This window comes from Eleutherodactylus coqui, chromosome 2, assembly GCF_035609145.1.
Source record: "Eleutherodactylus coqui strain aEleCoq1 chromosome 2, aEleCoq1.hap1, whole genome shotgun sequence".
Lineage (NCBI taxonomy): Eukaryota > Metazoa > Chordata > Amphibia > Anura > Eleutherodactylidae > Eleutherodactylus > Eleutherodactylus coqui.
Window position 1 is genome coordinate 212,298,961 of NC_089838.1, and position 288,358 is coordinate 212,587,318.

Below are 288,358 nucleotides of genomic sequence, written 5' to 3' on the forward strand. Positions count from 1 at the left end.
GTGGAGTTTTCAGCATTATTTTTGGACTTAGTTTAGCATGCAGAATGTGATTAGGTTCTGTGTCTGTATGATTCTAGCTGCACTGAGTTTATAGTTTGTTTTTCTAGTTTGTATATGAACACTACAAAAAAAATATTAAAAAACTTGTGTCATTGCATTCCAAGAGTCAGGTTTTGTTTTACCATCAGAATTGCTTGTTTGTCATCCTTAGTCCCATTTCTGGGAACATAACTTATTGCATTTTCTCCAAGAGGCAAGATTACCAAAATACTCAATCCTGGCAGTGTTTATGACATTCACTAGGTTGTATAAATTGGTTTAAGGCTGCCTGCACACGAACGGGTTGGATTCTGCATGCAGGAGCCAGCAGCAGAATCCGGCCCTGACTGCAGCCGGCGTACCTCTTGTCCATCTGTACTGTGGATGGCTGCAATGTGCGCAGTACAGATTCAGGCTGGATGAGACCTGCAGCATTTTACCAATATGGCCATGGACATGAGACTGGGCTCAGTGACTTCAGCCACATATGGTGGTGAAGTTGTACTAGGCATGACAGCATATCATACAGTACACCTGGTTTTGTTTATATTTCCTGTGGCATATATGCACACTCGGATATTTATATGTGGCAAAGTAGAACATACTGTTTTCTTGCACTTATGCATTATGCAAGGTTGTGCTGCGATTGGAACTGTAAGGCAATGTAATTGATTGCCTGCGAGTTATGCCTCATGCACACAGGGATATTTGCATTGTGAAATCCAGAGTAGGATTTGCTGCAAATACAATCCATAGCATGCTATGAGAAAATGTGATTTCCTGCTCACGAGCAGAAATAGATTGCCATTTTCCACTCGCAGGGGAGAAATTGCAGCATGATGCGATTTTGTGTGGGCTATGCACAACCAGCTTCCATTGAAGTCAACGGAAGCCAGCTGTGGCCATTCAGCAATTATCGCAGAATAATCGCAGGAGCCGCATAATCGCCATAGTGACGGCAAGGCATCCTCAGCTGTGTATGTCCCGGCCAGCCCAATCGCAGCAGAGGAAAAGACTGGCAGAGCGGTAAGCTGGGGTCACCGGCTGGGCACCAGGTCAAACTCAGCTACAGGAATTCCGCATGTGGGATCCGACCCACCCGTGAGCAGGCGGCTTTACGGTGAATCACTATGGTGTAAAGAGCCCACATAATACATGTGAAACATATGCCTGTGTGAACCTGGCCTGACCATGTGGGTTAACCCTTTCCAATCCACCGTTTGACATCTAAAGACATTCTGATTGAAGGCTGTACAGCTCTGATGTTGGAAGACATCCAGCAGGGTATTCTTACTGTATATTACTGGCCGCTCTGTTGGGGGCCTCTCCAGCATGTTCCATACCACAGTACTGGCTCTAGCCAGCAAATGGTGCTATTGTATAATGGCAGAAAGAAAAACCCCTAGGAATCCCTGAATCCAATATTGGATTGCAGAGTGTTAAATATGCAAATTTTTGGGGCCATTACAAACATGGCAATGCCAAGTTAGATACTTTTAAATAGTAAGGGGGAAAAGGTGGTGATTTTAAATTTGTTTTTACACACTTGTCCCAATAGACGACTTGCAGTATATTGTTGGAACAATTGTTCCTGATGAAATTGCAACATTTCAAGTGACCCTCCAGTTCATGATATGCAGTGTTGGCTGCACCTCTGACTGCCTGCTACATACTGTACATTTGTACGCATCATTAGTCTAAGGGCCCTTTACATGGGATGATTGTCAGGAGCTTCAATACTGGACAGGCATGCCAGCGATAAATTACTCCTGTGCTTTCACACAGGAGCAAGGATTGCTCAATGAACAGAGCTGCAGCCACCCCAATTCATAGATGCCCTGCCCGTTTACACAGGTTAGTATTTAGATTTTTATGACTGCAGAAAGTTAACAAATTGATAATCATTTGTCATTCAGTTGCTGTCAACATCTAAACTTAACGATCATTCATATTCCTGCAATCTAGAGCAGCACTGTCGAGAAAAAAAAAAAAGGGACTTTGTTGCCTATAGTAACAGATCACAGAACAGCTTTCACATTCTGCTCTTGAAAATTAGAAAATGTGCTGTGATTGGCTGCCATGGATAATAGAAATGCAAATCATACCCATGAGTGGGCCAGAATCCACTGTAGATGGCTGACCCAAAAGCCATCGTTAAGCTCTCAGGTGGTATTGTGAGCCATTGGCACCCCACAATCACATTGGAGTTTTTATGTAGGGTCGCCAACCATAATCAAACAAGGTGGAGATAGACAGACATACATGTCACCTACCCCGTTTCCCTGAAAATAAGACATTGCATGATTTTCCAGAATTTGAGCATGCAAAGTGATTTTTCAGGCTTTGAGGATGCTTGAAATATAAGCCCTACTCCAAAATTAAGCCCTAACAGTTAATTAAAAAAGTCAATTTAAATAGTGTCCAGGCAGCTATAAATGTAAAAAAGTTAAACCTTTTTGAACAAAAATTAATATACCGTATATACCGGCGTATAAGGCGACCCCCCCAACTTTCACCTTATACGCCGGGTATATAGCGGAGCAAAAAAAAAAATCATTACTCACCTCCCCCGGCGTTCTGCGGTGCTGCTGCAGGATGTCGCTCCCTCCTGGTCCCCGGCAGAGCATTGCTTTCTGGACCCAGGGCTTGAAATCCCCGCCTCCAGAAAACACACATGCCTTCAGCCAATCATAGCCATTCAATGAGGTCATTGAATGGCTGTGATTAGCTAACACACGCCGTCAGCCAATCACAGTATTAGCTTTCTGGAGGCGGGGATTTCAAGCCCTGCATCCAGAAAGCAATGCTCTGCCGGGGACCAGGAGGGAGCGACAGCCTGCAGCAGCGCCGCAGAACGCCGGGGGAGGTGAGTACTGATTTTTTTTTTTTGACTCTCTTTGTATTACTGGCGTATAAGACAACCTGACTTCAGAGCAGATTTTTCGGGGTTCAAAAGTAGTCTTATACGCCAGTATATATGGTAAGACTCTTATTTTCAGGGAAACACAGTAGTAACTTAAATGCATGTCCCTTTGTGATAGGGTTGACCGCTGTCCTGAAGTTCTTGGACCGTCAGAAAAATAGGAAACTTTCCTGGTGTCTAAAACTTAGAAGCAGCTGACAATTTCCAGGCAGGCTGTATTTGAGCAGACTATTGCCAAGTTATTTTACAGCTCATAGTAAATGCTGGTAACCAGTTCATACCTCTGACCGCTCTTTCAGTGTTTCCTTTGCTGGTTCTATCTCTGCTCCACTTCCTCTCGCTGTCGGGGTACCCCAGGGCTCGGTCCTTGGTCCCCTTCTTTTCTCTATCTATACTGCCCCAATTGGACAAACAATCCACAGATTCGGCCTCCAATACCATCTCTATGCTGACGACACCCAACTATACACCTCCTCTCGTGAGATCTCTGGACCATTCCTCCAAAATATCACCGACTGTCTGTCCGCTGTCTCTAACACTATGTCCTCCCTTTTTCTCAAACTAAACCTCTCTAAAACTGACCTCCTTGTCTTTCCATCTTCTAACCGACCTCCCCTCAACATCTCCATTCCAGTGTCTGGCACCATCATAACCCCCCGACGGCATGCCCGATGCCTTGGGGTCACACTGGACTCTGACCTCTCCTTTACCCCCCATATCCAATCTCTGGCCCAAACATGCCACATGCACCTCAGAAATATTGCTAAAATACGTCCGTTCCTAACCACGGACACGCTAAAGACGCTCGTGGTTGCGCTCATCCATTCCCGGCTTGACTACTGCAACTCGCTACTCATTGGCCTCCCCCGCACTAGACTTGCTCCGCTCCAATCCATACTAAATGCAGCAGCTAGACTCATTTTTCTATCCAGTCGTTATTCAGACGCCTCTGCATTATGCCAGTCGCTGCATTGGCTGCCCATCCACTGCAGAACTAAATTTAAACTCCTCTGCCTCACTCACAAAGCTCTGCATGGCGCTGCGCCACCATACATCGCCTCCCTACTGTCAGTGCACCACCCAGCCCGCTCACTCCGATCGGCTAACACCCTCAGACTAAACACCCCTGTAATACGAACCTCTCATGCTCACCTACAGGACTTCACTAGAGCAGCACCCATCCTCTGGAACGCTCTACCCCAAGGCATCCGGACAATTCCCGATGCACAAAATTTCAGACGTGCCTTAAAAACGCACCTCTTCAGGGAAGCATACCAAATCTCCTGACCTAGTCCCTCGCCCCTCCCTATGGTGCTCCACCCTGTTTGCCTTCTGATAAATGATCTGTACATAAAATTTCCTATTGCCTATGTTCCCCAACCCCTGCACCTCCTGTACCACCCTCAACCCATTTGTGTCTAACCCAATGTACCTTATATTGTAATTGTTGTATTGTTTTGCATTTATCCATGCCTGAAAGCGCTGCGGAATAAGTTGGCGCTATACAAATAAAGATTATTATTATTATTATTATATCTGACCTAAAGATAATACATGGCTATATTTAGATCTTTATAGACCCTGGGAAAACCAATGTTAACCCTCCACAATATTTGGATAAGTTGTTCAGAAAAGTGAAAAATTCAGGTTAACAACTGGTCTGATGGGTGGACTAGCCTTACATGGTGCCTGAAGTCTGTTGCCTATACTAGGTTTCAAGAGGTTTTTTAGTTTGGGTTTTTACTAAGAAAGTTGGCAACACTGTCGCATAGAACCCACGCAGGGGGATGTAGTCAGTCACCTATACTTTAATGCATGGAAATGCTCTGGCTTCAGTCTGTTACACCTTCCCTATGGTACTGCAGCACAGGAATTGATTAGCTGTATTCATGGCTATGCTCAAAGCAAGTAATCAATTGCAATTCAAGCAACATGATCTGCTTATGTAGTCTGCTTATTTTGAGGACTCGTCTAAGGTAGATTTAGTCGGGACAAGGCAAACGATAACAGATACTTGTCCCCACATAGTTGCTCCTGTGCTGCTGCACTCAGAGCAGCAAGCAGGGGGGCAGGGAGGCTGTAGGAGACTTCACTCCTCGCTTCTGCCCCCTCCCCCCCCCCCCCCCCACATTAACTTAACATAGCAGTTCAATACTGAACGGCTGCCATTTAAACTGAATGATCATTGTTCAGCGTAAATAGCATCTGTTTGGTATTGAACAGCCGCTCTGTTAAATCAATGGGGAGAGGCAGGGCAGCATAAGGAGAAAAGTCTCCTCCGGCCACCCCGCTGTGAGCCAGTGATACTAGCTCTGGTGCTTCATCGGAGCTAGTATGTGCGGGGACGAGTGTCAGGCATAATTTGCCCAACATTAGTCCTGTCTAAATGGGACTTCACACATAAAAGAGGCTGTCCTACATAAGTCATAAATGCACAAGAGGACGGGCATCTCAGTCAGGGGTCTGACTGCTGGAACATCCAATCTCCGAGGCAACAGTGATCATTCTATTAAATTATCACTAGATATGAGCACGCATGCTCGTCCGAGCATTAGCATACTTGAGGTACTTGTTACTCAAGCCAAGCACCACGCGGTGGTGCTTGAGAAAATTGTCCCTCTTCCCCACCCGTTTTCAATGGAGCCGCAGCTGCTGCTGGTGGCTCCATTGTAAACTGGTCTGCCGCCACCCTTAATTGTTTTTCATGGAAGGGCTTTACATATAAGCCCTTCCCTGAAAAAATAATTTTAGTGTAAAAAAGTTTAAAAAACCCTCTGCTGCTGTTGTCCCCTGTGGGGATGAACACATCTGCTGCATGCAGCAGATGTTTTATCCCCACTAGTAAAAAGAATTCCCTGCTACTACATCTGACAGATGCAGCAGAGGAATTCTTCCATTGAAAACAATGCAGAGCATTGGGCACCTTGAAAAATGCTTGAGTCTCCCATTTACTTCAATGGGGTAAGTTACTTGAAACAAGCTCAAGCATTAAAAAAAAAAAAACTTGGCTTGAGTAACGAGCACCTGAGCATTTTGGTGCTCGCTCATCTCTAATTATCACCCATCCTGTAGATATGCAGTAATGTCTTTTCATAAAACCTGGTTGTGGTGCATCTTGTCTCCACCTGAAGGGGAGGAGACATGGGTTGACTGGGATGACTTATAGGGGAGGGTCACATGACACCAACAGCAGTAGATTGGATGCTGGTCTGGCATCTCTGCTGTTCGCGCCTCACTGTTCCCATGGTAGTCTTCACTCAGTGATTCTGGCCCCAATGTCAGTCTCCCTGTGGTGGCAATGTACATTACCGAGATTGCTGTCATTTTCCCCTCCCATATGCACTTGTGAATCTGCTGGCACTTTTCCACTGGCGGGCTGCAAGGTCCACTTCTGACCCTGCTGTCACTTTCCACAACGATCTTCCATCATCTCCCCTCTCAGGTCCCGTCACACTGCTCCCAGTGTACTTGGATCATTTCCTCTCCTGTCACTCACCCCGCCGCTCACCTGTCTTCCCTCCTGGCTCCTGCGCTGTCAGTGTCCCTGCTGCAATCTGTGTTCCAGTCCTACTCTGCAGAAGCCAGCCCTGCTCTTACCATGACGGCAGTGCCACTGTAACTGCAGGAACCTACGGGCAGCCGCTGTCACTCTCAGCCCCAGCCTGCGTTCTCCGCTGGAACTGTCCAACGCAGTCTTCTTCCACCATGGAGGTAGCCAGTCAGCTGTGGGCGTTCCTTATAACTCTACCTGCACATACCCATGTCTCCACTCATAGTTCTGGTGGAGACAAGATGCACCAATACCAGACAACCCATTCTAAGCAACTCTATACATTTGATGAAATACCCTGTCACAGTACGACACAATGAATGTTGCAGTTCCAATGCATTTGTACTCATTAGAACTCAGTGCAATTTTACAAACAAGTCAAGCTACAGGAAAACTTCAAACAGTGGGCAGATGTCGCACAATTTGCAAACATCACAACCATAAATTACAAGCCAAGCTTTAGACCGTTTGACTGAGGATCCTTCAAGAGTTGCAGATTGTTCATTGCTGTGAACATGCTGCACTCTTCCTGATGACACCCTGGAGAAACCTGGTAAATCACCATTATAAGCCAATGGGAAAGGGCGGGGGGGGGAGGTGATCTGTTGGTTACCACTGTTGTGATGTCTGCTTGTGACAGAAGTGTTAAAGCTTACTGCAATTGATCTATATATGATAGATAAAAAAATGATTACATGGGGCTGACAATACTATAGATGTTTATCAGTAGAAAGGCACAAATAGCTTCCATAGACCTCAGTAAAAAGCAATCCAGAAGTTAGCCATCAGCAGCAGACTGGTAATTTTACTTCTGGAATTGTGTCCCAGCTTTAGTATATGCTACAGCAGAAGGCAATATATGAAAGTGTGCATTAGATACAGCTAGAACATGATTAAGTTTAACAAATAACAAGTCATGGCTCCAGTTTTCAGAGTGAAACAAGTCTGACAATTAGATGACAGCCATCTGCAACATTAAGCAATGCCATGACGCAGCACACCCAGTAAATATGCAGACAATATAAATGTACGACAGCTTCACTGCAGATTAACAGTACCTCACTGAAAGCCATTACAAGCCAGCATCAGCCCTTCATTTCAGATATTGTTCAAACTAGACTGTCGTTTTACTAGCATAAAATCCCTGCGAGCATCAGCACAGCAATACTGCTGCAAGGCAGACAACCATCCACATTGTAAATCACACTTACCTCTAGTCTTACTGAGTCACTATCGCTGCTGCAGATTAATCCAATGCCAGCATGAGGAGCAACTAGTGGCATCAATGCCTGCACAAAGCACCTCCCTCAATGAGAGAAGCCTCATGCTTCATCTCCATGACTGGGCAGGGTCTGCATGCACTTGAACCTCCAATACAAATTCTCACAGGCATGCAGACAGTTTATACCATGGCAGTTTTTAGAGAAGCATCAAGACATTACTTGTGTGTAACCTACTAAGACATAAATGCAAAAGATCTTGGGAGAAAATAAAGAAAAAAATCTTAATGCTGCTAGGTTGCCTTGACATGCAACAATTGTGTTCCAGAGGAATAAGCCATCAAATAACTGCATCAGTTGCACCTAGGAGTACATCAGAAAGTTCCTGTACAAAGCAAGTTTTAATATTAAACAGAATTTTGTATACCACCATTTAAAAAAGGTCTTGTACTTTTCACTCTGGCTACTGAACCTTACACCTCATGGCCATGGCCTGGTCAGATTCCAACTGAAATACCGTGGCAGAATCAGACTTGCCCCCCTCCGCCTCCCCCCAAAGACCCTATACTCACCTGTCCAGATCCACTGCGAATGTCTCGGTCGGTGCGCATGCGCAGTGCAGCACATGATGCGCTGTGACGCGGATTCCCACGATACTGCAGTGCTCACTGGTACATTAGGTAGGTATTATATCTTGACGCCACCAGGAAGTCCCCCAACTCTGGATTGGCTGCTGGAGACACTGGGTATTCTTGTACCTTGATGCCACTGGAACTGGTGGGTGTGGCCAAGGCTAAGGCTGTTTGACAGCCAGCTGACGCCCCTTAGATGCGATAGGCTGCAGCTGTGCCACTACTTGCTCAGGCCCACAGGTCCTGCCAGTCAGCACACTTATCACAGTCCCCGCTGGACCCCAGTACTCAGTGAACGTCCTGGAGACGCCCACCAGGGAAAATTGAGGACAGAGTGTCTTCTCACTGCCAGGACCTGTGCACAGGGAGAGCACCCAATGACAAACAGGAAGCGTCACCTGGCTGTCAAACAGCCTTACCCTTGGCCACACCCACCAGTTCCAGTGGCATCAGGGTACAATACCCTGTCTCCACCAGCCAATCCAGAGATGGGGTATTCCCTCTAGCTTCTGCAGCACAGCCCACATCTCCACCCATAACTGTGGTGGAGATAAGATACAATACTGCCACTACTGGCCTGTTGAACCCCAGTGGTGCACCCATAGGACAAGTTTTCATGCCGATTGTCAGAGGCAAACCAGACTGCAGCACAAGGAGCTCCACAAGCCAGTGGCTCTTCCCGCAGCAAAATACCTGAGAAGTGCCATCTGTACCTATATGCCATTGGAAGAAACAATGGATAAATAAAGTCAGTAAGGAGAGGGTCAGGCTTTGTAAAATTCAGAACTACACATGCTGCCATGGACTAAAGGGGGGGGGGGGGGGGGAATGCCTTCACTTCAGAATTGTCACTCAAGAGTCTAATAGCTTTTCAACAAGCAGTCTAGGTAAAGAATATCAACCATATTGGTGGTCTTAGGACCCCCTGTCCACGGGTATTGCGGGAGCTGCCGCATAGGAGCAGGAGCTGCAGACTGTTCTCTGCAGGTCAGCCTAATCTGACAGATACGCTGACCGTGGAGAATTGGGGCAATTCGCAGCATGCTGCGAATTGCCGGCCACGAGCAGAGAATCACAGTTATTCTCCGCTCGTGGACAGGGGGCCAGCCCTTTCCATAGCAATGCTATGGAAAGCTTCAGACAGCATGATTTGCCGATGGTAAACCACCAGCAAAATCATGTCCGTGGACAGGGAGCCTTAGTTTTTCTTTAGAACATAGCTCAGCTAGCGCTCCAGCAGTTAATTTTAAGTACAGAAGGTTTACATCTTTTAGGGTGCGTTCACATGTTGCTGATGAGTCAAGTTTTGGCACAGATCTGCAGCAGATTTCACCCTTTCAACTGAAGTCAAAATTAAAGAGGCAAGATCTGTATCAAGTTACATGTAACCCCAGCAAGCACCTTAGGGTGCATTTACTACAGCCTAGCCCCTTACAGCTGGGTTCACACAGGGTGGAAGTCTCATGGAACGTTCACTGCAGAACCACACAGAAATTCGTGAGGTTTCCACCGTTGAAGTCCTAACATTTGGCGCAGGTTCTGAAAGCAGCTTATTCCGCTGCGGCTCTACCTCCCCATAGAGGAGAGCCTGCAACGGAAACGGCGATACAATTGACATGCCGCAGCTTTGAATTTTGCTTGGCATGTCAGTTTCAGCACCGCCTGGCCGCAGCGTGTCAAAAAGATTTTTGCAAGTCTCCTCCACTTTGCTGCTTAGTCTCAGGCCTAAGATTACAGGTGGAAATTCTACCCCATGTGAACCCAGCCTAAATGTCATCTTAGGCCGGGTTTACACAGGGCGGATTTGCTACGGAATTTCACTGCAGCAAAACTGCCTGCGGCAGCTAATCCCATAATTAGCCAGCCATGTGGACGTTCTTTGTAAAAAATCATGTCAACACAGGGCGGACACTCCGTCGCGGCAAAGCCGGCATTGCAGCACAAGTTTCCAGGACGCATGTCAGGTTTTTTTTCTGTTGCAGTCTCGGTCCTCTCCATGGGAGAACAGGAAACAACGCAAAAGCATGTAGTGAAACCGTTCCAAATCCTGCAGGTAAGTGCCGCAGGTTTTTTTGCTGCAGCAAAACAGCAAGATTTCCACTGGGAAAGTGTCCCATGGGAACCCAGCATTAATCACAGGCAGATTTCGTAACCAAGGCCCAGCCTAGTGAGCAAGGACAGCTGTCCTGCAGTCCCCTGCACATAGTCGTCATTGACACTGAGCCCATTACCCCCCCCCCCCCCCCCCCCCCGCAGTGATACATTGTAACTAAACAAACAGGCCAAGGCTGCCTGCCACGGTGTAGCTACCCACGTGCTGTAGTAAGCGCTCTGCACAGCCGCCCCCTCAGCACAGCTTATGCACTTAACCCACTGATTACAAGACAGTCTATGGGAGCATCTACTATGCGTGTAGCCCTCGGTACAACACAGCAGTACTGAGCCCACTGTATACAAGGGCTGCCGGGACAGAAGCTGCACAGCGCGACGAGTACTTCCCGCCAGCATCGGCCGTGGGCGTGGCCTGTAGAACCCGGGACCCGCGGATCCGGCGCGCCTTGCACCACCAGTTATGGACTGCAGGCCCAGTACAGCAGTGCCAGCCAAGCGCCGAGTGCAACTAGAACACGGGTCACACATGCACTCAGCCGCTGCTCCAAACGCAGCAGATTACATCGTACTAAAGCGTGCAAATAACCTACACGGTGTCCGGTACCGCAGCTGAGCCGCCGGGCTGCAGAGTATAGAGGGGCGAGCAACTACAAGAATTAGACTAGTGCAATAAAACCTGCAGGACACTAAGGCATATGCACGGCCCAAACCGAGGAGAGACGCCCGCACTTAGCCCCTTACCAGTGAAAAAGCCATTGCACAGCTCTAGGCTCCCCGAGGGCGGAGAGGACAGCTCTGACAATACTTCTGTCTGTGCTCTACAAGCTGGGGCTCCTACAGCACGCTAAGAAGGATCCGTTTAGCACTAAGTTGCCCTCAGTAGCAGGCGCTTCTTATTATACCGGCGCTAATGCCGACTCATTGCCTGCAGCTGCACCGTCCCACGCCGTACGCTGCAGCATCACTCAGTGTGGGCGGGGCCGAGGAGGAAGGCGCCAAGCTCAAGGCTGTGAGGGCGGGGCTGCGGCTCGGCAGGTAGCTGTGAGAAAGTCGGGACGGAGCGGTGGGCTCTTAGTCATGAGGTGAGGGGGGCATAGAAGAAATTAGTCACTGATAGGATACAGCATCCGTCACTCGCTAAGGGAAAAGCTGGCACTGTTACCTATAGCAACCTGTCAGTATCCATAACTTACCCATAGCAACCTGTCAGTATCCATAACTTACCCATAGCAACCTGTCAGAATCCATCACTTACCCATAGCCGCCTGTCAGAATCCATCACTTACCCATAGCAACCTGTGAGAATCCATCACTTACCCATAGCAGCCTGTCAGAATCCATCACTTACCCATAGCAACCTGTCAAAATCCATCACTTCCCCATAGTGACCTGTCAGAATCCATCACTTACCCTAAGTGACCTGTCAGAATCCATCACTTACCCATAGTGACATGTCAGAAGCCGTCACTTACCCATAGTTACCTATCAGAATCCATCACTTACCCATAGTTACCTATCAGAATCCATCACTTACCCATAGTTACCTATCAGAATCCATCACTTACCCATAGTAACCTGTCAGAATCCATCACTTACCCATAGTGACCTGTCAGAATCCATCACTTACCCATAGCAACCTGTCAGAATCCATCACTTCCCCATAGTAACCTGTCAGAATCCATCACTTCCCCATAGCAGCCTGTCAGAATCCATCACTTACCCATAGTAACCTGTCAGAATCCATCACTTACTCATAGTAACCTGTCAGAATCCATCACTTCCCCATAGTAACCTGTCAGAATCCATCACTTCCCCATAGCAACCTGTCAGAATCCATCACTTCCCCATAGTAACCTGTCAGAATCCATCACTTACCCATAGCAACCTGTCAGAATCCATAACTTCCCCATAGCGGCCTGTCAGAATCCATAACTTCCCCATAGCGGCCTGTCAGAATCCATAACTTCCCCATAGCGGCCTGTCAGAATCCATAACTTCCCCATAGCAACCTGTCAGAATCCATCACTTACCCATAGCAACCTGTCAGTATCCATCACTTACCCATAGCAGCCTGTCAGAATCCATCACTCACCCATAGCAACCTGTCAGAACCCATCACTTACCCATAGCGACCTGTCAGAACCCATCACTTACCCATAGTGACCTGTCAGAACCCATCACTTACCCATAGTGACCTGTCAGAAACCATCACTTCCCCATAGCGGCCTGTCAGAATCCATAACTTCCCCATAGCGGCCTGTCAGAATCCATAACTTCCCCATAGCGGCCTGTCAGAATCCATAACTTCCCCATAGCGGCCTGTCAGAATCCATAACTTCCCCATAGCGGCCTGTCAGAATCCATAACTTCCCCATAGCGGCCTGTCAGAATCCATAACTTCCCCATAGCGGCCTGTCAGAATCCATAACTTCCCCATAGCGGCCTGTCAGAATCCATAACTTCCCCATAGCGGCCTGTCAGAATCCATAACTTCCCCATAGCGGCCTGTCAGAATCCATAACTTCCCCATAGCGGCCTGTCAGAATCCATAACTTCCCCATAGCGGCCTGTCAGAATCCATAACTTCCCCATAGCAGCCTGTCAGAATCCATAACTTCCCCATAGCAGCCTGTCAGAATCCATCACTTCCTCATAACAACCTGTCAGAATCCATCACCCATAGCAACCTGTCAGAATAAATAACAGGAACCTAGCATAATCCATCACCCATAGCAACCTGTCAGAATCCATCACTCATAGCAACTTGTCAGAATCCATCACCAAATAGAGAAAAAGAAAGCTGACCTCTGGTTAGTTGTTATAGGCAACAAAGGTGAATTTAGAAAGGCTGTGCCATAGTCTTCTGTCGTCAAAAAGTCTCACATTTATGCACAAAAATGGTTTGATTAAAAAAAATTTGATAAAAGTCCAAAAATTTGCTGCAATCTCACTCCAATGCCTGGGTGGCGTAAAAAGCGACTCCACTTTTCTAGACATGTCACTTTTTGATATAGAAATGCAATTTTCTATACCAAAATTCCACACGTGAATGACGGGGCAAATTCTGCATGGGGTCCACACCAAAAATGCTGCAAAAAGCCACGGATTTAGATGCATTTTTTAGGGTGGTGTTTGCCCTGGAAAACTCTGCGCTGATTGAGCAGACCCTCCGGCTAACTTCACACGGGCTAGTGCGATATTCCCACAGATGACAGGCATTTTTATATCAAAACCACCCTGCAGCACTTCGGGGAAGTAGCGATCCTTCCAAGTGTGTCTTAAGCCGGAATCATATGTATTACTTTACAAGGCCCAGATGGGGTATTTGAGAATGCATTTCTAAATCAAATTAATAACTTCTTACTTGTAATTATCTTCAAAAAATTGTTTATATTCCACTTGGGGGTTTCTTCACATCTATATCGGGGGCTTGTCAGGAGCCTCGTCATACATTCCATCATTGATGCCAATAGCGCAGCGTGTAGTGCCATTTTTTTGTCATAATGGGTTCTGTCAGGATTCAAATCTAAAGTCAATGTAAGTCTGTTTAAGGGGGGTGAGCGGTGCCTTACAACCCCCCTTACTGCTCATAGCGGTCAGGCCACTCTGACAGCGGCCCGAGAGCTGCGTCATTAAGCCCCATCCCCTCCGACTTGTGTAGAGGGACGGTGAGTAGAGCCAGGCACTTCTCAGCGCCAGAAGGTAGGTGCCATTAGAAGGCCCCGCTCCCCTGCAGAGGGCATCAGCAGGGAGTGTGAGAGTATAGGCGCTATGTTGGAAGCGTTGGTGAGCACTGCAGCGAACTGTACCACCACTTGTATGATGCGGACGGTGACGTGGCTAGTACTTCACACACTAATAGGGGAATGTAGAAGGCTTGAACACTGCCTGCTAATGACACAGCCGGTGGCCATATTGGCTGCATATAAAGGAAATAAAGCTGCATCACAGATTCAGTGACGCAGCAGAGAGTGTGAGCGGCAGCAGACATTTTTTTATGAAGGGGAGACCAGGGGGCTAATGACTTGACAGCGGCTGCTGAATAACAAGAGTGGCATGAGCAGCACTGTTCTCAGGCTGGGGAGCAGTGCAGGAGGAGGCTTCGAAAGACCCCGATGACCGGGGGGCAAACGGAAACGCCAAAGTGCCCTGATGACTCGGGAGCCAAGTAATTCCGATGCAATTCACGTGAAAGAAGAGGGAAGCTCCCTTCCTGCAAGGGACTCTGTCCCGGAAGAGGACGATAACAACGCCATAGATGCAGGACAAGCACAGAGCAAGATAGCCGGGCACATAACGAGATGTAAGTGTGCGCGCACTAGAGACTACGGACTGGGGAAACACCTCCCTTTTGGGGGGCTGTAGTTAATCGGGAAGTCTGATATTGATTGTCAGTAAGTAATGTGTAAAACAATGTGACAGGGACAAAGTGTGGTGGATAGCTGCGTTATGCGCAGATACAAAAGCATGTGACAGAAGTGTACTAGAGATGATGTTTTGCACCTACGGTACATTGAGTCTGACACCTACTGTACATGAGGCCACAATGTTGTCATGCCACGGACCTCCATGAATATAGTATGGAGCACGAGGATAAGTATGGAGTACTACAAGGACAGTGGTTAGTCATAAGAGAAATTCAAAGTGCCTTGTCTCAGATGTACCCCTGGCGTGGGCTGGAAATATAGATGTATGTTTAAGTGTCAATTCCAGTTAAAAATATGCAACGTTCAAATACAGTGCTCTCCTATAGAGCGAAATAGTGTTTGTAAGATTGTTGTTCAGTAAAGCATAGTTTTGTAAGAATTGTTGCCTCCACCTCCTCCCGTCCCCGCCACGCTGTAACACACTATCCACCTGATTCATCTGTGGTGACCTAGCATTGTAATCTACAGTTTTGTGCTCCTCGGAACAGAAAAATTGATATAACAGATGTGAACTTGGCTTAACAAAACCACTTGTGCAATCTAATAAACGTGCTTGCTGTAATATCCAGCTGTTAGTGCCTTGCTGCATGGTAACACTGTTACTGGTAGTATTGGCTTATGCTGTGTATTTCCTCATGGCCATGACACGGGCAGCCCATTTACATAGAAAATGGGTTGTGTTACTACAAAAAATGTTTCTAACACCTCGGACTGTTATAAAATAAAAAAGAGTATATCTCAGTACACCTCTCGTCAGCCCCATGGGGCACAGCTGAGCAGCTCCCGCAGCCCAGGCTCCTGGGGTGTATGTCCGGCGGAGGTCAGGTGACCGCTGCAGTCGGTGAGAGTCTGCAATGTCACTGTCTGAACTCCTAGCATCATGGGAGTTGTACAACCCCTTAAAATCTCTGATAGACTGAAATAATAGTAATCTTTATTTGTATAGCGCCAACATATTCCGCAGCGCTTAGGTTTTCCTCAAGAATTGCCCTGCATTTACAATCCATCTTTCTGTCAAATCCTGACCAGTTTTTCAGTCCCCACAAATCAAAAGTATCCCCACAGAATGATGCGGCCACCACCGTGAATTCATGCGGTGTTCTTTGGGTGACGGGAAGTGTTGTGTCTGTGCCACACACCTCCCATGATGGCCAAAAAGTTCAGTTTTAGTTTAACTTGACCGGGGAACCTTCTTTCTTGTGATTGGAGTCTGCCATACATGTTTTTTTTATATTTTTCTTTGCTCAATGGCTTTTCTCTGGCCACTCTTCCATAAACGCCACTCTTTGGGGTGTATAGTGGGCCTATTGATAGATACTTCCATCTCTACTGTGGCTCTTTGGAGCTTCTTCAGATTTATCATTGGTGTCTTTGTTGAGTCTCTGATTAAAGCCCTCCTTCCCTAGTTGGAGTTTTGGTAAGCGGCCTTCCCTTGTCATTTTTGTACCATATTCTTTTATCATTTTGCATAAACTACTAAGTAGCTACTCAGCTACTTAGTACCTTATTAGCATGCAAATGAAGCCTTTCACTGAATGCAGATAACAGCTGGAGGTTTGTTATCTGCATTCAGCTCCATTGTTCTCCAGTGGGATTTCTGCTGAAAGAATACTATCAGCGCGACCCGTGGAGAACTCAGCGTGCGGTCCTGATAAACAGGAACAACGGTTTTCAAGCTGGCTTGAAGTCAGCGATGAACGAATAGTGCACAATGGGTGCGTGTTTAGATGCAGCGATTATTGCTCAGAAGATGGCTTTAGAGCGATAATCGTTGCGTCTAAATGAGCCTTAAGTTGTCTGGTCCTTATCAAGTAAAGCATCCAAAATGTATACAAACTCCTAAAAATCCTTCGTAGGGTGCATTCACACGAACGTATATCGGCTCGGTTTTCACGCCGAGCCGATTTACGTTGTCCTCGTGTGCAGGGGGTGGAGGATGGAAGAGCCAGGAGCAGGAACTGAGCTCCCGCCCCCTCTCTGTCTCCTCTCCGCCCCTCTGCACTATTTGCAATGGGGAGAGGCGGGATGGGGCGGGGCTAATTCTTGCCCCGCCCCTGTCCCGCCTCCTCTCATTGCAAATAGTGCAGTGGGGCGGAGAGGAGGCAGAGAGGGGGCGGGAGCTCAGTTCCTGCTTCTGGCTCTTCCATCCTCCCCCTCCTGCAGAGAGAGACAACGTATATCGGCTCGGCGTGAAAACAGCCGATATGCGTTCGTGTGAATGCACCCTTAGACTGTTTATGATTTGTGCAGATGTTGAAGTGCACAGATCTGTGCTAAATAAAGCAGAGAAGTGTATTCTGCACTATAATGTTCTTATATGTTTAAGTTGGGAAACATAGTGTCCCTATAATATACCTTTTACTGGTTTCCGTCTAGATAACATTTTGTTTTTTTAATGCTACTGTTACACTATTTGGCATTACAAATAGATAAGTCTGTTGGGAGACAAATCCAAACAAATGGGAAATGTTTGCACGTTATACATTTGGATGCAGATGAAAAACAAAACAAATAGAAAGCATTAAGTCCCTTTTAAAGAAAACAAAAATGACCAAGTAAGCAACAACAAATATTTACTAGACATACTTTTATTGATGGAACCTTTCAAAATATTTGGGTGCGTTCGCACGAGCGCAGCGTATAATCGCCGGAAAGAACGTTTTTCGCCGATCACGACCAGAGCTAGAAAGCGTATTTTCATTTGTTCCTACTTTTCAAACGGTCTTTTCGGCCATCGAATATTCGCTGGCACGTATTTCGGTCGCGTATGTCCGTTTTTACGCGCCGTAAAATCGCCCATGTGAACGAATACATTCGAAACCATTGCCTCAGATGGTCACGTATATACGTTTGGTCGCAAAAACGCGCCGTTTATGCACTCGTGTGAATGCACCCTCAAACATGTGCCTATGCTTTATTTATCTAAGGGTGCCTTTCCACTAGCCTTTTTTTATTGCTGTGTTTTTTTATTTTCACGCGATTGTCAATGGGACTTTCTAATGTTAAAAACGCAACGCAGCACAACTTGCATTTTTGGTGCACTGTGTTGCGTTGCGTTTTTAACATTAGAAAGTCCCATTGACAATCGCGTGAAAAAAAAAAACAGCAATAAATAAAGGCTAGTGGAAAGGCACCCTAAGTAGGGCAACGGCTCCACTGAATGACCAGTTTATTTTTGTTAAGGAATAATAAGCTATTCTTAAGCAATCCATCGAAAATACTGATGGTGTTAAATGTAGGACATGCACCTAGTGTTAAGTCCTGTGATTGGTTGATTTTGTCACATGCCAACAAATGGAAAAGTGGGGGCCACAACAGCACATGCTGCAATAGGCTCATTTCCAAAAGAAAATAAAAATGTGTTCGTGCGTATGCCACAAAAAGTCATATACCGGGTTCATACGCGTCATGGAAAACCTGGAATTAGATGAAAGTCATGGAATACCTGGAAATGTCATGGAATTTTCTGATTTGTGATGGATTTTTGTTTTTTGTCATAGATTTTTTTCTGAGTACTAATAATTTCTGAGATTCTTGTGTGTTTTACTTCTGTTTGTCCCAAACCATTTCTTTATTCCATTACGATCCAGTATTGTGTTTAACACTAGAGGCCAAAGGAATAAAGAAATAGTTTTGGATAAACAGAACTAAAAACACACAAGAACCTCAATACTCAGTCTTAAAAATACAAAAATATTTCAGATTTTAAAGTGCATTGAAGTTTTGCTCTCAGCCGGCCTCTCGTGGTTGGGGATTTATAAAAAGAAAAAAAAATATTTAACTGGAAATAGCTCGACTTCGCAGGGTGTGTCTAATTATTTTATATATAAAACAATAAAAATAACAATGAGAACGCCTTCACACTGGTGATAAAATCGCACGAGTTTCGTGGAATGAGAGAGTGAAAGCGCAGAATTATGAAACCAATGATTTTCAATGGTTTCCTTCACATTTGCGATGTTTTCACTCACGCGACGTTGCGAGAGAAAAAACCTTGGCGTGTCCTATTTTTCTGTGTTTTGCGTTTTTCATCTCCCATATTTCCCTATGGAGCTTCCTTTTTATCGCATCGCAAAGCAGGAACTTGTGATTTTTGTGTGAAGCGTTTTTAACATTAGAAATTCCTATTGATTTTAGCACAAAAAAATTGCAGCAAAATCACGTGAGAAAATCGCAAGTGGCAGCGATGTTTTTTGTGAGAAAAGGCAGCTGTGATGCTCAAAAAGCACGTGGAAAAAAGTCATGATTTTGCTGCGATGATATCGCGATCGCCAGTGCGAAGGAGCCCTAAACCTTTGATTCCATGTATTTAAAGTTCCGCGAGTGTCATTTAAAATCAAGATTTTGTCATGGAAAAGTCATGGAAATTTTTTTAAATACCTGTATGAACCCTGATATATTATGTACAGCTCCAATGTTGGAAGACGGCCGTCAGGGTTCTCTTACTGTATATTGCCAGCCTTTCTGCTGTTGGAGCTTATGCAACGTGTCACCTCATGCAGTACAGGCTTTAGCCAGCAGATAGCGCCGTTGTATTACGGCAAAAAAGAGTAAGCCCCCTAGGAAAACCAGGATACAAATTGGATTGGAAAGGGTTAGCTATTATGTTAATCAATCGCCATTAGCGTTGCATCCCTGCGGCTGTTAGGACCCTTATAACATACAAATTGACAGAAGATTGTGATGCCATTGTCAGAAACCTTTCTTGGGGTGGTCAAACACTGGTACATGGTAATAGTAAAACTCCAGTGAATGGCCAATTATACTCCAAGCCTAAAGCCACCTGCTGCAGCATCGGTTGTGCCGTAATCTCTGGATTCATATTGCACCTATTGGCACGTATATGTTTCACTCTGCCCGGGCAGGTAAGGGTTAGGCACCCTTTTTGCTGTTTAGCTGCTAGGCTGGCTGAGATGATTGATGGCTCAGCCAGCAAGTCAGTTTCTTTATTAGTGTGATTTTGCTATTGGACTGCCTGGGATGATTGATAGCTCAGATAGCCAATTAGTTTCTTCCTAGGGCTACTTAGTCCAGCTAGCAGGGACACTCCCTGCTGGTTATACTGTTTGTGTACTGGCCATATGCTATACCAGTGAAACCTGTGTTGTAGTACTCTGTATTAGAAGTGTTGTTTTAGGTTGCTTTATTTGGATATTCAGACCCAGGGGTTTAGTATTAGCTTGAGCGATCATGTGGTTGGGCCTCGGTCACTGCTCCAAGCTCTTGGCTACCTTTAGTAACCAGGACCAAAGAGCTTTGGGGAAAGCTGAGAAAAGGTCTGCGGACAAGGATCCCATTGGGAGACATTGCCAGAGGCCTTAGGAAAGTATTTTCACCTCCCCTCACGAATCAGATCCGTGGCGGGAGGTGAAACTTTAACTTTTTTTTAACTTTTACATCATCGCCGGTATCCACTGGCAATCATGTGACCGCGACAGGCGTGTGTGCAGAAGCTGAGGTAAGGTCTGCGGATAAATCCGGGGGCCTTAGGCACATAATTTCACCTTCTCTCACGAATATGATCCTTAAACTTGAACTTGATGAAACAAACTTTTTAAAATTTTTTTTACATTTTTTTACTTTACATGATTGTTGTTATCCCTTGAATAATGGTAATCATGTGATCGGGATCACAATCTTCGGTCCCCAGTGACCTCTCACTGCTCTTGGCTACTCATGCTAGCCGGGAGCAAGGAGATGTAAAATCTCCCAGGTTCCCTGGCCTTTTGCGAATGCGCCCAACAGTTTACGTTTGGCGCGCATGCTCAGAAGACGGCGTTCGTTCCTTGAAGGACCATAGCTCCGCAGGACATCGCGGAGGACCGAGGTGGTTAGTTTCAGCTCCCTTCATGGATCCAATCCGTGAGGGGAGCTGAAACTTTAACCTTATTTTACTTTCTGTTTACTTTCATGCGACCGCTGTTATGCCCCTGCAGCTTTAACCCTTTCCAATCCACTGTCTGACCTCTGAAGACCTTATGAATTAGGGCTGTACAGCTCCGATGTTGGAAGACGTCCGTCGGGCTTCTCTTACTGTATATTGCCAGCCTTTCTGCTGTTTGAGCCTATCCAACGTGTCACCTCATGCAGTACTGGCTTTAGCCAGCATATAGCGCCGTTGTATAACAGCAGAAAAAGAGTTAGCCCCCTAGGAAAACCAGGATACAAATTGGATTGGAAAGTGTTAATCCCCAGGGCGAGCGTGTTTTTATTGCCCTGGGGATTAAAGCTCACAAGGCTAGGACGTAAAGAGACTATGAGCCGGTCACTAAGGGGTTAAACAAGATTACTGTGAAAAATCTTTATCCGTTTCTACTCATCCCTGATCTGTTTTATCAATTGGTAGGGGGCGCAATGGTTTTTCATTTGCTTTAAGAAGAGCATACCACCTTATCCATATAAAGGAAGGGGATGAGTGAAAGACAGCATTTAATACCCCTGAAGGGCATTATAAAAACGTGGTCATGCCGTTTGGGATAACTAATGTTCCTGCGGTTTTTCAAGCATTTATTAACGATTCCATCAGGGAACGTGTTGATCATTTTGTTGTAGTTTATTTGCACAATATCTTAACCCCTTAGTGACCAAGCCTGTTTGCGCCTTAATGACCAGGCCAAATTTTGCAAATCTGACATGTCACTTTAACATGGAAAAACACCAGAAAGGTTTTGCATATCCAAGCGATTCTGACATTGTTTTCATTTAGGCGGAAAAAAAAGACCGATAGAATGTGTTTATTTATTAAAAGCGCCAAAATTCAGAAAATTTAGAAAAAATCTTCATTTTTTTTCACATTTCCAACTGCAATATCTCAAATATGTGCAAACATAATATAGAAATTTTTGCTAAGATAAAAATTTCCATCCGTTTACTTTATTTTGGGCGCACATTGGAAAAACTTTGGTTTTTTTTTTTAACCATTTAGGAGATGTACAAATTTAACATTACTTTTCAGCATTTTGAGGAACACTTTGTTTTCCTACATCAAGCCAAGATTCCAAAGGCTCATAGGAGTCAAAATGATACCCCCACAAGTGACCCCATTTTAAAAACTACACCCTTTAACGTATTCACTGAGGGGTGTCATGAGTATTTTGACCTCACAGTTTTTTTTCAGGAGTCAATGCAATTTAGAAGAGAAAAACTAAAATTTCATATTTTTGCAAATATGTCATTTTAAAGACAGGACTTTTTTCTATAGTGCACATGAAAATGAGAATTTGCACCCCAGAATGGATACCCCTGTTTGGCCCGTGCTCAGAAACATACCCATTGTGGTCCTAGTATTAAGTCTGTATGCACAATGGGGCCCAAAATGAAAGGAGCAACCGGTGACTTTCGGAACAGAAATTTGCTTGAAGGAGATTTAGGCCCCATTGCCAACTTGTAGAGCCCTTGAGTGACCAAAACGATGGAGAACCCCCACAAGTGACCTCATTTTGAAAAGTAGACCCCTTAACGAATTTATCTAGGGGTACGATGACTTTTTTGACTTCACAGTTTTTGAATGAATCTAAGCCAAACAAAAGGAAAAAATTACAATTTTCATTTTTTTGGCAATTGTGTCAATTTAAAAACAGTTTTTTTTGTACAGTGTACATAGGAATGAAGACGTTCACCCCAAAATGGGTACCCCTGTTTGTCCCGTGTTCAGAAATATACCCATTGTGGCCCTAATCTACTTAAAGGAAACATGGCTAGGCCTATAATGGAAGGAGCACCCGTTGGATTTCAGGGTACAACTGAATAAATTCCAGGCCCCCTTGTCCACTTGTAGAGACATTGAGCGGCCAAAACGAAAAAGAACCCCCTCAAATGACCCTATTTTGAAAACTAGACCCCTTAACAAATTCATCTAGGGGTGTACTGCGTATTTTGACTCCACAGTATTTGACTGAATCTAAGCAAAGCAGAAGGAAAAAATTACGATTTTCATTTTTTTGGCAATTTTGTCAATTTAAAAATAGTTTTTTTTTACAGCGTACATTGGAATGAAGACGTTCACCCTAAAATGGATACCCCCGTTTGTCCCGTGTTCAGAAACATACCCATTGTGGCCCTAAACTACTTACAGGACACATGGCAAGGCCTATAATGGAGGGAATGCCCGCTGGATTTCAGGGTACAACTGAATAAATTCAAGGCCCTATTGCCCACTTATACGGAAAAAATATTGACTTCTTAAAAATACCCCCCCCCCCCCCCCGCCATCCCCATTTTTTGGCATTCCCTAAATATTAGATAAAAGTAATAATATAAACCGCGTTTTATGTCCGAAGACAGGGGTAATTACAGAGGCTGGTTGGGTTGGGCACATGGGGCAAGAAAACCGGGTATCCCCCCTCCTCTCTCGCTTGGGGGTGTTTCATGACTTCAGCGGCGGGGATGGGGTGTAAAAAGTGGCCCTCTGTGAGGCTTTGTAATCTTGCTGCAGTGCGGCGGTCTCACACAGAAGGCGCTCAACAAGCTGCTCCTGGAACTGCATGAAGGCGAACGTTCCCGGGGCTTCTTGTAAATTACGTATTACAGGTAGCGGTCTGAATAACGTCGGGCTCACGCAGCCGTAGGTGGAATCCGCTTGCGGAGGCCTGCAGCGGATCCCATGTGTGAGCCCAGCTGTGACCCTGCGTACAGCCGCGTAATGTACTGCGCATAACTGCCTACTCAGGCGGTCATGCGCAGTACACCTTTTTTTTGTTTGTATTTCCCGCACCGTTGCTTAGCGATGACACGGGTACCCGCAGCCCGTACACAATGTAGTTGCGTATGGGCTGCGGGTACATCCGCGACCATGGAGCACAATGGGCTCTATGTTGCGGATATCCGCAGTAAAATAGAACCTGCTGCGGTCTCTTTTCTGCGAGTGGATTACGAAATTCCAACCCACTAATGTGAGCGGAATTGTGTAATCCAATGCGATTGATCTGCGTATTACCGCGGATCAGATGCATGCGGAATCCGTAATTCATATCCGGTCATGTGAGACCGACCAAAGGTAGATCTCTACATTTTTATCACGTGACCTGGGACCGCTCAACGAGGCCACCCGTCACTGCTCCAGGCTCTCGGCGACCGTTGGTCACCGAGAGCAAGGAGATTTTAATTTTCCTGGGCTCCCCGACTCCTGTGCATGTGTCCGGTGTTTTGACGGCGGTCGCTTGTGCAGAATCCGGGAAAGTTCACGGAGGAAGATCACGCCGGGGTGCAAATACGGAGGCCTCGCATCGGTGAGGGGAGATGAAACTAACTTTTTTTTTTTAAATTTTACGTGATCGCCATTATCCATTGGATGACGGCGAACACGTGATCAGGAACCGCTCACCGCGGCCCCCCCCCCCCCCCCCCGTGAAATCTCCAGGCTCTCGGCTAAGTTTTGTAGCCAAGAGCAGGGAGATTTTAAGTTATCCTGGCAATCCACGGCTTTTGCGCATGCGCCTGCCATTGTGGCGACGGGCGCGTGCGCGGAAGCTGGGGTACGGTCTGCGGATAAATCCGGGGGTTTTAGGTACGTAATTTCATCCTCCCTCACGGATATGATCCGTGAGGGGAGATGAAATGTAAGCGGTTGGAAGTTGTTTTTTTTTGCACTTTTTTACACTTTTTTAAATTACTTATTTACACTTTTTTTTACTTTAAATGATCACTGCTATCCATTGGATAACAGTGATCATCTGTGCAGGGACATCCCTCTGCTCCTGGCTACACATGGCAGCCAGGAGCAGAGGGATTTTAAATTTATCGGGGCCTGAGCCCCTCTGTGCACGCGCCCCATGTCAATCATCAGGCGCGCATGCGCAGAAGGGGACTCAGGTCCCGGAAGACCGGGATGCCGCTGAGGACCGGGGGTGAGTATTTTCACCTCCTCTCATGGATCCGATCCATGAGGGGAGGTGAAATTAAGCTGATTTTTACTTTTTTAAAAACTTTTTCGCGATCGCCGCTATCCAGTGGATAGCGACGATCACGGGCCTGGGGACTGCTCGCCACGGTCCCCGGGGACATCTCCTGGTTCCCGGCTACCTTCAGGAGCCGGGAACCAGGAGATTTTAAACTCCCCGGGGTTCCCATTCTTCTGCGCATGCGCGTGACGTCATTCGTCTGGCGCGCATGTGCAGAAGAGCCGCGCGGGTCCCGGAGTACCCTTTCTCCGCGGAAGACATCGGGGAACCTGGGTGAGTATTTTCAGCTGCCCTGATGGATCCGATCCATCAGGGCAACTGAATCTTTAACTTTTTAAACTTTTTTTTACACTTTATTGCGATCGGCGCTATCCATTGGATAGCGCCGATCGCAATGCCGGGGGGACAGCCCACAGCCCAGGATGACAGCTCCATGCTGTCGGCTACCTGCGGGCACCGACAGCATGGAGCTGTCACGTCCAGAGCCCACGGGGCTTTATTCTCTGCAGGACGCGTGTTTTTATGTCCTCAGAGAATAAAGCCCACTTGGGCAGGACGTAAAAACACTATGGGCTGGTCGTTAAGGGGTTAATTTATTATTCTCACTATTTGGATTCTCACTAGAATCATTTAAAACTTGTTTTACAGGTCTTGAGAGATAACTTTTTATGTGCCAATAGGGAAAAATAGCTTTTTTTCATTACAAGAGATTTCTTTCTTGGGGTACCTTATTTCTCTGCAAAGATTTAAAATGGATCCAGTAAAAGTGAAAGCAACTTCTGCAAAGTTTTCTCAGATTCACGAATTTAATGAATGTCTGTGATTGGTGCATCGAGCGCTGGCGCTGATTGGCCGAGCCAGCGCTCAAGAACCAATCTGAGCAATCACTGACTAGAGGCAGGGTTTTCAATCCCCGTTACCAGCAAAAGATGCTCTGTCGCCGCTGACAACCGCACGGAAGCGCGCAAGAACACCAGAGAGCCATGGGAGGGATCCACATGCGCCTGCTAGGTGAGTATTGCAGTTGAAAACGCAGCCAAACCACTGTCAAAATGCATGCCGATGCTGCTGAAAACGCAGTAAACGCAGCGTTGAAAAATACAGCATTTTTGAAAATACCTGTTTGAGGAGGCCTTACTACAGAAAATTTATTTGCGGATTCTCTGAAATAGTGAAGCCTCTAACGGACCTGACTAAGAAGAGAACTGATCTCTCTAATTGGTCTCCTGCTGCAAGGAAAGAATTTGATTTACTAAAAAAAAACTTTTGTGTCTGTGCTCGTTTTTAGTTCAACTGGATGTATCTAAGCCATTCATAGTTGAGATAGCTGCATCTGAGATGGGGACTGGGCCGGTGCTCTCTCAGAGGACTAGTAACCTTACTAATTTACGATCTTGTGCATTGTTTTCTAGAAACTTTTTGGCTACTGAGTAAAATTATGATGTAGGGTACTGTGAATTGTTGGCAATTAAATGGGCATTTGAAGAATAGAGATATTTCCTGGAGGGGATTTAACATAAAGTTACTGTCATTACAGATCACAAAAAATGTAGCATATTTGGAGTCAGCTAAGAATGCTAGGCCGGCCCAGTGGTCCTTTTTTTTCCCTCTAATGATTTTGTGGTTACCTGTCGTCCGGGTAATAAAAGCATTATGACGGATTCTTCATTCAGAAGCTTTGTCGCTCAGGCATCTGAGGAACCTCTGGCTCCAATTTTGGTTGAGAATGTGTTGATTTCAGCTCTCTGACTAAATTTAGAGGAACTCGTAAAGAAGGCTTAAGATCTCGCTCCTCATAATCTTCTAAAAAACAAATTGCGCCCATCCATTAATGCCTTCAGTTAATCAGTGAGATGCATTATTCTGTGTTGGCCGGACATAATAATACTCACAAGTTAACTTCAAGAGAGTTTTGGTGCCTATTTGACGTAACCTGGAGAGTTATGTTTTAAAAAAGGCATGCACAAACTGGATCAGTTCAGAGAAGAGTTACCAAGATGGTGAGCGGTCTTCAAATCATGTTCTATGATGAACAGTTAAAGGATCTGGGAATGTTTAACTTGTAAAAAAGAAGGCTGAGAGGAGACTTAATGGCTGTCTACAAATATCTGAAGGACTGTCACAGTGCAGAGGGATCAGCCCTATTCTCATTTGTACAAGGAAAGACTTGAAGCAATGGGATGATAGGGAGGAGACACAGATTAGATATTAGAAAAAGTTTCTGACAGTGAGGATGATCAATGAGTGGAACAGGTTACCACGGGAGGTGGTGAGTTCTTTTTCAATGGAAGTGTTCAAACAGAGCCTGGACAAGTATCGGTCTGGGATGATTTAGTGAATCCTGAACTGAGCAGGGGGTTGGACCCGATGACCCTGGAGGTCCCTTCCCTATGTTGAGGCGGATGAGATTTGTGCTTGACCAAAATTTCCCAGATATCCTCCAGCTGGACTTACTACCATTGCCGGTTCCAGAAAAACCATGGTCTTATCTCTAAATGGACTTTATTACACTTACCAAGTTCCAAGGGAAATACTGCTATTTTGGTAGTTGTTGACAGGTTAATAAGATATGTCACTTTGTGGTGTTACACAGATTGCTAAATGCTAAGACCTTAGCCAAGCTGTTCATTGACAACATTGTCAAATTGCACTCGTTGCAAATTAATATATTCTCTAATCAAGGGGTGCAATTTGTGTCTACTGGACCATTTATACAGGACAATGCTCTCTCGAAATTCGTTTTAAATGAAGGATAATCGTCCTGTGTAAATGCAAAAACCTTGTTCACTATTCGTTAGCTCCAACTTTCAGTCAGCATGAAAACCATTGCTGGATCTCTGGCTTGTCATTCAGTGTAAATGCTTCGCGCTTCACTTAGGCTGCCTGTCCATGGTTGAGATGTCATAGCAAGATCCACGGCGATAAATCACCCGCGAAACTCGCATTACACGCTTTCCATAGGAGAACTATGTCCACGAGCAGGCCGATCTCCACGAGCGGAGAATCATAGCGATTCTCTGCTCGCGTAATTAAAATTGTGGCATGCCACAATTTCCCGCGGTGAGCCTATTAATTAGATAGGCTCATCGCGGAGACCTTACAGTGCTCCCCCATCCACACCCCGTGTCGGAATAGCGATGTTCCTTCGCGGCGTGGACAGGCGGCCTTAGAAGATGAAGCACTGAGTGAGAAGCCCAGTCTGGCGGTGTAAACACTGTGAACGAGCTCTACTGACCTCAGCAGTTATGTCAGCACTCGTACAGTCAGTTAGGCAACTGTCATCCTGTGCAAAAAGGGACAGAAGTTCTGGTGTGTACTTAGTAAACATCTCAAAATTAAATTGTCCTTTTCCTCTGCCTATCATCCAGAAACAAATAGGCAGATGGTGATCTGGATTATGATTTCTCCAGCAGGCTTTGGGGTATTTTGCCGCTTCTGAATTATATCATGTGCACACATCGTCGACCAGAATCAGACACAAATGCTGGTCTAAACCCGGGAGAGTCTCTACAATGTGTAGAGGCTCAAGCCTTTTATTATAACACGACAACCGCCCTTCAATGGGCGTGCAACAGATTACATCAGTAACATATAAGATTCTCATTTGTCGGATCATATAGAATCCCCCACCTCTCTGCCCACCCCCTTCCAAGTGCTGAGGTAGTATGGACTTTTCTCCTAGCTGAAGTCAGCTCCGTGTAGTGATGAATCATTGTTTAACTAGCTTGTGTGAAGGAGTGGAAGGGGGCTAGGTAAACACTCAGTGTTGGACACAAATATACACATAACACTATGGCCCTTTAACTCTTAGAAGCTGGTTGTGCAACTCCTATGTACTTCCTATGTATTTAGCTAACATTAGATCAGACATCCATTGTCTAGCAAATACCATGATTAGATTGTGTGTGTGTCCTTTAAACTCCTGAGCTAAAAGTCATTACAACAGCAAAATACATTTGGGTTATATTAATCGATAGACATTTTATACCAAAATAATCATCATGTCTATCACAATGGAAAGAATGAACCATAGTCTGGAAGAGTACCTACATTTTGGATAGACATGAAGACTGGGGTTCTTCACTGTCTCTGGCAGCATTCACTTTAAATAAATTGGAGTTTCGAATCTATTGACACTTCGTCGTTCTAGTGTAATTAGGTTTGTCACCCTTGCTTTGGTCTTTTTCTCAACTTTTTCCTGAACTCCCAGAGAAAAACGATTTCTCATCTCATTAATCGCAGTGTGGAAAGAGCTTCAGACAAACGCTGGGTTTTTGGGTGTAAGAAAGCAGCAGACAGAAAAAGGTAGTTAGTCCTAGTTTTTCTTAAGGGGAGAAAGTTTGGCTCCCTACGAGAAACATGAAATTAGAAAGTCCTTCTTTCAAATTTGGACCTACGGTAGGTTCGTTGGAGTATAAGATTGTGGAAATTAGAAATCCTTCATCTTTCCAGCTGAATATCTTTCAGGCTTTTAAAATCTTCAACGTTTTCACAAATCTCTATTCAAGAATTTCAAGTTTAGCTCGCCTAAAAACCAAACGACTGTTGGCCAGTGTAAACAGTTGTCACTCCTCTTTCAATGACTGCCTGTTTGCAGTGAATGGAGGTGGGCAGCCAGAAGAGAAATTCGCCCTGTTCTGCCTCCGTTTTCTGAACAGCTTTCGCTGCCACGTGAAAGCACAGAAGCGGTAGTCTGTGGGACACTTGTTGGGCACTTCTGCGCCAGTCGTTCCATGTAAAGGTACCTTAAATGTATTTTCTGGTAGCATGCCATTCCTAGGCTTGTTCACATGAATGTGTTGGTTTCTGTATGTGGATATCCACAGCAGAAGACCTGCGATCCATTGCAGAAAATAATTGTATGTTCGTGGATGTGTGCGGTTTTTCACGCAGATGTACGCATATGCACAGTGTTCGTTCATGTAGAAGAAAACTCACAAGCGGGGAATGGCATTAGAACATCACACAGACAACCGCCCAGGTGAAAATTCGTTTGATCATGAAAGCCGGGGCCACGGGAGAGGTGATTGCCCGCGCTGCTCTCTGCAGACGCTCGGGCACTCACATCTCCCACGGCCCCTGGATCCGACCTGGCCGTCTGTAGTCTCTCTCTCTCTCTCTCTGTGTCTCTCTCTCTCTGTGTCTCTCTCTCTCTCTGTGTCTCTCTCTCTGTGTGTCTCTCTCTCTGTGTGTCTCTCTCTCTGTGTGTCTCTCTCTCTGTGTGTCTCTCTCTCTGTGTGTCTCTCTCTCTGTGTGTGTCTCTCTCTCTGTCTCTCTCTGTGTGTCTCTCTCTGTGTCTCTCTCTCTCTCTGTGTCTCTCTCTCTGTGTGTCTCTCTCTCTGTGTGTCTCTCTCTCTGTGTGTCTCTCTCTCTGTGTGTCTCTCTCTCTCTGTGTCTCTCTCTCTCTGTGTCTCTCTCTCTCTGTGTCTCTCTCTCTGTGTGTCTCTCTCTCTGTGTCTCTCTCTCTCTATGTCTCTCTCTATGTCCCTCTCTCTGTCTCTCTCTCTCTCTCTCTGTGTGTGTGTCTCTCTCTCTCTCTCTCTGTGTCTCTCTCTCTGTGTGTCTCTCTCTCTCTCTCTGTCTCTCTCTCTGTGTGTCTCTGTGTGTGTGTCTCTCTGTGTGTGTCTCTCTTTCTGTGTGTCTCTCTTTCTGTGTGTGTCTCTTTCTGTGTGTGTCTCTTTCTGTGTGTGTCTCTCTCTGTGTGTGTGTGTCCCTCTCTCTGTGTGTGTGTGTGTCCCTCTCTCTGTGTGTGTGTGTGTCCCTCTCTCTGTGTGTGTGTGTCCCTCTCTCTGTGTGTGTGTGTGTGTCTCTCTCTCTGTGTGCGTCTCTCTCTGTGTGCGTCTCTCTCTCTCTGTGTGCGTCTCTCTCTCTCTGTGTGCGTCTCTCTCTCTCTGTGTGCGTCTCTCTCTCTCTGTGTGCGTCTCTCTCTCTCTGTGTGCGTCTCTCTCTCTCTCTCTGTGTGCGTCTCTCTCTCTCTCTCTGTGTGCGTCTCTCTCTCTCTCTCTGTGTGCGTCTCTCTCTCTCTGTGTGCGTCTCTCTCTCTCTGTGTGCGTCTCTCTCTCTCTCTCTCTGTGTGCGTCTCTCTCTCTCTCTCTGTGTGTGTCTCTCTCTCTGTGTGTGTGTGTCTCTCTCTCTGTGTGTGTCTCTCTCTCTCTCTCTGTGTCTCTCTCTCTCTCTCTCTCTCTGTGTCTCTCTCTCTCTCTGTGTGTCTCTCTCTCTCTGTCTGTCTGTGTCTCTCTCTATCTCTCTCTCTCTCTCTCTCTCTTTCCAATGCCCTCGTTTTACCGTGGATCCTCCACACAGACGGTGATCGCGCAATCCGAAATTCAAGTCCGGTCCTGTGAGACTAGCCTTATGCATGCATTTATTTACGGTTTGCATGCTGTAGCTTTTCTACATGTATTGTTTGCATGCAGTATTTGTTAATGACTGCATTTTATACCTCTACCCCCACTAGATGCCATTAATTTAATTTAACCCCTTGATGACCACCTCTTTATCTTGATTTTAGATTTTTTTTTACTCCACTTTCAAAAAAATCCTAGCTTTTTGACCATCGATGTACCTGGCAAAAGGCTTGTTTTTTTGTAATAATAATCTTTATTTGAATAGCGCTGACTTATTCCGCAGCGCTTTTGAGGTACATGGGGAACACAAACAATGTTACAAGTTGTAGTTTTCAATGCTATTTAAAGTACCATATTATGTACTTAAACTGGCAATCCCCTGAACAGGGGATTAAAAGGGTTAACAGCCACGATGATGTTGACTAGAAGGAGCTAGCGTATTTCAATATGGATAAAAGAAAATGTGAAGTATGAACACTGAATACATACATGTATTATCTGCATTTGCCTTTCTATTACACCAGGCCCACACGGCCATAAGTCTAAAACGCTGTGGGTGTCCCGGAGCGTTTTAAAGCTGTGGAGACAGCCGTGACCCTGCATACTGCCACCTGTGGCGGCGAAATTGTACTGCGCATGCCCGCATACGCACACACGCTGTCATACACAGTGCATCTGTGTTTTTTTTGTTTATTTATATTTCCTGCGGTGCCGCATATACCTTCTGCCCATAAGCCATGTAGTTGCGTGTGGGCGCGTGTATATCTGCGCACAGAGAACAATGGTCTTTATCTCGCTTATATACGCAGCAAAATAAAGCAAGCTGCGTTCTTTTTTGTGCTCACATATTACACAATTCTGACATGCTACTGTGAGCGGAACAGGATAAGGCAATGTAATTGCCTGCGAGTTACCGCGTATCACACGGGCGTACAGAGCCCCGTGTAATATGCAGTAAGCATAACAGTTGTGTGAATTAGCCCTAAAGTCCATTAGGCTATTTAAGGCCTCATGTCCACGGGGAAAATCAGGCCCACTACGGATTCTCCATGGAGAATCCGTAGCGGGTCCCTCCTGCCCCGCGGACATGAGCGCTGAAAAGAAGAATAAATAAGAATAAACTTACCCGCAGCGGACCGGGCAGGTCTTCTCCTTCACAGATCTTCTTTCTTCGGCCGGCGGATGTACTCGGCACGCCGTCAGCGTGCCGCGCGCCCGAGCCGGGCACATCCGCTGGGCCGAAGAGAGAAGATCCGACCGTGAAGAAGAGAAGACCTGCCCGGTCCGCTGCGGGTAAGTTATTATTTTAGGTCTCCCGTGGATGCGGATGGCTTCCATAGGCTTCAATAGAAGCCTGCGGGAGCCGTCCCCGCGGGAGACCCGCACAAAAATGGAGCATGTCACGTTTTTTTAATGCGCCATTTTTTTTAAATTCACTTTTCTTGACCATCCGCAGGTATTTATCTACCCGCGGGTGGTCAATGCATCCCTATGGGATGCGGATCCGCATGCGGGTGATCCGCTGCGGATTTAAAATCATATTTTGCCCGTGGACATGAGCCCTAAGAGCAGTGACCCAGCCTGGAGTTCTAAGTCAGCATTCACTGAGGCCGGCTGCACACTAAGGTGTCAGACTCTGCATATGGAAGCTCACAGCGGAATCTGTCCCTGACTGCAGCCAGCGTCCGCTCGTACCACTCTCTTTTTCCTGTTTATCTGTACTGCGGATGGCTGTTAACTCAGAATACTCCTAACTTTGTATTGTAATACCTCTTTCTATGGCTCAGCGCTCTATTTTGCCCATACTAAGCTTTAAATCTTCCCTCACAAAGCTATATCATAAAATTACAAACCTGTTGTCCGGCAGTCGCTGGCTGCTTGGCCTACATTTACTATGACGCAGGTTTTACAACAAAGACAGGGTTATGTAAATGTAAGTTGTTTATTACATGTAGCATATGTAAAATGTATTCAAAAGCATAAGGCTCCAGTCACACTATATAATGTTCCCAAAATTCACATTGGATTCTGTGTCCCATTATCTTCATTGTGAATCCTTTGAAACTGCATTTGTTCCTCGCATTGGAGTGGTTTAATAGGTTGTACCTTCATACTCCTAAAGTAACAGCATAATCCTAGTGATAATAACAGCACACAACCAGGAAATCAGGAGGACCAACTGAATCAACAACGCAGAACAGTAGGCCGGCTGCACACGACCGGGTCGGATTCTGCATGTGGGAGCCCGCAGCGGAATCCAGCTCTGACCCTGGCCGGCAACCCTGCGTACATTTCTCCTGTATTGCGGATGCTAACATTCGGTCATGCGCAGTATAGGTTGTTTTTTTCAGAATTTTAAAAATGTCAATTGTGAATGGGTCGTGGTTCGGATGGCGTCCGTTGACTTCAATGGAAGCCATCTGTGCGGATCCTGCTGAAAAATTGAACATGCTGCGATTTTGAATCCACATGCAGAAATCGCAATTGCTGTCCGCTCATGTGAGCGGACATGCAAATCTTCTATTCTTTCAATGAGTGTGGAATACCGCTGGTCGTCCATGCGTGTAATGATCACAGATTCAGCAATTCAAATCTAGTTGTGTGCAGCCGGCCTAAGGCCTACTGCATACAGGCGGATTTGCATTGCGAAATACGGAGCAGGATTCCAGCCCATAGCATTCAATGAAAAAACGCGATTTTGTTTGTGATTTTGTGTGGGCTACGTTTGGGTGGCTTCCATTGAAGTCAATGGAAGCCATCTGTCTAGCTGCCATTCTGAAATCATAATTGCAGAATGGCATATACACCGCAGAGGAGAACACCAGCGGAGCAGTAAGCTGGGGTCACTGCACTGCAGGAATCATGCAATTGGGGACCGCCCGCCCTTGTTCAGGCAGCCTAAGTGCTTATGTAAAATCTATCGGAAACTGACAGCATACTTTAGCATAACAAATACTCTGAAGAAAAAAGGCGCAGCGCACTTATGTTTCTTCATGTTCAACTTTATTGACAGACTCAACAGATGTTAATAAATAAAATGATATTCTTATACTGAAAACAGTAGAGACAGCTAGGAGACAATAAGAAGCCGCAGGAGCCACCACAGGGATACACAGTGTAGTTCTTGTCATATCCCTTAGGTGGGTATGAGGCAAGGGATCATACTTCGTTGCTAATAATGTAGGTGTCTACTGTATGGGAAGCACAGCTCAGAAACACTAGTAGATCTCTCTAATGGAATCTTCATGTACTAATAAATTAGAATCCACACACAGTTTAGTTGTGCTAAAAGGTAACGTCCCTAGTGACTTTACAGAACACAACTCCACACCAATATCTTCTCAAGACATATTGTTTTAGGTTACCTCTGCTTGTGGATATACTAAAGCATTGCAAACAAAATATTAATAAGTGGCTTTTCCATCCTATCAGTTCTTAAACTATAAATAATACAAAAACAAATGCAGACCTGTAATTTTAAGTGGTTTTCCGGGTTCTGCCATCTCAGTACAACCCCTTTCCCATTGAGTAGCATAACAAATAAGCATACACCCACCTCTCCCTGTGTCCTGTGACGTAGCTCGTTCCCCCTGCTCCGGTCTCTGCTTTATGGGACAACACAGGGACTGCTGCCAATAACAGAGCTCAGCGACTGATCAGCACAGTGGGAGCGGGGAGAGGTAAGTATATTTGTTATACTAGTGAATAGGGAAGGGGTTGTCTCGAGATCTTACAACTCGGGACAACCCCGTTAGCCATATATCACAATGCTACATAAGGTTCTGCATTCACTCTTCTACCCTTTGTTATTAATGACATTTCTGATGCAAAGTAATGATACAAGGCCATGCGAGTGTCTTCATCTCTTTCAGTATACATTTTTACGTCTTCCTATTTAGGGATATGAATGATGAAGATTTCCATTTTCCCATGATGTAGAAATACTAACCTACAAATTAACTGAGTGTTCAGCAATGTAAGATGTCCCACAGGTCACACAGCATCTGTTCTTCAGAATTGTTTCAGTGCAAGTATTACACCCATACCACAAGCACACTCTGTTACTAGATCAAGTAGTAACGAATCACTGTCTCAAGGCCTGGACAATGTCCTTTGCTAACATGGTTGCAATCACCATTTTTTCACTATTGATAGTCAGCAGTGCAGAAGTAGCATCCTTCAGAGTCAGGGTCACCAGGACGAGGGTTCCACTGGACACCGTTTTAGCTGCAAATCTGTTAAGGCATTACAAATATTATATTATTAAAACACCGCTTATTTTTTCAAATTGAGCACAGTACTTTATTGTAAGATAGGGTTTTGTGGAAAGCAAGAGACAAACTCCAGCAGTAGGGTGTGAAGGGACATGTAGTCTGAGAAAGTCATCAGTCAACAAATGTGTGCTTGCATTTGTAAAAGAAAGTAGCAAGGACATGAGGGTAAACTGCACACCAAAACACAATGTTTTTCCTAAACTTGTGTATGAAACCACCCTTTCAATAGTAAATCAATGTATGATCAGTGGGGGTCAAACCACAGCCCCTAAAAGGGACATTTCATCAAAAACACATTTTTACATCCCTGCCCCCTCCCCTGATTATCTGGCACACTCTAGACATCTCCTATATATATTTCAGTCACTTCCATGCAGGTCAGCCTAATGTATATCAGGCAGATCTTGACTCCAGAGATTCACCTCTGCTCACTTTTTATATGCTCTGTTAACACTCCCATGATGTATCAAGACAGCATGACATGACCAGCTAGAGCCAGTACCATCTCTGCCTGCTTGAAGAACACTGCCATTACCTTCTGTATTCCATATTCATCTAATAAAACTACAGACCATTCATATTCAGTCAGGGAGGCCGTACTATCATCTCCTTCGTTATAACTGTGTGGCAAGAGTCTCTAATCATCAGCAGTAACTGTGATAGAAGTGTCTGTGTCCCCCTTTTGTGCGGAGACTGACTAACTGAAAAAATGACTAATTTGAAAAAACAAAATAAATTTCAGGTAGTTTCACATAGAAAGGAATAACTAAATAACATAATACTAGCCGATGTGTGTATATATATATTTTCACTGGGGTGGCCCTTTAATTGTTTATACATGCACAGCTCTGTATGTACATCTGTGTTTGTGCCTGGTATTGCAGTGGTACACAGCATTTCTGCTACCTGAGGTGAACATTGTAATGGCACACCCAACAGCACGAGACATAGCCATACCCCTATGCACAGCGCTGTGCCAGCCATGGCTCTTGATTTTGCTATTCATAGGATCCTTAAGGCCCATTTAGACACAACGATTTTGAGCGATAATTGTTCTGTGTAGATGTGCGTCCATCAAGCACTTTTCGTGTACTATGTGTTCATCCCTGACTTTAAGCAAGCTTAAAGTCAGCGATGAGCCTTATCGGCGCCGCACGCTGAGTTCTCAGCGGGATACCGCTGATAGTATTCTTTCAGCTGGTATCCCGCTCTGAGTTCTCAGTGGGATACCGATGACAGTCCAGAGAACAAAGCAGCTGTTTGCAGATAACAGCCCTCCTGCTATCATCTGCATACAGCAGGAGCCTTCATTTACACGTTAATAAACTCTTAAGTAGCTAATTAGCTACTTAAGAGTTTATGCAAAGTGATCTCTCAAAACTGTCACTCAAACTGCCTTTTGAGCGATCATTTTTCAGTGTAAATGGGCCTTCAGGTATAGGTCATAATTTCGGAGTAACAGGCTACCCTATTTCATTTTTTTTTAAAAACCTTTGTGATTACTATCTACTAGCAACTTCCAAAAACCCATTTAATGCTAGGTTACTCTAATTAACATTTTTGTGTGCTTTTCCTGTCGTTACTCATGTAAAACACCAGCAACACTTGGACACTTTTTTCTCCAAGTTTTCATTTTGCATAATTTAGTGAATTTAAGTCGACTGTTTCCTTGCTTAGTTTCATATTTAAAACATTCACTTTACTAAGTGGAAAAAAGCTTACATTTAATCATTAACAGTAAAGCTCTGATCAGACGAACATCAAGGATTCAGTTTCTAATGCGGGTTAATTCAATCAGGGTTCATTGAGCCTTAGGGCTCTTTCACGCGGCCATAGGCATTTTTAAGTGTGCCTGCCGGCGCCGTAAAAATGTGTGAACGGGCGCACAAATCTAGTGTTTGTGCACCCGTTCAGATATCACAGCTCTGGCACATATATGCCGAGGCCGCAATGCTGTTGGGTGTGGGAAGACAGCTTAGCTGTCTCACCTCCTCTCTCTTCCCCTCGGGCTGTTTGCAATGGGAGGAGGGAGGGGTGGAGCTAAGCTCCCACCCCTTGTCCACAGCCAGCAATGGGATGGGGCGGACCTTAGCTCTACCCAGCCATCTTCCATTGCAAACAGCCAGAGGGGAGGAGAAAAGGGGGAGGCAGTTTAGCAGTCACGCTGCTAAACTCCCTCCCACCTCCCTTTTTTAGCCACTGTCATCAGCTTCCATAGGAGCCCATGCAGCGGCGGACGTATTCCGGCCAGAAAGATAGTTCTAGGACAATCTCTCCAGCCCTGCGTAAAAGAGCACGGTGCTATATTGGCCGGGCGCTTTTACGCCACGGGAATACGGCTATGTGATCTGATGCATTGGAATCCAATGCATCAGATCGTAGTGTATATCGGCCGGCCATGAAAACAGTGGCCGATATACGATCGTGTGAAAGAGCCCTCGATCAGAGGTTCCCCAGAAAACATCCACAAAACCTATCCCTTTTATAATAAAGAAGGTAAACTCATTTCAGCTTGCAGGAATAGAAACACTTTTCAGGGGTTCCTCTGAGGTAGCATGCTTGGCAATCACTGTTCTGATGGATTAAAATGGAAAGTATAAGGGTGCTTTCAGACGGATGGAATTGGCCCATAGGACGTACCACAAGCTGAGGTAAATTCCATACGGATTTTGATGCGCAATTAAAAATAGTTTAATTCTGCCAGCAATTCCACATCAAAATCTGCAATGAGGTTTTGGTGCGAAACTCAGTGGCGGAATAATCTAAAAAAAAAAAAAAAACCTATATAAATTTGGTATCACTGTAATCGTACTGAGACATAGAATATGATTTGCAATATGAAGTTTTTTTAAATGGCAGAGTCCCGGGTGTTTTGTACACTTTAGTAAGCAAAACGCACAATAAAAAAGGTTAAAAAGTCATCTGTAACCCAAAATGGTACAAATGAAAGTGAAAGCTGACCGGCAAAAAGCAAGCCCTCAAATAGCTCAGTAGACAGAATAGTAAAGTTGTTGCTCCCAGAATATGGTGACACAAAACATAGGAAAAAATACTTTTTTTTGTGCAAAGATAGTTCATATATAATACATGCAAAAACTATATAAATTAGGTATAACCATAATTGTATCAAATTACAGAAGAAAATTTAGTATTTTCCCTATTAACTTCAATGGGTTTTGGGGGGGAAAAAATTGAATGCTTTCAGCTTGCTTCAGCTCCTTTTTTTATAAATTGGAACAAAAAATGCAGCTAAGGCCGAGTTCACACTTTTTTGACTGTTTCAGTTTTATTTAAAATGGAAGCAAAAAAAATTCTGTAAGCTTTCCACTTACATTAGTTATTCAGCAATAACCCCTTCCGTGGCACGCCTGGAAATTTTGCGGGATGAGCTCTACTGCCCATAGTGATATAGCCCGGAAGATTTTCGGGCTATATTTCACTATGGGACCTGCAGAGCACAATGCCATAGCAGTGCAGGACTTTGAAAAAAGAAGCAGGAAGATAGAACCAGTCTGCCGGCAACTTCCTGCTTTTTTTAAACTCCTGCAGTGCTTTGTTTACAGGTTGCCATGGAAACCATTGGCTTGTTAGAAGCCGCCAAATCACCACCTTTCTCCCTTTACTTTGTAAACAAATAAAAACAAAGTTACACATGTGGTATTCCTGCATTCATAATGACCCAGAGAAGGAAGTTAGTACATTATTTAACCCCTTAATGATGCCCCCCCCCCCCCACACCCCTTTTAAAAAATCATAACTCCTTTATCCATCGACGTAGCTGTATGAGGGCTTGTTTTTTGCGGGACGAGTTGAATTTTTTAATGGTGCTATTTAATGTACCATATAATGTACTAAAAAACTTTTACAAAATTCTAAGTGGAGTAAAATGGAAAAAAACAAAACGGCATTCCACTATCTTTCAGTGCATTTCGTTTCTACGGCGCACAAACTGCAACAAAAATGACACGATAACTTTATTCTATGGGTCAGTACGACTGCTACGATACCAAACTTGTATAGTTTTTTTTTTTTTTTTTGCTGTAGTACTTGTATTTTTTTTTCAAAGACATTTAATTTTCTAAAAGTATTTTCTGCTGCATCTTCTGTGTGCAATAACTTCTTTTATTTTTCCATCGACGTAGTAGTGCGAAGGCTCATTTTTTGCGGGATGTCCTGTAGTTAACGTTAGTATTCACTTCGAATACATACGACTTTTTGATCATTTTTTATTGCATTTTTTCTGGGAGACAGGGTGACTGAAAAAGTGCAATTCTGGCGTTCTTTATTTTTTTTTCGGACTAGATTCACCGTGTGGGGTCGATATGGCGCTACTTTGATAGATCGGACTTTTACAGACGCGGCGATACCAAATATGTATTTTTCTTTTATGATTTAGATTTGTTTATTATAGATATGGCAAAAGGGGGGTGATTTAAACTTTTAATACTTTTTTTTTTAACAATTAATAAAACTTTATTGATCTTAGTTTTCATCTTTTTTTAAGCCTCCCTGGGGGACCAAAACTAGCGATGCTTTGATCGCTCCTGCAGTATGACATAATGCTGTATGATTGCAATTATTGCCTGCCGGTATCAGCTGTAAAAAACAGCTGACGCCCACGCTGTATGGAGAGGTTGCGCCGCGATCTTTCTTCATACATACCCCGACGCTGCAGGACGTAAATATACATCCTGGAACGGCAAGAGGTTAGTCTGCAGGATGCACAGCGTGAAGAGAAAAAACATTTTAAACTTGGCAAAAATAGCTAATGTAGCCTATCTCACCATACAAAAAACTGAATAGAAAGTGAGCAAAATTCTGCACAGATCAATAAATGGTGCTAATAAAAAGTACAACTCAAAGTACCCGCAAAGTAAAACCCTTACACAAATCCGTTGATAAAGAATTTAAATGCTAGGGGTCTTTGAATGCAGCGATAAAAAAAAATAATCATTTAATTTTCTTAGAAAAAAAACATTACAATTTGGTATTCGTATAATCGTACCGGCCTGTAGAATTACTTTAATATATTATTTATACTGCTCAGAGAATGCAGTGAAAAATAAAAAACATGCCAGAATTACAGATTTTGTTAATTTTGAAAAAATGGAATAAAAAGCGATCAAAATTTTACATGTTCCAAAAAATTATATAAATGAAGACTAGAGTACATCCCGCAAGGCCTTCTAGAGCTCTGGCAAAGGAAAAATAAAATTAATACGACTCTTGGAATGTGGCGACACAAAAGCAAACCGTTAAGGAAAAAAAAAATGTGTTAAATGTACAAAAATAGCAAAACATAAAAACCTGTATAAACTTGGTATCAGTGGAATCGTGCTGACCCAGAGAAGAATGTTATCACACTATTTATACCACACGCTGAACGCCATAAAAATGAAATCCAAAAAACAAATAGCAGAATGTTTTTTCCCCCAATCTCCTTACAATTTTTTTTACAAAAGTTATGCAATACATTATATATACCCAAAAATGATGCCTTCAAAAAGTACAACTTGTCCCGCAAAAAACAAGCCCTCATATGGCCATGTCAATGGAAAACATGAAAAAGTTATGGCTCCTGGTACGCGACTGGAAAATTAGTTGAAATTAAATGATTGGCCCATTCAAAAAACCTGCCCTGGTGGCTACGACAGGGTGGTAAGAAACCCGCCACTCAAGGGGTTAAAAGGTGGTGGTGCTTTTCATGAATGTGGTTCAGTGGTTAGCACTGTTCCCCTGCAATGCTGGGGTCCTAGGTTCAAATCCCATCAAGGGTAACATCAATTTTGAAAAACTCCATACAGCCATCACCTTTGATCAGATTTGAACCTACAACTCCAGCACTGCAAGGCAGCAGGGAACTATGGGGGTCTGCACTTGAATTTTTGACTTGTGGATTTGTTTTCTGGATTCCGCATGCGGAAAACAAATCACAGCCTCTATTTTAGTGTGGTTCCCGCACGGACAGCTTCCATTGAAGTCAATTGAAGCTGTCCAATCCGCGGCCCATCCTCAGGAATTGAAAAAAAAAAAAGTACGGTGCATGTGTGCTGGCCGGCGCTTCTACACACATCCACTGTACAGACCCAGACAGTTACACAGGGTGGCCGGCTATGGGCAGGGTCGGATTATGCTGTGAGCTCCCGCATACAAATTCCGACCCACCCGTGGACATGAGCCCTTATGTTCTCTTTGTGTTTATCCTTGTTGCTCCTCTATTTCTCTGGCATTAAGAGAAGAGGCGCGGTGGCTCAGTCATGGTTTGACGAAATCATCAGTGGTTAAAAGAGGAAGTCAAAGCGCCAGCTTCACTCCCATTGAAATCAGTTTCTATTACACTTTCTGCTCCTCATGAAGGTCAGGATTGGCCATCCTGCATTCCAAAGTTATTACTAGATAACCTATCATATGTCAGATTTGAAAAATTGTACTTGGTCGGGAAGGCCAAAATTGGCTGCTGCAGGAAGGGGTTAAATGTTTCAAAATATGGAGTGGCAGCTGCCTGTTATTTTTTCTTTAGTGGGTAGAACAGACTAGCAGATTACACAATTATGCTCATCGGGAAAAAAAAATCGTGAACGCGGCCAAAACATAAATCTGAGTATTACTTTATGTAACACGTAATAGATCACAGATTTTAATCATCTTACACAGTGGAATTTTGCAGTGGAATCCACATTGATTCTGCATCAAATCCCCGTCATATTACTTTTAATGGAAATCCGTGCGGTAGACATGTCACTTATTGATGTGGATTCCACATTAGAAATTCCGCTCACGGATTTGCCCATGAAAAGGGCTAAATCCACGTGTGGATCTGTGCCATACACTTGTATAGTTGAGGCAGAAATACACATCTCCACTGTGGATCTCTGCTGTGATTTTTTTAAAACGTGTTTTATTGAAGAATAGCATGTTCCACTAATACAAACAATGCAGTTACATTCTTGTAAAATTTCCAATGAGTATAATCAGTTTGACTGTAACAAAATTCTGAATTACAATATCCCAGATATTGTATACCTTAGGCCCTTTCACATAGCCATATACAGAATCCGCTTGAGGAGGCCTGCAGTGGATTCCAGCTGTGAGCCCGGCTGCGACCCTCCGTATAGCCACATAATGTACTGTGTGAGACCGCATACTCACTCTGGCGGTCATGTGCAGTGCACTTTTTTTGTTTGTTTTTTTCTATTTCCCACGCCGTCGCTTATTGGTGACGCGGATACCTGCAGCCCATACGCAATAGCACCTGCCGTTATATGTGCGGCTGTAGAGAACATGCGTTCTAATTTTCACGAGCGAATTACACAATTCCTACGCACTAATGTGAGCGGAATTGTGTAATACAATGCATTTGTTGCTCCATGTATTACCGTCGATCGAACGCTCACGGAATCTGCAATTCCTATCCAGTCGTATGAGACCAGCCTTAAGGCCTCATGTCCACGGGCAAAAGAAGAATTAAAATCCGCAGCGGATTTTAACTCTTCTCCCGCACGCGGATCCGCACCCCATAGGGATGCATTGACCACCCGCGGGTAGATAAATACCCGCGGATGGTCAATAAAAGTGATTTTAAAAAAATGGAGCATGAAAAAATCTGGACCATGCTCCATTTTCGTGCGGGTCTCCCACGGGGATGGCTCCCGCAGGCTTCTATGGAAGCCGTCCAGATCCGTGGGAGACCTAAAATAGGAATTTAAAAGAATTAACTCACCCGCAGCAGACCGGGAAGGTCTTCTCTTCCTCTTGCTTCGGCTCGGCGGATGTGCCCGGCGCATGCACGCGGCACGCCGGCTTGACGAGTTCATCCGCCGGCCGAAAAAAAAGATCCGGCCATGAGGAAGAGAAGACCTTCCCGGTCCGCTGCGGGTGAGTTAATTCTTTTAAATTCCTATTTTCAGCGCTCATGTCCGCGGGGCAGGAGGGACCCCCTACGGATTCTACATGGAGAATCCGTAGCGGGCCTGATTTTTCCCCGTGGACATGAGGCCTAATGCCGTTCTCACACAAGTACTTTTTACTGTGATTAACGCAGACTTTTGAACACCGCGGTAACCGCATTATAATGCCCCCATTGATCACAATAATGGGGTGCACTAAAACATGCTGTCGGCCACAGGGAGCTGCGACTGAAAATGAAGGTACAATTGCAGCGCTTTGCCGCACCCATGTGTGAGAGTGGCTTAAATGTAGACAATTTTGGTTTAATTATCAATATGTTCTAAGCAGGAGCGTACCTAAAGCCTACGGGACCCGGGTGCAAAAGTTCAGCTGGGCCCCCCTCCATCTGTACCCGTACCTATACCTAAACCGTGCTAATTTACAAACATGATGCAGCCCCTTGGTGTAAGCCTTCTCATTATGACTCCTTTCCCTGACTACAAAAAACCTGTTGGTAATGTCTTAGGCTGCTTTCACACGGCCGCACAAATTGCGTGAGATTTGTGCGTTGCAAGATGTACAAATCGCACATGAATATGAACCCCATTGTTTTGAATACGATCATACACAGGAGCAATGTTTTGTTTTTTCTCTGCCTCACACGAGAATATGATGATGTGATGTGAGCTGGTTATAACACAAAAACCCCTCACATCCGCGGGGATGGCACACGTTGGTGAGTGTGATAGGGGGCATAGTATCACGGCCCAATATCAGACTCACTCATGTGAAATTAGCCTAAGGCCGGCTGCACACGGCTGGATTTGCATTGCGGAATATGGAGCTGGCGTACTGCCCACAGCATGTTATGGAAAAGCCTTTTTTTCTCTACACGAGCGGAAAGCAATTGCGGTTTTCCACTCATGGAAGAAAAAGCATGGCGTGCTGTATTTTAATGCATGTATATACCCAGGTTATACCAGCTATAAATATATAATTATATACAGGAGAGGTATAACCTATACCAGCTGTACATATATAATTATATACAGTATATACCCAGGTTATACCAGCTATACATATATAATTATATACAGGAGAGGTATAACCTATACCAGCCGTACATATATTTATATACAGGAGAGGTATAACCTATACCAGCTGCACATATATAATTATATACAGGAGATACACAGGTTACACCAGCATGGTACATATAGCTATATACAGGATGTGTATCCCCCTGTATATAGTGGTATGTCCCATGCTGGTGTAACCTGTGTATCTCCTGTATATATATATATATATATATATATATACAGGAGAGGTATATGTTATAGCAGCTGCACATATATAATTATATACAGTAGATACACAGGTTACACCAGCATGGTCCATATCCCTATATACAGGATGTGTATCCCCCTGTATATAGTGGCATGTCCCATGCTGGTGTAACCTGTGTATCTCCTGTATATAATTATATATATATATATATATATATATATATATACAGGAGAGGTATATGTTATAGCAGCTGCACATATATAATTATATACAGTAGATACACAGGTTACACCAGCATGGTCCATATCACTATATACAGGATGTGTATCCCCCTGTATATAGTGGCATGTCCCATGCTGGTGTAACCTGTGTATTCCCTGTATATAATTACATATATACAGCTGGTATAACTTATACCAGCTATACATATATAATTATAATTCCTTCTCTACTCACCTCTGCAGCAGTCTCTGGGCAGCCTGTAATGGAAAGTCCCCCGTCTTTTAATCACATGACCAGAGCCTGGTCATGTGATCTGCAGCCACAGGTCTTCTCCCAGGTCCTGTGCATACAGCGCTCCGGAGGTGAGTAGAGCCGCAGTAGCCCCTCCCCCTGGTAATCGCTGGCCGGCAGAGACTGATAGACTGCAGCTGTGACCACTCACAGCTGCAGTCTATCATTTGGAGGGCCGCGCCGTGGGAGTCTGCAGCCTGTAATTAGCTGCCGGCTCCACGTGTAACAGCCCTCCCCTCTGCTCTTGCCGACCTGCGGCGCTGCCTCCCGTCTCTCTTCTCTCTCCTCAGCCATCATGCGGCCGACAGCGCCGATCCCCCGGGCCCCCTCAGCTCAAGGGCCGGGTATATGCACTGAATGTGCATGTGGGTATGGCGGAGGGCGGCCACGGGGCCCCCTGAGCGCAGGGGCCGGGTCGTCATGGCGACCCCAGCACCCCCTGACGCTACGCCTATGGTTCTAAGAGAGGTTGCAGCGCCCCGTCCCTAGCATCATGGCGCTCAGGATGTGAGTGCCGAAGCCAGGAGAACGAGCAGTAACATTGCAGTCTCTCATTGGCTGCAGCGGTCACCTGATTTCCTGTGATATTTGTCACAGCAATCACCGGGGCTACAGAGTTGGATCCTGGTGGCCGCAGAGGGGTAAGTATAATTCAAATTATTATTTTTGCGGGGTTGTCCAGTAACTGGAGAACACCTTTAATTATAATCTCTTCAGGACATCACTGGCGAGACATCACATTTCTGCACATAACAACCCGGCCATTTGTCTTTACTCACCATGAACAGCCTGTACTTTATTATGTTGGCTTCATGTCAGTAGCAAACAAAATGTTTAGCCACACACACAAACCGTTGCACAAAATACACCGCTGCCAAGCGGGGCAATTCTGCTAATTCTTATATATTTAGGCCTCCTGCAGAATTTTCACCTGTGCCCGCTGCCATAGAATGGCATTAGATAATGTAATCCTATGCAGACAGCCGCGATTTGACCGTGTAAAAACTCGCGCGGTAAACAGATTGCGGCATATCCTATTTCTGTGCGAACCTCGCAGAGGCACATACAGAAATGGCACCGCAGATGTGCCGGCTCAGGCATGTGCCGGCTCAGGCATGTGCCGGCTGGCCGGCAGCTGGCACATAGCAGAGCGGGAAGGCGTCAGGAGCAGGTGAGGCGCAGTGGTCACTGCAGGGGCACGGCCCTTCTCGTAGCTGGATGCTACCCGGCCGTCTGCAGGAGGCCTTATGTGAACGGCAGAATAATTTTACCCTATTCTAATCCTAATTCCTAAATAAGAAACACTTGATTATTTGACTTAAAATATTGAAGGAGGAATAAATCTTCTAAAGACTGGATATTCTACTTCATAACACACCATGCAGGCACTACCTTGTAGATGTGGGGTCTGTCTCTGGAATATCTGTGTCACTGTATTAGGAAAAAACTGATTAACACAGACCGAAGTATAAAAAACAATTTGCATATGGAGATCAGGAAAAACATCATATGTAATTGGTGCAAATAAATTGTTAAAGAAGCACTCTTGCAATTTTTTAGCTATACAGAACAGGAGAAGCTACTATCAAAGAATAATACAGAGGTTCTTGCCTTGTATTATACCTTCTTGGCTCCTTCTTCGTCTCTGATAGAGTTCCATTAATTCCGTCTCATGTAGAGCCCTGCAGCCTACATTACCCATTATGCCTCTGGCTTGCCAGAGACAGAGGGGGCAGAATTTCATTACACTGCACTTGCTTTGCTGTGAGCCCTATCAAAGGGCAGCAAGTAACAAAGGTTAGTAACACAGAAACGCTATCATTTAGCTACAAAACTCACACTACAGAATTCCCAGTGTATTCTATGAGATGCAGCTTCACACTGCACTCTTGACATCACCAGGGGGCTAGGGGTTTGACAGGACGTGGATGCAGGAACGTCCCTGTCACACCCCTAGCTCCCGATTGGCTGACTTGGCAAAGGTCCTAGCAGCACAGTGTGTATTGATTGTTGGCTGCAGTGGACGGTTAGGGATGATTTTCCTTTTAGCCTTACATTTATTAGTTGTAAATACTTCCATGTTACACCTGTAACATGGAAGCATTTACAGTTAATAATATAAGGCAAACCGGAAAATCATCCCTAACCGTCCACGGCAGCCAACAATTAATACACATAAAGCAGCAATACATGTTGCACTGCCGTGGATCTCCTGCCGCCGACGCACAGGAGAGAACGGAGAGGCTCAGCGGGAATCTGAAGCAGCAGTGGCGAAAGACCGCCAAATAAACAGCAGCAGCGCCAAGCAGACGTAAAGGCTGGGGAACCGCAGAGGGGAGCCGGAACGGGAGATGTTGCATGGGCTGTCAGCGGACATCAGGAGCAGCAGCAGTGCCGAACGGCCGGTGAGCTAAACAGACGGGCACTAAAGAGCAGCAGCGGGGAACACAGCGCTGGGGACGAGGAGTGGGGATTAGAGGGCTGGAGACCAAAGTGCAGGTGCAGGCAGCAGTATTAACAGCCGAGGAGTCACAACGGGAGACCAGGAGCTGGGATTACAGGGCCAGGGATGAAAATGCAGGAGCCGAAAGCACTATTAACAGGGGACGAGATCATTATAGTGACCTGCCAGGACCTGCAGCCAAGCCTTCACTCCAGCCAATCAGCTTCAGGGGGCGTCACCAGGCAGTCAGTCTTGTCTCCACCAGTATTTCCTGGTGGCATCAAGATACAATAATCCCTTGGTCTTCTGTTTGTGAGAGCTGGCAGGCAGAGGTGGGATCTGGCTATGGGTTAATTCTCTCCTGTTCTCCTAAAATTGCTTGTTAAAATAGTAGCTGGTTTGCAGAACTGGTGAGAAGAGGGATCCTAACCCATTCTTCCTGGCATCAAATCCATCAATGTCCTTAGGAAGCTGATACACTTGGAGGCTGATGGATGCAACAGAACCCACCTCAGCTCCCTGCCCCACCATTCAACTATTCTTCTGGGATGCGGGATGTATGATTGCGTCTTTGCGCCACCTGCGACATCCTGCTGTGGCCAAGCCTGGCTAGAAAAAACTAGACCTCCATAGCTAGGTAACAGCATAGAAACTGAGACAGGTGAGTACTGTCAGGGTGCAGAGTGTCCGTAATTACCTATTTTAGGGGACACAGTGACCATGATTAATTAAAGGCTTTTTTTTTCTAAAAGGTAGGAAAATTGATAAAATAAAAAATATGCTTTACTCACTGGTTCGATCCCCTGCCGCTCCAGGATAACTGCTTCAGTCCTCTTTGCCAGATTTTGCTTACATGACCGAGCAGTGACATGCTCATCTACAACACGCACATGACAGCTGTGGCAATCACTGGCCTGAGTGATATATGGCAATTAATTTATTTGATTATTAGAGTATGAATAATTTTCTGTGAGGAGAACCTTTTGTCAAAAATTTTAATCCCACACCTGCTGACGGACAGATCTATCAAGGATGCCTTCTGCGTGTGATTGATAGATTTCTCCCTATGAGCTCTTACAAGCAGGAGGCAAGGAACAGCAGTGTGAAGCTGCATCTCATAGGATACACAGCAGATTCCTCATACAGATGATATAAAAGGTTAGTGTGAGTCAGGGGTGGTTTATACCCAAACATTGTATTGTCTCACCTATTATATCGTTCTCTCCTGGTCCTTTTGTAAGGGGGTGTACCCATGATGTTATCTGTTATTTCACTTCATTATGTGACAGTTGGTTAATTGTGCCTTTAATATAGATCATAGAGCTTGGGGGACTAAAGCATATAGCAGGGGTCTCTGGATGTGTCTACTCTTCCTCTAATCTCCTGTAATCTCTGTTTGGTTTCTGAACAGACAGCAGATTGAGCGGGCTTCAGTGAGAGAAGGAAGCAAATGCAGCAGATCACAGCCTGCCGCTAACGGGTGACCAGCAGCAAACCATTCTATTGGCATAGAAGAAGAGGCAACCTCCCAAGTGCATTTTCTCTTGGAATGGTTGCACCCAAGCTGGATATCAGCTTGTGGCGGCCAGTACCGAGCTTGAATCAGTTGCTAACACTCCCACCACAGTTTTTGCCATAAGCTGAAACCCACTGTTGGATCCCCTTAAAAAGTAAATTTTATTGATATGTGATAAAATATATTAGAGTAGCAATGAATTAAAAAAGGTCAGAATCTCAATTCCGTGTGAGTGAATGTAATACAATAGACAAAACCGGTCTAAGAGAAACAATATCCTGACTCGCTGATTATGCACAAATATGAGGGTCACGACTAACACTTGCTGGAACTATAGCTCCTATACCCCTGATGACTCCAGCAACATTTAAACCAGGGGTGTCCAACTTTCTGGGCCAAACTGGAAGAAGAGGAGTTGTCTTGGGCCACAAATTAAATACATAAACACTAACGAAATGCATCTACGTGCCGCATGTGGATTTTGCCAAGTGACAGTGCTAAATCCATGTGTGGATCCAGGGCAGAAAGCTGTAGTTTTTAAAGGTGGAATTTGCACATGTGAAAATTCTGCAGTGTGAACGTACCCCTAGGTTTCAAATCAATTAATACCCACCTGAGACACAGAGGCAGGCAGCACTGAACTGATGAGTACATTTATGCAGCTGGGGTGGCTAATCTGGCTAGTCTAACTACTGGCTGCACTAGGCTGTCTGTTCATTAACTCACACAGACTCAGAATACTGCGGACGGACACTGGGTGCTGGCCTAACTGCAGCCTGAGAGAGAATTAGAGAGAAGGCAGAAAGAGGCGGAGCCACTGAGTACGTCCCAATGCTTCCACCTGGCAGCATGTCATGTGATCAGCACAGCCTGAAGTTGGGACTACTAAGCACTGGACCAATGAGGAGGCTCGCAGGCTTAGATTTTGGCCAGCACATTTCCTTATTGGCTCTCCTCTCAACAGTGACTCTCCTACAACTTGGAACAGCAATAGCAGAGGCTGAACTATAAGTGCCCACCCTGGGCTCCTCCCCCTTGCATGCCAGTATCTCTATACTGCTCTATAAAATAAAAAATGTGACAAAGACTCTGAGCAGCTGTTAGCATTTTGCTCCACCTACATGGTAGTGAGAAAGACGGATTCTCCCTGTCTGGGTGGAAGTTTTGCACAAACATCCACTTATACAATGAGTTGGTTAAATCTGGAAAGCATTACATTCGTAACATTTGCTAGCCATAGAGCTCATTCAAATTGCAGTTTTTGGTATATTTGCAGTATTTTTGAATTCGTATTTAAAAACCAAAACCAGAACAGATGCAAGTCTTTCCATTATAGTTTTCTCTGTATGTTCTACTCCTGGTTTTGGCTTCCAAATACTGTTGCAAAAATACTGCTGTCTGGATGGAGCCTAAGGCTGTGCTCACACGTTGTGGCAAAATATACTGCAGTTCTGCTGAAATCATGGCAGCTTTTGAGCAGTTATGCTAAAATAATTGTGAACACAGACAAAATCTTACCAGGAAAGTAGAAGAAACGCTGTGTCTTTAAATAAAAATGAGCCATTAAAGTAGCACATTCATCAATTAGGGCTCCTTCACTCAAGCGTATGCGCAATTTTATTTAAAAAGTTTCTAAAGTGCTAGGGTGAACAAACATTGATGGAATATTGTGAATGGCTACATGAAACATGGGGTATCCAGACATTTCACTAATTGTCACAATAAAGAAGCCTCGTTAATGAAAATAACCCCCATAGAACAAATACTGGAAGGTCAGTTTAATACTCTAAAAAAGAAAGACAAGTATTAGATCTTCCTATCGAATACACTACAGCCAAATGGCTTAAACGAACTTTTAGAAACATTTTTAATTAAACATGTATATATATTTCACTTCCTAATGAAATTTTTTCTTTTTGAATAGATTATACTTTTATTTGGCTATTTATTAATGAATTTTAGATCTATTGATAAATTATTTTATAAATCTAATACATAATATTTTAATATATTACGTATACTTATAGAGAGCAGATTTTTACATGAATATCTGGGATTACATTTACAGTTATCACAAAATGGAACCAAAAATCCATAGAGTTCCTATAATGGCAGATATGTTGGGGTATGGGTCTATTCTAAAATACCAATAATAGATACCTCTGTTTACATATTGGAATTTTAGTCAACATTTTTTAAATATCAAGTATTACATGACAAGTCTTTTTAATTTAATAATTTTTAAATTTTCCAATCTTGTGATGTATTGTGTTTATATATACATGCATAAGTGAATATCCACTCATTTGTTTATTCTTCATAACATAGACCAGACATATAACTTTATCTATATAAGTTATAAAGAGAGAGAGAATTTAATATTTCTCCAATCTGTCATAAATTCACATATTTACTATATCAGATAATATGCCTGCTCTGAAATACATGTAGAACGTCAGCACGTGACGTGTCATATGCCCGAAGTAGTAGGAATGCACAGTGGAACGCATATCCGTCCCGCTGTGGATGATGCCCAAGGATAGCGGTGACTGACATAATTTGGAAACACTGTGGCCCCATTTGTGAATACTGCTATAGGATAATATATAAGTGAGTATGTTTATGTATTACATTTAGGCTTGAAAAAGGGGTATGTGGACCCCGAAACGCGTTGTCCTATATACCTATTATTTTTACTGAACCGGCTGTGATTTGAATAAAGGAGTGAAGAAAGAATAAAATTGATACTTCTATCTTTTAAGGTTGAGCTGGAATGGGGCAAAATGGTTGCATCCAGATTCCCCCCAGTGACGTAAGTAACTTCACTTTGGCTTGAATGTACATCCCCTACCTATAGGTGTATAGTAGAGCAAGGGAGCTGAACTTTTCTCTATATCACAGTATTTTACACATAGTAATTTATTTTCTTTCTGTCCCCAGGACTATTCATGGCAGCAGCCTCCTACCCTCTACTAGGATCAACATACCTACTACTACTATATTGCTTTGCCTTCTTAAATGTTTGTTCTTATGGTATACAAATTAATAAGCATTTCTTCAGGAATGTTCCCATTTTCCCTTATTTTTACCTGTATTCTTTATCTGCACCACAAGGAACGCGGTTCATGTTAGCAGCAGATGTGACCCGCTGTACAAGTAAATGGTCACTTTGATACTTCTCAGACACTGACAATCGTTCTGTGATCTCATTCATACCAGTAAGTTTACCTGCATTACAGAAAAACATAGTAATATATTTGCTTTAGAATATTTAAGTAAGGCAGAGGATAGTACCAATTTGCATATAAGCATTTGCTAAATATACTATTTTACTTTTTCACAGCCTGTGCATACAGTTTATGTAGCTTGACTAACTATAGAAAGTATACTCTCACCTGGCAAGAAATGACCATCTTGGAAAAGCAGAAAAAAAATGTAGACATTAGATTCTGCTAATACTTGGCTTTTTCTCAGTTTGGCAAATACATCAGGAAATAATCTAGTTGTATGCGCCAAACATATATAGCCCTTAACCCAAAACTGTATGCTTTGTTTCAGGATCCCCTTTTATTGACAAGTGTTAGACAACTTTCCAATAATTTATAAAATAAAGGTACAATGACATATACTGCACAAACATATCACAAAAGGACATTCTTTCGGCCTACTTTGGGGTTGCATTCTTATAGGACATATTTCCCTATTGGTTGGGAGCATTTCCTGCCATATATCCTGAACGCAGGGTGAAGGTAACTGTAAACATAGCCTAACCAAGCAATAATGTAAACCTACTTATTTCTCACTTACATGATAGTTCTTTTATTCCCTTTTAGGTCCCCTGTCCACGGCCGTTGCGGAATATAGCCAGCAATATTCTGCCACGGGGGAAGAGGGGTGCTGCTGTCAGTTCTCTGTGGTGAGCCTATCTTACAGATAGGCTCAACGTGGGTAGAATTGTGGCATGCCGCAATTTAGATCCTGCGATCCAAGAATCGCTATGATTCTCCGCTCGTGGCCGCCACGGCTGCGCCTTCCATAGCAATGCTATGGAAAGCGTTTATTGCGTTACCCGCAGCCGGATTATGGCCGCAGGTAACGCAATGAACAATCGCCCGTGGACAGGCAGCCTTAGAGTACAAACAGTAATTTAAGGAAAACTAGACCTACTAGAAAATAAGGTTGGTCAATATGTAATCTCTCCACACCTTTCTTTACTTACCCTGTTCTTTCTTGAACTCATTTTCGCTCATGAACACAGGAAGCATGAGCTCTCCCACTGGAGGCTGGATGGACACGTAAAACTGGCGGGTGTGTGTGCTGCAAAATGAAAATGTACCGTTAGGCTATATTTCTTTCCATTGTTACTCACACAGAATTTCCAAAAATAAATATTTTTAGAAATATAATATATGCTCTCACCACAGTTGGAAGTTGGCAGCTTGCGTAGAGTCACAGAAATCAATGCCCATCATCACAGTGGCACTTTCACCTGGTGGCAGTGATTCTGTGAAATAACATGGTGCCAGATTACATATCAGAGAACATATTTACATTAATTTATTAAAGGGGTTGTCTATGTACAAACGGCTCCTTTTCTAGAATACTTGAGGTGTCCTAGTACTACATAGACAACCATTCATCTGAATAGCTGCCATGTAACACTACGTATCCCCATTAGTAGTCCATGCAGAAATCTCTGCCAGCTTACAATTCATGTAAATGAGGTTTGCAGAAATCCATGCGCCTAGTATAGAAACAACCCAAGAGATTTCTGTAACAAAATGTCCATTCTTCTCTATATCCACCTTGTTCATTATAACTGTCATGGTGCATCCAGGTGGTTCCATGGCATCTAAGTGGTTAGACAGAAAGCACCTCTGTCACCCCACTGCCCCCGAACGCAACGTGTTAAAAGTAGAGGCAGCGCTATGTTGACAGGCACAACACATTACAGTACAGAGGTATACCAAGCAATAAAACAGCGGCTTGATAAAGTCCACTAGTGGGACTAAAAACAAGTTTATTAACATTTTCCAACACGTAAAAAAATATTAAAAGCTCCCATTCCCATGTATTTGTAAAAAGTATAAACAATAAAAACCGTAATTGGTGATGCCGCATGAGTAAAAATTCTGAACTATCGAAATATCAAACGGTTTATCCCATATGGTGAACATGGATAAAAATATGAGAAGTATCATAGATGGCCTTCTTTCCCTTTGTGTATTTCTCCTCTCGTTTCTTTCTAATCTTTTATTTCTTGCTTTTGGTCCTTTGTTGTTATCGCTGTTTTTTTAGGGGAAGTGTTACTGAAGAAGGGAACTTGAACCTATGCTTCAAAACCGGTTATATAACTTTTTTTAAAGGAGGTAAGAATTCTACGCTCCACATCAGGCAGAGATGTTTTTGGGCGAATTAAGCTTCATTAATATCATTTTAACTCTTTCTTTTCCTGAGTGCACAGCTTAGTAGAAACACTGAAGGGAATTCAAGGCGATAGTTGATTCATAAATAAAGCAATTGAAATTTAGTGCGATGTTTCTGTCCACAAGTAACGGACCCTTGTCACACACAGATTGCCAATAAAAAAGGAGATTGCAGGCACTGCAGGCTGTGTGACCTCAGTCACTGTAATCATAAAACATATGATTATAAGTAGACCATACCAATAGTGATTGGAACAGCGGGATAATGTAGAAAGTTGATCACTGTAAGTAGATGTCTGCTTATTATGCAGCGATATAGCATGTGTGGGACAACCCGGGATCATTGTAATACATAGGGACAGTTTACTGAGAAGCTCTTTTTTGAGTTATTTATATCTTTATTAGACTTTTAAAAATATATTCCATCTGCCCTATGCTAAAGATATGGCAATAAAAGGTGCATCCATTATAAATACTAGGAGAAGATGCTTTGTTGAGAGGAAAATTCTATGCTGCTGAGGAGAGCAGGCGATGTCCATGTAAATATGACTAATCTTATTTAACAAAAAAAAAAAATTTACCTATTTCCTGGAACTCCTGCATCCTCATGCCACACAGTAGCTTCGGCTCATTTGTACGGATATTTCGCACTTCGCTATCAGTGTTGTTGGAGATCTTTATTTGAACAGACACCATGCGATTATCGGATGTAAAGGGCTGTCGGCTGAATATATATTCTACAGAGAGACCCTCTCCTGTCATCCGATGTAATAGCTCAAATGCGCGGCCAGAAGAGAATATAGGACTGATTGCCTGAGGTGGAAAATTGACAGAAATAGAAGAGCCCTTGTTGAAATGTAAAACAGAATAAACTAAGCATTATAAGTTAATGATACTTCCCCCCCCCCCTTTTCCAATCCAGCGTCAGACCTCGTCCGACACGGAGATTTACCTGTACATCTTCCATGTCAAGTGAGGTCCGACATATGTTTCTAACACTATGCAGAAGAGAGCTCCAACTTCTGAGTTCTCTTCTGCATATGTATATTACAGTTTGCAGAAGAGAGCTCCAACGGCAGAGCTCTGCTCTTCATAATGTGATATACATATGTAGAAGAGAGCTCCGACGTCTGAGCTCTCTTCTGCATAGTGTTAGAAACATATGCTATACACATAGTATGCAATTTAAAGGGGTTGTCCCGAGGCAGCAAGTGGGTCTATACACTTCTGCATGGCCATAATAATGCACTTTGTAATGTACATTGTGCATTAATTATGAGCCATACAGAAGTTATAAAAAGTTTTATACTTACCTGCTCCGTTGCTGGCGTCCTCGTCTCCATGGTGCCGACTAATTTTCGCCCTCCGATGGCCAAATTAGCCGCGCTTGCGCAGTCCGGGTCTTCTCCTCTTCTCTATGGGGCTCCATGTAGCTCCGTGTAGCTCCGCCCCGTCACGTGCCGATTCCAGCCAATCAGGAGGCTGGAATCGGCAATGGACCGCACAGAAGCCCTGCGGTCCATGAAGACAGAGGATCCCGGCGGCCATCTTCAGCAGGTGAGTATGAAGACGCCGGACCGCCGGGATTCAGGTAAGCGCTGTGCGGGTGGTTTTTTTAACCCCTGCATCGGGGTTGTCTCGCGCCGAACGGGGGGGGGGGGGTTAAAAAAAAAAAAACCCGTTTCGGCGCGGGACATCTCCTTTAATGATGCCTCTGTATCACACTGAGATAGATAGATAGATGGATAGATAGACGAGTCTTATTATATAAATGTATGTAATATCAATATACATATATTTACCGAATTATTGCAAATGAACTTCCCGATGTGAAACATATAACTCACGTTTAATTTTCAAAAAAATTGCTAATAAAATCATCATGACGGGTCATTTTTATGTGTTTTTGTTGAGTGATTGCATGGAATCTACAATGCGCTTTCCCACCCAAAAATAAATAAGAGCTAGGGAGTGTGCGGGGGCAGGGAAATTGGATTGCAAAGGGTTAATAGAGTTGCTAAAAATCAGGCATGTTACTCACTGTGGGGCTTAGAGAAGTGTCTGTTAATGATAATCCTTCAAGATCAGTCACAAGGCTGGATGAGACAATGCTTCCTGAAGTTGTAGGAGGAGCAGAGGACACCGAGACTAGGAAACAAAAAAACATTTTATTTATTTTCTAATAGGAATCGGCTTATATTTCTTGAAAGAAATATGGTATCTGTGTTTGACTGCTGGTTGAGCCATTTGTAAACCTTTCTTGCTTATTTACTATAATGTATGGAATTTTGTCTGACTAAAGTGATATATCTCATGCAATGAAGAATCTGACTAGAGGGCTACGCCGGCATTACTTTGTTTTCACAGATAATACAGATCAACATTTAATCTTCAATCTTAGAATTTCTGTTTTATCATTAAGTAAAGATGGAAGGATGTTTTCAGAGGTTATTTACAAAATAGTTTTTCTGCAAGTTAGATGTTAAGCTTCCATAAAATATTATGGTGTCTGTAGAAATTCTTTTAAAGCAGTATATGTTCTACTTGCAAAAAAAATGTATTTCGTAAAAAAAAACTGAACTGCCAAACTGAGATGTGTAACAAATGTATTTTATGTTAGACAAACACGAGTGACACAAACCAATCACAAGTCAACATATCACTTACAGTCATCTAGATCCAGTAAAGACATCTCCTTGGGCTCCTTGGACTGCTTCATGGCTGGTTTGGTAACCGTAGACTAAGTAGGGAAAGAAATGGATATCACTCATACATACGAGGAGCGTTTTTCTAAAATAAGTCAAGTCACAAGGAATTGTTTTAGAGAAAATCTAAAAAAAAATCAATCAAAATATTGTAAAAAAGTTTTAAAAATATATTAAAGGGTCACTCCTGTGATTTTTCTAATTCATGTATTATGTAGCTATCCCCCAGTATATATATATAAGTGAGCTAGTGTCACCTTACTTAGTCCTTTCTTTCTGTCTGAATCTCCCAGGCTCCTTTTCCTCAGATGGTCATGTGATCTCGGTTCTGACCAGGTCAGATCTTTTTGGTGTTATGGATTAATTTTGTAGTCAGTTTCTCAGTTTGTATGATGCTGTTGCATGAATCTACCACAGAAACTGTGTTGAGGGGCAATTGTATTAATGTAGGATTACTGGCCCAATCTCCTTGTTCTTGCAGTCTTCTCCAGTCCCAGGTACTGCCATAGATGACAACCCTATTCTCTGGTGTTAGGACATTGTCTGAGGTGTGCCTAGAAGTGAAGAGGACTCCAAGCTACAGGAATGAGGAGAGAAGCTTGTTTTGGGGTTTGTAGGGTGACCAGTCTGGTGTCTGTATTTGCTTTAGAAAATGAGATTGCAACTTACAGGCTTCTTTCTTTTAGGCTCAGGCTGTGGCTGCTCTTTCTCTTCTTCTGCCTCATCATCCTCTTCTGAAGAAGATTCACTCTCAGATTCGCTCTCTGAGCTGCTTTCTTCTGAGGCCGATTTCTTTGATGCTTTTACAGGGGTTTTCTTCCCTTTTGCTACAGCTTTTCGTTCCTGATCACTTTCGTCACTGTTCATTAATCAAGAATGTCTGTATTAACGTTAACCTTTAAAGATCAACTTTTTTTTATTTATCCCTACCCTTCAAAAGTCATAACCTTTTATCTTTCTGTTGACATAGCTGTATGAGGGCTTGTATTTAGCAAGACAACTTTTTTTTTTTAATGGTACCACGTAATGTACTGAAAAAATTTACAAAAATGTTACATGGGGTGGGATGAAAACAAACTACAATTGCACAATTTTTTTTTGGGGGGGGGGTTTCGTTTTTGCAGTGTTCACAATGTGCAAAAAGATTAAATATTCTTTTTATTCTGTGGGTAGTTACAATTTTATTAAATTTATATAGGTTTGTTTGTTTTACTGTTTAAAACATAGTTTTTTCATTTTACCACTGATGAGGCTGTGTCAGGCCTGATTTTTTGCAAAGCAACCTATAGCTTGTGTTGGTACCATTTTGGGATGCATACGACGTTTTGATCACTTTATCTTCAATTTTTTGGAGGGGTGACGGGTTGACCAAAAGAATTAAATTCTGGCATTGAGTAATGTTTTTTGTATGACGTTCAAGATGTGGCATGAATACTGTAATATTTAAACAGTCTGGACTTTTTCAGAAGTGGCGATACCATTTTATGTTTCTGTGTAGATTTTTTATATGAAAAATCAGAAAATAGTTTTTAACTATAAAATATATTATTTTAAATTTTAATAAGCTTATTCTTAAGTTTTCTTCTTATTGTAACTGGAGGACTTGAACATACAATTGTTTATGTGCTCACATATTACTTTGCAAAACTTCTGTTAATATTTGCCTTATAGTCACTGGCAGGGCTTAATACATGGCAGAACAAGGGGGTAGTGGATGGAGTCCCCCTCACGCCCCCGATCCATGCCATTATACACTCGTCATTAAACCGCCAGCTTTTTACCAATACATAAGAACAAAACTCTCTCTTGTTTCTAATGAGACAAGACTCTAGAAAAGTGTGTTATGTGACCAAGGGTTTACAGATTGGATGGCCATATGCATCAAACAATTATTGCCCTGATGAGCACATCTGGGCCATTGTTGTATTTCTCACAACTCTCCGTACCTCCCCTCACTCTGTGGTTCATCCTTCTTTTCCTTTTTCTTCTCCTCTTTTTCAGATTCTTCTTCATCTTCACTCTCTCCCTCCTCTTCTTCACTTTCAGTACCTGAACCACTACCACTGCTACTTCCAGCACTTTCTGACTCGCTCACGGATTCTGGTTCTATAAGAAAAATATTGTAAGGTATTTGCCAACATATATGAATTTAAAAATGAAATACACTTGTGTCTAATATGGCAAAATAATAAGCGGTAATCCTCCACAATACACATAGTAGAATACAGTGCGAAAACTGATGCAAAGGAAAGTAGGCATTAGTAGTCATTTTCATATTCAGGTTCTTATCTTTCTTTTACAATAGTTTCATAAATCTGTAATTCAAATCAGCACTAAAAGTGTTGACTTTTAACCAGTCTCTCACCGCTGTCTGCAGACTCAGTCGGTCCTGATTCACCATCTGAATCAGAATAGAATGGTTTCTCTTCCCTCTCTTTCCTCTTCTCCCTGCTTGGGCACTTAGTCCATTCAGGCACCTGGAAGGGTCAACTGAATTACTATACACAGGAAAGGTAAAGTAGAAATTACATGCCAAAGCTGACAAAAATCAATTAAAGTAGGATTCATGTCTCAGGCCAAATGTAGCAAAAAGGACAAAATCTCAACAAAAAATGAAAAAAAGGGAAATAAAAAAATACAACTAAGTCTTGCGCCTGTCATATTTAGGGAAAATAAACTGGTTAAAAGATGTGTGTGTTTAATCTGCAAACATCTTTTTCCAATCACATAACCAGTGGATTGAATCTAATTGTCAAGCTCCAAAACTCGAATTAATATTCATGCTCACATTATTTCAGTGGCGCAGGGGGGCATTACTGCCTGCCAGGCACCTCTGGCACTGCCTATCTGAGATAAACAAATCAAAGGTTTGACAAATCCATCCTATCTAAATCTTGTTTTCTTTGTTTGCCACTCTTTATTACCAGAGGATCCTTTCAAGATCTAACTTTTATGGTTATCTTTGAACTGCCTATAATAGTAGGCGACCATATCGTTCCTGTATCAATCAGCCACATCTTGTAACTTTCTGTCTCAATGCAGGGTTGCCAACAGCCTGTAAATTAAGTCCATAAAAATAAGGGACCTTTTTCTAGTATTCATGAGAAATAAATGATGTGTCTGTGACTATTTTTTGAAGCTGAGTGAGTTTGTACAGGTTAGGTAATTCTAATTATTATTTTACACATCACAGTAAGGCAGGGCTAAACAGTGATTCTAATGTAACAGTGTGCGCGACCAAAGATCGCTGTGTAGCACTGCAACATCACACTGCCAGTGGGATCAATAGAGTCACAATGTGAGTCTCAGGTGGCCATGACATCATTGTCATTAAATATCTAACCTTGTTGGATTTTTTGAGATCACGACGTTGCTGTTATGACAACCTATGGCACAGTGACTCGCAATGTGAATCCACTGAGTTCAGTGGCAGTGCGATGTCACAGTGCTACACAGCGATCTTTGGTCATATGACCCCCAGTGTATCTGAAGCCCCTGTGTAGTCCTAGCCTAAATGCTTCTAATGTGTTCATACCAGTATTCTGAGCAATAGGCTTGTATTCTTTATCATTTTCTATGGTTTTTCAATATGTCCGTAAAAAATGTTTGCTGTTTTTTTTTTTTTTTTAGATCTGTCCGAGGAAAATTAGGTTGACAACTCTACTTTTCTGCCAATATTAGTGGTGATGGTACTGGTGTAATATGTCTCCACTGGAAGTGTGGGTGGAGACATGGGATAGCCAGGCTGAGTTACAGTGGATGGGCAGGTCACTCCGACAGCTGCGGACTGACTGATGCTTTGCACACAGCTCCCCAGAGACACATATCGGCTCTCCCCACTGACAGCTCACACATCTCCTCGCCCTCCTACTCCTGGTCCTACTACTGCCATCTCCGCTCCTGGCCCCGCTGTCACTCTCCCTGCTGAGCTCCCTGCCCCGACTGTCACTTTCTCTGCTTGGCTCCCATCTCGCCTCCTGGCGCCGCCGTACTGACCCCGCTCCCCCCACCAGTCTCCCATGTCCGCTCCCGACCCCGCTCTCACTCTCCCCGGTGCCACGGGCAGGTGATTTCTAATTTTGTTTCCCTTCTAGGTGAGTATCGAGCTACGGTATTAGTGTTACAATGATAAGTATTGCTGCTCAGTTATACGTAGCAGGATCGTCATATCTGCCATCTTTCTGCTATAGCACCAGTTCACATATAAAAGATTTTGATATAGGAAGTGGGGAAGTGCTCTTTGGCTAACATGTAGGTAATACAGAAGGAAATATATTGTAGATATGTTAATGCTCAATATTGCTATGGGGTAGATCAGGTCGCAGAAAAATCTATTCATTATAAAAACGGGAAAGAATGGTATTGGATTCCAAATGAAATGAAACAAGAGTACATTATATAGGAAGCTTTAGAAAACAATAGTTACAATCTGTGATACAAAGTAAGCTGCAAAGAAGCTATAAAAATAGATAGCTACATTGTAAGGGAGGTTTACAAAATAAAGATTAAAATCAGCAATAAGGCCACGCAGCATATAACAGCAAACGTAAATCCATGCATCCTGGGTCTCAGTTAACATAGGATGGATCCAAAAGGTAAAATCACTGGCAGAATCAGATTTTTCAGTTGTAGTTCAATTGTCTGTTTATATGATTCTCTTTTGAACTAAATTGAGGACAATTGTGTTTATCACGCTTGTGATGTCACCTTTAGAAAGTGAGGTGGAGATGTAGTGCAGGTAGAAAGAGCAGACTAGCTGGCATAAAGTGCACACTCAATAACACACAGTGACACCTCTTTCAACTCCCCCAGCAGGCTGATGTAACACTCTGTGGGCTCGGAATCTTCCTCTTCCTGAATACAAGGGAAGATAGTTGATTCATAATATATTTCATTATCCAATATAAAACACTGTATACTGCAGATAGCATTGCTGGATGAAACCCTCATTATCTGATTAATAGATTGGACACAGTGCGGATGGAAAAAGAATCTTTAACGGCAGAAGCACAAGCCTGAAACTATAGCCCAAAACAATACATAGAGCAAGCGCTAAGAAGGGGGGAGGTTTTTATGCAGGATAAAAAGCAGCATTGCACTGCAGTGAGGACAGCGTTCGGCATTGCCCACATCCCTATATACTCAGGTTATCACGCACAGCTTCCTTCACCTCCACGTTTCGCACAGATGGATCAGGAGCATCCTCTGGCCAGTCTGGTAGCTCCTGATATCCAACAGCTTTGGCATTCAGCAGGTGAGAAAGTGAGCCCAACTGAAAGTGATCCCGATCTGTGTGAATGAGAAAAAAATATTTTTTTTAAAGCACTAGTCCGCTCTGAAGTCCTCTTACATAGTCAGAATCCTTATCACAATCTCTTGTTACATTATTTATAAAAATCACATTCAGAAGGCAGCAACTCTTCCGGTTGGTGGCCTCAGAATGAAGAATACAGATGCCGGCGAGTGAGGTCGTCACCAGCTGTGCGTACCCAGTCACATAAACTGTACTGACGTCTATTGCAAGCGTATGCGCAGTCTTGGCCTACTGCTTCCTCCCCCATATTGCTACGTAGTTGAAGCAGTAATGATGAGACTCAAATTTGAAGATACAATATATTTAAAATACAAAAAACAAAGCAATACCAATGCAATACCCTTTCTAAAGCTGCAAAGTATAAGCAAAATGCTATATATACACGCAGACATTTTGCAGGAGTAGCCATGCATAGACTAAATTTCAGTCAAGCATATGATAACAGGCATTTCCCGATATATATCTCACTGACTGTTACCATCTTAAGAATGTCTGCTATGTGGGCAAGAGGCATATTTTGTGTATTTAAAGCAACCCTCTGGTTTCGGGACAAAATGTTGTCCTGAGACTGGACGGGGAACGGGTTTTTTTTGTCTGCATTGTGTAGATAGAAACTTACTGCAGTCATCTAGGATGCCAAAATCAGCGCATGAAACAGCCAGATTGCAGGGGCGGCAGAGAAGAATAGTAAAGATATATCATAGGCGTACCGTTAGGGGTCGCTCAGAGGCTGCCCTCCGCCATATACAGTTACACATTAAGGTTGTAGCTGACAGCATGAGCCGATGACAAGGAGGAGGAAGGACTCGGAGGGAGGAGACAGACGCAAGGCATGGAGTGGAGCAGGGATGATGCTGTCATCTCCCTGCTGCTCCCCTCCTGCTGACACTGTGTACAGCTGCTCTCCTCACACAGAGAAGTGGTCCGGGCCCCAAGGTAAGTATCTATCTGTCTGTATATCTATCTATCTCATATCTATCTGACTGCCTATCTCTCTCATATCTAACTGTCTCTCAGGCTGGGTTTACATGGGGCGGAACTGTTGTGGAATTTTCGTGCGGAATGTTCGCACGGCAATTCTGCCCGCGGCTCCAAATCCCGTGATTAGCCAGCAAAGTGGACAAGATTTTGCAAAAATCTAGTCCACACGCTGCAGCCAAGCTGTGCAGAAACGGACATGCAGCGCAGAAAACGAAGACGCAGCATGTCAATTCTTTTTGCAATTCTGCAGCGGACTCTCTCCACCCTATGGGGAGAGAAAGCCACAGTGGAATGCCGACGGCGAAACCGCTTCAAAACCCACGGGTTATGAAGCTGCGCTTTTCCAGCGGAATTCTCACGGTTTTTCGGAGGAGGGGGGGGGGGCAATGTCGCGAGAATTCCATCTCGCTCTTATCTATTTCTCATATCTATATCATACCTATTTCTCTCTTTCATATCTATCTTTCTCTCATATATCTATCGCTCATATAACTCTCCTATATTTATCTCTCTTTCTCATATCTATCTACGGCTGGTATAAGTTAGACATCTCCCTGTATATACAGTATATAATTGCACACTTTACACACAATTAAAAAACGCATCAAAAACGTGGTTTTTAATAGTGTATGCAGTTTCCAAAAAACATTTGTAGTCTTTGAATACCGCATGCAGTTTTTTAAATGTGTTTTTCTTTATTGTGGTTCAAATGTACAACAAAAAACAGGAATACACCCTTTGGCCACTCACACATGCGTTCACAAAACCAGCTTGAAATCGTGGCATTTTTACAGCAATTTCGATCGGCGTTTTTGAATGCATGGTACAGCATTTGACAGCGCTTTTTAATGCACCCTATCATTGTGATGCGTGAGGAGGTGCGTTAGAAACCGTGAAAACACAAAAATAGAGCAGACAGCTCTCAAAGATTGCGCCGTTAGAAACACCGCGTTCAAGCTCAGGTCTGAGTAACCCCATTAAAATCAATGGGAGCATTGTACCGCTGTTAGCACAGCCCTCAGGATGCCTTGCTAATAATGGTAAAAAGTGGAGTGTGTGTGAGAGTGGCCTGAGGGGCTGCAAACTAATTTCCATGTAGTGCAGAAAAGATTACACCAAGAGGCTAGATCATGTATGGAAATTCGTTTTGCAGCTGTATGAACCATTTAGGTATGGGTACATGGGTAAGCCCGAGCTGAACTTTTGCACCCGGGTCCCTGAGTATTTAGGTACGCCCCTGTTAACGGTAGTAATATACCCCCTGCCCCAGGACATATTTCTGTTCTCAAACTGTATGGTAACTTTAATTTTAGTTTAATTAATTTAATTTTAATTTAAGGAGAAAAATCTTACTGTGTTTGCTGTTTTTATTTTACATATTGTAGTTATTCTTTTTAAACTTTGTTATGGGCGGTCATACGGGAGACACACACTTTCCTTCCCATATTGTCTGCACTGACAGAGTATTAGGGTGTGTGCAATATGCTGTTATGGAAGCTAAACTGAATGGGAGTTAATTGACAGAGAAATGTCATAGAGAACAGGGAATGGCAGGCAATATGCATGCATAGGTTTATCTGTATGTATAGTGTGACTATCCTGATTTATATAGGCCCCTAGCAGTACAAGAGAGCTGTCATTAACTCATCCAGCCTCTAATGATAGCGAGATAACTGCTCATTCTGTTACAGCCTATATGATAAAGCAGACAAGCTAGCTGCAGAAAACAGGTAGTGTCAGCCTACTCTAAGTGGGAAAACTGGAATATTTTAAAGATAAGTGCAATGTAAAAAAAAAACAATGTTTAGAAGAAAAACCTAATTTAAATGTCATTTTTTGGATGATACATTCCCTGTCAGACTGGGGTATCTTGGGATCCCAGAAGAAATTATTCTGAATCCCATCATTAAACTATACAAAAGACAAGAATGTTGATTTTTAACTGCATCCTAAACAGCTTATACAGGGTGTTCTGTTCAAACCTGCCACATTTTAATCAATCAATATTGTAACACGTCTTCTCTTAGGTGTATTAATTAATACACTCCAAGCCAGAGTAACCTATGACAACAAAGAGTGAATTGTGTGACCTGTTGGAGTGCAGACTGCTCATGCTCCAACAGATGAAATGATGAACAGCTTGAGCAGCAGCCAGATGACACATCATGTGGTCAGAAGTTGTAAAGAAAATGCATCCTAAGCAAAAAGCACTTATTGCAACCATTTTATCCAGGATAATGAGTAGTGCGGATAGTGAAGATGGGTATTAATGTGTCTTGACGCCACCGTAAGCTAGGGGTTTGACAGAAGGAACACCCCTCTCACAACCCCAGCTTCCGATAGGCGCAAGGCAGCAGTGATCTCTGTCCCATGCCTGTTCACTTTGTCCACGGCGCGCAGCATTTCTTCTGTCATGGGGGGTGGGTGTTCGGCCTTCCCCGCTACTGCCGGGTAAGTCTGTTGCTCTGGGGGGTTTGTGCCTGCAAATGCCTGTCCTACCAATGAGGTAGAGGGGGCATCACCCCCCTGTCAATGTTGGTTCCACCAGGAATACCTGGTGGTGTCAAGTAACACTAATACCGTGATGATGATGATGTGTTTGGAAATAAATTACTACTGAACAAAAAATAGCGTTAAAGAAAATAGGTGTTTGGTATCGCTGCATCCATTATGACCCATACAAAGAATTGAACATACTTTTTATCTTGCAAGGCAAACACTGTGAAAAATAATGCAAAAAAATCAGTTTTTTTCATTTCATATCCTAAAAGAAAATAATGTAAAGGTGATAAAAAGTCTTATGTGCTCCAAAATGTACCAATAAAAATGAAAAGGTCCTCATATGGCAAGTTAAAACAAAAATAAAATAGTTATGGTTTTTGAGCAATGAAAATTCAAAAACATCATCATGTCATTAAGGGGTTAACTTATACATACTTCTAAATAATCATCACACTGGGAACTGGCTTTATAATAACTGGTACATCTTTGCAGTTTCTGCATCCATTTCTATGCTGCACAACTGTTCGTCCAAGATAAATTGGATAAGAGCTTTTGTACTGGAAGCTGCCATCTGATACTCTGCTTTTAACCTTGCTTTTGGATGAAGCATAGCCAGCATACTCTGAGTATGCTAGATTGGAGTGTCCTCCAGTACTGATGAACAGCCAGAACATGTGCTCCAGAAATGCTCCTGGCAATGATGAACAGCCAGAGCATATGTTATGCACTCTGAGCATGCTCAGATGGCAATGATTAATATGCCTCTTATACTGCTCTGGTAAAATGAAAGCTGGGCTGTGATTGGTTGCTAAGGGTCAACAAAGACAATTTTACTATTAGACAGGCTTGATAAATGAAGCCACAAATTATTTGAGATTTTCTCTTCTTTATTTACAATCCATCATCTGCCATAATTTTATCATATTGATTGATTGATATGTGGTAGGTTTGAACAGAACACACTGTATGATTCATTAATTATGACTCTGGTTATTTGTGAATTCTGTAAAAAGTGTTCCTAACAGCAAGTAATAAGCTCCAAGTGATCATTAAATAGCATTGTCTACTGCAGGAACCCATTATGGTACTCTAGTGGGACAGTCCGCCTTCAGACCAATTAATCATTATTCTTAGAGGATACTCCCATATGACAGTTGTAGAAGATGAATAATACCTTTAAATGGAGACTCCAGAATAGGTGCAGGTTTTTGAGCCAGAAAGAGCTTCTTGGCATGCTTGCTAAGTGCTCCACTTTTTTCCGTGGGTACAAGCAACTGGCGGATGAATCTTGTTCTGTCTCTGATGTCATAATTTTGGTCATACTTGGCCAAATTCAGAACATACTGAGTGAGAAGCTTTGTCTAAGAACACATAAGACAGGGGTAATACTTTATTCAGGACAAATATACAAACATATATAGTAGCAATACCAACATGATAATAGGCAGCTAGTTCAAGCAACACATAGATTGAAAATTGGAAACTGTCAAGGAGAATAAGTCTGTATGCAGTGAAATGTAAAAGTGTTTTTTGGGATGAGATCTCAGACTCGTGTAATGATGAATATGCTACAGTACTCCAGTTTTACTGGAGGAGGATCTTTTATCTTTACTTGAATTACATGGACCTAATTCTCAGCCCCATGCAATGAGTGTAAATTGACACACATGTTAATTAGCCCTCATTTAATTGTTTTTACATGAGCCAAGAATCTGTTTATGGGGACCAACAATTGCGAATGCAATAGTTTGTCCCCATAGGCCAGCTGTACATCTCCTAAACACTGCAGAAAAAAAAGACCCCTTCCCTAATAAATATACCTTACTTAAATATATATGAAAACACCCGACAAATACATAGATATTCCATAACGAAGAAAGGTAACCTGATACTAAGGATGTGAGAGGGTAGCCCCCTAGGGGGTCTTACTCATGGTTCATGGGGTTTCACAGGATGTGATAACTCCAATAATACTTAGCTAACGAAAGGTGCAGCAGCCATAAACATAAGGAATGGCAAGATGGCACAAGATATGCCTACGATACCCCTGACTCTGCACCTACCTAACTGCGGGGCACTCACCCTGATAAGGGCACCTCCAGTCACACAGTGGTTGTCCACTAACAACCCTTATCACACCCTAGGTGCCAAACCTTAGAAGCATCTCAAAGTATTTTGCATTCACAAGAGGGTTCATCAGGGATATCAAACACAAAGGAAAATGAGGTAGCAATAAATATAAATTGCAGCTCTCCCTAATAAGTGACATCCGGACTTTAGACGCTGCTTAAGTATTATGGAATCATATGTGGACTTCGCTTACTGTTAATCTATACAAATCTGCATATGTGTTTTATTGTAGATTAGGTTTCCCATTCCCAAAACACGTTGAACAATTAATAAAACACTGTTGGATCACTTACTGGGCTATTGTTTATTTGGAGAGCCTTCCAGGCATACAGGGGTTGAGCAGCACTTTGATGTCTCCTACCCCACCTCAACTTTAATTACACCCGTATAAACCTAAGTCATCATCTGTTTTTGAGCTCCCCTTATTTATTTTTATTTTCAATTGATACTCTGTGGATGGTCGTTTCAGTCCATAAGGATGTGGCTATCGAATAACGTGTGTAAGAGAAGACCTTCCTGTTGTGACTATGTGCTTTTGGTTCTTATAGGATTGTAAGTATGGTACTACCAAGTGCCACACACACATCCAGTGGGTAATTACGTTATCCTTAATATATACAGCCATTTGCGCTGATAGAATATTAATTGTTTCATGATCTGAGGCAGAAGATCACTAAAATATAAATTAAGAAGCACCATGGTTCAATAAAGGGGTAATGCAAGGGATTGCAGTGTCCCAAGGTATCAGTATAAGGCTTTACTCCCACAAGCGTATATCAGCCTGCCGATATACGCTGTGATCTGATACATTGGATTCCAATGCATCAGATCACATGGCTGTATTCCTCAGACATAAAAGCGCCCAAGGGGTAGATTTGTGCGCCCGTTCACGAGCTTCTATGTCCCAGATGGTAGCGTATATCGGCTGGCCATGAAAACATCGGCCGATATACGCTCGTGGGAAAGAAACCTAAGGGTGGACCATCTCACGTCAAAGAAGGGGACACATAGACATTAAGAATTACTTGAACTTGATTCTATGATTCTAACTTGAATATGTACTTCAGCGATACTTTTAACAAGTATTCCTCAGTGAGGTTTGTAGCTGTATAGGATATCTGAGCTAAAGTAGTTTGTGAACCATTGTTCTGAAACAAGATATGTATGCAAATGGAAGATGTGTTACAATTAGAGATAAGCGAGCACGCTCGGATAAAGCAGTTACTCGAGCGATCATCGCTCTTCTCGAATAACTGCTTACTAGTCCGAGCAGGCTCGGGGGGGGGGGGGGGGGGTGAGCGGGGCGTAAGGGGGGGTGGGGAGAGAGATCTCTCTCACTCTACCCCCTGCCATTCCCCGCTCACCCCCGCCGCCCCCCCAAGCCTGCTCGGACCAGTAAGGAGTTACTCGAGAACAGCGATGCTCGCTCGAGTAACTGCTTTATCCGAGCGTGCTTGCTCATCTCTAGTTACAATGCCTTGGCAGCACCATTTATTAGGAGGTAGCTATCCTACAAGTCAATGTTCAACCTTTTTAACAGGCCTAGTAGTGGCTTGCTGGAAGCAGCTGAGGATCATAAAATGCCATCTGAAAGTCCCCAACCTTAATATTAAGAAAGGATAGAGTAACGGTTATATGTAGATACTCATATCTTATGGGACATAAATCTTTAGTCATGTGTTTTACCCACTTTGGAAAAATATAATAGCCACATACCTGCTTTGAATTAGTCAGATACAACTTTGCTGCAAGGTTTATGGTCTGCAGTTTAACAATGTCTTCTTCATTAGTGAATGACTTGGCCATCTTCCTCAATACATCAGGAGCTATTTTAGGCACATGTTCACAGTACTCACCAATTAGCCACAAGATGCTAGCTCGAGCCATAGGCACCTGAAACAATATAGTAGTAATGAGGTCCTGCTTGCTAATCAAGTGGGTTTTACACAGAAAAGAATTAAGATTGTAATAGATGGGCTATTATCTGCAGTCTATCAGTCTCAAGATATAAGGTCCATTTACACACAAAGATGATCGCTCAAAATTCGTCAGAAACTGACAATTTTTAGCAAGCATTTTGCATTAGCTACTAATGGGCTAATCAGAAGATTAGTAGCTAACTAGCTTCATTTCTATGTATTTAGAGAACAGCGGGTGGTCTGTGCTGTAAATACATCACTTTTGTTCTGCTGTGGGCAGCAGGCTGCATACAATGCTATCAGCGCTGTCTGTGGAGAACACAGCATGCCATCCCTCTTATCAGGAATGGCGGCTATTATGTTGAGCTGAACTCAGCGATGAACGAAGAGTGCACGATGGGCACACATTTACACGCAATGGCTATCGTTCAAAAGCCATCGTTTGGACAAATTTTGAGTGATAATCATTGAGTGTAAATCAGCCTTTACATAATTTAACTGAGAAGACGGACTAATGTCTCATTTAGACGGGACGACAGTCATCTAAACGACTGCACAAGTGCTAATGACACAGCTAAGGCTGTTTGTGGTCATGCAGAGCATTTAGACAGGCAGAGATCACCGCTAAATCGCAGGCTTCTCGCTGAGCGCTTCACTTTCTGTGTGAAGCGCTGAGCTGAGAGCATTCACACACGGCGAGAATCCAGCAACCCAGCGATGATTTTTATGCTGACTGAAAGTCAACAATAACAAAAAGTGAATGAATAGAAAACGATTTTTTGCATTTACATGGGACGATTATATCGCTTATTTTTGTTAATTTGAACAAATTTTGAGTGATAATTGTCCCATGTAAATGGCCCTTAAGGTTATAGTTAGAAATGAGTGAGCGTACTCGGTAAGGACAGATACTTGAGCAAGTATCGTCCTTACCGAGTACCTGTCTGCTCGCCTGCAAATATTTGGGTGCCGGCGGGGGTGACCGCTGTGTTGCGGGAGTGAGCAGGAGGGAGCAGGGGGGAGAGAGAGAGATCCCCCCCCCCTGCCCGTTCCACTCCGCTCCCCGCCGCCACCCGAATCTTTGCGGGTGAGCAGGCAGGTACTCGGTAAGGACGATACTCGCTCGCGTATCTGTCCTTACCGAGTACACTCGATCATCTCTAGTTATAGTACCACACAAAGCCAACGTAGATAACAAGAAAATTGTATTCTTGCATTTTATGATTACAGATATCATCCCTGTGAGAATTGAATACCTGGATATTGTCAGTTAACTTGGCCATGTGTTTTATTATTTCACTGTGCTGTGCTGGCTGCATTTGGAGTAATTTCTTGATAACCACCACTGATTCTGCAACAACCAGCTCTGTAAGAAATGCAAACAAATGTAATCATATTGTAAAAAAAAAAAAAAAAAAAACTAATCAAAAGAAGTAGAAGACAGCTTCCAGAGTGCGTTGCCAAAAAGGGATCTTTTTATGCCATAAAAATAGGTATGAAGTTTCGGCTGAGCAAAGGACCAAGATGTTTCAATTCAAAAGGATCAGACACTTGTTAGGGATATTACCCATGTGGTGGTTTTACTGCCCTATTCTTTTCTTCTTCAGCTACCAAAATCATTTTTGCAGCAGTTTTTTTTCTGTGACACATAAGTCTATTCTTTTATATATTTACATTTTCACAGAATTTTTTTTACCGTTTTTAGTTTTATTGTGGGCAAAAAGCTAAAAAACTTTTTTTTATTTATAGTTGTTCATATATATATATTATATATATATATATATATATATTTCTGTGATTTTTAAACTTTTTTTTGTAGCTATTTGTTTTACATCTATGTCCACCATGACGTCATATAAGACTTCTGGGGGATGCTCACATTGTTATATTTTTTTTCTACACTTTTCCACTTTAGCTGGGGCATCCAAAGGGGCCCTAGTTACAGGAAAAAACATCCCCCTGTAGTGACAGTAGTCATTAACATGGCTGATCTCTGTCTGCTAAGACCCTGCAGCTCAGCTGTGGCAGGGGGCACCTAGCAGTCACGTGATCACTGGGTCAAATAGTGGAACTGACACTTCCACTTTCTCTAATCTCTACATAGGGCTCATTGAGTGCTATTTATTCTGCAAGAGAGAAGGCAGAAGTGGTTAAAAACAGTTTCTGCCTTATCCTACAGGTCCTCGGCTGTGACTAGCAGCCAAGGACCAGGCCTGGTCATGCTACATTACACGAGGAGGAGCTTTAATCCCGTGCCGTACTTTTACTATCGGACAGGATTAAAGCCCAGTTCTAAGCACTGTAAAATGCATGGTGCTTTCTCCTTAATAGATTTAACTATAGCACCAGAAAAGATTTAAAACTTCACAGTTCTAATCCTCATTTAGAGTTCAGGTAGTTGTGCTGCAGACCTCTTCTTCTCCCTAATTCTGTAACAGAAATCATTGTCTGCCATGTTGAATATACACTAGAGATGCAGCCACATCATGTTCACTGGATCTAAAATCCTTCAAACTTATATTACACTTAAGGCCCATTTAGACACAACAATTGTCGCTCCAAATTCGCTCATCTTCCATCTTTTGAGCGATAATTGTTGTGTGCATCTACACGGCAAGATGATCACTCAAAATTCGCTCAAACGGTAGTTTGAGTGACAGTTTTGAGCATTCACTTCACATAAACTGTTAAGTAGCTAGCTAGTCAGCTACTTAACAGCTTATTAGTATGTAAATGTAGCTCACGCTGTGTACAGAAGACAAGTGGGACCGCTATCTTCTGTATACAGCTGTTCTCTTCTCAGAGTGCTCAGCTGTAGTGCTCAGCTGTTATACAGCTGAACGCTCCAGTGTGGTATACAGAAGAAAAATGGGACCGCTTGTCTTATGTATACAGCTGCTTTCTTCTCAGAGTGCACAGCTGGTATACAGCTGAGCGCTCCGAGCTGCGGGGTATGCAGAAGACAAGCGGGGGCCGCTTGTCTTCTGTATACAGCTGTTTTCTTCTAAGAGCGCGCAGTTGGTAGACAGCTGAGCATTCCGAGCTGCTGGGTATGCAGGAGATAAGTGGGGCCGCTTGTCTTCTGTATACAGCTGTTTTCTTCTCAGAGCGCACAGCTGGTATACAGCTGAGCGCTCCGAGCTGCGGGGTATGCAGAAGAGCAGCTGGACTGCTCGTCTTCTGCATACTTGTGATTTGTTCTCCGAGCGGGATACCAGCTGAAACAATAGTATCCCGCTGAGAACTCGGCGCGCGGCCCTGATAAGGCTGGTCGCTGACTTTTAGAAAGCAAGCTAAAAGTCAGCGAAAAGTGCATGAGTTTAGACACAACGATTATCACTCAAAAGATGGAAGATGAACGAATTGTGAGTGATAATCGTTGTGTATATGGGCCTTTAGGGTCCCCAAACACATTGGACTTTAGTTGACTGAACCTGTCGATGACGACAGGTCAAGATGGCTGTCTTATACGTATAGAAGCGGTTTAACTCCTCCAGCAAATGATGTGGAAGGAAATTAGGACCAGAGATGTTGAATTTAATTGCTTGATCCTTTTATTCACCAGGAGATAAGCTGGCAACAGGGCTGTCTAGCTGCAGCTTACCTCCCTAAACACATGACTATTTGGCCAAATCAAATGTTCATGTGCATGGGGCAGCCTCTTTGATGGAATCAGTGTCAAGGCGGCTGTAATCACAGGACCTTATTAATTAGTAAATACCCTCTACAGACACACAAACACTGGTGATTTCCTATTTCAGTAGGAAATGGTCTGCAGTCTTCATTAACACCTTTTGTCTTACCATCTCGGTTTGACAGCAGCTGGACGAGTCCATTAAGACAGGTATCACGGACTTTGCCTATGTTGGTAGCACATCGGCCAATAGCCTGTATTGAAGCAGCGACAAAATCTTTATCCATACTGCGAATGTAAGTCTGAAAGAATTAACATAAATATATTGTATTAATGTGTTTAGTTATTAATATAGGGCTCTGAATGTATTACGGTAACTAACATGAAGATTATTAAATTGCTTACAAATATAGTGTTTTTTTTCATGTATATAAATTAACATAATAGCCACCAGTTCTGGTTTTGAAGAACAATTATAATGTTTTGAAGACAGAACTATTATGCCGTTAAAGTATAAAAAGGAGTATGGGTTTATAGGAGGTTTGTGTAGCATAACCAAATCAGAGCACAATTTGGTGAAATTAGTAAATTACTTCATAATTGTAAAGAAGTTATCATATAGCATTTCCATCTCTTTTATGAGGCCATACAACTTTAGGTAGATAGGGGGTTTTAAGTAATAAATGAAAGACTTGCACTACATATCATTTTGATACCCTAGATCAGTGGTGGCGAAACTATGGCACGTGTGCCAGAGGCGGCACGCAGAGCTCTCCACGGGGCTCTCACTGTGATGTCAGTGTGCACCCGGGATCCTCCTCCCCTGACGTCTCCTCCTTGGTTTAGCGAGAGCAGAGGAGAGGAGGCGTCCGGATGCACATGCATGACCGAGCAGAGGAGCAGCGGTGCTTCAAGGAGGAGACGGTAAGTATATGGGTCTGCTATATCAGCCCCCAGTAGAAATAGCATTACTACTGGAGCTGTGGGGGGCACTATTACTGCTGGGGCTACTGTGGGGGACACTTACTACCGGGACTACTGTGGCGGACACTATTACTACCGGGGCTACTGTGGGGGTCACTATTACTGCTGGGGCTACTGTAGGTATCACTATTACTAATGGGGCCACTGTAAGGGGTTAATATAACTGCTGGGGCTGCTGTGGGGGGTCACTATTATTGCTGAGACCGCTGTGTGAGTCACTATTACTACTGGGGCTACTATGGGGGGCACTATTACTGCTCAGACCACTGTGGGGGGGGGGGTCACTATTACTACTGAGACCACTGTGGGGAACACTAATACTACTCAAACTACTGTGTGTGTGTGGGGGGGTCATTATTACTGCTGAGGGGGTCACTATAACTACTGGGGCAACTGTGGGGGGTCACTATTACTACTAGGGCTGCTGTGAGGGTCACCATTACTACTGAGACCACTGGGGGGTCACTATTACTAGTGGGGCTACTGTGGGTGTCACTATTACTATTGAGACTACTGTGGGGGTCACTATTACTACAGAGACCAGTGAGGGGAACACTATTACTACTGGGGCTACTGGGCTACTGTGGGGGGATCACTACTACTGCTGAGGCTGCTGTGGGAGTCACTATAACTACTGGGGAAACTGTGGGGGTATACTATTACTACTGGGGCCACTGTGGGGGACACTATTATTACTGAAACCACTCTGCTAGTCACTATTACTACTGGGACTACTATGGAGGTCACTGTTACTACTGAGGGGGTCATTATTCCTGCTGAGGCCACTGTCGGGGTCACTATTACTACTGAGGTGACTTTGGGGGACACTTACTACTGAAGCTACTGTGGGGGGTAACTATTACTACTGGGGTATGTTTACTTGTGGCGGAAATGCTGCAGAAAGTCCTCAGCGGAAATCTCCGTTGGCAAATTCCGCAGCATTTCTGCATCCAAAAAGCAGTCAAAATCTCCACCCTGTCTTTAAAACAGCCCTGTCCTTTTCATAACGACGGAGTAAAATCATACGTTGTGATAAGCCCCGCCCCCTGACATGTTGGCACTTTGCGATAAATAAGTGGGTTTTGGGTTGCAGTTTAGGTACTCCGTCTCTAAAAGGTTCGCCATCACTGCCCTAGATGCTCCACTTGTTTTCATGAACCAATTCCTAGCATAGAAATAGAAACGAAACCCTGGCACTCTGTGGTTTCCAGCATAAAAACAGCATTTTATTTACATTTTGTGGATAAAAACATCTTCCAAAATTGTTCTTACATGTTTCGAACAGAGGTGTTATTCAGATGTAGCAGAATGATTGTGATTATGTTATTGGCTGTGACCTTTGTTCCTTCATTGGTTCTTTTTTGTATTTAAAGAATAGTCATTCTGCAGAAGAATATGCTATGAATAAGTTTGAAACGTCTAAGTGATATTTTGGGAGATGTTTTTATCTATAATATTCAAATAAAATGCTGATTTTATGCTGGAATCCACAGAGTGCCAGAGCTTTGTTTCTAGTGCTGTTCACCTGTCCATGCACCCAGTGTATCTATACGGTGAGCTGGCGTTTGGAGTTCTAATTTCTATCATGCTATATAGTTAGTGAACTCATATTCTGCCACACACTTACTTGGAATTCTCGTAGAATTATAGAAATGTTGGTCTCATTAGCCAGGTTTGTCAGTACTTCCAGCTGCAAAGGATAAAAAAAAATGATTTATTCTATCCATTATGTATTGTTGCACTATAGGTTTTGTTTAAAAATTGCCATTTGACCATATTTTTAAAACCATTTACTCATAGATTTTCCCTGACAGCTGTTTGGTGAATAAAACCCCACAAAGAAGGATTCTACATTGCTAGCTTTCATAGTATATATGACCAGTCGTGTGATCATTTCTACCTTTAGGTAGAAGATGCTGCAATCAAAGCTAAAAATGGGTGCACACAAGGATGTGACAATGGGAGTAATGTATACGTGAGTGCCAGGTATTTGGAGAACAGAGAGGAGGAAAGTATCTGAATGCTTCTAGAGTTTCTGTTAGAGTGACTGTCAAAAGACAGAAAAGTCCTGTATAGCCTAGGTCCTCAACCATTAGTACATGCACCCTAGGGAGTACACACTATGTCTCTATGGGGTAATCACAATATCGTCATTCTGTGCTTTAACAAGTGCAGCATACCGTATGGTCGTACTTTTGGGGTACCTCAATGTCATTTACAAATGTGTGCTTCTGTAACTTTTTGCCTGTTTCAAGATAATATGAAAGAAACACCACTAAATGATCAGCTTTAAAAAAATATGCATTACTCACAACAAAGTAAAGACCCATTTAGACGGGACGAATGTCAGGGAAATGATGCACATACTTGCTATTTCACTCCTCGCTCTTCCCCGCCCCTCTCCATTGACTTAACATAGTGTCCGTTCAATACTGAACAGCTGCTATATACACTGAGCGATCATCGTTCAGCTCATCGTCCATTGTTTGTGCAGCATAAACGATGAGCTGATCGCTCATCGTTCAGTGTATATAGCAGCTGTTCAGTACTCAATAGAGAGGGGAAGGGGAGCATGAGGAGAAAAATCTCCTCCAGACACCCGTTGTGAACCAGCAATACTAGCTCCCGTGCAGCAGTACGAGAGCGAGTATGTGTGGGGACAAGCGTCGGGCATCGTTTGCCCGACACTCCTCCCGTCTAAATGGTCCTTAACATAACTCATTTTTTTATTTTTAAAGCTGGTTATCTTGTACCATTTAGCTTGCGATATCTTAAAACAGGTGCAAAGACAAGCAGGCAGACATCTGCCTGTATATTTTAATAGTGATAACTTGCTTAGGAGAAACTCTTCCAAATTGTTGTCTGTTTCTGTAATTTCCTGTCCCCGGGTACAGAAGGAAAAGCAGGTCTGTTGTACAAATAGACCCCTTCACAAATACAATACTGTACTGTGCAGACTAACAGTAAATGTTAGATTTTTTATGAATCCATTTTTTCGCAGCTGAATATATAAAGCTGCATAAATCCCCCTCCCCCACTGATGTATTTGCGCCATAGGCAGTTTGTGTTAATTTACAAAGGGCACATAGCCCCATTACAGCCTATGAGGCTATACACATTGCCATTTTTCATGCAGACTAATGGTCTGCATGAAAAACTCCTTGAATGTTCTATTTCCATCCGTATCACGGCCAAGAAACAGGACATGCAAAATGCGTGTGATTGTCATGCTGTCCTATGCCAGTTGCACCCGAGCGCCTCAAGCACAACTCATGTTCATGGCTAGTATGTACCTAGCCTTATATGTAAAGAAAAATAATACACAATTAGAAATTGAAGATGGTAAATCTCAGATCAATTTTATTTACTAATGACAGCAAATACATGAGTTACTTATTTTGCCATCTATTAGCAAAGAGTAACTCCAAAGTGAAGCTACACTTTATACCAAATGGGTTTGTATCAAACACAATACTAATGCAAATTGATATGTTACCTTCAAAATCTTAATCTGGGTTGGGTCAGTAGATCGAATATAGAAACTTTTTAGGTACGGCTCAAACATTCCCTAAAAAATAAAATTAATGATTACAAAAGCAACAGATTAACGTACTAATTTAAATCTGGTACATTGTTAATAATAACAGTAATAAAATAAACACAGAACTAGGAGGCATTTTAAGCCTCATGCCCACTGCTGGGTCAGATTCCGCCTGTGAAATCTTCCAGCGGAATCAGACCTGGAGCCCCCATACTCACCTCTCCGGATCCGCGGTGAGAGTCTCTGCCATCGAGCATGCGCACTGCAGCGCATGACTCGCCAGCGCTGGGCGGTGATGCGATTTCCCACGATACTTCAGCTGTGCTCACAGTGCGGAGTATTGCAAGACGAACGGCTTCCACTGACTGCAATGGAAGCCATCCGCGCAATTTTCCGCGACGAATAGGACATGCTGTGATTCTTCCCAGCGAGTGGAAAATCGCAGTTAATTTCTGCTTGTGGGCAGGGAATCTGTTAACATAGCATGTCTATGGACGGCTATTGCTGCAGGATTTGCAGCAGGTGTCTGACCGTGAATCACGCAGCGATTATCTGTCTGTGGGCATTCGGCCTAAGGCCTATCTGGTGTTTAAGATAGGAAATTCCCATGAAGATCTTGAAATGGACTTATCATTCAAATTAATTTGAATCTATAACCAAAACTGGCCAACAATAGAACATTAAAGAGACACTCCTGCAAAAAAAGTCATTCATTAGGTAGCTAGCCGCCCAGTGTATGTAACTCAGCTAGTATTACCTTGTTAAGTTTCCCTTTCCATCTGAAAAATTCCCGTAATTGGGTTATATGATCTTATGGTGAACCCCTGGAAATTACTTGCCTGTCTGTTATCTCAAAGGGTCACCACAACTTCCTGTGTGATTAAATTACATGGACTTTACCATGCTTGCTGTTCTCAGGGGGCACAATAACTCCTGTTACATTACTGTTGATGATTAGAGGCTCCTGTCACACAATTATAATGAAGAAAATGATAGTTCATCCTCTATCACTGTATGGGTATTTAGGTAAATGTAGAGATTAATGATATGTACACTGTTCTCCCAGCAAAGCAGAGATAGTACAGTCTCTGTCTGCTCATGTAAGGCCTCATTTAGACGAAAGTAGTTGTCGCTTTGCTAGCAGCGCAAAAAAAAAAGATTGCGGCTATGGGAGCTGTAAAGATGGCGTGAACGGGCTGCTTCCAGCTACTTGAAGTAGTTTGTTGACACAATCCTATGTGCATGCTGCGTGCTTGCGAACACCTCGGAGCCGAAATGCGAGTTTGCACTCACATGTCCTATCTTTGTTAGGTGTGCGCAGTTTCGCGTGCCTAATAATCATCCATGTGAACGCTTCTATAGGAACCTATTGGTTCCTTATAGAATCGCGTTCTGTGTGCTGCTAGTAGCGCGAAAACTCAGTTCGTCTGAACGTGCCCTAATACTGTGCTGATGAAAGAGAAACTAAGATCAAGCTGGGGCCTGATAAACTTCAGAAAGGAGGCTGCACTCCATAGAAGAGAGTGCAATATACATAGGAGATATCCAGAGTGTGATAGGCAATCAGATGAGGGATGCAGGGATCGAAAAATGTATTTTCAGGGGAGTGTTTCTTTAAAGGGGTTTTCTGAGTTGTAGCTTTTCTGTAAAACCAGTTCCCCATGCACTAACATAACAGTTATTTACCGACCTCTCCACTGTGTCTTGCACAGCTGCTCCAAGTCTCCCCTGTGACATCATCTTTACAGGTTGCACCAGCCCGTTTACGGGCCATCACAGGTGCTGCAGCCAATGACAGCGCTTGATTACTGAGTGCTGTCATTCCCTGCAGCACCTGTGACGTCCTATAAATCGGGTGGGACTTCAATTTATGCACAAACACTAGAGCGGAGGATCGAGCAGTGCCGTGGGACACTGTGGGGAGAGGTGAGTATATGCCTATTTGTTATATTAGTGCGTGGGACTCTGGTTTTACAGATAAACTACATCTTGGAAAACCCCTTTAACCAAGTAGAATAAATGTTTACATGTTTAAATATACAGTTCTGTCATATACAATAACAGTAAAGTAAAGCTCCACTTTAATAGATAAAGAAACACACAAAAAAACTATATTGAAAATAGCTCTCATTCTGCTTATTTCAGCTAGAAGAGCACTTGGAACCACTTGAAGTGTAAGCCAGGGTTGTTGGTATTTTACTGTAAGCATGCGATTAAAAGTCAATTAAACCTTATTATTTCTTATGCAAGCAATACAATTTAAGTGATCCAAAGAAACCAGAAAGCATTGTATTGTTTACTTACCCTTCTCTTGATGGACATAGTGGCCACGTTCTGTAATACAACAAACTGCACCTCACTGGAAAGAAAGAGAGTAATTATTAAAAGAGCAGAAAGCAACAATAAGCAAATCATATACTACAAACAAGAAAAATGAGAACTGTATAATAAAACATTGAGCAACTTCGTACAACTGAGACTTAGCGGATAATGTGTAATACGTAAAAGTGGGACTTGTTACATACGGAACAGGAGAGAGAAAAGATTACAAGTTTCATTTGCCTACAATGTCATCTCCAAGCAGAATGAGAAAAAGTTTACGCGGGGGAATACAAATCAGATTATGCCATGTGGATTCCGCCTCTAAAGCCACGGAAGACATCAGCGGCTAAGCTGCGTATTTCTACCCCGTATTTTACCACAGATTCCATGTGGATCCGTGTTAACCACTTAATGACCTCCCCATAGTGTTTTTACATCCTGCCTAAGTGGGCTTTAATCCCCGAGGATGTAAAAACATGCATTCTCTGGGGATTAGCCGACAACCTGAAGCTGTCATGAGGGGCCGCAGGAAGCCCTAAAGTCAATGCAAAGTTAAAAAAAGGTTAGTTTCAGCTCCCCTTACCTGTGACTGCGTAACAAGCGAACCAAGGCCTTTGCTATGACACCAACTTCTGCTTTTGGTGCTAGATGAAAGTATAGCTGTGCTACTGCCATAACCACCTGTAGAAAGAAGTGCATAAAAACTCTAAATAAGTACTGTACATAAATAGTACTTCCTTCTTGCATTTGTATGATTATTGTAATATACTGTAGTTGGGCTTTTCTGTGTAATATTACTTGTTAAGCCAATTTTTCTTTAATGGTAGATATAATTATATGATATTTTGGCATTTAGCAACAAGGAGAAATAAATCCTCTTTATATACTAAAATACTGGACTTGAATTATTATACCATATTGGATATAATTCTATTTAATGTGTATAGCTTCGTGATTAGAGATGAGCGAACGTACTCGGTAAGGGCGATTTCGCAATCGAGCACCGCGATTTTCGAGTACTTCACTACTCGGGTGAAAAGTACTCGGGTGCGCTGTGGGCCGGGGGGTTGCAGAGGGGAGTGGGGGGTAGCAGCGGGGAACAGGGGGGAGCCCTCTCTCTCTCCCTTTCCCCCCCACTCCCCGCTGCAACCCCCCGCTCACCCACAGCGCACCCGAGTACTTTTCACCCGAGTAGTGAAGTACTCGAAAATCGCGGTGCTCGATTGCAAAATCGCCCTTACCGAGTACGTTCGCTCATCTCTATTCGTAATCTATTAATGAATATATATTAAAAGCTGCATGACATGGCAAGATGCAAAATGGCAAATGGCCACTAGTTATGTTCATGCACGTCTATTTCGATATTAAACTCCTGGGTATTATATTCACAGTATTGTATATTTAAAGGAAATGGCATTATTTTACAGCAGCATTGCGACTCTGCAAGAGGGGCTTGGTGTTGCGAAGAAGAAGTCGGTGATCTGGGTCCATAATATATGGCTTGCGTTTCACAATAGCTGATGGTTCTGCTTTTTCTTCTTTGCTTCCTTCGTCCTCATCTGAGCCATAGAATGCTTTCTCTGGATTTTCTTCCAGAAGAGACTCCTGCCAACAAAAAGCACAGTAAAGTAAAAACATAAGACTTAAATATTTTGACAACTGTATATTGGTCTAACTAATAAAACAAGAGATAGAGAATAGAAAGCAATATGACTAAGGCATATATTACACATGCAACACATCAAGCGAGAACATACAGAAAACACATGGTGAAGCATATTAGAGGGAAATAAACACTCACAGAAAGAGTAGTAAGCTGTAGAACTTACATTTTGATTAGGATTTAGAAATTGGGTCCTTGCATAACGTGTCAGCATGTTGATAATGACTACCTGCCCCCATTCCTCCACATCAATCAGCAGGTTACACAACTTGCGATAATTCTTATGTATCAGGTCAATGCGTTCAGGACACACTTCTTCAAAAGCCATAACTACACTTCCTGCAACCAGCTGTGGAAAAACAGTGAGACAGTTTAACATAATGCTCATTCTAGCATATCCTGCTAGACTTGAATCTCAACGCTAGAAGAAAATATACAGTAGTAAAAAGAACTTTGTCCTCAGCCAGTTGATTCCCATTCACATGGGACAAATGTCGGGCAAACAATGCCAGACACTCATCCCCGCATGTACTCGCTCCCATGCTGCTGCACAGGAGCAAGTATCATTGGGTCACAGCGGGGCGGCTGAAGGAGATTTCACTCCTCGCACTCCCCCGCCACTCTCCATTCACTTAACATAGCGGCCGGCCGTTCAGTACTGAACGGCTGCTGTTTACACTGAACGATCATCGTTCACGATTTTATGCAACTTAAACGATGAGCAATGATCCTGAACGCTGATCGTTCAGTGTAAACAGCAGCTGTTCAGTACTGAAAGGCTGCTGTGTTAAGTGAATGGAGAGGGGCGGGGGGAGAGCGAGGAGTGAAATCTCCAGCCACCCCGCCCACCTGCTGGCTGCTCTGTCAGAGAGCCATTGAGATACTCGCTCCTGTGTGACAGCACGGGAGCAAGTACATGCAGGGACGAGTGTCAGGTATCGTTTGCCCGACAGTCGTCCCATGTAAATGGGGCTTAAGACAAGTTGCTAATCCTGGTAGCCTTCTTATTTAATGTAATGTGGTTACAGCATAAATATTTTACAATATTGTATGCCAGTTATGTGTAATATCAGCTGAACCTGGTGTTTTAGTAGCAAGTACTGCTCCTTTCTTTCCAGTTACATCAAGCAAAAGTATACTTCCTGCAATGCATTGGCTGTTTCACTAGTGGTGACAAGGTTCACAGAGGAAAGCCCATAATGTATATATCAAGATTTTTACCCAACTACAAATAGTACAACTAATATTCAGGTGGGCTTCACACTGGTGATAAAATTGCCGATGCGAGAGCGAACGAAAACGCAGAATTATGAAACCCATGCTTTTTAATGGCTTAATTCACACTTGCGATTTTTTTCACTCATGCAATGTTGCGAGACTTTAAAATCGCAGCATGTCCTATTTTTCTTTGCTTTGCTTCTTTTTATCGCTCATGTTTCCCTAGGGAGACTCCATTTTATCGCATTGCAACGCATAAACTTGCGATTTTCGTGCGATGTGTTTTTAACGATAAAATAACGCAAAATAGTCTTTTGCGCGATAAAATTACGCAAGAAAATTGCTGGCAGCAGTGATGCGCAATTTTTCTCAGGAAAAAGCATCGCCGATGCTCCAAAATCACCTGAACACAATTGCCATTTTGCTGCGATTTTCTCGCAGTGATATCGCGTTTGCCAGTGTGAAGGAGTCCTTAGGCAAATCTGAGTCAATAGAGAAGAATCCACTGTTAGGGATCCTCATCTTTTGACCAGCCAAAGAACATCTCCCATATTGGATGACCTGTGCAGCCCTGGATCACACAGACAACCCATGGATATGAACTGGTTATGTGTAACACCTCATTTCCCCTGTGGTGGAAGTGCAAGGAAATTGAACACTGAGGTTTTCCACATATATTTGGGAGTTTCAGCAATGGTAATGGGAGATCTGCCTATTGTCAAGGGACTCTTCTAACAGGTAGGGATTATCCAGAATGGAGGACCCCTTTCATTACATTAAACATTGAAAAGCATGAAACTCACCGTGGTTTTGTCAGATAATAGTTTCTCAATCACTTCAATCAGCTGATCTTTCTGGTCTGAATCCAAGCTGGAAATAAATGATATTGTAAGAAATTAAAAGGACAATAAAGGGTCTTCTGGAGGCATAATGTAGTGACAGAAATGTCTATGTGTTTAAGCCGTATGACGGTTACAGTACTCAACTGCTAGAATATAGAATGGTAAGTTCAGACCCCGAGGAAATCTCTACCATAGAATCTGCCCCAAATTCATGGGTAAATCTGCATACGATGCAGCGGATTGGTCCACAGATTTCATTCTTTGCAAACTTGAACGGAGTAAAAATCTGCCCTAAATCACAACCTAGTAAGAATGCTGTGAATTTGAATATTGACAGCATGCCTATAAATCCGCAGCTGAACAATCCACTATATTGGTGAATCATTCTAGTTTACTCTTAATGTTCTGTTACGGAAGAGTGAACCGTGAGCAAGGCGTTATGGCCAACACGTTCCCCAGATGGTCCACAGGCGATTTTAATCTGTGGGGAAATATAAAGCAAAAAGTGTACAATAATCTGCAAACCCTGGATGCGCTGCAGGAAGTGAAGGGGCACCACTTTAGCATCTGTTGTATTATGTGGGTTAATCAATAAAGCTTTGGAAAAAACAATCTCTTAGCTCATTCTTGCTGTTGCAGTATTGTCTAAGTAAGCTATTTTTTTATGGCCCACTATATATATATATATATATATATATATAATTATGTTGTTTAAAAAAATAAGACAAAACACATACACAAATGAAATAATTTAGCAAATAGATAATTGAGCCTTGATTTCCTTAAATGTTTCTGTAATTGATGTATCCACCCTTGCCATGATCACAGTATCATCATAATTGAATTAGCCCACAGACAAAAGTTACGTCAGTTTTACAACACCCAAGACTGCCATTAAAACTGAACCCAAAGGACAATGGAGCAATTGCACTTTTTCCATTTCCCCGTGCTTAAAATCCTTCAAAAATGTTTCAGTATATTACAAGGTCTATTAAATAGCACCATAATAAAATACAACTTGTCCTGCAAAACACAAGCCCTTATATGGCTATGTTGACAGAAAAATGAAAAAAGTTGTAACTCTTGGAAGGTGGGGACAATAAAATGAAAGATTACTTGGCAGTAAAAGGGTTATCAGATTCTTTAACTTCTGCATCTTGTCTTGCAGTTTTGATTTTCAGTAATGTCAGGGCTATGCTCTGTACAACTTCAGGGGTGTGCAGAGCTGTGAGACAGCACCCACAGACTTGTATGGGCTTATCTGTACCTCCATCTTTATGTGGAAGCAGAGAGAGCTATTCTGTAATATACTGCCATATGAAGAGACATTTGATGACACACAAAGTGCCTGCAGCTCTGTAGGACAGGGATACAGGAACTCTCTGTGCCTTCTTAAATCCTGGCTGCACACAGCTCTGTATATGAAGCTTTTCAGTTTTCTTTGTGCCCAGCACAGATATTTTGTATGAAGTATAATGCTGTTTTGTTGTTACCTATACAGTTTTGGTATAGCATGTGCCGCTGTCTTTCGTACATAAGGAGACATGTCTGAAGCTGCTTCTTTTATTGCAAGCATCATAATTGGCACAATGATTGGCACACGAATACTGGAGAGAACACGCAAAGCACTGGCACGGATCAGCTGATTGGGATCCTGCGAGAGAAAGCACAGTTAATGTTAATATGCATTGCTATGATATTTTATAGCACCAATGGATCTTTCACAGTTAAATTTAAGATTCTGGCTGTAGATTTTTTTAACTCCGCTGTCTGTACATGACTGCAGTGATGCCCATTGTGCCCGAGCTGCTGTTCTGCTCTGTTAACATCAATTCAGCTTCACAGAAACTTGAACCATTGTGTTTGGAAGCGAGTCATTGAGTTCTATTGGAGACTGTTGTGAGCATGCTCTAAGGGGCCCTCACATTGGCAAAAAAATCGGGTGATTTTCTTGTGATGCGAGATGAGTGAAAACGCATGATTATGAAACCAATGGTTTTCAATGTTTTGCAGTATCGCCCATTATTTCCAATGGGTCCAGCAGACGTAGCGCCAGCCCCATTGAAAGCAATGGGAGAACATCACGATCCCCTGCCGCGGCTGTCACAGCCATGGGGGATGAAGGGAACCCCCACAGCGATGCACGGCTGTTTTCAAATCAAAACACCTTGCATCCAGGGTGAAAACATGTTACTACATGTTTTCAATGGGAGAAGACGGTGATCTCCTGCTGCAGCTGTGACAGCCGTAGCGGAGATAAAGGGGACCCCCGCAGTCATACAAGGCGGTTTCCTATTTTTATAACATCTATGTGCCCCATGACATCATATAAGACCTCTGAGGATCATTTACATTTTATTTCATACTTTTTCACTGTAGCTGGGGCATCTATAGGAACCCTAGTTACAGGGGAAATCATTCCCCTGTAATGACAATAGTCACTAACAGCTGATCTGGGTCTGCTGTGGCAGGGGGAACTTGATGGTCACGTGCCCGCAGGGTTGAATAGCGGAAGAAACACTTCTGCATTCTCCCCTCACTACATAGTGCTCATTGAGCGCTATGTAGCCTGCAAGAGAGAAGGCATAAGCAGTTAAAGACTGCTTCTGCCTTCTCTTTAGGCTGCTCAGCCAATCAATGCAGTGCTCGATGAACCAATCCCAGCCATCGCATTGGTTCATCAAGTGCTGCATTGATTAGCTGAGCAGCACTCGAGAACCAATCAGAGCCATTGCTTTCTGGAGGCGGGATTTATGAATCCCGCAACCAGGAAGTGATCTTCTGTGGGTGAACAAGGTCTGCAGGATGCCCGGTGGAGCTCTGGAGAGCGGTGGGAGAACCCGGACCGAGTCTTTTAGATAAGTTTTGTTGGTTTTTTTGGAATGCAGCTAGCGCATAAAGTTTTGGTGTAGCGCTTTTTTTCTAATGATAATGTCGAATCGCACAAAATCCACGATTTCGTGCGTTACGATGCGACAAAAACGAAGGCTCCATAGAGAAATATGGGCTAAAAAAAAACATAAAACGCGGCAATATTGAGCATGCTATCTCCTCACAGGATAGCTTAAGAGTAAACAGCGCAATTGTGAAGGAACGCCTTGGAAAGCATGGGCTTCACATATATGCGTTTTCTCATGCTATCGCATCGCGGCAAAATCGCACAATTTTGACACCCCTGTGAAAGCAGCCTAAAGTCCAGGACCAAGCGGCAAAAATTACTGTGCTTGGTCCGTAAAGGGTTAAGTCATTTTCTGACAATACATTGCCGTAAATAAAAACACCACGTACAACAAACAGCAGTACAGTAAATACCATTGTCATTACTCAACCAACCTTTAACCCTCTCTGAAAGGTAGAAATGGAGAGAAGTGCCAGATCCTGTTGTTCCTCGGCATATCGAACCAAATAAACATAAACCAATTTCTTCACCTAAAAAGATAAACATGTTTTTTTATTAAGGCGCTTTTTAGAAGGCAACATTATAGAGGGTTACAGGGGGATTCACATCTCCATTTTTATGACTTATCCACAGAACATGCCATAAGAGTCTGAAAGGTGCAGGTGTCACTTCTGGAACCCGCATCTATCTACAGTTGTAGCCCTATCTGCTCCTGCCCAGCTGTATATGGTGGTCAGGAAATACAAAAGCACCTCAGCATGCTGTTTCCAGTTATGCGGTTTCCAAAACTCTCATAGAAGTGAATGGGAGTTACGGAAACAGAGTAACACAGCAAGCTACACTGTTTCTGTAGCGCCTATTCACTTCTATGAGAGTTATGGAACAGCTTAACCCACACGCTCTCAGCTGTTTCCAGCTACCCGGCCACTGCAGTGTTCCCATTGTAAGTATAAGAGTGGGGTCACACAGGTCGCATTCTCAGCGGAAATCTCGCGGTTTTGACGCAGCGAAAAACCACAAGATTTCCGCCAGGAAAGCGCACCTTAAAACAAGCGGCATTTAGCCAGAGGTTTTGGAGCGGCTTTACCGCATGCTTTTCTGTTGTGGCCGGCTCTCCCATAGAGAGGAGCGAGGCCTCAGCAGGAGAAAAAAAAAAAAGAATGGACATGCCACATCCCAGGAATCCGCGCCGACTTCTGCCGGCTTTGCCGCGACGGATTCGCTGCCTAGTGTGGACCAGATTTTTGACAAATCTCGTTCACATGGCTGGCTAACCCAGGGATTAGCGGCCGCAGGCGTATTTGCTGCAGCGAACCTCCGCACGGAAATTCCGTGGCAAATTCGCCCTGTGTGAACCCAGCCTAAGAAGTCATTTTTCAATCACACAGTCAATATATAAAGTCGATTGCCTGAGTCTTGAATGCCACCGCATTATGAGCTCTTTTTACAGTGCTGCTTTAAGTGTTTTTTGACTGGGGTATTTTTAGTCCTAATGACCATACATGGATGATGGGTGTTCAGTAGGCATCGCTTAATATATTCCGACATTTTTTTTTATTTTGGCAATAACTAGAGATGAGCGAACCTACTCGGCCACGCCCCTTTTTCACCCGAGCGCCGCGATTTTTGAGTACTTCCGTACTCGGGCGAAAAGATTCGGGGGGCGCTGTGGGTGAGTGGGAGGTTGCAGCGGGGAGTGGGGGGGAGAGGGAGAGAGAGAGGGCTCTCCCCTGTTCCCCACTGCTACCCCCCGCTCCGCCACACCTCCCCCCACCCCCCGAATCTTTTCATCCGAGTACGGAAGTACTCGAAAATCGCGGTGCTCGATCAAGTAATTACTCGAAACGAGTATATTCGCTCATCTCTAGCAATAACACTATCAAATTGACTCGTGTCTTTTTTGCTTTACTTTTGTAATATAGGTCAGAAACGCTATCTTTTCTCCGTAGGGAGAGCACCTAGACGGTGAGTGAGGAGACTCAAAAGGCCATTCATGCTCCTCTGGGTAATATGCAAATAAGGGAGATGGAATAATACCTCCACAGTGCTACCTAGTGGAAAGCAGCATTCCTTCAAGCCAAAGTCAGACTCTTTATACAAGCCTGGTAACAATGACTGGAAATTAAAAGCAAAGCCAGACTCCATGCAGACAGCTGTTGTGGGGTATTTGCCCTTCATCAGTGTAGAGTAGGAGTCTGGCTTTGCTATATATTTACAAACTAGCTCTTTCTTCTTTAGTTATTCGGGCTGAAAGTTAATACTTTTTCACATATCTTTGGTGAACTAAAGAAAAAACTGATGACCTAAAGCACATTTTTGGTATGCTCAATCAATAACAAAGTGAATTTCACCATCAGGGTTGATTCACACAAGCAAGAATCTCACACAAAACTCGAACGGGTATGAGCTGCATTCTTTTGAATCGCGGTGCTGCGAGGATTAAAATCACAGCTTGTTCTCTCTTTTGACATTCCCTTGGAACGTCTAGCATATTGTTCTCAATGGCACCTTAAAAGACATTGCATGGCATTTGCACACCGTGCGATGTGAGGTTTCCCATTGAAATGAATGGGAAACACTTCGATCTTCTGACGCGCATGAAACACGCTCATAAGGACGCGATGCGAGTCGTTTTTGAATGAACAAAGCCTTGCCTTCATGTGAAAAGCATACGTTGGCAAGCACCGAGTTTCTCGGCCCAATATTGCACTTGCCAGTGTGAATGTAACCTCAGACCATGAGAAGGTTATTTAAAAGTGACAACTACTATGGGTGCATTTCCTACTGTGAATCTAAAAAAGCCAGCACAAATAAACATAATAACTCCAGTAATAGAAACATAATAGCCAAGCCTCGGCTACTGTTCTGTCTTTTGATTTACCAAAATATGACTAAGTTTTCCGTCTTTAATTCCTATTTACTGTTATTGGTGCATGAGAGTAGCCATTTTGGGCTGAAAAGAATAATAAATCAGTAATAATAAATCAGATTAACGACAGCAAGTAAAGATAAAGTCATCTCTGTGAGGCAGGTGATGTCTGTGTATATTTCACTTGCCGATAACGTCCCTGTTATGGGACTGCTAATGTAGCGGCATGACTTTAAAGTGTGAATAATAAAAAGGTTTCTATAGATAATAGGCTGTGCAGAACTTTCCTTTATTCAGCTACCATAATCATATCCCCGTGTTCATGATAACAAAAAATTCCTATAAGCTTCATTCCTATTAGCTGCCGACTTTCCTCTTAGTTCTATTTAGGCAACCAGCATGTGTACCTTTGTCACCTCACCTCTATGTTTTTGCAGGCCACATTTTTCACGACAGCTGGAAATAGGTCTGATGTATTCTTTCCTCGAGCTATCATCTGAAAAAGAGAGATATCATACATACGTGTGTATATGTGTGTGAAGACATTAAAAAAAACAAGTACAACACTTACGGCTACTATCCTCTTCATAGCTTCCAACTTCAGAGAGTCCTTGTTACTGTCCAACATTTCCTTCAAGTCATCATGTCTGAATTAAAACATGGAGAGAGAGAGAAACATAAGTGACACATGAAGCCTATATTCATATGGAAGGACCAATTTCTTGCAAACGTGCGCTTAATTGATAAATGGTTGAGTTACAGTTGGTACAAAATATTTCAGTGGTAAATGTTCATGCATGTATTTATACAGATTATGCAACGCGGTTTTTGGCTATACACTTCATAAAAGCGAAGCACATGCATACTGCCGACCCGTCTGCGTACACCACACAATATTTTGGTCGAGTATTTGTAAGCTAAACCCAGGAGTGAAACATATACAGGGAACAGTATAATGCAAAGATTTGCATCTCTTTTGTATTTTGGACCCTCTCCTGGTTTTGAATCAAAATACTGTTATGTGACAGTAGCCTTAAGTTTCTGGGAAAATTGTCCCTAGCGATATCCTAAATAATAGTATTAACGTTTATGGAGATCGAATATGTACTTCGGTGTCACTATCATGTGCCTTATAGAATATGGGACAGATTGTCAATATCTGATTGGTGGATCAACTGATTGAAATGGCTGTGGCTCTTGAATGAGCGCCACAACCTCTTCAAATTTTACATCTGACTATAAACCTATACTGAGAACACTGTATTATTTATTCACCTCAATAGCACAAGCTTGTAGCACTCAGAATGGCCGCTATAATACAGCATTCTCAGTATGAACAGGTACGTACTCAGATGTAACCATTGAAGAGGCTGTGGTGCTCACCCAAACTCCGTAGCTTCTTTAAGGAGCTGATTGGCTGTCCTCTTAACAGTCAGGTATTGATCACCTATCCTGAAGATAGACCATCAATTTTAAAAGGTTGTGCTTAAAAGGTTGATCGACAGAGGTCCACTGCTCAGAATCCCTGACGATCAGCTGATCTTCTGGTCGTGGTCCAGACGCCAAAACAGTGGTCAGGGCTGGAAGTGTAATAGACAGCTTCACTACCATTGAAATCAATGGGACAGAAATCTTTCATTACACTTCCAGCTCCTCACTGTGGTCAGAGCCAGAAGTGTAATAGGAGAAATGGCTCCCGTTAATATCAATGAGTGAAGCCATCTACTACACTTTTGGCCATGAGCACCGATGTGGATGTTTGGCCATACTACACTAAAAGCGGCTGGGGGATCAACTGATCGTGGAGATCCCAAGCGGAGAACCCCCGCCAATCAACTATTGATGACCTATCCTGAGGATAGATCATCAATATTAAAAGTCCCAAGATACACGTTTAAATTCCTCTGTTGTGTTCATATTCTTCTATTCATTTGTCTCACTTAGGGTGGCTTCACACGAGCGTGTTTTTGTGCGTGCATACGCGCACACAAAACACGCTTCTATTAGAACCAATGCATTCCCTATGGTGTGTTCCCATGTCCGTGTTTTACAGGTGCGTGCCTGTAAAGACAGGACATGCGTGCACCATAGGGAATGCACGCATTGTCTTCAATGGAGCCGCAGCTGCTGTCAGCAGCTCCATTGAAGACAATGGTCTGCCGCCACCCCGTAATTGTTTTTCAGGAAAGAGCTTTACATATGAGCTCTTCCCTGATAAACAAGAATTTTGGTGTAAAAAAAAACAAAACTAACCTGTCCGCCGCTGCCATGTCCCCACAGGGATGAAGAACAGATCTGTCGCATGCGGCAGATGTTTCTCTCATCCCCGCGAAGAAAAAGAATTCCCTGCTGCACCTGCCACATCCGTGACAGATGTAGCAAAGGAAATCTTCATCCCTGCAGGGAATAAAGAATTCCCTACCACAGCTGTCACAGATGACAGCTGCGGTAGGGAATCCAGCTGCCGGCATCCTGTAATTGTTTTTCAGGGAGGGGCTTTAAATATAAGCCCTTCCATGAAAAACAAGAAAAAATAGTGATAAAAATAATTTTAAAAAAAACCTCACCTTTCTTCAGCTGCCGGGGCTCAGCTGCGTCCAGCCGCCTCTTCTCCTGCACTGCTCTGAGGAGTATTCAGCAGGCGGGGATTTAAAGTCCCCGCCTGCTGAATGGGCTGCCTCTGATTGGCTGAGCACTGTTACCAATCAGAAGCAGTTCTCAGCTATAGAATGACAGCTGAGCGCTGCCTCTGATTGGTCCCTGCACTCAGCCAATCGGAGGCAGCACTCATCACCTATTCATGAATTCATGAATGGGTGAGTGCTGCCTCTGATTGGCTGAGCACAGGGACCAATCAGAGGCAGCTCTCATTTAATAGCGGAGAGTTGCCTCTGATTACTGGGTGCCGGCAGCAGGATCCTCTACCGCAGCTGTCATCTGTGACAGCTGTGGTAGGGAATTCTTTATTCCCCGCAGGGATGAAGAATTCCTTTGCTGCATCTGCCACAGATGTGGCAGGTTCAGCAGGGAATTATTTTCCCTCGCGGGGATGAAGGATACATCTGCCGAATGTGGCAGATGTGTTCTTCATCCCCGCGGGGACACGGCAGCGGTGAACAGGCATGTTTTTTTTTTAAATTTATTTATTGTTTTACACTAAAATTCTTGTTTTTCAGGCAAGAGCTTATATTTAAAGCTCTTCCCTGAAAAACAGATCAGGGGTGCTGGCAGACCATTGCCTTCAATGGAGCCGCCGGCAGCAGCCACGGCTCCATTGAAGGCAATGCACGGACCTGCATACACGCGTGCTTTTGCGCGTACATAGGTGCGCACCTATATACGAACAAAAACACGCTCGTGTGAAGCCACCCTTACCTGTGTCTATATCTAGCAAAAGTGCATTATTGCAGCCACCATAAGTTCTCATGTACCTGGCGCATATAGCCTGTACTAGGAAGATGTAGGCATTTTGTGTACTGCTATATGGTGCCTCTGTGTGCTGGAGTGACTCTAGAGAATATCTCCGTAATAGACTTCTATGGGTCATGTTTTACATCTCCATATAACACACAGAGCTGTAACAAGGCTGTGTGCATGAAGACTGAGGATTTTATTTCACAGATATCTAAATGACCAAATATGCGTAGTTATCTCAACATTTATGCCTGCTTGTTTTATCCCCAGGGTCTACATAGCTGGCCATTTTTCAGTATGGCACTTTATTACATACATTTTAAGAGAATATTTAGTTTTATGAAGCAGCTCATAACTTTGTGAACATGACTTTTCACATTATCGTTTGCCTTATAATTAATGTGTTAAAAGGAAAGCAAAGTGTTAAGTATCCGGAGTCTGTTGCTACCATATAACTTGACAGTAGGCTTTGAAATATTCATTAGTAGTGTCTTATTACACCAGGATGAAAGGGGAAGCCAGACTACAGACGCATCCACAGCAACCTTGGTTCTAAGATTCCGTTAACTGACACTATGTACATAGCTGGGCCTATAGTTAGTGATGATTAAAAAGTCTGACATAAGGATGTACCTGAAAAAGGTAGGAGTGTATGGTAATCTCTGCTTAAAATGAACTAAGACAAAATACAATAGATAATTATAATATCAATTTGGAAAAGGTTAAAAAAGATCCTAAAATGTGATGATTCATATCGATGGTATAAAAGGAAGCAACCCTAGGGTATATCTGGCTACATAAGCATGATTTCCCAAAAATTGCTACAGTCATAAAATAGCCTGACGGTTATACCCTCCCAAAAGGGAATGATATAAATATATACTTTATTGACATATATGTGCTCAAAACAGACAAAGACACGTTAAAATTGAGGAATAGGTGGCTGAACTAAATCCTTACTGAGTCCATAAATGAACTAAATATATATTGCTAGGCAGGCTGTAAGGGCAATTGTCTTTAGCTACTAATATATTCATACAGCATGCAGTGTTTGGGGAAATGACATAGCTGTTGGCAACCGATAATGGGATGCATAGAGTGTCAGTTAATAGAGGTGCTTTATAAGCAGCCGTATTATAATCTCCTAGTAAACTGCTACTGTGTTTCCCAGAAAATAAGACACTGTCTTATATTATTTTTTGCCCCAAAGGGGGTACAGTGTCTTCTTTTCATGGGGGACGTTATACTCACCTTGTCCGCGGCGTCCCGATGCCTCCCGATGGTGTCCGGCGGCGGCGTGTCGTCCTCCTCGTCGCACAGCTGCCTTCTGCTGGTGACAGGGGTTTGAATATCCTGCCTCCAGCAAAGCGAGCGCTGTGATTGGCTAATCGAGCGCTGGCAGCCAATCACAGCCAGCGCTCAATGAGCCAATCACAGCCATTCAGTAATGTCATGGGGGGGGGGGGGTATCTGAGATAGGTCCTATTTTCAGGGGAGGCCTTATATTTCAAGCCTCACCCAAAAACCCGATAGGTCTTACTATAGGGGTAGGACCTTTTTTCGGGAAACACGGTATGCTGATTATGCATCAATCACAGTTGTGACACAGGCTAGAGATGTGAGAAGTCTCTGTCTGACCACAAAGGACTGCCTTAAAGTCCAGCTACCTATAATATTTATTTGCATAGTTGAGCCATCCCTAAAAACATGTAACACGTGCCCTCCCAACATGTTTTGCCATACAGGCTTTATCAAGGGAGCTCAGGTAGGCTATAGGGGCTATGTGCATCCCATTTTGGTTGCCAACAGCTATGTCATTTCCCCAAACACTGCATGCTATGTTAACATATTAGTAGTTAAAGACAATTGCCCTTACAGCCTGCCCAGCAATATATATTTAGTTCATTTATGGATTCAGTAAGCATTTAGTTCAGCCACCTATTCCTCAGTTTTAAAGTGTCTTGGACTCTTTGTCTGTTTTGAGTGCATATATGTCAATAAAGTATATACTTCTATATCATTCTCTTTTGGGAGCGTATAACTATTTGTCTATGTTTTGGACTTACGACGGTTATGGTTAGGTGGACTGTTTTAATTATTGTCTACTAAGACAAGTTCAGGGTATGAATGGGCATAATTTGGTACTAAATTTGCCTTCAGATTCCTGGTCACAACCTAAGGCCTCATTCACACAGGTGTCTTTTTCGCACAGCATAGGCACATGAAAAAAAACATGTTTAATAGAACCAACGGTTACCTATAAAAATGTACAGATGGAGGAATTTTAGACGTGCTAAAAACTCGCACCTTAAAAAGATAGGACATGCGTGGCTACAATGCTCGCATCTAAGGTCCGTGCTGCGTGAAAAGATAGGACCTGAGTCACCAGACCTATCTTTGGTGTGTGATGCGCAGGAGTTTTCATAGACTCCTATGGGAGCAGGGGTTTAGCTGTGTCTGACGCTTGGAAAAGAAGATTAGAGGTCATTAGGTTTTTTCCAAACAGCAACAGTGCCGCTTCACGCAGAAGTACATTTTAAATATCCCGCTGTAAACTCCTGTTAGTCCCTGCGTGGATGAGGCGATACCCCGATGGTTCTGTTCATCTCCCCGGGGTTCCCTTAATCCCTGCGGGGACTAACAGGAGTTTACAGCGGGACATTTAAAATGTGCTTCTGGGCAGCAAGTTTTAAATGTGCTGCTGTAAGCAGCAGGGAATTCCTCCAACCCAGCTGCTGGGCAATTCTCCAGCAGCACGGGGGAAAGGGGACTCACTCCACATCTCTCCCCAAGGGATTTCCCCATAGCGGGGAGAGAGAGGGGGGCAGGGTTAGAGGGTTTACCGGGAGGGGGGGGGGAGTGTGCTAGAGGGATCCACCCTCTAACTCACCCCCTTGCAACTTGCTATGGAGGAATCCCTGGGAGAAGCCCTCTAGCCCTCTCTCTCTATCCCCACCCTCTCTCTGCACTATGGGGATATCCCATGGGGATCCCCATAGCAGGGAGAGAAAGAGCAGAGCTTTGGGTTAATCCCCCATAGCCCCGCTCTCTCTCCCTGCTATGGGTAAATCCCAAAGCCTTGTGCGGCTTCATCTCTTTTTCCTTCTGCGCTTTTGTGAAAAATTGCCCGTTCATGTGATTTTTAGTGCAGTACAGCCGCTAAAACCACGCCCGTGTGAAAGAGCCCTAATAGAGCTGTTATTTATGAGGTAGCAATAAGGTTTCAGATTGTAGAAGAAAAAAGGAAATATATGAAAAGAAAATAAATAGTAATGAATGAAACTACCCTGAAATTACGTATGTTGCACCACCTACACAGAATTTCTGACTAATTAGTAGTAGGGCAATGCAATTGTGTTGCATTTCGGCGAGTCTGCTGCTTCCATTGTGGAATAGACATTGCTGTGTGAGACGTCTTACCCCTGAGCTACTTTACTACTGAGCAATTTAGAATGCCCTCCACAACCTGTACCATCCTGCCTTTCTTTACCTCAGGAAATAAACACTATTTGGGAAGGCAATTTCTATGCATCCACAATTTACTGTATATAATGTATTGGCTTCATAACTTCTCTGATAATATCTTGCAACGTCTGTGTAGACTTTTTAGACTTAATGCATATAAACTACTCTAACTTGTAATAGTTGCAGGTGAAGTTTTTGATCTCTGTAGCATTGCCATAATTATCATGAAACTAGTCACCAGTGAGCTAACTGATCACTACCCACATACCTTCATGATCATCATATCAATAGTTCCTAGGACTGAGTATTAAACTTTGAAGAGTTTGCTCTTGTTTAGAAGCAGTGCCTTCTTTCTGCCTGATTCTGCCAATCTGGGGGGATTTACTTTTTATCCCTTCTCCTTACTTTCCAGCCCTGACGCCCCCATGAAGGACACAACCTGTTCATTGCTGTTCACTGCAACCTTCCTTCACCTACAGTAGCGATGTCATCTTCTAAATACTAAGACATGCTCAACAGTTATGTCCGCATTACATTACTGGAGGTAAAAATGGCAGACTGGGTAATGGGGTATAAAGGAACAGGCAGGAAAGAGCAGATATACTAAGAATAAAACACAAGATCCGATACACGATACAGGTACTGTGGACAATAAAATGTTCCATAAGGCAATATTGTCATCCAGATCACTGGGTATGTCCATGTAGGGCTATCCATAGATGTGAATTCTCATCACTTACCATCTTTAGCACGGCATACTTATAAAGATAAGTTATATTTATATCCTACTTTACCCTAACTGCATTAAGGCTTCCTTCACAAACTTTTTGTGCTTGTAAAAAGTCATGATTTTCATACATTTTTTATTCACACTTTTCTGACATGCGTTTTTTTAAATTTCCTATAGAGAAGACTATAATAAAACACCTGATAAAACATCATAACTACGGCATGCTGCATTTTGAAAAAAAAACAAAACATGAAATGAACCAAAAAGTGAAGAAAAACACCACTATTTACACACTACTTTTAGTGCATTTCGTATTTGTTGCATAAAATGCAGGAGGAAACACCAGGAAAAATGTAGCTATTTTTCAAAATGCACTATGTATGAAACCACCATAAGCACTAATGCGCCAAAGCAAATTGATCTCTTAAAATGGTTATGTATGCCGTCTCAAACTTTACAAGTACTTGAGAGTCTCCATACCGCACTGGCTGACTTTGGGAACTTGATCCACCGTTTTCTGTGCTGGTTTGTATTTCTGGAGATTTGAGCAGTTTCAGCTCATCCGCTTGTAGCGCGTTGTAAAAGGTTTGCACTCCTCCATCTGGTGTCAGAACCGGACTTTTGGCCTCTTCTGATCGGTGATTCTTTACTAGATTCACAGCTGTCACTGGCAATTGTAAGATCTTCTGCATGGGCTTCATATCTGCTTGGTGGATACTGGAGGCTCTTTCCAGTCAGAACCAAAAATGGTAATGTATTGGATGAATCAAGGCAACATTTAGTCTCAGGTCTCCGGAAGTTTGCTACTGTATAGAAACTTTGTACAGCTGTGTGATAACATGCATCTCATGCGACAATGCAAGTCTAATGTCTGGTGGGCTCATTCACTTTAGCTCTTCTTTTGATATCCTTTCTTTGCAATGGAAAATGCTGTTCGCATCCTTCATTAATATCCAGTATAATCCACAGACGATCTTGTAGGATTGTTTACAGAGAACTCAGCATTCTTTTCTATCCAGCTTAGGCTTGTGAAATGCATCAGAGAGTACTTTTTGCTGTCCTCTTCTGTATGTGGTGTGAGATACACGTTATCTACCACACAAGTTCCAGATGTCTTTATACTCAGGATCAGATTACAGATCCCCCGCCTGTATTGTTTCGCCAACCTCCGCTCCACTCCTTACCTATCTCCTTTCATCTGTCAGTAGCCTTCAGCCTTGTCACTTCACTCCTTCCTTTCTACTTTGCCTCCGATCTTCTCCCAACACTCCTAATTCTCCTTACTGCCTATTCTTCAGCCTTCGCACTACTTCCTTGCATTCCCTTTCTCTACAGATGTATCTGACCTGCTTGCCTTGTTGTTCGCTCTGTCATTTAGTTTCAGCTTTTGCCATATTGTATCCTACAAATATGTTCCGTTCTTTTCTCCTGTTTCACCAGCTGATCCAGTTTCAGTCATTTTGCAGCCACGTTTGCAGGTCATTCTCCTCCTCCGGCTCCTCGCACCCCTCCCACATACACATCTCTGGGAACATGACTCAGCCTGGATGATGTGCGGCACACACTGCTTCCTCCCACTCCTGCCTACCGTCCACCACCAGTAGTCTCTCTACCCTCACATCTACTGTAGGGCGGACTCACATCAGCGCAATTGCGCATAATACGCGGTGAAAGGAGTCAATGAAAGTACATTGATTTTAATTGATCCATTCACGCTTGCGTATATTCATTGCGTGTAATACGCGCGTGAAAAAGAATGCAGCATGTTCTATTTTACTGCGTATTACACGGGATAGAGCCCTATTGTTCTCTATGGATGATTAATGAGCACAGTACATACGCAATTACATTGGGCATGTGCGGCGTTTATACGCAACATCACTGAGCGACAGAGCGGGAAATTGGAAAAAAAAATGAAACAAGTCAGACTGCGCCTGACAGCGTGCGTGGGATATGCTGTCACATGCAGTGAAACATTGCTGCCATAGGTTGCAATACACTGGCTCACACAGTGGTAAAGCGCTGGGTTATACACGCAGCATTTTACCGCACACTCGTGTAAGCCCGGCCTTACGGGTCATTTACACGGGACAAATTCGCTCACAATTAGTTTGCATTCACTCTTCATTATCTCTGGCTTTTAGGCCGGTCTTACACGACCAGATTTGAATTGCGGAATCCACAATTGTCACCAGAGCGGACAATCCGCGATATTCCGCATCCATTACAAGAATAGAACATTCGCATGTCCGCTCGCATGACTGTGTCTGCCTTCACATTTGTGTTGCAACCTCTAGTCGGACATTCCGTCGCAGATCTGGCACAAAATACCGGAAGAAATAGAGTTGCATGCAGCGCTTTTTCCTCCAGTAAAATGCCAGACAGCTGAGCAGAAACCGTACGGACCCCGGTATAGTCCATGGGGGCCGTCCGGCACTGTTTTGTCATAAGTCAGACCTGTTCAGCCAGGGAATTCTCCTTTCCTGCTCCCTGCACAATCCCCGCTGCAGATGTGAAGGCAGCTTTTCTCACACACATACGCCCACATATACACAGACGCATACAGCTGCTCGCACCCCCATCAGCATCACATACCAATCCCTTTCTACTCCGCATAATCAAGGTTAGTACTTAATCATCTGTCGCAGTTGAGGTGATGCCCCTGGACTTGCCCTAATCCTGGGTGCTTGCTGTCCCTGACCGCTGCCGTAGCTAACCTGTATTCTGCATATATATTGTATTCTGCGTTACATTACCCCACACACATACGGCGCTGAATCATCACACTATTCGTGAGCTCAACTACACACGAGAATTTAGATACTGCAGCATAAACCGCGCCCGCTGTTGTCCAACAGGTCATAGTTAAAGCACATAACACAGGATAATTCACATTTCGGGATAGTTGAAGTGTTTCCCAAATGTATGCCAGGCCTGAAAACCACCACCGGGGAAGTCCTCCGACTGCTCCCTGACATTACGCAATACAACCAAATCTGACTAAGCAATAAAACAATGGTTTCCTGCAAATAGAGATAAAGCACACATAAGTAGCAACATAGTACTTCACATACTTGGTATCAGCTTATATTATGTTCACATCTGCGTTAGGAAGCTCCGCTCGGAGGTCCTGTCACAGATCCAGCACAAAATGTTGGAAGAAAAAGTCCTACATCAAGGACCTTTTCATTCGGTGAAATGCCAGTCGGCTAAATGGAGACCAAACAAACACCATTACAGTCAATGAGGTCCATTTGGCGCCTTTGGTTCTGCCATAAGACGAATCCATTTGGCCAGGAGATTCCCCTTTCCTTCTTCTATAACGGAGCACAATAATGGTAGACCTGAACGGAGATGTGAACATAGCCTCTAACTACTCTCCTGCCACCCTACAAACTCATATACGTGTTAAGGAAGTTACATAGTTCAGAAAGCCCATTTTCATATAATCTAATCGGTAATCTGAATTAAGAAGAAAGATCCCCATTTTAGCAGCTTCATCTCTGGTCACTACAAAGCACATCTCTTGCTCTGAAGTTATTTGATAGTAATAGTAAAGGTAAAGTCCCCTGGTGCAAGCACCGAGTCATGACTGACTCCTAGGGTGACGTCACATCATGACGTTTTCTTGGCAGACTGTTTTTGCGGAGTGGTTTGCCATTGCCTTCCCCAGTCATCTTTTACCCCCCCAGCAAGCTGGGTACTCATTTTACCTACCTCAGAAGGATGAAAGGCTGAGTCAACCTTGAGTCGGCTACCTGAACCAGATGAAAACTGTGTAATGCTTAAAGGAGTATTCCAGCATCTTTTTGTTTCTGCTACAACAACAGGTCATCAATAAATGATTGCCGGAGACCCGCCACTTGGATCTCCACCGATCAGCTGATTCCTGGGGCTGCTGTCAAGGGGGCCCACACGCAGCCAGTAAGTACGCAATGCCATACGTATTTATCTCTCTGCCTGCACACTGTGAGATATGGTCGTGTGAACCTGGCCTAGTATGTGAAATAATTGTCTGTCATTTCCACAGCCCTCCATAAAGAGTTCATAAACGTTAATCAATAGATTATATGTAAATCAAAATGGTGCCACTAAAAAAAATACCAAAAATCGCTTATGTCATGAAAAAAAATCATCAACCTCCTAAAAGGGGTTTTGCAACAAAAGTAATAATGGTAGAAGTGAGCGGTAATCATATAATATATAAAGAAAACTTTTGCCCCTTTTACATGGGATCAGAATCTCAGAATTCTCGTTTGCCCGAGTGAACAAGCTGGTGACGTCATCACTACCTCGTTCACTGATTGTTCAGTGTTGTACACTCCTGTGGAGAACGCCGAAAGATCTGTGTATAAGCTGCACGACACGCGAACGAGACAGCGCAGATTTTTTATGTCGGCTGAATCTGAACGGCGAATGAGAAGCGCACGATTCTCATCTGTCATTCAGTCGTTGGCTGTGTTTAAACTGAATGCTTACTGTTCATATTTGCTTTTTTGAACGCAGTTTTACCTCGGCACGAACGTGCTGCTCCTCCGCTGCAGCTCCCATCTGCCCAGCCTGCCTCTGTGTTCATATGCGGTAGTGATCATGTGGCTGCTTGTCCATGTAGCAGTGACAGCGTCAAACAAGACGCCATCGGTGATGTTCCTTAAACAGTCCTGGGCCGCTACATTACACCTGTTTACGGAATGTTATCAGGGCCAGAAGACCTGTTCATATCGGAGGGTCATGTGATGCAGTGTCAAAGCAGCCCTCTGGCGTCACAATAAATCATTAGCTGGAACAGGGGTAGGGATTAAATTTTTAAAAACGGAAAAAGCCTTAAAAGCCTAAATAGATTGCATTCTTAAGGGGTTAAGTAAAAATAACTAAAATATTGCAATTTTATCAGTAAAATATGCTTTATTATAGGCAAACAAGTAAATTCACCTATACATATTTACTGTCATATGTCCCTAATAACCCGTGATATAAAATGAATGCCTTATTTATCCAACATAGTTAATTCTGCAAAAACAAAAATAAGACCATACCAGGATTGCTATTTATGTCCATCCCGCCTCCCAAAAATTCATCGGCTGGGTTCACACGGGGCAGAATTGCTGCAGAATTTCCGTGCAGAAAGCCCACACGGCAATTCCGCCCGCAGCTCCTGATTCCGGGATTAGCCAGCAAAGTGGACGAGATTTTGCAGCCAAGCCGCATGAAAACTGACATGTGGCGCGGAATTCAATTCCTCAGCATGTCAATTCTTTTCTCATTTCCGCAGCGGCCCCTCTCCTCTCTATGGGGAGAGAAAGCCGCATCGGAATGCCGACGGCAAAGCCGCTCCAAAACCCGTGGCCTTTGAAGCTGTGCTCATCCCGCGGAAATCTCGCGGTTTTTCAGTGCAAACATTCCGCGAGAATTCTGCTGGAATTCTGTCCCGTGTGACCCCAGCCATATAGTATATACCCCAAAACTGTAGCAATAAAAACTACAGGTGGCTCCACACATCTCCATTAACGAAAACATAACGCTATGACTGCAGGAGTCATACACTACTACTACAGGTATATGAAAAGAGTTAGATTTCCTTGCGGCACGCAATCTTTGGTGGGTGACAGCGCGGGAACCAGGGAGCAGGTGACTATAAAAATACCTTACCTGGCTCTGTCACCTCCTGAGCAGCACCACAACTTAGTTTATGGTGACCTATAGAGGTGACGGGTTCCTGTTAAATGATAAAGTGCCATAGAGATTGTATTAAGAAACTGCATAAACAAGGTTAGGTTCACACAGGGCGGATTTGCCGCGGTTCTGCAAAACCGCCCGCGGCCGCTAATCTCGGGATTAGCCAGCCATGTGGACGAGGTTTCTCAGAAACCTCGTCCACACGGGACGGCTAATCCGCTGCAGTAAATCCGGTTGAAACCGTGGCTGCAGCCGCGGTTTCAAAAGAAGCAGCATGTCTGTTTACTTTAGTTTTTTTGTTTATGTCACGGCCGCGCTCTCCTCTATGGGAGAGCCGGCTGCAACGGAAAAGCAAGCGGCAGGGCCGCTTCAAGTCCACCGTGGCGGTTCTCCCAGCGGAAATCTCGCGTTTTTGCTGCGACCAAACCGCGAGATTTCCGACGGGAATACGCCAAGTGTGAACCCAGCCTTATAATATTTAATATATAAAGATAAGATAGTCTGCGCCAACCTCTGGGGCCCTTTTTCTAGAGGCCCTGGTTCCTGTCTGAGGGGGTCGTCCAAAAATATAAAATAATAATAAGTAATTAATAACTAATAGGCCGATCTTCTATTGCAGTGGATTATAATTACGTTTCGCCATAAACCAATGTGCCATGCACTCACCATGTTATTCTGTCAGGAAGGAACAGCGACCCGCTCAAGCGGAGACTTTAGTGATCCCATCAGACTAATGGAAGCCTGTGGTTCTGCCCAGGGTTCCTTCTCAGTCCTGTTTTCAGGGATTCAGCCAGAACCCCAGGGTGTAGAATACAACGCAGCCCGAGCCGGCCTTAGTAGCCATATTATGTAGTACTGTAAACTGTGAGGAAACTCACTAGTACACCGCAAGGCGGAAGACTTAGTATGTGTTTAAAGCACCATCTTGTGGACTGCTTGTACTTATGCAGCAATGTTCACCAGTAGATGGTCAACTATAGCAGCCAGAAACACTGGAGGTTTGGGTTTTTTAAATCTTTTATATTTAACAGGAAGAATGAAAAGGTCTAATTAGTAGCGATGGAGATCAAGGGAATGTAAATACTATATGATCTGCATATGTCATCAGCAGAATATAGGGTACAGCATCCCTCGGTGGGTCAGTGTACAGCTGAAGGGGACATTCTTACTGCGCATTACAACAGCAGATGCGGAAAACTGAATTCCCTGTATATAGTGATATGGAGCATGCTGGTATAACCTGGGAGTTTCCTGTATATAAATATATATGTACAGCTGGAATTAGTTGCACATCCTGTATATAGTGATATGGACTATGCTGGTATAACCTGGGTATCTCCGGTATATGATTGCACACTTTACACACAATTAAAAAAAAACGCATCAAAAACCTCCATGCGATTTAATTTAAAAAAAAGGTATATGTATTGTTTAAATCCACGTGCGGTTTTGTAATAGTGAATGCATTTTTTCAATGTTTTTTTAACTGTGGTTTAAAAATACAACAAAAAACATGAACACAGCCTAAAGGGTGGCTTCACACGAGTGTGATTTTATGCATGCATATGCGCGCACAAAAACACGCGTCTACTACAAGCAATACATTCCCTATGGTGTGTTCACATGTCCGTGCTTTACAGGTGCGTGCCTGCAAAGATAGGACATGCGTGCACAATAGGGAATGCACACATTGTCTTCAATGGAGCCGCAACTGCTGCCGGCGGCTCCATTGAAAACAATGGTCTGCCGGCACCCCGTAATTGTTTTTTAGGGAAGAGTTTTAAATATAAGCCCTTCCCTGAAAAACAAAAATTTTAGTGTAAAAAAAAATATATATACTTGCGTGTCTACCACTGCCATGTCCCAGTGGGGATGAGAAACACATCTGCCGCATGCGGCAGATGTTTTCTTTATCCCCACAGGTTAAAAGAATTCCCTGCTGCACCTGCCACATCTGTGACAGATGCGGCAAAGCAATTCTTCATCCTTGCGGGGAATAAAGAATTCCCTTTCACAGATGACAGCTGCGGTAGCGGATCCAGCTACCGACACCCCTTAATTGTTTTTCAGGGAAGGGCTTTAAATATAAACCCTTCCCTGAAAAACAAGGCAAAGTAGTGTTAAAAAAAACTCACCTTTCTTTAGCTGCCAGGGCTCAGCCACGTCTTTTCTGCGCTGTCCCCAGTTCTTCAAAGCAGTTCTTTTAGCAAGCGGGGATTTAAAATCCACGCCTGCTGAAAGAGCTGCTTTTGATTGGCTGAGGTACTCAGCTAATCACAGGCAGCTCTCGCCTGTCAGCCATTTAGCAGCCGCGGAGAGGTAAGTATGTTTTTTTTTTTCTTCATTTTTTCCTACAACTAGGATTGATTTTCAGGCAAGGGATTATATTTAAAGCCCTTCCCCGAAAATCACTGCGGGGGTGCCGGCATCCCATTGAAATCAATTTGAGAGCTGTTTGTATGCCTTTAAAACACGGACATGTGAACACACCATAGGGAACCAATGGTTCTAATAGACGTGTGATTATGTGCACTCGTATGTACAAACATAAACACGCTCGTCTGAATGCACCCTAATACAGCAAAAACAAGAGCTGCTTATCACTAGCACACATGCGTTGAGAAATACCATTAACCCTACAAAAGCAGCCACCAGCGTTAGCACATTGATCATGACTGCTGTGCATGTCTAGAGCATTGCATGAGCTTGGAGATTCCACTGGACCATAAATACAAAGCTGCATATGTATATAAATCAAATCAATGGAAACAATGCAGCTAATACAAGAGTATAGGGCTCACACTGCATACTTACCCTGAGATATAGATCATGTCGCGATTTATTTCTCTACAGATACACAGTCTCCACATGCTGGTGTGCATGAGTCAATGAAAATCCATTGACTTTCATTGCCTCCATTCCCCATGTATCCTGCGTCTGTGCGATACCAAATGTTTTATTACTTTTTATTTTTTCTTTGGGGGGTAAAAGAGAGGTCAAAGTCCAATGTGACCCCAAGGCACACATACTGGATGGAGATGTTGGGGGAAGGTCAGCTGGTTGAGGGCAGAAAGACGAGGTCAGTTTTTGAGAGGTTAGGGGTGCCCACCCACTAGTGATATTTTTTCCTGCCATGCGAGAGCGATGATTATGAAACCAATGATTTTCAATCTGCGATATCACTCAGTACTTTCAACGGAGCCGGCGGCAGCAGCGCTAGCCCCATTAAAAATATAGGGAGTACATCACGGACTTCTGACAGACTTCCAGGATGCTATCCCATTGCTTTCAATGGGGTCGGCGCTGCTGTGGCCCCATTGAAAGCAGTGGGTTGCAGGCAACCCCCACGGCAATGAGTTTCGGGGAAGGGCTTGAAATATAAGCCCTTCCCTGAAAATCATCAAGGGCTGTGCTGATTGGCTGAGTGCTCAGTCAATCACAGGCAGCGCACAGCCATTCATTGATTAGGGGGCCGAGGACCGAACCCTGTGGGACCCCAACAGTGAGGGGAAGCGAAGAGGAGATGCAGCCAGCGAAGGAGACGCTGAATGAACGGTCAGAGAGGTAAGAGGCCCCTTTAGAAGGCCCCTGGCTGCCATGGCAACCGCATGGCAAGCCGCGATCTTATCACGAGGGGTAGGGCGGGACCTCCGAATATCGGTTGACATTTTTAAATGACGGTGACATTTAAAGGTTTAACAGCTCCGATGAGCGGTGCGGCTTATTGTAGCTGTTGCGGGCAGGTGTCAGCTGTAAGAAACAGCCGACACCAGCATTGCATGAAGCAGGATAAACCCACGATCCCCCTCAATACAGATCCTGATCCTGCAGGACGCAACTGTACGTCCTCTATCATTAAAGGGATACTAAACATAAAGTGTATCTAATCTACTTAAGCATCATATACTAACTTATGTGGCTGTTAGGGCAGGTGAGAGGGAGCTGGGTGCTGTGTCTTTCATACTCACCTGCTTCCTGGTTCCCGTGGTGCCCGCCAGTAAAGTCCGTTCATACTCTTCTATATAAGCCTATAGGAGAGCTTGTGCTCGAGACTCTGAAAAGAGTCCGATTTTTTAGACAGTGCGCAGACTTTACAGGCAGTCACCACAGCAAGCAGCTCCCTGTCACCTGCCCTAACAGCACCATTAATTAGTTTATGAAGCTTAAAGGGGTTGTCCCGCGAAAACAAGGGGGGTTAAGCACTTCTGTATGGCCATATTAATGCACTTTGTAATATACATCGTGCATTAAATATTGGCCATACAAAAGTTATACACTTACCCCCTCTGGTGTTGGCGTCCCCGTCTCCATGGCGCCGACCGAAGCCGCCTTCTCCCTGGATTAGACGCGCTTGCGCAGTCTGCCCTCTTCTGTCCGACGTGCTCGCGCCGCAGAGGTCTTCTGCGCATGCGCAGAAGACCTCTGCGGCGCAAGCACGCCGGAGAGGCCTCTTCAGCCGAACAGTAGAAGCAGACTGCGCAAGCGCGTCTAATCCAGGCAGAAGAAGGCTTCGGTTGGCGCCAACACCGGAGGGGTAAGTGTATAACTTCTGTATGGCCAATATTTAATGCAAGATGTATATTACAAAGTGCATTAATATGGCCATACAGAAGTGCTTAACCCCACTTGCTTTCGCGGGACAACCCCTTTAAGGCCCAATGTTCACGGGCAGATTTGATTTGCAGAAGATCCACAATTCAAGCCCATAGGGAGACATGGGTGTCCACAGTTGAATTAAAGCATGCAGACTTGTTTTGCGGTACTTTTGGTGCAGAAAACAAATTGCAGCATGCTCCATTTTGCTGTGGTTCTGCTTGGACAGCTTCCATTGAGGTCAATGGAAGCCGTCCAATCCGTGGTCCGTTTGCAATTGACATTGCGTGCGGCCCACGGATTCTGTGGGAAAGCAGGAGTTTGAAAAAAAACAAAAACCTTCTTGCGCATGTGTGCCGGACGGCGCTTCCGCACACATTCGTATTACAGAAAAAAGAAGACCCGGACAAGTAAGCTGGCTGCAGGCTCCCGCATACAGAGTCTGACCCGCCCGTGGACATGAGGCCTTAGGCAGGTGACAGGTTGTCTTTATGTTAGAGTGGGACCCCATTCCAAGTGTTGAGGCCCCATGGTCTTCTGTTCAAGCAGAGAGTGAGTTCAGGGTAAGACAAATACATGTTCCTTAACTCCTTTTGTTTGGTTTCCCAGTGATTCGCCTTGACATTTCTACGGTCCTATTTTATCCTCCCACTTCTTTATCCAGTAATCCCCTCTAATGGATGTACGTCGCCTTGGCAGCTCATATGTCTCCAGTTTTAGGAACACTCCAGGACTATCATAAGGTACATTTAGATGTAACGATTCATTCAAAAAATCGTTCAAGGGAGCGAAAGTGAATGATTGGGTCTAAACGAGAGCCAATGACTGAATAACGAACAAGAATCGTTCACTTTTTGTTCATCGATTGTTTTTATGCAGGTATAAGAAGTCATCGTTGGCTTGTTTGCTTATTGTTCAGGTTACGCAGCATGGTCAGTCCCACTCCGTCACTCTCATATACAGTCCCACTCCTTTGAAGGGGACAACGGTGCCTTTACCTGTGAGTGCGAACGAGTTGGGGTGATTTAACATCTGCGTTGGGGATTCCTCCTTCGTGCTCCGTTCAGGGAGTAAAAAAGCAGAACCTCTGTGGCCGAACGGTTCCGTCCAGAGGCAGCGCTGGGCGCACGCCATTTACTATAGTGAGGTCTGCCCACTTTCCACCCAGCTGTCCAACTTTTGGAAGCCCCTTTTTCTTCAGGTATTTTCAGGCGGTACTTCCTACTGGAGGTTTCGATGTGACACCACCATTAGCGGTGACGTCACTTGCTCATTCACTTCTTCAATTGACAATTGGCTCGTCTAAAAAGCCCCTTACATGGGGTGCAGTGAGTAAATAATAGCATTGTCTCCGTGTTTCGATAAGGTGGGGTTCACACCAGCACTGTTACTTTCTGTTGTTTGGCTCCATCCTCAGAAGTGAAGAACCAAAAAAACAGACCTGCTGGATGTGGCAGATTGTGGGCACGAGTACCACTTGACAGATACCATTGACTATTGCGGAATCCGGAGCGGGCGTCCGCGTCTGGATTCCATAGCAAATACTGCCTATAGCATGCTATGCAAAAGTGATTCTTCATGAGCGGAAACCAATTGTGGTTTCTGCTTGTGGATGAAAAATCGCAGCATGCTCCATTTTTGCACGGATTAAAGCCAATGGAAGCCGTCCTATCTGCGGCTATTCCGCAATTGACATTGCGGAAAGGGTCGCACATTCTGCGTCATCGCTAGGCAATGATGTGCGAAAAGCAAGAGTTAAAAAAAAATCTGTACTGCGCCTGTCCAACAGCTTTCCGGGCGGACTGTCTGCAGTACAGAAAAAGCAAAGAAGCTACAAGTACGTACGGACACGGCGACTGCCAGGGCTGGATACCGCATACGGAATACAGCTCTGCCATGTGCATGCGGCTTTAATGTGTTACTCTGTAATATCTGATCTCTCTGCTTATGTACCGCCTGGAATATAAAGCGCTGTGCAGAATGTTGGTGCTATACAAGTATAGATTATTGTCCTCTTCAGGCTTATTGCTGATGCAACACTAAACGGGTTCCGTGTTTGCAGACATAAAAATGTGTTATTTTTCATTTGCACCATTGTCATACTGATAGGTCTCGGCGGGGGTCGGCATCAGCGAGCGGATGTGGAGGAGGTGGGACGCCACATGCAGCGGTGAAGAAACTGATGGTCTTCAGGGACCTAACGATCATTGGTTTCGGCAGCACTGTAGCATGTTGTGGAGCCTCCGCTGAGAGCTGCGGGGCCGCAGTGTAGTAACGTGTATGCTCTTAGTGTCGCTGCTGTTACACGGAACCATTATCTTCCAAACAAATTGCTGGATTGTTAGAATCTGAACAATAATTGCTCAGTGTAAACACGGCCAATGATGGAACGCAATCGGTTCACAAAGGCCACTTTCACACAGCATCGGTAAAAGCAGCGATTTTGATCGCACCATATTACCGTGCCTTTTATTGGTGTTTCGAACGTTGTTTCCTGCATTCGACAGCGGTTTTTAATGCACCCCACTATTCTAATGGGTAATGAGGTGCACTAAAAAGAAATCACTAAAACTAAACAGCACTCAAAAATCGCAGCGTTAGAAAACACCACATTTGAGCGCAAGTCTGCGAGGCCCTATCGAAATCAATGGGAGCGTTGTACCGCAATTAGCTAGGTGTTCAAAACGCCACGGTAATCATGGTAGAAAGTGCATGTGTGAGAACGGCCTGGGTGACAGCGCTGCTGACAATGGGTTCGCCCGCTGCTGCTTGGTCCTGTCCAGAGAGTAGACCGTTCACCTGTAAGGATTCCCCTTTCCTGTTCCCTGAAAAGGAGATCCCCAACGCACCCCTGGGCCAGTCTCACACAGGAGTTGCTTACCATGATTAGGGCCTCATTCCGATGATTAATCCCACAGCGGAATCCGCCCCCGCCGGCAGCCGAGGACCCTGCTTACCCGTCCGGGTCTTCTGTTTTCTGTACTGCGGAGGTGTGTGGAAGCGCCGGCTGGCGTACATGCGCAGTAGAGGTTTTCTTTTTAAACTCCTGCTTTCCCACAGAATCCAAGGCCCATCTGCAATGTTAATCGCGGACAGGTCGCGGATGGGACGGCTTCCATTGTCCTTAATGGAATCCGTCTGTGCGGGAACCGCAGCAAAATGGAGCATGTTGCAATTTTTTGAAATCTGCGAGCGGAAACCGCAATTGGTTTCCACTCATGGACATGAAGGACTGTTTTAGCGCAGCATGCTATGGAGGGTTATTGCTGCGGAATCTGGATCTCATGGGTATTGGGCCTAACGCAGCGTTTTGAACGCCGCAGTAATCGCTACCAGTGAAATCGATGGGGCTTCCCAGACATGCATTCAAATGTGGCACTGGACAGCGCTTTCCAGTGCTGCGATTTTCGAGCGCTGTCCGTTCTGTCTTTGGCTGTTTAGCGCATCTCATCACCCACACAATGATGGGGTACGCTAAAACACGCTGTCAGACGCAGGTAGCTGCGGACGAAAACGAAAGTAAAATCGCGGACCCTTAGGTGTCACACAGGCGTTTGTAAAAACAGTGTATTTGTAAATTCAGCAATTTACAGCGTTTTGGAAGGCGGTTTTCAAGCGCGTTTGACAGTGTTTTTAACGCACCTCATGGTGACAACGAGGGATGAGGGGCGTTAAAAAGTGCTGCAACTCACTAAAACAGAGCTGACAGCCTGCGTGTCGTCTGAGAAGCCCCTCTGAAATCAATGGAGGCTCAGTAAACAGACAAACGTGTTTGCGCACATTTTTGCGCACGTGAAAATCACTCCTGCAAAATGTGACGAAGCGAGTCCATTGACTCCATGAGTGCGTTCGGTCCGCTCCTTCTACGGGGTACGCAGAAAGCTGCTACAGAAGTCCATGGCAGGAGGAAACAATCAAGGGGAGCGGTGCGACTGCGGACAGCCCTTGTGTGCGCAAATACGTGTCACTGCGGCGAGTGTATTTGTGCGTCCCTGTTGAAGCCCCTATACAGTGAACGGAACGATTTATCTTTGTGTACAAACTGACCGCCGCAGCGAACTGGCACGGGGTGCGCAAGAAAGACGGCAGCGTGCTCTATTTTACTGCGGATTACATGCGACAGCGCCTATTGTTCTCTATGGGTGCGTAATAAACGCTGTACATTACGATCACATGTGTGGTGTTTACACGCAGCGTTGCTAAGCGACAGTGCGGGAAATTTAAAAAAAAGAAACATGTCAGGCTGCGCAGGACAGCGTGCGTGAGATACGTGGTCATGCCCAGTAGTAATCGCTGCAATACGTGGCAATATGGCGGCGCACACAGCGGTACAGCGCTGCATTTTACACATACGCCCGTGAGAGACGCTCCGAACTGCGACATAATTTTGTTGTGCGCACGATTTCTCGCTACGTGTAAAAGTAGCCTTATTTCCCAGCAGCCTTCCATCTAGAGCTCGCCCATCCGGGCTGGCACACCATGCACTACCCAGCTATTAGTGCAGCCAGTCCTGCCAGTCTGTGCCATGTGTAGGCCCGAGCCATAGGATGTCGGGCATCTCCTGCTCTCCCATCCCCCATCACTAGCCCGGCTCCGGCCATCATGTAGTGCGCGCCATGAGGCGGCTGTCCCCCAGCTAGTAGCCCGCAGCACGGCTGTGCAGGGCTGTGCGCCCCCTCCCCACTATGGCCGCAGCTGTGTGGTACCTCTTGTAGTCGCTGCTGAAGATGCCCCCGCTGGCCGGGTCCTGCCCGTACTCCGGCTCGCCCAGGCTGCCCCCTTTCTCCTCGCTGTAGCCCGGACTGGCGGACATGGCTCAGCACTGTGTCAGCGGACAGCGCCTGCTAGTATACAGCCGCTGCTGACGTCACCAGGGGAGGCGATGCCGTTCAAATCTTCCCCCCTTCGGTTAACCCCGTCAGTGCCACTCTGAGATTAGCAGAGCGCCACCATTACCTCACGAATCCCCCTGTGCTGTGTGAGGAGAGGGGATGCTGGAGCCCCGGGGGCTGCCAGCTCCGCATCAGAGGGACATGCAGGTTACATGCCTGACATCCTCATGTTTGGTCACCCGTGTAACATGGAGCTCACACCTCACCTTGTACCCCGTTATTTGTAATAAGTAAGAATGGCGTTCGGGCCATTCGCTTTACCGTTCCTGACGATTATCCCGCTCTTTATTTACCATACCTTCACCGTTTACCATAAATATTACAAGTCTTTGGGCCCATTTACACGTAATGATTGTTGACCAAAATGCGCTCAAATGAATGAAAGTGCGTGATAATCGTTACGTCTAAACACGAGCCATCCTGGGCTTTTCGTTTGTCGCTCAGGTTTAGCCAGTATAAAAATCATTGCCGTCTCGCTCACTTCTCGCTGCATGTAAACGCTCCCTGCTCAGTGTTCCCCATAAAACGTGAAGCGCTGAGCGAGAAGTGAGCGGTTCTCAGTGATGATCGGCCTGTCTAACCGCTCTGCACGAACAACTGCGAATGAATTAGCGGTGACGTCACTCGCCCGTGCGCTCGTTCAAGGGAGAAGTGTCCCATGTAAAAAGTAGCTGGTACTACCGAAATGGGAAAACCCCTGTAAAGGGCACCTCGCCATAACCTAATGCCCTTTCACATGGGTGGAGAATCTCACGATTCTTGTTTGCCTGAACGTACGGCCCTGTGACATCATCACCATCTCATCCGCGCTCGGGACGCTTGTTTAGGCAGCACTATTCTCGTTGAGAATCCTGCAGTCCTCGGACAATTGTCGTTCAGTGTTTCACATTCCTATGCGAAACTATAAGTGATCAGTGTTTAAACTGCGCAAAAGTGCGTGAGCCGGCGCTGATTTTTTTATGCCAGCTGAAACTGAACAATGAGCGAGAACCTTGTCTGCCTTTCAGTCGTTGGCTATGTTTAAACTGAACCATTCCGTTTTAGGGCTGTTTCCTACGAGCGCACATACGGCGATGGCGTTTTTACGTTTTCACGCCTCTCTGTATAAGCGCCTGAATGGGCGTTTTTCTGCGATCACAGCCAGCATTTTCTCGGCCATTCACACGACTGCGAGCGTCGTTTTGTGCAGAAAAAATATGCTGCACCCCGAAAAACCACTCTGCCAAAATCCGCGGGATGCCTTCCAGTGCCTATATGGAGGCACCTGTAAGCTTTTCACAGCGTTGGTAGCTGCAAAAATGCTTCCCCCTCCCTTCTCTTTCCCTGCTCCCATAGGAGTCTATAGGACCCGCCGGCGTATATTGGCCAAAAGATAGTTCCAGAGCTATGTTTTGGCTGAACGTGTATGAGCTGGCCGCGTATATGGTCTATTTTTCGCTCTGCCGGTGTATTTACGTGCCGTATATTTGCCTGTGTGAACGGCTGCATTGGAAACCAATGCTTCACATGGGTACCGTATATGGGCCCGAGCGTGAAAACGGGCCGTATATGCGCTCGTGGGAATAAAGCCGTACTCCTTTAACAATTTTCTGAACGATAATCGTTCAGTCTAAACGCAGCATTAGGCCGCGTTCACACAAGCGTAGGTGTAGCGCATTATAGGCGCATGAAAAGATCGTGTCTACTAGAATTAATGGTTTCCTATAGAAATGTTCACATGAAGCTCGCGCCTAACAATGATAGAACATGCGACTACAATGCCCGCATCTAAGGTCCGTGCTGCGAGAAAAGATAGGACCTGACCTATCTGGTGTGAACTGCACAGGAGTTTCCATAGACTCCTATGGGAGCTGGATAACACACACCACGCGGCTCACGATCGTGTGAATGGGCAATTTTACTGCTAATTAAGCTCAAGAGTTAATAGCAGGAAATTGCCCATCCACGCTATGTTTAGTGCAGTATAGTCACGATCTTTTAGCGCACCTGTACTGCGTTAAAACAGCGCTCCTGTGAACAAGGCCTTAGGGCTATTTTACGCAAGCAATTTTGCTTTCCATCTAGCTGTTCTGTTGTGGGAACAGCAGGGCAGCTTTCTCCGTTTTCCTTCCCATAGAAATGCACTGAAACTGAATACCTTAATTTTCAGTCTGTTTCTCAATTTTCTGTTCCCATTCCATTTTTTACACTGAAACAAAAGTACAGACTGCTGCGCTTTTGTGTTCAGTTCAAAAAAAGGAACAAAAACCGATCCTGTTTTTACATTGTACTTAATAGGAGATTTAAAAAATGGAAAGCAATCCATTGTCATCCGCTTCACTTCTGTTTTGTCCAGTTCCATTTTTTGCAAATCAGGGAGGTGCCATTATGGTGCTCTTCAGGGAGGTGATGTTACGGTGCCGTTCGGGGAGGTGCCGATATAGTGCTGCTCGGGAAGGTGACGTTATGGTGCTGCTCGGGGAGGTGACGTTATGGTGCTGTTTGGGAAGGTGACGTTATGGTGCTGTTCGGGTAGGTGACGTTATGGTGCTGTTCGGGAAGGTGACGTTATGGTGCTGTTTGGGAAGGTGACGTTATGGTGCTGTTCGGGAAGGTGACGTTATGGTGCTGTTCGGGAAGGTGACGTTATGGTGCTGTTTGGGAAGGTGACATTATGGTGCTGTTCGGGAAGGTGGCGTTATGGTGCTGTTTGGGAAGGTGACGTTATGGTGCTGCTCGGGGAGGTGACGTTATGGTGCTGTTTGGGAAGGTGACGTTATGGTGCTGTTCGGGAAGGTGATGTTACGGTGCCGTTCGGGGAGGTGCCGATATAGTGCTGTTCGGGAAGGTGACGTTATGGTGCTGTTTGGGAAGGTGACGTTATGGTGCTGCTCGGGGAGGTGACGTTATGGTGCTGTTCGGGGAGGTGACGTTATGGTGCTGTTTGGGAAGGTGACGTTATGGTGCCGTTCGGGGAGGTGACGTTATGGTGCTGTTCGGGGAGGTGACGTTATGGTGCCGTTCGGGAAGGTGACGTTATGGTGCCGTTTGGGAAGGTGACGTTATGGTGCCGTTCGGGGAGGTGACGTTATGGTGCTGTTCGGGAAGGTGACGTTATGGTGCTGTTCGGAGAGGTGATGATACAGTGCTGTTCGGGGAAGTGACGTTGCGGTACTGTTCGGGGAGGGGACATTATGGTGCTCTTCAGGGAGGTGACGTTACGGTGCTATTCGGAGAGGTGACGTTACGGTGCTGTTCGGGGAGGCGCCTCCACCCCGCACAGACAACCACTTACGCATACATACAGGCATCTAAAATTATGGGGAGTTTGGCCATTTACAAAAAGTAACATAACTTACATTAACTAGTAGCCCTTCACACATGCATATTTGTGTGCGTATTTCCACATACAAAGTGTGCACATGCAATACTCAGAAAATAGGCCGAGGGCAACGGTGCGTATTTTTTTGCACGGGCAATTGCACACAACTAACATACGCAGAAAGCACAGTAAAACCTGCGGGGGCCCTACGGGAGTGTTCCTGCAGCATTTTTTAATAAACTGTGGGCATTCTGTCTAGGGGTTCATTACAGATGCTGAAAACAGCATTGTGACGGGACTCCTCATTGTAACCATTCACTCTCATTAGTCGACGATGCTATTCTATACTGCAAATAAAACAGAAACAAACAGAACACCGGTCAAATGGTCACCAAAGTGGTGTCTGTTTCACTAATGACAGTGAATGATTCCGTTAGTTTCCATTCGGGCGTACCGTTATAATACTATTCTCAGCACCTGTGATGTAACCCCTAGACGGAATCCCACAGTGTAATAAGAGTGCTGTGGGAGCACTCCCTTAGCATGTATGCCAGCATACATGCTATGCGTATCCATAGCACTCCATTCCCTCTCCAGAGGCCAAAACCACAAACAAAAAAGTATGGAATACCATAATAGACTATGCTATGCCATACAGAAGGTATACAGTAAAAAAGTATACTGCGTACTGTGTGTTTTTACAATGGGAGCCTAAGGCCGATGTATCCCACTGTATGCCTGTACAGAAGGACATGTTGCAGCCTTTGTTTAAAGTTATGTGACGGTAGTTTTTCCTGATATACACATCAAACGGCACACCATCCTTATGTGAACACTACCCATATTGTATACAGAAATAGTACAACTTCATAAAATATTCAGTATAGAAATAATACCGGTAGTACCAATATATAATGACTAGTACAACTACAGTCACAGATATATGTATCATCACAATTGCATAAAGGAGATGTGCTCCCCCATGGATATATAGTAGCAAGATAGTTCACAATGTCAGGAATGGAATATAAACTGCAGTAAATTTTATTGTAGTCCAAAGAGACGTGTTCTGAAATAGAAAGTTCCTTTCTCAATCACAGACTAGAGATGAGCGAGTATACTCACTAAGGCACATTACTCGAGTGAGTAGTGCCTAAGCCGAGTATCTCCCCGCTCGTCTCTAAAGATTCGGGGGCCGGCGGGGAGCGGCGGGGGAGAGCGGGGAGGAACGGAGGGGAGATTTCTCTCTCCCTCCCCCCTGCTCCCCGCCGTAACTCACTTGTCACCCGCGCCGGCCCCCGAATCTTTAGAGACAAGCAGGGAGATACTCGGCTAAGGCACTACTCGTTCGAGTAATGTGCATTAGCGAATATACTGGCTCATCTCTATCTCCAGACACAACAAAATAACAGCAGAGCAAGAGAAGCTTATATCCAAATGAAGGGCTCCTCCCATTAAAATTTGCCTTGTATGACTTACGGGTGTGCAATAAGTTGTACAGTAGAATATACATATATACACCAATTGCATAATAATGATGACATCCCAAAAGGACATGTGCACCTGCTTCTTTGCCGCAGGTTTTAGTTTGTAGTTAGGCAAAGTCCAGTATTCATCTAACGGCTCATTCACATGACTTTATCTGTAAACCGCTGCCAGAGTCCCGCAGCATTTTACCGGTCTGTGCAAGTCTGCAGAGACCATGTATGGCTGCGAGTGCACTGCACATGACTGCATATCTCACGTACGCGGTCGCGTAGAGTGTGACTTTGTCTTTTTTTTTTTTCCCCCATTCTGTTTCATAGTAGGTTTGCCTATGAATCACCACCCATACACAATGTATTGCATGTGGACAGCATTGCATACGCTGCCCATACAACAGTATAGGACACATGCTGCATGATATGCGAAGAAATAGAGCATGCTGCGATCTGTTTCTCGTGCGTACCTACACGCAGTGTTTACACGCTAATTTGAACGGATCAGTGAAAATCCATTTACTTTCATTGACTCCATTTACCGCGTGTCACATGGCTGTAATATGTGCCAAAATCACAGTTGGGTGAATGAGCCCTAAGGGTACCTTTACACGGAACGACTGTTGGGCACATAAGCTGCAGCCTGACTATTGCTCCTGTGCTTTACACAGGAGCAATAGTCTTTCAAATAAATCGAGGTAGAGTTGACTGGGATCCTGTTTATACATCCCGATAGGTGAGTGATTTCTTGCTCAGAGTCCTGTTAGCAGCTTCGTGTACATGGGATGATTCACCCAAATTTACTGTTTCCAGTGAGAATTTGGGCGATTACCTAAGTAAAGATACTTTTAACTATCACATGACATTTTATTTTATTGCAAACAACAGAGGGGCCAGCAGCACGTACAAAAGGTGCTTGATGTAAGGAGGAGATCCACCGCATAGTAGAGAGGTAGAAAAAAGCGTACCTTTATGAGATATCCCAGATAAAACACGGACAGCAACGTTTCGGCTAAACTCCCTCCCACTTCCCTTCTCCGGCCGTTGTCATTGGCTCCTATAGGAGCCCATGCAGCGGCCGACGTATTCCGGCCTAAAAGATAGTTCCAGGACTATCTTTTGGGCCTAACATAAAAGAGCCCAGCATTATATTGGCCCAGCCGGGTGCTTTTACGTCGCAGGAATACGGCCATGTGATCTGATGCATTGGAATCAAATGCATCAGATCATAGCGTATATAGGCCGACCGTAAAAATGTTAGGCCGATATACGCCCGTGGGAAGAAAGCCTAAAAGAAGGACATAGCTGAACTGGAGTAGGTACAGAGGAGGGCTACCAAAGTAATTAAGAAAATGGGTGGATTGCTGTACCAAGGCACGTTATCAAATTTGGGATCATTTAGTTTATTCAGGCAACTGGATTCCATGGTGGGCTTGAGTATCCTGTTACGATACTGGTGGGTCATGGCTGGAATACAATCTCTTGGAGGCGGAGAACTAAGCATAGTGAAGATGTTTGTTAAGGGTCTTCAGAGAGGTAGCTTGCGAGATAATCACTAGTGAGTAATCAGGGACAGTTGACTAGAGCTAGGCAAACAGAGCTTAGTCAGAATACTCAACCAAAAGAGTAGGCTTTGTATATGACTATAAGTAGGCCCAAACAGGAAGCAAGATGGCTTCTGCAGGAGGCCATATTGGCCATCTTGGTTAAGGGCAAGTTTTAAGGAAAAATAACAGCCTCTAGTGGTAAGAAGTAAAAATACAGCACAATACTTTAACGTATGAAACTGCGGTCATTAGTGACTTATTCCTGATACGGCAATGGAATCCCTGCTTGCCTGTATTTTTCACTGTTGAGGAAACATGGGTCTATTTATGATAATTATCTTACAGAATAATAATGCTCTTCCTCTAGTTTTACATATAAAGTAGGAGTCTTCCATGTAGATTGGTATAGCAGCATTCACAGAAAGAATACTTATGCTGTATGTCTTCATAAAAGTCAATCAATCGGTATACTCTATGAGAATAGTTATAGATCCTCAGGATAGGTTATCAATAGCAGATTGGATGAGGTCTGTCATCTGGGAAGTCCACCAATCAGCTGTGCACTCAGGGGGTTGGACCAGATGACCATAGAGGTCCCTTGCAACTCTACCACTCTATGATTCTATGTATTGAGCTGATTTTTGCATGAAGCAGACAGCGCCGTTCCCACTGCAGTGGCCAGGGTTGGTATTGCAGGTCAGTTTTCCATTAAAATCAGTGGGAACTTGGCCAGCAATACCAAGCTTGGCCACTGCAATGGAAATGGAGCTGGCTGCTTTCTACAGAAATCAGCTTGGTGCACAAGCACACTGGCCTTGTTAACATCTGATTGACAGGAGTTGGACCTCCACCAATCTACTATTAATTACTTATGCTGAGGACAGACCATCAATAGTTAGCAACTGGACAACCCCTTTAAGTCCATGTGTTTATCTAAGACAGACACATTATATAGATGATATTTCTGGTAACTTTCAGATTTTTTTCCATTATAACCGCATCTGTAAATTGTCATCCTACTGGATATGAAGATCATCCATTTTGAATCAGCCTTTAAGCAATACTGTAAGTCTGCAGAACAAGCTGGATTATATTTACACTGATACAACTAATGGTTCATGAACATATTTCTGTTATTGGAATTGCTGCCTTCATGAGCAAGAGAGCAAGTGAATAATAGGGCAGAGAAGCCCAGAGGTGATCATATTCCCCATAGTTTCAATGTGATCCACCCACAGAATGTTCTATGACAGCCTGTGTGTCTGTTCCAAAGGATGAATACAGGCTATGACGAATAGTTTGGAATATATGAAAAAATATTTCTTAAAAGAAATAAAAGTTAGTAAGTCCTATTTACCCCAAAATAGTATCAATGAAAACAACTTGTAGTTAACAAAAAGTAGAAAACAAACATAGGTCAGCTCTAAGGGGTTAATTTAAGGTCCCCCCCCCCCCCCCTTTTTATACTCGACTCGACTGTCATATAATCCTTTGTACCCATTGGCTGCTAGAACAAAATTCAAAATATGTGTATACTGTACAGTAATATTGTATAGGAAGATGAAAAAATACATATGTCCACCCAATTCAGCCTATTATTCTGCAATGTTGATCCGGAGGGAAAAAAAAAACAACAAAAAAACCCACAAGGTAATGCCATTTATTTTAGAGAAAAAAATTTCTTCGCAACTCCAAATCTGGCAGTCAGAATAAATCCCGGGATCAACAACTGTTCTGAAGTAAGCTACTGACTATAACATGTCAGTCACTGAGCTCTCTCATTGGCTCCTACAGGCTGGAAACCAAAACACGTAACAGTGGAAACCTGGAGCTGCTGACAGGGAGACTTGTAGTGAGCTGGAAGAGGTGATGCCTCACATCCACAGGGCTTTCAGATGGTGGATATCGCCCTCACCCGTGTGAAACTAGCCTAAATGTTGCAACATTTTGGGTGGATTTTGTCTGTCGACATAGCCATATGACAGCTTGTTCATTGGGTGTTGATTTTTAGTTTTTATTACTGTAAGGGTGCCTACCCACTTGCGATTTTTTTTCCTGTGATATTTTGCGTTTTTTCTCAAGAGCAATTAGTATAGAATGTGTTCTTGTCCATCTGGGGTTTTTTCCGTTTAGTGGGGTTTTTTCACATAGGAACTGTCAGTTGCATATGTCTCCTTATTTTTCTCTTAATGCACCCATGATTGTCAATGGAGGGCTGCAAAAACCGCGTGAAAACGCCGCATTTTTCACGCGCGAAAATCAGCAACGCAAGTGGGTAGGCGCCCTTATTTTGAGATACATAGAATACATTATATCACTTAACATTTTTGGCCAAAGGATAAAGAACACATCAACTCTGCCATTTTCTTTTCTGTTGCTCATCATGCCTTACAAGGCGCTAACCACACTGCCTCTGTGCCAGCTTGACTGCGGGTCTTCTGACCTGAACTCTGAAGACCTACAGTCAGGCTGGTACACTCTTCCTCTCGTAAAAGAGAGACAACATAAAGCAGTGTGGTTAGCCCTTGAACCCTTTCCATTTTAGTGCCGGCCCTCGTACGACATTCAGATTTCCCTGCATAGCTCTGATGGGGTTCAAAGAAGTGCAACGAAATAAACGGAATGAAGGGACTGGAATACCTAGAGAAGCAATCAAAATTAGGAATATTCACCCTGGAAAAAAGACGGTTAAGGAGCGACCAAATAACTACGTATAAATACATGAGGGGACAATACAAGGATCTCTCCCATGATCTGTTTATACCCAGGACTGTGAATGTACCAGGAGGGCATCCTCTACATTAAGAGGAAAGGTTTCTTTAGTGTAAGAGCAGTGAGACTGTGGAACTCACTGCCTGAGGACGTGGTGATGGCAAAATTGATGGAGGAGTTTAAAAGGGGACTAGATGTCTTTTTAGAGCGCTATGATATTACAGGATATAAATATTAAATAACCAGCGGGATTGCTGATCTGGGTCTTGGAATCAGGTAGCAACTTCCAAAACATTGATCCAGGGATTATTCTGACTGCCATTGTGAAGTCGGGAAGGAATTTTTTCCCCCCCTTATTGGGCTAAATTTACTTCTGTCTCATTGGGGGGTTATTTTGCCTTCCTCTGGATCAACAAGGGGGGCGGGGGGGGGGGGGGGTGGAAACAGGCTGAACTAGATGGACATGGTCTTCTTTCAGCCAAACATACTATGTTACTATGTCACATCTATTTGCAGTGTAACAGGCAGCGCTCTGCTGTTAGGTACTATCTGGCACATGTACTTACACTTAGTAGTTTCTGTGCTATGTTGTCAGAGGCTAGCCGTCGAGATGACAATGTATTATATCAGCGCGCTGGTGTGTTCCACACTGCTGATTCAAGATTTGAGAGGGAAAGATGGCAGGGATGGAGAGAATGAGTGATTATGATGATATAGCAAGGTCAATTATGGAGGAGAGTGAGGGTGCAGCAGAGTTCAGCAATGAAAGTGATTATGAAGATATTATGGTTTTTAGTGATGCTGAAAGTAGTGAAGAAGAAAGTGGCAAAAATTTGCCATTACAGGTAGCTGGAAGGAATATAATGATGGTTATGGGGATCATAGTTACTGTATAGTAACACACAACAGAGACTCACCCTTCCACGAAGTGTTTGCCCAAAAACAAAGCTAGAATATTTCCAGCTGTTTTTCACCCATGAACTTTTTGGCAAAATAGTGGCTGCAACAAATCTGTATACAGCAGAGAAAAAACGAAAGGCGAATTTATTACCAAGGAGTGTTTTATACAAACAAGAAAAAAAAATCTAGAATAGCAAAGTATATGCCTATGAATGCGACAAGAAGATGATGTGCCTCTAATCCCAAGAGGACAGTAACAACGTTGAGTACATTCTATGGCCCTCAAACACAGTGTCATTGGTTATCAGAAAAAAACACCATTATTTTATAGTACCCAAAGTTTATGGGTGGTGTGGCCAGAGCGGATCAGTACTGCAGATGCTATGGTTTTACCAGATCTTACAAATGGTGTGAAAAATGATTCTTTTGGCTGCTGGAAGTTGCAGTTGTGAGCAGCTACATCCCTTACTCCCTTAGATAAGGAGGAGAGCAGCCAAAAAATTCTGATCCACCTTTCGTACAGGCAAAGCCTCATCACTCAGCTTGTGGGCAATGTGAGTAACACAAATACAAGAAAAGAGGGGAAGATCATCAACTTTGGAGGCTGAGGAAAGACTAGATGGGAAGGTGCAGGTCTTAATTCAAGGTAAAAAAAAACCAAAGTATTGCATGGTTTTCAGCAGAAGGAAGGAGGGAAACCAGTAGAAAGTCTGGATTTCATTCTGGAGAGTGCTTCAAAAAAAAAAAAAAAGTACCACATTCATAAATTATAACCCAAACTAAACAAAAATACTTAATTTTTTTTAAAGAAATTCCTAATAAAAACATCGAGTTCATTTTTGTGTTTGTTTCTGTTGGGTTATTCCAAGTAATCCATACCGCTCTTTTCTACCCCCCAAAAAGTAAGAGTTGGGCAGGATGTGGGTGCAGGGAAATCAGATTGGAAAGGGTTAATGACACTCTTTATTGCAGATCGGTACAATTATGGTATCAAAATTGTATGCATATATTTTAGGTTTTTGCACAATAAAAACTTTATCACATATTCCTTATTTTTTGCAAGTGGATGGTAGATGGTCAATGTCACAGAGGAAACTACCTGCATGCCAGGATCAAGATGGATTGTGGCTTTTATAGTGTTAACAGCCAGGATCAAAATTCTCTCTGATCCCAGTCACTGCAGTGGGAACCTGTCTGTCAATTACAGCTGACTTTCGCTGCGAATGGCATGGACTCAGCTTCCAAGGCCACAGCATCTACACTGACATGCCAAAAATCACAGGACAGGAAATAATATCAAGTAAGAACCTCTCTAGCCAGGCTAAGTACAGCAACTCGATGTGGCAACAATTTCACAAGTAGAATATGTCTGAAGAGCCACCCACAGCTCCGTGGTATTTGTAGTATCTCGTGTGAGAATGGACTTCACCACCATCATGCAGGCCTCACTATTTGGAGGCCCGCTCCAGAATGCGCCTCTAAACAATTCTGGACAACCTTGGCTTGAGGACATGATGCATTATCCTGTTGGAATATCCCATCATTATAGGGGTACATGAAGGGCTGCAAATGGTCAATAAGGAGCAAAATCTAGTCAATGGCATGTTTAGTGGTGGGTCACCTAGTCTGTCCAGTTCCCTGTTGACACAAACCCTACCATCATCTAGAAACAATTACTACTGTGACTCATCAGACCAGGCCACATTGCTAGTCGTCTAGGGTCCAGTTAGCTTCACGAGTCCAGGTGAGGTGCTGGGTCCAGTTTCATTGTGTCAACATTGGTATTCTAGGGCAGTGTTCCCCAACTCCAGTCCTCAGGGACCGCCAACAGGTCATGTTTTCAGGATTTCCTCAGTGTTGCACAGGTGATGTAATTATTGTCGGGGCCTCAGACATTGATACAGGTGTTCTTACCATAGGATATCCTGAAAACATGACCTGTTGGTGGTCCCTGAGGACTGGAGTTGGGGACCCCTGTTCTAGGGGGCCTTCTGCTTCCATATGCCATGGAAGCTAAAGACAGCTGCACAGACTTGTGGGATATACTGTTGTGGGCTCCTGCATAGAAGGTGAATGTGATTTCTGTCAGAGATGGTTATCTGCTCACACAGACAATTCTATCCAGACAGCGCTGGTTGTGATCATTAAAAAGGGGTTTTGTCATTAGAATGGGGGGGGGGGGGGGGGGGGGTTAATATTTACCCCAATCTTCTCCTGGCTCCTACAGTGCCCCAGGTCACATCACCTCACCTCCAGCCGGAAACTCTTCTTCTTCTTTTGGAGCGTCCATTCTCAGCAGTCTCCTTCCGGCAGGTCAGTGTATGTTAAGTCACTAGTGACGTAGAGTTCACTGCGTAGCATGGAGTGCCGAACTATCGCATGCACGCTGTCTCACTGCGAGTGTTCATATACTATTGTTGCGAGACAGCACGCATGTGCAGTCTATGCAATAGCTGGGCATTTTCTGCCAGGCAGTAAATGCTAAGTCACTAGCATTTACGTACATTGACCTGAAGGAAGGAGACTGCAGAGAATGGACACTTTGCCACCAGGAGGAGAAGAATCCTCCAGCTTGAGGTGAGGTGACTGCAGGAGCCAGGAGAAGATTGGCGACGAGAAGATGTGGTAAGACAACCAACAGGGAGGAATAGGTAAGTATTGATTATTTTTTTTAAAATAATGACAGAACCCCTTTAAGCCGCAGTGGTCAAGCACTGTGCTATCCAAAGTAGTTTGTAATGCCTTTAATGACATGTTCCTGCTACAACATTAGACTATGGCTAAAGGAATGTTAAATGCCCGCACTACTTCAGAAATGGAATGTCCCCTCCATCTGGAATCCACTATCACATCTATGATTCTATGATCATGCCTCATTGAACTCTGATAATTCACGTCACCTTAGAAAGAGCACGCTGGCCAGTGTCAAGCCCTACAACTTAAAACCGGTGTCCCAAGCAATCACCTGAGGTAACACCACCTAATCGATTTACATACTGCTATCTCATGACTTTTGTTGTGTCAGTGTATATGACAGAAACACTATTGTTTTGGGGTGTTTGCCACAGGCCTCTCACTAGCAAAGCCAGAAACCTGCTGCACACTAATGAGGGGCAAACACCCCAAAACAGCTGTCTGTGCATGGAGACTGGCTTTGCTTTCAATTCCTAATCATTGTTACAAGGCTTGTATAAAGAGTTTAACATTGATTTGAAGGAATGCTGCCTTTCAATAGGTGGCGCTGCAGGGGCATTGTTCCATCTCTCTTATTAGTGTATATGTCATACATGTACATCATCTCCTGGGAACAGCGTCCTTTTTAAAATGTAAGCCATGGAGCCAGCAAGGTGTTAAAATATAAAGCAGTAAACACCTTTAACTAATGTGTTGTAATCAGCAATATAAGGTCTAACTAATGCAAACTAATTAGAAGTTCAGCGCCAACTGCTTACCTTGTGGTTATGAAGTAATTTTAGGTCATGGGAAAACCGCTCTATAATCCATATGCAACATGAGTGGATTTCACCTATTGCCACAGATTGAAATGAACAGCAGGTAAGACTTGCTTAAATCCTGCAGGATGCCTAGAATCCGCTGAGCTTGTTACATTAATTTGCACTATACTGTACTAGGATTTCCTTTTTTGATACATCATTGTAGCAAACTATAAAGGACTTCCTGTACGTGATGAATTACTGTGATTCTGAATTGTACCAATGCAGCTCAGGTTGGCACACAACACTAAATGTATAAAAATTACTGCAACATAAAGGCCCATTTAGACAATGATTATCGCTTAAAAGTCGCTCAAAAGCCGTCTTTTGAGCGATAATCGTTGCATCTAAACGCGCGGCTATCGTGCACTGTTCATGCACCATTTGTTCATCGGCGATTTCTAGCAAGCTAGAAATCACCGATGACTTGTCAGCGCCACATACAGATTTTCTCAGCGGGCGGTGCTGATAGTATTCTTTCAGCTGGTATCCCGCTGGCAGTTCTCAGCAAGAGATCAGCTGAAAGCTCCGAGAACAATGCAGCTGTTTGCATATACAAAACAGCTGCTTTGTTCTCTGAGCTATCACTGCAGTATCCTGCTCCGCCTGCATAACTCTTAGGCTGCCTTGTCCACGGGCGTTGCGATATTCTGCAGCGGATCTCTGCCGCCCGGGAGCAGGAGCCAGCAGACAATCTCCACCAGTCAGCCTATCTGACAGATAGGCTGACCGCGGAGAATCGCGGCAAGTAGCAGCATGCTGCGATTTGCCGGCCGCAAGTGGAGAATCACAATGATTCTCCGCTCATGGACAGAGACGGGGGAGGGGGGGGGGGGGACTCACACACTTCAAACTCGCCCGTGGACAGGCAGCCCTAAGAAGCTAATTAGCTACTTCGAGTTATGCAAGGAGATCGCTCAAAACTGTCACTCAAACTGTTGTTTAAACAAATTTTGAGCGATCATCGTTCCGTGTAAATGGGCCTTTAGACTCCCTAATATTACTAATATGGCACTGGAAGCATTAAAAAGGATTTTTTGGGGTGTAGAAATTCATGGCCTATCCTCTGGCTAGGCCATCAGTGCCTACTCAGTGGGGAGTTGTCACGCAGGAGCCCTGCTGAGTACTCGATTGAAGAGGCCTGGCCCTATTGTGAATGCTGATACCTCTGCAATGTTTACGTCTGAGTGGAGTCTGGTTTGTACTCAAAATGATGTACTTTTTGTAGTGGCCATTCTGAGTACTGCAGCCTCGTCCCATTGAAGTGAATTGGATGAGGATGCAGTACTCAGAAGGGCTACAAAAAGTAGACCATTCGGAGTATCAACAGGACTGTAAACAGTGAAGAGGTTGCAGCGTTCAGAAGAGTGCTACAGTCCTTTCAATCAGCAAATCGGCATACCCCACCCCAACTGATCTGGTATTGATAAACTATCCTGAGGAAAGGCCTTCATTTTCTACAACCTGGATAATCTGCAATGCTATCACTGCAGAAATACAAAATTTTGCCAAGCCAATGTAAAGGGAATATTCTAACTAAGGTCAGGTGCAGACTTGCCATGCGTGCAAGTTGCGTCCAGGAGGCTCTGGTGCAACTCACTTTGGACACCACACATATGGACGGCCCACACATTCAGATGCATTTGCATGTCTTAATTCTTGTCCGTGGCACAGACAAGAATAGAACATGCAGCGAGTTCCCCCCCCCACTCGGACCAATCGACATCATGCATTACAACATTGGCTATAATGGGTCTGTGTGCTGTTCATGAATTGACACAGACCGCACGTGATCCAAATACGCTAGTATGCTGAAGGCCTAAAGGAGGAGGGAAACAAAACAAAAAAAAACAAAAAAAAAAACACAAAGTCAACCTAGCCATAGGGATTAAAGTTGTCCAAACCCCCCCCCCCAATTTCAGAAGATCATCCAATGTCCTATTGTGCAAAGGTGTAGTCAGACTGAGCAGACATCCAGGCGTTGCAACATGCTGCCATGTGTTCTGCAGGGAGATCTGCTAGCAGATATGTCAAGCATGAGCCTTATTAACCTCTTCCAATTGAAACAGATCAGATAGGCAACCTTGGTCGATTCCAGTTAGGAAAGACAGCTGTCAGACAAACGAGTGTTAAGCTAATGTGCATTACTAGAAGGGGATAGAGGGAGAATAAAACCACACTGACAACAGATTGGCATTTAACTATTTTTTTCATATGCAGCTTCAACTACATTCTGAGTACATGTTTGTGATCACAGATTGCAAGGTGCTTGAAGTCAATGCTTTTGAACAAAATTGCAGATAAAGTCAACAACAAAATCTTATTCATAAAACTGAAAGAAAGGCCAAAAATATCAGTCCATCCCATGACCATGCGCACTTGTCCTCCCATGCCCAGGGAAAAATGCGAGAAATTCCCAACAGCTACTTCGATACACACAAGGAAAACAAAAAAGGGAAAAAAAAACCTCAAAAACAAAAACTGCGCTACAAGAACTACATGTCCTCTGTTTATTATTCCTCATCCGATGAGCTCTGGTCAAGAGTGTACACCATAAACAGAACTTCTGGACGTGCAGGAACACAGGGGTGCCCAGGGCGCACAATCTCAAAACCCAGAAAACTGAACGTCTTGAGGAGTGGACCTTTGGAGAGAGAAGGGACATAAAGTTACACAAATGGAAGGACTTAAACTGACCATCAATTAAAGGGGTATTCTGGTTACAGAAAGCTGCTGTGAAATGAATGCTAATCAAAAGTGCAAGTTTGCAATGTGTTCCGCTTTGCATTGTGTATCTGTAGCTCTAAAAACGATCACCTTCTTATGGCGTTTAACTACCGGTTGCCCTGGATACGTCCAGTAGACATTCCAACACTGCAGGTCGGGCTTGCTCAGTAGGGATGACCAGGAACAGCTTTTTTTTTTTATATTCAGCTCTCATGGCCAGATTTCTGACCCACAGCAGGGCAGCTCTTAAAGGGGACACACACAGGAAGGAAGTACAGAGCAGGGAATTGTGGTAAATGTAGTTTCAAGCTGCATGTCAGCAGGGATATGGCAGCCATCTTGGAAAGTAGTGATGTGGGACAACTTTGGAAATTGAGGACAGAATAAGAAGGTAAGAGCAGCATGATTTATACCCATAAGCGTCGTGCAGAAACATGGGACAAACGCCCATCAGATCTGGAATTTTTGAAAATTCGCTTCACAACCAGAATTCCCCTTTAAAAATTCAAACTAAATAAAAAATAAATTGTACCAGCTGATTACAGTCCAATGAAGATTCTGTGTATTGTGATATGCTCTGTTGTAGTAGGAGTGACTTGCGTAGATAAAATCTAATGCCCACATGTATTAGAAGTGAAGTCATTTTTAATCCTTGTCTATGCTAAAGGTAGAGCGTGCCATGAGAAAAAAAATGTCTAACAAGCAAATTTGTTGCAAAATTCATTAACTATAATTAACTTAGACAATGGCTAAGTATCTGTCATTCAATCTGGCTTGTTTGGTAGAAATTCCATTTTTTTCGAATTCCCCCAAAAAGTTGCATTTCCTAAATTGGTTGCAGGCATTGCCAAAAAATTTGCAGCCAACTTGACTGAAATGCACCAATAAAAAAATATAACTGTTCGCTTACATTCACAACGTAGAGGTCCCAAGACCCCCATATACCTTGCCAGTTAGTGAATTTCTTAAAACTTACTAATCTTTTTAGTGTTGCTTGAAACTTGGAAGGATAAGAGCAGGTGTTGACCCCTGTGTGTCCAGATAAACATGCTCATGCTTCTTTTGTCAAATTACACATGAGATTTACTTTCAGACGTAAGCCATCTAATCCTTTGGGTATTTATAGAGACCTTGTCAATTATTTGCAATACCCATATCCAGGTCATGGCATGCCAAAGGATTGTCTGATTAACAAGGTATAAATGTAGATGCTATAGCTCACAGCTGACCAGATCTTGAAGTGAAAATGTACGATTTTAACAAATTCTAAGATTAGGCCTCCATATTGACTAAGGCTAGCTGTAGACAGGAGTATTTTTCCTGGATCCAAGCAATTTTCTTTCATTTCTTCACTATGCTGATCCTGACCATTAAATGGAACCTCCCATCTGACTGCAGATCATTCATATCTCTGCTCATTCTGGGCTCAGAGGTCCAGTGGGCGGTCCCATCAGTGATTGACAGCTATCTGACAGTCACAGATAAGACCGCTCACTGCACCTCCAAGCTCAGAATGAGCAGTGATGTAAATTAATAAACACAAGTTCTACTGAATCTTCTCACCAAAAACTTTGGGGCACATTTATAAAAGGGTTTAAGTCAGTTTCTGGCATTAAAAAAAAAATAAAAAAAAATCAATGTTTGAGCAAACATGTATTTGCACAAAAATATGCAACTTTTTCCTTTGTGTGTGAGCCCTGCCCCTTTTTTGAAAAGTGGGCAGGGCTTGCCAGGAAGAGGCATGGCCTCCCCAGACTGATATTTATGTATAATGTATGCCAAAAACGTGCCGGATCTGGCGTACATTTCTGTCTCGGAGCACAGAGCTGCGCCTCTTCATGTATTAGGCGCATCATGCGCCTGGGAAAAATTGTACTAAGTCTGATACAGGAAATGCTGGGCTTAGTAAATTTCCCCTCATATATCAATTTGTTCCATTTCTCCTGCTCTATATAATCTGCTGCCTATAAAATGAATTGCATTTTTAATGTGATAGGTTTCCTTTAGAGGGATGTACAATATAATGTAACCTACCGAAATTATAGCCATATTATTTAAAGCAAATCGTGTTCCTGTGTATTGAATTTCTTAGTTGTTGGCTGACAAAATGTAACAAGAATTGATGGTTTTAGTAACATAAATGGCAATTATAAGTGACCAAACTTATAGTCTAAGATTGCACATTGACATACCTCTGTCTTCTCGACTCTTTCTGAAGCAGATAAAGACATATCTAACTTTCATCTTTTCTTCTGCAAACTCAAGTAGAGCCAGCAATCTGTTAACAGACCAAATAAGCATCAGAAGTAGACCACATACATAATAACCCCTTAGTGACAGCCACTACACCCCTTTACTGACCTCACAAATGGGCTTTTAAACTGCACATAAATCTTTTTACTGCAGTGGTTTAGCTGACTACTGACAGCCAGGCTCCTGCTCTAACAAGCAGATGCGGAGAAACCTCAGATCCTGGCATTTTAACCCCTTACATGCCACCATCAATAGCAACTACAACATCTAAGCAAATGACAAGTTGAGGGGGATCCTGTCACCCATCAACAACCTGGCAGCGGGAAGGCCTCCATGTCTGCCATGTAACTCAGCCTATTAGACTCCGCCTCCAGCAGACTAATAGGCTGCTGTCATAGGCTTAGTAGAATACATTACATAAGTAATGCAATGTACTAGCCAAGCCATCAAACTATCACATCTTCAAGTCCCCTTGAGGGACTTAAAAAAAAATAGCGAAAAAAAAAAGTGGCTAAGCCACAGCGCTTAAGAACCAATCATAGCCATTCAATGCGATGGCTGTGATTGGTTCATCGAGCGCTGCAGTGATTGGTTCTCCAGAGTTGCAGCTCTGACAATCGGTGCCAGCGCTTCCTGGAGGTGGAATTTTTGAACCCCCTGACCAGGAAACGGTGGCTGAAGACTACAAACAAGTGTGTTGGAGCTTTGGGAGGAGAAGTGCGGCAGAGCGGACCGCGCCTGTTTTTTTTTTTTTTTTTTAATACAGCTAGGGCTTATTTTAGGGACAAACAGTAGGACTTCCTACTGTAAAAGTTTCATGCGATGCAACAGAAAGGAAGGAACTAGGGAAACATGGGCTACAAAACATCACAAACGGTAGCAATATTCAGCATCCTGCTATTTTTTTTATGGCAATGTAGCAGCCTACAGAACATCGCTAATGTGAAGGAAAGCATGGGCTTCACATACATGCGATCTGTAGCACAGTTACATCGCAAGGAGAGGAAAAAAAAGAAACAAAAAAAAAAAAAGAAACTCGCACAATTTTGTCAACCATGAGAAAGCGGCCTAAAGGGAGGGGCAAAAAAAGAAACACAAAAACTGCCTCCTCACTAAGGGGTAAACTACTAAAATGGCAATATGATGTAGAAACTCAGTTTCATGACTGATATTTAATGCCCTTATGACCAAGTCTGTTTGAACCTTAAGGGGTTTCCAAGTTTTTTTTTTTTTTAAATACCCCTAGATTCCTCTACCATAAAACAGCAAAGAGTCATACTCGTCTCTTCCGGGTGCATTCTATGCCGTCACTCTGGGGCGGTCTTCCCAGTGACATCACAGGCTGCTGCAGCCAATGACAGAGCTCAGCAACCAAATGCAGCCTTTAAAAAGGAAGCAAGGATCAAGAGGCAGCGCAGGACACAGCGGAGAGGGGAGAGTACATGACTCTTTATGGCAGGGGAAGCTAGGCTTTATAGAGAAAAAAAAAAAGAAAAGGAAAAAAAGAAGAAGATCTTGACAACCCCTTTAATGACCCATTATACGTTTTTTCAGGCTTGCCTCTTTACATTTCAGCAGCCATAACATTACATTGATGTGGCATATAATAAGATGCACTGTACATTAAATAAAGAAAAAAAAAAAACCCAACTACTTCTTGCTTACCCCTCTTTGCTCCCATCAGCTAAGATGCCCTCAGGTATTTCCACAAAGAGGCTCTGATTCGACAGCATGGCCTTCCATGAGGAATGTTTCACCTCAGTGACCTTATATTGGAAATGGACGAGGTGGGGCTTCCCATCATTCCCCGGGAGATCCTGAGAAACCGTAAGCTTCTCGTCCTGCATCAAGCAATAGACAAAACAAGTGAGAAACTGAAAGTCACAAGATCCTTATGCTTAAAGGGATATTCTGGGATTAGACTATTAATACAATATCAACATGGGGGTCCAACACTCAGGGTCTCCGCCAATCAGCTGTTATACACTCGCTGGAGCTGCCGTGTGGTAGAAACAGCTCCATGCATGGCACAGCGTCCCGAAATGGCACCAAGATTTCTTTACCATTTCAGGCCACTGTGCACAGTGCCTCAGAAAAAACAGCTGATCTGTGGTGGTCCCGTGTATCGGACCCTGTTGATTTGACATTGATTGGCCTATCCTGAATATAGATCATTAATATTATAGTCCCAGAATACCCCTTTAAGTGTGTATCTAGAGATGAGCGAACGCGTTCGTCCGAGCTTGATATTCGTGCGAATATTAGGGTGTTCGGGATGTTCGTTATTCGTAACGAACACCATGCGGTGTTCTGGTTACTTTCACTTCCTTCCCTGAGACGTTAGCGCGCTTTTCTGGCCAATTGAAAGACAGGGAAGGCATTACAACTTCCCCCTGCAACGTTTAAGCCCTATACCACCCCCCTGCTGTGAGTGGCTGGCGAGATCAGGTGTTCGCCTAATATAAAAGTCGGCCCCTCCCGCGGCTCGCCTCAGATGCGGTGTGAGTTAGATGAGGGACAGTGCTGTTTATACCGGAGCTGCTGTAGGGAAAGAATTGGTAGTTAGTGTAGGCTTCAAGACCCCCCAAAGGTCCTTATTAGGGCCACTGATAGCTGTGTGTTGGCTGCTGTTAGCAGTGGGATTTTTTTTTTCCTCAAAATCGCCTCTGCAGACCGTTGCACCTGGCATTAGGGACAGAAGTGCTGCATAGGCAGGGAGAGTGTTAGGAGTGAGTGTAGCCTTCAAGAACCTCAACGGTCCTTTCTAGGGCCATATTTATCCGTGTGCAGTACTGTCCAGGCTGCTGTTAGCTGTGCTGCATTTTTTGTGGGCTTCTCAAAATCGCCTCTGCAGAGCATTCCACCCTCCATTGATACTGCAGGGAAAGAATTGTATAGGCAGGGCCACAACACAGTTATTATTCATAGAATATACGCAGTGCTGCCTTTTGGTGGGAAAAAACTGAAAACAAATCTATTTGTCCAGCCTCTGTCCGTCCTTACGGGCGGTGGACACGTGTGAGCTGCGTGAAAAACATTGCTAAATCATACGCACCCAGCTACGCTTTACTGCTGGCTTCGCCATTTGCTTTCCTTAATTGGGAAAAAAAATACCTGCTCTGCCAGAGTTATAATAACTCTGCTACCCTCACGTTCTGTGACACATAAGCAGGGACACAGCACAGTTATTAAACTTCTCATGTTCATAGAATATACGCAGTGCTGCCTTTTGGTGGGAAAAAACTGAAAACAAATCTATTTGTCCAGCCTCTGTCCGTCCTTACGGGCGGTGGAGACGTGTGAGCTGCGTGAAGAACAGTGCTAAATCATACGCACCCAGCTACGCTTTACTGCTGGCTTCGCCATTTGCTTTCCTTAATTGGGAAAAAAAATACCTGCTCTGCCAGAGTTATAATAACTCTGCTACCCTCACGTTCTGTGACACATAAGCAGGGACACAGCACAGTTATTAAACTTCTCATGTTCATAGAATATACGCAGTGCTGCCTTTTGGTGGGAAAAAACTGAAAACAAATCTATTTGTCCAGCCTCTGTCCGTCCTTACGGGCGGTGGAGACGTGTGAGCTGCGTGAAGAACAGTGCTAAATCATACGCACCCAGCTACGCTTTACTGCTGGCTTCGCCATTTGCTTTCCTTAATTGGGAAAAAAAATACCTGCTCTGCCAGAGTTATAATAACTCTGCTACCCTCACGTTCTGTGACACATAAGCAGGGACACAGCACAGTTATTAAACTTAGATAATTCATTCACTAGAGGCAGTGGGGCCTTTCGTTTTCCAAAAAGGGCAAAAATTATATTTGGCCTGCAGTCTTGCGCCAATTTATTTCCTGCCTGTGAAATCAAATCACTGGTAATACAGCATGCTGAGGGGTAGGGGTAGGCCTAGAGGACGTGGACGCGGCCGAGGACGCGGAGGGCCAAGTCAGGGTGTGGGCACAGGCCAAGCTCCTGATCCAGGTGTGTCGCAGCCGACTGCTGCGCGATTAAGAGAGAGGCACGTTTCTGGCGTCCCCACATTCATCGCCCAATTAATGGGTCCACGCGGGAGACGGTTATTAGAAAATGAGCAGTGTGAGCAGGTCCTGTCCTGGATGGCAGAAAGTGCTTCGAGCAACCTATCGTCTACCCGCAGGTCTGCGCCGTCCACTGCTGCCAATCCGAATCCTCTGTCTGCTGCTCCTCCTTCCTCCCAGCCTCCTCACTCCACTACAATAACACCTGCTCAGGAGCGGGAGCACTCCCAGGAACTGTTCTCGGGCCCCTGCTTAGATTGGGCAGCAGCGGTTCCTCTCCCACCAGAGGAGTTTATCGTCACTGATGCCCAACCATTCGAAAGTTCCCGGGGTCCGGGGGAAGAGGCTGGGGACTTCCGCCAACTGTCTCAACAACTTTCTGTGGGTGAGGAGGACGATGACGATCAGACACAGTTGTCTTGCAGTGAGGTAGTAGTAAGGGCAGTAAGTCCCAGGGAGCAGCGCACAGAGGATTCGGAGGAAGAGCAGCAGGACGATGAGGTGACTGACCCCACCTGGTGTGCAACGCTTACTCAGGAGGACAGGTCTTCAGAGGGGGAGTCAAGGGCATCAGCAGGGCAGGTTGCAAGAGGCAGTGCAGTGGCCAGGGGTAGAGGCAGGGCCAGACCGAATAATCCACCAAGTGTTTCCCAAAGCGCCCCCTCGCGCCATGCCACCCTGCGGAGGCCGAGGTGCTCTAAGGTCTGGCAGTTTTTCACAGAGACGCCTGACGACCGACGAACAGTGGTGTGCAACCTTTGTCGCGCAAAGCTCAGCCGGGGAGCCAACACCAACAGCCTCACCACCACCACCACCATGCGCAGACATATGATGGCCAAGCACCCCGCAAGGTGGGACAAAGGCCGTTCACCGCCTCCGGTTTGCACCCCTGCCTCTCCCCCTGTGCCCCAACCTGCCACTGAGATGCAACCCCCCTCTCAGGACACAGGCACTACCGCCTCATGGCCTGCACCCACACCCTCATCTCCGCTGTCCTCGGCCCCATCCAGCAGAGTAGTTCAGCGCACCGTTCAGCCGTCGCTTGCGCAAGTGTTCGAGCGCAAGCGCAAGTACGCCGCCACGCACCCGCACGCTCAAACGTTAACCGTCCGCATCGCAAAATTCATCAGCCTTGAGATGCTGCCGTATAGGGTTGTGGAAACGGAGTCCTTCAAAAGTATCATGGAGGCGGCGGCCCCGCGCTACTCAGTTCCCAGTCGCCACTACTTTTCCCGATGTGCCGTCCCAGCCCTGCACGACCACGTCTCCCGCAACATTGTGCGCGCCCTCACCAACGCGGTTACTGCCACGGTCCACTTAACTACGGACACGTGGACAAGCACAGGCGGGCAGGGCCACTACATCTCCCTGACGGCACATTGGGTGAATTTAGTGGAGGCTGGGACAGAGTCAGAGCCTGGGACCGCTCACGTCCTACCCACCCCCAGAATTGCGGGCCCCAGCTCGGTGCTGGTATCTGCGGAGGTGTATGCTTCCTCCACTAAAGCACCCTCCTCCTCCTCCTCCTCCTCTGTCTCACAATCAAGATGTGTTAGCAGCAGCATGTCGCCAGCAGTCGGTGTCGCGCGGTGTGGCAGCACAGCGGTGGGCAAGCGTCAGCAGGCCGTGCTGAAACTACTCAGCTTAGGCGATAAGAGGCACACGGCCCACGAACTGCTGCAGGGTCTGACACAGCAGACCGACCGCTGGCTTGCGCCGCTGAGCCTCCAACCGGGCATGGTCGTGTGTGACAACGGCCGTAACCTGGTGGCGGCTCTGCAGCTCGGCAGCCTCACGCACGTGCCATGCCTGGCCCACGTCTTTAATTTGGTGGTTCAGCGCTTTCTGAAAAGCTACCCACGCTTGTCAGACCTGCTCGTAAAGGCGCGCCGGCTCTGCGCACATTTCCGCAAGTCCCACACGGACGCTGCCACCCTGCAACATCACTTTAAGCTGCCAGTGCACCGACTGCTGTGCGACGTGCCCACACGGTGGAACTCTACGCTCCACATGTTGGCCAGGCTCTATGAACAACGGAGAGCTATAGTCGAATACCAACTCCAACATGGGCGGCGCAGTGGGAGTCAGCCTCCTCAATTCCTTTCAGAAGAGTGGGCCTGGTTGGCAGACATCTGCCATGTCCTTGGTAATTTTGAGGAGTCTACCCAGGTGGTGAGCGGCGATGCTACAATCATTAGCGTCACCATTCCTCTGCTATGCATCTTGAGAAATTCCCTGCAAACCATAAAGGCAGCTGCTTTGCGCTCGGAAACGGGGGCGGGGGAAGACAGTATGCCGCTGGATAGTCAGGGCACCCTCCTGTCTATTTCTCAGCGCGTACAGGAGGAGGAGGAGGAGCATGAGGAGGATGAGGAGGAGGGGGAAGAGACAGCTTGGGCCGCTGCTGACGGTACACCGGCTGATTGCCTGTCATCCTTTCAGCGTGTATGGCCTGAGGAGGAGGAGGATCCTGAAAGTGATCTTCCTAGTGAGGACAGCCATGTGTTGCGTACTGGTACCCTGGCACACATGGCTGACTTCATGTTAGGATGCCTTTCTCGTGACCCTCGCGTTGCACGCATTCTGGCCACGACGGATTACTGGGTGTACACACTGCTCGATCCACGGTATAAGGAGAACCTGCCCACTCTGATTCCCGAAGAGGAAAGGGGTTCGAGAGTGTTGCTATACCACAGGACCCTTGCGGACAAGCTGATGGTAAAATTCCCAGCCGACAGCGCTAGTGGCAGAAGGCGCAGTACCGAGGGCAAGGTAGCAGGGGATGTGCGTAGATCGAGCAGCATGTACATCCCAGGCAGTGCAACAGTCTTTAAGGGCCTGGCCAGCTTTATGGCTCCCCACCAAGACTGTGTCACCGCTCCCCAGTCACGGCTGAGTCGGCGGGAGCACTGTAAAAGGATGGTGAGGGAGTACGTAGCGGATCGCACGACCATCCTTGGTGACGCCTCTGCCCCCTACAACTACTGGGTGTCGAAGCTGGACATGTGGCCTGAACTAGCGCTGTATGCCCTGGAGGTGCTTGCTTGTCCTGCGGCTAGCGTCTTGTCGGAGAGGGTGTTTAGTGCGGCTGGGGGAATCATCACAGATAAGCGTAGCCGCTTGTCAACCGACAGTGCCGACAGGCTAACACTCATCAAGATGAACAAAGGCTGGATTTCCCCAGACTTCTGTTCTCCACCAGCGGACAGCAGCGATACGTAAGCAATACGTAGGCTGCACCCGCGGATGGAAGCTACGTTCTCTCTCACCATCCAAAACGGGGACATTTCTGCTTCATCAATCTGTGTCTAATATTCCTCCTCCTCCTCCTCCTGAAACCTCACGTAATCACGCTGAACGGGCAATTTTTCTTAGGGCCACAAGGCTCACTCAAATAATTTTTCAGAACAATTTTTATAAGTTTCAATGCGCTTAAAAGCATTGGAACTTTAACTTGAACCAATTTTTCGTTACACTGGGCTGCCTCCAGGCCTAGTTACCACTTAAGCCACATTAACCAAAGCGATTAATGTGTTTCACCTGCCCTCTTGGCTGGCCATGGCCAATTTTTGGGATGTACATTAGTACTGTTGATACAGCAATTTTTGTGGGCCCTCGCCTACAGTGTAATCAAATTAATTTTTAGCCCACCTGCATTACAGCTGACGTTACCTCAGCTGTGTTGGGCAATGCAATGGGATATTTTTATGTACCGCCGGTGGGTTCCAGGGAGCCACCCATGCTGTAGGTGCACACTGAGTTTTTAATACATCTGTACACTTCTAAAGAACCCGTCTGACTGGGGCATGCAGTGTGGGCCGAAGCCCACCTGCATTACGCACGACATTACTACCTCAGCTGTGTTGGGCAATGCAATGGGATATTTCTATGTAACGCCGGTGGCTTCCTGGCACCCACCCAGGCAGTGGGTCCACAGGGAGTTTAACCTACATGTGTCCACTTGTAAAGAACCCCAGTCTGACTGGGGCATGCAGTGTGGGCCGAAACCCACCTGCATTAACCCTTTCCAGTCCACTGTGTGACCTTTGAAGACATTAGGGTTTAAGGCTGTACAGCTCCGTTGTTGGTAGACGTCCGTCGGGGTTCTCTTACTGTATATTGCCAGCCTCTCTGCTGTCGGAGCCTATCCTACGTGTCAGCTCATGCAGTACTGGCTTTAGCCAGCATATAGCGCCGTTGTATAACAGCAGAAAAAGAGTAAGCCCCCTAGGAAAACCATATACAAATTGGATTGGAAAGGGTTAAGCACAACATTACTACCTCAGCTGTGTTGGGCAATGCAATGGGATATTTCTATGTACCGCCGGTGGCTTCCTGGCACCCACCCATGCTGTAGGTGCACACGGACTTTTTACTACATCTGTACACTTATAAAGAACCCCAGTCAGACTGGGGCATGCAGTGTGGGCCGAAGCCCACCTGCATTAAGCACGACATTACTACCTCAGCTGTGTTGGGCAATGCAATGGGATATTTCTGTGTACCGCCGGTGGGTTCCAGGGAGCCACCCATGCTGTGGGTCGACAGGGACTTCACAATAGGGAGTTGTACCTGCCTGTGTCTATGAATTAAAAAGCCCGGTCTGACTGGGGCATGCAGACACCTTGACAGAATGAATAGTGTGTGGCACATAGGTTCCCCATTGCTATGCCCACGTGTGCAGCTCCTGATGGCGGTGGCACAGGATTCTATTTCTCATTGCTTCTGTACAGAATTGTGGGCTATCGCTCCGCCACTTTTAAAGAGGGTCGCTGCCTAGCCGTGCCAACCTCTGCAGTGTGTGCCTGCGGTTCCTCCTCATGGCAGACGCAATTCTAAATAGACATGAGCGTGGTGTGGCATGAGGGCAGCTGAAGGCTGCCCAGGGACACTTTGGTGTGCGCTGTGGGGGGGAGGGGGGGCGGTTGGGCAGCATGTAACCCAGGAGAAGTGTCAGTGGAGTGTCATGCAGGCAGTGATTGTGCTTTGTTGGAGGTAGTGTGGTGCTTAGCAAAGGTATGCCATGCTAATGAGCGCTTTTCAGAAGTAAAAGTTGTTGGGAGGGGGGGGGGCCCACTCTTGCCGCTATTGTGGCTTAATAGTGGGACCTGTGAACTTAGGATGCAGCCCAACATGTAGCCCCTCGCCTGCCCTATCCGTCACTGTGTCATTCCCATCACTTTCCTGAATTGCCCAGATTTTCACACATGAAAACCTTAGCGAGCATCGGCGAAATACAAAAATGTTCTGGTCGCCCATTGACTTCAATGGGGTTCGTTGTTCGAAACGAACCCTCGAGCATCACGGGAAGTTCGTTCCGAATAACGAACACCCGAACATTTTGGTGTTCGCTCATCTCTATGTGTATCCCTTTAAATGTATATCCATTTTATTAAGGAATCCTCATTATACAATTGAGCCACAAACAATATATATCTTTGAACCATAAATTCTGCTGACTAGCAGGTACAAGATGAGATGACAAGGGATTAGTAGGCCACAATAAGATGATGTAAGAACACTGCAACAAAGCACTGTATACTGGGTTGCAGACAATTGCGATTTCCAATACAGTCCTACCAGATGGGGGGAAAAACAATCAAGCAGTATGGTAAGAAAATACAACAAAAGTAAATACAATATTAACATTGCAGAGGCTACAAGCTGCATTTTTACCAAACACTGCGAGATATAATAACACAACAAAGCTGCCACCTCTGGCCTTAAGCCTTTCCAATCCAATTTGTATCCTGGTTTTCCTAGGGGGCTTACTCTTTTTGTGCCGTTACACAACGGCGTTACATGCTGGCTAAAGCCAGTACTGCATGAGGTGGCACATTGGATAGGCTCCGACAGCAGAGAGGCTGGCAATATACAGTAAGAGAACCCCGACGGACGTCTTCCAACATCGGAGCTGTACAGCCTTAAATCATAATGTCTTCAGAGGTCAGACAGTGGATTGGAAAGAGTTAAAGCTGTGGCTAATGAGGAGATCAACTTGACTTCATGATACAGCCCATTAGGATCTAAGGACGCAACATTTTTACATTTTTCTTGGCAACACTTTGTGGTTCATATGACTGATCACTTTTAGGGTGGTTTTACACAGGCGATCGTGATATCGGCGTAGGAAAAAAAAAATCACGTCAAAAATCGCAACTGTTTTCCCCGCAATTTGAGAGTCAGCGCTGCTTTTTCACACAAAAACATCACTGCCACTTGCAATTTTCTCAGGGGATTTTGCAGCGATTTTTTAATCACGAAAGCAAATAGGACTTTCTAAAGTTAAAAATGAATCGCACGAAAATCGCAAGTTTGTGCTTTGTGGTGCGATAAAAAGGAGGTTCCATAGGAAAACAAAGATAAAAGAAATATATGCAAAACGCAGAAAGATAGAAAAGAAAATCGTGACACGTCCGATCGACATCACAGAGATGTGAAGGAAAGTCATTGGTTTTATAATTCTGTGTCTTTACTTACTCTCGCATCGTGCGAAAATCACATGTTTTTATTGCCTGTTTGAAACCTCCCGTAGCGCGTTTTTTGGGGGAGGGTAAATAAACAGAAAACAACTTTAAAAAGTGCATTTTGGCTCTTTTTTTGCTACGTGGGATAAATAGGGTTTTCAATTTATTATATAGGTCGTTTTTTTAAAATTCTTTTTGGTTTAAAAAAAGGGATGAGAAAAAAAGTCCCTGCTTGATAGGCATTAAGCTATGACAGCCCTGTGGACTTTCAGAAGGCTCCTGGCTGCAATGACATCTGCACGGCAACCCGTGATCTCATCTCAGAAGGGCTGTATGGGACCCCCGATCATCGGTTGGGGCATTTAAAGGGTTAACAGCCCTAATGAGTCGTGCGGCTTGTAAGAAACAGCCAGCAGCTGTGTTGCATGGAGCATAAATCCCTCCTATACATACCTGGAACGAGCAGGACGTAACTGTACATCCTGCTGTGTTAGGGGTTAAAGCCCAGGACCAAGTGCCGTAAATTTACAGCGCTTGGTCCTAAAGGTGTGTAAAACATAGATTTAACATTTAAAAATAATTTTAACACAATAATGCGATTTATGTATAGGTTATTTTCTGATGACACATTCTTTTTAAGGGCTTTTCACATGAGCCAATGTTCAATCATTAAACGTTCGTTCCCAATCATTGCCCGGTGTAAACACAGCCATCAGTCCGATAAGCAAGCAAACACTGGTCTGTCAGCTGATCATGTCTTCTATGCAGTCCGGGGCAAGTGGATGGGATTTAACCCTCTGTCTGACGTCTTCCTACATTCTGACTCAAGCTTGCACAGCTCCAATGTCAGAAGATGTCCGACAGGGTATTCTCACCATCTATTTCCAGCTACTCCGCTGTTGGAGCCTCTCTGGCACACACACACACACACACTGGCTTTAGCCAGCAGATGGCAGCGTTGTATAACAGCAAAAACAGAAAGCCCTTTAAGAAACCCTGAATCCAAAATTGGATTGGAAAGGGTTAAATACTTAAGAATATTTAAGCGTGCAGCGTGTCAATGGGGCTGCAATCCACAGTGAATCTGCACTGAAATCATGGAGGATTAGGCCAGACACCAAGAATCATTCTTACCTTATAAATCACAGCTGGGAGTGCAGGATCCCTGCTGTCCCCTCGCCCACCGGGGATCTTCAACAGTGGGTGAGGGGCATCAGGAGCACCACAGAGGCCCGGGAATGAGGTGCCTGCAGCACTGGAGCTGAGGATTGCTACTCAAAGGTAAAATACTACTGCAAAATAGAAAAAAAAAAAAAAGAAAGTGAATTAACACACAGCAACTGTAACAAAACTTAATTATCATTACCTTCTATGTTTACCTAAATCTACAGTCCAAAAGTATACTACCATTATGAGAAGTTCATCGTGGAAAATCACGGAATGCCGCGATTTTTATACGTGAGCGGAAATTTTTTTTTTAAAAAGGCCGCAATTTTCCACTTGTGTACATCAGGCTGCGTTTTCCTTGGTTATCCTATGGAAAGCGTTCATTGCGTTACCCATGTGCACTGAAATATCCCCTGTGGACAGGAGGCCTTAGGGGGGCCATAAGGCCTCTCTTCTCCATATAGGGAGCCCAGTACTATGAATAAAGCATTATAGTTGGGGGCCCTGTTACAGGTTTTGCATTGGGGCCCAGCAGCTTCAAGTTACACCTCTGCATTAAGGGGTTAAGAAAAGTTAAAGGGCTGCAAGATAAACTTTTGCACCCAGGTCCGTGAGCCTTTAGCTACACCCCTGGCTCAGGACACCCTCGACAGACCACTTGTAGAGAGGGTCATCTGACAAGAACGAGCAGCTCCATCTTTTTGATTGTCCGCCATCCAGAGATAGTTGGCGCCAACGTTACAGGCCCCGTGTCTGTCGGAACCAATTCTTTATGTACAATGTTTTACATGCACCCATAGCAAATAGGGCTCTATACGGCAAAATACAACATGCTGCGTTCTTTTTTACACGCATATTATACAAAAAGAAAAAAACACTAGTGTGAGTGGGACATGTGAAAGTCAATGTATTTGAACTGCTGCAATAGCATAATACACAATTCAAGTACGTTTGTGTGAATGAGCCTTTATGTGTACTACCTTTGACACCCACCATCGCCACTGTTTGCAGTGGCATCGTGACCACTATGGAGTGGGACCGGTTTGTCTTCAGCATCGAAAAGGATTCTGCAAATGTTGACAGATATGCCACAGGATACCATATGGAACCTGTATGCCTCCATGCCGCCCGTATCACATCTTGTATGCAAGCTATAGGCGGTACAACAGGGTACTAGTGCCTCTATGCCCCCCCCCCCCCCCCTCTTTTTTTTTTGAAGAGTGTACTAAGGAGGCACTGTGTAGCCATGTCTGGGTTCAATACATATTAGGAGAACAAAGTCCCTTGAGCCATTTGGCACTCTAGAAATGAGTATATGAGTTAGAGGTACAGTATCATATATGCAAATAAGGAAGATGTAATACCTCTGCAGCGCCACCTACTGGATGGCAGCATTCCTTCAAATCAATGTATGATTTTTTACGTCTGTAAAACAACGAGTACAAGTCTCCTCACTCACTTTTCAGGTGTCTTCTCACACCCCTTCTGGGTACTCTCCTTTGGGAGAGATTATGCCATCCCCCGACCCCCTCACCCCCTTCAGTGTCTCCCTTCCCGACCCACTCACAGGCCTCTCACCAGCCAAGCCAGAAACCTACTACACACTGATGAGGGGCAAACACCCAGAAAAAGCTACCATGTATGGTTTTCTGTCTTGGTTTCCTATTCCCAATCATTGTTATAAAGACCTGTATAAAAAGAGTCCGACATTGATTTAAAGGAATGCTGCCATCCAGTAGGTGGCACTGCAGAGGCATTGTCCCGTCTTATTTATTTGCATGGCCGTATAAGAGAAGCATGCATGGCCGTATAAGTCCTCACTCACTTTTCAGGCGTCTTCTCCCACCCCTTCTGGGTGTTCTCCCTGGGGAGAGACTATGCCATCCCCTTACCCACTCACCCCCTTAGTGTCTCCACACACTTTTTGCGTGCACTGTAAGGAGAAAAGACACTCCTCTTGACCCAGGCACCATAAACGCATGCAGCTCTTTCCACTGTAGTTTACAGGACTTTACAGAAATTCCAGGCTGCCACCTCGACATCCATAATCTACAATGGAGTGCCGATTGGTGGTGGTGCAGGAAAAGGGGGGGGGGGGGGGGAAATATCATAAATGTCTCAGGTGGGAGTATCCTTGTGGCCCTTAGAAGTAGTTCAGTGTGGCAATGTGGCCCTCAGATCAGTTGTGCACCCTGGATTACAGCTTGAATATGCAAACAAATCCTACACTGTAATGAAAACAGATGTATACGTCTCCTACAAGCAACTGCAGAGAGAAATTCAGATTTACGGCCTCATACCAGTCAGCAATAGGTTATTCACAATGTGTTTTCAATTTCCAGCTTGTGCATAGGAATCTGCAAGTCTGTTCGCAGAGTTAAATGCCTCCCACATCACCTCACCCTGCTATCTTGCAGACTCTGCAGTTCCTATTTATCCTGTTATGGCTGCTGCAGGGATTTTCACTTTTGCCTTAAAACTACACCCCCCCCCCCCCCCGCCTGCAATGAAACAATCAATTATATGCATTATGAACTGTCCGTCATACACAATAGCGGAAATATGTAATCCATGTAACAGTTCTTTATTTATACATTATAGCCAGTTAATAAAAAATTATATTCTGGTATATAGCGCAAGATCAGTAGTTACAGAGCTCCAGATTCCACATACGACCGCGTGAGCCCGGCCTAAGCAGAATGTTGTCACATTTTTATAGGTGAATGAAATTTTTATTTATTTTTTTTCATTTACTGGTGCTACAGAACTTGCCATTTATTAACGTGAAATTAAGTGGCATTTTTTATTTGGATTTGACCTAAATGGTGAATAAGCCATCATTTGTGCACATGAGTAATACCACCACTTATATGGCATTTCTCCAGTTCTTATTCGCAGGTGCCATCTTTAAATTCTCGGTTTTCCCTGAGCTGGTGGGAGGAGACTGCTGCTATGTTGTCTCTCATACATTGCACAATAGAAGAGTAGATCCCGCTTCCCATCTCTAATATAGAGAAGTAGCAGCAGCATTAAAGACATACAGAAGTACTGAGTAGTGTAGTAGCGATACCAGTAGAACTACAAATTGAGGGTGGTTTCATATCTGTGTTGGTACCCGTTCAGCCAGTGGATTCCCCTTGCCTGCCCCCCGAATGGAGCAGAAAAATGGAAGCCCTGCTGCAGATGTGAAAGTTGTTGTAGCAGCTCATTCGCTTGTCTTTCTGCTTCTGTTGGCTCCTCTCTCCACAGATTTCTATGGAAGCATGAAATCTGACCTGTCAGTGAAATTAGTCCCTCTTGTCTACCAAGACAGATTTTTGCAGTTTTTCCAGAGTGAGCAATCAGTCTCAGTTTAGGAGTAGGAGGAAAGGAGCCTGGAGAAAAACATGTACCTCTAAATCAGATATAACAAGGTTTCTTACATTCATGTGTACTATTGAGTTATACAAAGTTAGTTGAAAAGACATTGACCAAAGTTAATTTTGCAAAGCTTAAAAATCATACAACTAGTTTTATATCATACAGTTAAGGCCCATTTAGACAACGATTATCGCTCAAAATTCAATCCAAAGCCGTCTTTTGAGCGATAATCGTGTGTAACTGCACTTACATTGTGCAGTTTTCTTTAAGCAGTCGCTCATCGTTGTCTTTCAGAATGCTAAAAGACAAGGATGAGCCTTATCAGGGAATCACAGCGGGATACAGCTGATACTATTTTCCAGCTGTATCCTGTCCCTGATAACAGCCTGGGTATGAAGAGCAGAGCGTTCCAGCTCTGTTCTCCATACCTGGCACGGAGCGGTCGGCTGTATAACAGCTGGGCGCTCCGTGCAGAAAACATCTGGATGCAGAAGACAAGTGGGGACACCCTGCTTGTCTTCTGCATCCTCCGCTCTGAGCGCTCGGCTGTATAACAGCCAGGCGCTCAAAGCGGGTGAACAGCTGGATGCAGAAGACAAGCGGGGACACCCTGCTTGTCTTCTTCATCCTCCGCTCTGAGCGCTCGGAGTGGAGAACAGCTGGATGCAGAAGACAAGCGGGGACACCCCGCTTGCCTTCTGCATCCTCCGCTGGCAGTGCAAGGTGATCGCTCATCTTCAGCAATCATCTTGCACTGTAAATGATACAACGATGATCGCTTAAAAGTCGCTTGAGCGACATCTTTTGAGCAATTATCGTTGTGTCTAAATGGGCCTTCAGATTTTGACAGCTCTGGCTATTCTTTGAATGACAAGGAAATGTCAATGCCATTCCACCCTATTACTGCTTTTTATATGTCATTCAATCAAGGAAACATTTTATGTCTAGCGCCCGGGGAAGAGAATCCAAACAATACTTATTACTGTCCAGGGAAGATTACATTAAGTCCCAAATCTCAAGAGTAAAACAAATGTAACGACTCCACCCCTCCTACCTTATTAAGGCTAGCTGCACACAACCGGGTTGCATCCCGCTGCCGAATCCGGCTGTGACCCCGGCCCGCGACCCTGCAAAATCTGTACTGTGGATGATTGCGAAGACTCGCAGGTAGTCATGCGCAGTACAGATTTTATTCGCTTTTTAATTTAAATTTTTTTTTTTTTTTAAATTGTATTTACCACGCCGTCGCTAATTGCGGATAGCCTCCATTGACTTAAAGGAGGCCATCTACATTGAGTCTGCAGCAAAATAGAGAATGCTGCAATTTTTCATCTACTTGCGAAATACGCATTTAGTTTCCGCGAATGTGTAGGAAAAAGTGAAAAGGACATGCCTCGCAATGCATGCGATTTGCTGCGGATCCTCCGTGTGGACACCGACTGCAGGTTCTGCAATAGGAATCCAGTCGTGTGAAGTCAGCCTAACAAGGATCTATGACCATTTTGATATGATTTAGGTGGACAGGCCTTTTAAGGCCCATTTCACACAATTATATTACAGCCACATTTTTTTTTTGGTCCCATATTTCAGTCGATTGTCCAAGTCCAACTGGGGGTCTTTGCCTCAGATCTGATCGGTGCGTTCGGGTCAGTAGACCTGTGGTTGAGCTGGGACACTCATACAGGAACCAAAATGCGCCTGCAATAAGCTCCGATGAAAATGGTCTTGGGGTGTATTCAGACTCTGTGGTTGGGGTGCAGCGAAAACCACACCAAGGGGAAAACACGCAGTTTTAACACAATTCAATGCTGCTTACAATACAGGTGCCCGGTCTGAATACACCCTGAAACTGATATAGATATAAATCTATTATGAAGGCAAATGCCAGACTGACAAATCTACTGCATGCATAAATCACGTTGGTAGAGGTCCTTGCTCTTCTTGATGTGTGAAGGTTGCATGCATCAGCAATGCCGACCATAGACAAGAATTCTTTTCTAACACATTTGTAAAACTTTATAAAATTGAACTTTAAAAAGTTTTCTATTATACACAATAGTTCCCGGAAGTTTTATGCAGCTTATTTGCTGTTTTCAGTAAAAAACAAAAACAAAAAAAAACTAACACCAAATACGGCATTTTTTATTTGCACAGCAGTTTATATCCCTATATATGAATGTCCATCACATAATATGAAAGAAAAACCCTCAAAGAACAAATCTGATGAAGTATTTCTTCAGAATGATGCAACGCTATCCGGCCAACTACAGAAACGGAGGAGCTACTCAAAGATCTGTCTGAAACAATATACAGGTCAGTGTTGGCAGCCCGCGCCAACACGAAAGTGATATCGGAACATGAAGTTTCAAGTTTACAATCTGAAAATTCCACCCAGGGTGCCGTTACATAACTGTACTTCATTAGTTCAGAGGGCTAAAAGGGCATCCAGCCATCTGACAATCCCTTCAGAGGCTGCGGAAGAGCTGCTTATTACAAGAACATTCAACTTCTAATCCACACATGGAATTAGCAATGCACCAATGCAAAGAGCATCTGTTACCTTCCACCGGTAATATGTGCTCAGGGGAGGATTCTATGTTATCATGGGTCTTACTTTAGTCTCCTTTTCAGAACATACTAAAGGCAAAGGCCCAATGTCCACGTGCAGATTTTATTTATAAAATCCGCCTGTGGCCCCTACACGGGACAGCCGTGCGTCTTGTTGCCCATAGGAATGCATTAGCATCCGTAGGACAGCTAAAAGCATGCGGATGTGATTTCTTCCCTGTGTGCGGGTCGCACGCACTGGAAAAAAATTGCAGCATGCTACATTTTCCTGCAGATCTTCCGCGGATTCCATTGAAGCCAATGGAAGCCGCCCGTAACTGCGGCACAACCGCAGCCGTTTTTATGCTGTGCTGCGGATACACGGGAGAGCAGGAGATTTTATTTATCTTTTTAAGTGTGCTCGGTTCATGCACGTGGCACGCTGCCGGCGTGCCGAGCACATCCGCCGGGCAGCAGAAAAGAAGATCCGGCCGCAACGAAGGGGAGACCCGCAGCATCCGGAGAGGTAAGAGAATGTCTTTTCCCTCTCCATGGCCACGGGCATGCACGGATTCCACTGCGGGATTCAGCAGTAGAAGCCGTGCGTGCAAGTCGACATGAGGCCTAAAGTATTTGTCCTTCTTTCAATAGGCCTAAAGGCTGGAGCTTCAGCATGGGTCCCGACCAATCCCATACACGTGTTCAGTAGGCATAATAATCATCTTTATACACAGCACCAACATATTCCGCAGCGCTTACAAAACAGGGGGAACAGATACAAAAACCCCCAAAAAGATACAAAAACCATGGTTACATGTAGTATTCAATTGATGGAGACAGTAGGGGTGAGGGTCCTGCTCCAACGAGCTTACATACTACAAATAGTGGGGTGATACAGAAGGTAAAGGGGCTGGAGATGTGCACGGTATGGCGGGGTGGAGAGTGAGGGATGCTATACACACACACACAATGGTCAGACTGAAGACGTATAGTGGCTGAATCGGTATGACTGCAGGGGCGGTTGATTACAGCTAGCAGGGATTGCAGTCAGCAGGACCGGGAGCATGTTATCAGGCAGAGTACAGAGGGGTTTGGTTTAGGAGATGTGGTATGCCCCCCTGAAGAGGTGCGTTTTTAGAGCATGCTTGAAGGTTTATGAATCATGGATTTCCTGGGTAGTTTTTGGTAGTGCGTTCCAGAGGACTGGTGCTGCTCTGGATAAGTCTTGGAGGCTGGAATGAGAGGTTCAAATTAAAAGGGGCACTTAGTCTGATTCGCTGGCGTAGTGGAGGGCGCGAGTGGAGTGATGGATTGAGATGAGGGAGGCAATGTAGGGTGGCGCTGCGCTGTGGAGGCTTTTATGGATGAAGGTAATGAGTTTGAATTGAATTCTGTATTTAACGGGCAGCCAGTGCAGTGACCGGCACAGGGCAGAGGCGTCAGAGTAGCGGCCGGACAGGAAGATGAGCCCGGCTGCTGCATTCAGGATGGATTGGAGAGGGTAGAGTCTGGTGCAGGGGTGGCCGATCAGCAACGAGTTGCAATAATCGAACCGAGAGTGAATGAGAGCAACAGTAAGTGTTTTTAGCGTGTCCACGGTGAGAAAAGAGCGGATTCTTGTGATGTTCTTGAGGTGCAGCTGACATGTTCAGACGAGAGATTGGATGCAGGGGGTAAAGGAGAGATCTGAGTTACATATAACCCCAAGACAGCGGGTGTGCTGTCTGCGATAATACACTGAAGCCTTCAGATAGGTAGGAGGAGAACCAGGAGAGAGCGGTGTCAAGGAAATAAAGTGTGAATTAAAAATAGGTTTTGCCTGTTTATACACAGGATTGGGTTCTGTAACCGTCATAAAGGAGGGGACCTCCATTCTATTAGTGAGATGGGAGAGCTGCTATAAAGATAGGATCCCATTTTATACACAATATACTACAATGTATATCATCACCCATCCATATCATAGGCCAATAAGACCGAGGACTTTATAACCACTCACCGCTGGCTAATACAGAAGATAAAGAAGAGGGCATGAAATGGAAATACACGTAAAGTATTTGTGCTCCCTAAATGGCGCAGTAGTATCTGTATTCCATCAATACTCATCTTTGTGTGTGGATCGAATTGTGTCAATTTATATGACTATATAAACATGAAAAACCAATTCTGTGAAAAGCCGTAATGTTCACTATCAGATAGCTGTCATATATCTATCTATATAAAATCTGATACTCAAATATAAGCCACATACAGCTCTTAATTTTGGCCATTATATAGCAACTCCATATATTCCAATCCTTCTTTCTTAGGCCGATTTCCACTGGTGAGAATCTTGTGCGGTTTTGTGCGTTGAGACGCATGAATATGAACTCCATTTTGAATGGAGTCCTACACATAAGCGATATTTTCCCTCACTGCCATGCTAGAAGGAAAAGAATTGTGACATGTTCTATTTTGATGTCAATGGGACCTTAAATACGTTGCTGTGCGGTGTGTGCATGAGAGGTTCCTAGTGAAAGCAATGTGAAGCACTTCCAATCTTATATCGCGCTTGAAATTCGCACAATATGATCGGTATTTCATAGAAGCAATGTGAGGTGGTTTAGCCTTTTAAATCGCCTCCCATCCACGGATAAAACGCCCATTGCTGAGCAGTTTCTCAGCCCGATATCACACTTGCCCATTTGCAGTTAGCCCAAATGTCATTTAACAGGCCAATTATCAGACCTGAAGATTCCTCAAAACAATTGTTATACCAACCATTGAGCCTTATAAAAGAACATTATGCAGAGAGTAAATATCAAGCATTTTTGTTCCAGATTGTTGGTGTCACTTGTTTTTTACTGCACTTTGCCTTTAGGTCTCAGTTAAGCTGGCAGGATTGGAAGACTGACAGTTCTAGCGGTCATTTTGCATAAAGTGCTAATGGACACTAATGCCCATTAGCACTTTATTAGCTTCATTTGCTTGTAAACGGGCTTCCAGGAGCTGCTTGCAGAACACAGCAGGTGGTCTGAGCTCTGCAATCAGCTCCTTTGTTCTTGCAGGGGCTGTCAGCTTATTACAATGCAATCAGCTGCTTCCATGCAGAACACAGCTTGCAGTCTGTGCTATCTACTGTCCAGCTGAACTATGGATTTTAAACTCACCTTAAAATCGTCGTTTAGCCGAAGAGTGAACAATTGTGGCATTTACACACAACGATTATCGCTCATATGCCATCGTTTGAACAAATTTTGAGCGATAACCATTTCGTGTAAACAGGCCTTAACACTATAGTTGTAAAACTTAAATAGGTCATTAAACAGGCCATACTTTATGTTCGGTGTAGTTCGGACCTTTAAAACCCTGACTGATCCTAAAAATAAAGTGGCCACGAGGTTGATTCAGTCTTTTCCTCCACAACATTCCTGTGCAGTATGTTGACCCCATTTTGCATTGTGACCAACAACCTAGCGGTGAGGTCACACGCTCGCACAGTTGTCCCGTGTAAACGAAGCATAAGACTACTTTCGGGGGTTCCAGCAGCATGTTGAGCTACTTCATGCAGGAAAATTTCATCAAACATGGCGGACAGACCCAGTTATAGTTAATAGGGTCCATCTGGAGCTGCTCGAATCTGGCATGTGCCAGATCTGGCCATTCCGGTATCTTTGCGGTTGGGCTCCGAGGCCTTGGGCACATGTATGAATGTGCCCCAAGATGAAGGTAGAAATATTTACTGTTACTGTACAGCGAATACAATCCACTTCGACACGCAGTATGTGAATTGTTTGCGCTTCTGTTTGTTCTTTTCAGCCAGGTGTCTAATATTTTGGCAGGCAGAACATCAGAAAACCTGGTGAACCAATGTAAGTCAATGGTATGTGCCAGACACATCACATAAACAGGGTTTTAAAGGGCAAAAAAAAAAAAGGTCTGTTGCGTTTACAGAACCAGCACCACATCTGCCCATAGGCTGTGCCAGGTACTGCAGATGAGCACCGTTATCTTGATCAGGGATGAGATGCAATACCAAGCACAGCTCATGGACAGATGTGGTGCCGTTTATGGAAAAAAAAGTAGAACCTTTTCTCCAGTCCTGGACAAAACCCTTTAAAAGGGTTCTCCCTCCTCCAGGCCCCACAATGGCACCTATCCACATGGTCAGTGATAAATGTCTGATCACTGAAGGCCCCACTGATCACCAGAAGAGGGGTCTCAAGTGTCTCCCATTCCTCCTCACTGTACGAATGCAGTGAAGAGTTTGAAAAAAGCAGCGATAAAAACACGTATTCGGCCTCTCATGGAGATACTCTGCCAAACTATGGAGAGTCCATAGGCCTATAACCGCTAACGATAAGTGAGCGATAGTTTCGCTTTCCCACTGAACAGGTTATGGGTCACTTTTGCTCGTTTGAACGAATTTTGAGCAATAATTGTCTCGTGTAAAAGGGCCTTAAGAATTTTGGATATTACAATTGTAACAAGAGAAACAAAGTTAATTTGTAGATTTGATCATTTCTTTGTGTTATACATTAAACCTGTTACAGCCAGCTTTCATGGGTTTCTTGCTGTAACATTGTTTCTTTTTGTTAGCCATTAAAAGGCATCACCTCTACAATATTACTTTATTCCTCTTACGGAGAACAATGGCACTTTGTTCTACTGGCCAGCACGGTACCAAACTATTTTCTTAAGGCAATTTCTGTGACAATGGAACTATGCTGTAAATTAAAATGAGAGCGAGAGAGAAAGAGCATACACGCAGTATTGTGGGAAAGTTGTAGGCAGGTGTGAAAAGGTGCAAAGTAAGAACTTCTTTTCAAAAATAGGTGTCCCATTGGCTCCACATTTATTCTGTGGCAGGACAACAACCCCAAACATCCAATCAATGTCATTAGGAACTATCTTCAGCAGAAAGAAGAACAGGGAGTCCTGGAAGTGATGATACGGCCCCACAGAGCCCTGATATCATCATCAAGTCAGTCTGGAATTACATGAAGATAGAAGGATTTGAGCAAGCCTACATCCACAGAAGATCTGTGGTTGGTTCTCCAAGATGTCTGGAACAACCTCCCTGCCAAGTTCCTTCAAAAACTGTGTGCTAGTGTACCTAGAAGAACCGATAGTTTTGAAGGTAAAGGGCGGTCAAATCGAATATTGATTTCTCTTTTATGTTGCATTTTGTTAATTGCCAAAAATAAGGTATTAACACTTCTATTTTCGTAGCATTGTATTCACACCTGTCAATCTTTTGCACAGTACTTTGTATATATATTACACACACATCTATATACACAGAGGTAACTATAAACAAGACCTCTGGGAAAGATTCTGAAGAGGCAATGTCAACATGCCGTGTCTGTGGTCATATTCACACCCCATTTCAGGAGTCGCCAGGGACGGCTGAATTTAAAATGCAAGTATTTCAATGCACAATAATAATAAACATTCCATATAAAATCAGTATTTCTTCATGCAAACGTAAGTGATATCTCAAACAGCATCCTTTTATCAAGCATTTAACAGGTACCATCACATAGCAGGGAAGCCTATTGACACCTGGACAAGGGAAGGAGGGGCATAGATGCAAGCCCCTAGAAATGTGACACCCTGTCCTTGTTTGCACACAGGCTGCGCGATATCACATTTCTAGGTGCTTGTATTTATGCCCCCCCCTTCCTGCAATTGTTTGCCCAGATATGAAAATATCAATATCCCTGCTACCTGTACACTGCTTGATAAAGGACGCTGTTGTCTGGAACGTTGCTACACTGAGAAAATACTGAATATATACAGAACATAATATAATTGAAATACAAATATTTTATTACATGCATCCTATATTCAGAGGTCCGTGGTGCGATGATTTCTTAAACAGTGTGACTATGTTGGACCCCGGGGCCATAGGAGTCTACTAGGGACTGGCGCTACCTGCACTATATAAGTGTCTCTGGTCAGGTGACTGCTGATTATATGTCTCCTCTGCTTTAAACATAAGATTCCCCTGTCAGCCCAAACTTCACACCTCTGCTGCATCGCAGGCCTCCCAGGAAGATACAAACCCACCAACAGATCAGATTGCAGTCCTGTCCTCCTGCCAACATTCAGATCTGTCCCCAAGGCTCCTCAGAGGAGAGGCTGGTTGGTAGATCACTGGGCACTTGTTTACACTCTGCATGTACACAGACGGTATGAGATACAATATATACAGGTCCATGCATGTTAGCGTAGCTATAAATAGACCTGTGTATACAATGTATCCTACAGGCAGCTGTATACGAGGCCCCTCTATTAGCAGCCTCCTGGCACCGGCTGCCCATTGTCTCCTGCAGCCGAGCTGTCAGCACTGCTGCCCACTGCTGACAGTCACCTGCGCTCCTCAGCGCCTCTCTACGGACAGATCAGGTTACAGCGCCGCCTCCCCCTCCTCTCCGCACCTGTCCTGCGGGTCTATCATTCTCCCCGCTCCGTGTCCTGCTCTGTACGGATCGTTCTCTGTGTCTGGGCCCGGAGTCCTTCCGCTTTGCCGTTAGTCGTCCAGCACTCGGGCACTAGCCTAGTTCTACGAGTCTCTGGTCGATAATCGCGCGTCTTCTGTGGTCTCCTGGTGCTGCACATAAACCGCATCCGGCCCTGATGTTTCCCGGTGCTGAGCGCCCGACAGCCGCACTCTCCTCTGCTCCTCAACAACTCCGCTCGGTTACTGACCTCGCTCCGCCCCTCTGCGCTCCAGAACCTTCCCAGACCACGCCCCCAGCAGACGTCACGCGCGCTGGAACACGTGATTGGACAAGCTGAGACGCGCGCTCTCTCTTCCTCGCGAGTTGCTATGGACGGCAGCCTCGCTTTGGTCCCGCTTCCGCTTTTTTGTTGTTGTTTTGCGTTCCGACACCTCTAGGCCACACCCACCCGGCAGTAAGCTAGAAGGGGCGGAGCCATGGTGGAGGAGATGGCTGGGTAGTCTCTGGGTGTGATAGGGTGCAGACTGCGGGATCAGTCATGTAGTCCCAGCGGCGGGACTGACCTCATACACCTCTCCATAGACCTGCTTGCTATGGCTGTCCTCAGTGCCTGACCCTTCTAGGTTTACTCAGATGGAAGGGTTCTCATGTAGTCACTAGCAGGAAAAGTCCCAGCAGATGAGGAAACCTGTCACCGGCCATTATAAACTTACTGTATGAACCTGTAAGGCTGAATTCACACTTTTGTGCATTTGCTGGGTCCGTTTGTTGCATACCCCGAGAAAGCTCTGGTGCATACATCAAACATATCCATAGGCCCCCATGAACCCTATAGATACCAAAAGGTTGTCCTTATGGCCTCCGCAGGCGGGTATATACCTGTATACCTATTGTGTATGGCACAGTGCAAACTCCAGCTCTATTCCATACAGAGAAATCCTGCAAAAAACGATACCATGCGATATATGTTTTTTTTTAACATGGGAGCCAATGGGTAACGTACATCAGTGTGGCATACGCCAAAGGCGGTAACAAGAAATCCTTCTGACTTAGGGCGGCTTCACACAACCAGATTTGCATTGTGGAATCCAGAGCGTGCGTCCGCCTCCAGGTTCTGCGGCAAATACCTTCAACAGCATGCTATGGAAAAGCGCTTTTTCCTGCACACGAGCGGAAACCAATTGCGATTTTCCACTCGCGGAGGAAAAATCGCAGCATGCTTTATTTTTGAGCGGATTCCATGCAGACGGCCTCCATTGAAGTCAATGGGAGCCGTCCGCCCCGCAGCCCTTCTGCAAGGCGACGATGCGGGAAACGCGGGTTTTTTTAAAAAAACAACCTTGTACTGTGCATGTTCAACGGACCATATGCAGTACAGAAAAAGACAGGTAAGGGGAGTCGCTGGCCGGGCACAGGGTCGGATTCCATTGCGCGATCTGGAATTCAACCCGTTCATGTGCAGCCGGCCTTATACCACTAATGGACAGTGCAAACACACTGTTTATAGACCCTTGTTCTTGTGATCACAGGGCTACACTTCAGTCTGTAGGTGCACAACCTGTTTCAAGGTCAAAGTCATGGTGTAGCCCTAACATAAATGGCACATGATAGGTGGGGGGGCTCTATAACAAGTAGGAGGTCCAAAGCAGACAACCATTTAAGGAAAATTTCACTTTCACAAGTCTGTGTATTTTGTCTTGTAGTTACTTACATCCAGTCATGATCTCCACTCCATGTTGTCTGACAGACAGATTTGAATTGCAGATTCCGCAATCACCATCCGTACATATGATACTCGGTATAATACAAGAGCGTTGAATTGCATAGAGCGGAAAAAAATCGCAGTATGCTCCATTTTACCACGGATTCTGCATATATGAGCTCCATTGATCTCTATGGATGCATTCCATCTACAGTGCATACATAGTTACATTGCGTATGGACGCGGATCGAATGCACGTTGCTAGGAAAGCAGATAACAAATGGTATAAATAAAGGAATTTGTGGGCAGACAATGTATGACAGTCTGGGGAGCAACTCACCATCCAGCCTGCTGGCTGCAACCTCTGCTTGTTCTCTGGGCTCTTCCTCCACAAGAATAAGAGTTGTTTTTTTTAAAGGGGTTGTCCCGAGAAAGCAAGTGGGGGTATACACTTCTGTATGGCCATATTAAAGGGGTTGTCCCGCGAAACAAAGTGGGGGTATACACTTCTGTATGGCCATATTAATGCACTTTGTAATGTACATTGTGCATTAATTATGAGCCATACAGAAGTTATTCACTTACCTGTTCCGTTGCTAGCGTCCTCGTCTCCATGGTGCCGTCTAATCTTCAGCGTCTAATCGCCCGATTAGACGCGCTTGGGCAGTCCGGTCTTCTCCCTTCTGAATGGGGCCGCTCGTGCCGGAGAGCGGCTCCTCGTAGCTCCGCCCCGTCACGTGTGCCGATTTCCAGCCAATCAGGAGGCTGGAATCGGCAATGGACCGCACAGAAGACCTGCGGTCCACCGAGGGTGAAGATCCCGGCAGCCATCTTCACAAGGTAAGTCAGAAGTCGCCGGAGCGCGGGGATTCGGGTAAGTACTGGACGGTTTGTTTTTTTTATGCCTGCATCGGGTTTGTCTCGCGCCGAACGGGGGGGCTATTGAAAAAAAAAAAAACCCGTTTCGGCGCGGGACAACCCCTTTAATGCACTTTGTAATATACATCGTGCATTAAATATGAGCCATACAGAAGTTATTCACTTACCTGCTCCGTTGCTGGCGTCCCCGTCTCCATGGTGCCGTCTAATCTCCCGATTAGACGCGCTTGCGCAGAAGGGTCTTCTCCCTTCTCTTGGGTCTCGGCACGAGCGGCGTTCTGGCTCCGCCCCCTTCTATGCGTCATCGCGTAGCTCCGCCCCGTCACGTGTGCCGATTCCAGCCAATCAGGAGGCTGGAATCGGCAATGGACCGCACAGAGCCCACGGTGCACCATGGGAGAAGACCCACGGTGCATCGTGGGTGAAGATCCCAGCGGCCATCTTGGTAAGGTAAGTAAGAAGTCGCCGCAGAGCGGGGATTCGGGTAAGTACTAAACTTTTTTTTTTTTAACCCATCCCTTGTGTTTGTCTCGCGCCGAACGGGGGGGCCTATTGAAAAAAAAAAAGACGTTTCGGCGCGGGACAACCCCTTTAAGTGCTTTATACTACTTCCAAATTAAGTAGTATAAACCAGCCGAGCCTAGAGAGCAGCATTGCATTCTGAAGGCTCTCTGAACCGCTCTCACCATGACAGCACAAGAGAATGTCACCTGAGCGGTTGCCTGAGCGATAGAGTGGGGTCCCCAGGGAGTTGGGCTACTTTCTGATGTCATTCCCTGCTTGTGTTCGTTCTTCTGCGCAGACGATACGCTGTCTTTAAATGTATTTCTGCGCAGAAAACCGCACGCAATGTGCAATTCTTTTCCACCATCATTCACAGTTTTTCCTTTGCGGATATCTGCACGCGGAATCCGACCTGTTCGTGTGAGCCTGACCTTAGCACTTTTTCCAGCATAACACCGATGTGAGGTTGGCAGCATTTCACACCCTCCTGAGTGGTGGAGGTAGAAACACCAGATCAGACAGTCACCTAGGGGTGAAGACATATGGTGTGTTTGGCTCCCCGTGACTGAACCACATTCACCTGCGATGGAGAATGGCTGTACAAATTTTCATTAAATTGGAGCAGCCATTTTCCACTGTGGCTGGGTAAGGTTTTGACCATGTGTGGCATTAGACCATGTGTCCGTACCCTTCTCCCTCACTGAACTTTCAGTTTTACATTTGACTTTGTAATGCATTCACCGTGTCAATTTGGTTGACGTATTAAAACCACACAGGGGTCTGCATGTTTGTTAAAGGGGTTTTGTCTTTAAAAAAAATAAAAAAAATAAATCAATACTCACCTATTTCTCCCCAGGCAGTCTACTTACCGCATCTTCTACTCACCGATCTTCTCCCGGCTCTTGCAGTCCGTGGGTCACCTCACTGCAAGCCGGATGGATCCTCTTCGTCTGTTATGCTGCGTCTTTCTTCTTCCGGCAGGTCAGTGTCTAGCAGAAAGCTCCGGATACCATGCCGGGCTATTGCCGAGCCTGCGCATGCGCGGTGTCTCGCAGTGTTAGTATAGCATCTCTCGCAGCGAGGCAGTGCGCATTTGCAGTCTTGGCATTAGTCCGACAAGAATCTGGCACTTCCTGCTAGGCAGAGCGTACATTGCCCTGCAGTTAATGGACGCTTCATCGTCAGAAGACGAAGAATCGGCCAGCTGGAGGTGAGGTGACACAGAGGGAACTGCAGGAGCCAGGAGAAGATCGATGGGAAGAAGGTGCGGTAAGTAGACTGCCTGGGGAGGAGTAGGTAAGTATTGATTTTTTTTTTTTATGACAGAACCCCTTTAAGCATACCTACTCAGGCTGGTTTCACATCTGTATCGGAAACTCCAGCCGAAGGTTCCATCGCAGATCTGGCTGAAAACATCGGAAGAATAAGCGCTGCATGCAGAGCTTTTTCTTCCGTCGAAAAGCCGAGTAGCTAGGCGGAGAGCAGGCAGACACCAGTATAGTCAGTGGGGTCCGCCGGCGCTGTTTGGTTCTGTCTAGAGATTAAACCATTCAGCTGCCTGGATTCCGCTTTCATGTTCCCCAAACGGAGCAAAAAAGTGGAATCACTGCCGCAGGTGTGAAAGCACCCTTCGATCACAGTGTGTCCTTGAGGTCGGCTATGCCTTGGCATCTGCCCAGGTTTCCCTGGTACTGGACACTTGCCTTTCCATAGAGCAGTTCTTGTGCTTTAAAAAATTACAGAGATATCACATCTGATCATCATGCTCCCTTTTGTTTAATTTGGGACAATCCCCTTTAAATAGTCTTCTTGGATATTGTAAGTTCATTGTATCAAACTAAGCCTGAATTTAAATAGGCTTTGCTTTGTGAATGTCTTGCAGTTTAGGGAGTATTTTCCCTTTAATAATACACAGTAAGATCACACTGTGTTCAGCATCCTGATATTCTATTTTTATGCACCAGGAAGCAGATATGAGGTTCCCACGCTGTGCAGGGCACTTGCTCAGGCTGTTTGTTGCTGCGGATGTTTTCTTGGGGATACAGTACTGTTTTTAGTAGGATTCTCATGGGAAAGTAGATATATACATGGCATTTAAAGATAGAAATGCTGATATTACTTGTTTGTATTTGTTCATGAACTCTCATGATATTATAACATTCTTAGTAATATCTTAACAGTCTGAAATAAAGCAAGGAAGCACGTTTATTAAAAAAGTTTACAGGGACTAATAAAGGTCCTGATAGTTTATCAATATCAGATCAGTGGGGCCCGCAGCTGAGGACCTCCACCGATCAGCTAGTTGAAGTGGTTGCAGTGTTCCGGTGAGTGCTGTGGCCACTTCACCGTATACCAGGCACAGTGCTGTACATTTCATAGTGGCCGAGTCTGGTATTGTACCAAGTAAAGGAAAAAAGGACTCCGCGCTTCAAAGATCAGGTGGGATGAAATAAGCTTCCTAGCAGCTAAATGGTTAATATACCATGTTTATTCACTAAAAAGTTACTGAAGTACGGAGTGTATATTGAAACGCGTTTCGGCGCTGGCTAGCGCCTCTTTAGGCATAACAGTTAAAAACATACAGATTGTGCATATATAAATACATATGGATTCACTCAATTTGTTGTTGCGTGTCAGATTCCAGGTCAGTTGCCGTGACGTCATCTTTAGGGAGATGCTGTCAGCAATACTAAACGTAGGTCACATGAAAATCCAGTTGGAACGCAACGTGCGTTCCAACTAAATAAAGCTTTAAATCTCTGTGGAGCGCAGCATGTGTTCCATAGGTGCGAGGTGACGTCACTGCAAATTTTGAGCCGGAGTGACTGCAGAAAATTCATTTTTAAAATAACAACATATGGTTAGAAAAAACATTACTCGTCAGTCTAGAAATAACTGTATTCCGCTATATTTCAATAAACTAGAATGACATATTCCATACGTGAAAATAACTATCTTCAAAGCTATTCTAGGTATCACGTCGTTATATACAGACAATATATAAAATCAACAGTAAATGGGTTAGATAAGATCATTATAAAATGATCAAGCATCATTTTTATACATATGAATATATTTAAGGCATCATTATAAAGATATATATAAAAAGTACAGTGGGGAAAAAAAGTATTTAGTCAGATACCAATTTTACAAGTTCTCCCATTTAAAAAGATGAGAGAGGCCTGTAACTGACATCATAGGTAGACCTCAACTATGAGAGACAACATGAGAAAACACATCCAGAAAATCACATGTCTGATTTTTAACGAATATATTTGCAAATTATGGTGGAAAATAAGTATTTGGTCAATAACAAAAGTTCATCTCAATACTTTGTTATATATCCTTTATTGGCAATGACTGAGGTCAAACGTTTTCTGTAAATCCTCACAAGGTTGGCACACACTGTTGCTGGGATGTTGGCCCATTCCTCCATGCAGATCTCCTCAAGAGCAGTGATGTTTTGGGGCTGTCGCTTGTCAACACGGACTTTCAACTCCCTCCAAAGGTTTTCTATAGGATTGAGATCTGGAGACTGGCTAGGCCACTCCAAGGTCTTGAAATGCTTCTTACGAAGCCACTCCTTCATTGCCCTGGTGGTGTGCTTGGGATCATTGTCATGCTGAAAGACCCAGCCACGTTTCATTTTCAGTGCCCTTGCTGATGGAAGGAGGTTTGCACTCAAAATCTCACAATACATGGCCCCATTTATTCTTTCATGTATACGGATCAGACGTCCGGGGTACCTTTGCAGAGAAACAGCCCCAAAGCATGATGTTGGCACCTCCATGCTTCACAGTAGGTATGGTGTTCTTTGGATACAACTCAGCATTCTTTCTCCTCCAAACACGACGAATTGTGTTTCTTCCAAACAGTTCTACTTTGGTTTCATCTGATCATATGACATTCTCCCAATGCTCTTCTGGATCATCCAAATGCTCTCTAGCAAATTTCAGTCGGCCCCGGACATGTACTGGCTTAAGCAGGGGGACACCTCTGGCACTGCAGGATCTGAGTCCCTGGCGGCGTAGTGTGTTACTGATGGTAGCCTTTGTTACGTTGGTCCCAGCTCTCTGCAGCTCATTCACTAGGTTCCCTCGTGTGGTTCTGGGATTTTTGCTCACCGCTCTTGTGATCATTTTAACCCCACGGGGTGAGATCTTGTGTGGAGCCCCAGATCGAGGGAGATTATCAGTGGTCTTGTATCTCTTCCATTTTCTAATGATTGCTCCCACAGTTGATTTCTTCACACCAAGCTGCTTGCCTATTGTAGATTCAGTCTTCCCAGTCTGGTGCAGGGCTACAATTTCGTTTCTGGTGTCCTTCGACAGCTCTTTGGCCTTCACCATAGTGGAGTTTGGAGTGTGACTGCTTGAGGTTGTGGACAGGTGTCTTTTATACTGATAACAAGTTCAAACAGGTGCCATTACTACAGGTAATGAGTGGAGGACAGAGGAGCCTCTTAAGGAAGAAGTTACAGGTCTGTGAGACCCAGAAATCTTGCTTGTTTGTAGGTGACCAAATACTTATTTTCCACCATAATTTGCAAATAAATTTGTTAAAAATCAGACATGTGATTTTCTGGATGTGTTTTCTCATGTTGTCTCTCATAGTTGAGGTCTACCTATGGTGTCAATTACAGGCCTCTCTCATCTTTTTAAGTGGGAGAACTTGTACAATTGGTATCTGACTAAATCCTTTTTTCCCCACTGTAGACATAGAAAAAAATATTATTTTAAAGAAATCAAAATCAGATAAATCAATAATAAGTGGTATACATCAATAAATTCATAAATAGTATATTAAAAAAGTGGACTTTTGTAAAAATGCACAGTGTATAGTAATAAAATGTCAATATGAAAATCATTATCAGGGTTCTAAAAACATAAATAATAAATGCTGAATTCTTAGAGATAGTGAAAATATAAAGTATGGAAACAACTGGACTTTTTATATTTTTTCTAATATTTCATTTAGGTCATTCGGAACAAGTGTGTCTAGTCTAAAAATCCAAAACATTTCTTTTTTTCTGAAATTATTAGATTTTCAATACATATGTTCCAGTGGTTTTACTTTTAAACCGGAGCTATCGCAGTTATGGGCTTTTGAAAAATGACGTAATATGCTATGATTTTTAAAATGATTACCGTATTTTCTGGCGTATAAGACATCTTTTTAACCCAGGCAAATCTTCTCCTAAGTCGGGGGTCGTCTTATACGCCCAGGAATACGCTGTAGAAAAAAAATTCAGTACTCCCCTACCGCAGCACTGCTGCAGGCTGTTGCTCCCTCCTCCTCGCCGACAGAGCATTGCTTTCTGGATACGGTTCTTGAATGAGGAGGAGGAAGCGACAGCCTGCAGCAGCACCGCAGGAGGTGAGTATTGAATTTTTTTCCCTCTACAGCGTATTCCCGGCGTATAAGTTGACAGTTGGGGGACGTCTTATATGCCCAGTCGTCTTATACACCAGAAAATACGGTATTAATATTGGATCAGTGTTTTGCTATGGGTGTTCTCAATGCATTCTTTGTCTTTCCTACATATCGCATCCCATATGGACATTCCAGTAGATATAGCACATAATTTGTTCCACAGTTCATCATTTATTTTAGTTTTATTGTTTCCTGATTATGTTCCAAATTGATTTCTTTTCTCCTATGTGAGAACAACATTTACACTTCGGTATCCCACACTTTTATGCTCCTATGGTTGATGATCCTCTCATTTTTCTTTTTGGGCAGGATGGGACCAGGATATTTTGTAGTGTTTTATTTCTTCTAAAAATCATCGATGGAGACTCTGTGATTGGTGTGAATAAATGGCTGCGGTTGGTGCATCCAGCGCTGGCTGTGATTGGCTGACCCTGCTGACACTCAGTTGGCTCAGCCAATCAGAGCAATCTCTTGCTGGAGGCAGGGTCTTCAAACCCCGTCACTAGCAAAAGATCCTCTGTTGGCAATGACAAGAGCCAAGATCTCCGGAGAACAGCGTCAGGGACCTGGAACGCCAGCTAGGTGAGTATTGATTTTTTTTTTAGCATTCGTCTGCATTTTCATGACAATGCTGCTGAAACTGCAATAAACGCAGCATTGAAAAATGCTGCATTTCTGCAAACGTCTGTGTTAGGGAGGCCTTAGGCTGGGTTCACACAGGCCGGATTTGCAGCGGAAATTCCGTGCAGAATTTCGCCGCGGCAAATCCGCATTCGGCCGCTAATCCCGAGATTAGCCAGCCAAGTGGACGAGATTTCTCAGAAATCTCGTCCACACAGGACGGCAAATCCGCTGCGGCTAAGCCGGCAGAAGCCGCTGCTGTGGCGCGGATTTGCTGACCGCAGCATATCTATTATTCTTTTTCCGCTGCGGCCACGCTCTCCTCTATGGGAGCGCCGGCCGCAGCGGAAGAGCGAGCGGCCGGGCCGCTTCAACTCCACTGTGGCTTTAGCCACGGCAGTTCTCCCGGTGGAAATGTCGCGGTTTTTCACTGCGGCCAAACCGTGACATTTCCGTCGGGAATCCGCCCTGTGTGACCGTGGCCTTAGTGAGTTCCCTAAGTGCATAATAATAATAATAAGCTTACACTGCAAACAAATACAGACACTGCGAGAGTTCTTCTACAGAAAACAAGAGACATCAGAGCTACATAAATCAGTGACTCTGGCAGACAGAAACAACACAACACTAAATTTAGTCCTGTAATCTAGACATTGCACAACACACAGACATCATTAAGCAATCATGAGCCAAGAAGGAGCTCCATGGTAGACATGCCTTTCACCTCAGTCAGGATCATGTTGACAAAACTGCGTTAAACTGCTGTCTGGCTATGGGTAACCTCTTTAGAGAAACAGTGGGGTTCATAATTGCCATATAGGATCAAGTCAAAAACACATAAAACTACAGAAAACACATCTTAAAGACACTGCACTTAGGCCTGCTACCACGGGCGATATTTCATTGCGTTAACCGCGGCGATAATCCGCACACGGATAATGCATGAAACGCTTTCTATAAGATAACTATGGAAAGCACAGTCCGATGTACAAGAGTAGAAATCCGCCACGATTTTCCACTCGCGTATAAAAAACGCGTAATGCCGCGATTTTCCGCAATGAACCTATCATAATGATACCTAATGAACCTATCATCGCGTAAAATCGCTGTGACTTTAGTGTTCTCCTGCAGCGGCAATCCGCTACATTAAAATGCAACGCCTGTGGTCATGCGGCCTTACTGATGACATCTGCAGAAAATGCCACATGGTGGCAGAAACAATACAACGCCTCACCTCCAGTTGTAAACTCTTGGCACATACAGATTATTTACACAGACATAATGAGATAGCAAATATAATCCACCAAGAGCTCATAGACAAGAACAAACTATCAGACACTTATATCCCACACTAATACACTCCACAGACAGTCCTAGAAAACAACACGCAATAATTGTACTACGACAGAGACAAAACAACCACCACAACAGACATCACACTCACTGACAAACATGACACAACCACCTCCATCATAGACCTCTCCATCCCAAACACTCCCAACATTCACCATACATACACCGAGACAATCACTAACCTTGTGAGGAGGTGAGACACCTGTGGAGGATGGAGGGGTACTTATTGTGCCTGTCCTCCTTTCTACCACTAGGGTTGGACCATAGACATTGAGACAATCACTAAATACACTGACCTCGTGAGGAGGTGAGATGCCTGGGGAGGATGGAGGGGTACTTATTGTGCCTGTCCTCCTTTCTACTACTAGGGTTGGACCACAGACACTGAGACAATCACTAAATACACAGACCTCTCCCAGGAAGTGAGACGCCTGGGGAGGATGGAGGGGTACTTATTGTGCCTGTCCTCCTTTCTACCACTAGGGTTTGACCACAGACACTGAGACAATCACTAAATACACTGACCTCGTGAGGAGGTGAGACGCCTGTGGAGGATGGAGGGGTACTTATTGTGCCTGTCCTCCTTTCTACCTCTGGGGTTGGACCACAGACACTGAGACAATCACTAAATACACTGACCTCGTGAGGAGGTGAGACGCCTGGGGAGGATGGAGGGGTACTTATTGTGCCTGTCCTCCTTTCTACCACTAGGGTTGGACCACAGACACTGAGACAATCACTAAATACACAGACCTCGCCCAGGAAGTGAGACGCCTGTGGAGGATGGATGGGGACTTATTGTGCCTTTCCTCCTTTCTACCACTGGGGTTGGACCACAGACACTACACAAAGTCTAGAAACTTTACATGTAAACACAAACACATTCATGCTGCTGCAGAAAGCAGCCGTAATAAATCCATGTCACATCGCAGGAAGTTCCTAGAGCCGGACACACAACACACAGGTGTAATTTCTGTATTGCTTTGGTAGCTCTGCCTTGACCGTTGTCCGACTTAGCACTTGATACCGGTATCAACCGAGTTAAATATTTAACACACCATGATAATAATAATCTTTATATAGCGCCAACACATTCTGCAGCACTTTACAAATCATAGGGTACATAAACAAACAAAATCAGACATTATGTACATTATTAAACTAGTAAACAATTTGAACAGTAAGGGGTGAGGGTGCTGCTCACAAGAGTTTACAATCTATGAGGAAATATGGGTGACACAAAAGATACAAGTGCTTGTTCTCTACAATGGTCTAGTCATCTTCTATACCAAATACGGTACTATACATAAAGTTGTATGAACCAGTCACCATCCAGTATGTGTGTATATGCAAGTATAAAGTACATTAGGGTGTAAGGGGTTGTGGGGGATACTGTGAGATTAAAGGATCAGGTTCTGTGGGAAAAAGCAGAAAGGGAGATGGAGTTGGGTTAGAGTACGTAATAGGAATTCTAAATAGATGGGTTTAAGGGATTGCTTAAAACTGTATATTCATGATTAAAGGGGTTTTCTTGGCTATTTTTAATGCTGACCTATTCTTAGGATAGGTCATCAAAAGTTGATCAAGTGGGTCCACTGTTCAGGACCCAGACTATCAGTCATTCGAACACCTGCCGTCATTGGTAAAACACAGAATACGGGGCGCAAGCCGATAGCTCTGAACTCTATGTAGTGTCTGGCATTTGTAAGTTGATCAGGTGGGGTCTGCTATTCAGGACCTGGCCAATCAGCCATTCGAGCACCTGCTATTACTTGTAAAACACAGAGTATGGAGAGCAAACCGATAACTCTGAACCCTATGTAGTGGCTGGTATTCATAATAGCAGGTTTAGCTGTCCTTGATTTTAATGGGAGCTGTATCTGCAATTACTAACATCAGCCACTACACTGGGCTCAGAGCTATCTGTGCACCCGAACGGCTGATCAGTCGGAGTCCAGAGTGGCAGACCCCAGCCAATCAACTATTGTTGACCTATCCTGAGCATAGGTCATTAATAAAAAATAGCCCAGAAAACACCTTTAACCTGATTGTCTGGGGTATCGCATTCTAGAAAACTTGTGCACCTGAGAAAAAGTGCCAGAGAAGGAACTAGGAGGTTTAGATTGTAGTGGAATTTAGTCTGCGATCACTAGCTGTTAGGTGCACCCTTCAGACACAATCCTCTGCTTCTGTGTCTGGCGGACGTGGGCATTGTCCTGCTCTCCCTGTTCCCTGATCTTATATTTATTCTCTTCCAGCACTCCTGGGGTTAATTGCTTCTGGGCCTCCTGCTCAGCTGATGCACCTTTTCTAATCACCACCCTATATAGCTGTCCTGGGCCTTTCAGACAGTGCTGCAGTGTTGTCGTGAGATTTGTTTCCATAACTCCATGTTTAGCCACTGCTCCGGCAGTTACCTTGCTATCGTGCTATCTGCTCGTGTTCTGTGTTTTATTGTTCCTCTGTTCGTGTATCCTGCTGTCTGTTATCCTTGTGAGTCTGCTTCTCTGTTTACCCTTGTCATCTTGTTCCTCCTTTGTTTCCATACACCCCAGTATTGTTCGGTCTTTTGCCATATATTTGTTCTATCCTATCACCTAGAGGAAGACTGCAGGGTCATTCTTATCAGGATGCCAGCCCTGCTTATAGGCAGGGGTTTTCCTCTCCTTGTTATCAGCTCTGGGCAAGATACCTTTCCTAGTCCGCATCTGTATACAGGGTTTGTACATCTGGTATCTAACTTCCCATACTAGGGTCATATGTCAGCTGTGCTGGATTGGATCATCACCTACCTAGTAGGTTGACACAGTGGTTCCACATCCACAGTCATTACAGTACACTGCAAGCATGGATCCCGTTGACTCCAACCATGGAGGTCTTCCTGAATTATTCCAGGAGATGATGCATCAATGTAAGAGGCAAGAGCAAATCTTGGCATATTTCCACAATGTGAGTACCTGTCTTGGTAATATTTCCCCCGCCATTGCCGCTGTTGCGGCAACTGCTGCACCACCCCCACTGGCAGCCTCTGTTTCTGGCTCTGGTCCTTGCCTGGTGCAGTTTTGTTAATCAATGTACCTTGCACTTTGAGCTTTTGCCACATTTTTTCACCTCAGATATCACCAAAATCGCATTCATAGTGTCTCTTCTTACAGGTCAGGCTTTGGTGTAGATCAATCCCCTCTAGCAGAGTAATGATCCACTGGTTAATAGCCTCGGTCTGCTCATATAGTCCTTTCAGAGGGTGTTTGACGAGCCCGGTTGTTCATCTTCAGCTGCCTTCGCCCTGTTATGTCTCCGTCAAAATAATCTCACTGTGTGCCAATATGCTATTCAGTTCCGAACTTTGGCCTCAGAGCTGGGATTAAACAATGAAGCCCTGGTAGCAGCATTTTGGGAAGAACTAGCAGGGCGCATAAAAGACAAGTTGGCGGGTCATGAGGTCCCTATCTCTCTGGATGCTCTGATTTCTCTGGCTACAAGGATTGACCTGCGGTTCCAAGAAAGATCTAGGGAGGTTATGCAAGAGAGGAGATCAAGCCGTCTGGCTCTTTGGTTCCAGAGACCACTTGTCTCTCCGCTGACTGCTACTCAGTCTAGCAATCCTGAGCCAATGCAGGTGGATTGGCTTAGACTATCTAAGGACGAGCGCACACATAGATGTACTAAGAATTTTTGTTCATGCTTGTCCCCTCAAACTGGGAAATTCCTCCACCTAGGGCCAGCTGAAGAGGCTACCCTAGGTGAGGATAGCTCTTCTCCCAGGCTGAACTTACCTGTAACCATGATTCTTTCCGGTGTCCAGGTTTCAGTGGCGGCCTTCCTGGATTTCGGCTCTTCTGGCAACTTCCTCCAACAAGCTTTGATGGACCGCTACCAGATTCCTGTCCGGCATCTCGAGAGACCACTCGTGGTAACCACAGCTAATGGTAGTACCCTCTCTGTGATGATCCAATTTGTTGCGGAGCTGCTGGAGTTGAGGATTGGCGCTCTCCATTCTTAGAGGATTTCCCTGCTGGTGCTGCCTGGGGAGACCTGCTCTCTACTTCGAGGTTCCCTAGTCCTTATCTGTATATAGGGTTTGTACATCTGGTATCTTACCTCCCACACTGGGGTCAGCTGTCAGCTGTGCTGGATTTGATCATCACCTACCCGGTAGGTTGACACAGTGGTTCCACATCCACAGTCGTTACATTAGCTAAATGGAGGGCAGGGGTAGAGCAGTAGGTAAAGGTGATGGAGCAGATGTAGGGCAGTGCAGCACTGTGGAGTTTTATAGATGAGAGTGATAAGTTTACATTGTATTGTAGCTCTTACCCTATATATTCTGTCATGATTAATTCTAAATTGATGATTGTAGTTATAGCAGTTTGTAAGGGTCCCAAGACTGTTAGTGTCTGGGGGTTAGCTATGAGATCACTCAGTAGTACTATTAAACTACTGGTACATGAAAAGACCATGGCATATTACTACGGCACATCAGAGCTTATTCTGTGAGCAGTCCAAAGAAAAGTAGAAATGCTGACAGAGCAACCAACAATACTTCACCTGTCATTTCTCTAGCACAGGATATAAAACGAAAGTAGTAATGTGCAACTTTTTGTCTACCTTTCATCAATTGTGCCAATACATGTGACTACCAATACCTTAATTGCAGACAAGAACATACTAAATCACGGTGTTCATTCTAATTATTTATTTATTGATCTCGGGCTGCACTTAAACCATCATTCCCATATAAAGCCCTACATAGTTCTTTCTTTCCCCATTTGAGACGCTTATGGTTTATCCACCGGAAAAGTCTGATAGATACAGGTCCCCCATCTGGCAACCAGACCTATCTCAGAACTGCCACCTCAGGCCCTATTCTTAACATTGTGCAGCAGTCAGCGGTGGTTGGAATTAAGGAATCAGCTGAGCAAAGCTTTTCTATGCTGTTTCTTTAACTCTCTTAGAAAAGAATAGGAGTTACAGAAAGCACATAGTACAGCCAGCTTTTCTGTTTCCTTAAAGGAGATGTCTCGAGGAAGCAGTTAAATTTTTTTTTTGCCCAGTCCCCCCCATTAAGTACACATTACTAAGCCCCCCTGTAAATGACATTTCTAGCTGGTTCGTACTTACCGTTCCAGCGTTTCAGCAACTTATAAAAGTTTCCTCAAGATGGCCGCCGGCTCTTTCCCCGTCGCTTGCTGTAGCCCGACGTGCGCGCTCCCGAGACGCCGCCAGCTGTGTCTCCATGGCAACCGGACGCATCGCAGCCGCCGACCAGACGCCCCGCAGCCGCCCACCGCCAGGCAGCAGGTAACCGGCGCTAGCCCCCGGCTCCCCAGCGCTAGACCCTCAGCCCAGGTGAAGGCCCCGGAGCCCAGCGCTAGGTTCCGGAGCCTAGCGGCAGCCCCCCCCGGCCTAGCGGCAGCCCCCCCCGGCCTAGCGACAGCCCCCCCATCGCAGCGACAGCCCCCCCCGGCCTAGCGACAGCCCCCCCATCGCAGCGACAGCCCCCCCGGCCTAGCGACAGCCCCCCCATCGCAGCGGCAGCCCCCCCCGGCCTAGCGACAGCCCCCCCATCGCAGCGACAGCCCCCCGGCCTAGCGTTAGTTCCCCCATCACAGCGGCAGCCCCCCCCCCGGCCTAGCGACAGCCCCCCCATCGCAGCGACAGCCCCCCCATCGCAGCGACAGCCCCCCCATCGCAGCGACAGCCCCCCCCGGCCTAGCGCTAGTTCCCCCATCACAGCGGCAGCCCCCCCCGGCGCAGCGACAGCCCCCCCGGCGCAGCGACAGCCCCCCCGGCGCAGCAACAGCCCCCCCGGCGCAGCCCGGCGCAGCGACAGCCCCCCCGGCGCAGCCCGGCGCAGCGACAGCCCCCCCGGCGCAGCCCGGCGCAGCGGCAGCCCCCCCCGACCCATCACTTACCTGAGACGCTTCTCGGGGCTGCTGGGCTGGGCTGGGCTTCTCTGCTGGGCTGGGCTTCTCCGCTGGGCAGCTCCACTTTCTGCACCTTCCTCTAACAGAGGATGGTACAGAATGGCCGCTGCAGCGCGCTCCCGAGCAGTGACAGCTCGTCTGCGCATGCGCAGAAGAGCTGTAGCGGGGAGCACACTGAAGCGGCTCGTGCTGAATGGAGAAGACCGGACTGCGCAAGCGCGTCTAAAAAAGCAAGCTGCCGGCGAATTTAGACGGAACCATGGAGACGAGGACGCTAGCAACGGAGCAGGTAAGTGGAATAACTTCTGTATGGCTCATATTTAATGCACAATGTACATTACAAAGTGCATTAATATGGCCATACGGAAGTGTATAACCCCACTTGGTTTCGCGAGACCACCCCTTTAATCCCTGGCCAGGGTGGACAGAGCATAGATGCTGGAGTTTATGCCTTAGCTATGAAAGGCTGAGATTGACCTATCCCTTTAACTTATATGTACTCTCCTCCTATGAAAGTCACCTTGTCACTTTTTACACACCGTGTTGACTCTAATAGTCTAGCTAAACTTAATATTTAATATCAAGCCATAAATTCTAAATGTAACTGTAATTCACATCCAAAAATGAAAATTTTAAATATAGAAAAGGCTTGCTGTAAATGCTCTCCAGTTTTCTATAGTAAATGCTTCTTCAGATGACACATTCGGTTTTCACTCATATCTCAGTGGAAAAAAATATTCAGTGGCTAAAAAACGACCTAATCCTGTCCTCAACTGAGCAGTGGATACAAATGTATCCAGTCTAGGTAGTCTTCTGTCAGCTAAATACACCAGCAGCGCTACATCTTCTCATAGGGCTCATGCCCACAGCCGTGACGGGCTCCGCAAGCAGAATACCGCAGCGGAGTCCGTCACAGTGCCCCCCAGAGACCCCATACTCACCTCCGGATCCGCTGTGTAGCTCCTGCATGACGCGCCAGCGTGCATGTGCAGTACAACGCATGACACCCTGGCAGTGTCATATGACGCGTCGGCAGCGTCATATGATGTCGCCGGCGGTGGTCGGGGCGCGTATTCACGTTATCCTTTCGCTGTGCTACAGCGGAAGTATAGCGTGATGGGCGGCTTCCATTGACTACAATGGAAACCGTCGCCACGTACACCCGCGACATGCCGTGGGTAATTTCACGCTGCAGAATTCCGCGGTGGAATTCCGCAGCGTGACCATTAAGCTATTAGGTTCAATAGAACCTAATCTGAACCTAATAGAACCTAATCCGGCCGTGGGTATTAGCCCATAGGTTTCTTCAGTGTATCAATGAATATGCAATGTTTCTAAATGTGGAGTACGGCCTGTTTATTTCATAGTTGATCATCTAGACTGGCTACAACTGCAGCAAAACAGTGTTGAGAAGTATTTGGTCAGGGTGGGTTTTAGCTTTATGCCCCTTTTACGCAGGCGAATGAGCTGATGACGTCATCACCAGTTCGTCTGCACTCGGGCCGCCTGTTTATACTGCACGATTCTCGTTCACTGATTATTTAGTGTTCAACATTCCAATATGAAGCTCTGAATGATCAGTGTTTAAACTTCCTGACGAGTACGCGAGCTGGCGAGGATTTTCGTTTGTTGTTTAGTCATTGCCTTGCATTTAAACTGAATGATTATCTATCCATCCCGTCCCACCCCTCCCATTACAAACAGTGGCAGGGGGCGGGAGCTCAGCACAATAGCCCTGTCCCGCTTCCTCCACCTTGCAGAGAGGGGCCGCATATATCAGCCGGGTGTGAAAACCAGGCGGATATATGTCCATGTGAATAAACCCTTATAGTGTGGCCCTAGCCTAAAGCTCAGGATATAAACAATATTTTCTCAACCACTGACAGTGGTGTCTTAGTTGTTGCATAACTTTTCATTATACATTGATTAAGCTTTATTTGCAGAAAATCTGTTTAAACATTTATCCTTTTTCTCTTAGTTTCAAGAGGGAAAGATAAGATGGAGCTGTTAAATAAATAAAGTTAAGGATTAACTAAGAATGCTTTCGAAATGGGTTATCCAAACCATTCAACACTTTAAATGACTTTTGTGGTTGTGTTATTAGTAAATTCATTTTGTACACTTCAATGCTTTTTTGTATTTTTTTTATTTTCCTTTGATATATTTCATTACAAGTCAATGAAATTAAAATTGAAATCACACGGATTTAGTGCTCCATGTGCAGATCTAATTCCTATCAAAATCCTCTTTATCTCGGAACAGCAGTTTCCATTTCCTCTACTTAAGCTAATCCCATAGTTTAGTTAGGTAATCCTCCATTTCAAATATCTCATTTACTACCATTTGCCAATGTAGCTTTTTAATTACAGATTGAAACTGATCAAGTTGGGCTATGTGGACACCCTAGTCATGTAAACATTACTAATATTAGTAAAAAATACATTCCATGAGTGTTTAGACATCTCACATGGGATACGTCATTTATCATATATTTACGAAAACAGATATACAAGAACAACATGCTAGTCAGTTTCTGATTGTTTACCTAAACACTGACAGGTGCCTCTAGTGAGGCATTTAAAAGTGTTTCCCCCCAAATAAGACCCTGTCTTATATTAAGTTTTGTCCCAAAAGAGGCACAGGGTCTTATTTTCAGGGGGTGTCTTATACTGCCGGCAAAGGGAGGGGGCGGGATGGGGGAGAGCTTAGCAAAGCTAGTTATGCCAAACTCCCTCCCTCTCCTGCCTATGTGAGCTGCTGGCAAGGGGAGGGGGAGAGACTTTAGCAATGCAAACCGCTGCTAAACTCCCTCCCCCTTCCCTTTCCTAATGGTTCTCATAGGCTCCCGTAGGAGTCTATAGGAATGACCGGCGTGTTCCTGCAAAAGATAGTACAAGTCCTATCTTTTCCGGTTGCGCGTAAAAGCGGCCAGCAGAAATACACATCGTAGGCGCTATCATTTTCCGCCGGCCGCTTTTACGCATTAGAAAATTGTCCTTCTGAATAGATGCATTGGAATCCTATGCTTCAAATGGTCGAGATTTTCGGCCGGCGTTTTATTGTGGCAAAATCCCTGCAATGAAACACTTGTGTGAAACTAGCCTTAGGCTTTATTCACACGGGCATTCCGATTTTCGGCTGCCCACACCACGGCCGATAATCGCATAAACAAGAGAAAGTTGCAACCAAGTCACAGCTAACTCTTGCATTTTCTCGCCCATTCAGACGGCTAGGTGCAGCGTATATACACTGCAGCTCAGAATTCAATCGGCTGGAGGAAGAGAGTTTAGTAATGCTAAACTCTCTCCCCCTCCCTCCTCCTCCTCTCTTTGCCGGCTGATCGCTGAAATAGAAGCTCCCATGGAAGCCTAAGGGAGCTGCCAGCAAAGAGAGAGGGACGGGGAGGGGGAAGGAGGGAGTTTAACAGTGCTAGCAGCTGCTAAAGTCCCTCCCCCTTCCTCCCCTCCTTTTGCCGACAGCTCCCATAGAAGCCTATGGGAGCTGCAGGCTGATCACTGCCAAAAGATAGGACAAGAGCTATCTTTTATGGCTGCATGTAAAAGCGGCCAGCCGGAATCCGCAGAGTATGTGCTATTTTTTTCAGCCATCCGATTTTAAGCTCCAGAATGTATGCAGCTCCCCTTTCTCCTCTCCAGTCATAAAATTCATTGTGTTCACGTAGGTCATTGTTCCCACAACCTGCACGAATGTAATAGCTGCAACAATTTTATTGTATGCATTATTTTTCATTAAAATGAGTTTTAAAAAACAGTGTTACATTTAAAAAAAACAATACTTTGCTTGTGGGTTCATTCACCATTACCTTGCACAGGTGATTAATTAAGGATGGGATTAGCCAAACAGGGTATGATAAATTGCATCAGTGGAACTTCCTGTGTCCTTTCCAAACAGAGGAGGAGCAAGAGTTTTACAGATAAGAGCTATGCATAGCACACTGAAGCGAGTGTGCGTGCTGTATTCTAAGTGTGCTGTATTCTAAAGTGCGCTGTTTCTTAAGTGTGTGACTAGAGATTAGTGACTTTAGAATCAGGGACTTTAGAAAAGTCACTTATATTTATTTACTGCCTATTTTCATTTTTACTTGCATATAATCTATCTGTTCGATCCCCATTTAGAATGTGCTCCATGATTGACAATGCCATTTAGTGTACATCTTGTGCCGTATATGTAGTACTGGAATAGCCATTTGAGGGTGGATACTGCTGTATGAGATGTGAGCATATTGTGCATTTGTAAGCTCAGATACTGGATTTAAATGTGCATCTAACAGCACTGGGATCCATTGACAGCCTGGAAAGGGGTTTGCTGCTCATTGAGAAGACACTCTCTGAGGCAGATATTGGGGTGGATGGTAATATAGGAGTGCAGGATGATCAGGCAGCTAGCTGGGTGACAGATAAAAGGAAGGGTAGAGGGAAAAGTGCCAGGGAGACAAGTCTTGAACTGGCACACCCCAACCATTTTGCAAAATTAGCAGATGAGGGGAGTGCCATGACAGGTTTAGCAGTGCTGCAGCATGACATGCCCTCTAACCACCAGGGGGATGTCTAATCCAGTAATAAAGGAAATCGGAGCAAAGGGCAGACTACACAGGTCCTGGTAGCAGTTATCACCAGAGGTCTCTCGATGTGTCGGACAGGAATTTGGTAGCGGTCCACCATGGTCTGCTGTATGAAGTTCCCGGCCGAACCCGAATTCAGAAAGGCAGCTACCATGATCTGGGTACCGGAGAGGGACAGGGTTACAGGTAGATTCAATCTTGGAGAGGAGTGATCCTCACGTAGGTCAGCTTGAGAGGACAGGTAAAGATGACCCAGAGGTCTATAGTACATGCACAAATTTTTTTAGCGTCTGAGCATGCGCTCCTCCTCATTGTGTTAGAGCCGATCAACCTGCATGGTCACTAGACAAGGAGGTAGTAGGCGAGACAGAGAGTCATCTCTGGAACTTTGGTACCAGATGGATCGGCCTCCTTTCCTAGGCAGCCTCCTTAGTCCTTTCCTAGAACTAAAGATCGATTCTCGTGACCAGGGAAGTTGGAAGCTCGCGACCAGCCAACTTGTCTTTGATGGGACCTGCCAAGTTCTCCCAGAATGCTGCTACCAGGGCCTTATTGTTCCAACCCAACTCCAGTGTTTTAAACTGAATGGCATATTGGTCCACAGTGAGAGTGTTCTGACAAAGGCGCTGTAGGGAGGAGGCATTTTTTCCTATAGAGATGCATATGGAAAAAATGGCAGGTAATAAAGCCAAACCCCAGAGTATACTGCATTTTGCAAAAAACGCCAAGGACCACACAAATGCAGCAAAAATGTATTTAAAAAGGCACTACATAAAACACATTGTGGGCGATTTATGGAAGCTTATGCGCCTAGATTTTGGTCTATAATGCAACCTTTTTTAGACTGTGACATATGCCACATTTTTGAAAGCTGCAAGATTCTTTTTTACTATCTACTCCTGATAACATCATTTTACTTTTAGTCTAAATTGGTGGGCATGATATAGATGGCGCAATGCATTAGACCTGATTTATAACATGCATTGTTTTAAAAAAGTTGCATAAAAGGTCGCTCAGCTACTCAGGTGCTAAGGGGTGTATTTCTAGCACAAACTTTCACATCACGGAGAAAGAAGGTATTTGCTAATTTAACATTCAGTGTGTGACTTTTTGATGAATTTGTCTCATAATAGATTGGTTCTTAGACCAAACGTCACACATAAAAGTCATATATGATAAATCTTCCCAATGTTTGTAAGGCATTTCATATTTTACTATTGTTCCACAGCAAACATCTGGGCTCAGCATTTTTTTTCCAGAAAAAAATGCCACTACATCAAGATGCCAAAAAAGACTGTGTGGGAAAACCGCAATTAACAGCAGAAAAAAAGACTACATGGTCCATTTAGTCTGCTCTTATGTTATTTCCTTTTTACTTTTCTCGTAGGATAGATATATGCTAATTCCAAGCATTCTTGAGCTCATGTATTGATTTTCCAACCATGTTTGCTGCAAGTTTGTTAGTTTGTTCCACACATCTACTACTCTTTCAGTTAAATACATTTCCTAACATTGCCTCTGCTTGCCCCCAACCAATCTCAAATTGTGCCCACTTGTTCTTGTGTTTAGTTTCCTAATAAAAACACTTACACTTCCCTGCTGAACCATATTTAAACGTTTCAATTATATCCCCCAACTTTCCCTTCATTCCTCCAGGCTATACCAGTTAAGTTCGTTAAGTCTATACCTATAAGTTTTGTTCTTAAGACCTTCCACCATTTTTGTAGCTCATCTTTTTAATCCTTTTATTTTATCAATGTCTTTCTGTAAATGAGGTCTCCAGAATTAAATGCAATTTTCCAATTGCAGTCTTACCGCAGCTTTATGCAGCAGGATCACAATCTGTCTCTTTCTACTGGTTATACCTCTAGCTTTGCAGCCAAGCATCCTACTTGTGTTTCCCTGCTGCCTGACCACACTGTTGACTTATTTTGAAGCTGTCAGAAATCAAAACCTGTAAATCCTCCTCTTCTGAAGTCTTGACTAACATTTACTTCTTCCCTAGTACATTATTTTACATTATGAATTATTGAACTGCAGTTTCCATTGTTTTGACCATTTATTCAGAAAAACTAAATAATTTTCCATGTTCAACCTTATTGCACACTTTTGTGTCATCAACAAAAAGACATCCCATAACTATTTAACCTTTAATGTCACTTATAAGTATATTAAAAAAATAGAACCCAGGACAGACCCTTGCGGTACACCACTTATAATTTGTCCCTGTTCAAAATACACTCTGATATCTTTTCTTTAACTAACTACAAATTCACTAGACTATCAAAGCTATCAATAACTTATCTATGAGGTCATTATATGGAACTGTATTAAAAGCTTTATTATAATCAACATAGGCAATAGCCACGACACCACCTTCATCTACCACTTTTGTGACGTATTCAAAGATATCAATGTTATAGGAACATAGTATCTAAGGCTGAAAAAGACATAAGCCCACCCAGTTAAGTTTATTTCCTGCAATGTTGATCCAGAGGAAAAAAATTCCTTCCAGAAAAAAACCCCATGAGGTAAAAGCCAATTTTCCTTATTTTAGGGGGAAAAAATTCCAGACTTTATAGCCCATATAATATACCAGTTCTAATCACAGTTTCCACTTTAGTTTGTAAAGAAACCCAGATAGTTTCTAGCTCTTTTTGTGTATTTTGAATCACCATTGATTTAAGACTAACTTTGACATAACTAGCTCCTCAGCTGTCTCTTCTTTCTATTCTGTACAACCTGTACACAGGTATAGCTATTTCCCAGTCGTTACAATCCTAAAATCAAGTCTCTGTTGTGGTAACAAGATCTAAATTATCCTTTAATTATAATAGACATTAGTTCTCAAAGCTTGTTTCCTAAGTTATGTGCCTTAATAGTACATTATGTTTTCTTTTATTCTTAGCAACTACATCAATTCGATCTTCAATACTAACCACAATATTTTTCGAGTTACCAACACACCACTTCATCCTAATTCATAGGGGGCATAAATCGCCCTCATAAATTAAATGGTTACTTGTCCTCATAAAATAAATTTCTTTCCCCTTCATCCAGTTGAAATGTCTGTAAAAACAAATTCTGAATACCTCACCAAGGACTTCTCAGCCTTTATGTGAAGGATGCAAACCAGCCTTCTTGAACAACTACTTTTAAGACCACCTACCGACATCATGACTAACGTATCCAAAACCTTCAGTTTCACACCAGTCGTACACATGCATGAGACATAGAGTGTATTATTTATTAAAACTGTCTAACAGAAAAACTCTCTTTGTTGCCTATAGCAACCAATCAGAAATCAGCTTTCATTTCTTAACCCCTTATTGATCACTATCTAGTTTAGAAAAAATACCATAGGAATTATATACAGATAGTCCAAAATTGGCACATTTATGTTCCAGAACTTACAATAACCCAGAACTAACATCTCACGTTGTCCTCCTAGGTCCTGTAGTTTTATGGGTTTCCAGGAGCACACTTTCACTGGTGTGGGATGATTGAACTGGCTTGGTGTGTGTATTGCTCCAGTCAGCCAATCACCACCGGTTGGCTGCAAATAATAGCCAGCCCCTCTTGCAAAAGGGAGCTGGTCATTTATTTTTCTCCTCAATTCCTCCCAAAACCCTAGTGTATGGACTCATGCATGTTTTGCTTGGTGTTGCTGCATGCATGAGGCTCTGGGTGGGATTCCCTTGTCTGTTGGTGTGAACAGTGTCCTGTTCTATTTGTATGCCATTTACTATCTATGGTGAGCCAGGCCCATAGGTTCCAATGTGGGGCTGTCCCCATTGAGACGATTGCCCTGCTTGTAGGCAGGATTCCCTGGGGTTTGAGTTGTCTTGTTAGAGTAGGGACTCACAAGACAACGAGGACCCTTATCGTGGGCTAGTGAGCTTGAGTATCTTGGCCAAAATATGAAACCTCATATGTACTTTAGCTATTCCATCTGCTTATGTATGTTGGGATTCTTGATAAATGTTTTGGCGTTTGTCAGTCACTGTTAGATGTCTGCTCGCAAGTCCCATTTACTGTTCAATCTGTTTCAGTGTCTGTTTTGTGCATTCCCTTTCGATTCGCGTTTGTACTGAGCATGCTGTGAATTACACTGAAGTCGGACGTGAAATAACTTTTATCCACTTGTCCTCTGTGGTCATTGAGGCAGAGGTGGCTGATTACAGGACTGCTTTACAGCAGTCACTGTCTGGGATAGCCATATTACCTCAGACTAAAGAGTACAAACTAAAGACTGCGGCCTAAAAAGGTCAATATAAACCAGACAAATGCGCACATATCAGACAGTATCTTCAATTCAAAAGATTACTATGGAAAACAGCAGATAAACAGGTATTGCACTGCATCAGCCCAGACACCTGTATCAGTAAAAATAAGTACTCCCCAAAGCAAACTCCTGTACTCAAAGTACTGCAGTTTTTGAAATTACACTCTTCTGTGTCTCTTCACTTATGTTGTGATGCATTTACAAGGAATAAAACTTACAGAGCCCTATAAATCTTCTCAGTTCTGTACTGGCCATCTTATAATATAGTGTATGACCCAGCTGTATTGAGCTGCAAAGTCTGAATAAGGCCTTTTAGTAATGCCTCTGATGGAAGTCTCCACCATAGGCATACATCAAGGCCTTGGTAAAAAAAAAGAATAAAGACTCTCCATAGTATAAACAAAAACATAGCAAGCAGTATAAGTCTTTTTTATATGCCACCCATGGAATAGCATACTCTACAACAGATAAAGGTATGGAAGATGCTCTACACAAAAAATGTAGAATTTTCATCTGTGATGAAGAAATTGAATCTAACTCAACCTAAGAACTAATTTAGCTTTGATATTTTTAGAGGTTAGACATCACAAAATGTGTATGTATGTATTATGCATATTATCATTAGCCAATTCTTTTAACAGTGTTTCCTAAACGGGTTTCCTGTTTCCTTTCTCCCAGCAAGGGCCGGAATGAGGAGGAGGGTGACATAGAAAGGTAGAAGTAAATTGTGTTGATGTTTTTAATGTATTTCATATTCCCATGACCTTGTGATTTGGGAAGTGATGTGAGACAAAAAGATATGAAGGTTATTCATTAAAAAGGGGCAGAGCCAAGAAATGTTATTCTGAAGATCTTTTTTGATTCTATACAACTCAGAGAGGCATTGTGTTCAGAAGTTCATTGCGATTAGTATTTCTGATAAAATGTCTGGTTCCCAGTATTTTTAATTTGACTGTTCAGACTTCAACACTAAGGGGTTAAACATTAACATATAAATACCCCAAAATGATACATGAAGAAACTTGTCCCACAAAATCAAGACTCCATATTGCTGTGTTGAGGCAAACATAAAAAAATATTAGTTCTGAAATGGTGAGATGAAAGATAAAAATGTTTTGGTTCTTCTTGAAGACCAAAAATGGCCTGGTCCTGAGGGGGTTATAGCCACATTGCCATTTAGTGGGACTTATTTTTATATTGCAATTCTGTAGGAGGCAACATGAAAAGACCTCTAGACCTAACCACCTACAAGCATTTTAATTAAGTTTAGTGCCATCTGCTGGTGATTACACAACATAACTATGCAATCAATCAAGCATATCTGTATATATAAAGGTAAAAGCCCTCACTGACTGACTGACTGACTTGCCACTAATTCTCTAACTTTCCGGTGTCGTAGAAACATGAAATTTGGCACAACCATGCTTTAGGTCCTTAATAGGAAAACTAAAGGGGTCACAACTCAAAAGTTCAATGCTAAGCGCAAAAGTATTGGTGCCCCTGTGTAATGTACCAAATCTGATTCTCTAACACCCCGATGTCGTTCAAACATGAAAGCTGTGCTGTGATTGGTTGTTATATATTATAACACTGAGGTAACATGAAAGCTGCTCTGTGATTGGTTGTTATATCTTATACCACTGAGGTAACATGAAAGCTGCGCTGTGATTGATTGTTATATATTATACCGCTGAGGTAACATAAAAGCTGTGCTGTGAGTGGTTGTTATATATTACAGATAGTCCCCGACTTGCGAACAGGTTCCATTCCAGGAGCCTGTTCGCAAGTCGATTTGTTCTCAAGTCGAACAAATGCTTGTATGGAGCAGGATCGCGGGTGGATCTCGCTCCATACCACGTCGGGTGCTGGCTGTTCTTACAGCGGGCACCCGGCGGCAGCAGTTCCGATGAGCTGCGCCGCTCGTCGGAACTGTTAACACTTTAAATACCGCTCTGACAGCGGTATTTAAAGTGTTAACAGTTCTCATGTCAGGGTAAAATTCTAAGTACAGCACCAATCAGGCCCACCCCACTTGCCCCGCTGCCGGCGGTAAGAAGAGACACCACACACGGAGGTCTGGTATAATTCCTCACACGGGACATGGCTGCGCTTCGCCTTTATTACAGATTACATGAGATCTTATACCCTTTGTCTCATCACCAGGAATGGGTGATGGGCTTATAACCATATATGGGAAGTCCGGATTTCCGGTCTGAGACAGTGAAAACAGTCGTTATCTTGATATGGCGCCTCTGGCTTATGTACAGAAAATCACGTATTCAATTAACTCCAGTGCAAAGAATCACCCACTCAATTCTAAGAAAGCGGCCAAGCATGCATTCTCCATATATGGGAAGTCCGGATTTCCGGCCTGAGACAGTGAAAATTCAGATGCATAGTTGAACAGTCTCCATCTTGATATGGGCTTCTGGGAAAACAGCCAAGTACACGCGGCCTTGTCCGATTCTTCTTGTGTTCAAGATACATTTTGTCTTCGCCTTGCAAGGCCTCTTGGCATATCTGATGTAAGGCGACATATAAGTTTTTCTCATTTGGAATTGAATAGAACTTGCATACAGGTATAAAAGTATAAAGAACATATGGCAAAATATACATATACCCTCACACTGACGAGCGGCGCAGCTTGTCGGAACTGCTGCCGCCGGGTGCCCGCTGTAAGAAACAGCCTGCACCCGACGTTCAGGGGGCCCGTACAGCGTCCCACGATGAGATCGCGGGATGCTGTGTGGTTGCTAGGCAGCCGGGGACCTCCTGAAAGGCCCCAGGGCTGCTTATGCAGAGTGCCCTCCAAGCGCACGGCTTGATAGGTGCTCTGCATAGACAGCCCTAGGGCCTTTCAGCAGCCACGATCTGACCGGACAGGCTTCTATCAGGCTTGATAGAAGCTTCTCCGGTCCCTGCACAGTATGATGTAATGCCATAGCATTACATCATACTGTGCAGGACAGATAGTTCGTATCTTGCGAAATTCGTAAGTCGAATGTTCGCAAGTCGGGGACTATCTGTATACTGCTGAAGTAACATGAAAGCTGCACTGTGATTGGTTGTTATATATTATACTGCTGAAGTCAAAGTAACCTTGACTTCATAAAATTTTCCATGCAAGCAACATGTAAACATCTGTATCAAATTAACTCGGGCGAGGCCGTGTATATCAGCTAGTTATTGTATACGAGGGATTCATATTTTGGCTACTTTCATACAGCAATTATTTGGTTAGTATTATGCTTTATCAGTCCTGGTTTTGGCTTACAAATATTGATGGAAAATACTGGCCAAAATACTGTCATGTAAAAGTGTCCATGTAGTATATGTTAAAAGCACTTGTCTCCCTTATAGTAATGTCTGTGATTGGTGCATCCAGCACTGGTTGTGATTGGCTGAGCCGGCTGTCACTCAGCCAATCAGAGCAATCTCTTGCTGGAGGAGGGGTCTTCAAACCGCATCACTAGCAAAATATCCTGTCAGCTTGACAAGTGCCCAGGAGCCAGCCCAGAACTACGGAGAACACTGGCAGGGACCCCAACGGCACCTACTAGGTGAGTATTGATTTTATTTTATTTTTCAGCATCCTTGGCTGCGTTTTCAGCTGCACTGGCATAACTGTCATAACGCATGCCAGCCCTTTTGAAACCGGGCTGAAAACGCCTATGTGAAGGAGGCATTAGTCATGTTATAAGACCTGCTAAAGAGACGGAGATTGACTAATAGGGTTAGCTTATTTTTCACTAGGTGGCTCTAGAGATACAGTTAAAAAACTACATACACATCTCTATATATCAAGGTGAAAGCCCTCACTGACTGACTGACTGACTCACTCACTGACTGACTTGCCACTAATGATCTAACTTCCCGATGTCGTACAAGCGTGAAACTTTGCACAGGCATTCTTTAGCTCCTAAATAGGAAAAGTAGAGGGGTCCCAACTCGATTATTCAATGCTAATTGCAAAAATAAGTGCACCCCTATTTAATGTAACTTCCTGGTATCATGCAAGCATGAAATTTGGCACGAGCATTGTTTAGGTCCTAAATAGGAAAAGTAGAGGTGTCCCAACTTGATTATTCAATGCTAATTGAAAAAGTAAATGCACCTCTATGTAATATATCTTCCAGGTGTCGTACAAGCATGAAATTTTGCACGAGTACTTTTTAGGTCCTAAATAGGAAAAGTAAAGGGGTCACAACTTTATTATTCAATGCTAATTGAGGAGAGTGGGAGGGGTGGCACATTCTGCAGAGGGATATTGGTAAATGCAGTCTGAGGAGAATCTAACGCTTCTCTATGTGTATACCTATTTTTTTCATCGGTTTCTCGGAAGTAACCACGACTTCATAAAAGTTTCCATGCCACCAACGCGTAAACAACTGTATCAAATTAACTCGGGCGAAGCCGGGTATATCAGCTAGTATTATATACTGTTTCAAAATAAGTGTTTAAGGCCTCTTTCATATTTGCAGTATGTTACAACTTATATTGTTCTGCTCCATTAACCCCTTGAGTGGCACGCCCGGAAATTTTCCGGGACGAGCTCCACTGCTCATAGCGACATAGCCCGGAAGATTTCCGGGCTATGTATCACTATGGGAGCTGCAGAGCACAATGCCACAAGCTGTGACACTGTGCTCTGCCTACACAGACCCACATAGAGCAGTGCAGGACTTTGAAAAACCAGTAGAAGATATTGCCGATGTGCCGGCAATCTCCTGGTTTGTTTACAGGTTGCCATAGAGACCATCGGCTTGTCAGAAGCAAGCCGATGGTCTCTGTGGCAGGGAGAGCTGGTTGTTAGCTGTCAGAGGACAGCTAGGTACTAGCTCTTACAGCAGAGATCAGAGAAAACCTCTGATCTCTGCTGTGTTAACCCCTTACATGCTGCAGTCTATGTGACTGCAGCATGTAAAGGGCTGTCACTGCAGCATGTAAAGGGCTGTCACCATCGGACCCCCGGAATGTGATCAGGGGTCCTGATGGGTCCCTGTGGAAGTCCCCTAAAGGGACAAAAAAAAAAAAGTTTAAAAAATTATAAAAAAAATAAAAACACTTGTCTCCCTTTACTTTGTAAAAAAAAAATCAAAAATACAATCACACATGTGATATCCATGTGTCGTAAAGACCCAGAGAAGGAAGTTAATGCATTATTTAACCCCTTAATGACATGGCCCCTTTTTTCTTTTTTCCCCATTTCTTTTTTTCCTCCCCCCTGTTTAAAAAATCACAACTTGTCCCGCAAAAAACAAGCCCTCACATGGCCATGTCAATGGAAAAATGAAAAAGTTATGGCTCTTGAGACGCAACTGCAAAATTAGTTGAAATTCAATGATTAGACCATTTTAAAAAACCTGCCCTGGTGGGCACGACAGGGTGGTAGGAAACCCGCCACTCAAGGGGTTAAAGAAGGAGAACAAGGAAATTAATGGTGGTCTTGGATCCGTCATATGCTAAACACCAAGGGTGCCTGTCTAATGAATCCCATTGACTATAATGGAGTCCATTAGCTTTTGGCTATAGTGTTTGGTGTGTTACTACAAAAAACAGCCACCATGCTGAGCTACTTTTTCTGGCCTTTTTTGGTGTAATGTGAACAAGCCCCTAAATCATTAAAACCACTGTCACTGTTAATCTTGATTATAGTATCAAACTCTGTCCAGGAGACATCCAAAGATTACCACAGGGTCCTCGCCGTATATTGGTAAATAATCACCCAAAGTCAATAATAGGTGTCCAAATATAAATTCTTATATAAACAAACCAATGCATATTGTACTGTTCTTCTCCACTCAGTTCACACAGTCAAAGATTCCGACCCATCAGTAATCAGACAACTCAGTAGTCCAGTGCTTAAAGGGCCACACTGGTGATATTTTTTCTAATTCATTATGTAGTTATTCCCCAGTGTGTGTATATATATATATATATATATATACATATATATTTACACACACACACATATATATATATATATAAATTCGCAGAGGCAGAGGTACATCTATATTTAAATTGGAATTAAAGCCCTTCACAGATATAGACTGGATTAAAATGTAACTTTTATTTAGAATCCTTACTGAAAAACATATAAGTATGGGCCGACAAACAAACACGAACCAAAAAAGACTAGGGGACAAGGTGTATATAATTAGGGTAGGTCAGTCACTATTTTGCGTACGTGAGTCTCAATGAAATGAAAAGTAGATAGTGACTGTTATACCCTGATATAGATCGAGTCTAATAGATATGGGACTGGATCTATAATAACATGTAACAGCCCAGCATAGATGATATAAGCCTATGCGAAGACCTTAGTGTCTGATCCTGTCTGAACACTAGAAATCTGTGTTGATTGGTGTATTTTATGATATTGCACCAATCAAATAGCTCATGGACAACTTGCTTATGCTGACGTCAGATAGAATCGGATCAATCAGAAAGATAACGGCTCTATGCGTTTCCCTGCTGTGGTAGCCAGCAGTTCATCAGGAGCTATAGATAGATCACCCTAAATAGGTCTGGGCAGTAGGACTAAAATGACCCTGTCACGCCTAATTGATAAGGTATCGTAAGAGATTGGTGCACAAATATAAAGGATGCGCTAGGGGTAATAAGTCCCTGAGAGTTTTATATGGCGCAAGTATAGGGATAGATAATACAAAAAAGAGAGGAACTCCAGATTGATGAAGTCTGGATAGTTCGTAGATATGCTCACAACTAAGTACTGGCTGAGCTCAAGCAAATAGGAGATAAGTACTATTCTTGCTAAGAGCTATCTAAGTTCTAACCCAATAAGTTGCGATAATAACTCGGAATAGGATGAGAACTAGAGAACTATCCCTAATTAGCGTATAAGTGCTGCGATACCAAATCAAGAAATAAAGAAAAGAAATCAAAAGATAAGGCCTGTTGCTCTGTTGGTGATATATATATGTGAGCTAGTGTTACCTTGGTTAGTTATTTCTCTCTATCTGAAACTTCCATTCTCTCTCTCTTCAAAGATGGTCATGTGATCTTAATTCTGACCAGCTCAGATTTACTTGTGTTTATGTGTTTAGTTTCTAGACAATTTTCAGTCTGTGTAATGCTACGGTATAACATGGCCCCTACCACAGAAACTGCTTAGAGGGGATACAGACACTCCTGTCACAATTATTGATAATGATATCACAGCTCCTGTCACACAGGTATAATAGGGGAGATCACATCTCATCCTCCCGATTGTATACTTATAGTCTGTAGTTTATTTAAGTGACTATAGAAGGCAATGATAGTTAAACTGCTCCCGCAGCAGGCAGAAATGGTATAGCCTCTAACTAATGGTGTGGTGATGCATCATTGGATTGATGTGAAAGTAAAAGCAAAAGTTTCACTATCAAGATGGTGCCTAATAAGACAGGCGGCTGTACTACATGGAAGTTGCTGCAATAGACAGAGGAGACCTCCAGAGTGTGACAGGCAATCAGGTGATAGGGCAGCAAAGGAAAAATATGTTTTCGCTGGAGTGGCCCTTTAAAGGGGTTGTCCCGAGGCAGCAAGTGGGTCTGTACACTTCTGCATGGCCATAATAATGCACTTTGTAATGTACATTGTGCATTAATTATGAGCCATGCAGAAGTTATAAAAAGTTTTATACTTACCTGTTCCGTTGCTGGCGTCCTCGTCTCCATGGTGCCGACTAATTTTCGCCCTCCGATGGCCAAATTAGCCGCGCTTGCGCAGTCCGGGTCTTCTGCAGTCTTCTATGGGGCTCCGTGTAGCTCCGTGTAGCTCCGCCCCGTCACGTGCCGATTCCAGCCAATCAGGAGGCTGGAATCGGCAGTGGACCGCACAGAAGAGCTGCGGTCCACGGAGGAAGAGGCCATCTTCAGCGGTGAGTAGAGAAGTCACCGGAGCGCGGGGATTCAGGTAAGCGCTCCGGTGAGCTTTCTTTACCTCCCTGCATCGGGGTTGTCTCGCGCCGAACGGGGGGGGGGTTGAAAAAAAAAAAAACCCGTTTCGGCGCGGGACAACCCCTTTAAGGGTGAGATCACATGTGACAGACTTTGGTGCGGATTCGCACTAAAATCCACAGCAGATTCTGAGTTGATTTTGGTGCAAATCTACACCAAAATCCGCAGCATTTGGTGCAAATTTTGATGTTGTTCAGCTGAAGATTTCATCCTTTCAATTAAAAGGATGAAGCCTGCTGCAGATTCGCATCAAAACTGACACCAAAATGCGGATTTTGGTGTGGATTTTCTGCTGCAAAAAATCAAGCTGATATAACAGAATTACACAATCGAGCCATTATTTTACAAATTGCTTCATATATTGTTCACAAATTTCTTACCAAGATTGTTGCACAAATGTGCTGCACTTGTAGGGCTCAGTCACACGGGCGCATCGGCATCCATACACCGGCGTCGATCCGCCCGTGTGACTGACACCAGCAGACGGACGTACCTGAAGACGGCCGTCTCTCTGCAGCGCCGGGAGGAAGAACATGTGACCGGCTCCATTGCCGGTCATGTGTTCTATGATCAGCGCTGGAGAGAGACAGCCGTCTTCAGGTACGGCTGTCTTCTAACTGTCAGTCACACGGGTGGATCGGCGCCAGTGTACGTGTGCCGATGCGCCCGTATGACTGAGGCCGTAGGCTGCTTTGCTTTCACCCTTCTGTCCAGTTTAAGTCTGGGAAACGTGCTGGATGTTCCATTCTTTGAAACCCACTGGCTTCTTCTTGTCTTCATAAGTAGTTCTGACATAACCTAGAAGTATGTTTTGCATCATTGTATTGCTGTAATATGAACATGGAAGACGAACTAGGTGTACACCAGAGGGTAGTGCACAGTGTATCAAAATGCTGTGGTAGCCCTTTTTGTCCAGAGTGCCAGTCACACTGTGCAAGTTGCCAACTTTAGATCCAGCAAAAGAGCAGCAAAGCATCACATTTTCTCCTCCATGTTTAAAAGCTGTTGTCACACATTCAGGAACCATCCTTTCACCTACTCAGGGGCGTACAAAAACCCTGTTTGTGTACCAAGGATGTCAAAATTTGGATTCAGTCCATTAGACCTTCTTCTGCTCTTTGGTAGTTCTCTGGAGGTGCTGCTTGGCCCAGGCAAGTCTTTTTTATATTTTGCAACTTCTTCCCCTGGCGTCTGTGTTGTGTACAGGCCAGTGTCTGCATGCAGTGGTGTAAACCAGTGATACAAAAACTGTACAAGAATGTTTTATCAGTAGTTGGTATTAAAACATTTTGGATTTTTAGCATTGAATATAGCAAATCATTCAGAGAAATATACTAGTGCAAAGTATATTTATTGTGTCATTTTTAGTGTGGTCTGAACATGCTAATGATCATTCTCTAATTTAACCACAAGAGGTCACCTGTGTACAATACAATGAAATAGTTATACAAAGTGCTACTTGTAATAATTACATCTTCCCAAGAAATTATGCTTGAAAAGGTTGTGCATGATTGAAAGTTATCTGCTATCCACAGGACAGAGGATAACCTTCAGATCAGTGGGGGTCTAACCACTGGAGCCCCCACTGATCTAGAGACAGGCTTCAGCGTGTCCTGAAGTGAGGCTAGTGGCAGTCACACGTGTAAATGGCCCATGAGCATCAACACCCTTAGCTGCAGAAATTGGCAGTCTGACTAATGGCCGTTGCAGCAGATATGGCTCTCCAACTTGTAGTGTACAGTTACGTATTTTTAATTAATTCTAATTGCAAAAATACATCCATAAAAAGGTGTATGAAGGTGTCCGTAACCTTTAAGATCAGAGGCAGACAATTTTTTACAGATAGGTTCTTGTTCACACTACCGTTATTCATTTTCGTTCCTCTGTTCCGTTTTTGGAGCAGAAACAGAAATCAAACTGAATTAGGCCTCAACAATAATCCTCAGTAAACCATAAAGAATAGATGTCACAGTATGAAATTACTATGAATTTCTTATAACAAAGTTTTCCAATTTTCTCTTCCTCTGCAGCTCTCTTCCTCTTCTGTGCTCCACTCAAAACATTATGTTTCATTTCTGCTGAAAGAGTTATATATATATACTAGCTTACCCGTCGCGCGTTGCTGCGAAGACGGACAGACATACATTCATTCGTTTTTATATATCTAGATAACAACCAATCACAGCGCAGCTTTCATGTTACCTCAGTGGTATAATATATAACAACCAATCACAGCGCAGCTTTCATGTTACCTTAGCAGTATAAAATATAACAACCAATCACAGCGCAGCTTTCATGTTACCTCAGCAGTAAGAGAAATAACAACCAATCACAGCGCAACTTTTATTCTGCCTCAGCAATATAAAAAATAGCAACCAATCACAGCGCAGCTTTCATATTACCTCTGCAGTATTATATATAGCAACCAATCACAGTGCAGCTTTCATGTTTCCTCAGTAGTATAATATATAACAACGAATCGCAGCACAGCTTTCATGCAACCTCAGTAGTATAAGAAGTAGCCACCAATCACAGCACAGCTTACATGTTACCTCAGCAGTATAAGAAATAGCAACCAATCACAGCACAGCTTTCATTTTACCTCAGCATTCTCAATATCCAGTAATTGTCAAGCGAAACATTCGGCGGATGCATCATTTTCTGGTTGAACACTCATCCCGTTGCTCGTAATGCCTTTTGCTTTCGTGCTTGAGATGGAAATCAAACGATCTTTGTCTGGGGGGCATAACTGTCGACGATGCTCGCACGCGCGCCACCTATCGTAGGATAGTTGTACTATGCCAGTAACCTTCCCAGGAGTGTACTCAACAACTTCCCAAAGTCTCATGGCAATTGGATGAATGGTGTAGTAATGCATAAAGGACAGACAGACAGACATACATACATTTATATATATCAGGAAGTGAAAGAATTAGATTCCGTAAGTAAAATTTGGACGCTAATTCTTTGGCGCATAGAATTGAATAATCGAGTTGGGACCCATTAGCTTTTCCTATTTATGACATAATCAATGTTCGTGCCAAATTTCAAGTTTCTATGACATTGGGAAGCGAGAAAATTAGATTCCGTACGTAAAATTTGGACGCTAATTCTTTGGCGCTTACAATTGAATAATTGAGTTGGGACCCATTAGCATTTCCTATCTATGACATAATCAATGCCCGTGCCAAATTTCAAGTTTCTATGTGAGAAAATTACATTCCGTACGTAAAATTTGGACGCTAATTGTTTGGCGCTTACAATTGAATAATCGAGTTGGGACCCATTAGATTTTCCTATTTATGACATAATCAATGCTCGTGCCAAATTTCATGTTTCTACAACATCGGGAAGTGAGAGAATTAGTGGCAATGATGGAAATCGAACGATCTACGTGGGGGGGGTCGTAACTGTCGATGACGCACGCGCGCGCGCCATTTATCGTAGCATAAATGTACTATGCCTATAATCTTCCCAGGAGTGTACTCAACAACTTGCCAAAGTTTCATGGCGATCGGATGAATGGTGTAGTAGCGCATAAAGGACAAACAGACAGACAGACAGACAGACAGACACACACGCATACATTCAATTTTATATATATAGATTATATGGGGATGCAGCAGGCACGGGACAACGTTGAGAAAACTCAGGAGGACAAGCGAGATAGTAACTGGTGACCTAGACCTGAGAACCGGAAGTCTAAGGCCTCATGTCCACGGGCAAAAGAAGAATTAAAATCCGCAGCGGATTTTAACTCTTCTCCTGCCCATGGATCCGCACCCCATAGGGATGCATTGACCACCCGCGGGTAGATAAATACCCGCGTATGGTCAATAAAAGTGATTTAAAAAAAAATGGAGCATGAAAAAATCTGGACCATGCTCCATTTTTGTGCGGGTCTCCCGCGGGGACGGCTCCCGCGGGCTTCTATTGAAGCCTATGGAAGCCGTCCGGGAGACCAAAATAGGAATTTACTCACCCGCTCCGGATCTTCTCTTCGCCGCGGCTTCATCTTCTCTCCGACGCGGCCGGATCTTTTTTCTTCGGGCCGGCGCATGTGCGGGGCACGCAACCGACGTGCCCTGCGCATCCGCCGAGCCGAAGAAAGAAGATCCGTCCGCGACAGGGAGAAGATGAAGCCGCGGCGAAGGGAAGATCCGGAGCGGGCGAGAGGTAAGTTTATTCTGATTTTTTAGCATCATGTCCGCGGGGCAGGAGGGACCCGCTATGGATTCTCCATGGAGAATCCGTAGCGGGCCTGATTTTCCCCATGGACATGAGGCCTTAAATGTTTCAGTTTTTTCCCCATTGATTGCAATAGGTTTAAAAAAAATAATAAAATACAACAGATGATTGGAAATCAATAACAGTAGCGTGAACGAGCCTTAACCATTTATCAATAAACTCCCCTAAAGTTGAAAACAGTGATATTTTTATAAATCGCATATTTTTATCTGTCTTCCTCTCTACCAATACAAATGAGGTTAAAGTTCTTTTACATAAAAATCCAATAATCCGAGATATTTGATAATCCAGCACCTATCAAGTATCATTTATGTCATATAGAAGAAATGTTTTGTTATAAAATAGGCGTATTTTGTACCTTTTATAACTTATTCACATATATCCCTGCCAATCAGTGTCCTGCGTGAAGGGATGTAAGAAACAATCATGGGCCCTTGTAGCAAAATAATTGAATGCAGCCACCAGAAGTGTAGGTCAAAGTGACCCTCTGGTTCTGGGCAAAGAAAGACGGCCACATCAGTTCTCTGACTTCCTGATACACACTGCACAGTAGTATGCGTTGGTAGTCTAAGGCTAGGTTCACACGGGGCGGATTTCCAGCGGAATTCCTGTGGTTTGGCCACACCGAAAAACCGCAAGAATTCCACTGTGGTTCAGCCGCCGGCATTCCACTGTGGCTTTCTCTCCCTATAGAGAGAAGTGAGGCTGCAGCCGGAAAAAAAATAGACATGCTGCATCTTCTAATTCCGTACCGCAACACCGATTCCGCCCCGGCTTTGCCGCAACGGATTGTCCATCCCACATGGACAAGGTTTTTGCAAATTCTTGTCCACATGGCTGGCTTATACCGGGATTAGCGGCCGCAGGTGGATTTGCCGCAGCAAAATTCCGCAGGAAAATACCGCAGCAAATCCGCCCCTGTGAACCTAGCGTAATACACTGCATGCTCTTTGAAATCAATGGAAACTGTGCTTGCAGTTGCAAGCGCCATCACTGCACAGGAGTCACAGCAGCGGATTTCGCTGTGACCCCTGTGTATTTGCAGTGCTGTCAGCGGAAGCCGGATCAGCTGATCGGCCGGGGTCCCAAGTGCTGGATTCCAGCAGATCAACTATTGGTGATCTATCCTGAGGATAAGTCAGCAACAGCATTTTACTTGGAAAACCCCTTTAACCCCTGCATACAGTGCGGGTGTCAGCTGTTTACTACAGCTGACACCCGCGGGCAATGGCCGATTGCGGCTATTAACCCTTTAAATGCCGCTGTCAATTCTGACAGCGGCATTTAAAGCGTGAGATTGGGGGAGCCGTGCAGGTGTCATGGCTGCCAGGGGCCTTCTGAAAGGCCCCAGGGCTGCCTTGAGAGATTGCCTATAATAAAATAAAAATACATATTTGGTATCGCCATGCCCATAAAAGTCCGATCTATCAAAGTAGCACATTATTTACCCCACACGGTGAACGTCGTCTGAAAAAAAAAAAAAGAATGCCAGAAATGCACTTTTTCAGTCACCCTCCCAGAAAAAAACGCAATAAAAAGCGATCAAAAAGTCATATGTATTCCGAATTGGTACTAATGGAAAGTACAGGACATCCTGCAAAAAATGAGCCCTCGCTGAACTATGTCGACGGAAAAATTAAAAAGTTATTGCGTGCAGAAGATGACTGCAGAAAATAATTGAAAAAAATCAAATGTCTTTGAAAAAAAAGAGTAGTATAGTAAAAAAAAAATATACAAGTTTGGTATGGTAGTAATCGTACTTAACCATAGAATAAATTTATCATGTCGTTTTTGTTGCTGTTTGTGCGCTGTAGAAACAAGACGCTCTAAAAGATGGCGGAATGTCATTTTTTTTTTCATTTTACTCCACTTAGAATTTTTAAAAAGTTTTTCAGTACATTATATGGTACATTACATAGCATCATTGAAAAATACAACTCGTCCCGCAAAAAACAAGCCCTCATACAACGACGTCGATGGATAAATAAAGGAGCTATGATATTTTTAAGGGGGAGGGGGGTAGGAAAAAACGAAAATGGAAAAAAAAAGGCAGCGTCATTAAGGGGTTGAGGCCTTAGTCATACGACCATATATACGAAGTTATTGTAGCTGTGTGCCAAAATCGCGACCATTTGAAGCATTGGATTTTAATGTATTTATTCAGATGAGCGATTTGTAGCTGCGTAAAGAAATAGCGCTGGCAAAAACAGAACATATGCGCTCGTTTTCGGTTGCGGATTCTATATGCTGCGTCCAAAGATAGGTCTTGCCCTATCTTTGGCCAAGATACGCTGGAAGCTCCTATAGATTCTTATAGGAGCTGAACAAAAAGGGAGTGGGAGGGAGTTTACCTGCATCCAATGCTGGGAAAAGAAGACAACTGGCTCTATACAAATAATATGTTGGTGCTATACAAACAAAGATATATCCTAATTAGAGATGAGCGAACGTACTCGGCCACGCCCCTTTTTCACTCGAGCACCGCGATTTTTAAGTACTTCTCTACTCGGGTGAAAAGATTCTGGGGGCGCCTTGGGTGAGCGGGGGGTTGCAGAGGGGAGTGGGGGGGAGTGTTAGAGAAAAAAGAGCCCCCTCTGTTCCCCACTGCTACCCGCCGCTCCACCACGCCATCCCTCGCTCCCCGGCGCCCCCCGAATCTTTGCACCCGAGTAGCCAGGTACTCGAAAATAGTGATGCTCGATCGAGTAATTACTCGAAACGAGTACGTTCGCTCATCTCTAATCCTAATATATCCTAAATCTCCAGCAATAGACCGAGTCTTTTGCTATCTACTGGACATCTGAAGCCAGCAGGAAGTTTTCTACTGCAAAACTATTGATTACAATAGGAGCAGCACAGTGAGGTCAGCTGCTAGCTACAGATCTGATCGGCTGGTCTTGTGCAGTTGCAAGAAAATGTAAGTGAACCTTTTGGAACTACCTGGATTTCTTCATTGATTACTAATAAAAAGTGGCCTGATTGTTATCTAAGTCACAATTATAGACAAACGCAAACTAAGGGCTTATTGCAGCCGGCTCCGCCCCCATCTCGCCCCCTCCCATTGCAAACAGCCGGAGGGGAGGAGAGAGGAGGAGAGAAGGGGGAGGGAGTTTAGCAGTTAGACTGCTAAACTCCCTCCCACCTCCCTTTTCCGGCCTCTGTCATTGGCTTCCGTAGGAGTCAATGGCAGCAGCCGTAGTCCGGCCAGGAAGATAGTTCAAGGACTATCTTTCCTGCCCAGCGTAAAAGCACCTGGCCGAGCACTTTTACTCGGTTGAAATACACCTGTGTGATCTGATGCATTGGAATCCAATGCATCAGATGGTAGCATACATCGGCTGGACGTGAAATCGGGGTCGATATACGCTTGTGTGAATAGGCCCTAAGACTACCGCTACACGGGGCATAAATCTCGCAGAATGACTGCAGCGGTAACGCACGGAAATACCACAAGATTTCCACCGCAAAAATGCAGCTTCAAAACTCACGTTGGTTTTGAAGCGGTTTCGCCGTCTGCATTTCACTGCAGCCATCTCTCCACGTAGAGAAGAGAGATGGCTGCAGCGGAGATGGCGATAAAATTGACATGCTGTGTCTTTGAATTCCGTGTAGCATGCCAGTTTGATCATGGTTTTTTGCAAATCTTGTCCACTTTGCTGCTTTATCCTGGGATAAGAAAATCTGCACGAAAATTCTGCGGCAATTTCGCCCCATGAGACCCCAGCCTAAGGTTTGTTTAGACCTGCCAATTTCTCATTTGAATGAGTGAACAATGTCAGAGTTCACTTGTTCGTTCGGGCAACCTGTTTATACAAACAGATTCATCATTGGCTTACTCAAACAATAAATTGTTCAGTCATTCACATTCACTGTATAAGTAAATGAGAACGACTGAACAATTGGTTTTCACACCGAACAATTAGTGATTGATTTTTATGCCTGCAAAAAATGAACAATGAACGATTTATCCTTTGTCATTTGATTTTTTTGTAATCACTCCAAGAACTGCTAATACTATAATACTGCATATACCAGTGCTGCTATATAACCCTTTTGTGTAGTTGTAAATAATGTACCACTTAGGCCTCGTTCACACGAGCATGTATTTGTGCACATGTATGAGAGTCCCCTCATCACTGAACACTGTGACAGCACTGTCACAGTGTTCAGTGGTGAGGACACTCCCCATGGGGAGTAAAGAACCCCCTGCGACAGCTGTCACATCCCCGGCAGTGTTTTAAAGTATTTTCCCTGGGCGGGGATTTAAAAATCCCTGCCCAGGGAAAGCGCTGTGTCTGATTTCCTAAGCGCTCAGCCATTCATAGGCAGCGCTCTGCCATTCATTGAATGATAGCTGAGAGCTTCCTATAATTGGTCACAGCGCTCAGCTGCCATTCACTGAATGGCTAAGTGCTGCCTGTGATTGGCTGAGTGCTCAGCTAATCAGACACAGCGCTTTTCCTTGAATTCATTGAATTCAATGAGTGGTTGAGTGCTGTCTCTTATTGGCTGAGCACTGTGACCAATCACAGGCAGCGCTCAGCTGTCATTCACTGAATGGCTGAGCGCTTAGCCAATCAGACACAGCCCTTTCAGGAGGCAGGGATTTTTAAATGAAAGAGCTTCAGAACACTGCCAGGGAAGCCAGAGACAAGTCCTGCCTAAGCCCTGTCAGCAGTGGAGAGGTGAGTATATATTTTTTTTCTTTTTTGAAGCAGCTAGGGATGATTTTCAGGAAAGGGCTAATATTTCAAGCCCTTCCCCGAAAACCCCTGCGGGCGTTGCCGTCATCCCATTGCTCTCAATGGGGCGGCAGCAGCGCCGGCTCCATTGAAATCAATGGGAAACCATTGCGATCCTCTGCCACAACTGTGACTGCTGTGGCAGGGGATTCGTCCCGGCTGCAGTCCCCTCATCACTGAACACTGTGACAGTGCTGTCATTGTGTTCAGTGACGAGGGTACCTTCGTGGAGAATCTATTCCAGTGAACAAGCAAAGTTTCATGCTCAAACTTTGCCCGTTTACACGTTCTCCGCATAAGCGAGGGGCGCATTTTTTTTGCGCACCTATGCACGCACAAATATACGCTCGTGTAAACGAGACCTTAGGGTCCCTTTACATCTGCCGATTTCTCATTTAAATGAGTGAACAGTATCAGAATTCACTTCGGCAGTTCATTCAAATACATAGATACCTTGTTACCTTGTTCACGCGAGGAATCGTTCAGTCATTCACATTCGCTGTATAAGTGACTGAGAACAACTGAACGATTAGTATTCAAACCAAATGATTGGTGAACGAGTCAATGATGATTTTTATGCCTGCATAAGATGAATGATGAACCAAAAGTGAATGATTTATCGTTCGTCATTCGTTTGTTGGCTGCATTTACACTGAATGATTATTGTTCATTTTCGATTTATTGTTTGAATGATTTTTTGAACGATAACCATTCAGTGAACACCCTGTTCATGTCTTTTATAGAGCACATTGAGTAAACATCCACAGTGGAAGAAGAACAAGTAAGTGTACCTTTGAATTTAATAACCTATAAATCCTCCTTTACCTCCACAAAATGTAATGTGTAGATGAAAATAAGGTTTGCACACCACTAAGGAGGAATTCCTCCCTGCAAATGTGTTTCAGTGTATCAAAATTTCTGGGATACCTTGTGTGCAAAGCCTTCTGCAGGTCATGCCACAACATCTGGATAGGGTTAAAGGTCAGGACTCTGGCTTGACCATTTCAAAACACGAATCTTCTTTTTCAGCCATGTCTTTAATTGATTTACTTGTGTGCTTTGGGTCATTGTTTTGTTACATCACATGCACTGCTGCCCTGACATTCTCCTGTAAAATGTTTTGATACTTTTAAAATTCATTGTTCCCTGAAGATCCTAAGGCTTCCAAGCCCCGAGGCCCCAAGCTTTACCACTGTGATGAATTGTTGGTGTGCAGTGTTTTTCTTCCCGAAAATATATCATTGTGCATTTCTGCTAAAAAAAAATCCACTTTTATTTAATCTGTCCATGGAACATTTTCTCAGAAGCATTATAGAACATCCAGGTGGTTTCAGGCAAACTTGAGATGGGCCCCAGTGGACAGCAGCGGCTTCCTACGTAGTGCCCTTCCAGGTCCCATATATGATTCAGTTACACATAGGTGCCACAACTCTCCCTTGCCCAAGCTGACCTCCCATCATGATTATTATACTAATATGATTATTAGTATTAGTAATATTACTTGTAATAGTGTAGCAGCATTTAAGTCTATGAGAGGACAATTATGGGTATGACTGAGACAGCATATATACTTTTAGTATTTGTGTATAGAATCAAACTACTAACAATGACCTGTCCATGGGTTTGTGAGTGACTTACATGCTCTGCCCCTGATCACATGACTGTGATGTCATCAAAGGACCTTCATCCCCAGTGAGAGAGTTAAATGCTCTGCCCCTGATCACTTGACAGTGACATCATCACAGGTCCTGTACACACACAGGGCTGCTGTACAGCTAGGTGTTCATTAATATTCCACCGCAGGGGGTTTGTATTCTGCCTGTAATCTGCACAAGAATGCAGGACCTTTGATGACATCACCATCATGTGTTAAGGGGTGGAGCATGTAACTCCCTCACTGGTGATGTAGGACCTTTGATGACATCATTGTCATGTGATCATGGGCGGAGCATGTAAGTCTTGTTCTGCCTGCTAGGCTACTGGTTTCAATGCATGTGCCAGTAAGTTATGTCTGCTAAAAAGTTCTGTTGGACCAATATAGTAGCGCCAACACAACATGCATTACCGTGCTACTGAGTTGAGCCAGTGTCACATGAATAGATTTCAATTGCGGATTCTGCGATCATCGTCCACGCATATTTTGTCACTTTATGTTTCACTTTCAAATTACCCATAATTCCTTTTGCAAATTATCCATAATTTCTATAATAAAAAGAGAGATTTCCCACCAAATGGCTGTGTGTATTTTCTTCTGAAGCGCAGTACATCATCTTGTTACTTTTTAGTGTAAAGTAGCCTGGCACTATGAACAAAGAAGCACCTACAGTGCAAGAGGAAAATGGACCCTAGAGACTTGGACTTCCGGTTCTCTGGTCTAGGTCACCGGTTACTAACTCGCTTCTCCTCCTGAGTTTTCTCAACGTTGCTCCGTGCTTGCCGCATCCCCATATAATATACATTTCCAGGTGAATAACTCTTTTAGCAGAAATGAAACATAATGTTTTGAGTGGAGCACAGAAGAGGAAGAGAGCTGCAGAGGAAGAGAAAATTGGAAAACTTTGAAATTACTATGAATTTCTTATTATAACATACTGTGACATCTAATCTGTATGGTTTACTGAGGATTATTGTGTTTATCAAGCCTCATGAATTGTTCAAATGTTTATCATGTTGATTAGTTGTTGCTGCACAGCATGTTTTTAATGTTTCAACACCAATTTTGTTGGAAGTGCCAATAAAATAAATATATTTAATTTTATCGACAATTTACATTGTTATACCTGTGAGTAGTTGTCATAAGGGCCCCAGTACACTGCTTTGTCTGGGGGCCCATAATACTGTTAAGACGGTACTTGTCAAAGGGGTTGGTTATCATTAAACTATTACTGACCTATAATATCCTCAGGATAGGCCATCAACAGTTGATCAGCGGAGTTCCGCTGCTTGAGACCCCGACCGATCAGCTGTTGTCCCAGCCACTGACAGTGTATACAGAGAAGAAAGCAGATAGCTCCATACACATTACAGTGGCTGTTGCTGGTAATGCAGGCATAGCTTCATTTGAATTCAATGTACTGCAATTTTTCACTATTTCATTTTTCTTTTGATTTCCAGGACAGCCTCCTTACAGTCACCTTTATGCACTGGGTCTTTGACTTAATTAAGATCTATGCATTATGCTAATAAAACTGTTGTATGAGCTACTTGGAGACCTTATAATGTGTACAAGGAATGGAACTTGTTTTGAAATGATTATTACCAACTTTAGAAGCAAGTATGGGTGGAGCGGTGCCTAAGTGTGAAGGCAGTTCGTTTCGTAGGGAGGGGGAGGCAGTTTAGCAGCGTTGAACGCAGGGAAAAGATTTCAGGTGCCTCTATTTAGGCATTTGAAGTCATTCTGAGGTTTTATGCCGTGTGAGGGATTTTTGGGCTGTGGCGTTTTTTTTCACTAAAACATTGCACCCAGCCATGTGAATAGACGAGAAAATGCTAATTAAGCTTGGGACTTGATTGCGTCATTTCTTCAATCACATGATATAACGGCACATGGAGATGGCCGTTAAAACACATACGCTCTTGTAAAGGAGCCCTTAAAGTGAGGCTGTAGGATTAAACCGGTGGGCAAATGGATGTGTTGCCAGCCAGATGTACACCTTACTGGTGTTAGGAGTGGACTAATGTGCAAAAAGTGCTATGTAGTGAAAAGTCTGGCACATAGCGCAAACTTTCAAGAGAAGATATTTTGACAAGAAGTGGAGGATAAAAACTTCTTTAATTGATGAATTAACATGAAACCAGCATAAAACGTGTTTGAGGCAAAGAGCCTCTTCTTCAGTTGAGATGGGGTGAGGACATCTGAGCTATATGGTCATCTGGCTGATCCTGTTTAGGACAGAGGCTCAGGCTCCATAACAGCATGTAGATAAAACTGCGTCCAGCCATTGGGGAGACCAGTTTCCTTAAAATGTATTTTATGCTGGTTTCATGTTGATTTGTCAATAGAGAAGTTTTTATCTTCCACTTTTTGGCAAAAGATCTTCTCTTGGAAGGTTGCACCGTGTGTCATATTTTTTTCTACACACTATTGTCTGTACATTATTTCCAAGTCCGGCGTAGGCTTGTGTAATCCTGCGCAGAGCATTTTTATGAGGGTAATGTTATTTCTTCAAATAGCAGAAAATTCCCTTAAGTAAACAAGTAAAAGAAACTTGCACTTGACTGAATGGAAGTTTCTATAGTAACAAGTTATTCAATTACTAAAGCAGTTAGTTTAGTTAACGATTAAGGGATTTAAAAAAATGAAATGTCTAAACAGCATTGGCATCTAAAGTCCAGTTAACATTTGAAACATTAAGAAATTTAGAAATAAAACTAATGTCGGGATAGACCAGAATTTCCCAAACCTGTCATTGAAGGTGTTGTCCATATTTGAACTATTGATGACTTGAACTCAGGATAGGAACAGTACATGCAATATCAACTCAGGCCGCTATAATGGCTTTTGGGTCTATACATTCTGACAGCAGCCTGATGAAAAGCTGATAGGCGCGGCTGCCAGTCGGCGGACTCCCAGCGATCAACTATTGATGAGCAATGCTTAGAACAGGTCTTCAGTAGTTCAGTTGTGGACAACTCCTTGAGCCACTTAGCGACTTATGATGCATATGTACGTCACAACTGCTAAGGTGTTAGTGCAAACTGCTGAACATGTACGGCGCTCACACTGTGCAGGCTCAGAAAGTGAGCCTGCAGTGTCCTCAGCAGGAGCTGACTGTAACTGACAGCTGAACTCCTCTTGCAGCTGCCGGGACCGAACCTAGCTCCTGGCCATTTAATGCTATAGATACCGCTGTTAGACTGCAGACTGAAAGGGCCTTTATCAGAGAAAATACATAGGTAATCTGACAATGACAGCTTCAAGCTACCTTGAGGGACAAATTAAGGGTGTAAAAAAATGAATTTAAAAATGTCTTCACACCTAACCCCCCTATCCCCCCAAAAACACAAAAATTGCCATTTTTTTTCTAATAAAACCCCATTTATTATTATTATTGAACAAATTCAAATTTAAAAATCCCACAAAATTGGTATCTTAAACATGATGAGCACCTTAAAAAAAACATGCTAGAATTCAGAAATGCGGTTTTTATTCATCTCACCTCACAAAAAAATGGAATATAAGGTGTTAAAAAAGTCATTTGCAACTCAAAATCATACTTATGAAACATCAATACATCCGGGAACCAATCAATAGCTGTGGGCACGACCTGGGCATTATCTCTAGCTGAGCTAGGCCAACCCATACTTCCGATGGAGACATACTGCACTAATACTGGCAAAAGACAGGAACTCTAGCACGAGAAGTTGGAAGAGGACGGGGCATGGAGCAGTAGGTGAAGCAAGATCAGGAACTGTGATTTTTACTAGGCTGGGGCACAGAGGAGCAGCAGAAGTACTGAGGGAGATGATAATTGATGAATGAAGGAGCAGGAGGAGATAGTGAGAAGGGATGGGGTTAAATTTATTTATACATACATGGAGTGAGTAGACCTTCACTGAGCAAAGTATTCCTCAGGATCACTTTGCCCAAGCTTTATTTCACTGTACTTAGCCTGAGCTGATGTGAGAACTCGCAGGCAAGAGCCACTGTTATTCGCAGCTCTCCCTGCAGTCATACAGCTCAGTCAAACAGTAATGACCTCTTCCCTTTATCCAAGTACATCTCTGATTAATTAACCCTTTCCAATCCAATTTGTATTCTGGTTTTCTTAGGGGGCTTACTCTTTTTCTGCGGTTATAAAATGGCGCTATCTGTTGGCTAAAGCCAGTACTGCATAAGGTGATACATTGGATAGGCTCCGACAGCAGAGAGGCTGGCAATATACAGTAAGAGAACCTGGACAGATGTCTTCCAACATTGGAGCTGTACAGCCTTAAATCATAATGTCTTCAGAGGTCAGACAGTGGATTGGAAAGGGTTAAGAGTGGTTTCACACCTGCACTGGGGATTCCGCTTTCCTGGCTGACCGTTTCTGTCTCTGGACAGAACCGAACAGTGCTGGGCGGACCCCATTGACTTTCCCCCCAGCTGCTCGGCTTTTGGACAGAAGAAAAAGCGCAGCATGCAGTGCTTTCTCTTCCAGTATTTTCCGACGAATCTGTGACAGAACCTCTGGCCAGAGGTTGTGACGCGGATGTGAAACCATCCTAACACAGGGTTTAATTAGGAATGTCTTGCCATTTTGTTTTAACAGCACTTATACATACGTATGAGTCTCCATGGCAACAAACCTCCTTCTATTAGTTCTTTACTTCTTGCTAACCTATCAAATGTATATTGGTGTACCGTAGGGAACAAATGGAGGAAATTATGACTACGCTATACAGGATATGTTGTCTGTTGCCATTGAGATGCAATGCCTAGGTAACAGCTGTAGAAACAATATGTTAAGAAATTTTAAATTAAGACCTATTGCAAAGTTGATCATTTTTCATTTTAGAGGCATTTTGACAATACAGAAGCTGCCTTTGAGAATTAATTCACAGTTTGTTTAAGTGTATGTTGGGGGAATACGTCACCCATAGGCTCCCATATTGAAAAATGTATATTACGGGGTACACATTCTTTGCAGGAAACCTCTTTTGGATAGTGCAACAAAATGTACTATTCTATACAGCTGGAAATAAAAGGTATTCAACATTTACCAGCTTGACAGAGGCAAAAGGGATACTCTAGTATCATGATAAAATTACTCCCCCGTCTTACACAGTGTATTACTTTGAAAAAAATAAAGCATATGAAAAGCTATACATAATCAGTGTCACTGCATCTGTAACAATCTATACGGCAGAGAAATTGGTGTTAAAAAAAAAGGCCAAAAAAGAAACCCCACGTAGGGTAGCAATAAAATGAAAGATCTATGCCTGCTTCACGATGTCCTCCCTGAGTAGTTGAAATTTCCCACTAAATTTCTATACTGTTACTCTATTACAGGAGGTAACATAATAAATGTAGTGATCCTATTAAGGACCTTCCAACTATGAGCTATCTAGTTCTGTCCGGATAGAAATACTGGATTGCTAAACAAAACATGTTAGAGGGGACGGGTTGGGCTGAAGTCTAGATGATCTCCATAGCAGCAAAGACTGGTTGTTGACAGGTGGCACTGTGTGATAGAAGGGGGTATAGGACTCTCATACCACATTGCTAATGGTAGGTTTAATTCTAGAATGGGGTTAATAATAAACCTTTTAGCCCATTTGTTTTCAGCTAAAGGTATATCGAAATAACTGGAAAGATCCAAGACCAGGTCCTTCAAAGTACTTTAACTTAGACCTTTATACAGGCCCTTCTGAAGAAACTCCAGGATAGCCAGGATATCTGGGTCATCTAGATCAGGGTGCGGAGAACTATACCAGGAGCAGAACTTTCCCCAATATTTCTGATAAATGGCAGAAGTGACTACCTCTCTACTGTGCTGTATACTAGTAGTGGATATGACTTTGTCTAGAGTTCCTTTCTTTTCAGGATCTGCCTCTCAGTAATCATCCAGAGAATTGGATTTTTTTGTAGTTCAGGCTAGACCACTGGGTCCTGGTGGAGAAGATCTCTCAGAGCTGGGAGAGGCACTGGAGGTTCTATATCTATAGCCATCATTTTTAAATTAGGAAAACAATTCCTCTGCCCAATGAGGGACAATCATAACACATGGGGAAGCATATGTAAAGACATATGCCAGATCCAGCCACCAACAGTGGGACATGGCATCTACCCCTAAGGGTTGATCTGCTTGGTACAGAGAGACTTTCACATTTTTCTTTGACACGAAAAGGTCAATCTATGGGACTCCCCACTTGGAAATCAGCATCTGGAAGATATCATCCCACAGTTCTTATTCTCCTGAATAAATGGTTCTGTGGCTTAAGTAGTCTGCCTCTGTATTTTGGAACCTTTTAAGATAGATTGCTGAAAATAGATCAGACCCTTGTTTCTTCCCACTTGAAGTTATCTGCCACCAGACTTCGTGACGAAGGAAGGCTACTGCAGACATGCTGTCTGACAAGACTCTTATATGGTGGGCTATTAAACGAGGTTGAAACATTCTCAGCGCCTACCAAATCACTCTCAGTTCTCTGTAGTTGGAGGACATCACCTGGACATCTCTATACCAAAGTCTCTGAATAGAGAGATTTCCTAGCTGGGCTCCCTAGACTGCTTGTTTTTATCACTGGAACTAGCAGGGTTCTCAAATCCAGTTCACTCCTTGGGCTAGGTGTGATGGGCAGAGCCACCAAACAAGGGACTGTTTTACTTCTTGAGAGATTATCAGTCTCAGAGAACTTGGGCATATGTGAATACAGACCCTCATGGAGGCCAATTTCGAAATTTTCCTCAACAGGCTTTTTTTCTTTTCTTCTACAGGAGAAAGGAGCATTGAAGATGTATCCAATAGTACCTCTATAAAGACCTGTCAATTTGATGGAATGAACTTTGTGTTTTGAAAATGTATTATCCAACCCAATTTCAACAGCAGTTTTTATGCTCTTCAGATGCTGAAGTAGAAGCTCAAACTCTGCCACCAGCAAGAAGCGATCTCCGTAGGAAGAGAGTTTTTTTCTCACAAACACTGCTACCACTTTTGAAGAGACACTGGGAGCTGAAAAAGCATGGTTTTTGGTGGGCTTCCACCGTTAGTAGGGTTGGGGGTTTCTATCTTAACCATCTACAGGATAAATCTAGTGGCCAGATTTCACCTTCTTTACATAATATTTAAAGGGAGCTCGGGTTTTCCCAAAATGGCTGTTTATTAACCACCTTCCCTGGGGAAAAGAGTTTTTCCACCGTTTGCTGCTTTCAAAAAGATCTTATCCAATTCTAGAAGGAATAGGATTTTACACGTGTGTGTATGTAGGTATATACCATTATAAAATTTATATACAGTAACTAGATCTTTTTCCGTACCTACCTAACCAAATTACTAAGGCTACTTTTTACCGTAATTCGCACGATGTCCAGAGCACCATGCTAATCGTGGTACAACACTCCCATTGATTTCAATGGGGCATGCAGCCCTGCGCTCAAATGCAGCATCTCTAATGTCACAATTTTTGTGCGCTCTGTTCTATTTTTGTGTTTAAAAGAGTTAAAAAGCACTGTACGATGCTTTAAAATTGCTGCTTGAAATCAGGGTAAAATACAGTAGGTCGAGCGGCATTTATCTCAACATGTGTGAGAGGCCTAAGGGCGACGGAAGGAATTTAAAAGTATGTGTGCATATACATGTGTATAGCTGCATTTGGATATAGTGACACTTGAAGCTATGGAGGTGTGCGTGTTTTTTTTTTTTTTTATTTGCAGCTCCAATCTATAAGGGTTCATTCACATGACCGTATCCATAAACTGCTGTGGGTGTTCTGCAGCGTTTTACCGGTCTGTGTTAGCCAGCAGACACCTCGTATAGCAGTGAGTATACGATCGCAAATCGCACACATGCAGTGACTTTTTTTTAATTCCTCGCTCTGTTTCATAGTAGGGTTGTATATGAATCACTTTGGCAAAGTGGCCAGACAGCAAGAGGAGAGAAGGGGAAGCAGAGAAAATTGCAGGCGGCCACATCTAATCAGCTGCTGTAGCCCACATCTATTGCCCCATCTAACAAACTGTATAATGCATCTGCAGTTAACATGTATAATCATATGGCTGACGGATCTTAAACAAAAATCGTTTGGATGAAAAGCAAATAGTAGCATTTACATGCAGTTAAAATTCGCTCAAAACTGTCTTGAGCGATAACCCTGCTCAAAGGATGATTTTGTTTCAGGCTCAAAATTAGCATATTTTTATGCATTTTTATCTGCTGAATTAAAACCCCCATAAATGACAGATTAGCTCTTGCTTTGGAGTGACTTTGTGGGAATATATATATTTTTTTTCCTTTGGGGGTGGGTGGGGGAAGTTGTCACACCTCAACTGACATAACACAACATTCTCCATAGGTTTGTAGGTTATGAACATAATGTTGCTATGACCGACTTATATTGTTTATTTTTCTTTTCAGAATTTCTGGGTTTGGAGTGCTTTTGAAGTGTAAAATTTGCTATATACCCCGGTTTCTGACTCTGCAGTGGGTTTTGAACATGGGACCAGGGATAAAGGAGTTAAACTGGCCGGGTCCTCTGTCCCTGTTTCAGTTGTAGTGACAGAAACAGCCAGCAGGGCAGCCAGCACAGGAAAGCAATAAATAAATATTGCTGTATTAAAATGCCACAAAAGTGTGTAAATTTAGTAAATTTGTTGCAAAACATTTTGTCACAGAAACACAATCTAACGCCTCGTGAAGACTGCCCATCATTTTGGCACGAAGTTAGGGGACCAGGATAAGTCATGGGTGCCACATATATGATGCAACTCTTGTTCAATTAAACTACGAGAATGGCTGAAGAAATAAAAGCAGTCTATGGCTTTTGCTGTGCCTATGGTTTGGTGGGAGCCTACAAGCCATACAGATGACTGCCATTTCTGCTTGACTCCACCTATAAAAGGCAGGATTGCCAAAGAAGAAAACAGGAACAGCTCAATACCTGAATCTTCCATCTGCTGTTTGACCTATTCCACATTTAGATAGTTTACCAGTTCCTACTCCACCCCAACATTATGAGCTTGATAGAAAGTGAAGCAAGTGTGGAAAAATAACCCAACAAGCCTTCCACACCACATGACCCTGACTTTGACATGAAAAGATGACACTGTAGAGTCAAGCGGAATTGAGTGATCTCATTTGAGACCTTGACTTGTCCAAGGCGGCGGTGGAACTTCTAGGGTCAAGACTGCAGTGATGGAATCTTCTCCAATGTGATGTCAGGGTCTCACAGTACAGAGACAGTCAGAGAACAGCTTCCTTTTCTTAAAGAAACAATCTGGTTGTTTACTGCAACGTTAACCCCTTAGTGATGGAGCTTTTTGCTTTTTTCCATTTGTTTTTTCCTACTGCCTTTTAAAAAAATCGTAGCTCCTTAATTTATCCATCGACGTTGCTGTATGAGGGCTTGTTTTTTGCGGAATGAGTTGTATTTTTCAATGGCACTATTTATTGCACCACATAATTTACTGAAAACTTTTTAAAAATTCTTAGCGGAGAGAAATGGAAAAAAACATTCCACCATCTTTCGGTGCGTCCTGTTTCTACAGCACACAAATTGCAACAAAAACGACCTGATATTTTTATTCTATGGGTCAGTACGATTGCTACAATACCAAACTTGCATAGTATTTTTTTTGCTGTAGTACATTTTTGTTTAAGATTAGAGATGAGCGAACGTACTCGGATAGGCACTACTCGTCCGAGTAATGTGTCTTATCCGAGTACCGCTGTGTTCGTGCTGAAAGATTCGGGGCGCTCCGCTGCTGACAGGTGAGTCGGAGCGGGGAGCGGGGCAGAGCGGCCGGGAGAAAAGGAGAGAAAGATCTCCCCTCCGTTCCTCCCCGCTCTCCCCTGCAGCTCCCCGCTCCGCAGCACGTCCCGAATCTTTGAGCACGAACACAGCGGTACTCGGATAAGGCACATTACTCGGACGAGTAGTGCCTATCCGAGTACGTTCGCTCATCTCTATTTAAGATATTTAATTTTTTTCAATTATTTTCTGCGGTCATTTTGTGCGCGCAATACCTTTATTTTTTCGTCGACATAGTTGAGCAAGGGCTCATTTTTTGCGGGATGTCCTGAAGTTTCCGATTGTATTCCAAATTGACACTTACGACTTTTTGATCGCTTTTTATTGCGTTTTTTCTGGGAGACAGGGTAATTAAAAAAGTGTATTTATGGCGTTTATTTTTTTTCCAGACGACGTTCACCGTGCAGGAAAAATAATGCACTACTTTGATAGATTGGACTTTTATGGACACAGCGATATCAAACACATTTTTATTTTATGATTTTGTTTTTTTAATAATGGATATGGCAAAAGGGGGGGGGGGCGATTTAAACTTTAACAATTAAAAAAACTTTTTTTTTACATTACTTTGAAGTCCCCCTGGGGGACTTTAACATGCGATGCTTTGATCGCTCCTGCAGTATGACGTAATGCTGTAGCATTACGTCATACTGCTTTTTTTACAGGCAGTCTTTCAAGCCACCCTGTGTGGATGGCTTGATAGGCAGTCTGCTAAGGCAGCCCTGGGGCCATTCATTAGGCCCCCGGCTGCCATGACACCTGCACGGCTCCCCCGATCTCCCCGCGGGAGGGAGATAGCGCCGCTACCTCCCTCCATACACGTAGTTTTACGATAGGGCTGTCACTAAGGGATTAATGGCTTGATGAAATGTTTGAATTTGAACCATGAGCCAACTGAAGGGAAGCTATTCATAGACTCCAAGCTTAATGTAAGTGCTATATTACTTCACAACAGCAACAGTCTTTTTTCTATTCCTGTTGATCATGCAGTTCACATGGACTCATGCAAACATGCCCCCCATCCCCCCCATCCCAACTCAAATATGCTGAACACAAGTGGAAAATCTGTGGTGATCTTTAAAAAAAAAAAAAAAGTCATTGCTGTACAGTTAGCAATACAACTGCAGTACACTAAATATTGTTGTGATTTCCTATCCCTAATGTACATGCATAAAAAGCATTTCATTTAAGCAGACTGGCCTGCAAGAAATCTTGACTCAGCCAAGAAAACTGTTGCTGAGCCCCTCATGGACCCAAAAGAGGTTTTTCTACCCCTTCAGATAAAGCTGGGTTTAATGAAAAATCTTGTCAAAAAAAGTGTATGAACCAGGAAGGATGGGAATTTAAGTACCTAAGAGACAAATTTCCTAGATTGAGTGATGCAAAGGTAAAAGGAAGGTATTTTTGTTGGGTGACAACTTGTAAAGGATCCTGCGCTTGACCAAGTTTTAGGGGGAATAGGAAAGGAAGCTTGGCAAGCCTAAAGGGAGTTATTCATGGATTCTTAGGCAACAAAAGAGATGATAACTACACAGTGTGCGACAGTACTTCTGGAAAAATAATATCAACGCGGATGCAACATGTCCCTTATAATCCATTTTCTCCACTCCCACCTAGACTTTTTCCCTCCTAGTTGTGGAGCTGTCAGTGATGGACATGGAGAAAGATTCCACCAGGATATTTCTGTAGTGGAACAAAGATATCAGGGCCGTTGGATGAAGCCATGCTTGTGGATCAATGCTGTCTGTATGTAGGGATGCTCCGGAACTCACTTACAAAAGGCAAGCCAAAAGAAAACGATCTCATGAAGTCACCACATGATTCTCTTCACACCAAAACACCTGCCAGAAATTCTTCCATCAATTTAGATCTTGCAAAAAGGAAAAAAAAAAAAAGTCTGGAAATGGCACCCATTTGTTTGAATGGGTATATGCACAGAGTTTTGTTTTTACTGGACTCGATAGTCAGAAAGACAATTTGCAGCATGTCCTACTCTTGTCAGATCTTTGGACACTAGCCAGTCCATGTGCAGCACATTGGACACATCATACAGCACTCACATGTTGTCTGATGCTAATTGCATCTAAGTTTCTTGGGCACAGCTCCCTCCCCCCACCCCCCCTGCCCCTTCCTTAAGTTGTACGCTGGAAGAAAAAAAAAAAAAAGTCGAATGTGAATGAAGCCGCACTCCTCTTTAGTCTTAGCCCCACTGCTCCTTGCCAAATGCAGTAGCTTAGGTGGTTGGTACTTACAGAAATAGCAAAGCCTGCTCCGCTGATTCTGCAACACTAACATGGTTTCCATAGCGCCATTGATTTTTGTAGCACAACTACATTTCTACAGCCAACTGTGCTATGCCATGTCGATAACCCTTGTTGACTCCTATGGTAGTTATGGAAACTCTATAACAGCCTGCTTGGTTGCTCCTGCAAGTCCTGGTTACTGCATTCAGCTGGGCTGGTGGGGGCCATAGAGAGATATATGCAGTTCCCACATGCCATGAAAGTGATGGGAATACCTCCAAGTTCACTTGCTCTGCTTGAAGACCAGCTCCTTTTAGATACATTTGAACAGTGCAATTCCAACTACAGAATGCTTGGAGTTTAATTTCTTTAATTTGTCAGAAATTTTTAATTCACACAAACACATCTTAAATAGTTTATATTTTATCCAGTATCACATTCTCAGAATCAGAGAAACAATTCCTCCATACAAGCAGGAGACCTTTCATAATACTGAACACATCAATACCTAGCAGTAGACTGCAGCAAAACAAAATTGCACAATTGTTCATAGAATACAGTAGACAGACCATACAGAATCTGAGCTCTTTAACTGAACATTAACTTATGACAGATTAATATATTCTTTTAATTACCACACAAAACACATATGCATAAATATTTTCTTATTAAACAAGTTACAAAAATACTGTTACTTTTGCTTCATTTCCCCATAAGGTTGCATTATTTGGCAAAAACAGACTCCAATGAAAAAACGTAAATAAAGTTAAAGACCAGGTAAGAAGACTTTCAGACTGCATTTGAGGTGGTGGAATGAGCAGCACATTAGACGCATGACTAGATCAAAAAGGTCACAAGGCAGACCTTTTGAAACTGGTACACAAGAAAGTTTTACCACACACTTAAAATAGTAAATTCATGCTGGAAAAAGTAACATGCAAAGTTTAGAGTTACAGAAATGACCAGAGCATGGCCAGGCCTCGCTTCAACCAGATTTTGTTCTACCACAGTTTCAAGAAGTAGGTAGGTTGCTTAATTTATTCCAAATTAATGAAGTTACCCAGCAGATGGGCTAGTAGTCCACAGAAAGACTTGTCGAAATTAATGCAAAGGATTTGCTTGAAGACTCCATGTTGAGAAAGTTGAACCAAACATTCGGAGGCATATGGAGAAATACGGTGTTCAGTGAACACCATTTGTTCATGTCTGGTAAGTTACTTCATGGAGAAAAAAAAGCCAAGGGGGTCAGGATGGGTTTTATTCCTAGAAAAACATTTAAGCAAGACATGGTCAGTTGCCTGAAACAATGTTTAGAGGTTCACCTTGCTTCCATTATAGCCTTGTTATGCAGTAGCTTACAATGTTGCTTCAAATATCCAGAAGACATGTATAAAAGCAGTGGGATAAAAAAAAAAAAATAAAAAAATTAAAAAAAAAGGAAAAAGCTTGTTTGTACCCTCCACCCACAAAAAGTTATGGACTGAATATCTATGATGTGGCGCTTTAAATAGTGGCTTTATTCTAGTATTCCAGTAAATACAGTCTACATACAGTATTCAGATACCAGCTATACAGTGATTGTGATCAGTGCAGTTCCCTCCAGTAATCACAGGTGACATCTTTGATTGGGGACATCTATTCTTTATCTGGGCCTAGACGACTATGAAGATTTCCTTCTAGCCACAACCTGTCCCTGCACTCCCCATTCTGCCACTACCCCCAAATTAAACTCCAGCTCCACCCAAGATAGTCTTGCCCTTTTACACAGAATATCTAGCCAGGAGCACGAATCTGTAGTTGGTCCAGATGCTTCTTCCTCCCTCTGTATTACTGCGAGACAGAGGAAGGAGGCAGCCTGCACAAACTACACAAAGTTGCTGAGAGAATTGTGCTGCTGGCTGAACATTTAGGGAAATAGGGAGGAAGGACAATGGTGGGCGAGGGGGTTGAGCCTTTTTTGCCCCATACCCCCTTCTACCACAGGTCCTGCAGCAATGTGGTTTGCCAACATTGGCATCACCACTGCAAAAATTCTTTAGTCACTGATGGCATACTGGGTTTGCTACAGGTTATGGAACCATATAGTGTTTCTTTTAATTCTCGAACTAAATTAACTTTATGCAGTTCTTTGCTTACCAGAGCTTTCAGCAGAACTGTCGGGATTTCCATCCTTGCTGGGTGGCTTCAGATGGTGGATACCAACGCATCTGAGAATTAAGAATGCACATTTTCATTTATGTTTCTTAAGCAAGTTATACAGATGATAAAGTACTGATGCAAGTGACCAGTCCTGATATGAGCCCTTAGAGAAAGGCTCCATTCCATGGTACATTAAAAATGCAAAGTGGTGATCAATGAAATTGTACAGTGCTGCAGAATATAGGATCTATAAATTAAGAAAAAAATTAAATGCTGTCAGATTGCCACTACTTACATGGATCCAATTTTCCATTGGGGCTCAGTCTAAATCCAACCATCAATATATATTTACGAGTGTGGGAAGAAACCCACACAAATCTAGTGAGAACATACAAACTGCAGACATTACCCTCTGTTGATTTGAACTGAGGGCCCCAATGCTACAAGGCAAGAGTGCCATCCACTGACTAGCTGTGAAGCACATAGTTGTTGACGCCCAAGTGGTATACAAATGCACCATCTGCATTGTCTTTACATGCTGGGCAGTATTAGGTGAAAATTAACTGTTCCCCACATACATTAACGGGTTTTGTGATGGCTGTTGAAAGTACAACTATGGAAGACAATTGATTCTGAAGCCCCCCAAATGTAATACAAAGTGAATAAGTAGATATTAAGGACAGCAAAAACAAGTCCTTACATGAGAAAAAAAACGCTGCAAGTCACCATGTCTATGTGTAGAGCTACAGGGAGAAAAATAAAAACCCTCATAGGGGTTTCCTACAGACCAAACAGAAGCCACTAAATCTATTGAGGCAAATAGCAGTGGCAAATAACAATGAAGCAAAAAGTAAAGCTGAAACCTATGGATCAGGTAAAAATGCAAACAAGTTTATTAACTAAAAGAATTACCTTACTTGGGCAGTACTCAACTAGAGGGATGGCCATTTTGAGCATTTTAACCAATAGAACAAAAGTGCAGGTTAAAAACGCCTAGGAAAATCGTGACAATATAAATTTCCGCTTGTCTTTCAATAGGGAGTTTTGAAATTGGGAAGCTACAATACTACTAAGCTCTAGGAAGGCAAAGTTCAAAACGCTTAAAGATGCCCTTTTTTTTTTGAACACATTGTCCCAGTCAATAAGACTAATAGTAAAATGGGAAATTTTTAAAACCATCTTAAATACTATGATCAGTTCATACCTTACAGAATTAAAAGGCTTAGGAATAGGAGAAACACAATATGGCAATAAACAAAGCAAGCATTTGCTGCTAACAGGTCAGCGAGACGCCCTACACTGTAAAAAGCAGGTAAAGGCAGCAAAAAGTGGAGACCGACTCTTTGCCAGAGCACGTAAAAAAAACCAAAAAACCTTAAGCTGTTCTACATAAAAAAAAAAAAAGCCCTTTAAATAAATTTTAAAGAAAAGTTGGAGGGTGATGAGGAGAAACTGACTGACAAGGTGGGTATCTTCTACACTAAAATAGAAGAGGGGTTCTTTATTGTAAGCAGTGAGACTATGGAACAGTGCCTGAGGACGTGCTGATTGCAACCTCAGAGGTTCAAGGCGTCTGGCTGCCTTAAATACAAAGATTATTCTGATTGACAGAATTAAAGTTGAAGGAATCAGAAATCTCCGCACAGGAGCGAGCCTGTAATGATAGCCCCCTCCACAGCTAAGAATATATCCCAGTTACAGAAGTTCAATCCCTATGGGCTTTTTCTACATGGGACAAGTCTGTTTCAGAGCCCAAAAGTCACCCCAGCGATAATAGCTCCTGTGCTTTAACACAGGAGTGATCATTGCCTCAGTGAATGGAGGTGGAGCGGGCCGGAGAACCCTCCAGCCACCTGCATCCATTCACAGTCAACAGTTTGATAGTGGTTTTTATCCTCAACACACATTGTATGCTTTTCTGTACACCATTCATCAAGTAAAATGGTGTTAAAATCCTAATCCACTGTGATGGATTAAGATACATTGACAGTGTCAAGGCACACTTGGATTTTTGGGCCCCCTACAAAGTTAAACTAACATTACATTTTATCCTATTTTAGCACGCACTGCCTTTTAACCCCTGATGTATACGACTGAGGAGTTTTACCCTTCAGAGATCCTACAGATGCGATGCTCTCCCTTGGTGGATGTTTTGAGAAGATGAGGGGGTACTCATCTGACCAGATTTGACAAGGTCATTTTGAATTTATGTGCGATGTCTGCCCATCCAGGTAGGGTTTATCATACCACATGTGTTATTGTGTTAGAACAAGGGCAGCACTCAAATCCAAAAACGGCAAGTCTAATTCTATTTAATTTGTCAGTCCTATATCAAAGTTTTATGATTATAAAGTCACTGAGGGGGCATGCGTGCAAGAACAGGGAACAGTGGCAGGAGTAATTTTTAGATATTCTAATATTTGGCTTTGTAGCCAGATCAAAAGCGTAGTACTATGCTTGTCACTAGGAGACACTTTAGAAATAAGTAATTTTTGTTAAACCTAAACTATGCAGAAGTCCCTTGAAAGATCTTTGACCCTAGTTTGTAAAATAAGCAACTGAGGATATTACACAACTACCCAAAAGCCATTTTCAGACAGATGTTTTCTGTTCAGTTTGTGGCAAGAGCGAGGGAGGGAGCAGGAGATAACATTCCATTGCTAAGCAACATTTTAGGAGCAAATCTACGTCAAGGGTGAAGCTGCAGATTTAGACAATGGTTTAGTGAGAAAACATTCAAAGATAACTTTGAAGACCCGCATTTCAAAATAGTGACCGTAATAAACCTAGCTTGCTCAGTTTGTCTGCTAAATTGCTTATGTCAGGGCTCTTATTATGTTACATGTACAAATTCAGGCCGTTTTGCCATTTACACAAAAAAAAAAAAATTTACCCAATTCTAAAGCAGACAGGTTTTGTTGTAGAATTAAGCTTTGTAGCATAGATAAAATGGACAGTTAAAAACCTATTTGCTTCCTGTTAAATAGATTCATACAGAAGGAGCTGTAGTACCCATTCTTAGAATCCGTTTCCATGATTAATCTTATGCCAATTGACAACCAAGTGTTGCCGTTTCCTTTGTCAGAGGGGCATGCTCCTATATACCAATACTACCCAGTGCTAAGAGTAGGACATACCCCATTCAGTCACTTGTTCCACCTGAAAGTGCATGAATTGGCAACAGAGTTGTAAATATTTGTATCGTTTTGTAGCTTGCAATGTTCACAGGAAATCAAAAATGCCAAATTTCACTCTAGTGTCCAATTTAGATGGGACGACAGTCTATACAACTGCACGAGTTGTGACATAACTGCTAAAGGTAGTTAGTGCTTGTGCAGAGTGCTTAAACAGGCAGACTTCACTGGATCACTGGCTTCTTTCCTGCTTTTACACACTGCAATAAGCCTGCAATTCAGAGAGGTTTCTGTTGACTGAAAGTCAGCAATAACTAATCGTAAACAATTGTTTTGCATTTACACTAAACCATTATTGCTCAAGCTTGTTTGTCTGAATGGCCATAAGACAAATTAGACTAGGCAACCACTTAGCCCAAATAGTATAACCCATATTTTAGTACTTAGATTAGGTAAATACCAATTTGTAATGATATATTCATTCCTGTATTTGTTTGCGCCATCATTTTTTAATTTAAGCTCCCAGATTAATAGATGATTAAATAAACCCTAGACTTAGACTGAAATTGCTGAAAGCAGCCAGGTTAGTAGAAGAATGTAATGTTTAACTATATAGAACAAATAAGTAAGCCATTCACCTTCATGTTAATACAGTGGAATATAAGAAAATAATAATTGCTTTGAGTTTTTAAGACCTAACATTGTCATGCAGCACGTACGCAGTAATGTTTAAATTCCAAGTAAAAAGCTAACATTTTAGTTCACATGTGACAGATTTGTTGCAGAAGCTTCCACACATTTGAAGGTTTTAAAAACCCATGCACATGCTCAACAACCTCATTTAGATCTAGAGAACAGATTCAAAGTTGTAGGAATATTTGCAACATGTAGAACCACTACTGCTAAAAACCCTTGTGGTGCAGCTGATGAACATTCATAAGTTAAGGTTTCTGAAGAGTCAAACTGGAGTTATGCAAGTCAATGCAGCGATAGTCTTAAAGGGGTTGTCCCGCGCCGAAACGGGTTTTTTTTTTTCCAACCACCCCCCCCCGTTCGGCGCGAGACAACCCCGATGCAGGGGTTAAAAAAGAACACCGGAGAGTGCTTACCTGAATCCCCGCGCTCCGGTGACTTCTTACTTACCTGCTGAAGATGGCCGCCGGGATCTTCACCCTCGGTGGACCGCAGGGCTTCTGTGCGGTCCATTGCCGATTCCAGCCTCCTGATTGGCTGGAATCGGCACGTGACAGGGCGGAGCTACAAGGAGCCAGCACGAGCGGCTTCATTGAGGAAAGAAGACCCGGACTGCGCAAGCGCGGCTAATTTGGCCATTAGACGGCGAAAATTAGTCGGCTCCATGGAAACGAGGACGCTAGCAACGGAGCAGGTAAGTGAAAAACTTTTTATAACTTCTGTATGGCTCATAATTAATGCACAATGTACATTACAAAGTGCATTAATATGGCCATACAGAAGTGTATAGACCCACTTGCTGCCGCAGGACAACCCCTTTAATACTGGCGATTGTGGTCTTTGGTTATAGGGGTGGGGAACAAAAACAAACTTTCAGGGCTCATGTCCACGGGCAAAATATGATTTAAGATCCGCAGCGGATCTCCCGCATGCGGATCCGCATCCCATAGGGATGCATTGACCACCCGCGGGTAGATAAATACCCGCGGATCGTCAATAAAAGGGATTAAAAAAAAAATGGAGCATGGAAAAATCTGGACCATGCTCCATTTTCGTGCGGGTCTCCCGCGGGCTTCTATTGAAGCCTATGGAAGAGACCGAAAATAGGAATTTAAAGTATTTACCATCCGTAGCGGACCGGGAAGGTCTCCTCTTCCTCACGGCCGCATCTTCCTTGCTTCGGCGGATGTGCCCGGCGCATGCGCGTGGCACGTCGACGACGTGCCGCCGGCGTCAGGAATTCATCCGCCGGCCGAAAATGAAGATCCGGCCGTGAGGAACAGCTGACCTTCCCCGCCCGCGCCGGATAGGTAAATGCTTTTAAATTGCTATTTTCGGCGCTCATGTCCGCGGGGCAGGAGGGACCCGCTGCAGATTCTCCATTGAGAATCTGCAGCGGATCTGATTTTCCCCGTGGACATGAGGCCTCAGGGTTCCAGGTTAGGCAAGTGTAACAGACTATTTCAAAAGTAGCATTAAACATTTAAAAGGCAACGAGTTTCAGGATCATTTTTGAATTCACCCCAAGCTGCAAGTTTACCTGTGCATGGAGTGCTGCCGCTGCTGCAGCAGCCGCCGGGTACGTAAATGCAGCATGAGGGATTGCTGGTGCCAGCTCTGTAGTGTACAGTGGATAGGGAGACCAGGCTTCTGGTGAGGCTGGGATTAGTGCAGCACCTGTTAGGTCATCTATAGAGCAGCAAAGAAAAAAATAAAAATAAAAAGTTTATTGATATGCTTCATTCTAATAACCATTTAACTGCAGACCGGTATCATGAAGTATACATGAGTTTGAAAGTCACGTAATCTAAACCTTAGAGAACACTTAACATAATCTTGCACTTGAACACAGTTTGTAAATTGCTTAATCTACACTGAATTCATATAATCTACAAACCTGTGCCAAAGCAACTAAAGCTATATCAGATTCCATGCATGAAGGCAGACCAGGATCTGGAGCTGTCAGTCGCAGACCATGCAGTGGTCAGTGCATGGTGAACATTTCTGTGCTGACAGAATACAGTATATTAGCTAGGCAACAATGTCAGTTTAACAGTTCAATTCCCTAAAGCCAGGTTCACCTTTGTGGTCAGTTTTTTGCTCTGTCCCAAGAGCAAAAAACAAAACTGTCCTGATTTCAGTTACTCAGTTCTGCTTGGATTTTGTTTTAAAGGACTCAAAAATTGGAAGTTGGACAGAATGCAGCTTTATTATATTTTTTACATCGCTGTGAATGGGGCATGGTAACAAATGCAATATGTTAGGCTTCTGTTTAGCTTACAATTGCAGTTGCATTAGAGCCATATTTTAAAACAGTCGATCTGTAAACTGATCATAAAAGGACACTTTGGTCAAGAACAAAAACATTTTTATTCTTGGAGAAAAACCAAAACCCTTAAGAGATACTAGAATGCAGATGTGGGCCTAGCCCAAATAATCTACATTGGCATAATTGTAGCCAGCAATCCCCAGGAACAAATTTAAAATCTGGGACCGATTAGTCTTATTTATAACCAATAGAAAGCCAATGCTGTATCAGTTACTGTAAACCCAGTGTTTTCAATCAGACCCATTACAATTAATAGAGGGCTTTACCACAAAATAATCATTTACCTTCAAGACAATATTGAGGCCTTATTGCCTTCCCTGCTTGACTCAGTGATTAAATTAAATTAAACTGGGTGAATGCCTGACCACAGTTTCAAAGTCTATGGGACTGAGGGCAGCTTCAGACGACCGTATATCGCCCACGTTTTAACGCCTGGCTGATATATGGTGTCCCTCTGCAGGGGGAGGAGGCTGGAAGAGCTGGGAGCAGTGCACTGAGCTCCTGCCCCCTCTGCCCCTTGCCACTATTTGCAATGGGAGGGGCAGGATGGGGCAGAGCCAAGTTCAGTGACTTTGCAAAAGGGGGGGGGGCATGGGATGGGGCAGAGCTAAGTCACAGAACTTAGCTCTGCCCCCAACCCACCCCCTCCTATTGCAAATGGTGGCAAGGGGCGGGAGCTCAGTGCACTGCTCCTGGCTCTTCCACACGCCTCCCCCCTGCAGAGTGGGACACCATATATTGGCCGGGTGTGAAAACCCAGCTGATATACGGTTGTCTGAATAACCCCTGATGGTGTGGTTTCATAGAATTCTTAAAGCACTGGATTCATATTCTTCTTAAGTGCTTTGCTTTATTTGACAAGCGTGTAAGGGTTTTTTTTTCTTTTTTTAATATAATGAACTTTACTGAAAACTAAAAGCCCACCATTTAAACTGGATAAGCAAAATGCATTCCAAAAGCAGATCAGAAGAGTTGGGTAGTTAATGTGCTGCGCTAGATATCCATTTAATATTTGGTTTAGAAACCCATTTTATATAAGCCACTATAAAATATTGAGGGGTATATTTACCAGATTGGCAAGTTGTAATTTCCTCAGTGTGATGCTTTGCAACAGACAACCTAATGATTTGAATGGGGCATTATAGTGCAGTCTCCCTGCAACTCCACCATAGGAGATTTCCTGCCAGATTGCCACAGCTATAGCAGCTCACTGGGGTGCCAGCTAATGCTCATCCTTTGCCTATAGAGTAGCTCTGCAATGTTGATCGCTTAATAGGCTATAGAGTCCAGACAAGTGAGATTGGAAGCATGTTCCTATAGTCAATGTCTGACTATTCTGGATCTTGTAGCGCTATCCTGATGGACGACAATTTTGTATTGGCTGTAAATTCTTTAAGATTTTTTGAAATTTAGAACATTTCTGCTTTCTCGTGGAAATCATGCCACACCTGTCAATGAGTTGTAACTAGAATTACAGCTCAGCTCCATAGAAATAAAGTGTTGCACTGCCACACCTGTCCACATTTCAGTATAGTTTCTGGAAGAAAGCAGCAATATTTTTCAATCCTATGCAACCCTTTAACTTTGTAGTACGCCTTTTTTTAAAAAATTTCACTTTGAAATTAATTCCAGGAGAAAAAGTGAATCTCCTGGAACCTCCCTTAGGGTATATTCACAGTGTAGGGATGAAGTACGCTGTGGACCTGCATCAAAATGGACATTAATGGTGCAGATTTTCCACATCACGCCCAATTCCTGTACATGTACCCTTAGGGAGGATCATACTCTAAAATAGTCTAGGCCAAAACCTGGAGGAACACTGAAAAGACTATCTGGGCTGATGTCAACTGTCAAGCATCTTTGTGCATTTTTAATCAGTTTGCCATCTTTACTATGAAAGTTACTGTCAGCTCCCCTAGCCTGTAGCTAGAAGACTGCTTGTTTCAAGAAACACTACCTGTATTTCACAGCAAGGTTTCTCATCCAATTTTTTTTTTGTTCTATGGATGCCATTACACAAGCACTAGAATTTCCAGACAATTACAGGGCTTATCCTGCAAGCACAGGTGCAACCTGGCAAGTGGCACTATTGCCAAAGCGTTAACAGTGCTGATCTAATTAGTGCACTAATACTTTACTACATTTTGACAGGAAAGGGTAATCCGACTGTAGTTCAGGCTTTTTTAGACCAGCATTCCTCAAAATAGTCCTCACAATCAACAAGTCATGATTTGAGGAGCTCAGAGAGCAATGCATCAGGCACTGACAATTACATCCCCTGTGCAATACTATAGAAATCCTGACATATGACATGGAGTCATGAGGACTTCAGTTTGGGAAACACTGGCCTTGATACTACTGAATTTAACTCAAACATTAATAGGGTATTAGTGTAGTATGCCTCCACCAGAAATATAGGTTGGCCAGGCTGACTAACACCCAGGTCATGCCCTGGCGAAGACCTAGTACAGTATTGCTGGCTCTGTCACAGAGTGGGTAGTAGGGAGGAGGGGCGTCTGGAGGATATTTCTCCCCACCCTTCGTGTCCCTCTGCATTCATTTCAGCATCAACCATTCAGTAGGGAGCGGCTGCTGCAAAAGTGAATACAGAGGGACAGGAGAAAGGGTGGGGAGAGAAATCTCCTGCTGCCCTGCATCCCTACAGCAGCAGTTTAGCAGCGGCCGTTCAGTACTAAAATGAATGGAAAGGGGTGGGGTAGAGCAAGGAGAGAAGTCTCCAGCCGCCCCACCTCCCTGCTAAGCGAGCCAGCGATGCTTGTCAGGCATCATTTGACCAACATTTGTGCAGTTTAAATGGCTTTTTAGTGTAGCAAGTGTACACTCGGGAGCTTTTGTCAGCTTTGGGTGTGACCTGTAGGTCAGCTAGCCCAATCTATACTTCCGGTGGAGACATACTGCACTAACACCCATTAAAAGTTGATACATGCACAGGTTTCGAGTTTTAGTAAATGAAAAATCTTTTAGATTAAGTGGAAAGATATTTAACATGGCAGAATGGAAACTTAAACATTGCTTGTTACAAATCTGTGGCCTTTTGATTCATCATCAAGTACACAATGTGGCTTGTTTAAGTTTGCACTGTCTAGACAGTATTAGTAGACTAAATAGTCCTAAAGTGCACCAGATCTATCAAGTATGTGGCTGAATAATAAGTCTGCCAAAATTTTAAAGCAGTCTAGTTTAAGTTGAGACCACCTACCAGTTGGCTTAGTTTATGCCAAAAGTTAGTGGAATTTATGCCACACCTTTTAAGACAAGTTGGAAACTGTCCGAAAAGGTTTAACAAGAGAATAAATGTGGCGAACAGCATCTAAATTTTCTGGTGTAATTTGTGCCAAAAAACTCATTTGACTAGTAGATAAACCAATGTTTCTGCTAAACCTCTTAGACTCAACCATCATAGGACACATTTTTTGCAATTCTGCATCAAAATCCATATGTATAGCATGTGGATTTGTAGCTCATAAAAAAAGGGATGCATTTACAACACAAGTCATGTTTTCTGGATTTTACTGCTGTACTGCAATTCAATTTATACAGCATAGGGGTGAGATCTGGTAAAACCTCATTTGCTCTGCTGGTACTGGAACAGATTGTACATTTTCTGCATGCAAGTGCAAAATAAACAGTGTGAACATAGCCTCAGGCTGTCATTTAGCCACAGCAGTTCCTTACCAGGACTTCCTTTACAAAATCAGTATCAGAACTTACATGGATCTCGTGCAATGAAGTGTGCTCCAAGTGCAGGGTGAAGGTTTGTGGGGTTAGGTGTAGCCATTAATTTGTTCTTGGCCATCTTTGTATTGGCCTTCGCAAACTCTAGTCTTAAGGTCTGTGGGTTCTCTGGATCAAAACGGATACCCTAAAGAAAAGCAAAGTACCAATGGAAAGTCTTATTGGACCTACCTACATTACAATGTGCCTATAGGTTTAAGAAGGAAAATAAAAAAAAAAAAAAAAAAGGTAGTGCCATGCAGTTTTTAGTACAGTTTAATTGAAATATTACATGTTAGTATATTTCACAGCTCAATTTGAATATAGCCAAATATATAGATACAAGCAGAATGATAAAGTTTGTAAAAGGTCACCAAGGCATGCAAAGTTTTGTACCATAGCATAAGGTTGGGACAGCGACACAAAAATATCGATAGTATCGACTATCGCTGAACAAACTATCGATTATTGTAAAATATCGGTGGAAAACTATCAATATTTTGATTGACTGTTAAATGCTGTATAAAAATAAAACAGGTTTAGGGTTAATAAAAAAAAATAGTTTTTAAAGCTTTACACTGTTGAAATTATTAACTTATAACTATTAATATGAAAATATATTAAATTACAAATGAAAATAAAAAATTACAGATGAAACATTAAAGTTAGGCATATGAAAAGTTTATCATTGGCCTTAATAATCGTTATTTAATGAGCCAAGAAATATTAATTAGCTCGCATGCTCTCCCTTCACAATGATCCTTTGAGCGGACATGACCGGGAGTGCAGAAAGAAAAAAAACCAAAAAACACAAAACGATATATCACCTTAAACTACCGATGTTACTGATATATTGGACATATCGATGAAAAGTATCGCCAAAGCATTAGTGATATCAGTATTTTGATAGATCAGTTGCAATGTCCCAACCTTACCATAGCACTATTAGGGCTTAGATTCATAAAGTTCTAGAGCCAATTTGTTAGTTTCTGGTTTGAGTGAACTGAGGTATAAGTGGATAAAATACTACAGGGAATACTACCCTGGAAGAGCACCTTACACTACTAAACAGAGGCCACTTACATTTAAGGCATTCTTTGCAGCTTCTGCACCGGCCCTATTATCAAAGGTGACAAAGCCTACCGGCTGGAGAAAGACGAGAGAGTGTTAGACAATGCTGTAAGCCAGGTAAATATTTGTCATACAGAGCAAAGATTACCTGTTTTGACGTTAGCTTGATCAGTGATCCTTCATATCCCTAAAAGCAGAAGATAAATTGAGAATTGGCTTCGGAAAAAGGCAAAGCCTGTGGAGTTATTGCAGCTTTGGGAAGTGGATGTGCTGGACACTAGGAAAGGGTAAATCTGCATGACTAATCAGGAACAGCAGTGATAAGCTGCAGAGGGAGTGTATCTGCACCCTCTGCAATGGGGTGGTGCTGTGGTCCCGAGTAGCAGAAGTGGTACCCACAACTCCCCAGCAGTGCCTAAGGCTGTGCTCTGTCAGTGTGGAGATTTGTGCTTATGCTGTGCGATTTTAACTGATGAGATTGAGAAATTGACATGGGCATACAAACTTTAAAATGCCATATTCATACACAACCCTGTGAACTTTATCTAGTTTGCCATTTTAGCAACAATTTAAGCAGCAACCATGGGGTACATTTTAAAGTGTAAAATCCAAGTCAATTTTGCCCATCATTTGATTCATGTGTAGTGGCAGAGTGGTGGAATCTGAAATTGTACCTTTCACTGTAGTAAGACCCCCAGTTCAGGCAAAGAAGGGAAGAGAAAAATAAACCAGTTACCGCTTTTAGAACTAAGGGACTGTAGCCATTTAGCATTTGAGAGCCTCCCATCTGATCAGCACTCATCCCCATTAAAAAAAGTTGCACTACATGTCTTTGAAGTTCAGATTTCAAGTAGATTAAGAAGTCCTTTTGTAAGGGGGTAGGTAAAGCTTCCTGTCTAGTTTATTCCCGATTGGTCTAGTACTAAAGAATTTTTCATTTTATAGTTTGAAGTGGGAAGAACAAAAAAAAAGTTAGTATTGACTTAAACTAAGTTTCTGAAGAGCCACATGAACAGTGTTAAACCATGGATGGGGACAACAAAATTAGTTTAGAACGTTAAATGCCTAAAACTGGTTATAAAAGCAAAAGCCACCTCTGTGGCCAGTGTTAAATTAAGACTTGCAGTTAGTCTCGCCAAAGTAATCAGACAACAAGTGCACAAAAGATACTCCTACCTTAAATGGGCGAAATAGCAAGTAAAGTTCCCTGGGCTTGATGTCTATTGGAAGACCACTGACGAAGAGGGTTCTGACCTGTGAATTAGGAAATAAGACAGTTAGCAAATACTTTAAAACATTTTGAAAAATGCATTGGCTTAAACTTTAAAGTAGCCCATTTCCCCTTAATAAAAAAGTTGAAGGGGCATTTCCACCCCAGCCCCCCCCCCCCCCCAAAAAAAAAAACAAAAAAAAAAAACTTGTGCTGTTCGTTTCCATCACCTGACAGCTACTAGTGAGTGCAGTGCCACTGGTCAGGTGATGCCACTGCAGCATCATCTGACGAGCAGTGCTGTGCTCACTGGAGGCCACCAGGTGAAGGAAGTGCTGACCGTGACCTCCAAATTCCACACTGATAATGTGGAGGACTTGTGAAAATACCTGCTATGTGAATGTACTCTAAGGCTACCTTCACATGTTGCAGAAGTGGTGCAGAATGTATCCACTAGATACCGCATCAAGAACCACACCACTGGTGCAGATTTTGTAACAGAAAATTCCACAGATCTGCAGCAGGCTTCACCCCTTCAAATCAAATAAGTGAAGTTCACTAAGGATCCACAGCAAAAACTGCAAAATTCACGAGTGGTGACTTTAGTGCAAGTGACTGAAAACTGCATTTATATTAAAAAAAAAGAAAAAAAAAAAAGGGGACTTAGGTGTAGATCTACACCAAAGATATGAAACGTGTGAATGCATTTGTTACAGAACCTTTATCCTTGTTTGGGATTAGATCCAAGAGATTCTAAAGATGCATTCAGAAGGTTTGTGTCAAACATTTGTTTCATTGCACCGACAATCTAATGAATTACAGCATTAGAAGCAACTCACTGGGCCTGGACAGAAGAGACTACAATGCATCAGGTAGTGAAAGCCATGTGGCCAAGACACTACATGCTACTCTGACTGGTCAACACTGGTTTATCAAAACAGGAGTAGTGTCTTATGCCGTGTTTAGAGGGAACAATTGAACGATACTCTGAACAATCATTCCATTTTGTTTTTTATTGTTCAGTGTTAATGTGGGCAAATAAGCACAAGATTCTCCTAGTCTGTCAGCAAATCAGTGCTGTCCCAGGCATTTATTGAGCACTTTAAACACTGATCATTTAGCGTTTCACATCGAAATCTAAAAACCCTTAACTAGTGCATGAGAACATGACAGCCACCAGTTAAGAAATAAGACTCCAAATGAACTCGAACAGAATAATGTTACAGTTTTGAGCACCAGTGCCGAAGATGCGATTGGACAGCTATAATAGCTGGTACTTAAGTAATGAGTTAGGGGAGTTGTAACCAAGATCAAAATTAAAGGGTTCACCCAGCAAGTACTACTGATCCTGAGGCTAGGTCATCAATATTTGATTGGCTGAGATCCTGAGCAGTGGACCCCAGCCAATCAGCTGTGCAGGAACCAGCTTTCAACTTCAGAGTCTGTTGAGTGGAAGCTGAAATCTGCCCCCAGTGCACTGGTAATTGCAGGCACAGCTTTCATGGGAGCTGTACCTGCACTGGGTTTGCAGCAATTTGTTTCCATTCTCTACCCTGTGTGTTTTGCAGGCGACAGTGTTCTGGAACAGCTGATCAGTTGGGTCCTGAGCAGTGGACACCAGCAAAACAAAACTACCAAAGACTGTATCCAACAAGCGAGCAGTCTGTTTCTACACAACTATTTACTGTAATGGCAGCAAGTCTAACCCTGCCTGAGGATGTGACAACTGTCAATATATGACGTTCAAGTGAGCTGATGCCCAAGTGTAATATTACTACAAGTTATGGGGACTAGATACCTGGAAATGGATTGTTGAGGGATTTAGGGCAGCTACAGAAAAAAAAAAAAAAAAACACCAGGCAACAATCAACCAGCAGCTACTGAATGAATTTGCTTGTCACAGTGTTGGTAGCTCTTTACATGGAATGACTGGCTTCTATTTGCCCTTTTTAGTGACCATACAGATGACTGTAGTCCCTGTAGACTGTAGAGGCAACCTTCAGATTGTTATATTTGAGCCCGAATTTAGCACTTTTCCCAAAGGAGAGTATTTTTCCTTCCTCTGGATCAACCCTGCAGGACAATCTAAATATTTATCTCAGACTATGCAAGATGAAGCTACCTTCGATACACCGACACCTCTTAATTTTAATGGCAAGAAGAGGGTATAGTACAAGAACAGGGGGACTCACCCTTGTCAAGTATAGACTGTACAGGAACAGCCATTGAGGTCAAGTTCCTAGGCATATTGGTAAAGCAGACTTTAGTGTGTATTAGTCGATGCAGAAACCTGCCCCAGTGTGAATGTATCCTTAGGCCTCATGTCCACGGGGAAAATCAGATCCGCTGCAGATTCTACATGTAGAATCTGCAGCGGGTCCCTCCTGCCCCGCGGACATGAGCGCCGAAAATAAGAATTTAAAAGTATTTACCTATCCGGCGCGGGCGGAGAAGATCAGCTGTTCCTCACGGCCGGATCTTCATTTTCGGCCGGCGGATGAATTCCTGACGCCGGCGGCACGTCGCCGACGTGCCGCGCGCATGCGCCGGGCACATCCGCCGAGCCGAAGCAAGGAAGATGCGGCCGTGAGGAACAGCTGACCTTCCCCGCCCGCACCGGATGGTAAATACTTTAAATTCCTATTTTAGGTCTCCCGCGGATCCGGACGGCTTCCATAGGCTTCAATAGAAGCCCGCGGGAGCCGTCCCCGCGGGAGACCCGCACGAAAATGGAGCATGGTCCGGATTTTTCCATGCTCCATTTTTTTTTAAATCCCTTTTATTGACGATCCGCGGGTATTTATCTACCCGCGGGTGGTCAATGCATCCCTATGGGATGCGGATCCGCATGCGGGAGATCCGCTGCGGATCTTAAATCATATTTTGCCCGTGGACATGAGCCCTTAGAGTATACAAGCAATTTAAAGCACTAAGGAAGGTAAATGTCAGAAATTAGCAAGTGTAGGAAGAGATCAGGTGAACATTAACAGCTTCACTGAAGCCACTGCTTTTTTCTAATGGAGGGGGGAAAAAAAAAAAAAGTCACTCATTTTTCTGTCAGCCATTTGAGTACTTTATAGGGGAAAGTTGTATTTTCAGTGTACCATTTAACATACCATAAATACAAAGACATGTTAAAAGATTGTTAACTTTATTATATTACTGTAATCATACTGTGACAGAACAGCTATAATTTATTGTCCCTCAATGCAGTTGTGTGAAGGCTTGTTTTAACCACATTGAAATGTTCAACCCAGCAATACTTAATTTTGTTAGTAGGAAAAAGGCTTTAGACAAAAAATAAATAACTATTTTGGTAACTAAAACAAACTTTGACCCCTCATGTCCACTACATAGGTTGATTTACAAGAAGCGCTTGGGGTCTCCTGTGCGTGCAACCCATGCCCATGGGGAATCATTGAGCACCCGCAGGTAATTAAGTACCTGCAGCTGTCATTTTCCCCCAGCGTACAGATCAAACACAACCGCAGTATGCTCCATTTTTATGTGGTTTTCCTGTATGGACAGCTCCCCCAGCTTCCATTGAAGCCAATGGAAGCAATCCAATCAGTGACACAGCCACAGATGACAATGTGGCTTTGTCGCAGATCAGTGGGAAAGCAGGAGTTAAAAATAAATAAAAAGTCAAGATTTGTGCGGTGTGAGATGAATAGGAACCCCATTCTTTTGAATGGGGTCATATACATGAGCAATTTTCCCCCCTATTGCGGTGCAGGAAAAGCATTGTGGCACATTTTCTCTTTGGGCATTCCCCCAGAATAATTTGCCCATTGTTTGATAGAACATCAAGGATTACTACTGTACTAAAGTGATGGAGTTTGACACCAAAACACCTCGCATCTGCAGGTACATTGCATGTTTGAATGCTATATCGGGCCACCTTTCATGGTGCAATATTGCTCATCCATTTGAAACTAGCCTTATTTTTACTTGCAATATTGGAACTAAACTAACAACTTGCTTACTTCTACAATATACAGCAATTCTTAAGTATTGCAGTATACCTCTGCAGGCATTCTGGCAAGTCATTCTAATTGTTTTAACATTATAAATATACAAACAAGTAGGAAAGCAATGGACAAGAAAGGTTGGCATTTGAGTCTTTAGCCAATACACATTTGCTATTGACCAATGACCATTCTACAATAGGGTCTTGAAGGTTTAGTGAAAGGGCCAGGCCACCCTGCAAAAACTTTCCATGCCTGCCCACCACTCAGCTGACTTCTCCATTATAACTGCCAGGAGATGTGTGATAATCAGTAACAGTCTCTCCCCCCCCCCCCCCCCCCCCCATGGCAAGATATGAATTTATGCAAACAAGTTTTTACTGAAAGGTTACGGCTGATTGACATGTGGCTGTGACAGTCCCGTCCCTACGATGGAATGCATGTTTGCACTCGATCAGTAGGTTGCTGATTGGAATGCATGTAGCGTTCCACATACAGCACTACATAGTGTCCTACATACCACTTGGTGACCAAGCAGAGAGGTGGACCCTCCACTTATCAAATTACGTCACATTATTGGCGTCTGGTGCAGGACAGACTGCAAGTAGGCTATGGCTATATACAAGTGTGCCATTGTGACTATGTATGTATACTTGATAAAGGTGTTTTGACACGCCGAAATGCGTTGTATGATACAGGTTAAATAAAAAGCCGATAATATGGACCTACTGGTTTCCAAGGAGCATGTAGAACTCTTACTTCGACAATATCTATCAGGATTTCTGATGCCACAGAGATCTTGTATCCTGCTAAAATCCACCAGTAGCCCTGGACACTGAACAGGGGAAAAAAAAAAACTGATAGGACGCAAACTTAAACAGGTGCAGGTGGGTTCTCCCTGTGGGAATCCCCACCTTGCACCAGGCAAGAGTGTTATATGATCACACCAGATACTTTATCCAGGCACTGTTCTAATTTTCTGTTGTACCCCCCTCGCCAGTTTGTGGTAGATCCATGTATCACCACATCACAAACTGAGAAATTGACTAAAAAATAAGTCCATAACCCCAAAGAGATCGGAGCTGGTCAAAACTGGGATTACATGACACTTGTGTTAAAGAACCACCACCAAGACAGGCTAAAAAGGGGGAGGGAAGGAAGTTATTTCATGACATAATCCTGTTAATGTGTTGCCCAATGACTTGTTAAAAAAACTTGCACAATGTTATTTATTGCATGAGAAAATAGTGGGTGGCAGCGATGCAAGATTCTCAGGAAAAAGCATTGCTCACACTCAAATCACAGGAACAAAGATGCTTTTTTGCAGCAAAATAATGACTGCCCTAATGGAAAGGCTACAAGCAGAGGTTGCAGTCCAGCTGGAGATCTGGAGCTGTAAAACTGCTTTACAAAAGCCTAATGTATAGCAGTTGTATCTCCAGAGTTAAACTATTTATTTGGTATGCCAATGTAGAAAGAGGAGCTGGTTCAAACCATGCTGTCCTTGAAGGCAGACTGACTTATCTGAATCAGTCCTTAAAGATCCATCATTGTTACTAGTACATAAATACTTACTGGGTACACAGCCTTTCACACATCTCAACTTCAGATTAAAGATTTGTTCAAAGTTCTTGATTTTAGCATATTGCATATACCTTAAGGGAACCTGTAATGTCCTCATGCCAGCTGCACAGTTTTGCAGTCACTGTTCCATCAATTCAGTTATGTACTGGCTCTGTTTTGGTGTGGACAGCTCCCACTGTCAAGTGTGACATCTCCCATTAAGTTGGGACCTCCCACTTGTCACATTCACAGCTCTGGGAACTGAAACTGAGTTTTTACAGGGAAACATGAGTGAGTGAGTCAGCAGAGCTATATCTGCAGTGTTATGCAGCTGGCCCTTCCAACAGGTCCTCTTTAACGTTTAAGGTTTGAACAATAAGATAGTGCTATAATGTGAACACTGATGTAAAATGTAGTTCTTTCTGAAGAGCACTTTATTACATATTCTAATCCACTAATTGGACCATATGCAAGTTTATTTTCCCCCCCACCATTCTGCTAACTCCCAACATCTGCCCTAGGAGTTGCATCCCAGCCAGTTATGGTTTTCTTGGGATAGGCCAAATAAATTTGAAAGTCCCATGACTTAAAGGAGATGTCCCGAGGCAGCAAGTGGGGTTATACACTTCTGTATGGCCATAATAATGCACTTTGTAATGTACATTGTGCATTAATTATGAGCCATACAGAAGTTATAAAAAGTTTTTTACTTACCTGCTCCGTTGCTAGCGTCCTGGTCTCCATGGTGCCGACTAATTTTTGGCCTCCGATGGCCAAATTAGCCGCGCTTGCGCAGTCCGGGTCTTCTGCTGTTCTCTATGGGGCTCCGTGTAGCTCCGTGTAGCTCCGCCCCGTCACGTGCCGATTCCAGCCAATCAGGAGGCTGGAATCGGCAGTGGACCGCACAGAAGAGCTGCGGTCCACGAAGATAGAGGATCCCGGCGGCCATCTTCAGCGGTAAGTATTGAAGTCACCGGACCGCCGGGATTCAGGTAAGCGCTGTGCGGGTGGTTTTTTTAACCCCTGCATCGGGGTTGTCTCGCGCCGAACGGGGGGGGGGGGTTTAAAAAAAAAAAAAAACCGTTTCGGCGCGGGACATCTCCTTTAAGTTACAACATGCCCCCCTTATTAGGAAAGTGGCAAGGCAGAAATTGCAGGTTTTGTTGGATAAATAAATAAACCCTAGTTGTAGAGCACCATCTTATTCCATAGCACTTTCAAGTAATTTATTTATTACTCCCCACCAAGCTGGGTACACATTTATTGGCCTTGGAAGGATGGAAGGCTGAGTTGACCTTGAGCCATCTACCTGAACCAAGCAGGGATTGAACTTGCAGCCTTCAGGTTGTGAGCGAGAGTTTAGGACTGCATTAGCACTCTGTGCCACATGACTCAATGCTTTCCTTTTATGAGCATTATCAAGATAAACAGATTCTTAGACTTTCTATTGTGTGGTGTGAACACAACCCGAACAGTTTAACCCCCCCCCCCCCAAAAAAAAAAAATATATACAAGACAAGGCCTGTGATCATAACAGGACATTCACATTGTGAAAAGTTCATGACTTGAAACTTGTACTCCAAAATTGAGTATACACAACCTTTAGTTCTATAACATGTTCCATGTACAGAATTTTCAGGCCCGACAGTTCCATCACCTGGAGGTGGTTATATATTAAGAGTAACCCCGCAGTGAGGATTTTGGGGGTAGGGGTGGAGGTGGCGTGGATGGCCACTGGTCCCATTCTCAGGATCAGCATGGGTCTCAGTGGCAAGACCTCCACTGATAAGGCATTACCTGACCAAAAGATAGGTGATAACTTGCAGTTTGTAGTAACACAAAAAAAACTTTTAAATGGTATTTTAAAGTGGAGCTGTATCAAGCAAAATAAGGTTATGCATTGTCAGTGTGCTAATGACCACTTGTCCTTGTGTGAGTATGTCACATGCTCTGCCCCCTGATCACATGACTGACATTGCAGGTCCTAAAGCATATATAAAAGAGCCCAACATCACAGGTCCTGTGAGCATACAGCTGCTATCAGTCATGTGATCAGTGACATGGTCTGAGCTCTGTTCCTGATCACATGACATCCCAGATGCTAAACCATCAGAGCCTGATCACATGACTGGTCCTTCCTCCTTATGCACTGAATGGGGGATTATGGGTGGACTACATGCCAAGAAACCCATAGCCTCAATTGCTATGGCTACAGCAGTACTCAGTTTGGCACTTTGTAGCTGGTTGTGAGACAGCTGCACCCGTGTGGAGACTCCAATAAATGATACCAACGTCCATACATAGCTGGCAGTACATATTGACCAACGACATTGAAGCAGTCCATCTTCACATCTCCTGAACATGATATGTCATCTCAAGTACTAATGCTGCCAACACCAGTCCAGCCTTTATCTAGTAGTCAACTGTTGCTCAGTGTTGAAACTAATAGTTGCTGTTTAAACCTGTCACCAGAGGGTACAATGCTGCTGTGAAGCTAATGCAGCTAACATGACAGCGACAAGCCACTATTTCACCTCAGCCACCGGCTGAAGTTTGAAAATTACATGCAGCTAATATGTGAAAGCAATGAGCCATTATGTCTTGGACAGAAATATTTGTACTAAATGCCTATTCTTAGGCCGCCTGCAGACGCCGGGTCGGATCCGGCAGCGTGAATTCTTGCCACGGGAGCCGACCCGAGCGCCTGCAGAGAGCAGCGTGTACTCACCCACACCCTGCAGCTCTGGATCTTTCATGTGCCGGCTGCCGGGCAGCTGGCGCATGCGCAGACTAGTGCAGGCGGCCGTTGAGTGACGTTTTTGTGCGGGGCTCTGCCAGCCCCGCACAGAAATAGAACATGCTGCGGTTTGCCTAGCCGTCTGCCTACGATTGCGTTTGCTAACGCAATCCTATGGCAGCTTCCAAGGCCAGAAATTCCGTGGGAAATCCCACTGCAGAATTTCCACCTGTCTGCAGGCAGCCTTACAGTGTATATTAGTAAGTGGCACATTGCGCCACCAGAAACACTGGTTGTATCCCTTTGGAACGTTCAGCTTTAAATGTTGCAGTATTGGTATTTTGTACATGTACTAATGTTCTTATTTATAGGTGTTTGCACTGTTCAAAAAGTTTGAGATAATGGCAATAGCTTACCATTTGCACAGAAATATTTTAACCAACTCCAATCCCTTTCATTATATATAATGCAAGTGGCACATTGGTACTATAAATATCAATAGCCAACTTGAAAGATGGAAAAGATTAAACATTGGTAATATAGCAGCACAGAGATTATATTGTATTTCAAAGTTGAGACAGGATCTTTGGCCCCTCCCAATGTTTCACCCTATACAATGCTAGTTTTGAATTTGCACCAGTTTATAATGGTTCATTTTAGAGCCAATTGATGCTATATATGCCAAGATTTCCTGTTTTTCTAAATTTGTCACCCCCTGCGTGGGGTCTATGTGGCAGGAATGTTGCCAACAGTCTAAATTTTCTTTCAATAAATACTTTTGAAACATAAATATACCAATAGCTGTTCTATTTTAGAAGAAGGTCTTGCGATAACCTGATCCTGAACCCTTTGGTTCTCTAAAATGGCTATTTTGTTGTATAGCATTACAGTCCATCTTGGAGGACAGATTGTGATATCTGAAGAGACTACAGCCATTTGTATCAGAAAAAATAAAGTTTTGCTATAACAGTATGGCCAGCAACTGCACTTGCTTCCTCCCATCTGTCATATGCACTTATTTCCACCCATGTTAGCAGCTCACTTGCTAAGCCACTAGGGATGTTTTCTGTGTGAGCAATGGCATAACACTCCACATCAGGACCAAGCACACTCCTATAACCTCTAAAATATTTACCAGTTATGTCTAATCATGTCTAATATGCACTGGTAGGCACAGTGTTGGGAGGATTTGGGCTCAGAAGTGATCTAGCCTCTTGTTATGCATGGCTGCTTTGTGTTTGCATCTGGTATTAACCATAAGGGGGAAATGTTGGTGGATGAACATTTTTTTTTTGAATCCCAAGTTGCTGGTAACAAAAAGGTAGAAGAAAAAAAGTGTAATTATGACTTTAAGTATCTACTAAAACATTTGGTGACTTAAAGGGAACCCGTCAGCAGATTTTAGTAGTGTAAGCCAAAACCATTGCTGTAATAAGGACAGTCCTGTTTTGCATCTTGAAAAAAAACAAAAAACAAAAATCCCACTTTATTTGGCGTTTAAAATATTCCCTCACCGCATGCGAAGACGACCTGTGCAGCGCGAGCACGCCGGAGCAGCCCCATTCAACAGAAAAGAAAAGACTGCGCAAGTGCGTCTAATCGAGGGAGAAGGCTTCGGTCGTCGCCATGGAGACGGGGCCGCCAACACCGGAGGGGGTAAGTGAATAACTTCTGTATGGCCAATATTTAATGCACGATGTACATTACAAAGTGCATTAATATGGCCATACAGAAGTGCTTAACACCACTTGCTTTTGCGGGACAACCCCTTTAAGTTGCTAATTAGCTACTTAGTTTTGAGCAATCTTTGCACTACTGTCACTGAGTGATTTTTTTTTCAGTGTAAATAGGCCTTTAGTTTTAGGGTGCGCTCATTTATACAATCACTAGATTTTTTACATTTTTCCACCTAAAAGTCTTCAGTTTTTCAATTGAACTGTACAGATAATGGGTCACACCAAAGGTGGAAGTAAATCTGAAATGACAGTCAGTTTTTTTTCCCCCTTCAATGTGACATTAATAACCTATTGCGAGCATAGGTCAGAAGGAGAAAAAAAGCAATCCCTTTAAATGGGGACATGATAGAGCTTCTGTGATTCAGATCAATTTCAGTTCTAAGTGTAATGAGAAAAGACCAAAAAAATTTGGATATTGAGAATTCACAGCTATTATAAGCCAGCAATTCTTCAATGTTAAATCTTCTGGTATCTCAAGGATATGAGATCCAGGTGCTTTGCTTCATGGTACCCTTAGATGGAGTTGCCCCCTCCAACTGTGAGCGTCTGAAGTTTAGTGGCAGTCAGCCACATTACATGTACATCAAACTACAACACAGGCTGACTGAAGGCAGATGGAATGTTATGATGCAGTTAGAAAACAAGAACACAGTACTTATAAGGCTTTAAGCATCATGTACAATTACAGCTGCCCATCATCAAGCTACTTAAAGTACTACTACCCCTGAAGGTGGGGATACATATGGAAGACATCAGGTTTATTCCATTTAGGTACAATCTGCTTCAAGTTGGTTTCCCAGTGGGTGGCAGCTGAGAATAGATCTCCAAGGCCGCATGCACACGGACGGGTCGTAACTCCACATGCAGGACCTGCAGCAGAATCAGACCCTGCGCCCAGCCAGCATCTGCCTGCTCCTGCATTTTCTTTTCTGTACTGCAGATGGTCCACACGGCGAGCAGTCGGACAGACACTAAATTAGGAGACAACGCTGTACTGTGCATCATTTTTCATAAATCAAGGAATTACATTCCTTGATTACATTCACATACATTGTAATACAAAAGTTTGTTAATCAGGAGTCATTTACATCTACCACTCGAGCCAGTTGAAGCTCCAGTATTTTCAAAAATGTTCAATGTAAAAATATTACATTATATTCCAATGTCATTGAAAAAATTATTGTACTGTTTAACAATGATTTGTCATGCGAGCTCCTCGTTCAATTGCCTGTGGACAGCCAGCCTTGTAGTTTGGGTCATTACATATGCAGCAGTTGACCCATTAGGCACTTTTCCCCCTAAAAAATAGTCGCAGAGAAGTGCGTTAAGGGTCTTTGCATTTTTTGCTGAACCATCATGTGAACTGCCAAAACTGAAACCTTTTACATTTTCAAGCCCATAAATGTATTCAAGTGGAAGGTCTTCAATCAGTTTTTGCATTTTCTGTCTCCATTCCAAATACACATACTGGATCAAGAGTGTAGGCTGCTTCTCCTTGTTTCCAGTTTTGAAAATTGAATAGATTTTTTTATTGCGTTGTATTCAATGGGTGACGGCTGCAGATGGAGCTTGAAGACATCTGTATTTCCATTTCCTGTTTTGTCCGTTTACTGGAGGTGGTGTCAATTCCTTAATGAATGGAATTCAGTGGTTAGCACTGTTCCCTTGCAATACTGGGCTCCTAGGTTAAAGTACCATCAAGGGCAACATCAACTTTGAAAAGCGACATACAACCACCACCAGTTATCAAATTAGGCCCTACACCTCCAGCACTGCAAGGCAACAGTGCTAGCAATTGAGCCACCATGCTCCCTCTTCCCTCCCTTCTCTGGAGGGCAAGAAACACAAAACCATACAAAGTTTGCCATGCAGATGTCTGGTCAAATTTGCACCCAAGACCCCAGTGCAGCAAGGCAACACTGGTGATGCCTAAGCTGCCATGCTTTTTCTCCCTCCAGAAAAGTGGAGGAAGAGAAGACAAAGATCTTCTCCTTCAGAGAAGGAACTAAGTAGGAAGAAAAAGCTTGATGGTTCAGTGGCTAGCTCTATAAGCCTTATAGAACAGGGGTTCTAGGTTCATGTCTGACTATGGACAACATCTGCATGGTGATTCTATGTTCCCATTGCGCTTATTTTTGCCTTTCAAATATGGTGGCATAGTCATTAGCACCGCTTCCTTGCAGTGCTGGAATTGTAGGTTCAAAGTTGGTTACCCTTGGAGATTTGAACTTGGAACTCTAGCATTGCAAGTGATAACCACATTCATTAGATTTAAGGGGCAAGCTAAGACGTTTCCTGTTTCAGTTCTGATTTTTCTTTTAAATTAAAACACTAGTGAGAATTTAGCATAATTTTGAAATTTAGTTTAAGGATTACAAGTCAGAAGCCTCTAGTACATCCAAGGCAGAATAAGAGCTTCCCTTTATTTTAACATATTAAATCTTAAATGCTTTGGACCAACATGGTCCTTGTTCACAGCTAAAATAAAAACTGTACAAATTTAAACAGGATACAACTATAGTAATGCAATTAACATCGGTCGATATAGGTTATTAAAGGAGCAATAGAATATGAACATGAGTCCACATTTCTTAAGGCTGAATGCACATCTGCATGCAGGAATCAGACCCTGCCTGCGGCCGGCATTAACGTGTACCTGCCGTTTCCCCACATAGTTGCAGAAGGGCCCTGGATTGGACAGCTTCCATTGACCTCAATGGAAGCTGTCTGTGCGGAATCAGCGCTGGAATAGGACATGCTAAGATTTTCCCCTCCGTGAGCTGAAAAAGACCCCCATGCCCCCTAAAAACAGTTGATTTACGCTTGGACATGGAAAAGTGATTTTTCATTGCATGCTATGGGCGGTATTTGCTGCGGAATCCAGAGGTGGACACCCACTCCGGATTCTGTATTGCAAATATGCACCTGTGCATTGGGCCTAAAGAGATAACAAGAAGGTTTTACCGTTTGTTCCCATTTCAAGTTTTTTTATGAAGGTCATGTTTTCAGTGCAATGAAATACAATCAATTTTAACTCATGTCATTTATGTTATTTCATGCAAATCTTGCAATCTCATACATAGGCTGCATTATCAGAAAGTCAAGTGATTGCCAGGTACGTCACTGGAATTTGAGGGACAATTGCATACTTCAGGTGCTGCTAGGTGTTTATAGTGATTCACAACAGGTCTTTGTTTCAATTGCTTTAAAACCAAATGAATCCAGTTAAAATCCCTCTAGAAGGGCAACTGGAGAAAACTGGTTCCAAGCAGGGAAGCATTCTGGATTTTAGACTTCCCCTAGGTATGAGCAACAGAAACTAGATGAACTCATAGGCTGAGTCATTGGTCAGTTTTTATGCATGCAGAAACTAAACAGATTTATATAGTTATACATGCATTTAGACAGAGAATTGTTGAGATTCTCACCAGTTGTGGGAATCTGAACAGTTTTATGACTTGTGTGAAAGTGCCCTTACACTTCATTGTGTCTCCAGTTTTCTGGATAGATGCAGCATTGCTCCACTTCTCTTGAAACACCAGTATCCCATACAGAAGAAAGGTAAAGAAAAAAGGGAAGTTATATGCCAGTGCATTGGCAGATTCTCTTTTCCCACTCATTATGGAGGAGGAAGAGGGAAACTTCTGGCACAACTCATCTGCCTTGTGACAGAACTGAATCAACTACAATGCGGTCCATTCTGTTTGTTAAGCAGTAGAGCATTTTATGGGATGGAAAAGTCCTGTATGGCTACAGTCACAGTAAAATGGGGTAGATTTCCCACACTGGAAAGTTCACATAAAATTGGCACCATTGGAGCAATACTGACCTCCTTGTAGAACAGGGAGATTGAAAGGAGAAACAGTTGGTGTGAAAAAGCAGTACTATACTATGGTGTTGAGTTAACCAGTGGAGCTCAGTCTGGGAAGTTAGAAGCTAGTGCTGAAAAACGTTTTGTATGGTGTTAACCAGGAGAGCAAAATGTGATTGTTCCCAGCAAGATAAACCAAGTAATCTTTTAGATATGATACCTTTTAATGTCAAAAGGATTTTTAATTTTAAGTCAAATTCTATAGGCTTTTTATGCCGGCGATTCCCCTAGCAGGGGGTATACCAAATAGTCAGCAACACACGAAAAACTGCAAGAATCAGCATAGAAGTGGGTGATAGAAGTTGGTATCCAAACTGGCTGGGGAAGGGGTCCTCTCCTTTTGTTCTCTTCCCATCTTCTTCCTAATTCTATGTTGCCATAAGCCAGGGGAGTCCTAGCAGGACAATAACTAGACCATGGAGACCAGGTCCTGAGGAAGCTTTCCATTGTATTGTCCCTCACTGCTGAAAGCTTTTCATACAGCATTACCTTAGAGATCCCACCAATTACTGGACTCACAATGGTCTAATATGTAGGGAGGCTGACAACCAAAAACATTCTGACTGTCATGCAGATATATTGGGACAATTTATGTTGCTATTATATTCTATAGGTTTGTCAGGCAATAGGAAATAGGGAATGTTTTGCCCATCACTCTAGTTATAAGCCTTGCCACCTGCTTCCAGAAGGACTGCCATAGGGCAAGTTCACCATATGTGTAATGATGTTCAGTTCCAGCAAGAAACAGACCCATTCAGGCATGCAGATTTTTTCCCCCTTGAATGGAGCAGGAAAGTGGAAACCCCAGCACAGAAAGCACCCTGAACAGACCCTCCGATCCAGGATGTAAACAAAAGGCTTTTCTGAGATCACTTTAATGAGCTCATCAGGTGTACTGATGTAGAGGGACTTGTTTTGGCCAATGGACTACTATGGGGACAATCAAGATATTTTACAATAGTTTCTGGCATAAAAAAGTTGCTTCAGCAGCAATTTGACTTTGAGCTTGTGCTGCCATCTGCCACTTTCTTGGCTAGGGAGCATGGCCACCCCAGACCACCACATGTACATTTCACACTAGAAACTAGTACAAGTTAAACCATATACCAGGTTGGACACTGTCTACATCTTGGCTACTAGAACTACAAACCTGCATTTTATAGCATGCTGCCCTGGCATAGTATAGTATAGTATAGTATAAAGGGGTTTCAACACTACCTCAAAAAAATAAATTTTTTAAAGCAGTTGGGCATCTTCCAAAGCACTGACTAACAGTGTTTATGTCAAAGGGAAATCAGGCAACTGCTGCAGCCAGAGGCCACAGTGTCACTGTCCCAGACTCCTGACATCATGGCAGCCAGGATGCAAGCACTGATCCCAGGACTTTGGGATGGTGACGTTGTGGACACTGGTTGCCAGCAACACACCTGAGTTTCCCCTGGCCATACAGCCAGAAGCTGGCACTGGGGCAGCCCTTCTGCTGTATTGCAAGAGACCAAGGGGAGGAATATATAGACCATTTTTATATTAGGCCAGGCCCAGCTTCTTGAGAACTTTTTGGGGAAGCTAACAGATCTGCTTTAAAGACAATTTGCTACACAATGTCACATTCTCCAACCCACCCCAGGATTGATAGCCATCTCCCATAACATCTTCTAGCTTCCTTGAGCCTTTCCCATAAGAAAACCAGGCAACTCACATCAATTGAACTCCAGGCTACCAAAGCCAAGTTGGACCCCAACTTACGTCTCATGTCCACAGGCAGATCAGATTCTGCATGCAGGAGCCCACAGCAGAATCAGACCCTGCCCGCAGCAGAGGACTCTGTGGGTCTTTTGCTTACTCATCTGGGTCTTCCATCTTCATTAGTAGAAGTGCTGTCCGGCACATATGTGCAGTGGAGTTTTTGTATTTTTTTTTTTAACTTAAGCTTTTCCTGTGGAATCTGTAACCTTCCTGCAGTTACATTGCAGAAAGGCTCTGGAACAGATGGTTTTCATTTACTTCAATGGAAGCCATTGGCATGGAATCCATGCAAAAATTGAGCATGCTGCGATTTTTCCTCATCTTGCGGAAACCGCAATTGGTTAGGAAGAAGCGATTTCCCATAGCATGCTATGGGCGCCATTTGCTGCCAATTCCGCAGCAAGCATTGGTCCGTTGGCAGGAGCCCTTATGGTGCAATTAGGGTTGGTCACGGGGAGCCAAGTGGTGTATTTTCTATACTCACCTGCTTCTTCGTTCCCATATTGCCTGCCTATGAAGTCTGCACACTAGCCAAAACTGACTTATTCCCCAGAGTCCTATGTGCTCCCTCTCCCACACTAGTATGAGAGAACTGGTGCACAGGACTCTGACAACAGACAGATTTTCTGCTGGCTCTCAGCCTTCAGTGGCAAGTAGTGCCAGAAGCAGGCAGTGGGAGAGAATGGAAAATGCAACACCCAACTACCTGTCTCCTGCCCTAACAGCACTAGAAGTTATTTTATGGTGCTTTAGGCAAGTGATAGGTCTCCTTTAAGAAAGTTGCAGGTTAGTTAATAGATCTTTAGTTCAAGATCCCACCAGTCTGACATTAACCCTTTCCAATCCACTGTCTGACATCTGGAGACCTTCTGAATGAAGGCTGTACAGCTCCGATGTTGGAAGATGTCTGGCAGTATTCTTATTGCTCTGTTGGCGGGGGCCTCTCCAGCATGTCCCATACCGCAGTACTGGCTCTAGCCAGTAGATTGCACCATTGTATAATGGCAGAAAGAGAAAGCCCCCTTGGAAACCCTGAATCCAAAATTGGATTGCAAAGGGTTAAGGCCCCCTGTCCACGAGTGTTGCAGTATCCTGCGGCAGATCTTTGCCGCCTGGGAGCAGGAACTGCAGAGGGATCTCCGCTGTCTGCCCAATCTGACAGATAGGCTGACTGCGGAGAATCGTGGCCATTCCCAGCATGCTGCAAATTGCCAGCCGCGAGCGGAGAATCGCAATGATTCTCTGCTCGTGGACAGGGGGCCGGTGCATTCCATAGCAACGCTATGGAAAGCTTCAGACTGCGTGATTCGCCGGTGAAATCATGGCTGTGGACAGGGGGGCCTTAAGTAGAAATTAGACTATTGACACATGCAAGTTGTTTTTTTCTTTTAACACAGGGGAGGTTAGGACTAGTGCAAGGGAAAAGTGGTGTTAACCATAGCAAGCAGATTTCAGTTTTCAAAAGTCTTTGAAGAGGGGGGGGGGGGGGGGGGGAAGAAGGCATTGCTCTCCACTTTTCCTTTGCACTAGTCCTGCAAAATGTAGTTCCCATGTCTCAGCAGAGATCCTAGGAATATTTCTTAGAACCGTTTCTTTATTAAACTGTAGTGGTGACACTATTCAGCTGGTGTAAATGAGACCTTAAAGAACAATGATATCGCACCACTCCTGGTACAAATAAGGCCTCAACCCTTAACTGTAGAATCCAGCACTCACCAATATGCTTGAAAGTTATGTTTTATTGTTGACAACCTGCAAAAACATTAACTGTTCAAAGCAAGACATCAGTACAATCTTTGGTCCATATGACCTTGAGTGTCCAGTATATTACTTATAATTCATGATTACAGAAGGCCATTTTCATCCAGTCATGTATATTTTTGTTTGACCAGTCTTAGTTAAAAAGCCCATACTTGGACTGAAATGTAATGTTTTCTGGATTGCCAACAATAAAAACTTAATCTTTCAAGTTAATCACAGAATGCTGTATTCTATATTTAGGGTGATCCAAAAGTGACACGAGCGCCAATTTAGACAGTCCATCTGTGTATGATGTTGCAGGCCTGACCTGCAGTCAGACAGCCCATACACATGCGCAGCACTATTTCTGGACAGAGGTTTTTGAAATAGATGTATAGATTATAGGCAAACAAACAAAAAACAAAAGGTCATTTCCAATATCCCTTGCTGCACAACATCTATAGCTTCTAAAGGAACAACTATTGTGGTTTAAGTGCATAACATTCATAACTCATCTGTCAGATCATTGCTGTTAAGGCAACTGTCTTGTTTCAGGACAGAATCCTGTCCTGGAATGGATGGGGTATATTACCTGCAGTTCTCCAACCTTCTGGCTTCTGTTTACAGTCATCCAAGATGGCTGATAGACTACCAGTGCACTATACCTGCCGATTGGCCAGAGCTGCTCATGTGATCAAGACTGGCCAACCAGCAGTGTAAAACGAGTTTGCTAGATAGAAATGGCCATCTTAAGCATTCAAAGGCAGGGCCTGAAACCAGATTCAAGGGGCAGCAGAGAAGAAAAATGACTGGTAATTACTCCGCTGGGGCAATTATTTCCTCCAAAACCAGAGAGTCACTTTAACATGACACATTGGGCTGGATCAACTTTATGTAACAGTTGTTTGATATCAAGAGGGAGGTCTACCATCAAGGTTATATTGCTTTATGGACACTTGATAGAAAGATTCTAACCAACATGACAATCATATGGTACCATGATTTGGACTTTATTGTAGTAAAAGCAACCCCTTTTTGACTACTATAACTCCTTAAAGTATAAGTGCATTCACAAAGTCTCTAGGATTTGAGTAAAAAGAAAGCCACAGGTTTTTTGGATAATGCCTATAGCATTTTTAATTGCATGCATCCTCTTATGTCCACCCCCCCCCCCCCCCACACACTCCCCATTCTTATACAGGGGCCTATGGAAAATAAAATGCCAGAACACTACTGTATACCCAGAGCACGCTGTTATTTATTAACACCATAGACACCAAAAATGCAGCAAAAGTGAGGAAAGCCGCTATAAAAAAAATGCAATTACACTGGTGACCTATAGAAACCATCAGGACAGTTGCCAAAGAACGCTGCTGCATCAGAACACCTAAGCAGCAGCATTATTGCAACAAAGACCAAAAACCAGTCTAAGTCTTTTTTCGAGCAGGACTGCAGAATGTTTTCTGATCCAAGGGCCATTGTCAGACTGAACCAATCACAAGGGCCACAGTAATTAAAAGGGCATCATCATTCGAGACATTTATGGCATATCCTAAATATATGCCATAAGTGCCCAGTAGATGAGTCCTGGAAGACGAAATAAGCACCCGTCAGGAGAATGGGAGGGTGAAGGGATGTCTCTCCCACATTTTCACTCATGAAAGGAAAAGGGCAAGAATCTCTTCCCAATGCCGTTTGTGAAATTGTGTGTTCCATTAGTTCTAAAAACTAGAATGAAGAGCCACATTTATGGCGACATCATTACCACTTCCTGGAATGCCATAGGAGTCGAGACCACCATTCTCCCATTATATGGGGGTTCTAGATATAGTGTAGTGCACCACTAGTACTTACCCATTATTGCTCCCTACTACACACCGCTTCCCTGACAGACAATACATCTGAACAGCCAGAGACATCTGACTAGGTGCTGTTGCTTGGAAGGGGGTGGCTGTACAGAATAGCACTGCAGGCTACATGTCAGGCCATGGGTTGTGCACCCCTGTTAATAGATATATGGGCAGCTTTATGAAGTAACGTGATTCTCACCCCCCCCCCCCCACTGCACCAGTGTTTTAAACACCCACTAAAACGCTTCCATTGATTTTAATGGGCTTCTCAGACGAGCGTTTGAGTACAGCCTTTCTAACTCCATGTTTTTCAAATGCTGTCTGCCCCATTTTAGTACGTTGCTGCAATTTTTAACGGCTGGGTGAAACTGGCCTAAAAGACTACAACTGAACACACTAGGCCTGTCTCCGTTTTTATGCAAGCACTGTTCCCATGGACTGAAAGTGATGATCAAGAGTATAAAAGGAATCCTTAGAATACAATGCTCATGAATTTCAGAGCAATGTTAAGGCGCTTGCACACCTATGCTGGGGATTCTGCTTTCCTGCTTCATTCAGGGAGCGAATGACAGAATTACTTACAACACTTTACCTTTCCTCAAAATGCATACAAAAAAAAAAAACAAAAACTGAAACTAGAGCTATACTTCTATTGGGAAGATAGTTTTTATTGGATCAGTGAAGAATTTAGGCTTTCTGCATGCAGACGTGCTGCAAAACTGTCATTCAGAAATAGTTACCATAAAGCATACATTCACTTCTTATTCTCCGTAATAAGAGGCTTATACTTTTAAGGTCACTAGCTCAAATATATGTAAAGAGTCACCACTTCCGTGCACATGTTGTTTGGCTGTTGTGAGTGGACAATCCTATCAACTTGAGGATATTTAGATATTGAGTTATTCCAGAAAAAAAAAAAAAGAAGAAGAAAGTTCCGCATGTGCGGCTTTTGGCTACATTATCCATTTGAACTAGTTTTACTATTAATTTCCAGGCATAGCGGACTGGTCAGCATGCATAATGTCTGACAGTTAGTCATTATCTTAATACTGCCATTCATATGATGTCACAAGACATTTACAGTATAATATCAGTATTATAATGAGTGCTCTAGAAGATCATATTTGTTGGAATAGTTTGTCAAAGTGTTACATTTTGCAGGTTAAGCCAACCATAGGGTCAATCTGGTTAAGCTGCAGAATGCCAGCCGCAAACAGTAGAGACAGCAGACTTCAAAACAATTTTACCCTTAACTGTATGTTAAAAATAAGTGTTTTTTATAGTTACGCCACAAATGTGGATGCCCTTGAGAGCTTAAAAAAAAAACAAAAAAATAAAAAAAAAAAACTGTTTTTCCCCCACAACACAAAAACCTGGTAGACAAACGTTTAACTAAGTCCATCTCCAATCCTGTGCAACAGCTTCCAAAAACTGAACACAACCCAAATACTCACCATAACAGAAGATAACACCCATACATGTCGGCTTTACATTAGATCCCTATATTTATATTACACATACTTCTGTATCAGGGAGCCGCCTCAGAGTTTATACAACCCATTACAGATGTGCAGGAATGTAAAAAAAAAAAAAAATAAAATAAATCATATATAATAAGATTCTTCCTTTCAATAATATTTAGTACCTAATAAGACAAGAAAGTGTAAACACCGGCATTCAGAACCTGTAGCTGGCACGATTAATATCCACTTTTTGTTCGCCACCCAAACGCATGTAATCTACATGCCAGCTAGAGGCATGGTTTACTTCAATGACAGCACAACTCATGACATTAGCCAAAGTCACCAAGAGGTAACATGTAAGCTACATGTGTTTATACAACTGGACTAGTAAAGACATGTAAAGTCAGATATGACTTTATTCACAATGGCACATAAGGAGGATTAAATGTAGTTTTACATAGGTAAAACTACATCCTCACTTACTGCACAAGTAGTACAATTAGCTCTGCTACATCTGGATATTTTGTCTAGTGTAGTAGCCAAACTAACTGAAAAGTTTCTATAAAGCACCACGTGTTATGACTATAAAGAGGACAGTTCATCAAACCTTAAAACTGAACTTGAAAAGCAGATCGATCATTACATGATGGCAGAAGTAAACGAGAGAGGAATGGAGAGCACCAAGCCAGGACTTACCTCCTCCTCTATGTTAGTACTGTGCTCAGTGTCAGGCTTCAGAGTACTCATGGTGTACAAACCAACAGGGGTTTCCTCTGCTGAGTCCACGGTGGCTGATGGTGGGGTCCCCTGTCACACTACAGAATGTGCCCCTTCTTTGCCCTGATCTGCACAAGTCGAGGTGCCTGCAGCTTAAGTTGGTGCCCAACTCCTGGGAAGTCCAACTTTCCTGTGGTGTGGAGGTGCCCAGTGCGGGTGCTGAGGTATGCCTGGAGTGGAGAGGTGCTATGTGAGTGCCTAGGTGGGAGAGTGCAGGGGCTCTGAGGCGGGAGCACTGCTCTTTATACCACCCCTTCCTGAAGTGAGAGCCTAATTAAGGAGGGGGAGTGAGGCTCAGGACAAGCATGGAGGCTCATCAATTAAAGTTACACACAGAGGAGAGGCTGGAGGGAGGAGGGCCGTGCTCGGTGATGCTACAGTGGGATCAGCTGCTTGTTCTCCTCCCTCAGTATCTTGGGAAACCAAACAGCCACTTCTGCCATAATCATCACCCAGTGAGGGAGAAAGGGCAAACTTTCCCCGACTTGTGCTGGTGGCCAGCAGGCAGCTCCAGTAGCGGCGGCCGCTCACACTGGGTGTTCTCACCTCATGGCCGGCTCACTGGGGGAAGTTATCAGTCACTAGTCTGAGGAAGTGACTGGCCGGTGCTATGGCCTCCTCACAGCTGGACCTTGTCCTTCTGTCATATGTAGTTGTCATCCATGATGGCCCGGCCTCCTCAGGGGGGTGTGAGGTCCACGGGTGGCACATATGGAGGTTCCTCTGTGAGACCTCTGTGTATCTGCTGGGCCTCACATCTCTGGACATTTTTACTCAAATACAGGATGGAAAAAGTGACAAGCCAGGAAATAACACGTATAATAACTGAACATATCCATCAGGGCTTGGGGAGGGGTGTTCTCTCATTTTTTTAATTTTTATTTTTGCTAGTCCCGTGCAAATCCGATAATGTGTCCAAATCCACTGCAGGATTCTGTCAAGGGGTTACGTCAAAAGCGCCGCGATGGAACCTGCGAACAGAAGCATTCGCTGTCATCGGTGAACCGCACAATATTTTGGTGTATGTTTGACAGGGTTTCCGTTCATTTCCTTTATATTTGGAGCATAGAATAGCGTAGTCTGTTACGTATCTTATACTCCTAATATAATGGACACCTTTATACCAGCGTGGTGCCCGGTTCACTGATGCCCGCGAATGCTTCTGTTCAGGGGTTCCAAACCTGTTTTCGGACCTATGACAGAATCCCGCAGTGAAGGGAAAAACACTGTGCGGAAGCTCCCTGAAGGCCGCATGCACACGGGTGGGTCAGATTCCGCATGCGGCATCCACGTGTACCTGCTTTCTTTTTCTCTTCTCAGTACTGCGGGTGGTCTGCACAGTGAGCCATCGGACATGTGCAGTGCTGTTCTTTTTTTCTGAACTCCTACTTTTCCCGCATCATCGGCTGGTGGTGACATGAATTCCGCGATCTTGCGGAAGGGCCGCAGATCAGATCGCTTCCATTGACCTCCATGGAAGCCATCCACGCAGAATCCGCACAAAAAGTGGAGCATGCTGGAATTTTTCATCCATGAGCTGAAAATGCAATTGGTTTCGTGTGCATAAAGAATCACTTTTCCATAACATGCTATGGGCGGTATTTGCTGCGGAATCCAGAGGTGGATGCCCGCTCCAGATTCTGCAATGCAAATCCGCCTGTGTGCATGCACCCTAAGGCTGGGTTCACACGGGACGGATTTGCTGTGGAATTTCAGTGCGGATTGTCCGCACGGAAATTCCGCATGGGGCTTCTAATCCCCGGATTAGCCAGCAAAGTAGACGAGATTTTGCAAAAATCTCATCCACACGCTGCGGACAATCTGTTGTGGACAAACGGTGCGGAAACGGCCATGCGGCACGGAAAATAAAGACGCAGCATGTCGATTTTTACATTTTTTTTCTGCAGCCGTCTCACTCTTCTCTATGGGGAGGGATGGCCACAGCAGAAATGCAGGAGGCGAAGCCACTCCAAAGCCCGCAGCTGCGGTTCGCCTGCGGAATTCTTGCGGATTTTCAGTGCAGTCAATCCGTGAGAATTCCACTGGAAATCTATCCAGTGTGAACATAGCCCAAGGCTAACTTAACACGGGTTAGGGCGATATTGGTCTGTGAATCAAGGTTCGATATCGCCCTTGTCATCCATGTGAAATCCCTGAGGATGTGAGCCATTTTCATGTAAATTAAAAGGCTATTTAGCCTAATGAGGTCCACATGTGTTCTTTTTTTCACTGAATTGCACAGCATATTGAGCTTTTGTGCACATATTGAGTGCATATTTGCGCACCACCCATAGACTTCCATGGAGCCCTTAGTGCATAAATACACTGGGAAATAGAGCAGGACCTATATTTTTGCACGAGCTTCATTAATGAATCCATTGACATCAATGGGTTCTATTCTCTACGCAAAAACGTGCACAAATACAGTCGTGTGAAGAAGCCCTAAACCTACATTCACACAGGATAGAATGATAGGCTAAATAACTCTGTCCAATATTGCACTTGTCAACGTGCGATTTTCACTGCGATGCATTTTTGATTGAACTTCACATCTCTTCCGTGAAATTGCGATCTTTATGCGCGTTAAAGGATTGCAAGTGCTTCCCATAGACTTCAATAGGAAAAAATGTATCGCACTCACATGCAAGTGCCATGTGATTTTTCCCCCAGGTCCCACAGGAAACAAGCGGGTACACCCAAAAATGGAACATGCAGCATTGAGGAAATCGCTTATGTGAATAAATCCATTTAAAAGAATGGATTTCATATTCGTGTGCATCGCACAAAACCCTCGTGAATTTCTCGTTCATGTGAATAAGCCCAAATGCGGTTTCAGTATCAGAAAATTAATGCGCAGATTTTGCTCACTGACCAGGCCAAATCTGCGGATTTACAACTCACGCAATCCGTGACAACCACATGGTTTGCTGATGCAGATGTTCATGGAAGTTCCGCATTGGAATAATCTAATGCAGAGCTAGCCCATGTGAACATCAGGAGGCTCGTTCACACGACTTTACTACTATCAGATCTATGTCAGATTTTTCCAACTTGGATCTGAGGCTAACTTCACAGGGGGCGAAGGCGATATTGGGCTGTGATTCGCGGCCCGATAACGCCCTCGCCATCCATGTGAACGCCCGATGGATGCAAGGCATTTTCATGTGAAAACAGCCTTGCATCACTTTGGGGATGACAGGATCCTCATCGGCTATCAATCCACTTCTGCCTTTTCCTTTCCTGGCTAAATAGTGCTGAATGAGCCCTATGTACTAAAGAGTGAAAGTATCCTGATCAGTTCTGTTGGTGACTGCTGTCACTACAGGGGATGTTTTTTTCTGTAACTGGGTCTCTTATGGATGCCCCAGCTACAGTGGAAAAGTGTGAAAAAAAAATACAATGTGAGTGGTCCCCAGTGGTCTTATGTGACACACCGGTGCTGAGCTGTGATGCGGATTCCCGCAATACTTCTGCAGTGCTAATGGCTTTCATTAACTGCAACAGAAGCCATCTGTGCGATTTACCGCACAAAATAGAACATGCGAGTTGATTGCAGTAGAGAATCGTTTAACATAGCATGTCTGTGGACGTACTTTGCAGCTTAGCTGACAAAAAAAAAATAGGACAGTAAAATCTCCACAAAGCGTCTGGTCCTAAGGCTTCTTTCACGTTGGCTACAAAATCTCACTACAAAACTCATGTATGTGAAGCTCATGCTTTCCAATGGGTTCTTTCAGGCTACAAAACATCTCATGTGAAAGAACCCACTGGAAACCACGAGCTTCACATACATGCGATTTGTAGCGATGATTTTGTAGCCCGTGGGAAAGACGCCTTAAGGGGTTAAGACAGATTTTAAGAATCGCGACTTTCAGCCTGGGTTCACACGGGACGGAATCTCGCGGTTTGGCCACAGCAAAAACCGCGAGATTTCCGCCGGGAGAAGCGCCGCGGCTTTGAAGCGGCCTGGCCGCTCGCTCTTTCGCTGCGGCCGGCGCTCCCATAGAGGAGAGCGCGGCCGCAGCGGAAGGAAAAAAAGAATGGACATGCCGGGTATTCTGAAACCGCGGCTGCCGCAGCCGCGGTTTCAGCCGGACTTACCGCAGCAGATTGGCCGTCCCGTGGGGACGAGATTTCTGAGAAATCTCGTCCACATGGCTGGCTAATCCCGAGATTAGCGGCCGCGGGCGGATTTGCCGCAGCAAAACTGCGGCAAATCTGCCCTGTGTGAACCCAGCCTTAAAGGGTCACAAAATCTGTTGCAATTTCACTTCAGTAGTACGATGGCATAAAAGAGATCCTACACATGGGATGGAATAGGCCGCATGACGCACCACAAGCCGTGGTAGATTCTGCACTAAAAAAATTTTGGTGTGGAATTCCGCAGATGAGGATTTGCTGGGGGCTGTGGCTTAATTCTATTCCGTGTGAAAGGTTCCAAAATTGACTGTACAGGTCTGGACATAGTTAAAGATGCGCGAAATTTAGCAAAATAAGCTTTTTCATAAGGGCTTATGCCCACGGACAGATTTCTGCCCGGTTTAACGTTAAATTGAACCTAATAGCTCAATGTTCACGCTGCGGAATTCTACTGCGGAATTCCGCAGCATGAGAGAAAGCGCGGCATGCTCTAATTGCCGCAGGAAAATACGCGGACAGCTTCCATTGTAGTCGATGGAAGCCGACCGGCACGTGATACTTTCGCTGTGAGCACATCGGAAGTATCACGTGTTTACACGTCACCGCCTACTGCTGGCGCGTCATGCGCTGTACTGCGCAAGTGTGCTGGCTCGCCAGACGGGACTCGCGCGGCAGATCCAAAGAGGTGAGTATGTGGTCACAGCTGTGGGCATGAGGCCCTAATTTGTCAGGTTTTAAACTGCAGAAGGAAAAAATAGCATGTTGGAAAAACTAATCAAAGAATGAAACAGCGCTCTGTTTTAAACAAACAATATTTTGTAAAAAGTGGTGACACACTCACCTGGTGCTAGGTGGGAATAGCACTGTGTCAGGGAAGCGTATCCGCACCTATGATCCAAGTCAGCATAGTATACATCATCCCATTCCACAACCCAGTTTAACGGCTGGAGAGACAGTTAGGAATCCAATAACGGCTTCATCGGCGAGGGAGGCAAAGTGTGCCTGACTTTTCCCGGACCCAGTGAGCGCAGAATCTCTTTTTTTACTCTGAATCTCCATGTTGGAAAAACTGGCATCCAAAAATCCCCAAATGGTAAATTTCCCCCAATGTTTTTAGGAAAATTGCTCTGAAGTAAATCTATCAAACTGTCTAAAAAATAAAGTATTTTTTCAGGTATTTGTGTGTGTATTTTATGTGTGTAAACAAAAACACCACCCAAAGAATGCTGGTAAAAATTCATGAAAATCATGTTTTTTTTTTACAAGCTCTAAAAACTGCCACTAAAATCCTACATGCACACGAGCAAGAATCTCGTGCGAGTTTTGTGTGTCAGAAGATGCTCGAATATGAACTCCATTCTTTTGAATGGAGCTATTCACGTTAGCGATTTTTTTCCCCTCACAACGATGCTGCGAGGCTAAAAATCACAGCATGTCCTATCTTTTGGCGTTCCCACGGAGTGTTTTGCCCATTGTTTTCACTGGGACTTCCAGATACATCGAACAGCACTTGCATTCCGGATGATGTGCTTGCGAGTGCGATATTTCCCATTGAAATCAATGGTAAACACTTGTGATCCTCTGAAGCGCTTGAAACACACGCCTGAGGATCGCAATTTCACAGAATTTGAATGAATTTGAATGAAAAATGCCTCTCATTCGTATGTAAAACACACGTTGGCAAGTGCAATATCGGGCTGAGTTTCTTAGAACAATACCATGCTTGCCCGTGTGAATGTAGTCTAAGGCTAACTTTACCCAGGTAAGCGCGATATTGGGCCCAATTTCTCGCTCGGCAACATGCATTTTCCCTGCGGATGCAAGGCGTTTTTGTCTCAAAACCACCTTGCATCACTTCGGGGAATATAACAGCTGCATCGGAGGATCACAGAGTTTCCCCAATTGTTTTCAATGGGAGACCTCACATCGCATGCATCGTGTTCTTTTGAATGGGGTTCATATTCGTGCAAGGTTTGTGCGTCTTGCAACGCACAAATCTTGCACGATTTTCTTGTCCGTGTGAAGCCGGCCTAAGAGTGTGAGAAAAGAAGCATACTAGAAACTAGGGTAGATTTATTAGTTTATTTTTTGGCATAAACACGTTAAAAAATATGGTGTTTGGGCTGCGTAGCGTTAGTATTGATGATTTTACCTGATGTTCTATTAAATGTGACCAGATTGGTTTTGAATTTATGGGCATACAATCACAATCCAATTTTTGAACAATTTACATGTTCAGTTAACATTTTCTTATTTACAATATTACTAAAAAGTATTTGTCCCGTTTCTGATTTCCTCAGTTTTGCACTTGTCCTACTTAAAGGCTAGCGCTCCATGGCGAAATTGGGGTTGCATGACCGAAGATTGCTGTGTAGCCCTTGGACTTCACACTCGCATTGAAGTCAATGTGTTAGCATGGCAAGTCGGAGTTTACTACATTTTTCACAAAGAGTCCAGCCTTGGTTTTTTTTCTACCTGCCGGTCGCAGTCATTTGTGCCTTGCACCGTGTGAACTTAATGTGAGTATGTGGTGGCAGAGCTATACAGTGATCTTTGATGCTGTGATTTTTACGCAGCGTTTTATCATAAGGTCGTGTGGGCCCGGGCCTAAGACAAACACAACCTGACAGACAATGTATACAAAAGACAGTTTTTTAATGATTATGTCATTTATTGTTAAAAAAGGTTCCAAGAACTTACAGGAACATTTCTTTATTAGAGATGAGCGAACACGTTCGGCCCCGCCCCTTTTTCGCCCGAACACCGAACTTTGCGAACACCTCGGTGTTCGGGCGAAAAAGTTCGGGGGCCGCCGTGGCAGCGCGGGGGGGTGCGGCGGGGAGTGGGGGGGAGAGGGAGAGAGAGAGGGCTCCCCCCTGTTCCCCGCTACTGCCGCCCGCGCCGCCGCGCATCTCCCCGCCCCCCGGCGGCACCCGGACACTTACGCGCGAACACTGCAGTGTTCGCTAAAGCCGGTGTCCGGGTGCGGATGTGTCCGTAACGGACACGTTCGCTCATCTCTATTCTTTATTGTTTTGAAGCAGTGTCAGTAATTTCAACAAAATCACAATTATAAAAATTGCAAAATGAAAAAAGTGACAAAACTGCAAAAATAATGCAAACGTAACCCTACGGCTGGGCTCTCACTAGCGGGTCTGATTCCTGCATATGGCTCTTAACTGCATTGCATATGACCCAGGAGGCACGCAGGTGGCCATGTTGCAGTGCAGCTTTTTGGAGGGGTTTTTGTATTTCTCGTGCCATCACTTAGTGATGACGCGGGTACCTCCAGTCCATATGCAATGTTAATTGCATATGGGCTGCGGTTCGCACGCCTCCATTGACATCAATGGCGACCGTCCGTGCAGCTTCTGCGGTAAAATAGAGCATGCTGCGATTTTTTCTTCTGCTCACTGAATATGCAATTCCTACCCACAAGTGTGAAGGAAATTTTGAAAATGCATACGTTTTAATGCCCGCTTATTACCACGGATCGTCCGTGCGGATGTCGATCATAGAATCCGCAATACAAACTGGTCATATGGGACTGGCCTTGTGCCACCTTATAAACATGAGTCGGTTCCTCGCAGTTCTTATTTTTATTTTTTTTTTGCAAAAAGTACCCAAGTTTTGCCACAATTACAAAAATTGTATCAAAAACAACTTCTATAAATACACCCTTAGGGCGCATTCAGACGACCGTATATCGGCTGCGTTTTTAGCCCGGCCGATAAACGGCATTCCTCTCTGCAGGGGGAGGAGGCTGGAAGAGCCGGGAGCAGTGCACTGGGCTCCCGTCCCCTCTCCGCCCCTCGCCACTATTTGCAATGGGAGGGGCGGGACGGGGCGGGGCTGAGTTCGGGGGGGGGGGGGGGGCGTAATCATATCACAAACACTGTGTTATGGCCAGTGGGCAAAATGGTAGTGTCTCTTACCAGCCCCTGTTGTTGGCCATGACCACCTTGTGTCTTCTGTAGCAGACGCTACATCCTTCCTCCCAAACCCTGGCTATGACTACTGCCCAATGGGGCTCATGCTTAGCCTTCCTAGTTTCCAGCTGAACTGCATAGCCTCAAGTCTATTTAAGGCACCCTCTGCCACTGGAGGGAGTCTGAGCAATTAGTCTTCTACTGTGCAAAGGTCCTAAAGTGTTTTCGTCTGATTTCATGGCTTTTAACCTGTACCTGTCCTGCTAAGCTTTCTAGGTTTCTCCTCTCATGACTTTGGCTAGTTTATTGACCCTGATTCTTCTGCCTGTTGTCTACCCTGACCTTCAACCTGCCTCTCGACTACTCAAGAAATCAGCCTGTCCTGACCATAACTCTGTTCTTCAACTACTAGTAATTATTAGGAAATCATAGTATCAGTGTTTCTGCTGGCGCAATGCGCCACACAGCTGTGCTGCATACACGTCACACTTATAGCACTGCTACATACGTTGTTCCTCCCATACAACAGGGATCAGAAGCAGCACAGCAGTGGATATGAAGGACCTGTGATGATGCCACCACCATGCTCCGCCCCTGATCACATGACGGTGATGCTCATCCCAAGTGAAAGACTTACATGCTCTGCCTCTGATCACATGATGGTGACGTCATCAAAGGTCCTGAATCCTTGTGCAGATTATGGGCGGCTACAAAACCCCTACGGTCTCAATTGCTATGGAATACTAACGAGCACCCAGCCGGACAGCAGCCATGTGCGTACAGGACCTGTGATATTGTCACCGTCATGTGATCAGGGGCGGAGCATGTAATTCACTCACAAACCCACTCACTCACACACGGACAAACAGGTCATCGTTAGTAGTTTGATGACTCTGTCTATGCCCTCTGCTGCCACGTTACTCAAGAGTTCTCTCAGTTTTGACCTCGGCTATGTTTCTTCAACTATAACACTGTCCACACCCTTCCGTACCACATTACAGAATTTCTGACCAAGTTGCATCAGCTGCCTCTTAGCCAAAATTATTTCTGAGATAACAGTTTTGACTTCCTCACAACAAAAGACAGATCCTGATTTGTGGGGTTAAGTGATGGAAAGTTTTTTCTAGCGATGCCAGTCTGTATGGAGGGTAGGGGGTTAAATAAAATGTATTATAAAAGAGGTGAAAATAACTTCTTTAATTGCCCAAAGAAATTGTGGTCCAGAAATAACTGTGAACTCCTGAGTCCCTCCTAGAACAAGACAGGCAGGAAAGTTGCACCCAGGGCCAGATTATCCTTTGTGCTCCTGGATCTCCAGCTCTAGGACCGACTCTTCTGCTGTCTCAGGGGGAGACCCAGAGTATTTCAGATTACACAAACACAGGGTCATACATCAATATGTTTGTATTACACCGTGGTGCAGAAGTAGTTATATAATTTTTAATGAATTGGTATTCAGACCTTTGTTTTCATGAAAGTAGAATGACCTATTTTGCTCCATGCTACAGACCGAAATAACCTAGTGCAGTCTATAGAATTGCGTAAATACGCAGTGAATTTGCATGATACAAATGTATTCATTGCATATTTATGCAGGAAGGAAGGAGAAATCTATTGGACCATCTTGCGTTTTTTGTGCATTTAAATATGTAATGGTTACGTGCGCAAGAAGGTCAAAATATGCATTGAATACACAGTTTCGGTCTGTGAAAATTCTGCATATTAATGGACCAAAACTGAATATGCCTGTGTGAAGAATATGCTGTCATTCAATAGCTGAAAGCTGCCTCTAATGGTCTCTGCACTCAGCCAATCAGAGGCAGCACTCACTCACCCATTCATGAATTCATGAATGGGTGAGTGAGAGCTGCCTCTGATTGGTGAGGGCTGTGACCAATCAGAGGCAGCCCATTCAGCAGGCGGGAATTTTAAATCCCCGCCTGCTGAATACTTCACAGAGTATTTCAGGAGAACTGCCGGCCGGCCGCGGCTGAACTCCGGCTTTTGCACTGACTAGACTGGGATGCAGAGTGGAAGGAATCCCTAGTCTTTACCCTTAAAGGCTATGATCACCTTCATTCTTTTTTTTTATCCATATATTTTTGTTCAAAAATAATTTTTGTCCAGGCAACAAGAACTTTCCTGCCATGCTGCCCACAAACACGCCCTAAGCTGTATTAATTATATTTTTGGATCCTCTTCCTTATTCCCGAGAATTAGCTCCATAGAATTCCTTCCTGGATGGATATCGGATCACTCGCCGATTCGATTGGTCCTGAAAAACTCTGGTCTAGATGCCCCTAGGAGGTGAAAAATACACCTGTTCTGGCTCTCATTGCTTGGCCCTAATGATCGTATTCCAGATCAGATCCAAGTATATTATGATGCGCACGTGGAATGCCCTGATGCTATTCTGGTATGGGAGGTGTTCAACCCCTACCTCAGAGGTTGCTTTAGATTCTCAATGTCTTTTATTAAAAAAGCTACAGCACGAAAGGGAGAACTATTGGCAGAGCAGTGTCAGTCGCTGGAGAGGGAATTTATAGCTAACCCTTCTGACGTTAACAGAAACAGATGGTTACAGATCGACAGGGACTATTTGGTATATTTAAGGGAGAAAGCCCAAAGGAATCTCTTTTTTACCCGGCAGTCCTTTTTTGAGCTGGGCAATCAATCAAGTAAGTTACTGGCCTTCATGGCCCGTCAGGAGATGGCCCCGTCTCAATACTGAGGATTAAGTCGACAGAGGGAGTCACACTCTCGAACCCGACAGATATTCTGGACAGATTTCAACAATTCTATAGCGCCCTGTATCAGTCTCAGGTTGACTATTCCTCTACTGAAATAAATATCTATTTTGCAGACATAGTTTTCCCACAACTACAAGATATTCATAAATCCCTATTAGACTCCCCCATTATGATGGAAGTAGTAGTAGAGGCAATGACGGCCATGATTAAGGGTAAGGCCCCAGAACCGGACGACACGTCTGCTGTTGGAGGTATATCTGCAGTACAAAGAAGGGATTGTGCCACAGTTGCTTTCTCTATACCAACTGGTGTTTAAGGAGGGCAGTCTCCTGCAATCCATGTCAGAGGCTAGCATAGTGCTCATCTTAAAGTCTGACAAAGACCTAGAGGAATGGGGCTCATATAGGCCCATTTCTCTATTAAATACAGATTATAAGATCCTCACTAAAATATTGGCCTGTCACCTGAATCAGACTATAAAAGAAATCATACATCCTGACCAAGCCAGGTTTATTCCGGGAATGTCTACCTCAGACAATATTAGAAGGACACAGGTAGTCACGCAGGTGGGGGTCGGATTGCGCCTTGGTTTTATTGGATGCGGCTAAGGCGTTCAACTCTGTTGAATGGCCATACTTGATAGAGGTACGCCGGAGATTCGGATTTGGAGACTCATTAATTAAGTGGATTTCTATTCTGTATAGTTCTCCAGTAGCCATGCTAGTGGTGAATGGTCTGGCTTCCACCTCCTTTTAATTACACAGGGGCACTCGGCAGGGCTGTCAGCTCTCCCCCCTTCTGTTTGCTATTGCCATAGAGCCATTGGCTCTAATGATTCAACAACATGCCTTATACAAGGGCATTGGGATTGGATCTAGAGAGGATAGAATAGGTTTGTATGCAGACGATTTATTACTATATGTGTCAAAACCGAGGAACACCTTGCCATTGGCTATTTCCCTGATAGATGGGTTTGGGAGGTTTTCAGGCTTAAGGTCCATTTTAGACCCAACGATTCTCGCTCAAAATTCACTCAAAGCCATCTTTTAAGCAAGAATCATTGAGTCTAAATGCACGGACATTGTGCAGTTTAAATGCACGGACATTGTTCCTCGCTCAATTCTAGTTTTCTTGAATTAAGCGATGAACTCTTATCAGCGGCGCAGGCTGTTATCACAGTCAGCAGCGCTGATAAGATTCTTTCAGCCCGAATCCCGCTTGTAGTTCACAACTGGAAACAAGCTGTAATCGCGGAGAACAATACAGCTGTTTACTTATGCAAAACAGCTGTACTTTCACCGAGCGATAGCGGCGGTGTCCTGCTATGCCTGCATAGCTCTTAAGGAGCTACTTAGCTACTATAGACTATGCAAAGATGATCGCTCAAAACTGTCACTCAAACTGTCGTTTGTGCGACTTTTGAGTGATCATCTGTCAGTGTAAATGGGGTCTTACACATTAATTTGCAGAAGTCAACTTTTATGCCTCTGAGGCTCGAGGGCTGGCAGATGGGGGAGGTATTCCACAATTTACAGGTTACTTCCGAATTTAAATACCTCAGAATTTATATATCTAAAGATCAAGCTGTGAGCTTTAACTTAAATATTGCTCCCCTATTAACATCCCCATAACGTACACTTAAAACCTGGAGTGCAGAATAAATCTTATTAAAATAATTGTCTTTCCCAAGTATTTATACTGCTTAGAACACGCAGACACCATCTTACCACAGAAGACCAACTCATCCATAGTGTCTTTTGTGTGGGGAAAATCTAGAGCCAAGCTTTGCATGGAAACACTACAGCGTTCAAAAGATATCGCAGGGATGGCGCTACTGTATTACTTGGCCGGGCAGGTGAGATATACGGTCACTGGTTATTGAATTCTCCCCTCCCAAACTCTGAGCATCACCTAATGGTCTTTCTGTCCGAAATATCCCTCTTGATCGTTCTGAAAAAAACTGAGTTACTTGCCAAACAGATGCTGCCTATTCACAAACTGGCGATTAGAGTGTGGCAGATGTGTAAATCACTCACCAAGTATGTAGGGACACCCTTAGAAATTCCTCTGTGGGATAATAGAGTGCTCCCACACCTTGTGAATTTACCAGACAAACAGTACTGGGTAAGGCTGGGAATCACCACACTGGAACATTTATATATTGATGGAGTACTAGCTTTCTTGGAACAGTTACAGCAATTCGTCTAGGTCCCAAGGACTGGTTTCTATAGATACTTGCAGCACCGGTATGCCCTTATGACACAATTTCCAGAACCCAGGCACCCAGGTAGTTTCTCACTACTCCTTGATAGGCATATTGTGTACTCAAGGTCCTAGGGGTTTGATATTAGTGTTATATACCCATCTACTGCATTCTCCAATTTCCTGTACACCAATGATGGTAATTGGTAGATGGAAAGGACTCATCCCCTCCCTCACTGGGGAGGAATGGGATGCGGTAGTGTCCTCATACACCATGGTATCACCAACTGCAAATAATAAGTTGTATATACTTCATCAGTGCTACCTAACAGCAACTAGACTTTACAAAATGAACAGGGTGCCTACTAATCAATGTCATAGGTGCCAGACACCCGGCGCAAATTTTAACCATCTGATATGAAGCTGCCCAGAGATCTATGAGTACTGGAGGGAGATCACAGAATTTCTAAGCCAGCTAATGGAAATGCCAGTCCCAGTCGACCCAAGCATATGCTTATTAGGAATCTTGGACGAGGAGCACTGGCAATTTCATGACCAGATATTCCTTATTAAAGTATTGTTTATGGCTCGCAAGACTATAGCTCTAAGATGGAATCAATGGGCGAAGATCGCTATCCTCTGCCACTCTTTTATTTATCCATTGACATAGATGTCTGATGCCATGTTTTGTCTGGGACGAGTTGTATTTTTCATTGGTATTATTTAATGTACCATATAATGTAGTAAAAAACTTTTAAAAAGTTCTAAGTGAAGTAAAATGAACAAATAAACCCTAAATTCTGCCATCTTTCAGTGCGTCTTGTTTCTATGGCCCACAAACTGCAACAAAAATGGCATGATAACTTTATTCTATGGGTCAGTATGATTACTACGATACCAAACTTATGTAGTTTTTTTTTTTGCTGTACTACCTTTATATTTTTAAGACATTTAATTTTTTTAAATTATTTTCTGTTGCTATCTTCTGCACGCAATAACTTTTTTATTTTTCTGTCCACATAGTTGTGCAAGGGCGGGACAGCCTGTAGTTTGGGTAAGTACTAGAGATGAGCGAACGTACTCGGATAAGCACTACTCGTCCGAGTAATGTGCTTTATCCGAGTACCGCTGTACTCGTCTTGAAAGATTCGGGGCGCTCCGCTGCGGACAGGTGAGTCGCAGCGGGGAGCGGGGCAGAGCGGGCGGGAGAGAAGGAGAGAAAGATCTCCCCTCCGTTCCTCCCCGCTCTCCCCTGCAGCTCCCCGCTCCGCAGCGCGTCCCGAATCTTTCAGGGCGAGCAGCGATGTACTCGGATAAAGCACATTACTCGGACGAGTAGTGCTTATCCGAGTACGTTCGCTCATCTCTAGTTAGTACCATTTTGGAATACATACAACTTTTTGATCACTTTTTATTGCATTTTTTTCTTGGAGACAGAATGACCAAAAAAGCGCATTTCTGGCATTCTTATTTTTTTTTTCAGGCAATGTTTACCGTGCGTGGTAAATAATGTATTACTTTGATACATTGGACCTTTATGGACGCAATGATAGTGAACATGTATTTTTGTTTTATGATTTTGATTCTTTTATTTAGTCTAATCAATGATCTGTAAAAACACCATTCATTAATTACAGCTTACTGGTGGATGATCCTCAGTGTTTACGCCACGTGGAAACATACCCTGTATGTTACATAAACCTACCCGTATAGTGTTAAGTCAGCACATGGTGTGTAACAGTGATTGTGAAATAGTTGTGCAATCACTTTCATTATTCTTCTTATTAAGCAAGGTTAATGGCAAACCTGCTGGATTAATTGTATAGGCATATTTTCAAAAAATACAATACAATGGCTATTGGATTACATTATTCCCCATAATTGAAAAGCCTTACGTGGCAGAAAAAATGAATATCATATTTGAATTCAGCGCACTAAAGTTACTATAAATCACATATCTGCTTATGGCCGCCTGCAGACGAGCGGAAATCCCGCCGCGGGATTTCCCCCGCTGAAAGTCTGCATAGGAGTGCATTACAATACGCACTCCTATGCAGACGGCCGCGGTTTGGCCGCGCGAAATCTCGCGCGGCAAACAAACCGCGGCATGTTCTAATTTTCTGCGGGGCACGCACTCACCTGGCCGCCGGCTCCGGTCTGCGCATGCGCCGGCTGCGCGGCAGCCGGCACATCAAAGAGCCGGGGCCGCCAGGCGCGGGTGAGTACGCGCTCGTCCCTGCAGGCTCTGGGGTCGGATCGCGCGGCGAGATTTCTCGCTGCCGGATCCAACCCGCTCGTCTGCAGGCGGCCTATCTGTTACAAAAATTTGTGTTACACAGTGTTATGAAAGGGTTACCCCCCCCCTCTTGTTATTAACTGCAGAACCCATCTGTCATTCTGAGGCTGCATTCCCACGAACGTATATCGGCTTGGTTTTCACGCCGAGCCGATATACGTCGTGCTCATCTGCAGGGGGGGGGGAGGATGGAAGAGCCAGGAGCAGGAACTGAGCTCCCGTCCCCTCTCTGCCTCCTCTCCGCCCCCCTGCACTATTTGCAATGAAAGGAGGCGAGAAGGGGGGGGCTAAGTTCCGAGAATTAGCCCCGTCCCGCCTCTCCCAATTGCAAATAGTGCAGAGGGGCGGAGAGGAGGCAGAGAGGGGGCAGGAGCTCAGTTCCTGCTCCTGGCTCTTCCATCCTCCCCCCCTGCACATGAGGACGACGTATATCAGCTCGGCGTGAAAACCGAGCCGATATACGTTCGTGGGAATGCAGCCTGACTGTTGGATTTTGCAAGAAAATAGGTTAGAACAGTTAAAAACGTTTAATTATTCATAAAAATTATTTTTCAGTAAAAATGTGTGGTTTAAAAAAAAAGTGAACAAAGTTGTCCATAGCCTTTAAACCCTATAAAGAAGTATGGACACTTTGCTGCAGGGAATCCCCAGGTCGCATTTTCCCCTAAATAGTCATCATGTGGCAGCTAGACATTGCAGTGATGACAAGAAGAAGGTCACAGGACTAGGCACATAGTCAGACAATGCCAAGGGTCATAACCAGGAGAGCTGTGCAGAAACCAGATGAAGTATCCAAGGGACCAGTCAAGAATGTTGTCAGGATCAGGAGTATCTAGTACTGCAAATACGAGGAACAGCAACTAGGAATAACTGTAAATAGGATCAGTATAAGGTGGCATGAGGCAAAGTCGACTGGAGCAGAGGGCCAGCCAGAACGGGCATCAGGAACTACACATTGACACTGAAGCAAAAGCGAAGGCACAAGTAGAGTATACATAGCAAACCTTGATTACCCAGTTAGTAGCAGAGTTGAGAGGCAAAGAAGAGTTTGGTTGTTTTATACATGGAACAGTTTCGGATGTGCAAAAACCACACCGAAAACCGCATCAGTAAAACCATTGCAGCATTCGTCATAGAAACCAGTTAGAAAAACGCACACAGTTTTTGGTGCAGTTTTTACGAGTTTTTGCAAACCACCCCTGTGTGAATACAGCCTTCATTTCTCGCATGGCTGCAGCTGCTGGGTGCGCTCAAATAGCAGAGTCAAGATTGCACTGAAGCAGCAGAGGTATATTTGTAATACAGTAGTAAATGCAACTTGAATAGGCCACCAGGATTAAATGGCTTCCTGCTAGCTAGGGAGAGGTGAGAAACAGCGCGCTTCGTGACAATGTTGCTATCCGGTTGTGAAACTATGAATCAAGACATCCCATGAGAGTCTGCAACTTTAGTGGTATAGTAGAAAGTATAGTTTCAGAAAGTTTTCATAACTTCTGGTTGCAGACTACTGATACAGCTAGTAGGCTGAAGGTTTTTTCCCCCAAATATAGTCTCAGAGTATTGTGTTCTTATACCTGTATCATTATTGTCCAAACTGCTGTAATAGAAAGCACTGAACTGTGCCCTGTATACCAGTGTTTCCCAACTCCAGTCCTCTAGGCACCCCAACAGCTCATGTTTTCAGGATATCCTATAGTAAGAACACCTGTGGTACTGACAATAATTACATGACCTGTGCAATGCTGAGGAAATCCTGCAAACATGACCTGCTGGGGGGTCCATGAGAACTGGAGTTGGAAAACACTGGTGTATACAGAGAGTGTACATTGCTGACATTGAGAAAGAAAATGGTGAGGATTGGGTGATGTCTAAAGTTTAAGCCTTGCAAATGTCCAAAACAACCATGTAGAATATCAATGAAAGTTTCTGGTATCAGTAATGTTCCAAGCGTGAGATGTAGGAATTCTTGTGATGTGTGTACTTCAGAGGAGGTATGGATAGAGTTAGTGAGAGAAAGGAATACTGGGAGCGTGAGAGAAGGAAAGATGTGTGTGGGAGAGGAGCCATGGGGTCTGGGAAAGGAAGGGCAGAATTTGGGATGAGGCACAGGGAGGGGAATGTGAAGATAATACAGGAAACCATACATGTTTACTGTGATCTATACAGATCATTGTCACTTAATTTTTATTATATGTTCTTTTCTGTATACAAACTTCAAAACTTGTTATGGATTGATAAGACTAGTGCCCGTGCATCTGTTTCATGTATTCAAAGTATTTCATTTTGAGAAGACGTAAAGAGAATCTGTCACATAAATAGATCTCTTTAAATTGGGATAACTAGCTAGTACCCACCCATACTCGTGTATGTCACTTTTGGATGATTAGGAATGGGTGGTATTGTTTTGCAAAAAGCAATTTACTGATTCCCACTTGGAAGTTCAGGGGACTATTCAGTTGTGCTTTCACACCCACTGGAAGAGTTCTTTCATGACAAAGAGACAGACAGGACTTTTAAGCACTCAAAAATAGAGAGACTAGGGGCCAAGAAGAAATCTTATTGAACATCCCCGCTTTGTCATAATATCACTTTGGACAAATATATTGACTACTTTAGAGATGTGGTGCCATCTATCTTACTGGATAAGCAAAAAAAAGAAACATTAAACATCAATATGCAGGAGAGAAGGGCCATATATACCATGAACACATAAAACTACAGGAAAGAAGCAGACAGCAAACTTACTGACACAAAACACTACACCAAACTAGATCAAAACCCTACTCAAAAAGTCTGTCTGTGGAGTCCACAAAACCGTTAGAATTGGTACCTGATAATCCAAGGGTTGGAATAATTTATATGCTTCCCAAAATATATAACTATATATATATATATATATATATATATATATATATATATAACAAAATATATAACTATATATATATATATATATATATATATATATATATATATATAAAATATATATCAATCATCTCAGGGAACCCTCACTGAAGAAATCTCAGGATGGGTAGAGTGTGTCCTCAAACCACTGGTAAGAAATACAACCAACTACTTGCAGGACACCACTGACCTACTTAAACCATCATCCATAGTTTCCCTCTCCAATGGCACCATCCTGGCCATCATAGATATGGAATCATGATATTCCAATATCCCACACAAGGATGGACTAACTGTCTGCCAGGTGCACCTTGAGACCAACTATTTCTCTTTTGATGAAGACATAAATCTTCAAGTTACTGGAACCACCACGGGCACTAAAATGACATTGCAATACTCCAACCTTTTCACAACAAAATTGGAAAGTGATTTCATGGCCTCCTGCTCCATTAAACTATTGGCCTGCTTCCGCTACATTGATGACATCATAATCATCTGAACTGACTCCGAACAAGAACTATAAAAATTCCATGAAAGATTCAATGATTTTCACCCCTCCATAAACCTGACATTGAGCTACTCAGATAGAGAAAAGAACTTTTTGGAAAGCTCCATACCAAATTTAAAGAACTCAATAGAGACATCACTGTGAAAAAAACCTATTCATCAGCCCATATACAGTACTGTTCAAAGGTTTTTGGCAGTTGTAGAAAAAATGCTGCAAAGAAAATTTTAACCCCTTAGTGACCAAGCCTGTTTGCACCTTAATGAGCATGCCAAATTTTTGAAATCTGTCATTTTAACATAGAATAACTCCTTAAAGGTTTTGCATATCCAAGTAATTCTGAAATTTTTCATCACATATTGTACTTCATTTAAGTGGTAAAAATAGACCGTAAAAATTTGCGTATATTTATTAAAAGCGCCAGAAGTGTCAAAACTGTCATTTTTTTCATATTTTCAACTGCAATATGTCAAATATGTGCAAACTTACTGTATAAATGTTTGATAAGATATATATTTCCATCTGTTAACTTTATTCTGGACGCACATTTGAAAAATATTAGTTGTTTTTTTTAAAAACTATTTAGGAGACGTATAAATTTAACATTAATATAGGTGGTGAGGGATCTGTGATGATATAATCATGTGACCATTACATGAGGACAGAGCTCAGCAGTATTGAGGATAAGTGGTGATGAAGAACCTGTGATGATATAATCAAGTGACCAGTACATGAGGACAGAGCTCGGCAGTACTGATTATAGGTGATGAAGAACCTGTGATGATATAATCAAGTGACCAGTACATGAGGACAGAGCTCGGCAGTACTGATTATATGTGGTGAAGGACCTGTGATTATATAATCATGTGACCGGTACTTGAGGACAGAGCTGAATAGTACTGAGGATAGGTGGTAGTGAAGGATCTGAGATGATATAATCATGTGACCAGAACACAAGTACAGAGCTCAACAGTACTGATTAAGTTTTTGAGGAACAGTTTGTTTTCCTACACCAAGCCAAGATTGCAAATGCTCATAGGTATCAGAATGACAGATACCCCCACACATGACCACATATAAAAATACACCCCTTAATGTATTCACTGAGGGATGTCATGAATATTTTGATCCCACGTTTTTTTTCAGGAGTTAATGCAATTTAGAGGAGAAATCTTTGCAAATATGTCATTTTAAAGACAGTTTTTTTACTATAGTGCAAATGAAAATGAGGATTTGCACACCAAAATGGATACCCCTGTTTGTCCTGTGTTCAGAAACCTACCCATTGTGCCCATAATATTACATCTGTATGTGCAACGGGGCCCAAACCGAAAGGAGCAGCTGCTTTCAGAGCAGAAATTTTCCTTGAAGGTGCTTCAGGCCTCATTGCACCTCATTGCCCTTGAGCTGCCAAAACGACAGAGGAACCCCACAAATGACCCCATTTTGAAAACTAGACCCCTTAAGAAATCCATCTAGGGGTGTACTGTGTATTTTGACCCCACAGCTTTTGAATGAATCTAAGAAAAGTATAAAAAAAAATTATGATTTTCATTTTTTTTGGCAATTATGTCATTTAAATTTTTTTTTGTACAGCACACAAATGAATGTAGACTTTCACCCCAAAATGGATACCCCTGTTTTCTCTGTGTTCAGAAACATCTTATGTCCGTATGCACAATGGGGCAAACCAAAAGGAGCAGCCGGTGGCTTTCAGAACAGAAATTTTGGTTGGTTGGTTGTTTCAAGCCCCATTCCATAGTTGTAGAGCCCTCAAGCGGCCAAAACCATAGAAACCCCCCAAAAATGACCCCAAAGTGATGGAGAAAATTACCCCAGATCGAAAACTAGACCCCTTAACGAATTAATTGAGTGGTATACTGTATATTTTGATCCCACATTTTTAGAATGAATCTAAGCAAAGCAGAAGGAAAAAAGATACATTTTGAATTTTTTTGTCAATTGTGTCATTTTAAAAAGTTTTTTTTTGTTCAGCGCACATATGAATGAAAACTTGCACCCCAAAATGGATACTCCTGTTTGTCCTCTGTTCAGAAACATAACTGCTTACTGGACATATGGCAAGTCCTATAATGCAAGGAACACCATTTTTTAAAAATTGCACACCCGAATAACTTCCAGGCCCCATTGCTCAATTGTAGAGCCATCAAGCTATGAAAATGATAGAACGCCCCCCACAACTGTCCTCATTTTGAAATCTAGACCCTTTAGACTATTTATCTAGATGTTAACTGAGCATTCTGACCACACAGTTTTTTGCAAAAATTATTATAAAGCATATAAAAAATAGATATAATGTAACTCTTTTCACAAATATGTCAATTTCATGACAGTTATCTTTGTTTCAAGCAGGGAAAACTGGGGAGACGCACCCCAAATTTTATAGCACTAGTTCTTCTGTCTTCAGCAATACCCAGATTGTAGCCCCAATGTACTTATAGGACACATGGCTAGGCCTATAATGGAAAGAACAGTCGTTGGATTTCAGGGTACAACTGAATAAATTCCAGGCACCACTGCACACTTGTGCAGAAAAAAAATTGACTAAAAAGAATCCCCCCCTCCCCTTTTGGCATTCCCTAAATCTTAGATAAAAGTAATAATGGAAAACTGTGTGGTTTGTCTGAAAAGAGGGTTAATAAAAAAGTCTGGTTAAGATGGGCACATGGGGCAATGAAACCGGTATCCCCCCTCCACCAATGCTTGCTGCAAATCTGACACTTTTTTGAGGGATATTTCTTGACCTCAGTGGCATGGATAGGGTGTAAAAAGTGGCACTCTGTGAACCTTCGCACCTCCTAAGACTCGTAAGTTTGTGAGGTGCGGCAGTCTCACACAGAAGGCGCTCAACAAGCTGCTCCTGGAACTGCTGGAAGGCGAGTGTTCCCGGGGCTTCTTGTAAAGTACGTATTACCGGTAGTGATCTAAATAATGCCGGGCTCCCACGGCCGTATGTGGAATCTGCTTGCAGAGGCCCAAAGCAAATCTCAGCTGTGAGTCTGACCATGGCCCTGCGTACGGCTGCGTAAATGTACTGCGCATAACTTCTAACTCACTCAGGCGGTCATGCACAGTACACCTTTTTTGTTTGTCTGTATTTCCCGCGCTGTCGCTTAATGCAGACGCAGGTACTCGCAGCCCATACGAATTGATGCTGTTTTGAAGGCAAAGGGTGACCCGTTCTGCACACAAAAAAAATCGCACGTTAAAATGCCCGTCTGACTGAGGCCTCAAGGGGTTAAAAATCAATTTCCTGATAATAGTCTTTTTAGTCTGTAGTATGGAATTTTTAGCATAATATGACTTGTACTGCAGAAAAAAGGCATAAAATAGCTATCTAGATTTATAAATAATAACGTTATGGCTAGAGATGAGCGAGCGTACTCGGCCACGACCCTTTTTCACCCGAGCACCGCGATTTTCGAGTACTTCCGTACTCGGGAGAAAAGATTTGGGGGGTGCCGTGGGTGAGTGGGGGGGGGAGAGGGAGAGAGAGGGCTGCTACCCCCCGCGCCGCCACGCCTCCCCCCAGCCCCCCGGCGCCCCCCCGAATATACTCGCTCATCTCTAGTTATGGCTGATGAAAAGTGAAGAGGCAAAAACTAGAAGAAAATCTCTTGGTTCTCAACCCCCTTCCTACTATAGGACGTGCAGTTACATCCTGTGGGGTCGGGGTATGCATGAAGAGAGATCGCATGGCTATCTCTCTTCATGCATTGCGGATCTCGGCTGTTAACCCTTTTAGTGCTGCTGTCGATTTTGACAGTGGCATTTAAATCCCCTGAACAATGTTTGGGGATCCCAGGCTGCCCCCCCTCTCCCCCACCCGTGATGAGATCACAGGGAGCCATGCAGGTCCAAGTAGAAGGTTTGCTCAATGAACTGATCACAGCCATTCATTAAATGACATCATTGAATGGCTGTGATTGGTTCATCGAGGGTAAGCTCTGATTAGCTAAGGCGTCATTCCTGAACCAATCACAGCAATCTCTTGCTGGAGGCGGGGTACTCAAGCCCTGTTACCAGGAAGAGAATGCTCTCTCAGCGCTAAGGACTACACTGAACACTGCCGGAGACCAGCGAGAGGGACTCGGACAGTGCCTGCTAGGTTAGTATTAAGACATCCCCCGAAAATAAGACACTGTGCCTCTTTTGGGGCAAAAATTAATATGAGACAGTGTCTTATTTTCTGGGAAACACGGTAGTTGTGTAGTGCATGTGATAACCATCTCCTGTATTCTTTGTATGTCTGGGCTATGGCGTTGGTGGCAAGATGAAAGCCTTTTCTAACAAAGAAAAACATTCAAGCCTGGCTATGTTTTGCTAAAACCTACATCAAGTCTACCAAAAGCATGTGGGAGAACGTGTTATATCTGAGGAGACCAAGGTTGGACTTTTTGACCATAATTCCACAGTAAAGATGGTGGAGACAGCATTATGCTTTGGGGATGTTTTTCTGTTGCTGGAACTGGGGCTTTAGTGATGGTGAAGGGAGTTATGAACTGTTCCAAATATTAGTCCATTTTGGCACAAAACCTTCATGCGTCGGGTAAAAGGCTGAAGATGAAAAAGAATTTCACCTTTTAGCACGAAAACAAATTAAAGCATACCTCCAAATCAACAAGAGTGTCACGGGACTGGGGTCTGGTTACTGAAAGTCCCTGAAACTGCCCGCAACCCCTGTCCCTACCTACTTGCCCCCCTGGGCTAGGCCCCAGGGCGACAATTGGGCGACGGTCCCTATACTCTCTAGGGAAGTGGGGAGGGGGGCCAGACTCCAAACAGACACTGAGACAAACAAACACATAGGCATGTCAGGCAATCCGGGTCGGCAACAGGAAGGTACGCGGTACAAGGGGTCAGGCGAAGGTGAAGTCAGGTTCAAGCAAATAGTCAAACGGGGAGACAGGCAAATCCAAAAAACGCGAGTGCAGCAGAAGACCTAACTAACACTGGCAAATGCTGGAAGGAATAGAGGTGTTTAAATGCTGTCAGAGCTCCCACCCCAGCAGCTGATTGGGGCAGGGAGCCTGACAGCAGCAGAGTTCAATCACAGAGGTGCAGGGGAACTAGCCCCCAGTCTTGCTGGACAGACGGAGACCAGGGATGCTCGCCTGGTCGTCATCTTCTAAGGGCCATAACTCTTTTGTTTTCCCATCAACATACCTGTTTGAAGGCTTATTTTTTTGCAGAATGAGTTGAAATTTTCATTTATACCATTTTGGGGTACATGCAAACCTAAATGTATATCAGCCTTGCTCCTCAATTCTTGTTTTTCAAAAATAAAGACCCATTAAGGAGGTGCTCTAAGTTTTAATCGGGAATAGAGATGAGCGAACGTACTCGTTTCGAGTAATTACTCGATCGAGTACCGCCATTTTCGAGTACTTCAGTACTCGAGTGAAAAGTACTCGGGGTCGCCGGGGGGCGGGGGCCGCCGTGGGTGAGTGGGGGGTAGCAGCGGGGAACAGGGGGGAGCCCTCTCCCCCCCACTCCCCGCTGCAACCCCCAACTCACCCATGGCGCCCCCCGAATTTTTTCGCCCGAGTACGGAAGTACTCGAAAATCGTGGTACTCGGGCGAAAAAGGGGCGTGGCCGAGCTCGTTCGCTCATCTCTAATTGGGAACTTAGTCACCCAGGGAAAAGTAATGTTAGTGGTAATAAAGGCCCATATATAAGCTGAAATGCATCGCACCTGTGGTTTATGGTGACCTCGATTCCCTGACACAAAGAGCGCAGTGTATAAAACCTGCGACCAAAAGCGGTCACGTAGGTACTGTTTTTCCAGGCACAATTATTGTATGCAGCAAAAAAATCGGTTGTCTGAATGAACCCATTGAAATCCAATGCTTTGCATGTTCGCGTTTTATGGGTGATTCTTTATTTTTACGCGCCGAAATAGCTGTGTAAATACGGTTGTCTGAATAAGTCTTTAGGTTGCATTCACATGGGTAATTTTCAAGCGCAATGTCTGACTGAATGGAGTATGGTCAAATATCGCAAGTGAAAACTACACATTGGTGTACCCAAAAGTCACATGTGCAATTTTTATCTTGGACCAATGATCCAAGATTGAAAAATTGCTGCTTGTCCTATTTTTTGCAATTATATTTCAGATTCATCCATTATTTGCTAAAGCAGCAAAAAAAAAATTGCATGGCACACACATGTAGGTGTGATTTTTATGCGAGTGCGATGCGATTTTTCTATTTTTCCGATTGGAACAACATGCAATTTTAACGCACATGAAAAGCACTTGTGAAAATCACGTTGCAGAGATGCGATGCAATGCGTTTTTTTTTTTTGCAAAACGCACTGCACTCGCAGCAGAAATCATGGATTTAAGGGCTTATTAACACGAGCGTATATTAGCCGGCGTTTTCACGGCCGGCCGATATATGCTACCATCTGATGCATTGGATTACAATGCATCAGATCACACAGGCGTATTCCCATGGCGTAAAAGCGCCCAGCCGGGCCGGAAGGATAGTCCTTGAACTATCTTCCTACCTGGACTACGGCCGCTGCCTTAGACTCCTATGGGAGGCAATGACAGTGCCCGGAGAAGGCAGGGGGGAGGGAGTTTAGCTGAATGACTAAGCTGTCTTTCCCTGCCCGACAGCATATATGCCGAGCCCGTGCATCACATGGTAGCGTATATCGGCCAGCCGTGAAAACGCCGGCCAATATGCGTTCGTGTGAATAAACCCTAAGGGTGGCTTCAGACGAGGGTGTTTTTGTGCGTGCATACGCGCACACAAAACACGCTTCTATTAGAAACAATACATTCCCTATCGTTTGTTCACATGTCCGTGTTTTACAGGTGCGTGCCTGTAAAGATAGGAGATGCGTGCACCATAGGGAATGCACGCATTGTCTTCAATGGAGCCGCGGCTGCTGCCGGCGGCGCCATTGAAGACAATGGTCTGCCGGCACCATGTAATTGTTTTTCAGGGAAGGGCTTTACATATAAGCCCTTCCCTGAAAAACAACAATTTTAGTGTAAAAAAAAACAAACAAAAAAAATTTACCTGTCCACCACTGTCGTGTCCACGTGAGGATGAAGACCACATCTGAATTCATGAATGGGTGAGTGCTGCCTTTGATTGGCTGAGCGCAGGTACCAATCAGAGGCAGCTCTCAGCTGTCATTTAATAGCTGAGAGCTGCCTCTGATTGGTCACAGCTCTGATTGGCTGAGCGCAGGGACCAATCAGAGGCAGTTCTCAGCTGTCATTCAATAGCTGAGAGCTGCCTCTGATTGGTCACAGTGCTCAGCCAATCAGAGGCAGCTCATTCAGAAGGCAGGGATTTTAAATCCCCGCCTGCTGAATACTCCTCAGAGCAGTGCAGGAGAAGATCTGGCTTAAAGCCCTTCCCTGAAAAACAATTGCAGGATGCCGGCAGCTGGATCTCCTACTGCAGCTGTCGTCTGTTACAGCTGTGGTAGGGAATTCCTTATTCCCCGTAGGGATGAAGAATTCGTTTGCTGCATCTGTCACAGATGTGGCAGATGCAGCAGGGAATTCTTTTTCCACACGCGGATGAAGGAAATATCTGCGACATGCGGCACATGTGTTCTTCATCCCTGCGGGGACACAGCAGCGGTGGACAGGTACGTTTTGTTTTTTTTACACTGAAATTGTTGTTTTTCAGGGAAGGGCTTATAAATTCAGGGGTGACGGTAGACCATTGCCTTCAATAGAGCCACCGGCAGCAGCCGCAGCTCCATTGAAGGCAATGCACGGACCTTCATACACGCGTGTTTTTGTGTGTACATAGGTGAAGCCACCCGAAGGCTGGCTCAGGCTGATGCTGCATCGGCTTCTGAGGACAGGTTGCTACACGATGTCCAGCTTTCCCACAATAGAGACAGAGACGCTGCGTCATCCGGAACCGTCGCCGTTCCTCGGGACTTAGCTGGTCCACTTCCAAAGGGTCGGCACATTCCTCTTTTCTAGATCTCAGGCTTCTGTCAGCCTTGACTGCCAATTCCATCACCTCATTGAGTGTCACGGGAGCAGGATGGGAAATGAGTAGATCCTTGACAGCATCAGAAAGACCCAACAAAAACACATCCTTAAGTGCACTATCATTTCAAGAGGTTTCACCAGCGTACTGTCTAAGTTTAGAGCAATAGTCCTCTACCCACTGCTGCTCCTGATGAAGGGACATGAGATGAGATACCGCCAACCCTGCATGGTCCGGCTCATCAAAAATACCTCCAAGTTCCAAAAAAAACAAATCAACTGACTGCAGGCAAGCCAAACTCTCGGGTAAGGAGTAGGTCCATGTCTGGGGGGAACCCCGAAGTAAGGACATAATCAATCCCACTTTCTGGAACTCTGAGCCAGATAAGCGGGGCCGCATCCGGAAGTACAATCTATATGCCTGCTGAAAAACAAAAAACTTGCTCCTCCCCCTGAAAACACCTCTGGAAGAGGACACTTGGGCTCAGGAATGGAAGGGGCAGCAGAAACATGCACTGACTCCCTCTGCTCCTGGGCCACCATACAACCAGACAAGTCTTGGATCAAGTCACTAACGCCTGCAACTGACTTGCGAGGGTACTCATGGCCTCCATTGGAGAGTAACAACAAAACCCACTGGGCAATTTTAACCCCTTCATGACGTGGCCCTTTTGTTTCCCATTTTCGTTTTTTCGCCATTCTGCCATCTTTCAGTGCGTCTTGTTTCTACGGTGCACAAACCGCAACAAACATGACATGATAACTTTATTCTATGGGTTAGTACGATTACTACAATACCAAACTTGTATAGTTTCTTTTTTTGCTATACTACTCCTTTTTTTTCCCAGACATTTAATTTTTTTCAATTATTTTCTGTGGTCATCTTGTGCGCCCAATAACTTTTTTATTTTTCCGTCGACATAGTTCAGCGATGGCTCATTTTTTGCAGAATGTCCTGTAGTTTCCGGTAGTACTAATTCAGATTATGTATGACTTTTTGATCACTTTTTATTGCGTTTTTTCTGGGAGACAGGGTGACTGAAAAAGTGCATTCCTGGAGTTCTTTATTTTTTTTCAGACGACGTTCAGCGTGCAGGGTAAACAATGTGCTATTTTGATAGATCGGACTTTTACGGACGCGGTGATACCAAATATGTATTTTTATTTTAATATTTAGACTTTTTAATTATAGATATGGCAAAAGGGGGATGATTTAAACTTTTTTTCCTTTTTAATTTTTTTACAATGAAAAAAACTTTATTGTTTTTTTTTCACTTTACTTTTAAGACCCCCTGGGGGACTACAGTATGCGATACTTTGATCGCTCCTGCAGTATGACGTAATAGCATTACGCAATACTGCATTCTGACAGGCAGCCTATCAAGCCTCCCCACGGGGATGGCTTGATAGGCAGTCTCTCAAGGCAGCCCTGGGGCCTTTCAGAAGGCCCCTGGCAACTATGACATCTGCACGGCTCACCCAATTTCACCGCGCGGGGGGGGGGTCTTGCGGGACCCCCGAACAGCGTTCAGGGGCTTTAAATGTTGCTGTCAGAATTGACAGCGGCATTTAAAGGGTTAATAGCCATGATCGGCCAATCGCGGCTATTGCCCGTGGGTGTCAGCTGTACTAAACAGCTGACACCCGCGCTGTATACAGAGAGGTCGCCCCACGACCTCTCTGCATACATACCCCGACGCTCCAGGATGTAAATGTATGACCTGGAGCGGGAAAGGGTTAAGGGCCAGTTATTATGCTACAGCAATCTACCCTGGATACGCCAGCCCGGGTTGCCCTGGATCTTACCTGCAACCTCTGTCCCTGCCTACTGGCCTCCACTCCTGGCGAACCCCAGGCGGGCAACTGGGCGGCGGTCCCTACGCTATCTAGGGACCAAGAAGGAGCGCTGGCGTACCTAGATGAGATGGGTAGACTACCGACAGGACAGGCAGGTGAAAAAACCCCAACATGAAACAATACTGATAGTACCGAGGCAGATGGAACAACCTAGCAGATGGTAACAAAATAGCAGACAAGCTTACAGAGGCAGAAGACCTACAGATGCAGACTAGCTAGCAACCTGAGGGAAACCAATAACTGGCTATCACTGCCAGACTTTTAAACAGAAGCCTCTGCCCAGAGTCGGAGAGAGGGAGACGGCCAACTCCCCATAGCACAATAACATGGAGCCCGTGCATGGCAGCTGCACTCCCAAGTGCGCGCGCACGCGGCGCCACCAGGACTACCGAGCGCGCGCACCGCGCCACGAGCCACCAGAACCACACCGGCCCGGCACCCCCGGCAGCCGGACCGCGGGACCCGGCACACCGCCGCCTCAGGAGGGGCCGCAACCACCGCATGGTAACAATTTGCATGTGCAATAAACAGAGAATAGAACCCATTGATTTCATTGGGTTTGTTCGCATTTCCTTTTTTTTGCGTGCCAAAAAAATAGGACCAGCTGCTATATTTTTATGCGCATTTGCAGACCAAAGGTCCCCATAGAAATCAAGCATGCACAAATGCATAATACGCTGTGCAATTCAGCGAAAAAAACCAACACATCAACAAACAACTGAACCTCATTAGCCTAAATAGCCATTTGAATAAGGGTCTAGGTCTGTTCCACCTGCATAGAAGCATGCCATGCATGTGCAAAGAGGTTCAGTAAACTATGCAACTACTCGTGCAAACTAACCTCGTTTATAGTTCAAATAATATACTGGTGTGCCTGTGTGAAGGCGCCCTTAGAGTGCAATATTGGTCCAAGTTTCTCAGCCCGACATCGCACTTGCCCATGTGAATGTACACTTAGAGATAAATAAAATGTTAAAATTAGAGTTTCTTTTTTTGGCTCTGAGAAAACAGATAGATCTCACCCTATTAAGTTATACAAGTACGCAGTTTAATAACATTGCTGCCAATAAATTGTGTAGCTGAAAGGCCGTACTGTTGTTGCCAAATGGAATAATAGAAGAACTTTCTTCTTGGACACAATCATATTTCATGCAGTAATTTGGCATGATCTTAAAGGGAACCTGTTATCACCTCTGAGCCTCGTAAACTATGTTATGGAGTTCAAAGATGACAGAATGGGGAGTCCGGGAAGATGTGTGGTTCCCTGTTTCTGTGCTGTGTCCTCGTAAAGTTGGTGTACACACACTGCGTGACTCTTTTTAGATGGCTCTGTGCAACTTGGTGTGACAACTTGGTCGGTTACTCGCTCATGGGGACAACTATCTTCTCCATCTAAGATGGTTGGCACCACTCTCACAGTGATTCTGGACATCCGGATCACTTCAAGACTCTGACTTCTGACAGTTTTATTGCTCACAGTAAAGATTCACATTATTTACACACCGTGCATACATCGGAATCCAATACAACTTTTGGGTTTTAAACCCGCAGTGTCCCTGTCACTTAACCCACCCGGGGTGTCAAGGGGTATCTTTTTTTTCCTGTCAGACTTGTGATGGACACAGTCTGGTCGGCTCCAGACCTCAGGCTTACAGCCCCTGTTGCTGCCTCAGCAGCCTCTTTCCCCTGAGTGTGACAGGAACCAATGCTTTTATCTTTTTTTTCCTACCACAGCCACAGGTATTCTCTCTCATTTCTAGTACACAGAAGGCCTGTTTACAGACCCCTGCAGGTCATTATGTGCACCACCTCGCCACAGTATTTTATGGAGCTTATAGGTGATAACAGATTTCCTTTAAGATTTGAACACATTTGTGCACTATGACAAAACACTGATTATGCAGTTTGAATACACAAGATTTTACACCCCAAATCTATGAAAGAGTTATTTTAAATGTCTCGTGTGGATATACAGTTGCAAGAAAAAGTAGACAAACACTTTGGAATTACCTGTCTTTCTACATTCATTACACATAAAATGCTTTCTGATTGTTATCTAAGTCACAATTAGTCAGCGACACTATAACTAAACTTGTAATACAAACTTGTACTATTTGTGGGTTTTTTTAACAATAATTTTTATTGAGTTTTCAATAGTACATTTAAGGATAACAGTATTATCAGTAGATTGTTCATCATGTATAATAGCTACCAGCCTTTTATCAATAAAGTTATGAATAGAGATGAGCGAACGTACTCGTCCGAGCTTGATGCTCGGGCGAATATTAGGGTGTTTGGGATGTTCGTTATTCGTAACGAACACCACACGATGTTCGGATGTTCCGGTTACTTTAACTTTCTTCCCTGAGAAATCTTTTCTATATGCGCTCAATGGGGCCGGCGGCAGCAGCGCCAACCCCATTGAGAACATATAGAAGACAAATCCTTCTTCTCTGCCACAGCTGTAACAGCTGTGACAGAGAAGAACGATGTTTGCCCATTGAATTCAATGGAACCGGCAATACAGCCGACTCCACTGAATGCAATGGGCTGCCGGCGATCGCGGGATGAATTGTCGGAAAGGGGTTAAATATATAAGCCCTTTCCTGCAATTCATCCAGAAATGTGTAAAAATAAAAAATATATATATACTCACCTGGTGCCGGCAGACGGAGTTCAGCGCAGCAGGCTGCAGTTCTCCTGAACTGCTCTGAACAGCTGTGAGTAGTATTCAGCAGCCGGGGATTTAAAATCCCCGCCTGCTGAATAAGATGCCTCTGAATGGTCACAGCCTGACCAATCAGAGGCCAGCCCTCACTCACACCCATTCATGAATTCATGAATGGGTGTGAGTGAGGGCTGGCCTCTGATTGGTCAGGCTGTGACCAATCAGAGGCATCTTATTCAGCAGGCGGGGATTTTAAATCCCCGCCTGCTGAATACTACTCACAGCTGTTCAGAGCAGTTCAGGAGAACTGCAGCCTGCTGCGCTGAACTCCGTCTGCCGGCACCAGGTGAGTATATATATATTTTTTATTTTTACACATTTCTGGATGAATTGCAGGAAAGGGCTTATATATTTAACCCCTTTCCGACAATTCATCCCGCGATCGCCGGCAGCCCATTGCATTCAGTGGAGTCGGCTGTATTGACGGCTCCATTGAATTCAATGGGCTAACATCGTTCTTCTCTGCCACAGCTGTTACAGCTGTGGCAGAGGAGAACTTGCTGTGTCGTTCCCATCATTTTCTTGAATTGCCAAGATTTTCACACATGAAAACCTTAGCGAGCATCGGTGAAATACAAAAATGTTCCGGTCACCCATTGACTTCAATGGGGTTCGTTATTCGAAACGAACACCCGAACATCGCGGGAAGTTCGTTTCGAATAACGCGAACCCGAACATTTTGGTGTTCGCTCATCTTTAGTTATGAACTTTTAACAAAAAAATGACAATCAGATGTTAATGTGCGTTGCATTTTCATTGTTATTGTCAGGAAAAACATTACTCAAGAATAAACAATGGCCTGGCCAGGGCCAATTCACAATGTAGTAAGGAAAGGATAGGTGTAGGGAAGAGTAGGAAGGGGGAGGGGGGGATTCTCTCTCTCTTAAGGCTGATACCCCAAAGGGCGAAGACACCAGAATTCTGGATTTAGGTTAATAGACTCAACCCCGCTGTGGGAAAGGTATAGTTTATCCATGGCGTCCAGATACTGAGGAATTTATCCCTTTTATCTTCCCTTATCGAGGTTAGTTTTTCATTTATGAGACACCAATTTATTCGGTGTTTAACTTCGGAAAAATCCAGAGTAGCCATACGCCACGAATGGGCGATAGTTTGTTTTGTAGCTAGGAAGATAAATGAAATTAATTTTCTGGAATTTGGGAGTATATTCTTGATTTTTTTTGTTCAGCAGGGCCTCCCATGGATTTTTGCGCAGGTTATGGAACGTTACTGAATAGATTAAAGAGTACCTCCTAATCCATAGTAATTTGACACTAGGGCAGGACCACCATGTATGGAGCATGTCACCAGGGGACGAACAACCTCGGAAACAGTTCTTTGAATAACCAGGGACCGCATGTGCAATTCAGGTGGGGACTAGATACCAACGCAGAAGCACTTTGTATGAAGTTTCCAGCATTAATATGTTACGGGCCCCACTGTTGGTAGATCCCCATATCTGAGACCACTCCTCCTCGCTCAGAACCTCCCCTAGATCCTGCTCCCATTTAGTTACATTAGGTAATTGTATGCGGAATTTGGTGTGAACAAGGTTCGAGTAAATTTGGGAGATGAGGCCTTTTGCCTGTTGGTATTTAAGGCAGTAGGAATCAAAGGGGGTGAGGGAGTATGGAGGTTTTGTGTTCTTCAGTAGGGAAGTTGACGAATTTTTTAATTGTAAGTAGCGGAATATGTCTGCAGATGGTAAGTCCTTATTCTTCTGTAGGATGGGGAACGCCGTCACATCCTCTTTTGAAAGTAAATGGTGTAGTTTGATAATACCTCTATTTGTTCACTTTTGAAAAGCTAAAGGGGAGTCTTGGCCCGGTTGAATTAAAGGGTTACGTAGGAGTTGCAGGAGAGGTAGGTGGGGGGAGATCAGGTTCCCTGAATTTTTAACGGAGTCCCAAACTTTAAGGGAATGTTTTATGATGGGATTAGATATACTGGGTCCGTAAGTCGGGGGGATCCACAATAGTGAATCTAGTGTGAGGGGATGGATTTCCATGGCCTCTATGGAGAGCCAAAGTGGAATGTAGGGAGGCAAACTGGGCTACCTGGGCTGCCTGGTAGTATTTTGTTATATGAGGAGTTCCGAAACCTCCTTGTTGCCTATGCCTATATAGAGTGGAACGTAATACTCTGGGGATTGAGTTATTCCAGATGAAGCGGAGGGTCATCTGTTGAAGTGTTTTCAAGAGATGCCCAGGAACTTGTACTGGAAGAGCTTGAAAGAAATAGAGGAGTTTAGGAAGGAACGACATCTTCAAGGAGTTCACCCTTCCTATCCATGATATATGGTATCGGTTCCAGCTTTCTAGTAGTTGATGTAGTTTGCGGAGGAGTGGTGTATAGTTTTGTGTATACAACAAGTCGTAGGAGTTAGTCAGGTGCACTCCCAAGTAGTCCAGCGACCCCCTCATCCATTGGAATGAGAAGTTGGATTGCAGTTGAGAGAGTATGCATGAGGGCATGGTGAGGTTAAAGGCTTTTGATTTTGTTTCGTTAATTTTCAAGCCAGAGATCGACCCGAACCTGGACAGCTCCGCCAAGAGATTCGGGATTGTAGTGTGGGGGATGATATTATGGCAAGTATGTCATCTGCGAACATGCTAATTTTATGGTGAACCCCGGCTAGTTCAATTCCTCTAATATCGGGGTTATTATGAATTTTTATGGCTAGTGGCTCTAAAGCTAAAATGAAAAGGAGTGGGGAAAGTGGGCAGCCCTGCCTCGTACCCCGCTGGATCGTGAAATTAGCAGAGCAAAAGCCTTGATAGCGGACAAAGACTTTAGGATAATTATATAGGATTCGTAGCCAAGATAAGAATTCAGTAGGGAACTTCCAGTGTTCTAAGACTGAGAACAGGTATGACCAGCTCAGGGTATCGAAGGCTTTGTAAACATCCAGTGAAAGTAACATTGCAAGGATGCCCCTAGTTTGGCAGATATGTGTGAGGTGTGTTATCCTACGAATGCTATCTGGGGCTTGGCGGCCTGGATTAAATCCTTCTTGGTCCTTTCCGATTATGGATGGTAATACTGTATTTAGTCTTGAGGCTAGGATCTTTGTGAGGAGTTTTATTTCAATATTGATTAAGGAGATAGGCCGGTAGTTTTGTTTGTCTAGCAGATCTCTATTGGGCTTGGGAATCATGGATATAGCTGCCCATAGTGATGTTTGTCCTACTTGTTGACCATCTTGTATTGCATTAAAATAATTTGCTAGATGGGTATGAAGAAACGGAGAGAATTTTTTGTACTAAGTGGCTGTGAAGCCGTCCGGCCCCAGGCGTTTGTTCACTTTCAGTGTTTTTATGGCGTCTTTAACCTCTTCTGGGTGATTTTTGCAGGCAAATGTTCCAAAAATGTCTCTGAGAGAGTGGGGAATTTAGTTTCTCTTAGGTATGTGTGTACTTGTTCTATTGGCATGTTTTGTGGTTGGGAGTATAGTTTAGATAAGAACTGACTAAATTCAGTTATTATAGTCAATGGGTTTGCCGTGACTGCACCATGCTTTGTACGGAGCCGTACAAAAGGGCTTACTATAGGGTTTGCATGTAGTCTTCGAGCTAGCAGAGTTGTCGGTTTGTTGTTTAGAATATAGTATCGCTGTCGGGACCAACGTATTTTTCTTTCAACTATGTCTGTGATACATAAATCTAGTTCTGTTCTAGCTTGCATAAGCACTCTAATATTATTTCGTGATGAGTGTTTTTTTTAGCAACTTCTTCTAATTGTAGCACTTTCTTCTCTAAGTCCGATTGTCTTTGTAAACGTTCTCGCTTTACCCGTGACGATATCTGGATCACTATGCCCCGAAGTACCACTTTGTGGGCTATTTGTGTTTTTTTATTGAGAACATTGAGTAAAACAGTGCTGGTAGAAAACGTAAGTGAACCTGTGCATTAATGACTTCTTCAAGAGCCGACTGACAAAGGTATTTAAATTAAGGGCTGTCCAAAAAAAATATTGCAGCCTGAGACAACTTTGATGTTCAATAATCGCTTCTGGGAAAATGTTATATTTGCAAATAAGAAAAAAGTTGAAATTGTTAGCACAACTGCAATATGATATATTTAGAAGTAAAAGAACATTTCACAACGCCACCAAAACCTGAAAGGGAGATTATAGTTTAGGGACACATTGCAGCTTCAAGGCCTGGATGCCCAGCGATCATTAAGGGAACAGTGAGTTCAAGGATGTCTGAAAACATTTTCCAGGAGAATGTAAGTGCAGCTGTCCATGACCTCAAGGCGATGAAATGTTGGTTGATGCAACAAGACAATCACCAAAATACACAAGTAATTTAACTAAACGGTTGAAGAAAGTATGTGTTTTAGAATGGTCAAGTCAGAGTCCTGACCTTAAAGGGGTTGTCCCACGGCAGCAAGTGGGTCTATACACTTCTGTATGGCCATATTAATGCACTTTGTAATGTACATTGTGCATTAATTATGAGCCATACAGAAGTTATCAAAAGTTTTATACTTACCTGCTCCGTTGCTGGCGTCCTCGTCTCCATGGTGCCGACTAATTTTCGGCCTCCGATGGCCAAATTAGCCGCGCTTGCGCAGTCCGGGTCTTCTGCTGTATTCAATGGAGCCTCTCGTGCAGGATGCCGGCTCCGTGTAGCTCCACCCCGTCACGTGCCGATTCCAGCCAATCAGGAGGCTGGAATTGGCAATGGACCGCACAGAAGAGCTGCGGTCCACGGAGGAAGAAGATCCCGGCGGCCATCTTCACCGGTAAGTATAGAAGTCACCGGAGCGCGGGGATTCAGGTAAGCGCTGTGCTGTTTTTTTTTTAAGTCCCTGCATTGGGGTTGTCTCGCGCCGAACGGGGGGGGGGGGGGGGGGGTTGAAAAAAAAAAAAACCCGTTTCGGAGCGGGACAACCCCTTTAAGGCCAGCTGCACATGAGCATGTCGGATTCCGCATGCGGAATCCCGCAGTGGAATCCAAACCCTGTTCCCAGATGGAATCTGGCATACCTTTTTTTCTTTTATCTTCTCTCTACTGCGGTTGGTCCGCCCGGCAAGCCGTTGGACATGTGCAGTACAGATTTTTTTTAAACCTCTGCTTTTCCTGCGACCTTTCTACAATGTCATTCGCGGAAGGACCACAAATCAGACGGCTTCTACTGACTTCAATGGAAGCCGTCTGCACAGAATCTGCGCAAAATGGGAACATGCTGTGATTTTTTCCCTGTGAACAGAAAATTTCAATTGAATTCCGATTGTTTAGAGGAAAAAGAGTTTCCCCTCGTCATCCTGACAGCATACACCTGGAGGTTGTCTGCTGGACACCTGTTGGGACAGGAAGCGGAAAAATACAAAAGACAACTCCCATCACCAGCTCACCAGTGTCTTCCTATCCCTACAGGACAGTCCTAGCGGATGAACCTTCAGCTGTATGCCGGAGAAGAAGAGGAACTCCAGGCAGCCTGTCAGCCCTGGGGGGGGCTCCCTCTCTGTTGGGCTGGCAGTGTCTGCGCGGGTGAGACCACGTAAGAGGGCCCCTCACCTGCAGGACCATACCTTGTGCAGCAACATTATCTCCCAAGAATGCTGCCCATAGGGTTCTTTGGCTGGAGGAACGGAACCCCCGGTACCTGGCCCTGCAGCAGCTCTCCTCCTTCAACAGTAGTGCCTCCCTCGGGGGGGGAAGGCGAAGGAGCGGCGACGGGTCAAGCAGCAGGAATGCCCGTCTGGTGCGGTGCTCTGGCTTCCCTCTTGGCATAGTGGCGGCTGACTCCAAGAAGGTGAGTGCAGAGTGTCCCCCGTGTCTGGTGCAGCGGAGTGACGACAGGCGTCGCTGCTTCACGGGGGGCAGAGCCACGTCACATGAGGGGTGGAGCCAAGCCCAAGGGGGCGTGTTCGGCATCGGGAAGGCGCCAAGTTTGAAATTTAAAAGCCAAAATTCCTCCTGATGCTATCTGTCTGGATTCTAAATGCAGGATGTCAGCTAGGGAAGATACCAAGGGCAGTTTGCTCGTAAGTAAATCTCTATTGCGGGATTTCTGTTTAAGTATTGTCTGAATGTTGCTGGAATTCTGCCTATCTCTGTTTTTTATAGGACAGAGATACGCAAAAAAAAAACGAGATGCAAAAAAAACAGGTTCATAAATGTCCTGTTTGTATGCGTCAACTTGAGGATGGTCATGCAAAACCACTCTGTGTGGATTGTACGGCCAAGCTAGTCAGAGAGAAAGGCTCCTCGGCCATGGCGGACATTCGTACGGTAATCCGTGAAGAAATAGAGGCATCTCTCTCCAGTCTTCCCCTTCCACCTCCAGCTAAAAGGGCAAGGTGGATGCTTATGGAAGACTCGGATACAGGGGAGGGACTTCTGGAAGACTCCCCTTCAGAATCCGCGCCACCAACGGAAGATGCTAAGAAGTATTTCTTCTCGTTGGCGAACATGGGCCAACTACTGAGCGCAGTTAGGCGCACTATGCAAGTGGAGGAAGAGGTTCCGCAACAGTCCTCGCTCCAGGACAGTCTGTTCCGGGGTCTTCAACCACCGCCGAAACCTACATTTCCGGTAAATGACATCCTGAAGCAGCTGATCTTAGTGGAGGCAGGCAGAATATAAATTCTCTCTACCAAGAGAATTCAGTGATCGTCTGATATTTTCTGCAGACGACGTTGACTTCTTGGAAGTTACCCTCAAAGTGGAACTAGCGGTGGCCAGGTTATCCAAGAAAGCGGCTCTACCCTTTGAGGGCGTCTTGCAGTTGCGGGATCCGCTGGAAGCTAAAGTGGATTCCGCAATGAAGAAAGCATGGGAAGTCGCTGCCCTGGCTATGAAGGCGAATATCACAGCCACATCTGTTGCGAGGTCCATGACTGTCTGGTTGGACCAGCTCCAGTCACTGGTCGCCCAAAGGGGTTCCAGGGAAGATATTGCCAGTTGCTTGCCTCTACCCCAGCTAGCAACAGGATTCCTGGCAGGCGCCTCCATGGAGTCCGTAAGATTTGGTGCCCACTCGGCAGTACTCTCCAACACAGCTAGGAGGGCTGTTTGAGTCAAAGCCTGGACTGGGGAATTTATGAAACTGTCTAAAAGAAAGACTGTCTTTGTTGCCTGTAGTAACCAATCACAGCTCAGCTTTCAAGTCTTATAATATTCTTACAAAACGAAGGCTGCGATTGGTTGCTATGGACCACAAAGAAAGTCTTTCTTTTAGGCAGTTTCATAAATTGCTCACAATGTCTTCATATTCAATACAAAGGCGAATTCTGCCTTGTATCCTGTCTATAGAGATGATTGATTAAAAATAGCTGAGCTTTCCATTGATAGTGTATGCTGGCTGCTGTTCATTCAGGCGAGTAACAAGAGGGATTTAGTGAGGGGGAGTCTGATCAGGAGGGAAATGAAGCATGGTCCTGGAAGAGGTTACTGTATTGATTGGAGGAGCTCAAGATGAAAGAAGGAAGCATGTGAGAGAGCAGTTGAGTTACATTAGGTGAGAAGATGTGAGGAGTGAAAAGCACTGTGAAACTGACCTGGTTTTAAAGAAGGAAAAAAGAAAAGACAGATATGGACTGACAGTAAGCTATAAATAATATAAAAGGAAAAGACAGACCAGCCATTTAAACCCTCTGTTCAGATATTGGACCCTAATAGAGTCAAGGTACCATTGGCATAAGCTTGTTATTATATACAATAGCCTACTTCCATGGCTCCCCGTGGAAAATATATTATAGCAAATAGAGATGAGCGAGCGTACTCGTCCGAGCTTGATACTCGTTCGAGTATTAGCGTGTTCGAGATGCTCGTTACTAGAGGCGAGCACCACGCGGTGTTCGAGTCACTTTCATTTTCTTCCCAGAAAATTTTGCGCCGTTTTCTGGCCAATAGTAACACAGGGAAGGCATTACAACTTCCTCCTGTGAAGTTCCAGCCCTATCCCACCCGCCTGCAGTGAGTGGCTGGGGAGATCAGGTGCCACCCAAGTATATAAACTGTGGCCGGCCGCGGCTCGCCACAGATGCACGCTGAGAGACATTAGAGAAAGTGCCGTCTTGCTGTTGCTGCTATAGGGAGAGTGTTAGGCTGTTATATTCGTCTTCAAGAACCCCAATGGTCCTTCTTAGGGCCACATCTGACCATGTGCAGTACTGTTGAGGCTGGTTTTAGCAGTGTTGCACATTTTTTTTTTTTGTATATCGGGCGTGCAGACCATAGCGTCCTCAGTCTGCAGTCATTTTACTGAGTATAGGGGCAGTACTGGTGAGGCAGGGACAGTGGTACAGGGAAACAGGTATACTGGCTATATAGGCAGTGGGCTTTTTCAAAAAAATTGGAAAAAAAAATCTTTGGGCTGCCTGAGACCGTCTTCAGTTTACTGCGTGTCTGCTGGGGGTAGTAGTCGCTCACTTATTACCCAGCTAGGTGTTACTGCAGCCTTGCGCATAATTTTTTCTGGCTGCACTGTGCTTTCAATAACCACAATTATCCTCCAACAGGGAAATCCATATACAGGCTATATAGGCAGTGTGCTTTTTCCCAAAAATTGGAAAAAAATACAATATTTGGGCTGCCTGTGACCGTCTTCAGTTTACTGCGTGTCTGCTGGGGGTACTAGTAGTCGCTCATTATTACCCAGCTAAGCGTTACAGCAGGCTTGCGCATAATTGTTTCCTGGCTCTGCTGTGTCCGTTACATGATCGCCGTCATCCCGCCAGAGGGAATCAGTATACATATACACGCTGCATACGGTGTCTGTCTGGTTTTTCACCTCACCATTTTAAACAATTGAAGCAAAGTACTTAAGGTCTACCACTGGCCTTTGGCCACTTGACTGGTTCTGTGAATTCCAGTAGCTCAGTCATACGCACTTGGTCTCACTACAGGCTTGCGCATAATTGTTTCCTGGCTCTGCTGTGTAAGCGAAGTCAGCCTCCAACCACAGGCCAATAAGCGGCACATTTAATTACAGCGTTCTGTTTCTGCTCTACTCATAATACACCATGCTGAGGGGTAGGGGTAGGCCTAGAGGACGTGCTCCCCCTATACTGCTGCTAGTGATATGTTACTGGGGCCTGTCTTGACTGCTACTACTATTGAAATGGAACTAATACTGTGCTCCCCCTATACTGCTGCTAGTGATATGTTACTGGGGCCTGTCCAGACTGCTACTACTACTGAAATGGAACTAATACTGTGCTCCCCCTATACTGCTGCTAGTGATATGTTACTGGGGCCTGTCTTGACGGCTACTATTACTGAAATGGAACTAATACTGTGCTCCCCCTATACTGCTGCTAGTGATATGTTACTGGGGCCTGTCCAGACTGCTACTACTACTGAAATGGAACTAATACTGTGCTCCCCCTATACTGCTGCTAGTGATATGTTACTGGGGCCTGTCCCTAATGCTACCGCTGAAATGTTACTAATTCTGGGCTCTGCCTATACCGCTGCGAATGCTATGTCACTGGGGTGTGGAAACGGAGGCTTCCCAAAGACATGATGGCGGCGAGGCCATTTCCCACTAACGCGGTTACTGTTAAGGTGCATATAGCCACGGACACGTGGAGAGGACACGTAGTGCCTCAAAAACATCCCCCTCCTCCTCCAACAATGAAAACATTCTTGGCAAATATCTTTGCATTGGTCCGTCTGGTGGCAGTCCAAGAATTTCACCTTTACCAACACAACAAGAGAGCCCCCCCACCATCCCCCCGCCATGGCCAACTTAATCCTGGCCACATTCTGAAAACCAACTAAATAAAACCGCGCTACTAGGGCCGCAGTCGCGACCACATTCCCACCAATGCGGTTACTGTTAAGGTACATATTATATGTATTGTATCTGATGTTAGCTCTGCTGAGCAGGGCACTGCAATGGGATACATTTATGTACCGCTGGTGGGTTCCAGGGAGCCACCTATGCTGTGGGTCCACAGGGACTTCACATTACGGATTTGTACCTGCCAGTGTCTATATATTAAAAACCCCGGTCAGACTGGGGCATGCAGTGTGGGCCGAAGCCCACCTGTATTGTATCTGACGTTACCTCAGCTGTGCTGGGCACTGCAATGGGATTTGTTTATGTACCACCGGTGGGTCCCAGGGAGCCACCCATGCTTTGGGTCCACACGGACTTCACATTAGGGAGTTGTACCTGCCTGTGT

The 288,358-nt window shown here is 44.0% G+C and overlaps 3 protein-coding genes across 10 annotated transcripts; all 3 read right to left on the reverse strand.

Moving 5' to 3' along the window:
• Nucleotides 1-34,141: 34,141 nt before the first annotated feature.
• AP3B2 (adaptor related protein complex 3 subunit beta 2) lies at nucleotides 34,142-112,740 on the reverse strand. 7 transcript variants are annotated; one of them, XM_066592444.1, is made up of 28 exons: nucleotides 112,603-112,740; nucleotides 90,590-90,665; nucleotides 90,440-90,514; nucleotides 87,584-87,679; nucleotides 85,744-85,904; nucleotides 84,212-84,278; nucleotides 82,357-82,539; nucleotides 81,953-82,132; nucleotides 81,111-81,208; nucleotides 80,510-80,564; nucleotides 78,161-78,232; nucleotides 76,292-76,354; nucleotides 73,850-73,982; nucleotides 71,303-71,412; nucleotides 69,844-70,020; nucleotides 67,172-67,358; nucleotides 62,371-62,489; nucleotides 59,566-59,677; nucleotides 59,147-59,306; nucleotides 57,870-58,059; nucleotides 57,163-57,235; nucleotides 56,537-56,643; nucleotides 55,077-55,308; nucleotides 53,489-53,573; nucleotides 53,289-53,386; nucleotides 52,159-52,297; nucleotides 46,503-46,541; nucleotides 34,142-35,384 (listed from the first exon to the last, which is right to left on the reverse strand). In XM_066592444.1, the coding sequence occupies exons 1-28, from the start codon at nucleotides 112,707-112,709 to the stop codon at nucleotides 35,234-35,236; spliced, it is 3,345 nt and encodes a 1,114-aa protein (XP_066448541.1). In that variant the 5' UTR covers nucleotides 112,710-112,740; the 3' UTR covers nucleotides 34,142-35,233. The 7 variants fall into 7 exon arrangements, with proteins under 7 accessions (XP_066448541.1, XP_066448540.1, XP_066448538.1 ...); XM_066592443.1 differs by having other exon boundaries at nucleotides 62,359-62,489; XM_066592441.1 differs by lacking the exon at nucleotides 112,603-112,740 and adding an exon at nucleotides 98,108-99,122.
• Nucleotides 112,741-128,410: 15,670 nt separating this feature from the next.
• On the reverse strand, nucleotides 128,411-143,113 carry OAZ2 (ornithine decarboxylase antizyme 2). Its single transcript, XM_066589335.1, is given in 6 exon segments — nucleotides 128,411-128,864; nucleotides 131,140-131,225; nucleotides 132,866-133,041; nucleotides 142,838-142,918; nucleotides 142,920-142,995; nucleotides 143,070-143,113. Coding segments are annotated over 6 exon segments (594 nt in total). The 3' UTR covers nucleotides 128,411-128,733.
• Nucleotides 143,114-211,507: 68,394 nt separating this feature from the next.
• RBPMS2 (RNA binding protein, mRNA processing factor 2) lies at nucleotides 211,508-247,450 on the reverse strand. 2 transcript variants are annotated; one of them, XM_066592447.1, is made up of 8 exons: nucleotides 246,836-247,446; nucleotides 225,432-225,509; nucleotides 224,404-224,442; nucleotides 224,268-224,330; nucleotides 223,182-223,332; nucleotides 218,661-218,809; nucleotides 213,291-213,361; nucleotides 211,508-212,417 (listed from the first exon to the last, which is right to left on the reverse strand). In XM_066592447.1, the coding sequence occupies exons 1-7, from the start codon at nucleotides 246,884-246,886 to the stop codon at nucleotides 213,299-213,301; spliced, it is 594 nt and encodes a 197-aa protein (XP_066448544.1). In that variant the 5' UTR covers nucleotides 246,887-247,446; the 3' UTR covers nucleotides 211,508-212,417; nucleotides 213,291-213,298. The 2 variants fall into 2 exon arrangements, with proteins under 2 accessions (XP_066448544.1, XP_066448545.1); XM_066592448.1 differs by lacking the exons at nucleotides 224,268-224,330; nucleotides 224,404-224,442 and having other exon boundaries at nucleotides 246,836-247,450.
• Nucleotides 247,451-288,358: the final 40,908 nt, after the last annotated feature.

Excerpts from the sequence above, each read along its gene's own strand:
- AP3B2 (XM_066592440.1), bottom strand. The coding sequence starts at position 98,328 with ATGAAGCCCATGCAGAAGATCTTACAATTGCCAGTGACAGCTGTGAAT. Across the intron at positions 90,515-90,589 it reads CTATGAAGAGGATAGTAGCC|ATGATAGCTCGAGGAAAGAA; the intron begins GTAAGTGTTGTA and ends TCTCTTTTTCAG. Across the intron at positions 58,060-59,146 it reads GAACCACAGAGTGAGGGGAG|TGACGAAAGTGATCAGGAAC; the intron begins GTACGGAGAGTT and ends ATTAATGAACAG.
- RBPMS2 (XM_066592447.1), bottom strand. The coding sequence starts at position 246,886 with ATGAGTACTCTGAAGCCTGACACTGAGCACAGTACTAACATAGAGGAG. Across the intron at positions 223,333-224,267 it reads CTGCAAAGAATGCCTTAAAT|GGTATCCGTTTTGATCCAGA; the intron begins GTAAGTGGCCTC and ends GCTTTTCTTTAG. Across the intron at positions 218,810-223,181 it reads CTTCATTGCACGAGATCCAT|ATGACCTAACAGGTGCTGCA; the intron begins GTAAGTTCTGAT and ends GCTGCTCTATAG.